Source organism: Agelaius phoeniceus, chromosome 2 (assembly GCF_051311805.1).
Source record: "Agelaius phoeniceus isolate bAgePho1 chromosome 2, bAgePho1.hap1, whole genome shotgun sequence".
NCBI lineage: Eukaryota > Metazoa > Chordata > Aves > Passeriformes > Icteridae > Agelaius > Agelaius phoeniceus.
The window spans coordinates 62,368,274-62,656,631 of NC_135266.1; the positions used below are offsets into that span (position 1 = coordinate 62,368,274).

A 288,358-nucleotide genomic window follows, 5' to 3' on the forward strand; every position below is an offset into this window, starting at 1 on the left:
GTGAACTTGCTGAGAAATGTGGTTTTAAGTAATCCCACTGCTCTTTTCCAATTTAGGTTGGGTTTACTTAGTCGCTCCAGCAAATGAGAAAGTGTAACCTACACTTTCCATCCCTAGCAGAGGAGGAGCAGGAGGAGGAGGAGGTGGTGAGGAAGCAGAAAGCTTTGATTAACAAGAAAATTAATAAAAGTACTTGCTCAGGAGACAGGCATCCCAATGACATGAAGCCCCAATGTGTCTCTGACCAGGAATACTCCAAACATCACCTTGACTCTCTCCAGCATCCTCTGGCTTTGGTTTTTTTTTTAAATTCTATTTTGCAGAGATCTAGCCTCCCAGGCAAGAGATGCAGCCCCTCAGCAAAGAATCAATCTGGTCCTCTCCATCAGGAGGCAAACATTCTGGCCAAGTGGAGCCACGGAGAGGCAGGAGATGGGATCAGCCGGCCCTGCATGCTCCAAGGGGCCATTCCAAGCAGCTCTCTTGGGAGCCTGAGAGTGGGGAATCACCTTCTCCTATGCTGAGAAGGATCTGCTCTGGTTTCCTCATTTCTGTTTTAACAGAAACAAAATGCTTTTGTCCCAGGTGAAATAACCAACCTAAAACCAATGTTCCACAAAAGTTACACTCTGGACAAACATAAGAAAGAAACTTCTTCTGAAATCATTATAAACAGGTGTACTTTAGCACGTTTCAGGCCATTTCTGGAACTGGAAAAATACCCTTTTTGCCCAGATCCATCCATAAGTCAATCCAGTGGGAAATCTAGTTATTTCACCCCAACTGTTTGCCAAGGAAACAGAGTTCAAAAGGCATCCAGTTCTAAACAGATATCCACTAGTCAAGAGAGCGTGGATCAGTAGAGACAAATATTGGTGCAATTTTCTTTCAGCTTCCCCAATGTCAATGATACATCATTCAAACACATCAGCCCATGTTTAGAAAGCAAGATGGTGAGACTGGTGGGGGGGAAGCATGTTTAACAACTCAGTACATGGCTTGCTGTGACAAATAGAAAACAAACTTGTTGTTTCCCTCCAACTACACATTGCACTTGTTCCAATTTCTTGTTTCTCTTTCCCCAACAAGTACCCATATCAGTGTTTTCATTAAGACTTTAGTCAACCTGAAAGAAAATTAAATCCACTCTGGATTTACCCTCACCCAAACCAATTGCTCCTATGACCACTTAGGGGTTTTGATAAGTCAGATACTCCTCAGCACACAAAGTTTTATTTTACTGAGCTGGTATTGCTTGCATACAAGAGCCCATGCTCATACATAGGCTATACAGCTTCCTTTATGTATACAAAAAGGATGGAAAAATTATGCCCTGCCAAGAAAGCTGCCTTGCCAAACAAGAGCCACCCCCTGAAGGGTATATTTAGAAATCAGAGGACAATTTAGGAAGAGAGTCACACAACATAAGCCAGAAGAGTAATGAAGAGTAGGGAGAGTGGGAGTTTCTTTCAGGTATTGAGCACTCCCAGACTACGCCAGTGAATACCCAGACCAACACGACTCTTTTTCACCTCACCAAGTAACAGCAAAACCCAACACTTACACAGCATTTTTCATTCATCCATCTCAAATTGCACTGCAGGGAGAGTTAAAGTGTTGGATTTAGCATCCCTCTCTGCAAATTGATGCACAGAGCTGAAGTTCAAGGTTGCACAAGGACAAACACTAGGGACAAATGTAGGCCATTTGTGTCAGCTGTCGCAGGTGCTGAGCTTGGGGCTTCTCTTCAATACTTGATGCAGTCCATCAGCCTTGTGCAGGCAGGGCAGCCCGTGGGATCTGTCTGCTCTGTCATTTCATTAGGGACAGTGCCTTCACAGCAAGTGTTTTGCACCAACAAGCAAATCTGAGCAGCATATCCACTTCAGCCTGAAGAGTCCCAGCACAGCTGAGGCTGGTGAGCACCTCTGGAGGTCATCCCTCCCAACTCTTACCCACAGCAGCCTGCTCAGGGCTGCATCCTGTCAAGTTTTGAATATCCCCAAGGATGGACATGCCACAACATCTCTGGGCAATCCGTGTCAGTGTTTGACCCCTCTCACAGTAAAAACATTTCTTCAGATATTTAAAAGAAATTTCCTGCATTTCCTTCCATTAAGGGTGCTTTTGTCAAGTCTTGTCCATGGGCACTACTGAGGAAATCCTGGCTACATCTTTACTTTCCCCATCAGGTGTCTATCCACATGGATAAAAGCCCCCTGACCCTTCTCTTCTCCAAGCTCTCTCAGCTTCTCCCCATAAGGAAGATGCTCCAATCCCTTCATCACCTTTGTAGCCCTGCACTGGACTTGCAGTATGTCCATGTCTCTCCTACACTGAGTAGCCCAGCACTGGACCCAGCACTCCAGATGGACATCATCAGTGCTGAACAGAGAGAAAGGATCACTTCTTCCAACCTGCTTGTGACTGATCACAGCCCTTTCAGCCTGGCACTTCAGCAAGTGCTCAATCTACCTCATCATCCACCTACCCATCCTTTACCTCACCAATAAGGATTTTATAGGACACAGCATCTAAAGCCTTGCCAAATCTACAGTGAGCAATATCCACTGCCCTCTCCTCAGCCAATCAAGCAAAGAATCTCTCTGTAAAAGACTAGCCAAGTGGTAAAGCATCCCTCCTTCATAAAATACTGCTGGCTAAACCCAAACACCTTCTTGTATATTAGATATTAGGAAGAAATTCTTTACTGTGAGGGTGGTGTGAACTACAATAGTTTGCACAGAACAGCTGTGGATGCTCCATCCCTGGAAGTATTCAAGGCCAGGTTGGATGGGGCTCTGAGCAATGCGGTCTATTGGAAGGTGTTCCTGCCCATGGCAGAAGGTTGGAACCAGATGATCTTTAAGGCTCCTTCCAACCCAAACCATTCTATTACCGTCTTTACTATGCCTGGAAATAGTTCTAGGCTCATCAGTTCCACCTTCTCTGGGGTCACAGTGAAGCTGAGGAGCCTGTAGGGCCTGAGATCCGCCTGAACTGACACTTGTTTTCTTTCCAGTCCTCATGAACTTTCTCCAATTGTCTTGTGCTTTCACAGATAGTCAGAACGATGCAGTATGCTGGATAGACAGCTTGGGGAATGCAGCATTCCAGTGCAGACTTCTGCCTTTGACAGAACAACCAGCCCAAAGAGCCTGTATTTATTCCTCAACATTTTTCAAACATCTAAGATCTGCTAGAACTGTATGACTGTCATTCTGAATAATGACTGCACCACATGACTTGGATTAGCAGTCACAGGAACAAGGGGAAACACGAGGGACACCCGGTTGTGACACAGAAGACCAGAGTGTTGGCAGCAGGGACAGCACCTCCCCTTGGTGCAGGGCTAATCAAGCCACCCCCTCTCCTGTGCTTTCAGTGCAAGGACTGTAACATCAACATGTAAAATCAGTGCAAAAGCCCTCACTGACCAAGGAGTCACGCAGATTAGAAATGCACACACCACTTGCTTCCCTTACCCTCCCAGGAGCAGCTGTGTTGTAGCACAAAGGATTTTGTTCGTAGGCAAGCCTAAACTGCCTAAGCTGCACCTCCACAAATGAGTAGTCCTGATTTTTTCTTCCCTCTCTCCACTCTTCTAGCTCAGTAGGTGAGATGGGTTTAAAACAAACAAAAACCAGCAAAGCCCAAGGGAACTGAATTTAAACTAGACGCCTACAACTACATTTTCAGTAGCTAAGTTATAAAAGAAGAAAGATAAAAAATAAAATTTCAGAAGTGTGAAGGTTGTCACTGGAATATTTTTATCTTAAGTGAGTCACAAAGACTGAGCAGTAGGATTCTTTTTTTCTTAATAACACTGCAAAAAAAAACTTTAAGAAACTGCCACCCCAAATCAAGACAATGAGAAAGCAAAAAGCTACACAAAGCACTGGCTCCAGCAGCATGCCGGAAACAACAGGCTCTTCTTACAGACACAGAGAGGTATTTTATTCAAGTGAACAAAACCCACCTCTGCTAACCCAGAGCAGATAAAACTGCAGGGACCAGAAAAGCCTGCAGGCATTTGAGAGTACCAGAGAAGGTCATTATGGCACCTTCCCTATACAAAGGCTGAATCCAAAGTACTAAGAAAGCACAATCTTGATGAGTAGGAAGGGGTCTGTGAGGTGTGAACATGGTCTGTAAGAACACTAAAAGAAAAGTGGGGGAAGAGGAAAGGACAGAGACCTCCTACCATTGACCAAGACTGCAATTCAGGGTTTGACATCACTGCAGTGTCTGTGTCCACATGGCTGCTATATGAGTTGGCAGAAATGAGAAAAATAGCAGTTCTTCATGTATGCAACAAGTCCTCAGTTAAAACTTCTGGTTTATGCCATGTACAGATCTCCCTATAGAGAAACCTACTTCTTTCTATCTATATGAAACAGACTTAAAAAGAATTTTTTTCTGACAAAGGTTTTGGTTTTGTGTGAAAGTTTAATATTCTTAAGTCATAGTGACAACAGTATAAAGAATTCTTGGTAAAGGTTTTGTCTTTTTAAACACAAGGTCAAAGACTACAGTCAAAGAAAGCTCTGCCATCACCTTGATAGGACACAGGGTTGTTTAAAGTGCAATTTAATAGCAAATTTAAGACATCCATTTCTCTTCCTGCAGCTGTTACTTATGCTTTCAACAGCACTGGTACTACTCCACTGTAAAACCAGGTTCTGCTCGAGTGCCAGATCTCCGTGGCTGAGTGTTCTTCGTTGGTATTTTCATTGCAGTAAAACTGTAAGAGCCAGAGGCAAGTCAGTGAGATTGAGATGGCTCGTGAGATCATCATGGGAAGAATGAATCATCTGCCTTGGAAATATAAATGTTTATGATCACTGCTTCTATTCTGCACATATATCCTTGAGACACACAACTTTTACAAGGGTGTTGGTATTTATATAATTCCATAAATTTAGACAGTGCATTACAAACACAATATGCAGTTGTAGTTATAAATAGCGGAGCAGCAGGATAGAATTTTCAACTAGCTCTTGTTTCCTACACTCCACAAATCAGATGTGTGGCACAAGTTAAGGAACTAAAGGAAAGAAAATATAGCTATTAGGCAATAAAAATACCCCATGTGAGTCTCCCTATTTCAGGTGGTGAAATGGAAGGCTAGACTTCTACCAAGGAAAAAGAAAATAAGCCAGTCCCTGAGAATTAATGGCAACATTTAACCATGACTAAAAGACAAACAGCAGGTTCTGAAGTGGAGGTTTTGAGAACAGATTATTTTTGTGGTGTGTTTTCCCTGTCAATGTGACAAACTAACACCTGCCCCTAATAAGAAGCATTCTGATAAAGACATGCACAATATAATCAAAAGACTGAATTTGTTTCTAAATCTTGGCTGATGCTTCTTTTTTAGTGCTCACAACACTATGGATGTATGCACAACCCCATGAAGAAAACCAATCTCTGGGTGCTGTAGGAGCATTGTAACAATGTATCACAGCATTCTTCCAGATGCCCGACCAATAAATTCCCAATGTATATGCAAAAGGTAACCAGTAACTCTTGGTAAGCTTTCTAAACTTTGATAATGATTTTGAGGGTTTGCTTCAGGAGTGAATTTGTCAGACAATAACTGTAACAGAAGTTAAAGCTCAATACTGGGTACCTGAGCTCAACCAGCAACCCAGCACTGATGCAAGCAGTTATAGTATCTCTTTTTTTTTAATAAATAAAACCTTCACCCTCATTTCCATTTCTCTGCTCAATTAACAACTTAATTCAGGGAGGAAGAGGCTCCTGGTGGAAGCAGTACTTTTTGAGAGAGGTCAATTATGTCTTCCATATTTTACACTGGCTATAATATATTTATATTGGATATATCTTGTAACAGCTGAAGTGAAACAATGTATGCACTGAATTGCCATTTTGAAACTACACTGAAATACTTCTGGACGCTCAAGATACTCCACACACACCAGACCATGACTTCACATGAAGAAAATCCATCCTACTTGGCTCTGGGGATGGACTCACACACGTTTCATAAGAAGATAAGAGACTCAGAACTCTGAAGCTCTAGAGCAGGGATCTGCATCTACTCTAGGGAAGGTCATACTCTGTGGCACTGCTGCCTTTGTGCCATGTGGATATGGAATTACTCAACATGTTTTCCAAGGAAATGGCCACCTAGGGCAGAACAGATTAGGAAAGTGGTTTTAACAGCTCTCAGTATGTACTTTAACGATTTTTTGTTACATTGATGTCTTTCAAAAGGCATCAGTTGAGTAGAAAATGTGAGCCTTTACTGTCCATAACAGACATCCTCTATGGTGCTCCTTCACACTGAATTGATGGGGTTTCCCACGTGTCTTCATCTGCCAACTGAGCCATCTGTGAAGTCTGATCCACAGGTTCCTTCTCACCCTGGGCTATTAATAATGCATCTTCTTGTCCTCCTTCTAACTGAAGGTCAGAGCTACAAGAACAACTAGATTCATCAGGTTTTTTCATAGAAGGCTCTGCTGTAGGTGTAGAGGACTGTTCAGTTTCTGCTTCAGCCTGTGGTTCTGTTTTAAGATGAAGTCCAAACATGTTATTTCTGATGAGGTATCGAACACACTGCAAAATCACATTCCTCTCATGCCGGATGTCCTGGGCCAGTAACTGGAAATTAAAAAAAAGAGAAGATGATGCACATTTCCCTCTATTGCTCTGTAGCTGATACAAGCATAGCAACATATACTGATCTACTCAGTGATTTCCAACATCTTTCAAGTTAAACAGTTGGGTGTCTCACACAGGTCCTGGACACATGGGGCTGGAGACTGCCATACCAGAGAATGATGTTCTCAAATCACAGACTGTAATACCAGGCCATGCATTCCAGTATATGGAGGGTAGCAGGTCTGTTATCATTTTTCACACTTTCTAAGTTATACCATATCTGCAATTTCATATCCCATGCATTTTTAATTTAAACCCCTTATGAGTAAAAGATAAATACAAGGAAAGGGCATCTTTCATCAGGTACCAGACCATGGATTTAAACAGCAGTAACTGGTCTGGGCTATAATACATACACCAACCTAATTCTAGTAGCTTAATCAATGTGCTAGAGGCCTTCCTCATTGACTTCAACCTCATTAAGGTTGACTTTGGTAGTAGGAAAAAGAAACCTATCAGCCAGAGAGCCAAATGAACCTTTTTCAATGTGAGTGTCAGCAGAACTAGTAGTATGAACAAACAAAATCTGAGCCAAGAGGCTAAATTTGTAACTACCTGATCAGTTGCAGTAGAGCTATATTACACACTGCAGGAGATTTGGCTAAGCTTGGATAGTAATGTCACCAAGAAGCTTTTTTTGTTGTTTTGTTTTCAACAGTGGTTTAACCAGCCACTTTTAAGCCTGAGTATTTCTACTTAGATCAGTTGTGAAGAGGTGTTACAAGCAGCTGACATCTAAAATGAGCTTTCAGGAACATTCCATATGAACTAGGAGATGTACTTCAGGGCAGACAAGGGACAGAGTAATGTTCTCTTTGTTTGACTGGGAGAAACTGGTGAATTCCCAAATGGCCAAATTAGGGCCCAGCAGGGCTGCAGAAATTACCCTATCAAAGACTGTATCTTTGTATTTGATTTTTAAATGCAGGGATAGATATCAGTGGAGTGACAGTACACAAGCTTTTGATTTTGTCAGCACAGAGGATGACTAAACACACATTAGTGTTTGCATGTCCACAATAAACATGTTTTTGTAGTGCCCAAGCTCACTGCTGAATGACTGTCAAGAGATACCTGCAGCTATTCTCCTACCTCACTTTTGGTTTTTTTAAAATCATCATTGATACAACAACCTTTTTCTTAGCATTCTAATGCGCTTTCTGGATCCATTTTGTAAAATTTCAATCTCACTCCCTCTCAAGGTTTTTGCACACTAACCATTTTTAATGACAGTGAAAGCCTACCTGCAAACCTCAGGCCCTCCTCTGTGATTCACAGCCACAGTACACATTCTTTAAAAACAACTCTGAGTAATTCGAAGAGGCAAAAAACCTCACTAAAATGCAATTTTAAAAATGGACTATACTGACAAGCTTCAACTCAGGTTTCCTATGTACTGCCAGCTTCTCTGAGTATGTGGGACTTCATCTGACTTTCTTCCAGAGTCGTCATTGCTTTGATCACCAAAAACTTGGAAGAGCAAGTGATAAAGGCAACTGCATGCTTAGGGAGCTACACAAGGGACAAACACTTCCTTTTCAGTCACTAGGAACGTTAATTCTTGGCAGCAATGGCAGTCTGTGCTAAAAAGACTACCAAGGGATTTCTCCCACATCAGCAGCTTGGGTCGTACCTTATCAGGTATCTCTTGCTGAAACATCCTGTGCTATTTCAGAGCTCTGATGTCAGTGGCACCCTGCTTTCTCATGTCTTTTGCCCACTGCAAGCTTTCCCTTGATGGAGAAGCTTTATGCCATTTATAGACTCACAAGAGTAGTACTGCTTTGGAGTAATAAATACAATAAAAGCTCCAAGGTTTTGTCAGAGCTTTCTAAAGAAAGACACCAAGTTTTGTGGCCAAATGGGTTGCTCTGCACTGCTACTGGGAATACCTTGGACTCACCCCAACAAACCTCCTTCTACCCTTCTGAGACACCAACTTGCTGCTCTTCAAGGTGCTGTCCCTTCCTCACATTGATCAAAACATGCCCAGAGAAGACACCCTGCTACAAACAGGTTGCAGCTAAACACCACTCTGTATTTTAAGCCACCAGCACACTTCCCAATGAGATTTCTTTGCATGTGCAAAAAGTACTGTTTGGTCTTCCAGCAGAGGAAGGCAGCTGAACAGCAAAGCTGGGAGCAAAAAGATCAGATCATGGCTGCTGGGATTACATACAACCCAAACCTACTGGATACTGTCACAGGGAAGGGAAGAGAAGAGAGAGGAACAAAGGGTTTGTTCCTTGTGCAGCTCATTTCAGACACATGATTCAGTTGTCATCTCTTGCTTACCAAAGTGAGTTGTTACCTGAATGCATGCCAGGGTATTTCTATTTGTCTATTAAAGCATCTTCACCTCCTCCAAGTGAAATGCTCCCTTTACTATTCTTAAGCCAGGCCCTGTGCTAACAGACTGCTCTAACTTCCCACAGGGAAGAGGAGAAACATTCACAAATAGTTCTACTCTTGCACAGGAGGCATTATTTTAGCTTCTTACCATTTCCAGCAGAGTTGGACGGCGCTTGGGAAGGCGAGGTAATGTTTTCCTGCCCCGCTTATCAGGCCCTCTGGGGGGACGTGCGTTTGAATTCGAGCTCCTCAACGCCGTGCCTGCGCATTCTGGGCGGTTCTGATTTGGTTTCCGACTCTGAGGAGCAGGAGTAGTTTGAGGCATATTTCTGAGCACAGCCTGGTTTCTCTCAGCTTTTGTTGCAGTCTTGACAGGGATTTCTTAAAGAAAAAGAATACACTTTCATCTCAAACTTAAAAGCCTCTTCAACATGCTCATATCCTCATGCACTGGCAGTTCGTTAGTACTGTTCTTGCTCACACAACCTGATGTGAAGATGTTCAAGGTTTACTTGGAGGAAGGGAGGGTTTTGTTTGGCTTGGGTTTTCTTTTTAAATACAAAGAATAATCTCTAAACATTCACAGAAAGGAAAACAAGGTATTTCAATTCTACAGCACAAAAAGAAAAATAAAAGGAGTAACACCTGATCGAGATTTTCAAACCTTTGCCCTCTTATCACTTAAGAAGTACCGTGCTTCACATTATACCTTGATGCAAATTTGGCTGCGGAGAAAATCATGATACAGTTAGGGCAGAGGATGCCCAAGTTCAATTCACTGTCTGCTAGATGCTCTCTAACTTTGGGTAGGCCACCCAGGGCAAGTAAGGCTTAGTAAATATTTGCAAAAACAAGCAGCAGCAGCAGCAATCCCTCACCATCCACTGATGCATACACTCAGAGAAGCACAAAATCCAAGTAACAGAGAGTTCAAGTCCTATTGCAACACCCAGCAGCCTTCTATGGAAAAAGCCCTTAAGGATGTGGAAATTAGTTCATGGAGTGACAATAACAGCTTTTTCCTGGCACTATTCAAACATGATTTGAAGCAAGACTGAAAACAGGTTCCTTATTTTCCCCCAACTATGGGAGAAAAGGCTTGGGAAATTTGATGACACACAACTTAATCAAAGACATTTTATGCCTCCTCTCTTGACCCAGGACATGCTGCTGAGAAAAGGACAGCAAAAAAAGCCACAGTCCTGCTTGCAGTGCCTGTAACTGCAGTGTGACACAGGGTAGAAGGGGAGAGAAGAAGGGCAGAAGTTGTTTCCACACACACCTTCGGGCTCACTGTCGGATGCGCTGCCATAGTTGACCGACAGCGAGCTAAGGGCGGAGGTCACCTGCCTGGGGACAACTGTCGGTCCCAGTCTTCCATCCTCCTCAGCTGCCTCATCCTTGTCAGATTCTGCAGGGAAAGAAAAGGCAAGAGGGATTTTTCCCAACAATCCTGCCAACAGCCAGCCTTGCTGCTAAATCCCCATCTCAGCACCACACACCTGATGCTGGGCACCATTGCGCAATGGTGCTGTGGATGATAGAAAACCCCCCAAAAAGTTTCCTGAAGCTCAGCAGAAAGGTGAGCTTTCTGCTTCCTCCTTTGCATACCAAATAGAATTATAAATCTTATTATTGAGTGTAGGTAAAGAGAGAGAGAGGATTTCATAATACGTTTTGAAGTCTTGATGGATTTAGTTCTGAGATGGAGGAGAAGGATTTAGAAGCCAATCAGGGGAAATTAAAAAAAAAAAAGAAAAAGGAGAATCAAAAAGATGCACCTATTCAGTAAAATCATATATTTGGGCTGTATATTTTTTTAAAAATTCTACTTAGTTATATTGTATTTGTTATTATTTGTTCTGGTTATCTTTCTCAATTGTATAAAAAGTTGCAACTAGCTTTAATATTGTTTAATTAAGGGTGACCACATTCCTTTTCTACCTACTATAAGAGAGGTCACTAGCTGTACTTTGGCATAATTAGACCTTTTATCATTAAGTAAAACACAAATGCTGCAGGGAAATATAGAGATATTTAAGCATACTTAAGTTTCCCAACACGCAAAGATTAATGGAGTAAACAAATTGCATAGGGATGCTGAGTTCTTGTTCTCACTAATTGAAGATTGTGTTTTCAAAAGGAAAAACTCAGCATCAGACATCTTTCCAGGGAATGTATTCTACCCTTGTTGCTAAAAATAGCCAGAGTATAAGTCAGCTTACATGCCATATTCTAGGAGTACTGCTGACTATATTATAAATAGTTAGATCTGAAGAATTCATATTGCTGCCAGCATGAGGAAACAAGACATGCTCACAAAAAAAAAAAAAAAAAAACCTCAACAAAAAACCAAACCCAAAAAAACTTAAGCAGGAATACTTCAGAGAACACACACATATGGAGAATATCAAGAGTAATAATACAGCAAAGAACAGAATTAAAAGTAAAATACTGACATTTTAAGTAATTCACTTAACTCATACAAGGAAATCCATTTGTTTTCACTTACTAAATACTGTTGCTTTCAAAACCACAAAGGGATATTTAACAGTCTTTCAAAATAATTTGGCTGTTCAAGTACTTCATCTTCTTCTGCTTTATAAATATTTTATCTCTTTTATGTTAATTTAGCAACTTACATTGGTGCTGCATGGCCTTTAGACTACTGTACTATCTACATCCGAACATGTAACGCTGCACAAAACTTCATGTCAGACTTCCAAAATGGTGACTAACAAGCACAAAGTCTCAGCATCTAAACTTAAAACAACCATTTAAAATAAAATTTCTCCAAGTTCCTTCATCTTACCGACATCACCGTTTGCCAGAAGACCAAGAGGGTCAACGTCTTTCTCATATGCTTGGCCTGCCAAAGCATTTTGTTTTTCATGTTCCTTTTCACATGTGCTGTTTTCTGGTCCATTGGCTTCATTTTGAGTTTTAGGTCCATGATAATCGCCACCATTTTTCCTAAATTTCTTCCAGAATGGACGCCATTGTCTTCTCCTGTGTCTTCGTTGATGCCCAAGAGCCTCTCCATCTTCTGGAGGTTTCCACATCCCCTTCATTTTGCTGGAGAATAGAAACAGAAAGCTCATACAGATGATAAGCTATGAGAATAAAAACAACTGATGTAACCAAATGGCTCAGGCCCTTGTTTAAGGTTCAGCAACACAGAATGATGCCAGGACTTAGTCCAGCTCAGCTAACACGAGGTGACAGACCATAAAATCAGTCACACCTTATCTCAGGCAGGGCAATGGGACAAAGCAGGAACCAAATGAACAGTTTGAAGCTCATGACTTTTAGTTTTTAGTTTTCAACAAGGCCAAAGGTACATGGGCTAAGAAAGTTCCTCAATAACCTGCAGCATGAGGACACGGTGTTTTCATTTTGGATAACAAAAGTCAACAAATACTCTCTTCACTTAAGCATTAAAGTCATTCAAAACAGAGGCAACATGAAGTTATAAGGAAAGCATCTACTATAAACATTCTTTCAGTGCTGAAGTCTCTTTTTTCCAGTTACAGCTCTGAGAAGCATCTTGCTGTACCAAATCCATTCAGCCATCTGACACCATCAGCTGCAATGACTACCTACTCCCGCCTCCAACCAACATGCCATTCATCTTTTCCATTCCAAGGAAAAGGAATAAAAGAAATGTCCATCAGAATAATGCATTTTTAGGACCTGAAACAAAAGAACACGTCCTGAAATACAGGAAGAGCACAGCATGCTGGTTGCACTTATCTTTCACAGCTCCATTATCTTCCAGGTTTGTCCTATAAACACATGTTATAGGAAGATACCTGGAAAGCTTAAAATCTGGTTGAATTCTATAGATATAAGAATCAATGTGACCAAGAGAGAAAAGCAAATATAGAAGGGACAGCTGAAGCTTTCTGAAAATATTTATTTCCAAGCAACAGAAACTTAATGCAGGAAAACAGGACTGTAACTAATCATCAGTACATTGCAACAGCAAAAATGACACAAGATCTCCTGTCCTGAATGAGCCCCATGGTTTGTTCTGATCAGTCCTCCCTGCCTCAGCCTCACCTCTAGCACAGCTGAGGTCCTATTATCCCTCATGTGGGATGCTGTGTTCATGTCTGGCATTGCTAAAATCTTGCAGCAAGGTTAATATTTTGTGACAAAGGACTTCTTTTTGTTTGTCTTCATTCTGAGGTCTAAACAAGTCATTTAGTAACCCATTCTTCTTGAGTTACAAGAATCAGTGTATAACTACACTTTATTCACCTCTTGCACCTATGCAATCTTTCTAGGACTCCATCACACAGCCCTTTCAAGCCACCCACTACTTTGTTCAGAAATGTTCCTGTTACCAGCATTCCTCTCTTCCATGCTTTTCCGGCTTTATCAAGTCCGCCTTTAGAGGAGAACAAGGCCAGTCATAGCACTCAAAATTACTTTATATCACAACAAAACATATTTAATTTCATTCTCCAGTCACTTCACGACAGTGTCTAACACTGATTGCTCATCCCTGATGGCATCACCCACCACAGTGTTCCTGTGGTACAAGTGGCAAGCCACTGCCTTCCTGTGCATCAGTCCCTCACCCACAAAAGAAGGCTAATATTATCTCCTATGATTCAACTCCAACAAGAGAGAAAACTGCATCTCTGAATTTGTCCAACCATACTCTAAATTCAGCATGTTGTACAACCTAGAAGATATTGAGCAAATACAGGCTTAATTAAAGCTGTTCTCCTTGACCAAGGGTTAAAACCAACCATCTAAATTCTCTGGGGCCTCAAACACCCAGAAAGAAACCTCAAGGTCAAAAATATGTCCCAACAAACACCAGCCTGGTATCTGCCTTCTGCCATTCCCTTGTGGAAGACATCCTGCTCTTCACTCTCCATTCAGAGGGCATGGAGAGCTGTGCACTATTACTCAGGTGTTGTGAGACACCAGACAGGCTTCCCAAGTGGTCCCTCTGCATATCTGATCTCACACACAGGGATGCTGAGACTTAGGAGTTGCAAAGCACTTCAGACAACCACAAATGAAAAGCACCATGGAAGTGTTAAGCATCTAATCCTTTCTAAATCTTCCTTAGCCATTTGCTTTAATAGTACAGCTTGCAGGGTACAAGCTGTATTCTATTTTTTCCTCACACATCAGTAAATTTGCCAGATAAGCACCAATTGCAGAATCTTTACTGGACAGCTCACCAAGTCTAGAGTGCTAAGGGGAGGGAGGGAAGAAAAAGAAGAGATTTCTAGAATGAACTAGAATAAAAAGTTGTTACGCAGAAGTGAGGAACCTGCAATTTTGAGGGTTTTTTTTTCCAAACAGTTTTCCAGATATAAACCTACTAACAAATGTAACAGCATGGAATTGCTGATGGACATTTAAGGCTACTTGATGCATCTGACTCACAGCTACAGAAGTTAGCAAATAAAACCTGTAGATTTCAAACAGTTTGTTACTGTGACAAAGAAATGTCACAATATATATGTTATACATATACCATATATATGTTTGCAGCTTGAGTTTCAATGCCCAGGTTTGGTTCCTTGGGTGTAAAGAACTCCTGCAACTTTATATCCTTTAAAGGAAGTTTTATTCAGTCTTCTATAAACCTTTCCTTTCAGGCATGAAAGGTAACTGGTTGAGTGGGGGCAGGCAAGCGCTGGATCTTCTGAAGAACAAGCTGCAACAAGGTAATTTGCACTGTCCACATTTAATAAATTACACTAACTTCTTTTTCTGCACTAACTCAACCATTTTACCACGGTACAAGTTAGCAAATTTTGTTTTGTTTGCTGTCATCCCCTACACAAAAAGCTAGGCAAACCCCAGCTGCACTTCTATGCGGCAGAAAATGGTATTTAGCAAGAGCCCCTTAGGACTGAGTCTGCTCCTGCCTTCCAGCTCAGTCATTCCAGTTTAAACAAATGATATTTTAGGAGTGTGGCTCATTTTAACAACTTTTTTTAAAAAAAACAATCTTTCCACAGGTCCTAAAGCAGAGCTAATGAAGTTAGCTGGTTCCACCTAACAATGAAATAGAGAGAGAAGAACAAAACCATGCTGGAAAATAATTTATAAGGCAGTGAACAGATAAAAATCCAAGACAAGTAAGCATTAGCTCAGAACAATGGTAGCAGATAGATTTAACTTTATTTTCATATGGTTTTCATTATAACTTAAGTAGTGCTGCTTCTTTTTTCTGCCCTCCATCATCTTTATCTTCTTCCCCTCTTCACTTGACTATAGATTTATCATCAGAAAGGAGAGAGAGTAAGAACAAAATCTCTGTTGGCCATTTTCAGGTAATAAAGGATCAAATCCTGTGGAATGTTGCATGACTTTTGCCCCCATTACTACTTCTTCAGAGACCAAGGTTATGCTGATCTAATGAATGGCCACTAGAAAGTGGTTTTCTCAAACAAGCCAGAGTACCAGATTTTTCATGTACTTATTGTTTCATTTAACTGAAGTGTACTTTGGAGCACTATGAAGTAAACAAAAGAATATTACATCAGCAGTTTGTCAAATGGCCTGTCCTCTCTTAAAGGGCAGCCAGATTCTGCATACAGTGGAAGCAGCAAGTGCTGGGAGACCACAGTAAGAAAGCATACTTTTGAATTCCGTGGGAGGAAAGCAACAAGCTTGCTTCAAAACACTTACCCAAACTGCTGGGTAGTCAGCACTTCTCCCCTTTCCTCCTTCTGTGTCTGCATTTCCTTCTTCCTTTCAATGTTTGCCAAAGTAGGAAAATTTCTAGAAGAAAAAAAATAGTTTCACTGGCTCTTAAAGGATTCACTGTAGTTTCTCAATTCCCCCTTTACCAAATCAGCTTTCTCTATAAACATCACAGATTTTTTAAATGTTTCAATGAAGTTCAACAGACTGTTTCTTTCTTAAAAAAGCATTAGTGAGGAAAAGATACCTGAGTGCATTTAGGCTTACATATCCAGGTGCAATGAACAAAACAAAACAAAAATTAAAAATATCACATTAGCATTCTTAGATTTACCAAACCACCAAGCAAGGTACAGACAAATAGTTTGGTTATAGTCATGGACCCTCTCTTTGCCCCAACACATAACAGCATGATTTAGTCCTCCTACATTATTTCTATGGAGCTTCAACTGGATTATTTGAATGACATGCCTTTAGCAAAATAACTGCTGAGTTCTTCTAAATTTTTTAAAAAAAGGCTATATGAACAGCTTCTGGGTGCACAAGATTCCTTTAACGTGACAGAGACAAAGCACACAAGTTCCTTCTTGAGCAATATTTAGCATCATGCTTGCACACTGACCTCAACTTCACCAGAATTGCTGCCCCTTTTTAATTCCAGGTTCAAGAAAAATTGCCAGATCATGCAGATGAAAAGAAATCTACTGTTGCAACCATCTCTCAACCCATCCTATCTCTTCCATTCCCTACCTCCCTTAACATCCTTCCCTCCAGACAAATGTCTCACTGGTTCTAACACGCAGAGCCTGGGCAGCAGGCTTTTTACCACCAAAGCCCAAAATGGCTGCACTACTTGCTCTGCAAATATTAGTTAGCTAAATGCCAGTGCTTTGAGATAAAGGTGGTAAATGAGAAACACATGCACATGCTCCCCCAGCTTCTGTATAGGAACACAAAGAATAAATATTTGATGTCTATTAAAATGGAGTAAAGAGAAACATAGAACAGCTTCTCACTAAAAATAACTATCAAAAAGACATGGATCTTTCTTTAAATATTTAATCTTATCACATGCATTTTCCCCATATTACAGCATGAATGCTAAGTGTCACATTGATTCAAGACAGTGTCAACCACATACCAAGGGAAAAAAAGAAGCTTTTTCTACAAGACAACCCTAAACACACTACAGAACTAGTCCTCTTTAAGAGGATTTGAACATGAGCTGTCAACATGTATTTTCTTTGGATTTCTCCCAGAAATCTGCCATACAGCTCAAGTGAGCACAGGGATGTGATGTTTTACCTCTGCTCCTCCCTGTAAGTTAGATTTGTTCATCCATGTTACAACACTCCCAGCACACAGCAAATGTGCAATGAACTCTTTAATCTCAAAAGCTTTGCATTGACAAAGACCCCTGTGCACCACAGTTTTAGGAGAAGGTGCTTTCCTTCAAACACAAAGGCTCCCAGGAGGACAGCAAGCCATAAAAGAAGTAGTTATGCTCAAAACATCCCCAAGCTTACTGTAGAGATTGCAGGGGGGGAGGGTGTTTTAAATATAAGGGAAGACCCTAAATACTAGAGCAAAGGAGTCTTCAAATGCTCCAGCACTTATGCTGATTAAGGACATATTCAGACATGCTCTCTCAACACGATTTGAGACATGACTGCCTCCCACTTTCATTCCTGTGAGTTACCACTCCCTCCACGAGCCACCGTAATGGACTGCACCAAGGCTTTCAGTTCCATTTAACTGCCAAGACTGACAGATTTCTCCTCAACCACCCTTCCAGCTGACACAGGCAGTAACTGACAGCTGGCGAGAGCTCAAGTCACAAGTCCCAGTATGCCTGCAGAAGCACATCTGAAGGCATCTGTAGGGGCTGTGTTTATCTTTTCCATCTCTTCTCAAATGTTAAATGGCATTTTACTCACTGTCTTTACCTCATGCCTTTACTGACTGAGCCCCTCCACATAAAAAGCCATATGCTTAAATCCCAAGAGCTGACTTGGGTTTGCAGCCTTCTAAGATGGCAAGCCCTCCACCTTTCCTAAGAAAATGATGTTCCTAAAATGTTACCTACAAACACCGCTGAAGTAGAAGTACCCCAGCACTTATGCCTTGCAAACAACTGTCAGAGCTCGAATACAAAGAGCTTCATCAGTCCCCACAGGGCTTTACAAACCTAAGCAACTTATTGTAAAAGGGAGAGTTAAACCAGGATGTGATGGTCTGGCACAGCAGACTTCACAAAGCCAGTACAGCCTGAGAAGGCAGCCCTTTTCATAGCAGCTGCAGTTCCCAACAGTACACACTTCTACAACACAAAGCTTTTCAAATGAAATTGATAATATCAGAAAACTGATTTTCAGATTAAGATAAGTATATGAACTATATCCCAACAAAGTGAGACATGCAGGTAAAGGATACCCTAAGCTTCTAGAGACAGGATACAGTGACACTGAGCCTAATCAATAACACATGTGTCTTAGGGAGTAGATTTTTTTTCAATAAATGAGTACACTGGCCAGAGCCATGCATTTTTTTATAGGCCAGCATACTTTATCTTGCTCTCATAAACATTGGAGTAAAGCACCTCTTAGCAAGCAGTGAAGAAACAGAGCTTTGCCAACATCTAACAGAAAAGAGACCTGTTTCTGTAGCAGTTTATACAATGAATTCCTGAGTCAAGAGCTATACAAGTTCATCATTTTATTAGGAACAGCACTGTGAGCAAAATGCCTCAAAAATTTCTTGAGCTGGTCTTAATTGCATATGCACAGCCAACAGCAAAGGAGACATGGATAGCCCAAAGGGAATAAAAATGACCCAACAGAGCTGAAAAAATCTTGGCTTAACTTTCCCACATCTGATTTAACCATATGTTAGCTGAGGCAGTTCCATTGCTGATCTATCCCAGCAGATCAGAGTAAACTTTATTGCATCTATGTTTACCTTGATCTGTTGACACATCCCTTCTACTTTGCTTTGTCTCCTCTACTTTTACCAAGTTACAAGAAATTATTTTCCATATTACATACTTTGCTAGCATGAACACAACACCAGGGAGGATTCCAAACTACTCTAGGATTATCATTATTCAACTAGAAAATTACAAATTAATTAGAAGTGGTGTGTTTAACAGTACTGGGCTTCAAGCACAAAGCACATGCTCAGCCTGTGAGATGTACTGCAAGGAAATACAACAGACAATTCCTATCTGAATAAACCAATGCCAAGAGAATAAAGAAAGCGGGGCAGAAAGGGGAGAATTTACAAGCAACACACAAGCTCAAGAAAATCCCCCAACGTTATATTAGGAGCTAAGCAAAAGTAAATTCAATGATTTGCTTTAACACTAAAGCAGCCTTGCCACATTCTTGCTAATAACCATTGCTCAAGAAATGTTGGTGAGAAACAGATGGGCTGGCAGGACCCAGATCTCGCTTGTGGAGTAGGGAAGACAGCAATACCTCATTCTGACACATTAAGGAAATGCATTGCAGATAATTCTCTTTAAGCTCATGTTAAAGAAAAAATATGCTGAAGACAGCACATTTCTCAACACTTGGAAGGGACAGGACAAATCAAAACAAGAAAAGTTGATGTCAGACTTCACAACCATCTGTCTGCAAAACACAGGGAAACCCTGAGATCCCATAGAACTTCATCTCTATTGCTCTTTATTTAATTAGTTTTCTTGGCTCAGCAGGTTCAACAGGAAAACAGCATTCCAATCCAGCATGCTTCATCCAGAGATAGTCCTTACCAGCTCTCCTCCTCCTCCTCCTTCCTCTATGAGAGTAAGGCTACACTTTAAACACAAGCTCTTTCTTGAAGATTTTAAGCAGGATACACAATTGAGCAACACAGCAGCTAATTAAGAAGAAAAATCTCAACTCTGCAAGTAATTATTTATAACGGCTGAAAGAACAAGCAAGACAGGATGCAGCATGGAAACACACATATTAAATCATGGCAACCTAATTAGGAAGAAACTATTAATGACCTAAAAAGATTCATTCTTAGCTCTGATTGGAGCTTCTAGAATGAAAAAGGTTTTTTCCTGTCACTGTAAACCAAAACTGCTTAATAGCTCAGACTCCCTCTGGTGTCCCTCTTTTCTGTACAATGCAGTGTTTACTGTGAGTCAACAACAGACCTTCAGTACTAAACTGATGCTTTGCTGGTGACCCAATTAATGCTGCACAAAAGTTCCAGCTGGCTTTCTCTCTCTGCCTGCCTCCCACGCCCCTGCCCTTTTTTTTTTTTTTAATTAAAGAAAGAAGGATGCTCATAGAGCTTCCTCGCTGTACAAAGAGTAACAAAAGCCACCCAGGTAGTCATTCTACACCCATCCATCACGGCTAAATACGATGCCCAAGAAGGCTTGAAGTACCAAGATAAGGCACTACTCCATCTAGTGGCCTTGGCTCAGACAGTCCTAATCCCATTCTGCCTTTTCTGGTTGGTGCCTGTGACCACACGACTTCATGTCCCTTGATTTTACTGTGCTGCACCGAGCAAAGGCTTTCAGCAATGCTGTATTGCAGCCAAATCACAGTCACCTATAAAACCAACACCAGATCCTTCAGAAGCTCAGCAAAACCATCTCAGGCAGAGCATCACCCTTACAATTAAGTGTAGATAAAGGCTGCTGTGATTTGCAGCAAGCACTCCCCACAAACAATATCCATAATTTTACGTTCAATTCCCACTTCCCTAATGTTCTAGTAGAGCACATACTGACATATACACCTTAAACACCATTTCAACACTTAAACCTCAGCCTCAGCTACTAGATAGGAACTCTCCTGAACATTTCCCAAAACAGAGAAGTGTATGAAAAGTTGGAAAAAAGAGAGTAGCAAAGCCTCTCTCAGAGACTGCGTATGAGTATGGATCTTTTACCTTGGAGCTACTGTTAGAAAATTAGATCACAAAAGAACCACAACAGTAATATGTAGACTGAAAGCAAATAAAAACCAAGCCCTCAAGCATCTTTTGAATAAAGGAAAACTTGGAAGGAGAACTAATATAGCACCAAAACTTGCCTAATCTAACACCAAACTTCTATTTGCAGAGATCACAACCAATTTCTGCCTGGTTAATGATGGCATTTTAAAAAAGGGAGAAAATAATCTCTTGTTTCTCGATCAAAAAAGCTTTTTTTTTTTTTTTAAGAACCTATGGATTACTTTTATTTGCAAAAAATGAACAGCAGGTGCAACAGTTGACTGCTGTGATGTGCTGACGTAGTGGTAAGATTTCCTTTCGCCTTTCAGAAATTTGCAGAAAAAGCTGAAACCATGTCCAAAGAAAAATTAAAGCCTCCAAGAATGAAATTACATGGGGAGAAATTTTGCTTCTCCATACAGGAAAAAAAATGGATGGGAGGCAGTTAAAAAATTCTACAATAAATTCCATTAATTTTTATTTTTCAACAAAAACAGTGCAAGTTGTATTAAGGGAAGTGAAGTTCAAAGCCAGAACACATTAACATTGTCTTCTGACATGGATGCAAGGTGGATACATCAGTAGGATTCCATCAGGCCACTGGGTTTATTTTCACTAAAAAAAAACCATGTGACTAGTACATTGTCCTAGCTCATCACCGCTGATCTCAAAATGGAATTTATATCACTTCCTATTCTGCATACAGGACTCTTGCTCATGGAAACAAAACTCTTGCACTGATCACTTGCAAGGCCATATTCTAAATTATCAATGAGGTGAGGAAAGCCTGCAGCATTTTTCTCCTGCTGGGAAAACATGGATTTTCACCCATTGAACTCTGAAGGAAAAAAAACAAATCTGGGAGATAAATTCTTCAATCCTGGGCAAGATAAAAGCTACACCCTGTTACATCACAGGATAAGAAAAAGTGAGAAATACTGCTTATAGGAGAATGTCACCTTGCACCCTGCATACAATGTAAGTTAGGCAACCTGAGAACAGTACCATTCACAGTTTTTGTTCTCTTTCATTAGAAGAACATTAAGCAATACAGAAAGCCCTTAAAAATTAGGAAAACTCCCTGGTGTGGTCTACTGGGACAACTTAGCTGAGGAAGCGTGCACACAGTATTACAGTTGTAGTCAGTAGTTCCAGATTTTTAAGCTTTTAAAAACCACCACACAAACACTTCTGACCTAAAATGTGATCTGTGGTGAGGCTAAAAGGAATGAGACATTCACCTAACCTGAATCACCTACCACATCAAGCATCTGCCTCCTTCTCAGCTGATACTTTGCCTTCTATTATAATCGTTTAAGTTATTATAATCTCTGCAGCTCACACTCTCCTGGCTCATGCACCCTGACACAGATCACTGCTGCAGGAATTTTCCATGGTCGACGGAACAGCAGAAACAGCAAGTTATGCGCTGCTCCTGCCCTTCAGCTGTCATCTCATGCTTACATAGGGAAAATACAGTAAAACAAATCCATAGGCCAAAAGTCTTACCTTTTTCTTTCTTCTCTCCATCTAGCAATCTCTTCTGGACTATCTAATTTTATTCTTTTAGCACCAGGTGCATGTGCCTAAGGAAAAAATATTTTACAGGTGCTTAAAAGGGGAAGGAAAAAACTCACAAATTAAAAAAGAAAACATCATTACGTCAGGCATAGTGGTATCACACTGTTTTCATCTCCAAAACTGGTGTGAGTGTACACAGAGATGATAAAATGAATCCATTAAGAAAACCCCATAGTATTTAACAAATTTTCATCCACAATATTGTCTTGAAACACACACTACTCAGAGATGATACATTTTCTTTCCAAATGTATGAAAGGAAACTACTGAAGAATGAGAAAAGGGGCTATGGTAAAGATGCCACAGACTCCTATTTTGGGCCCAGAGGGTTACCTACATTCTTCCAGTGTATCTGAACGATCTTCTCATGGGCACTGAAAGTGCAGCCTTCTTCTGAACACTGCAAGATAAGAGGGTGAACTTAAAACATACCAATTTACACAAATTATAAACAAGCTTTTGAGCACACTTCAAATAAACTCAGTGCCAGTTGCATGTACAGTTTGTTGCATAGGCTGTGAAAGTTACCCTGTTTTCTAACAAAGGTGATTGCAAAAACAGCAAGCAGGGATAATGTACTTTTAAATTTCGTCTGGTTTTAGAATAACTGGTGTAGGCAATGTATCTGATAACTGAAGAGAAAGTGAAGTTTACCTAAGATAAAAATTTGCAAGACTCTTCAATTTCAAATTTTGATAATTTTCAATAAAGGAAATTTTTTAAATGTTTCCACACAAAAACTGCACATGCTATAGTGGTGTCAATTAATTAATTCCTATGACTTAATAATACTTCACAAGAAAAACAGTTTAAAAGGCTTCAGTAATAAAACCAAAAATACAGCTGAAGCCTCCCCAACATACAGCATTTATACCCCACTAATACTTGATAAAGCTCTGGAATCTCATTCCTATGTCTACTGTTCAAAGAGTGACTGCAGCTGGTTGTCAAGCACAAAGGAAAAAATCAAAGTGTGAATAAAAGAAGCCAAACTCATTAACCTGCTTATGCTGTGAAATGTGTTCATCATACTTCTCCTGGTTTTTATAGCCACGGTCACAGGTATCACAGTAATGAGAGAAAACTGGCTCTTTTTTCTTTTTGGTCTGAAAAAAAAAGAAGAAATCTCAGGATTGCAGTTACAAGATATTCCTGTGTTTAGTTAGTCACGAAACACTATTATTATTTTTGTTAATAAAGCAGTTACATGTTTCAAAGGTTTCAAAGACAAGCTAACATAATACATAAGTTAAGTTCCAATTACTTATTTTCTAAACAAAGTGCCCTGCACTCAGCTCTTCCCACTACCACGTTTCAATCAATTATTGCTTCTGCAAACACACCAGTCAGCTGGCACAGACTTCCAGAGGGCTGTGAGATTTAGGCTAAAGCCCCATGTTCTTCTCTACCAAGACAGACCATGACTGTTCTCCCATGACAGGCACAAGTTCAGAGGGCAGCACAGACCCTGCCTTCTCCTGCTACACACATCAGTGCCATCTGGCTGGCTGGTCTTGACCTTGTAACAGAGCACTAGCGTAATTTAGGCGCTTGGGCATCACCACGGTAGGGCAACATAAACCTGTGTAACAATTTGGCTGACATGTAGCTTTCAAGAGTTACAGACTGTCACATGTTTGCTCTCTTCTAAGGGCAAGCAGGTCAGACAGGAGAGCGGGATCTCTATAGTGCCTTGGGACAAGTCCCATCAGACTGACACCATCACAGAATGGTTTGGGTGGGAAGGGACCTTCCAAGATCATCTGGTTCCAACCTCCCACCATGAGCAGGGACAATCTATGACTAGATCAGGCTGCTCAAAGCCCCATTCAATCTGGCCTTCAACACTTCCAGAGACAGGCCCGTCACAGCTCCTCTGGGCAATGTGTGCCAGTATCTCATCCTCATCATAGTAAAAAAACCTTTTGTCAAATCTAAATCTACTCTGCTTCAGTTTAAAACCATTACTCCTTGCTGTATCACTACAGGCTGTACTATGAAGTCTTTCTCCTAAGTTCCCTTAAAGTACTGAAAGGATGATGCAGGGTTCCACCTAAAGCCTTCTCTTCTCCAGGCTGAACAACCCCATTTCTCTCAGCCTTCACCTCCACCCCCTAATCATTTTCATGGCCTTTCCCTGGCCCCATGCCAACACGTACATGTCCCTCTTGCACTGGGGACCCCACTCCGTACCTTTGGCTTGTTATTTTCTTCTGGGCAATGTTTACTAAATGCAGGCGCTTGCTTGCTCTGCCGTTTCTGGGAGAAATTACCATTTCCACCTTCAGAAGAGAGAAAAAAAAAAAAGATGAGCCATTCACAGATACACCTGGCAAAACACCACCCCCACCTACCTCGGTGGGCAACAGAGGAGGATCTAGGGAACAGATAAGAGAGGGCGGCATAACCAACGTGCTTGGAGGAGAGCCCTGGAGCCCCAGGGGTTCAGCACAGCCCCGGGGCCCCTGCCTGTGGGATGGGATGGGATGGGATGGGATAGGATAGGATAGGAAGGAGCCCACGGGCCCAAGGGACGGTTCCTGCCCTGCCCCTGCCCCTCACCAGCGTGCGGGCCCCGCGCTCCGTAGGCCGGCGGGAACCAGGCGCCCGGCGAGCTGTAGCCATGAGGGGGAAGGAAGCTCTCGGGCTGCGGGTAGCTCTGAGCTGGAGGGTAGCCCTCGGCGGGCTGGGGGTAGCCCTCGGGCTGCGAGAAGTTCTGGGCGGGCTGGGAGTAGCTCTCGGCGGGAGGGATGCTCTGGGCGGGATCCGAGTAGCTCTCGGCGGGTTGCGAGTAGGACTCGGCAGGCTGGGAGTAGCTCTTGGGCTGCGAGTAGGTGTCGGCGGACGCGTAGGTGCTGTCGGGCGGCGGGTAGCGGCCGGGCGGCGGGTAGGGCACGGGGGCAGCCCAGAAGCTCGCGTCCCAGGAGGGCGGCGGGCAGAAGAAGGGTGGGGGGATGCCCGGCGGAGGCAGCCCCGGCGGGGGTGGCGGGTACCAGGCGAAGGGGTTCATGTCGGGCTCGGAGAGGCCGCCCGGCTGTGCAGACCCCGCTCCGCGACGCTCCCACACCACCACGTGGGGCCCTCCGGCGGCGGCCGCTGAACGCGTCACGTCCGGGCTGAGGAAGGCGAACCCTCCCTCCCTCCTTCCCGGCGGGCGCGGCGTCATCCGAGAGCGCCGCAGGGGCGGGAGCAGGGAAGCGGAGCGGGACGGGGACGGCGGCCGGGCTGCTCCCCGAGCCGGCCCCGCCATGGCCCGCCAGCTGATCGGCCCCGCGCTGCCGCCCGGCTTCCCGCGCCGCGCCGAGGCCGAGCCGGGCGAGGACTTCAGCCAGGGTGAGAGCGCAGGGACGCGGTGGGAGAGCGGGGCTTTAGGCCCTTGTGCCGCAGCGTGGGGTGCTCCGTAGGGGCACAGCGGGGTCTGCAGCCGGTGTTCCATAGTGTGAGGTGCTCTGCGAGTGGGATAGAGCGGCTCTGCAGCCCGTGTTCCGCGGCGCGGGATGCTCCGTGGGTGGGATAGCGGGGCTCCGCTGCGCGGGGTGTACACCGCCAGTGCGGCGCCTGGATGGAGCTAAACTCAGCTCAGGGACGGTCATGACAGCGACTTTTTTAGGGGGAGAAAAAAACACACAAAAAACAAGCGCCATTTGCGATGGAATGCTACAGATATGAAATGCTCTAAAACCCGTTTTAGGAAAATACTGCTTTTGGTCACTTTCGTCCCGCTCAAGTCTCCCGTGCTCTTTGAAGCCTGTGCTCTTCAGCAGCTCCAAGTGTGAAATTAGGGGGTGGGAAAGGAGGAGGCTGGGCCTGTGCAGCGTGTTTTCCTTCGCCAAGCCAAACCAATTCATCAGCTGTGGCTTTCCAGGTAGAGTATCTCAGGATGTGGAGCAGACTGCCGGTCAGCGGGGCTGTGGTGCCTTGCTGCCAGGGTCTGTCATGTCGAGAGCTGTCACATCAGAGGTGGGATCCCACCGAGACCAGCTGACTGCCAGGCTGGCTCTTCTGCAGTGGAGCTCAGTTTCCCCGCTGAAATTCTTGCATGTTCTCTGTCAGTAATATCTCTGGAAGCAGCACTTTGAGCGTTTGCTCTCCTTGCCTTTAATCCAGGTTCAAGGCACTAGTCCATATATTCCATTTCTAGCAGTGTGCCACTGACCGTTCGGTTACTCCAAAGAAAGCAGCTCTGATGGGAAAGGTTTGTTGTGCTTGTCTGCTCTCTAATATTTTAGTCCAGAAGAGGGAGCAGTAGCAAGAGGAACAAAGCTGCTGCATCAGCTGACACCGTGGCAACATCAAGCTCTGTGTCCGGATCTCGGCTTTGTGCAGAAGCCCTGGCTGCACGAGCTGGTGCTGTCTTTCCTGGCCATGTCTGTGTTAATGCCTTATTCACTGTCCATCAACACACTGAGCATGCTGCAAACATCTGTATTGTGTATGAACAAAACAAGTTAAACTTATCCTTAGGCCATGGGTTTGTGACATTGGGTGTTTCCACAGTGTCTAGTTTAGGTTAGTCAGCTGAGTTTGTCCCCTCTTTGTCCCTGTGTAAATCAGTTCCATGGTATTGCAGTTGCTCTGGCAACTGATCCAAGATCTGCTTGGAAATTCCTGTGTGAAGTGGGTGAAGGAATTTATTTACCTTTGAAAACAAACAAAAACCCCAAACTCCAGCTACTGGCAGATTGTTTGTTTTTATAATTTTCACAAACTTTTTCTGGCTTTGACTTACAGCAGCTCAGTGTCCCTGCTGACCCCATGAGGCAGACTGCTGCAGTGCAGAGGAAGAAAGGAGAGCAAGTACTTTGGCATAACACACTTTGCTGTACAGAACTGCAGCTCCATCTGGAGCCCTGCACCTGGAGTGACAAAAATCACACGGTGGGGCTGCCACCAGCACCTTCTGTGCTGCAACACTTACTGGATCTTGAGTCAAATGGGCCTAGAATTTGTTCTGTAACAATTTCTCCTGTGTGTTCTAACTATTTTAAGAAATGCTTCACCTTTGAAAGCTGAACAGCTTTTCCAATATTTTTCCTGTCACAGTAGTCTCACTGATACTTGAGCTGCTCATTGCTTTTCTTGAAGAGCACTTGTTTTTTTAGTCTACTTTCATAGTTTCTGTCTCCCAACAGCAAGAAAGTAGGACTTTGAGCAGTCTGTGGCAGAGAAGACTCTCAGGCACAAGAGAAGGCTCTCAGACAGACACAAGAAATAGGAGAGTGACTATGTATGATTATGATTAGATTTATTGCTAATACATTCCTTCTGGAGACAATCCACCTGGGAGCTGTCTGCAGCCTTGGGACACTAGTTGGCCCAGTGTCCAGCAGCATTTTTACCCTTGTGCAGGCTGATGTGCACCACAGTCAGTAGCAAAGATCTCAGCCCCCCTGAGCCCCACTCTGCCACCCCTCTGGATACAAGCATCCACACACTTTGTCCCATGATACCCACTGGTTTTCTTACCATGGGACAAACCACATTGCCTGTGCTGTCAGAGAGGTTGCTAATAATACTTCTGTGACCCTTAATCAGGAGCAGGATGGAAGCAAATGGTAGCTGGACAGACCCAAAAGCTCATCCCTAGTAAATCCTTTACCTTCTCCAGCTTGTCCAGCCCATGGGATGCACTTCCTGATTCTTCACTTCATGATGGTGCTTTGAAGCTGGACTAACTGTTCTCCTGCTGGAAGAATTGTACTTCCTTTGGCCCATTTGTCCCTGCCTCTGGGCTGTCCTTGTACCAGCAGGAAAGAAATGCTAGGGAATGGCTAAAAATAGCCAGAGGCACAGAAGGGAGTTTTGTCTGTTTCAGCATTGAGGCCACATACGGATGTGTTGATATGTCTGAGTTGATCTGCCACTGTGCTGGAGGCTGAAAGGCCTTGTCTGTCCTTGAGAGCTTCCCAGTACATGTCTGATGGTGTGGTAGTTTGCTTAGAATCCCCAAATACAGCAGAAATAACCCTAACAAAACAAAAAGTGGCTTTTAATTTGGTTTCTGAATTGAATTGACTTAATTTTCAGGCAGATAATCACCAAAGCCAGTTCATTAGTAGGATGGTCACTTCAGTCTCACTTGGTCCTGTTTCTCTCCTCACTATCCCCAACATTTTCTTCTGATACATTTTTATCCCATTGTTCTGTTCTGAATTGTTCTGAGCTCTAGTTACTTTGTAATTTTTCTGTTGCTCTGCCATTGCTACATCCATTTATCCTCCTCACCTCATTAGGTTTAGTTTCCTGACTCTTTGAGCTCTCCTCTGTTCCTCCTTTCATCTGTATTTTTCCACTTTTTGGTGGCTTTTGGGGAATTCCACGGACTTCTGATTAGATCTTGGCCTCCTTCCTCACCCTTTTCTTTCTCTGCTCCCAGAATTTACGCTTAGCAATTTCCTTTCCTACCTTTCTGCTCTTTTTTGTGGCTCTCCAAACCATCCTGATCCATAGCTGTATATTTGCCTGTGCTGATTGTTAGTCTCAGTCAGTACCATGACCATATTAATTTTTAATCCCAAGTCTCTTTCCCCTCCATTTCTTTTCACCATGTCCAATGACTTTTTCTTCCTCGGGCTTTAAATGCCATTTTCCCTTCATTAGTCAGTCTCAGTCTCTGTTTAATTTCTGGTTGTCCTGCTTAGGCTGCAGTTCCACTAACAAACAGATCTTTCAGGGGAGCGCTGTGTTTTGCAGTGTTACCTTTATGCCTTTTAAGTTCCCTGATCCAGCTTATTGCATAGCCCATGCAAACAGTTTTGCCAACATAACGGAGAAGAAATGAGATAAAAATATGTGTGTTAGCCCTGGTGTTGAACAACATGCCAGTGGGACCGCTGTCCTTCCTTAAACAGTTTTGGTTTTACTAGTTCTGTGAAGCTCACAAAACTACTCCTAATTTCTCTCTTCCTCTCTAGTATCAGACTCATCAAATTGTATCTGCATTTGTTCCTTCCACTCCAAGTCTTTTCTTTTGCGTTTAGAGCAAATGAAGTCTGCTTGCCATGATGTCAGGGCACCAGGTGGCTGCAGAAAGCAGTTGTGCAGGTTCTGTCTGGGTTTTAAGTGCTTTTATTCAAGTGGTGCTTTTCGTACCAGAAGAGGAGACTTCTTGATAGCAGTTTTTATTCCTACTTATCATTAATCTGTTTGTTTCCTTTCATCTTGAACTTACTTTACCTTTATAGGCTAGGGTGTTGTGTTTGGGTTTTTTCAGGGTGGGAGAAGTGGTTTGTCTTTTTTTTTTTTCCTTCCTAGTGCTGAAATGGATTTGTATGTCCCAGTTAAAGTCTTTTCCATTAGAACAGGAAACAAAGAAGTGGCAGATCTGCCTGGATGCTTTGTAGCTAGTCTTGTGCTAAACATGATTAAAAGCTTTGTGAAGCTCACTCGAAGGACTTGATTTCTGCCTAGCCTTTGTCAGCTAACAATGGAACCATCATATGCATTAGGTTGTATTTTGTACTATCAAAAAGTTGTAGTTCTTCAACTGAAGATCTAATTTCCTGCTACCATTTATCATTTCATCTGACCCTTGACTGTTCATAAAGGGAACAATGTCTTTTCCTCACCAAAGCACCTCTCTGTCCTGCAAGTCTTGTACTCAGTGCTTGAGATATTAAGAGGAGGAATGATGGTGTCTGTGTCTCAGGATGCTAAATCATTAGTAGAATCAAATCTCCATTACATGGGAATGTGGGCTGTTTGTACTGTGTCTGTGTAAACGGGTGCCTTGCCCTGGATTGGGAAGGCCTCTTACCTGGGAACCATTGCTGGTTTTTGCTTGCTCCAGCTGACTCCTTGTTGATCAAGCCTGTGAGGGTATCTGTGTTAGGGGTCTTGTTTGGAGGGCATTTGCTGTTAGGGTCAATGACTATGCTGCTTCTGGATCCACTACGCGTGGTGCTATAGCCAAATAAATCTATAAAGATCAGTGTCTGCTGGTGGGCACAGTGCCAGAAGCAGCTCAGACCCATTAGCAGTGTTAGTGTCTGAATTTTAATTTTGCTGAGATATTACCCCAGAGCATGAAGGTTTTGCTGGAGCATGAGAGCTCCATCCACTGCCCTGGCCTTCTGACAGCAACAATTCTTTGAATTCATTCTCTGAATACCTAAATCATCTCTTTTTCATCAGAGTACTTAAATCTGTCCATGCTGTTCACATTTAGCTGAACTGGGAATAACCTTAATCATTAAACCATTCTCAAAGCAGGCTGGCAATTAATTTAATACTTTATGGTCACAAATGCTCCCATTTAATAATTTATGGTCTCCCATGCTGTGTATGTACAGATGATGTGTTTCTTCACTAGTAAGCTTCAAATGCTTTAATACAAGTGTTTCTTTTAAATATACTGGTTTATGCCACATCCACTGTACATTAGTTGTTACACAAAACAGGGCTTTCTAGTCCTGTTCCAGAGGATGCTCATGTACTAATGGATTTGAATGTCCTAAGTCAGAACAGTTCAGGTAGGTTGTTGACAGAAATAAGGTGCTGAAAGAAGTAGCTTCTAGAAATTTATTTAGATATCTTCTCTAAATGCTGGAGAGAGCAGTGATTAAATAAGCTTAATTCCAAGTAAATATGTGTTTTGGAGATGCTGTGGTAGGTCATACTTATTTGAAACATTTGGTAGTATCCTTATTTAACGTGGTCTAGTAGAAGGTTCCCTGCCCATGACAGGGGGATTGGAACTAGATAATTTTTAAGGTCCTTTCCAATCCAAACCGTTCTGTGATTTTATGATCCTAAATAACTCTGGATGTTCAGTTGCAGGACCAGCACTGCCTCCAGACTACAAAAGCAGCTGTAGCTCAGAAACTCCTGACAGTGATGACGACTCAGAATCTCTTCCTCAACCCAGAGACACAAACAGAGATTCTGAAGAAGAGACAGAAGGAGATCCAGCACCCAAGTGAGTATGGTTTTGGGCTATTTGTATATTTACAAATTGTATTGCAAATGTAATGTGTCCAACTTACAAAGAAGGGACAATGTTGTATAAAAAAAGGTACACTCTGTACCTTTTTACACTCTGTAACTGTGTAAAACTTTTAATTCCATGTTCTCCACGGCCAAGAATGTTCAGCTGACCTGTTTGACATCCTACGGTGGAATTAAATTATTTGGGGCAGCCAGATCTCTGTATTTATACGTTTTATTTTAGTTCTACAAATTTGCATGTTTATGGTAAGGACAGACACCACTTATCATGGGCATAAGTATTTGTTACTTGAGTTTTTGCCCTGGTTTTGGTGTACTGACTCTGAGAGGCCATAAGACCTGTTTATGGATATGAATTTATGCATTCAGTTAAGTCAACTCTAATGAAAAAACCTGAATTGTTTAGCAAGTAACAGGAGTCTGCAGATGCTCTCATTTGTTGGGTTGATTACTCACAATTGCTGTGTTAAGAATTTGTGTGTGTTTGCTCTAACCCTTGTATAAGAGACTTGAAGGCCATTATGCCATCTTAATGAGTGCTAGAGTAATTATTATTCAATTTTTTTCTTGTTTTCTTAGTCAATAGTTTTTCAGCTAATTAGAATTGAACAGGAAAAATACTACTCAAAATGCAGACAGCATATAAAAATGGGGAAAGTACTGAATTTTAAATTACTTTGTGACTAGAAAATTGTATTTCAACATTATACTAAACTTCTTTCTACACCAAAGGCATTCTTAATGTTTTTAATTTTTTTCTTTTTTAAATGTCAGAACGTTTTTGAAGTGAATCTTATACTCCCAATTTTTTAATTGCTTCAAATCATTTTGGATCCTTTTGCACCGTTTCCATGGTAACAGCAGGATTATTTAATACAGAAGACCCTATGAAATAATTTTGTGGTTTTTTTTCCTTTTTAAAACACAGATAATTGCTATGCTTGTCAAGGTAATTATTAAGTGAAATCTGTATTTGCAGAAAGCCAAAAAGAATTCATGAAGACGATGATGATGATGGCTTTTTTGGGCCAGCTCTTCCTCCTGGATTTAAAAAACAGGATGATTCTCCAGAGAGGTAATTAAAATGGAATTATATTCGGATTCTTTTCCTCAAAACACAATTATTTTAGATTAAATGTTTTGTGTCACTATTACAGAACATTTCAGTTGTGCACTTGAGATTGAGATGATTAGAGGCAATGCTTCTTCCATGTTCTGAGAACAGCAAGAACAGCATTCCCTTGAAACAGAGCACCAGCCCTCCTAGGCCAGGTTGGAAGGAGAGTAAAAGAACTCATGTAAATTTTCTGAGATGTATTTTGGATGTCAAATTTCCTCCATTTCTTTTGATAGGTCTCAGATCAGTGGAGAAAAAACAAATTATAGGTACAAGGACCTGTAGTTGTGTAGGGTTCATTCTGGTCTGTGAGGGACTGGGGCAGTTACCTCGTGTGTAGTGCAATACCATGTCCTTTGCTAATGCATCAAGGATTATTGTTCACATGTCTCCAGGTACAAAACTACTCTGAACACTGTAGGTTTCTAGAAAAGAGGCTGTCAGGTCTACACAAATAAACATTATTTATGGTCTCTATCAGGAAGCTTTCCATTTGATTGCTTACAGTTATAAAATACTTCCACCCCAAAATATTATATGGATTTTCTATACAGAACTCAACAGTATCTCACAGCCTTTTAGTTTTTTAGTCTTCACTTCAATCTGGGCACTTCCTTCTATAATTTGAAATTATAGTCCATAGTGGAATTGGTGCTTCCAAGGGGATACTTCCTGATGAAAAGTACAAGAGTCCCTTGATCACTTTTATCTTCCTCAGAGCAATAGGATTTGGTAGATAAAATAATACTTGCCTGTCAGGTATGAGTTTTCAGTTCCAGGAAAGTGACTCAATTTACTGTTGAGCTGTGTGTGAAATATACCATCTCAAAAGAAATTTCAAAGTTAATTCTTTTTTTTTTAGTTTGCATAAATTTTTATGATACTTGGCAGCATAAAATTTATGTAACTAAGCAAGAATTTATGTAACTAAGGTTATTTAGGAGTATCTTCCTCGTGTGCATTTGGTTACACTTTGCTGTAATCAAAAAACTCTTTTGTAGTTGTGGTTATCATGCTCAGTGGGATCATTTGGTTCTTTGATGGTCCCACAAACAACTAATTTTTTTTCCTTTTTCTTGCGTAGTGTATGCACAAAGTATGATTTTAATTATAAAAATTAGCAGGTCATTAATAATAATGTATTCTCTATTAAAAAAAAAAGAAATGCTTGTAACTTCTAATACCAGCAGAGGTAGCGTTTTTACTTTCTTGATTTTTGACATGAATACTCATGGTAAAATGGAAGAGGAAGGGGCCATTCACTGGAGAGCTGGACTTGATGGTCCTTGTGGTTCCCTTCCAACTCAGAATATTCTGTGACATTGAGGCAAGAGTCTGCTCTGTGCCTGTGATAGATCAAAGCAGTAGAAGGCACTTGGCACTCACTGTATTGTTTTTCCCTACCTCACCATACAATTGCTCCTAGCACACACTGAGAAAGCAGATTGAGGAGAGCTGTTTTGCACCCAGCCTGATTCCCTGAATAGGTGGGAACAGTGAGATGTGTGGGAAGAGCCTTGTCTGTCTTCCACCCCCGCACACCTGGGAGTCTGGGAGGCGTGTGAGCCGTGCAGGGCGCAGACACAATGCTGCTGTCTGCCTGCTGCATTGCCCTTAGCCTTGAGCAGATTGCCAGCTGCCAACTGAGCCATGAATAATTGAAACAAATGCAGGTCGTTTGTTTCAGTGTGTGGACAGGCTGTTTATCAGCTCTGTGTGACATACTCGTTCTTTTAGGAAAGCTTTTATTCTCTTACATCTTTTCCAGACTTGTCAAAGCAACGTGTTCATGATTAGGGGCAGCTCATGTGGCAATCTGCAGCTTGTTGAAAATGGTTTGAATCATTCCAGCATAAAATATATATATCTTATATATTTTAAATATATATAAATTTTAAAATAAAAAAGATTTCCTTCAACTTTGAAGATTATATTGCTGTTTATCAGTGTTAGCTAGAAGAGCAGCACTGATAAATATTTCTGAAGTGTTCACACATCAAGGTAAAGAGTAAAGGTGATCTTAAAAAATTTTATGTTATACATCAGAAGAATGCTGAAACGTCCATCTTGAAATGTGCATTAGCAAGGACTTCCAAGTCCAACAACAGGAGAACAGTCTTTGCCATGTATGAAATGCAGTAGTCCTTAAATTAACGCTTAGTCCATAAGTTTGGGGGGTATTTTTTGACATGCTACCAGTACTGAAGTTACCTACAGCAGTAAAATGTGTTTACCGGTTATTTATTAGTAGTTAATATATTATTAGAGTAAATATATTATCAGAGTTACTAGTATTTAGATTCAATTCACCTATTCAGAGACCCTTTGGACATCCAGGAAACTGTCAAGGATCATGTCACCTCTGTACTGCTGAGGAAAGACTTGAAGAGATATTAATGTAGTGGAAAAGAAAAAGCATAAGGAATGGAAAGGATGGGAAGGAAGAATATGAAAACTACTTTTCTGTTCCCTAAAGGGCCTTTGAGCTGTGACAGAATCAAGACAGAGCATTTGGGATTGGTTCTTTTTCACAGGCTGCAAAGATACAGCCCACAACAGAGATGTTCATATAAATAAATTTCAGTAGAGAGCTTTTTTTATAGTTTGATTTCTCTATCTCTCCATGCAGATTAAAGGCACTTGTATACTAAAATAAAAGATTCTTTTTGCTATATCTGTATGAGTTTAAACTCTTTAAAAATTACATTAGGAATTTAAAACATGGTCTTAACAAGAAAGTAGTCGGGAAGGAAGGAAGATAAAACTGTAGCAGCTAGGTGGAGATGGAACTTCAAAATTAACCCAGACTTCTTGCCTGGGTTCAAAACCTCACCAGTGGCCTTGTCCTGGCCTGAGCTCATATTTATTGCTCATGTCTGTATATCTGTGGTTGGTTCTTCAGGGAGACTTTGTGTCTTTTATTTCCCCTCTTTACACCCTAGCAACAATATCACTACAGCAGGGCTGTCCTGATTAGATTAAGTGGGATTGAGTAAAGGCCATAATTAGCAAATTCAATTCAGGTGTTGTTACATTTAATAACCTAGAGCTCACAACTGAAGGTCATAATAAACAATGTCTCCTCTTACATTGTGAGAATACTGTCACCTGGATATGTCTTCAGGTGACAGTTGTTTAAGCTTTTAATTAGTTTTTATTAGCTTTAAAGACTATTATGGTGGATTATTAAGAGGAACCCGCATTTAAAAGACTTTCAATACAGCAAGCACAGTTTCTTTGAGATTAGTTTGTAGTAGTTTTTTCACCACAGAAAAGAGATTCTCACCTTTCTGTGTGTGGAGACAGCTGATTACCATTTCTTGCAGAGCTGTTGCTTAAAAACAAATCAGTGAAGTTACCTGGACTACAAAACTTTCCTTCTCTTTCCCACTCCAAGGTAAAATAAAATCAGAGCAATTCACTGTTTCTGCTTATTAAAGGACAATGAAACTGAGGTGCAAGATGAGAACAAGGAAATTGGGTTTGTTGATTGTGAAGGAGGAGTCTATATTTGTCTTATCACCTTTCATTGCTTTTGAATCAGGTGAAGGAAGCTAGGAAAGAAAAAAGTAGATTTCTTTGACTACATGCTGCAACTTTCCTGGTTCTGTTTCTTTTGCATCAAATCTGTCTGCACAGGTCCTCCTGGAAAATGGAGGCAGTCTTATTAAATTATTTCTGCAGTATGTATGCACAGGGGCACACTTGGTGTGAGGAGGAAGGAAAGTCATACTTTTCATTGATGTTTCATTTTTATTTTTATACTGATCTATTTTCCCCCTTCAACTGAAAAAACAATATTTTTTTTTCCTCTGCTGTCAAGGCCCATTATAGGTCCTGCATTACCACCTGGCTTTAGGAAAGCTTCAGAGGACACCAGAAGTAGCAGATGTTTCATAGGACCGTCTGTTCCATCAGAATCCCGTCCCCAGGTTTGTGCAAAGAGAAGCCTTTTGTTTTAGTACAAGCTATCTGAAATGGTTAAACAAGTTGCAGCCTGAAAGAGACGACCAGATACTTCTCAGGATGACAGTTTAATTTTGGACCATAAAGTGTCTGGCATATTTTTGCTGGAGTCAAATACTTGAGCATAAATAAGCCTTTCAAAAAGAAAGAAACAAAAAGACTGGCCTGGTTTGTTTTGCTTTTGTTGTTAAATAGCTGGTGCACTCACTGAACACAAGCAATCTTGGCATCCTAAACTGCAGGCAGAAAACACATCTTCACCTCCTTAAAAATGTTTACTAGTGGCTACAACCTTTAAATAAGTTTATCCAAAAGAATATAATCAAGACTGGCATTACAGTGTCACTAAATTGTTCTTAGCAATTGCAGGACAATACCTGTAACTGGGAGTGAGGTGCAAGACAGTGACAGTGACTTGCCTTTTAGGTTCACATTTTTTGACTTTTCTGGTCTTGTTAGGTAAAAACTAGGTAGAAGTTCTGGCTGCAAAATAATGCATGTGCTACTAAAGAACAATGAGGAACAAGATGTGTGATAAAATACAGCTATGGGGAAGGTTGAACTCCCTGAACATGGGCTTCCAGTACCATTCTGAGGGATCCAAATTGCCTATGGGAGGGCCTGGCAGGTAGGGAGTAGCACTTTTAGAGAAGGTCATAGCCTTCTTGAGCAGCACCTCTTACATCAGGCAGGAGACACTAAGACACCAAAAATGGTGCTGGATACCAGTGCTTAGACAAGTGAATCTCTCTCATGCTGTGTTAAACTGAATGTTAATTCCTTGGGAGAATTCATGGTTATTCTGTTTATTTTAAAAACACTTACATTTTTACAATTAACTCCCAGATACTATGGGAGATGCTAGACACTCTAGGAAGGAAGGATGCAAAGGCTGCTCTGAAACTTCACTTTTTTGGTTAGCAGTTGCAAAGCATATAATTCTTCAGCCTCCTACAGTGAGGGGTGTTGTAATTCATCGTGCAGAAAGATTATCTGACATTTCTGAAGTACTCATCGTCTTATAACTCCAAATAATGATTAAGCAATTTATCATAGTGACAAATCTCTTGAGGCAGAGATGTCTGCTGTCTGCTTTTATATTTTGCAAACAAAAAAGTCTCTCTTCTCATAAATACATCTTCTAGCATCAGCTTTTTTACAGGTATTACAGAACTTACCTTTTTTCTCACCCTAATAGTTATCTTTTTGTTACCTCTTCCTAATAATACTCTTTTTCTTATTTTTTAATATGAGTAATTTCTTGTTGGCTTTTTAAAAAATGTATTTAATTCTTTTGTATTCAAGTACATCTTCAGAGGCCTGCTGACTCTTCACTTTGCTTTAGTGAATCTAATGATTCACCACCTTGTGTATTCTCAATTTGTGCTTCCTGGCTACACAGCCTTGTCATCCTACTCCCATTGCTTTATCACTCACAGTCAGACTGTAGCAAAATCTTTGCACTTTTGTAGATACTGTTGCACTTTTTAAAATATTGGGCACTTTAGCTTTGCACCCAGGACACTGTGGCATCACAATTTTCTGTCTAGTTTTGCTTCCATCCACATCTGTACTGTTTGAACTTGGAGGGAGGCACCAGTGACCTTTTTGTACAACCCATGGCAGGTAGGAAGATTTTTATTGACATCTAGTCCCTAACAAATTTAATTTTTTAGCCCTTCTTCAAAAAATTCCTTAGAGCACGATGTCAGAATCATGGAATCATTAAGTTGGAAAAGACTTTCAGGATCCTTGAGTCCAACCTTTGACCAATCACCACCTTGTCAAATTGACCATGGCACTAAGGGCCACATCCAGTCATTTTCTGAACTCTTCCAGGAATGGTGACTCCATCACTTCCTTGGCAGCCTGTTCTTTGATCACCCTTGATAACCCTTGCAGTGAAGAAATTCTTCCTGAAGGGATCCATGAGGGATCGAAGAAGTGAATGACAGAGCCAAAGGATTAGTTGGAGGTGCTGTACTTGCAGGGGCATAGTACTATGTGTGCCACCAGTACCTTACCTTGCTCTCCATTCTTTCTGACATCCTTACAGCATCTGAGATCAAGACAGTTCTTGCAGTGTGAAACTGTGATCCTTATTAGGGAAATGCATCCAAATGTTGCTGGTGATGGTAAAGCCCAAAATAAGGAAGTTGTATGCTTGTGTGTTCCAAACTCACCCACAGCCACAGAGGTGGCATGGCTGTGTGCAGAGCAATGTAAAGCAGCAGGGCTTTGTGTGCTGCCACTGCTTTTACCAGCAGTCTTGCCTCAGACAAGAGATGCTGCTTTTGGCAAAGTGGAGACAAAGTATCCGTGTTCAAGTGCTAGAAGAGGTCTAATCTGGAGTTGTAATACAGGCTTTTTTTGTCTGGGAAATGCGTTACATTACGTTTATATGCTCTTCTAGACAAAGTCATTCTAATTCTATAAAGCTGAAGTGTTCCTTGATGCTCTTAGCACTGTGTTTGAAAGAAATGTTTTATTTTTGGAAGCTGACAGATAGTAGTGAGGATGAAGACAATTTAATAGGCCCAATGCCTGCAAAAGGACCAGCGGAGTCTGATGTGGCTAAAGAGTTTGAACGCAGAGCTCAGAGAATGAAAGAAAAGCTTACTGCAGCAGACAGTGTAAGTTGGATTTCTTAATTTATAGTATTTTGTTGCTGGAGTGCATTTGTCTTTCTCTTTGCCTATTTCTGTGTAAACCTGGTTGCAGTTCTACTTGGGATGCTACATGTGTGCAGGTGTTAAAGAAAAAAAGTCTGTGATTTCTGCTGGAAGCCAAGAGATTCAGGCAGTGATTTTTTGATTATCCTTTTTTCACTCTTCCCTCCACCCCTACTTCTTTTGCAAAGGATGAACCCAAACAAGTTACCAGGGAATCATGGATGACAGAGCTTCCACCTGAGTTGAAAAGCTTTGGATTTGGCCCAAGAACATTCAAGAGACGAGCTGATGACAAATCAGGTGATAGATCTATTTGGACAGATACTCCAGCTGACAGAGAGAGAAAAGCCAAGGTGAGCATTTATTTATTCATTCATATACACTTGCAGGCAGTAGGTGTTACTGATGTTCTGTGAAAACAAAGTAAAGATACTGTGGGTTGGTTGGTGAAATTTTCTTTCCCAGATTTTTCTTTGTTATTAAAATTTACTAATTCAGGCTTAAAAAGATAAAGGCAATGAAGTAACAGCATTATATATCATTGATATGCGTTAATTTCTGCTCCCTTTTTGCAGTCATCAGATACTCTGTATCAGCTCATTGACTTTCCAATTAGCATGTCCAGTTTCTTCTTCCATCAAGCTGAGCAGAAAATATCTGATAGTCTCTATCATGGCCTTTACCCTCCAGATTTAATTAAAGTAGATATAGATTTGCTTGCTTTTTACTTCAGACATTCTGATTACTATATCATGTGATTTTCTTCTACTCACCAGGAAAGAGAAGAGGCAAAAAAGTCAAGCAGTAAGGATAATGAAGAAATGGTATTATCTGGGAGGGACAAGAGGCTTATTGAGCAGGTGACTTCTTACAATGTAAGTGTAATCACAAAATACTTCCTCTATTTCCTTTAGTTCTTCACTTTTCTTCTGGTTCTCATTTCTAGTGCTTCTGGTTTCCATGGTGATGCCACTACAGTTTTCCCTTTTAATGCCCAAACCTACTGCTGTTTTAAGACATTAGAATGCTTGGCATTAACATCAACAAGAGCAGGATTGGGTCTTCTGCAAAGTGACAGAATTTGGGTTTGTGTATATTGCCTCCGTTTTAGATGGTGCTTTCCTTCAACCATTCTCATGTCAGGACATGGTTGCTGGGACCTTAGTTCAAATATTAGCTTGCTTCACCCAATTACTGACATCCCAAGAATAAAACAACAATGCAGGTTTAACTTTTAGGCCAACATATGCACTAACCTAAAAAAGGGTTGATGGGCTAAGCAGGTCACTGCATTAATTACCCTCTGTCATTAATTACATTAACTACTCATTACAGGAACATCACCACATGTAGTTTTTCTCAGTCTCTACAGGAGCAGATAATGTTCACAGACAGATGTTGATTACTAGAAATCTGAACTCCATGTCAAATTCCTTCTCACTTTTTCATCAGTCAGCCCTGTGCCTCGAAGTGTGTGGACCACTGCCTGCCTTACAGCTCTTACTTCCAGTTCTTCCCTGATGTATGGCCTGAGCTCTTACAGAAGGCATCTTGTCTCTTGAGAGGACAATTAACTTGAAAATCACATCTTTGGCTTATTTTACATGTTTATCTGATAATTAATTTAACTTCTGATCATTTATTTGTAGTTCATTAAGTGTTATGTTTCTCCTGACTTAGAGACTTGCAAATCCAGAGCTATTAGCATTCTGTCTTAAGGTTCTTCTTTAGTGTCTGTTTCTCCTATCACTATGAATATAGTAGAATAATTTTCATATAAAACTATGGGTTTTGCTCTCTGCCATTGGTGGAATAAAACATGCACAGGCCTTTTCCGTTTCTAAGATTCATGGAGTTGTCTCAAAGTTTAAGAACATTGTTTCTTGGGTTGTTTTGTTATTTGTTTTCTCTCTTTTGTTAAATCTCTTTTCTGATTTTTCAGGTGGTTGTTGTGGCTATTTTTCTTTTCAAGTTTTTTTCTCTATTCTTTCCTATTTCTTTCTGCACTGGCATTTACAAAGGATACTTCACTAGAATAGATTTCATTCTTAAAGTAGTTTCTTCTCTCAGTGCTGATACAACATACATTCTCTGGTGCAATTTTGTCAATGCTGGCACAGTTGCATCATGAATAAGTATTATCTAATTTCCATGAGAATCTTTTCCTAACTCATGCATAAGCTATTATTTGCATGTGTAATGTAGTAAGTATTTGCATGGGAAGTGAAGGAAAATCATGAGAAAACAGAGCTGCTCAACTTTTGCACTTTTTGATGAGAGAATTGGTTTAGATTTACAAATGCACTGTACCTGAGTAAATGAGGGGCCTCATGGTCTTGGGAGAGCTAAACCTGCTTCTGTGTGAAATCAGCTGGAGTTTATGTTGTGTTTGACCTGGATCATGCTCTCTAAGAAATGCAGCTAAAGCCAGTGAGTTGGCAAAACACATGCTCCAGCTCAAACCTGTGACTTTGTCCTGTGGGCTTTCAACAGATGATTCAAAGTTAGGAGCACACATGTAAAAACCCATCGTACTGCATGGAAGATTGAAAGGGTGTCTAGCTTGTTCCTGCCCCTAGCAGTGACCAAATCCAGGTGCTTAGGGGATGTGTATAGGAAACTTGGCCTGTACTTTGAGATCTTTGTTTTGACATGGTGTCTTCATTCTGCCAATAATGTCAGAGCAACTTTTATATTTCTTTTGCATTATGTTTATAATTTATCTGTGTTGTCTGCGGAGATTCAACAACATCATGGCTACCTACAACATTATGGCCATCTACATCAGTGAATTATTATTATTTTAGCCTAGCAAAGATTGCTCACACTTTCTACTCCATGTATGCTAAGTTTATCATTCTGTATACAGTTACTAAGCTGTCTTCTTTTTCTGGAATTTTTAGCCTTCCTGACTTCAGTCTTTCAATTTGAATTTTCTGTATGTTGTTGATATTCTTTAATACTTTACTTCCTCTTCCTCCCCATTTTTTCCAGGAGTCAAAGAGGTCAGAGTCTCTCATGGACATCCACCAGAAAAAGCTGAAGAGCAAAGCATCTGAAGAAAAGAGCAAACCTCAGGAAAGAAGGCCATTTGACCGAGAGCAGGACCTCAAAGTCAATCGCTTTGATGAAGCACAAAAGAAAGCTCTTATAAAGAAATCCAGAGATCTGAATAGTAAATTTGAGCACAGTAAAGGCAACATGTTTTTATAAGATGTGAAAGCATTATGCTTTTTTGAAGTGAAGTCCATTAAAATTTGAATACTTAATTTTTATAAGTATTTTTCTGTAAATATTTGTATCCAAAATAAATATCCTAATGTTTAACTATTTTTCCTTGTCTGTAAATACTCTCTTAGGGAGGATCATCTGTACTAAAGCTAAACTAGCAAAGGGAAGTCCTAGTATAAAAAAAATTAAAATTTGCTACTTTAAAACTTTGATATGTACGTTTTTTTGTTGTTCACATAAAAATAATTAATTAAAATAGGTGGGTTTTAAGGAACTCTAGGTTTAATCTTGCAATGGAGTTGGCAGTTTTGCTTTTTTTCCTGCCATGCTTAAGATCCTCTTTCTGAGCCTGACTTGAAAGCCATGGAAAAAATCCTCTTTACATTTGTGTGCAGAACATTGCTTGACTGGAGTTCCTGCTGGGGAGTATAGAATCAAATGGCAGCTTTTATATTTGCCCAGTGCTTTTATTTCTCTGATTCTGTGTCTGTACATAAATACAGGTTTATATGTATGCAGTACAGTTTCTGTACTGTAGCACGAAGAGCTAGGGGTAACAGGAATAGTAAAACCTCGAGGTTTTCAGAGTTGGTTGTAAAATGGTATTATATCAGAAGAGAAAATCTAATTTGAGTTTCAATTTGTAGGGATTGTCATCAGAAATCCATCTTTTTTTAAGCACATACAATGTGAAAATCAAAATAAGGCTTATTTTGTCCATTAATTTGCAGACCAGAGCAGCTCTTCTGTAAGGAAGGAAATAAATTTGACATTTTAAAAAGTCTACATTCATATTTAGAGTTCTTTACCTCTTCTGTGGGTTAGCAGCAGAAAGGGTTGTTAAACCTTGCAGTGGGCTGCTCAAGGAGGTGGTGGAGTCGGCATCCCTGAAAGGTGTTCAAGAAACAGCTGGATATGGCACTCAATGCTTTGGTCTACACAGTGGTCATCAGTCAAAGGCTGGACTCAATGATTTGGAAGTCCTTTCCAACCTAAATGATTCTGTGATTCTGTTTTAATTAAATTTAAAATTTTTAAAAAAATCGGTGTTAATTAAATTTAAAATTAGACCTGTGCTTTTACCCTTTGTCTCAAATGTTTAGGATCCTTCCTAAAAAGTTACTGGAAGTACCTATACATGAAAACAATTTTATATATGAGATGCTGGTAATTTGTTTGGAGGTATAAATACTGTGGGGTTTGCTGTAATTTGTAAAAAATTCCTGTAGTTTGGAAAAAGGCTACCCTGAGAGATGGTGTCTGGGTTACTTCATGTTAAATTGAGCAGTGACTTAACAAGCTCCAGAAATGAATAGTTAAAAACTTGGTCTTATTTTGTTGCATTTGTGTGTGAGCTGGAAACACAGGCTTCATGTGCTGAGAAGTCTTGGAGAGTTTCTGATGTTGCAAATGACTGCTTACGTGGAATGCATTTAGATATCACTTCTTTTCTAATGGACAATTTATTTTGCCAGCTGAGAAACCTGCTACCTTCAGGAGAGAGATTGATTTTGTATTTTGTTTGCTTTTTATTAGTTTTCAGTTTCTGAGCCTTCTGTTTTGAGGTGAGAGGAGGGTTTAAATAAGGGCTATTTATTTTTCTTCCCCTAATACAGACTTCTCTTGCCTCATGCTTTTTTAACTCAGCAAGCAAGGCCTCATTAAGATTCTACTTTCTGAGCAAATGTAGATTTCTTTATTGGAAAAGCAGTATTAGAAATGTCTGGGACTTTTTTTAGGCAACTAAAGCGATGACAGGGTGAGGATGGTATGACTAGCTAAATCTTCACAGCTGAGAAAAAATTACTTGATGAGCACATCGTGCAGTCCTTGCTCATTCAAAGTCTGCAGCAAGGATGACAGCTCCTTGTATAAAAATTTTGTTGTTGTTCTTCTGTGCTCTGTTTTGATTTTTGTTCTTTGGCCCCTCCTCCAAATTGAGGACTGGTCATCAGATGTCACAGATGGCCAGATCCAGTTGGCTCCCTGCTGTTTGCTCTCTGCCCTGCCTGGCCCCATCATGGTCTCCTGCCCTGTCCAAGGCCATGTTTGAGAAAAGGCTTTGCAGTGTTGCTCTAGAGGAAAGCTCTCATAACAGGAGTGCAGCAGCCCCTTTGCCATCGGGCACTACTCTTCCATCTGTGGGGCACGTGGTTCTAATTAATGAAGCCTTGGTGTGAGCTGGGAACTTGTTTTTGACTCTTCTTTCTTTTCCTCCCACTCTGTGGCAGCTTCTTAAAGACTCGATGATATCAGTGTTATGAACTTTAGGTGGGGGAAAGCGGAGTTGTTGAGAGTTCAAGTTAAGCTTTTCAAACTCATCTCTTACTCATGCCAAGCCATCCCCTCAAGTAGTCATTAGAACAAGCAGTAACTCAGTAAATTACAAGCTCTGTAAGCTTTCATGGGAAAAGATGAGACATCTTCTATAATTTGGACAACTTGTAAAGCTTTTCTACTGCAAGGTTAGGGGGTGTTTTTTCAGAATCTCATTTGAAAAACCAGAATCTATTTCACAGAGAATCTTCACCATAATTACTATGCAGTGTTTCTGGTAACCAGCTCCCAACACAGATTTAATGTATGCTGTTGCTATTCTGCAGTGCCAGCCCATGTCACACCATACTGACTCCAGGCATATCAGGAAATCCTGTTTTGTAAAAAAAAATGTCAGAGAGGTTTTCCTGAATGTGAAAAGTCTACCAGCCTAGATTTTAGTGTGCTTGCCTTTGATTTGGGCTGGCAAAGGCGTCCTTTATTTATACTGATGTTGAACATTCCTGCTCAAGAGTGCGGTCCCTCTTCTGAAATGTTAAATAGGTGTGTAATTCATAGTATAGTCAATAAAAAGAAGGCTTTTGTGGTAGGCGTATGATAAGTTGGGTGTTTAAAAGGAATTTTAAGGAATATTATATGTTAATAACAAAAAAGAAAGCGAAAAGAACCAAAAAACAATCACTGAGTTTGCTGTTACCAAGGAACAATTAAAAGCAATAAAGACATTTCTAGAAAATTTACTGATTGCTTTGTATGTGTCTTCGGGACAAATATATTGATCTACTTTGCTGTCTGAGATGGGAAATTTTGTTAGATTATGGTACAGTAATATCTGGGTAAAATCTCTGTCTATGCACTTCCAATGCAAACGCCTATTTGTGGAGTTATTTTTTGCTTCTGCTGTTGCAGAATGGATATTGGTGGATGCCCTGTGCATGTGGGCTTTCCTGGGATAAAATGCATTTCCCAAATAATCAATGGCAATCAAAATGTGTTTTATTTAGGGCTTTGATGGCATCATATTGATAGCACAGAAATGGCATTGTAGAAATATCTTTCTTTTTGAAAGAAACATTGAGATGAAATATTAATATATTTCTGTCCAGTAGGAAAGGGTTTTTTTAAATAAAAGAAGATTCAAAATGCTCAAGAGGATTCCAAGAGTCCAGGGTTAATTGAGCTTGGGGACTTGTTTTGTTTCTGAGATGTAAATTTGTTGTGATTTCTGTCCAGCCAATTCCAAATTACATGTTGATTTAAGAGTCATATAGCATTAAAAATCAGAATCTGAAAACTTTCTGTGCATGCATCCTCAGCTCCTGCCACCCACCTTGAGTACAGTGCATATAGTTTCTAATTGCATAATTACCTAATTCTCAAATAAAACACATGCATGTGTTTTCCTGTCCTTAGGAATTGCATACAGTGGTTTATATGCTGTGGGGGGGGGAAAACCCAACAAGTTCTGCAATGTCTTTCAGACAACCTCTTCAAATTTTTCTCATGTGCTCACAAAGATGGTTGAGGAGCACAATTGCAGCTCCCTGTTGTTGTGCACCTCTGAAATGCATGTTTCTCATCCTTCCAGCTCTGGTAGGTGTATGGGAAGTAATGACCCACAACAGGATCTCACACAAATGTGGCATTTCTCTTCTTTCCAAATATGGCCTGAAGGCTGAGCCATTACTCTGATTACCTGTGCAGAGCTGATTTTTTCATAGCAGCTGCTTCTGGGTCCTCCCAAAGTGGCTGTCACTGCAACAGCCACTGGTTCAGTTCATCCATTTTTTTACATTGGTCCTTAAACCAGTAATAAGTCCCATTGCTCTTTGAAATTACACCCATTTCAAATCAGCATGGAAATCAAGCCTTAGTTTTAAAAAAACAGTCTTCCTTTCAGAGTGGGAATTTAAGATGTCTAGGAGGCAGCAGCACAAACTGTCAGTTCAGCAGGAGCAGATGCAGCTGTGACTTCTTCCAAATAATTATTCCCAACATAAATATTCAAAAACAATTCTCAGGAACAGATTTAGAGGAAGGGGGAGAAAAAAATGGCTGACCTAGGCTCTCAGCTGCTTAACATTGCAACCACTTGTTTCACTTCACAGGGCTGTAGCCACTTGTCCTTGCACATGTGACACCTGGCCAGGAGTTTGAAAGCTTGGGGCAAATGACATCTTCTCTCTGTCCTTGCCTGACTGTCTCAGAGGGCCTTGCTGGTACCTGGACATGCAAGTCCCCAGCTCACAGCCCTGCTGCATCTGCACCACTCAGCCCTCCTCTGCTGCTCACCAACCAGACCAGCATCACGTTGGCTGTGCTCACACATACCCACTCAGACCGGAAAGAACACTCTGGTTTAAACCAGATAAAAATAGGTTTTAATGAGAATACAGAACAGATTGGAGTGATCAAGTGCAGGCAGGGCTCAGGCAAGCACACTGACCTGCCCTTTTTATACTCTTTTTTTCCTACTCTTGCTCCTTTCCAATCTACCTAAATTCCTTCCTTTCCCCACTTTTAATCCATCCCAAACATCCTAAATTAAATCTTGTATGTACCTACGGCCCTTGGAAAACATCCCAAAACAAATTGTAGACAATCCCAAAAGTGTTTTTTCCCACCACATCCCTCAATGAGCCCTATACTCACCATCTTATTGTAAATACCTCTAGGTATTTCCCCATGACCCTCAAGAGGGTCACGTGCCTGCTCTGCAAGGCCTCACACGCCATTGGCACTGAGGCCATGGAAACCTAATGATCCTTTCCTGCTTGGAGTCCCCTTTTTTCTGTTCAGCTGTTTTGTACCTCTCCTATCAGGGCAATGAAGGGTTGGCCTGACATAGAGGGACATCTGAGCTGTGTGAAAGCAAGCAAGCCAAGCTCCTACTGCTGCTTCCCAGTGCAGCACCACCCTCCATCTGATGCCCCACAGCACCAGGAGATGGTAAATCAAAGTGGTTGGTTCTCATCGAGGGAGAAAAGGCACAATGGAAAAACAGCAACTTCAGGAAAAGGAGACCAGTTGTCTGCTGGTGTGTACAAAGCCTGCAGTCAGGGGGAAGCTGTCTAGGAGCAATGAAGGTGTTCCTGTTGTTTCCAAGGTAACTCCCATCTTCTGCCACCCAGGTGAGGCTCAGCCTTTATCATCATGTGAGCAGAATACAAACAATGGGCCTGATGTGGAAAACAAAGCTCACACGAAATGCCATGTGTTACTCCAGCTGCTCTGCTAGTCATTTCTCACCTTCCACCCTTCCACATCAGCCTACTGAGGCAAAGTGACAGGAACAAGGAATTCATCCACAGCAGCTGAACCTTCCTGACTCGCTGCCAGATGGAAGTCAGCTAATTCAAAATTATCATAGTGGCTTTCCAATCGGAGTTATAACTCAGGAGCCCAGGAACCTCATCAAAGCACAGCTCTTTGGTGCCCACATCACATGGATCTGACCTTCCCATGCTCATCTGAGAGGATCCATGAGTTCTCCAGCTTGCATGGGCACCAGCTAGGCTTGGCTGTCACCTCAAAGCCATCCTGGGATCTTTTAGGAAAATAAAGGAGTGAAGGCTTCGCAGACTTTGTGGCAACCAAGAGAGCTCGGCTGCTGCCACCGAACCAAGTGGCACTTCTTGTATGGAGTCACACGGGTCAGGTGCTATTGACATCTGCACCACCTGTGACAAAATTCACTGGCTTTTAATTGCCTCTTCAAAACCAGCACCAGAGAGGAAAGGAGGAGTGAGAGGATGTGCCCACAGTCACTTACTGAGTGCAATACCTTAATCCTTTGATGTACACATTATTGTCCACAAAGGGAGTTTCCAGGAGCAGAGAAACTTAAGGCCATCACTGAACTCTGTGTAGTTCTTCCTGTCATTATCATGCTGTGCACTGGCAGGGAGCCCACACCAAAAATGTTAGCCTTCCACAGAGCCCTCCCAGGACACACACTCCCAGGTTGTGGCCCTGCTGCTGCCCCTGGTCTAACATCTCTCCAACACCTTTTCAGCACAAAGACCTCAATGGGGAGAAGGACACAGGCACCAGGCTGAGCGGGCAGAATCTAGCACAAGACGAGCACCACAGTGCTGAGGGCTATGGGGGGATAGTCTTGAGGAGGTTTCTGCTCCGTATTGATACTCTAGCAGGACAAGTACATGGCCAGGAACCAACAGAGGATCTGCAATGATACTAGATGCAAACATTATCTGAAAAACTTGGCAGCAGGCGGCCCTCCTTTCCAGGTATTTGCAGCTTTCCCGGAAACTGGCATTTTCTACTCTAGGGGTCAGCTCTGATTCACCCACAAGACCCTGTATCACAAAATATCACATCAATATGACTTCTTTAGAGTATTTCAAAGCACAAACCCCAGCACTGCCAATATTGAAGACTTCCTCACACTGTGTGCTAAAAAGCTCTGGTTTAGAATATGGACTTGAATTTGGGATTCTTGTTAGCATTAGGAGTATTTATTTATTTATTTATTTTTACCAGCTATACCTCCACCTACAAGCCTTCAACCCTCTCAGGTCACAAATGCTGAGAAGAAATGTGTTGGTGCCTAAGAAGCAGCTCCCCAGGACCTGCTCTGGCAATGCTGTACCCCAGGCAAGGAGGCTGGCTGAGGTCTGCTTCTACATGCAGGGGCTGCAGCAATGCCAGGATGAGTGGATCTGTGAGCAGGGAACCTGTCCACCCCAGAGGATCAGACTTCTCCATCTGTGTGGCTGAGCTGACAGTAGGAATCTTGTGGCCTGCTCTCTTGAAGGACGTGGAGAGATCCACTTTGCCTTGTCAGCTTCTCGGGTGAAATGATGTATCACAACCATCAGCTGAGGCAAACAGTAAAATTTCTGTCCCATACCTATTTGTCAAATCCTGCTCATCAGGGTCCTGGGAAATGGAGTGTGGAAGGAGCTGCCTGGTCACCCACCAATTGGTGGTGATTTTCTCTGGCATTCAGAGATGGGCATAGCCCAACAAGTTGATACCTCCTGGAACATGGACAAGTGAACTTGTAACCTCTCATCTGGATTTAAGCACACAGAAAAAGCAGAAATCTTGACCAACATCCAAATAGCAACAGCAAGTGATATGACACAGGCAGCTGAAGCATCATCCTATTTTGACTGCTGTACCCCCTCAATTAGCAACTGAGTACTCTTGGTTACAGAGTCATATTAAAAACTCTTCACCAGGAGGAATTATTGGTTTAGCAGCTAATATGAGAGAGTGAAAATCTGCCAAATGCTTGGGAATTTGAAATGCACTAGGCACAACTTTGCAAAGGCAAAAGAAAGCTTCTTTCTCAGCCTGTCAAAAGATACAGCCTTCAACTCTTCAAAAGAGTCAGCTGGGATGAAGTGCTTCCAACAGGCAACATTCCTTATAGTGTAGTTGTTCCATTTCTGATCTTCCAGCCCTGATTCTCAAAGAAAATCCTACAATATCTTTGTGAGGTAAGTCTGGGAACTGTATCTCATTACTTTCCTGAATACTAATGTTTTATAACACATTACCATCCTCCTCTCTGCACCTTTCCCAGTTATCAATCTCCCAGTGCTCTACATCACGCTACTATTATTCTACAAATTACCTGCATCTCTTTTCCCCCTAGGATATAACTACCAATATAGTCTTTATATTCCATGCTGTCAGATGTCTAGCTCAGACACAGGTCTAATTAAACCCAGAGCAACTGTTCCCAAGATGCAGTTAAGTTTGAAATTCACCTCATCTTTTCTGAGGACTATACATGCACCAAAATTCATCTGCTTTCTTCAGATATACTGGGTGGCTTCAGAAAAGCTATTACACCTACATAAAAATCTTTATCTTGAAACCTTTGCTCTTACAATAGTGAGATGCCAAAAGCCTTCATAGACTGTGAATAGGAGGGGCAGCAGGGGAATGACTGGATCTGATTTCTAAAAAATAGAGGTGTGACACTATGACATGCTTCACAGAAGATCTTAAATTCTGTTTCACAGGACAGAGTGGGGGTTGAGCACTAATTTAAAACAGATGCTCACTTTTGAGTAGCAACAATGACCCATAGCTACAAATTCCTGTAAACTCAGACTCCCCTTCACTCCGTCAGCCCCTGCCTGGAAGAAACACCTTCAGGAGGCTCCTCTCCATAAGGGAAGCAGCATCTGAACTGCCCTTTCACTAAGCCTCAGTCTCCCATCTGTAGAACAAGGAAGGAGGACAGGCTCAGGCTTGGCCACTCCAGGCTGCTGTCTCCCCCACTGCTTATCCATCACCGCTTGTGTTTGCTCCTGACCATGGCCAGACTCTCTCCAGACAGCACCTGCACCACTCTCCCCCAGGGTTTTGTACATTCACTGTCAACTTACTGCATGAGAGGGACAGTGTGTCCTCCCAATAGCTCTCAGAGCAGCTGTGCAATAACTTTACTGTACATTTGCACAGTGGGAGAAGACTTGAATCTCTTCTCCTTGAAGCCAGGCATCCTGACTGAGACCTTCAGAGATGGCTTGGATAAGGAGCATTCCTCGTGGAAGGCAGCAAGTAGGGCAGAGGATGAGGGAATCCCCACAGTATGGGCCAAGCCAGTGCTGCAGCAATGCCCCCATGGGAAGCGCTGACAGTGTGGGACTGAGCTGGGCAGAAGAGCAAGTAGCTCTGGGACTGGCAGGAACCCAGCCTGCAGGGTGACCTGTGGAAGACAATCAACACAAGACATTTTGAGAACACAGGAGGTAAACTTTGACTATGGCCAAGGTTTTAATAAAGCATGAGACCAACTGAGGCCTTTCTCATACCTGTAGTATTTTAAGCATTCTTGTCCCTCAGGTTGCTCTCTTAGCTCTTAAGGGCTGGGTTTACACTGTTCTTGTTCTCTCTCACTGCATCTCTAGCAGCATCTCTTTCCTCAACTGGACCTCTAATTTCCACAGATTTGTGGCAGTATAGTACCTTTAGGCTTTGGTTGAAACTGATGGATGGTTTCAAAAGTTAGGGACAGAGCCACTGTCAAGCAGACACCTACAGAGACAATGTGATCCCAAAGGATTCCTTCCCATGACAAAACAAGCTAAATGCTATGTAGTCATGACATTCAAGGCTCTAGTATAATGCAGAAACATAGAAATACAAAAATAAAGGGGTGTGAGCAGCCTAAACTTTGGCCTTCTTTAATATTTGGCTACTTGGCTTTGCAATTTTAATTACTCTTTCGAGGCATCATTTTTATATTCAATGCAGTAATTTGTGCTATGGTGTGTTAACTTTGATGAACTCCATTTAAGTAGGGGAACATTCCTTGTAATTTTCTTCTGATTTTCACCTTTTTTGCATTTTTCCCTCACACACTCTCGCCCACTGAGAGTAGATTCACAAACCCTGTGCACAAATATGCGGAGGATAAGCAATGCAAAAGCCATCCACATCCTTGTCCCCATGCCATGGATGTTGGGAGGCAGATGAGTCTGATCCTCAAGCCTTGCACAGACAGGCTTATTGAACTTGACAGCACCACTTGTGTGCAGGGAGATGACTCATTCGAGCAGAGGCTGTGGATATGCCCCTACTTGTAGAGCCACTTTCTTCATAGCAAATACTGGCTGCTCAAACAACACTCACGTTTCTATTTTGGGTCACTGTTTACAAGCAACAGTGAGAGAATGGAAATCTGCTACCAGCCAGCACTCTACCGACCCTCTCAAAAGCAGCTTTCAGAAACTAGATTATTGGAGAGGATCAGAATGGACAATTGCTCTAAACACCTTAAAAATATATTATTATCTGCCAGAGACTTCACATTTCCTAAAAGGAAGGTGAATATCTGGCACTTTCTCTATGTGGTTAGAGGAGTAATTACTAGTGCGGAGACATTGACTCTTATCTTTGATAAGTTGTCAAGGATTTTGAGACTAGTGAAGTATCACAATGTTTTCAAAATATCAGCAGATTCTCTAGTGAAGAGCTGTACAGTTATGGCTGCTTGACTGAAGCATCTCTTAATGGCTGTCAGAAGTAATTTGCACTGTTGCTCAGCAGAGGCAACGGATGGTTTAATATCCAGGCCTTTTGCTCTGCACAGGCATGTCAGCTAAGTACATATTGTACCCAAAGGAAATTGCTACCCATTCTTTGTACATTTGCTTCTCTTTGTGTGAAATCCCCTGCTACTCCAACAGCCCAGTTCAAAGTCCCTCATCAAAACCATAATTGTGGTTCAATCAACAGTGTTTTACAAGAGGGAAAATGACTTCACCACAAGCGCTCAAAATGGACATCGTGCCAACCTTACAACTCATCAAAGTGCACGGACATTTTGCATGACCTGCCTTGATTCTCAAAAGCTGCGTTTTATTGAGCAGTCATCTCAATGATTTTGTGCTGTTCTCCTTTCTAATATAGCAGTAGGTTCCTTTCTGCAAAGGATTCTGTGTGCCTTGAATGCCCATGATGAGCTGGCAGGCACAAGTGACTTCTGATGTCTGGGTTTTCTTCAGCAGAAGCATGGTTGATATGTCACTGAGATCAGAACAAAAGGTCAAGGAAAGCAAAACAAAGAAATCTAATCTTGAGTCTGCTACTCATCTCTCCACATGGTGAGAAAATCCTTATGTGTTTTCCTTTATCAGTTTCAGCTCTCTACATGTTGAAAAGTATTATACATCTGTTAATATAGGCTTAATACCTAAGACTAACAATGAGGGAAAAGCCTATCTCAGCCAAAACAAGGACTAAAAGTCAGACATATGAGATTCCAGTGGAAGAGAAATAAGACTTCTTTATTCCTAGCATTGTTAGAAAGATACCTTCTATTTCTCACCAGAAATTCTCCATGTGAACAAACAAAGTTCAGGTAATTTAATGAAGAGATTAGCATTCAGCTTTGCTAGAAAAAACTTCAGTGACTCATCCTCAAGAGTATATGAAATGAAGAGCTGACCTGATTGTGTGGGGACTCCAGAAATGACAAATGTGTGTGAAACAGGGGGTGAGCTTCAGGAGGGAGGAGGAAATATCCCACAAGCTGCAAGTGCTGATTTGAGGGCTGCTGCTGCTGCTGCCGCCAAATGCTCAGTCTCTGGAAGAAAGTGTTCTCAGTGGTAAGTCTTCACTTTTCAACAAGAATCAGGCTATCAAGAAATGGCCTCTGATAATAAACAATCCTAGAATTATTGTATTTCTTACCCCCAGCCCCATGTGTCATTTGCCAGAAGATAAAATGAAACAACATGAGGCCATCAGGACTAGCTGTGGTCTCTGCCCCTCTCATAACCATTTGGCCCCCATGTTCTCATTGGATTTTCTTAATCTCACTGATTTTATTTTCTGTTTTCCTTGGTTCCTTTTCTGTTTATTTTCCTCCCACTGACTGAAATGTCATTTGTCATTTCTGTTCCTTTTTTTTTCATGTTTAAGCCATAACAATTAACTAGAAGGCAAAATTTCAGACCTTATTAAACCTCATCCATCAATGGAAATCCAGTAAAATATGATCCAATTGAAGGTCTGTAACACTTTCTACTCATTCCAGTTTATTTATTTCAGTTTGGTGGGAAAGCTGTTCTTTGTGGCAAAGAGAATGTATTTTGCTCTGGTCTGTAATAGCATTGTTAGCTTATACTGAAAGGAGACAAACCGCTCTTGCATAATCATATTTATTAGATCATTAGTGCTGTTTTAGAGAAGTGCCAGCGAGCAGCACATAGGAAAAAAAGTGAGTTATCAGCGAGGGCATTAGGTGGAAAAACTTTGGAGGGAACCCGCAGGCAGCACACAGCAGTAATGAAGCAGACACCTCTGATGTCTCCAGTTAATTATCTCAGTGAGAATTTGTTGTGAGGCGCTGCTGTGGCTGAGCTGCAACTAGGTGCAAGGGTGGGACACGAGGTTAGGTGCACAAGCATGTGATTCATTTCCTTTACTCACAGCACTGACACATGAGGCATTGAAGAGTCCTAGAGTGATCGCTTCTGAAGCAGCGACACCCACAAATTAGACGCCTTTGCTGCATTTAGATGTACACACAATCTCAAAATTGTATACACCTGTCTATGCTTTCAGGCTGGCAAGCTTTCCAACAGAAGTGCCCTGTTTTTCTTTAGGAGCATTGTAGATTTGTTCTTCTGGTCAATAATGTTGTTTTTGCTCAGTTTAGTCACACAGCCTTCTCCTAGTCTCATTGGGAAGCTCCCTCTGCAAAACAGTAGTTCATTAGGAGATAATTTATGCATCAATAACATACCTTGGTGACTGTGCATTGCCTATACCTACAAAATAAAGGGAATATCAGTAGCATAGAATCAAGTTTGTTAAATTATAACACAAGGGAAATAAATCCATTGAAAACATTTTTTTTGGTAGCTGAAGAGAAAATGCCTTGTTCTTCACCAACTCATTAGTGGAAAGTCCAGGAGATGAGTGACTGTAGATGCTGCTGACCTTTTGTGCTGAGGTAGTACATTCCCAGAAAAGAAGATAAGAAAAAAATATAAAGGAGTGCAGAAGAACAGGTTAAACTCAGTTCTATGTAACATTTTCTATATACCTACAATGAAAAGGCACTTTAGAAAGCAACAAGTTGCTGAAACCTCACATTACCTTTGTACTATTACTAGGTTGAAAATGTTGTATGCTTAAAGCCCCTTCTTGAGAGACAGTGGTGAAAAGGGCTAGATAATGCTTTTTGTATGCCTGTGAGGCACAAAAAGTACCTTGAGTTAAAGAGATAATGCCAATTTTATGGTCATTAAAAATTATTTTAAATTAGGTTCAAACCAAGTACCTGAAATTCTCTGACAAGTGGTTTCTTCCTTTGAAAAAAAATAATTTGCAGTTGCGTCTTTCAATTTTCTCTCTTCCCCCACTCCTCCTCCTTCCTTGATATGGTGAAAATCCTAACAAGCAAGATACAAGCTGCCTACAGTCAAATTTATTGCACACTGTCAATATGATGGAAGACATGGTATGGGTTGGAACTGCAGGCAGATGTGCAGTGCCATTACTGGGAAAACTAAGTGTTCTCCAATACATAGCATAGATAAAAATGTGTGGCTGTAAATATATAGAAATAATTAAAAATTATAAATAAATGAATGAAGACTGCCCTCTGTTCAGAATTGCCTTTTTGTGTTGTGTTTTGCAGGAGAAGTGCCATGTTGAAGATTTCATACTGCCTAGGATTGTAATGAAATAGGAGCTCAGCCCTGTGCTTGATGTTTTCCAACTCTCTGCCACAGAACAGCTTGGAGTAAACAAGTCTGTTATTAACATGTTGCTCAAAAGCAGTTTGAAAACACAAAAGCTCCAACATATATTTTTGTCTTAAAAAGACACACTGAGAATTCTTTGCTGCCTCAGGAAATAGATATGCAGCTTTATGGGCCATGCCCTGTTTTGGAGTAAGTTACATAGAATTTCTTTTCTCTTATTCAAAAATAAACAATCATGATCTGCCCAGATGTTCTTTTCGTCTTTGCTGATTATTTCTTCTCTTTTTTCCAGCTTACACAAACCAACTGTGCCACAAATAAGAGAGTGATGCATTACAGTTGAAGATGGCAAAAGTTTGCCTTCCTCTTACTCAAGCAGTTCAAGCAATAATGGTAGTTTTGAGATATAAGTTTGAGTATTTCTTGAACCCTCATAAGCCCATGAGGTCTTTGCTGACTGAAAATTCAGGTATTTTGAATACAGGAGAGATCCTTGCTGGCGGGCAGAGCTGTGCTGATGCTGTGTTGTAGAGTAGGACAAGCAGCGTTGTAACAATCTCCCTCCAGTAGTTTCTGTCTTCCAGCATGAGTTCCCTGCTCACCTTAATTTGTTGATGAGGAGATTAGCAGGCAGGAATGAGCGAAGTTAGAGCATCAGCTGTTGGTGGAATAATTTCCTGGCTCAATACTCCCAAACCAAAATCAGCTTCTGCAGGAGATTCTCTCTGTGCCTCACAGCAGGTCTCAGCGCTGGCTCCAGACCCAAATATTTTGACCCCATGGAGGCCCAGCACAGTGCTGGTGTACAGTGCTGAACTCTGGGAGCATCCAGATGTAGGCAGCACTCAGCTCGTCCAGCATGTGGAAACCTCTCTGATGGTGTCCATCACTGATATCTTGTGGTACCACCAGCTCCCAGGAGCACATCTTCCCTGGTTCTTGCTGGGCTTTGAGGAAAGCACATGGGTTCCTAAATGGAAAACTCCCCTCAGCTTCAACAGGGCAGCATCAGGCCCTTTGCATCTTCTACTGAGCTGGTCTTCACCGAGCACCACCAGGCTGCATCAATTAGCCTGTTCCTAAAACGGATGAAGAGAAATTCTGTGTGGCTGCCAACTCTTCATCCCACCTAACTGGACAAGGGGAAAATAAAGAATGAAAGGCTGTGCAAGTCTGAATTTGGCCATCTCTCCTCTCAGACACATCTGTTTCCATGCAAGCAAGAAGAAAATGGGTGACTAACACATAGCTCTGCAGCTCAACAGCTGGCCCCTGGGTCCTCCTCCATGGCACTAAGTGTGTCCCTGGCAAACACAAGGTTGAGATTTTAAATGAGGAATTAATGAAAATGCGCTCTTTTTCCTGCTTGTTGTCACTTTAAATTCAGTTTCCATGGAAACAGCTATGGAAAGGCTGCCTGGAGGAAGCCAGGAGAGATCTCTGCCTGGCCGCTTTCCCCTCTGGGCTGCCAGCTGAGCCACCCCAATTGTCAGGCTTTTAGCCACCCCAATTGTCAGAGGTTTTTGCTATTGTCATTTACACTTGGAATATGAGTGATGACTCCTCATGGATTCTCTCTCTAAGGAGTCCTGAGGTGGTCAGCCCTCAGGACTGTCACCTGCTACTGTCACCTGCTACTGGGCTCTTTGCAAGTGGAGCTCCTCTCCACCCATCTGGTGCAGCACAGGCCCATCCGAACCCCCACGACGATGCTTTGCTGCAAATGTCACCCCTGTTAGAGACATCCATTCCACTGCTTTTTTCTTTTGAAATGTAGTGGTGCATGTGATTTGAGTACACAGACTGAGCTGGGAGCAGTGGCAGAGGGACAACTTTTTTGTTAATTCAGTGTTTATCCTGGGGGAACATTTGAGATCCCTCCTGGAGTACTGCATCCAGCCGTGGGGTTCCCAGCACAAGGCAGACACCAACCCATCAGATAAGGTCCAGAGAAAAGAAACTAAAATGGTCAGAGGGCTGGAGCACCTCTCCTATGAAGACAGGCTGAGAGATTTGGGTGTGTTCAGCCTGGAGAAACAGAAGCCCCAAGGAGATCTTTTTGCGGCCTTTCACTACATTAAAGGGGCTCACAAGAAAGAAAGAGAGACACTTTTACTTCAGGGTGTGTAGTGAAAGGACAAGGTGCAATGGTTTTAAAGAGGGTAGGTTTAGATTGGACATCAGAAAGAAATGTTTCCAAATGAGGGTAGTGAAACATTGGAATAAATCACCCAGAGAAATTGTGGATGCCTTATGCCTAGAAGTGTTCAAGGCCAGGTTGGATGGAATCCTGAGCAACCTGGTCTAGTGGAAAGTGTCCCTGCCCAGAGCAGGGGGCTTGGAACTAGATGGTCTTTAAGGTTCCTTTCAACCCAAACTGTTCTATGATCTTATGAGCAGGATCCAAAGCAGACTGTAAAGCAATGATGTTTGTCTGTGTAGATCCACACTTTTTCCAGGTGAACAAAACCAAAGGGTCCTAGACCTACAATATTTGGGGATGACACAGTCCCAGAAAATGAGGCTGGTCCTACTACTGTTGAGATGCCCCCACTTCCATTTTTATTAGCATTTGAGGAGCCTCTAGTAGGTCTATGTAAGGTTGTCTTAAAGAAAACTGAATTGTCAGTGGAAACTGATTAACAATATAAGACCTATGACCTATCCACCCTCCCAGCTGAGTTCTGCAGATAAACACAGTTCCAATGTAAAAACAAAAGCAATTTTAAAATGTGATTAATTTTAAATGTAACTAACCCTAGTCAATATAATAGTTCAGTGTTAGCCATAATTGCTTCAGATACATATAAAAATGTTGTCTTCCTTGGTTACCTAGATGATTGCCTATACTTAGAAAGGCAGACTCTCATATCTGAGATATAATACTGAGATCATTTTTTGTGAGCCAGATGAGCAATTTCTCGCATATTGTACCAGAAAAAAACCCTCTGCTTGCTGCTGGTACAGACTCAGATGGAGTATAACCTTCAATATTGAACAACCAGGCTTCAAAGAGGATGTAAACTTCTACTGGGGGAAATTCAGAGAGCAATGGACATAAGCCAGAGGTCTAGAAAATAGACCTATGAGACAGAATTGAACAAACTGAAGTTATTTAGTACGAGAGGAGGCAAATCAAAGGGCTATATCTCAGTAAAAGGATGAAGTAAAGAAGAGAGGAAGACAATAAAATGCATTCCATGCCATAGAATCATAGAGTGGTTTGGATTGGAAAGGACCTTGGAGATCATCTAGCTCAAGCCCCCTGCAGTGGAGAGTGACACCTGCCATTAGATCAGGGCCCTGGCAAACCTGGCCTTGAACACTGCCAGGGATGGGGCATCCACAGCTTCTCTGGGCAACCTATGCCAGTGTCTCCAGCATGTCCAGGTCTTTCTGGTGCCCATAGTAGGTGCCCATAGTAGATAGAAGGTAGATAACAAGGTTAAACTGCAAATGGGGAAAACTTCCCCAGGGATAGAGACAGCTGTAAAATAAGGACTTAGGTTTTTCTAAGCCAAATACCCCCATCTCAAAGTAGGATGGGCAGGTGCTTTCTCTCTCCTGACATAGGACATTTTCAGTGTCTGAGATGCTCTCCTATCTTTGGACAGCCTGTTCCAACACTTCCTTGTGAGTTCCCTTTCTGTGAAGCTAAGCTTAAATCTTTACTGTTTATTCCCAGGAACTCATTCACCAGCTGTGTTTTCCTCACTTTTGTGGCCTTTGGGCACACCATGATGCTCTGATCCCTTTCACAGGAGCTGCTCCTCTACCCACCATTTCCCTCCCAAACAGAAGGGCACAGTCATGGTAGAGCCTCCTCTGTCCAGGCTTCTCCTCCAGTTCCCCTAGATCATTTACATGCTGCTGTCTTTCTTCAGCATGCTGGGATAACTCTTCTGGTACCAGGAGGGAATAGCTTCCTGCTAGACTCTGCGCTGGTGCTGCCTCACCTTGATTTTTGTGCACAGTTTTGGGTGCTGCAGTGTAAGAAAGACATTAAACTGTTGGACAGTGGCCCAAGGAGGGCAGTGATGGTGAAGGGTCTAGAAGGGAAGCTGTGTGAGGAGCGGCAGAGCTTCCTTGGTCTGTCTGTTTAGCTCAGAGGAGACCGAGGGGAGCCCTCATCGCAGTTACAGCTTCCTCATGAGGGGAAAAGGAGGGGCAGACACTGATCTCTTTTCTCTCATGACCATTCTGGAGGAACAGCCTTCTCAAGGGTGCTTTGGGTTGGATATCAGGAATATGTAATTCACCTAGAGGGTGGTTGGGCACAGCAGAGCCTGACAGAACTCAAGAAGCATTTGGACAATGCTCTCAGGCACGTGGTGTGACACTTGGGCATGTCCAGTGCAGGGCCGGGAGCTGGATGCAATGATCCTTATAGGCGCCTTCGAACCCAGGATATCCTGTGACACTGGAACTTCCTGCGGCCACCGCGGATTCCCGACCCTTCCCACGGCCCCGCCAGGGCGGGACTCGAACCCGCGGCCCCGCCGCAGGGAGGGCCCGCCCCGCCGTGCAGTGCGAACGGAGGAGGTTTGTCCCTCACGGGCCGCCGTGTGCCGGTGCGCTCCGCTGCCGCGTTCGCCGCCTGCTCGTCTCGTCCGCCGCCCGGCCCGGTCCGGCCGCTGCCCGCCATGAGCGACAAGGGCGAGCTGGACCTCACCGGCGCCAAGCAGAACACCGGCATGTGGCTGGTGAAGGTGAGGAGCCGCCGCCGCGGCCCCAGGCCCGGCCCAGCGCGGCCTGTGACAGCCGGGTGCCTCCGTTCGTCCCCGCCCCGCCGTGCCCGGGGTGGGCGCCGCGAGGCCGGGGTTGCCCGCGTCGGGCTCGCCCTGTGGCTCGGGACAGCCTCTGTGCCTGTTCCCCTCCTCGGGGGACAGCGCGGGGCAGGGCCCGGACGCCTGCTGAGTAAAGGAGACACCGCAGGGAAAGTTGGGCTGCTGGGGAAGCTCTCACAGAATCAGAATGGTGAGGGCTTGGAATGAACCTTAAAGATCCCTCAGTCCCAACTCCCCCTGCGGTGGGCTGGGACATCTCCCACTAGACCGGGTTGCTCAAGGCCTTATCTGGCCTGGCTTTGAACATTTATCTTTGAACATTTCCAGGGATGGGGCGTCCACAGCTTCTCTGGGCAACTGTGCCAATGTCTCACCACCCTCACAGTAAACATCTTTTCCTTCTCCTTGCTAGTGGTTTGTGACGAGCAACAAACATGGCCGTATAACTTTTATTTCCCCAAAACTTTGAGAGCTGGAAAAAGTTTTGAGTGTGCCCAGATTCACATCCTGATAAAAAAACTGTCCACATCCATCAAGGAAAGTAAACCCCAGTGTCTGGTCATTACAGCTCCCTTTGGTGCTTAGAGTGAAATACAGCTCTAGTGGAGGGGCTGTGAGAAGGTACTGAGGGTGTCAAATCAAACCTGTTTGGTGCCGGACCACACTCTGTCTGGTGCCACCACTAACAGGCTGGCACTGTGCTGTTCCCTGGAGTCAGTGTCTTTGCTGCCAAGACATTTTGCTGCCACTACCAGGCATTGTTTCATAAAGAGAAACTTGAAGCTGATAGGGGAGCGTGTGTCCTGCCTGCTTTGAGTCCCCTCTGGGGATGCTGCTCTTTTTCTAGACCTATATTTATTCTCTCTTGGGAGAAGCAGTTCCTTCCTCCCATTCCTCCTTTAGGAATAGGTTCAGATCGTCAACTTCAAAGATCCTGTGGGGGCAGGGTGGTATACCGAGATACTAGTCCTGGGCAGGCGGTGAGGGGGGTTTAACACTATCATACTTCAGCTACCAAAACTTCTTGCTTAAAAATAGCCCTTAAAAATGGTCATTTGGGGAATTCAGACTTGCTTTGCTGTGCAGAATTTTTGGTGGGCAAGTTGCTGCATCTGGTTCCTCCTCTGTACTGACACCTGAGTGTGTGGTGTCACAAAGCCACAACAAGCACTGTGCAAGTGCTCTAATTGTAGTAGCTTTTCCTGGGCACTGTCAATGAATGCTGGCAGCAGAAAGCTGCAGAACTAGATCATGACATGCTGAGTGACAGGATGGTAAAATGGCAGATGAAATTAAGAGTTGAAAGATGTAATCTGGTGTGCATAGAGAAAAACTGTCCTAATTATAGGTATGCAGCAGTTGGGTTTCTGCTGGTTGTTGTCATTCAGGAGGAGTGGGTTTTTTTTCTGTACAATGAGATAACTCTATAAGAACATGTCAAATGAGCAGAGTCCGCATTGGACATGATTACAAAAGACACAGAAAACAAAGGAGAAAATATTACTGTACCATGATGTTGCCTCTGTCCGGAATGCTCTGCGTAGCCATGGTCTCATCCTCCCTGCTATGGAAAGTGTACAGCAGACCTGGGAGCAGTACAGAGGAGAGCACCAGGTCTGGTCTTGGTAACAAGGAATGATGGCTGTGGAGGGAACTCCTAAATCCATTGTTACCTTTTAGACTGGCAAGAGGATTGATTTGGAAATCTTGTAGAGATCTGAAGCAATGAGTAATGTCACAGGTGGATAAGGAAGAAGTGAATAGGCAAAGGTGAACAGGAAAGAATCAGTTCAAACACTAGAATTAGAGGTGTGTCAGATTAATTCATTGGTGGGGCTCAGTGTGAGCCAAGGAGGTACTGTTTTGCACAATGTGTAGTTAAATTTTGGAACTTGCAGTTAGAAATTCTGAATTTCAAAACTTTGCAGAAGTTCAAACACAGTTAGTCAAACTCAGGCAAGAAAATTGAATTGAGAGATTAAAAAGTAATATGTTGCCAAACCCCATGTCTGCTGAAACACCCTAGAAATTAGAAGAGCATGCTGGGGAAATAAATTTTCTTTGTATGTTCCTCCTGAAGTAACTGCCAATGGCTGCATTTGGAGACAGGACATGAAGTTGCTTGTCCTTTAGTCTGATGTTTCCTGAAGCAAGGAATTTTCAGGCACATTTGTGCTTAAAGTTGGTGCCACTCTGTTTAATGAGAAAACAGGACTGAAAGGAAAGCTGGAGTATTACTCTTCCAAGTAACTGTTGATGTAGTCCTTCATACATGTGTTCTGAACTTATGTCTGTCTCCTTGTATTGTAAGGATAGTAAAAAATATTGAAAATATGCTAACAGTGATAGACCATAACATGAGGTATTTGATTTCCTTTGCACTTGAGCTTGGAAACAACCACATCTGTTAGCAGGACTTCCAGCCCAGTGGCAAGACAGTGCATAGTACCTGTACTTTTTATCTTCACTAGCTAGGACAATGAGGATGAATTTATCCTTCCTTTGAGGGAGAGAGCATTCAGCTCTGATGGAATAAAAAACCTGGCTTATTTGATTTCCTTTTAGCATGCATTGTGCTAGCACAGGAAGTATTCCAGAGAGACTATTTAACAGGCAATAAAAAAAATGTAGTGATGAGTATTTTAGAAGTATGAGCAGTAAAAGGAGGTACCATAAAGAGAGTGAATTACTTTAGTACAAATTCAGAAAGCCACTAGGTTTTTGTTTCTGTGTTTTCAGTGAAAGCTAAGGTAGAGAAATAGTAAGACTATTTGGTTATGTACTTGTGGTAAAGTGAAGCCCATTTAGTGTTAGCCATTAGAATGTTAATTTTCTTGTTCCCTGAGTGTGTTGGTCAGATTTTTAAATTTAATCTGCTGCATTGTTCTATAGCTAGAAAGAGGATATCTTTATTTAAGTTTTTTTTGTATTTTCAAAGAATATAGACTCTGACATCAGCCTTAGTTTCTGTTGTATGCACTGCGCCTGTGTTGCTATATAGAGAAAGAACTAATTTAGTTTTTTGCAGAAAAGTGGAAGTAGTTTGTTACAGAGAGGGGCTGCTTGTGTGTTCCCTTCTAAAGGGGGGTAGGAAGCTGTGCCCAGGCTGAAAGGTGAGAGGAGCAGGGGCCCTGCTGTCCTACACTGCCTGTAGTGTGCCTCGTATGCTGTGATGTGAGTAGCAGGAGGAGAGCAGCACTGGGAGGAAGGCTTCGAGTGGTGCTCCTTAGTATGTCAGATTTGTTCTAGTGATTAAACTGTAATTTTTTTCTTTTTTGGAGAGAAGAGTGTTCTTACCTACAAATCCCAGAATAAAGACCACTTGTCCTGAAAGGCTGTGTTCAGTTGCCTTTCACTGCACAGGCACTCTGTCCACATGCCGCTCTTTCTGTGCATATGCAGTTTTCAAAATCCTCCTATGGGATCTGTGAAAATTCTGCCCTGTAAAAACAGTTTGCTCTTGTTTTCTATGTGTTCTTTCAAGGATTATTAAGACTTTGAAACCTGACTCTTTACCATAATTATTATGTTAAAGTTAAAAGAAAGGTGCAAAATAAGATGTCTATGGCATTTAAGACTTTAGTCTTTCCTGATTGTTTACGTCATTAGCATGTGGGTTTGTGAGTAGCACCTGGTTTTAGCTGAAGTATCTATGGATAGCTGGAAGTAATCCTTTGATCACAGCCCTTCATAACCCTTTGTCTTTCTCTGCATGGCCCTTGACTGCAGGTAGGCCAGCAGAAAGATGATTAAATTCACTCTTTGAGACTTTCCTATGCAGTATGATTGATCTGCAACCTCTTAATCTGACTTAATTCCCAGTCTGAATGTATTATATAGCAAGTCAATGATTTTAACACCACAAGAGCCCTTCATTCCTTGTCCACTCATACTGAATGTGCATCTACCTTATTATCTGGCAGTATAAATAGAGATTAGTTGCAAGCATGTAATAATACTTCTGTTGAGTAGCTGGAGCATGTCATAGCATTTATCTTGACTTTAGAAAGAAAACAGTATCTGATCTGGCATGGAATCTGCTGTAGCAAGTTACCACTTTGAAAACTGGAAATATGTATATCAATAGATTGTGCCAATTCATGGCTTTCTGTTGTGCTTTTGTGGTGTTTTTGACCAAAGTTGTCTGAACTTTATGGGAACCTGGACTACCATTTAGTTTGAGCAGTTGGAGGCATCTGGATTTTGTACTTATTCTACATGTGCTTTATGGGGTGCTGTGAGTCTTAAGCTAAGTGCTAACTAAGCACCAGTTCCAAGATCTGTAGTTCTTAAAGAACTGATAAATGCACAGTTAGTGTTAATTTAATTTGAGCTTCAGGAAGTTAGGGGGTTGTTCTTTGTCAGTAAGTTATTGGAACAGGCTCTCTTTCTCCCCAACTTGGTTTAGTTTTACTCTGTGCAAGACAAAACTTAGGCTTCCAAGTGCTTCTTTGCTGCTTGAAACAGAAAATGCCTCAGGCATAGCTTAGTGTATTTCTCTTCATTACTGGCTGTGCCTCACACTGCTTTTCCACGTGGGCCCAGATGTTTTCAGTAGCTGTGGACTGTGTGAGCCAGGATGAACTTTATTGTGCCAGTAAAGAACATGGCTGTAAAGTTCTGAGGAGTGTGCTGCTTGCCAGAGGCCTTTATTGTACATTTTGAGCCCAGGTTGGTCACCCGATGCTGCAGATACCACAGCCTTTGCAACTGAAGGAATTGGTGTGTAGGTGAGGTAACAGCACTGCAGCAGCTTTTAATTCTCCATTTATTCAGGTCTTGTTCCTGTCCCTGGACTAATCACTACTTTGTGCAGCTGTTCTGGAAAATGGGTTGGGGTGCTGCTTTGGTTGTTCCACCTGCTAAACACAAAATCAGCGCAACTAAAACATAGAAGTCACCCACTCCTCCTGGCTAGATCAGTCTGCTCTTTCCACATACTGACCAGCTGCACAAAGACTTTGCCCAATGCAGTGAAGAGCTGGGAATGAGTGATGGGAGGCAGATTTGCCTAGCGTGGTTGTGCTGTTGGAGGAGTGGCAGTAGGGTGTGGTCTACTGCTGAACGTGTTTGAGGTTCCCTGACTCTAAGCCTTCCCTTCACTCCAGAAATTGCCTAACTTTTCATCACAGTGATTGGTTGGTTGATATTTTTCCCAGAGAGATGATAATTTCTGATGAATATTTAAAAGTATAATTTTATCCGATAAAATATTGACACTACTTAGTTTAAGAATTTGATGCTGATCTTTTTCTGCCTTTTATGATTAGATTGTAGCATTTGAGATTGAAGTTACTAAGATTTTTCTCTCATTTGAGACTCTACATTGGTGTTATTTTTTGTGCTACTTTATTCTCTTTGCTCTCTCTAACTGAATATATATACACATATGTGTATATATGTGTGTGTGTGTATATCTATATAACAGCTCGCGAAGTGGGCTTGCATGAGCTTCATAAAGTTCAACAAGGCCAAGCACAAGGTCCTGCACTTGAGTTGGGGTAACCCCCAGTATCAGTGCATAGTATCAGAGGAAAGACTGAGAGCAGCTCTGAGGGGGTGCTGGTAGATGGGAGGCTGGATGTGACCTGGCAATGTGCACTTGCAGCCCAGAAAGGCAATTCTGTCCAGGGCTGCAACAAAAGCAGCGTGGGCAGAATGTCGAGGGAGGGGATTCTGTCCTTCTGCTCTGCTTTGCTCTGCTCTGATGAGATCCCCTCTGGATTGCTGTGTCCTGCTCTGGGGCCCCCAGCATAAGAAGGATGTGGACACGCTGTAGCAGGTGCAAAGGAGACCACAAAGATGATCAGAGAGCTGGAGCACCTCTTCTGTGAAGACAGATGGAGAGAGCTGGGTCTGCTCAGCCTGGAGAGGAAAAGGCTCCAGGGACACCTTACAGGTGCCTTCCAGTGCCTCAAGGGGGCTGGTGAGAAAGATGGGAACAGACTTTTTAGTAGGGCCTATAGCAGTTGGACAAGGAGTAATGGTTTTAAGTGAAAGGAGGGTGGATTTAGACTAGATGTAAGGAAGAAATGTTTTATAATGAGAGTGGTGAGGCACTGGCACAGGTTGCCCAGACAAGTTGTGGATATGGCATCCCTGGAAGCATTCAAGGTCAGGTTGGATACAACTCTGAGCAAACTGATCTAATTGCAGATGTCCTTGCTCATTGTAGGGGGTTTGGACTAGATGTCTATTAAGGCCCCTGCCAATCAAAACCATCTATGGCTGTCTATTGTCTACTTTATTTAGCTCATACTTTATTCTGAAGTGGTCAAGGTAAAAGCATTTAAAGTATTTACCCATACACAGTTTATATAGTATTTTAAAATCTGCTTTTCTTGAATTCTGTTGTCTTCTCTTAGGTCCCCAAATACTTGTCACAACAGTGGAGTAAAGCTTCAGGAAGAGGTGAAGTGGGAAAACTAAGGATTGTCAAGTAAGCCTTTACTGGTTGCATTTCTTAGAAGTTACCTGTGTAAAATAAGAATACGTTGCACCTGTTCTAAGACATAATCCTCTTTCTTTCCAACAGTGTGCATATTTCTCTGATACATGATCAATGTTTGCTTGTGTAGTGATTAGGATTATAAATTGTACAAAATTATACTGGGGAGTCACTCTGTCACATTACAGGAGGTTTGATTTCCTAGGTTTAAGGAAACCTAATTGCAGAATTTGGTTTTATTTACATGTGTTATTTTGCTACTTCTGTTTTCACATGCTGACTTTCCCCATTTATTCTTGGGCATCAGCATAACAAAAAATTGAATAGCTCTGGAGTGAAGATAAATAATAAAACTAGAATTTGAAATTGCTTTTTTTATCAGAAAGCTAAACTTGAGGAATTAGGCTATGGAAACATTAAATATTTTAAATATTTATATAATTGTTTAATTCTATAAATTATAATAAATATTTATATATTTATTAAATATTAAATATTTTCTTTTTCAGAAATCAAGGAAGAACGGAAGTAAGTAATTGCTAAAGTTTATGTTTTGAATTCTAAAAAGTGTTTAAAATGTGCTGGTTTCTAATGTAACATATTTTTTGTTATACCTCTAGCGAAGCATTGTACCACAGAATCAGGAAAAGAGAATTCTGTTAGTAGCTCTGCCCATAGATGCCTGTGTGACTTGCATCAGGTCTCTCTGTTCCCTCACTTTGTTTACCTTCTCTTCAGACACTTTGAGATGTGTTAGTACAAAAGGCTGAGGAGGATGCACAGGAAAAGCATGTGGTGCTGTTGTGAAGTATCCCTCTTCAAGCTTCCTTAGCTCCTCTATTGAGTGTACAATGTGAACATGGCAAAGGAGCTCTGTTTAAACCTCTTCTGGGCTGCAATTCAGGAGTCCCAGGCTAGTAACACTTGTTGTGGTACTTCAGCACTTTTTCTGGAACTCAGCTGGCTGTGCAAAACATTTTTCAGCACTCATACTGAGCAATGGCTGAAAACCTATTATGCCATATATTTTAACAAGTAAAATCAAGTTGTTCTCTGACTTCAGGAGGAGGTAATTTACAACTTTTTGAAAGCTGAGTAAATTTCATTTAGTACATGAAAGCTTTGAATTCTGTATTTCAGCAAGAGATCAGTATGGAAGGACTCATATTACTCTTTATTTTTGAAATAGAAATATGGTATACTACTTGTGTTTTCTCTCTTTTTATTTCCCCATAACTTGGCAAACAGTGTAATTGAGTCTGTTTGGTAACACTGTGGCAATTGTGACTGTTAGGTGTCATTTACTTTGAATGAAGAGCTTGCAAGCATCAGTGATATTGGAGGAAAGCCTGCTTCAGTCAGTGCACCAAGGGAACATCCATTTCTTCTGCAAAGTGTGGGAGGACAGACCTTAACAGTGTTCACAGAAACTTCAGTAGGTAAGTTAGAATTAAAGTTGTTATGACTTTACCAGTATGTCTGCTTTCAATAATTCAGTGCTGTAAAAGACAGAAAACTCGTAAGTCAGATTTTAGTGTTTTCTGCGTAGATAACACTGTTGTAATTTTTTTGTGTCTGTCTGTTTACTTGTGTGATTGAGCAGCTTATTTAAGTTCTCCGGGGTTATCATGTACATTTCATCTCTGAGTCTGCTGGAGAGAGCAGGGGGAACGTGGAATGCAGTGCAGAGTGCAGTACATTGTGCACAATCTCCTTTAGGGTTTTGACTGAAAAAGCATGGTTTTGTGTTCCCACGTATTTTTTGTATGAACTAGTATTTGGTTTTTTCTCCTTAAATTGGTCTCTGCTGTGAATACAATTCTGTAAGAATGCTGATTTTTCCTCTGTTCATTTTTTAAAATTTAATCAGTTAAATATTGTGCATTTCCCAGCAACTAGAAAGGGTTATTTGAGGACTGTGGATTTACTGAGTAGAATTTATTATTTTAACTGGGAGCAAAGGGTGGTTAGTTACATGAGAAATTATTGGGAGGAAGCACTGAATAAGCATAGACCCTGTCAAAATTGTTTTTGTTTGAGATTAGCAAGCATAACATACAGTCAATGAGTTTTCCTGAAACTAATTTGAATGCAAAATGGCAAAAATATTTTGCTGTTGTGTTTAAGTTGGTACAGTGACAGTACAGTCAAAAATATACTTTACTGTGCTTTTCTTGCTTGAATTTTTTGCTTTGAAAAATGAACATGACACAAATATTCCAAAATCCAGTCAGATTCTCACAGGCATCGTATTTGTGAGGTTATGCTCGTGTGCTTAAATGTGTAGGCATGTTTTGAGCTCCATGTCCATTTTCAACAAATTTCAAAGTGTACTATGGCTAGTGGGAAAACAGGTGTCTGAAGGGTGGACTGTACAGATGTCCCAACTGAAGGAAAGGCTGCTACTGTATTGGATGCCAGAAAATCCCCATGGAAAAACCCACTATAATGACCATGAAAAAACACTCAGTAAGAATTTACATATCTTTGTCCATCAGATGATCCACAGTAAGACAATAATAGGAAATTGAAATTCATTCATTCCTAGGTTCACAGATCAGTATGAGTCTTCATATTATAATTAGCATATTGTTTTCTGAAATGCATGTTGTCCTTTTTCTTTTTTTAATCTGCACCATGTAACACAAGCAATATATCAGTTTCAGCCATGGGCCAAAGATTAGGCTGCTATGGAACTGCAGATGTCATCTAGAAGGGTGCAATTGAAGAATTAGGCAAATGAAATATGGATAAAAAGTGCTTCATGCACTACTGTTCTCAGTCAATACCCTTATTGAGGACTGACTTAAATCAACCAGAGCAAATGGTGTAAAGCAGTTGGGTTTGTTTTGTACAGGGTGGGATTTTTGTTTGATTGTGGGTTTGTGATTTTTTCCCCCCCTCCACCATTTTTTTAAACACATTGAATATCCTAAGATCTATTCTCTATGTAGTCCTTTAACACTGGGATCCTTATGTTGGAGTGACTGTCTTTTTGATGGCTTTTCTGAAATGTGCTGTGATTTTGGAAGATGCTGTAAGCAGTTTATATCTTCTGGATAATTCAGCACTTCACATTGACTCATCAGGTCATTTAGAGCAAGCAAAAAAGATCAAATTTGACAAGAAATTTAATATTTTCTGCATTATGTAATTTCTAGTCTTCTGAATGGATTTTCTGTAGGTTTTATTTTGCTTTGTCTTAACTGAACTAAGCTTCTCCTACTTGTAGTGTTGGGAGAAATCCTTTAGTTCTTTCACTGTAAATGTCTGGTGGTCCCCTATTTCTTAATGGACAGTAGGCTCTTCTGAGGTGCAATTTATTGTGTCCAAAATGTGTGTCTGAGCTAAAAGGAACTTGGTAAAGTGCCTTCCATCCCAGATACTGTTAAAAATCTGGCCTGTGCTGGCTTTCACATGTGCTACATCTTCTGCTTGGATTAGCTCTGGGATTTCTCCCATTTATTTTCTTTTCCTTTTTCTGTGGTTTGAAATAGCCCTGGTGAATAATACTGAGTACTCTGAAGATGGTAGTTGCAAAGTATCTCCCTAGTTCCTTTGCAAGGCTGTTGCACATGTGAACATTGCATTTTCTCCTTGCTGGGCAGATCACTGAGGCCTGTGGTGGCGTTCCTGAGCATGAGTGTAGCAAAGCTGGTGGGAAGCATGGCTTCTATCATATCTGCAGAGGGATCCAAAGCACACTTGTCTCTTGCTGTCTAGGTCTTGCTGTCTAGGCTGGTTTTGGTGTTATTTCTGCATTAAATATGAACTACATTCTGTTCCATAAACATCACCATATGTACATCAACAGTTGCTATGCTACAATGCTATTTGTGCTTCCAGTCGTTTTATCTCATCTTTGTCATCAGCTGTCATAGCTGTGGTTTTTTGGCGGGTGAGAAGCAGAAGATTTTGCATATATTTTAATGTGTCTTATTGAACAAAATGAATTCTTCATATGTGCATATAGCTAGAAACTATCTAGGGGCAATTCATGGGTCTGATACATAGGGTATATTTGGTTAAAATTGTTTTCTGAGCTTCCTGCTGGCAGACATCCTAGCATAAGATAATACTGTAATTTAGCAGTTTCTTTCCTCATTGAAGGAATAGGAAGACACTTTTGTTAAACATTTAACTGCAAACTTTTCTGATTATGATTATACATTGCTTTCCTTACTACTTTAATTGCCCATTGCTTAATTTTTTCTGCCAGCACATAGTTTAGGTTTGCTGGATCTTAATGGAAATAAAATTGCAGCTTTGCTAGACATAATGATAAAAGTTTCTTATTGAACTGGTTTTTGGAAAAATGTGCTACTAATATGACTTGTGAAAACACAGACCTTGGCAGGCAATTACATCCCAGACTGTAAAGGACTGATGGGTGGAGGAGAAGATTTTACACTGTAGACACAGATAAAGTGTAAGATATTTCTGTAAAGTTGGATGAGATGATTCATTTTATTTAAATTTTGAAATATCTTCACAACTCCCCCTTCATAAGTGGGATAGCCGTAATGTCTATTTTTGCATCTTTAAATTCTTTCATGCTCTTTCCATCTTACTGAAAGTAAAAAGTGTTCAGAGAATTCCATTGACAGAACACATATCAGAGCTTTGCTTCTGAGCAGCATTCATGCATGGATTGTCTCACTGCTTCATGCTTCACAGAACATTGCTGGCTTTTAATACTTTGTTTTTCTTCAGTTTCCTGAGCCTTCTCTCCTTCAGAAATTCAGTTAGTGACACTCAATTATTTTTTCTGTTCTTGTTCAATAATTCACGTAATGCTGCCTATGTACCCAAGAACAGCTCCTTTATTCCCTCATTCCTTGAAAATTCTCCCATTGTTTTGAATTGTTGGGGTTTTTTCCTTTACACAGCTTCTCATATATGAAAGGACCTTTTCTGAGTTTGTACATGAATCACACTTACCATATAACTTACAATGTGCAATTGTGTTCCAGCGAAAATGAATATTCAGAGGTTTTTATTCTGTATTTCGTATCTATGTATTTTTAAACATCAGCTATGTTCAGCCATTAAAGAAATGTGAAGGGAACAAACCCTAATAAAAACCTTTCATTAAAGCAGTTACTTCTTTAATTGCACTTAATTATTCTCAGTAAAATACAGTGTGCTCAGAATCTTGATGCCTTGTAATACTGTTTCCAATTCTGTTAGGTAAGTGTCTGAATTCTGAAATTCCTCATCAGACTGTTATTTAGGAAATAAACACCCTCACTGTTCTGCCATCTTAGTGCAGCCTGATGAGGAGTTTTGACATTCACCTGTCTACATTAACAGTACTTTCCAATTATTTCTGTTCAGGCTGTCACTTAACCACATAGTCCAGTCTCCAGAAGATTTTGGGATCTAACCTAATGCTTCTTTGTTCTGTTTTGTACTTTGGTCTTTTCTGGACTGTTAGCAGAAGCAGAAAACCTGTCAGCAGCCTCATGATCAAAAGTAATAGAAGCAACAGCAGCCTTTCAAAACTATGGCATTTATGCACATTTCCAGATATTTTTGAGAATCATAAAGATGAAAACCTTGATCAGAAAAGGAGAATTTGAGGCTCAAGCTAGTTTAATTACAGATATCACTTCGATGGCTCAAAATTTTGTGTGTGTTATTGAGACATACAGTCCATTTAGAAAACAATTCCAGTTGCTTGCATCATACCCCTTCTCCATCTCAAAAGATTGGAAATGATATTTATTTAATTACTTATGCTTGTTGGAGGGTTAAAAAAGTACTGTAAAGCAGGGTCAGCTGGCTGGCAGGGATAAGCTAATTTTATTTTCATTTCTCTTATTAAAACTATAGACTGTTAATTCTTGTACAAATTTAAACAATTGAGGATATAACACACAAAATACAAGGTCTGTTAGAATGGGCTCTGTGTGATGGGAATAGTCTTTTTGCAAGCTTCATTGATTTAAAATACCTTTTGTTTCCAGTCTCACTGATGTATATGTAAAAAACCAACACCCTACCACCACCCACTACCACAGCAAAAAGCCCACTAACAACAAAAAACCCCAGCTAACCAGCCCAAATCTGTTGATGTTTGTCAACTCCTGCATGTTGTAGAGGAGGCTGAGCAGCTGTGGTCTGCATTAATGAAATATATTCAGTAGATGTAGTACAACTGCCTTTACCTTCTTCATTATATTACTGCTGAGAAGATTTTTAAAGGAGAACTTGTGACCTAATCATAACAAAACTGAGTTGTCTACTGATGAGAAAGAAAAATGACACTTTTTTACTTGAATTTTGTCTGTTTTTTTGTCTCTGCTGTTGAGGGCAGATACAAACACACACACTTTCCCTGTAGACATGAAGTACCTTTATTGCCATTTGAATCAGAGATGCTCTTAGCAATGTTCAAGGGTAATGTATTTGGCAATAGTTTCGGTGAGGTAACTCTGGTCTTCCATTGAAACTGAGTTGAATTAAACAGTTGAAATTAAAAGTCCAGTTCCATCTTGCTTCTCACTTCAGACAGGTGTTTGTATCTTTGTTTGTTTGTATGTTCTTCATTTCATCCTCTCTGCTTCTTGTGTGTGTACTGAGTGTTTCCTTCGTTAAGCTACAATTGCGTTAGGAATTGGTTGGACATTTATTTTAAGTCATGCTGTAAATGTTCCAAATATGCACAAAAAATTACATCAACGAGAAAATACTCGGTTTTCTGCACACAGGCTATCCTGGATGTACGTCTGAAAGTTGGCAGGGATCTTTACTCACTTTGTGAATACTCATGGCTGCGAAGGAGCCATATAATGATTGTTTCTCATAGAGAAAGCAGGTGCCTTCAGCTGCTGAGACTAATGACAGCCACCTGGTGTAAAGAAAGAAGGAGCTGGAAGATACTGGTTTTTATGTTTGCATTTAGTCCTCAGGCTCTCAAGCCATCTCAATGAGAAAAGAGGGACAGAAGCCTTCAGCCTTCAAAGCCAGCAAGAATCAGTGGCATGAAAAAGGTTTTCTAAAATATTTCATGTTTTCAGTTCTTTTAATACCCAGCCTGTAAATAGCAAAAATTATCAACCTAACTGAACTCGAAAATTACTCTCTGAGTTAGAGCAGTAATTCACTCTTGCCTGTAAGTAAATAGCTTGTAATGACAGCTGTAACTTGCCTGAGTTGAAAGCAAAGGACAAGTATGTTTTACCATTTCTAACTGTGTTTCAGGGAAGTGAAAATGTTCTTTTTGTTCTCTGCATCAGAGGATGCATAAAAAGGAGAAATATAGGGGGAACAGTCAAATATAATACTGACAAATTAATGGAGGGGTTTAATCTTACAGGCCTTGGTAGGGGTTGTAACTCAAATTACCACAATACATCTACTGGCAGCCATTTCTTGGAATGTGGGATTGGAATTTCTTGCAGAAAGCTGCTTCTGAATCTGACTCTGCCATTCACCAGAGCCATAATTTTTTAGCAAGTAACTTTGCAACACTGTGTCTGTTTCCTACACATGATTCTCTGCTGAGTGGAACAGGAGCTATTTCTGATTATATGTATTTGTTGTACTTGACAAGTACAAATACTTGACAAAAAATACTGATGGTCTATAGTATCGTTGTAGGACAAATAATCAGAGAGGAAAAAGCTTGAAGAAATAAATTCTTCCATTGCCTGTAAAAAGGCTAGAGAAGAGGTTAATCAAGGTCAAAAAATTACTTAAGGCCAATTAAGAACATTCTTTTGTAGAACCCTGATTATTTTTGTAATAACCAAAAATGTTTGTCTAGGCTAACCAGTGAGATAAATGAATAATGTACATTGCTTGAGCATAATCCTGCTACTGATTTTATATAAATGTGTAACTTTGTTCTTGCAGAGCTCAGTCAGAGGTACAATAGAGTTCTCTCATTTAAGTTGTGAGGGAGTTTGGGCACTAAAGGACTTTTTTTGTTGCTCCTGGTAGCAAATTATTCCTCAGAAGGTATATTTATAAACATTAATCGAATCCAGTGATTTTGATTTTATCATAATCATTCTTTACTTTGCAACCCAGTTGTTGGATGTAATTTCAAATAATCAAAACAGAAACATCGTGATTACTTTTCTGTTTATTTTTTTTCCCAGAAAACCAATCAGAAGAAAAATCAGAAAGCGGCAGCGTTGGTAAGTACAGACATTTTCTTTGAAGCACTTAAGAAATTACTTATTACTGCAGATTTCCAGTTTTGGTTCTTAAGAAATTGCTAAATTAAAAAAAGCTCCTTTTAAAAATATTTTGTAGAATATCATAACATTAAAAAATAACTTCATAACTGTTTATCTGCTGTGCCCAAAAGTTTAAATTATTAATATTTTATTTTTATATATATATATATATGTAATAATTTATTTCCCTTAAAAGAAGGGGAATAAAATGATTGATGAGGGAGAGGTTTAGAATGTAATGTTCTTTGCAATGTTGTTTTAGATTTTTTTTTGTTTGTTTCAATTTGTTGTTTGTCTACCTCTAGTTTGAATTATTTTCTTTAGGTTGGAAATTTTGTGACACATTTCCAGAACTTTTTTACTTGATTTCAATTGCATAAACTAAGCAGTCATAAAAATAGTCCATAAAAAGTAGTATTATCTCTGGTGCACATGGATTAAATAGTATTGGGACTGGAGTGCACTTGTTACGTGGTAATGGCACAGAGAGGAGATGGCTCATGTGAAAGGTGTGAAAGAGTTTCAAACTCCTACTTTTCGTTAAAAGAATTTCCTAAACAAAACTCTAATGCTAGTAGGTGTTTAAAATGTCATCTCGAAGGTACTTTTTGGACAATTAAACATGGAGATGTCTGCTTTTTCTAGTATCTGACATCTTTGAGTTGCCTTTCAGCATCAAATACTGTCAAAAGTGTATAGTTTGTGTCTGGCTAGAGGTAGGGTTTGGGTTTTGTTTTCTGTAGCAGGGAATTTTTTGTAAAATGGAGATTCCTTCTAGTACACTGGCCTGAGCATGTCAGAAGGCTGGTGTTAGTCTGCAGACTTGTACTGAATCCAAGGTATGCTTTATAGCTTGCAATTCTTATTTAATTGGTAAAACCTGTTCAGTCTGATTCTGTGTGAATTGTGGTGCAGTTTTAAGGTAAGAAGGAGTACTTCCTAGAGATTGGCATTTTATACCACTACAAGACTAGGATTCATGGCTCTGCAGTGTCTCATGTAAATCAGATATTGAGATTTTAGCTGCTAAAATGAATCAGAATTTTGATACTTCCATTTAGTTGTTTTTTTTAGTTGTAAGGGTGCACTCTTGGTTTTGTTTTGTTTTCATTTGTGTTTGAATGGTTGAATTGTCTCTCTTGGTGCCTCCTCCGTGTTCTGTGAATGTTGTGTAAGATGGCCACGTGTTCAGTTGTTTATATTTTTGCTTCAGCCAGAAGAATTAATTACTGTATGGTGTGAGCTCTTTAAATATGCTGACAAGATAAGTTCTAAACCCATTTAATGGAATCAAACTGGATATGGATTCACTCTCTGAGTCATGGTATTTGGTTACCCTGGGGCACATAAAGGAGGACTCTCAGCCATCAGTTACACCATTTGCTTATTCACTTTTTTCTCAAAATCATTGTGGAACTTAGATGACCTTTTCCAAACTATGTCTCAGGTAATTCAGGCTATGTAGTATTCATTTTTTTCTGTTAATCTACTGTTTCTTTGCCTATATCAAGTGCTTTTGAGGCAAGGATGATGTCTTTTATGTTTTTATTTAACATGTTAGCATAACAAGATCCTTTTGGATCTTACTGAATTAAAATATGTAAGGTTTAGTCATAGTTAGTAAGTAGAGAAAGTAAACGAGATACGACATTCCAAAACCATTTGATTTACATCTTTAAAAGATGTTTACATTGACAAGGTGCTGTCAAACTTTGGAATTTATGTTGTAAATCCTTAGCATTATGTATGATATTTTTAATCACATTTATTGTTGGGATAGTTGTAAACCATCTAGAAATGCCATGATAGTGTTGCTACTCTACATGATGCTGTTTGAGAGAGATTGTGAGTGATACTGGATCACACCTAAGTTCATCTGGCTGGTGTCCTGTCCTCAGTGGTGGTCAGCAGCAGATACCTTGAGATGAGAGTAAGAGCAGTGTAGAAGCACAATGGTACCTCCCCAGAATGCTTCTCATGGAATCATAGAACAGTTTGGTTTGAAAGGGATCATTAAAGCTCACCTAGTTCAGCACCCCTGCAATGAGCAGGGGCATCTCCAACTAAAACAGGTTGCTCAGACCCCTGTCCAACCTAACCATGGAGGTTTGCAGAGATGAGCACCTGGCTCCTTTCTGAGGAACCTGTTTCAGCTTCTTCCAGCCTTTAGTGATTCACAGCTCAGAGAGTTCTAGAACCAGAAATTATGGTGTTTTACCTAATAGAACCTCATGGATTTTTCATCTATGAAGTGTCCCTGTTGGTTGAGCCCATGTAAAATCTTTAGTATCTATAATATCTTGAATGATGTTTACAGTCAAAATATTCAGGAATCAAGACATATGTGAGACAAGTTCTCTTAAACTAAATTTGAGTTCCTTTTGCATTTTATAATTTTAGATCAGTTTTTCCATACAGAAATCTATTTGTTTAGAGCTTGTGATAAACAGTGCTTGGTGATTCAACTAGTGTTGTTTAGTGCCTGAAGGCTGGTTTATGCTAAAAGTGAAAGGAGCATAGCAAATAACACACTAAGCTAAAGGAGAAGAGAAATGAGGATTGGCTTTACTTGGTCCTATATGAGGATGAGCAAGCAATTTAAATCCAAATATGTGTATGTGGCTCTTGTTTGTTTATGACATTGCTTGCACCTACCTGAAAGTGCTGTCAGTGGTGACAGAAGCTGTGAAAACGAAGCATTTGTGCCAGTATAAAGTGTGACCTGCTCCCCCCCCAATAAAAATACTCAGAAGCTGCTGCTCTGAGCCTGTGTAGTCTGCTGAGAATGATACAGTAAAGAAATGCATTCTCATGTAAGAGCAAATTCAGTTAGGTGCAGTCCTTGTGGAAGTGCATTATATGGAAGCTGCAGGGGCAGCAACTGAGTATTTAATGTTGTCCAAGCTTTGAGCATGTAGACAGACAATATAGGGTGAATTTAGTATTGAAATGTTACCAATTGTGAATGTATGAATGTGACTGCAGACACAAGCATACAACACTCAAACTGTAGATACCACTTCCTTAATTTCTTGATATTGTAGGAAAAAAAAAAAGGATTCATATGTTGATTATACATATGTTGGAATATCTGAAATTCATTGTAAGTATGATGATAACCACTGAGCTCCATGTGATAAAATCAGCAATTTTTTGTAAAGACAGAGGCTTCTTATGGTATAACATGGGATGGTATAAAGCTGCTAAATGCACGTTTGATTTTATCCTCTTTCAAGCAGTTAACATATATTAATTAAACTCCAAAAGCAAAAATCTAACTGAAAAGTGATTGTCAAGAGGAATAAAACAGTAACTTTTAATTTAAATGCTAGCTTGCAACTCAGTGTTGAAGATAATTTGGATGCTGCCATGTTCAAGATGCAGAAACAGTTTTTATCTTAGAAATATAACTGGGTTTGTTGGCAGATAAATATGACACAGCCTAAAGTACAAGCTTCCCAGTAGCTTTCCAGGAGCCATAATCAGTGTGAGACTCCATTGGTAGCTGTTGAAACACACAAAGAAGCTTTAAGGTATATGTAGTCAAGGCCTATGGTACTGGTTATAATAAATATTGTGGAAGAACAGGGAAAGTGCAGTGGTACAATAGCAAAAGGATATGGATTTAATGTAGGCCAGCATTAACTGGAGTTAGTTTTTTGAGAATTTGTGCAAATTTCCTTGGTGCCCTTAGAGTGTGGCTATTTATTTTAGGATATTGTATGAATAGTCTAACATGTATGTCTGAGCAAACGAATGCACTTATTGTCAGTTTCTCTCCTGAGAACAGAACCTGATACAAAACAATGGGAGTTAATCCCATGACCTTATTTTGTCCTCCTATGATGTCCATGTCCAGCTTGTAGAAGTAATGAATAAACAGAAGTGTGCTTTTGGCTTGTACCAGAGTTCTTGGTTTTCCTTATGACTCTTGAGAAATCCCAGGAATCTTAGCCATGCTAGGCATTGCAGATCATGACTTCACAAATTGTGTTTGTCTTCTTTGAGGTATTTTGCTGATTGTTGCAGTTCACCCACCTACCAGCATTTGATGGGTTTGATCACATTTGATGCGTTCAGAGTTTTGGAGTATTGCAAATTCAGAGCCTTGAATGATGGATCAAAGGGGCAGAGGAAAATCAAATGTTTTCTGTCTTGGCCAGTACAAGACTGACATGTAAGGCTTGCAGGAGTCAGTTTCAAAGTGAAATTTGAAACTTTTGTGGGCAAACTCAGAAATCATAATCTTGGTGTGGCAGAAAAGTTATAGAAGTGGACTTTTATCACCATATGGAAGGATAAGATAGCCTACATGTTAGATTTCTGCCCTGTTGGGAAAGAGTTTTATTTGCTGTTCTTTTTAGAAAATGTGTTGGAAATGTCACGAGACCTGGCAGTGCTGTAGGCCTTAGATAATGTTAGTATTGATAAGACTTCTAACCTCAAGAGTACCTTTTCCTCTCTTTAGCTGATTCTTATCAACCTGGCTGGCAGGACCTTTAATTTGTCTCCTCTGAGACTACCAGTTTCAGCACTGAGGAAATGTACTGCTTTATCCCTAATACTTGCCAAAGGCCTTATTTAAGTAGTAGAGAGGCAATAAATGACTGGGTTTGGTGTTACAGTTGCTTGTCTGTTTACATTTTTTCATGCTTAGCCTGTTCATTGCTAGTTTGTTTGCTTATTTTTTCTTCCTGATTGAGAGAGTCTGTATCCACCTCTGACCTGTTTTTTTTCACTTTATCTGTTCGCTATGGTACAAAATCAGGAATCTCCTAGGAGCTAACAAATAGCTTTCTGTGGAGCTGCAGCAGGAGATTTGTAGCTTGAAGTTTTCTATTAACAATTTTTTTTTAAAGTTTATTCCTCTGACTTCTGCTACAATAAAGAAAATTGCCTCTTTGAAAGCTGGCATATGAAAAGCAAAAAGAGAATTTTGTAAGATTTTTTTGTCCATTATTTATTTATTAATTTCAGGATTGTTAGACATTACTTGTATAACCTCAGTGTTGCACTGTGTGAACATCTGTCTTCATCACAAAACCAAGACCCTCAGCTGACACTGAGTGACACTGAGTCCCTTTCTCCTCATCTCATAGTGCTCATAGGCTCTCTCACCACACTTCTCTCTCCTCATTCTCACAGCTGGGGGAGCCAACACTGCAGACTTCCCTCAGCATCAGACTCCTGCCTCTAGCAAGCCCCTTGGAACTTCATCTTCCTGGGGCATTTCCCCAGCAAGCAGCCTTTAGTTTCTAAATCTGAATTCTCATCTCCTTGATGAGTTTCTGTTGCTGATAAAGTGCTACCCCCTGACACAGGATGCCAAATCTCTCTTCAGGAGCTGTGAGCAAGGAGACCTTGTGCTTTGGTTAAAGCAGGCTCTCCATACCTGGAACAAAGCTGCCCCTGAAAGTTTGGTGGTGTCAAAGGGAAAAAAAGGTGTATCCTGGAAAAGCATAGAGATCTAGCTTTTCACAAAACTAAAATAATGCTTGGGGTGGGACTAGTGGAATACTCCTTTAATGCCCAGAAAGATGATGGCTTTCATGAACTGTGTGTAAACCAAGGTTATGTCCCCCAAAGTCACATCACCAGTGAACAAGGCAGTATTGTAATTTTTAGCATTATCAGGAGAAGCTTACAGACATTCAGAATGACTCAATTTATAGGAGTCATCTTCTAGCAACTTGGTTTTGAAATCCTAGCATGTTGAGCTTGCATATTATCATGTTGTAATGGTGTTCTGCTGTTTACAGCTATAATTTTTGTACCAGCTTTGAACTGCACAGATAGAAACAGCTACTTGGGAGACTGTTGGATTAGCTGTGTGTGGTACTCCTACTACAAACATTCTTGGGAAAAGAGATCAACTGTCTAATTCTACAGAATATTACACAATTTCAGAAAGAAAGGCAACTGCAGTTGCTTTTTTGGAGTGCTTGCTCATCCATGTTCCTCAGGTGTCATCATACATCTTCCTCCTACCTTCCCCAGTCCTTGCCATACTGCTTGTTTTCTGGCATTTTATTGGGAATGATGATGATTTACAGAGGCAGTGTTTTGAGACAATGTTCTCTGTGATATACTAATACATGGTAGTTACAGAATGTCTATTTCAAATGTAAACAAACCCCGAAATGACTTTTTTCTGATCCTAAATTTCTTGTGCCTTACTTATTGATTTTGTTTCAAAACAGTAAATTATGCAAGCCTCTCTCTTTATATAAGGATTCATTCATTTTTTTTAACTAGTAGTCACTTTCCTGTCAATCTACCCTGTATTGCAGGGCAGCAGACAATGTTAGGTTTATGTAATAGTTATTTTGCAAAGATGATCCAGCCTAGAAAATAGTACTTATTTTGTCACAGACCCAAGTGAACTTGTGCTCTTCATCCCCAATCCTGGTTTATCAGTCAGTAGTAGTAGGGCAACATGACCCACAAATAAATGAATGGATTAGACACTGCTCTTATTAAATTCTATTTTTTGTTGCCTGCCCTTATTCTGCTTGTATACTAGTGAGGAGTGGGGGAAGAAGACAATTCTCTTAACCTCTTCTCATCTTACTGAGTGGAAACCTTGTAATGCTTTTAAGAGGCGAAAATAACAATGCCACTGATTTTCTGCAAATGATGTAATTTTTTACCCACTGTAGAAAAGAAGTGACCTGTTGTCACTTAAACAGTTGTAATAAGTACAAATGCAAAAAAATAAAAAATAAGACATGAGCGTTTGAAAATATCAATAGTGCAATTATGAGGCTGTGAAACACTGGTCAGTGGGTGAGTCAGTACTGAAGGTACAGAACTAGAGCTGCAATTTGACCTTGTTGTGCAGCCTCTGTATTTCACAGCATCAAGACTACCTCCAGAAACCACATCTAACTTTAGAAGTCATTGGGCAGTAAGACTGGTTAGAGACTGAAGAAATACTTTGAGCAGGCATTGTATCTATTTTTCTCAGAATTTATTCTTTCCTAGGCATTCCTGTCAAAGCCCCACAACTGGCCTGATGAAAAGAAGGGGTACAGTGAAACAAAAATGAAAAATAGTTGTATGATGGGAGGAGAGAACAAGACAAGGGAAAGAATGTGAGGGTCAAAGGATCAAAAATGAGGGTTCTCCCAGACATGTGAAGTCTCTGGGTTTAGAAACAGTTCCCAGTCACCAGGGAAAACTGGGCTAAAACAGGCTTTAGTCTGACATAGTGCAGCCACTTGTAGATTTTGTTCTCAATAGAAATCCATATGGTTGGTACCTATGCCAGTGTACTGCCAAGTGTGATAGGGTCCTTGGCTTCTCCTTCATCACTGGGAAAAGGCGACCATCCAGGTGTCAGTATTTTGGTTAGTTTGGCAGCTATTTCTATTTTTCCATGAGTAGTCATTCAAGAAATTAATAGGGGCATAGGACATTTTTTTGTAGTCTATGCAATTTAGTCCTGCCTTCAGTTGCCTCTCCTTTCTGCTTGGTGACGCCTTTTCTCACCTGACAAAACAGGCAGTGAGGCCAGCAGAGCTGACCAAGCCTGGGAGCAGGTTAAATGCCTCCTTGGGGAAATGGGAGGAAATTCCTTCTTATTCCTACCGGAGCAGTTGAAGGTCATCAGAGAAATTATGGTAATTGTCATTCCTTCCTCATACTTGTAGGGCAGTTCTGTAAGTTTGTTGTGATCCAAGTCTTAATGAGATAAAGGAGAATAAAAATATTTTGCCTGCACATCATATACTAGGTAATGTTAATGTTGTTAGAACAACTGTGGGTATTTCTGACTTAAGCCCTTGGTTTTGCAGCTTTCATATTGTCATAGCAGACTGAATATTAAATTTCCAGCTTTAAAGAAAAGACAGAAAAGGTAGCTGATGCATAACTGGGTACTTTTTCTGGCTCATCCTACTGTGATGGAACACAAGTATCCACCTGACTGACTGAACATATGCAAAATATATTTATGTTATATTTAGTATGTTTATGAAGTACAAAGGAAACCTTATTTACAGTATATATATTTCCAGGTTTTATGTGGTTTTTTTGTTCATATACCAAAACATGACAGTCCCACCCTGAAAAATTGCTCAAGTTTATATCTAGTTTGAAGTGTCTAATTGTAGCTGATATGGCATGATTCAAGACAGTTGTGGATTTGTTTAGTCTGAACAGGGAAGGGAATTAAATTTTTTACCTCCGTGTTCCTTTCTGCTGTGTAATTCAAAGAGCTGAGGTGCCTTCGATCAGAGGTAGCATGTAAAAATTTCAAACCCTGACACTTGCAGAAATGCATCACTGCTCATGAAAAAGGGAAAAGAAATAAGATTGAAGTTAGTGGTGCAGCAGATGACTTTACATGTCTGCCATAGATGTCAGTGTTACTTACACAGATATAATCAAAAAATCCAGTTAAAATTACGTAAGGTAATGAATCATTGAATTTTAAACAAACAAACAAACCAATCTGCAATAAACCAAGCAAACAACACAGGTAATTATTTTAATAATGATTAGAGAAGTACATTTTTCATTTAAAAAAAACATTTTTTTTCAAAGTTCTCTTTCATAGGTTGAGAGGGCAGTAGATACTCTGAACCAAAAGCCCGGCAAATAAATCTTTTATGAATAGCTATACAATATTCATAGAAGATGTTTCAGATGGTTTCCATGTTACCTGTGATTATCAGCTTATGAATAACTTATATTCTGAAAATATTTTCTACAATAAATGCAGACCCATCAAATTCTCTACTGATTTTTCATGAGCACAAGTCATGTTCCAATAAAAAACTGGTGCTGCCTTCTGATAGGGGAGTGCTAACAATTGATTTCTTGGTGTTTGCCATCCTAAGAGCTTAACTGAAAGGCGAGCAACCACAATGTATTTTAATTAACGTATATTAATTGTTTGAAATAAAAATTGGTTTTCACCTTCCTTCTTTTCAGCTGCAATTACATTTTAAATTTTAGTCAAAGACCCAGGACAAATGAAGGTTGTAATCAAAAGTGTTTAAATGCAAATGGATTGACATCCCAGGAGCAACAGCCTCCTCCAGACTTTGTGCTGATGCAGGCTGTGTATTTGACAGCACTGTGAGCATGCTGCTTTAAAACTTGTGGATTCATTATGGAGTTTTTTTATATTGTCTTGTCACTTTATCTTGCTCACGTAGAGAATTGTATCTACAAAGGGCTTTTCATGTAATTGTTCTGTGTGATTGTGTTTCTAGTTCTTGTCCTAGAAGATCAACAGGATTTTGTATTTCTTTTAGGGAAGCTTTCACATTTGCTTTTCACAGAAGTCCTACAGATTCTTATAAGTACAAGAGTAGTGGTTAATGAGGATTTTTTTAATACCTCAATTTGAAAATAGCTTGGAGGGGGAGGAGGGAAGATGACACATGCTGGTGGCACATGTAAACAATAGTATTTTACTATGTATCTTTTGTGTGTATATAATTAATGAATTTGGACAAATTCAGAGAAGTTTTGGAATACACGGACAGTTCTTCAGCTTCTATGCCTGAAATGTAAAGTAATCTGATTTTTTAAACATTAGAGTCTGGAAAAGTTCCACTTAGGACCATATTTTTTATAGAACCACATTTTTTGTGAATTGTAAGTCTGTAACAGGAGGACTAGATAGAAAACATCACAATTTCTAGACAGTGTATTCATTGTGATGGAGTTCTCTGGAGAGGTTGAATTCCCCCATTTGATAAAATCATATTGGAATATGTTTCAGTCACTGCTCCCTGGTCTGGAGATGTAGCATCACTTATTAATTCATCTCTAGCAAGGGACCTAGTTAGCAACACCTGTTGTGTGATAAAAGTGAAAAAGAGTTTCATGTTGAGGGATAAGTGGACCTTGCATTTGTATTCTCAGTCCTTCATACTTAGGATTGATTTGTTCCCCCTAAAATCCAAACCACAGCTGTTCTCAGCCTGTCTTCTGTTAGCTGTTTTCCTTGGTTGTCACTTCTAGTATGGATTGTGCTGCCTTTTGTTGACATTGTTTTTTTCCTGTATAAAATCAATGTTTTGGGACACTACTTAGTTGGGTTTTTTTGCTTTCTTTATAAGCATTTTACTTGAATTTTGGGTTCGTATAAGCTGTGAATGATGATTGGTTTCAATGACAAACAACACTTAGAGTTAGTACTGCTTCTTCTTGCCTTTTGTGATGATTTTTCAGCTTGCTTTTGTGAAATGACTGGTTTGTAGTACTTGTGTTTAAATCAGTTACAGTTGTTCTATAGAAACTATTAAAACTTTGTTTAAAATATCAATTAAAAGATTTTAGAAATAGTGGAAATGAGGAGAATGAAGGTATTTATTCTGTTACTTAGAGTGAATTGTCTTTAATGCCAGCAGGTGGTCTGTTCAGAACTGATAGTACTCATTGCATTTAGCAAGCCACTGTGCAAAGCAAGGGCTCTGTTCATTGCCTGTCCTTATGAGCACAAATGATTGCTAGGAAATACTGACCGTGGCATTGTTGGATGCCAATACTGGAAACCTGTTACACTAAACTTAATGTCAAATACTTTTGTTAGCTATTTGATATGATGTATGATTAGAAAATTTAACATTCTGTGCAGATTGGACCCAATTCCTATGATAAAATTATTCTCCACCAGCATTATTTTGTTGGCTTACATGTTTCTAGCAGCATTAGGGTAGCAATATGGTATAAATTTGGGGTTAAGTGAGTTGAGAAACCATTTAACTTAAAAATTAATTTGTTTATTGTAAACTCTCTTGCAATCTTGTTTTTTGGAAATTCAGTACAATAGATTACCATAAACACTAATGAACAGTCAAAATAATTTATTCCAGTTAAAATCCATTCTTAATGTCTTATAAGCAAAACATTCTTTAAGCCTGCTTATTATCTGAAAACACTCTCACTGCTTTTCAGCAGAGCAGTTAGGTATATGCACATTCATCACACAGGTACACAAAAATTCAGCTAGACTCTCTGGTTGAAAGACAGCATTGAGAAAACATATTACAAAGAGCATAAAGCATTCCATCTGTTTACAATGTTAGCAGATAATTCTTGTTAAATTCAGGCATAAAATTTTCATTCAGCTTAAGTAAGCCAGAGATAGATGTCATTATGAGATTTACATACCATTAGCTCACATCAGTTGATTAGTAGCTGAGCTCTGTGGTACAGGGCTAGTTAGATGCATTATTTGTGATGCCAGGAGGCTGCAGCTCAGGGAGGTTTATTGGCTGCGTGCTCGTTGCCTTTGCCTTTGTGATTACTTGATAAAATGCAGTGCATCACTGTGAACAATCGACCCTCTTGAACAGTCCAGACTGGTCAGCAGTCTAAATCCACATTTTAAAGCCGTCATTATAGCCTCAAATTTAAGAGTTTCCAGGGTGCAGACAAAGGTATTGTCCTCCTTCAGTACCAGTCGTGTACCGTTTTCAGACTTTATGAAGTACTTGAATTGAATAATATTTGAAGATACTGAAAACTCCTCTGGAAATCCATCCAGCCTGCTTTTGGACACCAGTACAATTCTGGATTTTATTTTTGCAATGAATTCGGGAGCATTACAAAAGATTCTAAGTCCTTGTGAACGGTCGTGGCTGTCAGTTATTTCCAGGAAAGTAGTCTCTCGGGATGCTAGCTGTTCCTTCTCCCACCTTGATTTCACTGCCTCTGAGAGTACCTTAAGCTGGAAAAATTCGGCTTCTTGTGCCAAAAGTTGATTTTCTCGAAACCCCTCTGGTAGAAGAAGTTCTCCGTTCCGTAGGAAGTTGAGGATGTGTCTAAAAAGGAGTCCATCTCTGTCTATGAAGTAATGACCGTCTGCATCAAATGGGCACATTATTCTTCCATTTATGATCCCCTCCAGGAAAGAATCTGGATACTTGGTTAGTGTCTGTTTTTGTGTGATATATAGATAACCACCGACATTCAGAGTGATCAGAGACGTTTTATAGTCCTTGTCTAGCTCGGAGCTTTCAGAGTTGCTGTTTTTTTCTTCGCATTCATTTTCTCTCCTGCTTCCTTTTCTCTCCATTATTGAAGCTAGGACAACAATACAGCTATCCTGCTTTGCTCTTGTCAGCTTGCAAAGAGGATGTTTCTTATTAAAAAGCACCTTTATTCAGCTCCAGCTCGATGTTGGAATGGAAATGCTGCTCGCATTGCTCTGACTGTCAGCTTGGGTTTGCAGTAGGTGGCGTATTGGCTGTGTGTGCAGGGAGATAGCAGGAATATGACTGTAAGAGAGAATTTGCATTTAACTGTGTAAGGGAAGAAGCGTATAACAACTGTTTTATTTCTTTCCCTTAAGTCTAAGTAGTTTGCGTAGCTTAGGGGGTTCTGCACAGAATTACATACTGCTGTACTAAATGGCAACTTATTTTTAATACTTGAAGATGTATTTGTAGTGTCAGCTGGCCAAATCATATTTTGTACTTATGGTGTTAAACAGCTTCATTTGTGTTTCAAGGATTTTTTATTTTCACAAAGCCTGTTTTTTCATGTTGTTTTTTAGTACTGATTACCTGATGCCTACAGCAGGACAACACAGAAATGAAAGGTGTCCCTGTGTGTATAACGGGTGTGTCATCTGTGGAATGTGTGCATGTGCATGTCACTCATTTATCGGGCACTCATTTATTGTGTAGCAGTAAGATGTTTCCACAGAAGATAGCCTGGAAGTGGTGCTAAGGACTTGTTGGTCTGACTGTTCTAAGTTTGTGGCAAAAGCTTTCATTTGCAACCAAAGGGTCTATCCTCACCACCACGGGAACAGCAACCTGATTAGGTTTTGCTTTTTGCCTTCCTGTGTGCCATAGACAAAACCAGTTTCACAGGGAGGATTTACCATTTATATTGATGGTGGGTTTTAAGTCACCAGAGCTGTCTAGCATCGGTTGGTTCTTTCTCGATAGGAAAACTCGGCTGCCCTGTGGAACAAAGGGCTTGTGTGCCTACAGATAGCTTTGAACATCACATAACACCATAGCTTAGCAACACTGGGGTACAGGGAGGCAGAAACATCGGCACAGCACACTGAAATCAAATGCCTATCTTCTCTCCTGTACTTTGAGCCTCTCAGTTGCCTCCTAGAAAAAGATTTCCCCTTTAAACATTTGCAGTTTGGAGCAGGAAAGGAAAAGCTCTCCACAAATCTCTATGGGCGTTTCCTTGTGGAGTGTACAGATGGGAGCCACTGCACACATTCCCCAGCACTGGTGGGAGCAAAGGCTTTCCTTGGGTTAGACCTGGAGAGGAGGAGGTTCCATCTTTGTCAATATGTATTTTTCACTTTAGAGATAGATATGTCCTGCTTTGTCTGACTAGCAGTGGAAAGGCAGATTATTTTTCTGTAAATTCTTCTGCTCTAAGTATCTTATTCCTACTGCTCCCACTATCTGTAAGGTTCTTTATTGATACCACAGAGTAATCACTGTACTATTTTATTATTTGGAAACTGACTCTAGTGGAAATGTTTTTCTCTCACTTTTCTCATTGCCAGGGTATCCTGTCCCTGGTGCTGATGCACTAAATTTTTCTGCTGATATATTAAGCAGGTATTATTAATTAGGTTTGATTTACCGTGGATTAGTAATGGTTTTATTTTTAACTCTTTGATGCTATGGATATGTTTAACATAACTTCAGTCAGAGATTTCAATCAGTTTCTAATTTTTAAACATTTGGACTTTTTTTCAAGATTAACTCCTTTCACTAATTACTAAGGTGTTCAAGTTACTGAATTAGTAATTGAGAAAATGAAAAAGCCAATTAGTTTCAAGTAAGATTTTTTTTCCATTACAGGAGACATTAATTCAAATTTATTTTATTGTCAAGTGATGGAAAATTCACTTAATATGCTTAGATTGTGCATAACTAAAATATTGAACCATCTTATTGTCTGTTAAACCTTAAGAGAATCATTGGTCGTTCTTTCATCTCACACAGTGAACTTGAAATATTTTGAAGCTGAGCTAGGAGCATCCTGGTACAAGTGACTAGGGATTCCCAAGGAGAGAAGGGATTTGTAAAAGACAAGAAATTTTCCATGTCCAGTTAAACTGTCTGCATTTCAACAGACAGAATTTATAGAACAGTGTGTGTTCTCTTTTCTTCATCTTCTCAATGTTCTAACACTTGCAGTTGATATTTTCCACTTTTGTGAACAAGTAAGTATTCTTTAAAAGATCATGCAAAATCATTTTAGTGGTTTGTATGATAAAATATTCAAAATGGATTTGGTGTGGAAAATATACTCTGGAGTTCATGAATATTTACACTTAAACCTTTGAGACTTGAAAAATTTAGAGCTGCTGTAAAATTTTCATCCCCACAAACCCATGTAGCTTTATTTCACTGCAGCTGACAGTCATCTGTAACACAAAACTAAAGCCTGGCATTTCTCAGTGAAAATTTTCCACTTTCTGTGCCATACTACAAGACTTTCTCAAAAAGCTCTAATTCTTCCTTTGCACTTGGTGATACATATGGTATTGTAGTGCATGTAATTTTAGTGGGGTGGTTTCATATAACTTACTCTTTTTTGAAGATGCAGCTATGGTGGATTTCCTTTTTTCTGTCCTTTTGTCCATGCACTGAAAGACCATCCAAAAGTTCATTTTGGCAAAGATACAGAAGTATTTCTTGCAGTCAAGTTAGAGACTTTGACCGTTTTTGTCCTCTGGGAGTCTTTTGTGTTGTGTACCAGTCTGTGAAAGCTGAGATGTGCCAAGTGCACCCCAGATCTTCTTGCTTCGCACTTGGATTGAAATGGAGTAGCTTGCTGCTGGATGCTTTCCCCTGTTGTCAGTGAGCTGTTTGTGCCCTATCCAGCTGAAGTGTTCTGTTTACAGTGTGGGGTAGCAATCCTGAAGTGACTGCTGCTTCATGAATTTTTAGTATCACCTGTATGCTGGGTTTCCCTTGAAGTAGGCAATAGTGCTGGAATCCAGCAATTGAAAGGATATTGTTTTGGTTTCAGATTAAGTCAGGAAATACACTGAGCACCCTTGTGCACACTTAGGAGAGTGGCTATAGTAGTTGTACTCCCTTCCTAGGTTGCACACACTTTGGGTTGCAGCAGAGGGGCAATACACAGAGATTTCCTGGTTCTTGCTCAGACAAGCTGTCCTGGAGACAGTGAAATTCAGTGCTGGTGTCTAGCAGCTGCATAGAAAAACAAAACTTAGGAGGAGGGGGCCAGGCATCTGCCCTTCCTTCTGCCCTACATGTTTCCTTTTGGAAAATAAGTTCACTCTCACTCAACTTCCACCCTCTTCCTGAACCTCCTAGTCTGTAAGCTTGAGCATGCCATGGAGCTGAGGATTCAGGACCAGAACACACCATGGAAAAGTTGGTGCTTTACCAGTAGTTCAGCTTACTTGCCTATCCAAAGAACATCAGCTTTACTGACAATCTGCTGTCAGTAAAAATAACCTGGGTAACCAGCTAAATTTTTTATTAGAGTACAAAAGAAATGAGGAAAATTCTCAGCTATTGGAGGGAGAGAAATTCAGAAGTGTATTAAGAAGCCATGCTAATGCAATCTGTTAGGGTTATTGAGGCAGTTTGCTAGTCATTTAATGTCATAACACAGAAAATTGGCCACATTGTTGGACAGTTAGACCATTCTATAGCTCCTGTCTCAGTGTTGGTAGCATAGAAATTCTCATTTCAAAAATATCTCCAGATGTTGATTAACAGCTATTGAAGACAAGCTCTACATAGTAATTAAAATTAAAGATTTTCAAACCAGAAAGTCTGAATAATTTGCATTCAAGAGTTTCTAAAGGGCTGTCTAAAAAGCTGTCAAGGTTGCTGTTGATATTTTTAATAGTTTTTGAGCCCTGCAATTCTACAAGACTGGAAAACCAAATGCTGTGGCAATATCTGAAAGATGAATTAGATGAGACAGGTATTTAAATATGAAAAGGTACTGTTTGAAGAATGATAAAATATCTGACTTGGGAATCACTCAGTTAAAAAGTAAGGGAGATTAATATTATGCTAATCAATGTGTGCAGAGAAAATTGGTGGTGCTAATTTTTTTTGCCCTTTTTTTAAAAATTAGAATTTGTTCAGCAAAGGGGGTGATGCTTTTTTCTGATAAATCCTTCAGTATGTTTCATTTGTCATTTTGTAGTAGAATATATACCACATTAGTTTCCCTATCATTCTATAGATAGCTATAGAGAACTTAGCCTGCAGGCTTCAAACTGGCAAATGTTAAGCAGAAAATTGTCACTCAGGTGCTGCTGTGATTTGGTTCTTTGTCCAATTTTTTTCTAGTGAGTGATCCAGGAGGTTGTTGCTGATGGTTTTGGAGATGATACACCTGAGATTACAGTCAGTAAGGTGATACATTGATGATGCAGAACGATTTGGATAGTTGGTTAGGATAACATTTTATTATCACTAAATACAAAGTTTATATGCCCAGGAATACACTGTAGACAGAATTTGCAGTATTTATGTTTGCAGGAGGGTTATGGCAGGGGTTCTGATCTATGTATAATAGGTCATTGACAGCTGAGCATGAGTTCTGTGCAGTGGTCAGTAAAACAAACATAGGATGTATCACTGGATGCCGAAATGAGGGAATGCCAAGTGAAAACCTGGAGAGCCTCCTCAGCAGTTGCATAGCTACCAGGGAAGGATGGTCTGAGAAGGGCACCAGCTTCGAGGCAGCAGAGGTGCCACAAAATGCCTTTGGTCTGCAAAAGCAGAGCTGAGGTCTAGTGAAGGTAGGGGCTGTTCCTTGTCCAGCCAACACATGCAAGAAGGCTGGGAAGCTGCACAGTGGTTTAAGTGAGCAGTGTGAGCTTACCAGGACTTCTGACTTGGATGCTGGTGTGCTGGTTTTGGCTGGGGTAGAATTAACTTTCTTCACAGTGGCTGGTATGGGGCTGGGTTTTAGATTTGTTCTGAACACAGGGCTGATAACACAGGGATGTTTTTGTTATTGCTGAGCAGGGATTACACAGAGCCAAGGGTTTTTCTGCTTCTTGTACGACACTGGTGAGGAAGTTAGAGGTGCATGGGAGGTTGGGAGGAGACACAGCCAGGACAGGTGACCCAAACTGACCAAATGGATGTCCCAGAACATGTGACACCATGCACAGTATATTAAGTGGGGAAAGAAGGAGAAAGAGGGGGGACATTTGGAGTGATGGCATTTGTCTTCCCAAGTAACTGTTATATGTGGTACAGCCCTGTCTTTATCTCAGCCCATGAGTTTTCCAGCTTTTACCCTTCTGAGTCTCTCCCTGATCCTGCTGGTGGGGCAGTGAGTGGCTGCATGGGGCTTGTTTGCTGGCTGGGGTTAAACCATGACAGCTGGGAAACAACAGCCCATCTTCTAACAGCTGAAGAGCTGGAGGCACACATGCCCACAGCCTGGCCTTCCTGCACTCTCATCTCCTTTTTCCTGCTGCCTGAGAATCATGCATCCTGAGTGTGGTCTTCTTCTCCTTTTTTCCTTGGCACCACTCACAAGGCAGAGGAGTTGGTAAGATCCAGAACCTGACCCACGTGCTGTCAAGTCTGGCTGTGAGAGACAATATCTCAGGAAAGACATACATGAACTGGACTTTCTCAGGCTAATAAAAATGATTAAGAAGCTGAAGAATTGGCATAATGGAAGGTTCAAGAAAACATGATTTATTTTTATTAGGCTTGATAAAGGTGAAGACTGTGTAAGTGCTTGGATGGACAGAAATGCTTTCCTAGCAGGCTCTTCAGCTTAGCAGTCAATGGTCCAACAAGACAGCGGCTGGAAATAGAAGCTGAGTGCAGTCAGACTAGAGGATTGATACATTAAAATCTCCAAATCAGTCCATCTCCCTCTCTCTCAAAACTGCAACAAGCCAACCCCTATCAGACCATCTGCTGCACAATTCCAGTAAATTTCTCTCCTGCCTGTTTATTAACATTGGCTTAAGTGTTTCTATCATATTCTGTTCTTTGAAAATGATTGTCAGCAGGATTTCAAGCTGGAATCTGTCTCGCCCAGCATATCTATCATCTCACTGAGACAATAGTTGAAATTACTTTATGAATTGGCACCAGGGCATTCAGGCAGGGAGGTCAGGATGAGCATGCATCTAGTGATGAACGTATGGGTTCTGTGGAGGAGCCTGTCTGGAGCTGCATTATGAGGGTACTTTGTACCTGCCAACACATGTTGGGCATTTGAGAGTGTGAGGCTCTTGGGAAAATGTCTTATTTTCCCTTCTCATCACTGATCTCAGCTAGTCTTTCAGACCTATTTATTTATTTACTTTTTACTATCTACTTTGAGTAGGTGTTTTTAACAGGGAAATACCAATTCCATGCCTTATTCATCCATTACCTCCTAGGCTGATGTGACTATGGAAATATCAAGGCAGATGTGTAGCATTTTGGATATCTTTTCATTGCATCTTTCATCCTGCAACAGTTGAAGACAGACCCAAGTCTCTGAATTTGAGTTTGGTCAATGAGGTCTAAGTAGGCTACAAAGGGAATAAAAACTGTGTTCTCTCACTGCAGTCTTGTATCTGGAGGTTTGCCTGTATCTTTGTGTATTCTGCTAGACTCAAAGGTTGTGTTAAAATTCCAAAGAGGGTCCAAGGAAAGTGGGACATAAGCCTTGGTGTTTGGACAGTGGATGCTCTTAGACAGCAGACAACCTTAGTTGCAAGGTGATGTTTGGGAGACTATGCACAGCCTTGTACATTAAGTGATTGGAACATTTTGTCTGGATTTGACAGCAAAAGTCAAATCTGGATCAGTGGCAATGAAAAGAGGGTATTGGCCAAGACATCAAAGATGAGATACCAGAGAACTTGTGAATTTCCTAGCCCTGACAGTGTTAAAGGACAGTTTGGATGGGGCTTTGTGCAACCTGGTCTAGTGGAAGGTATTCCTGACCATGACAGGGGGGTTGGAACAGAGTGATTTTTAAGGCCCTTTCTAACCCAAACTATTATGTGATTCTGTGGTCATATTAAGGATAAACATGTTTAATTGGCATGTTCATTTTCTAAATAGTTACTGGGTAGGAACTCTCTGCTTTACTGATCCTGATCCTTGAAAATAAAAAATAATTTGAAAATTGTGCAAGTGCAGGGAGATTGACAGTGACATGTCAGTGTTCAGGCAGCTGGGTTAGATGGTTCAGATGAATATAGGTTAACTAGCCTTGAAACCTGTACCATAGAAGTGAGCAGAAAAATTGTTATGGCGCTCAAGAGGTATCTAAGATTGGAAATGTAATGAATCCTAGCAAACATGGCTTTATGTAAAGTTTTTCTGGTCCAATAAACCTAATTTTATTTGTTTTGAAGATTATGAGTTTAAAGTAACAGCACATTTGCAGCCTGCTTAGCATTTCCTATTGCACATAGTCTAGATCCTTGTGACATTCTGATTTATATTAAAAAAGAAACTAAAACAAGCACAGAACAAGATTAAAAACTATCTGACAATTATCAGAGAGGAATTATGAGTAGGAAGCCTCTTGAGTTGTAGTTTGAAGGGCTTACTCCAGGATTAGCAAGGACGACAGTGGTGAGAATCACTGCTTATAAAATGTGTTGTCATTGACACAAATGCAGGTCAGACAGTGAGTAACTATGACAGGACTGTCATAGTGTGACTGGGATTCCTTAATTCACAGAATCTGTTTTAAAGACAATGTGTTTTTACCAAACCAAAGGCAATTATGCACCTAGGCAATGCAGAGCCCATAGGTAAAATGTGAGGCTTAGAGAAGACTCAGAATATTTGTGTAGTAATATAATAGCCAAACCCCCAGAACTTGGTTTTTAGAGACAAATGATCTTAACTCAGTTTTAGCCATCTAAGCATGAAGCAGTCATGGGACACAGACACCATGTGTGCTCTCCTCCAAGAAAACCTACAAAAAAAACCCACTGGGAAATAATTTAATTCTAAAAGTGATGGGATCATTTTTTTCCTGACAGTCTCCCTTCTTCCCGCTCTCTGCTGAATTCATAGATTCTGAATAACATTCAAATGGCTTAAGTGAGGTGAGAGAAATTGCAGCTCCTGTGTCTGTTATTTTACTTCCATGTATGGTTTTCATAAAATCAGTTCAGTAGTATTATGTCTGGTTTCTGGTCTCTGTTATCTTAAAGCATCATTTAGAGATTGAAAAGGTGCAAATAAGAAATAAATAAGAAATCCCAGACTGATTTAAGTATGGCAGAAATGTCTTGTAATGAGATAATGCATGAGCTTAATTGGTTCATTTATTGAACAGGTGATTGAGAAGCAACTTGATAACGATTTGTAAGTACTTTCAAAGGGAGAAAACACCAGGTACTTAAAGACTCTTTACCATAGTATAGAAAGTCATAAGAAGAACCAAATGCTAGAAGCTGAAGCCCAATTCTTATTAGAAATTAAGCAGCAATATTAGTACCACTTAAGCCACAAATAAGTTACTGTGTTCTGTAAAGAAGAAAGACCATACAGTTTTTCTCTCTGTGATACATAGGAAGTCAGGCAAATCTTCCAAGTTGTCTCTTTTGACCATTAAGCTGGGAATCCACAAAATCACAAGTGTTTTAGAACAAATTTTCTTCTATTTCATTCAAACCTATCTGAAAAAATATGGCTTTCTTACTGCTTTCAAAGATTTAGTTTGAATCAATCCAATAAATTTTAGATTAAATAACTTAAAAATTCATGATGTCTAAGTAATTGTTTCTGGCATTTTTCAGGGAGAGCAGACTTAGATGTGTGGATGTAGTAATATTTCAGTCTATAAGATGATAGGAAATCCAGAGGTGTCTCAGAGTGCCTTGTGTTACTTAGACATCAGTATTTCTAAGTGTTTCTGTCATCTTCTGTGACATTGCCAGCACAAGGTGACAATGACAGTGTAGTGCTCTTGGAAGGACATTTCAGTACTAGTCAAGCCTTTAAAACTCATCCTTTCTGGTAATGCAAGGCTGTTCCAGAGGTGTTTGTTTAACACAAATTGCACTGGCTATGCCCAAAACAGATGGATAAATTGACATGTGCCCCTCCCATATCCACACATCATACACTAGAACATCATAGTAGAAGTGAAGAAATTTGCCCACCATCACTTCTTTCTTCATTTCTACATTAAGTTGCTTTTAATTTTTGGGTTTACCTACCTTTATGGTGTAGGCTGATACTGCTCTGTTAGTCATCATTGCTTTAGGCAAAAGATGGTCACGTAGGGTAACAAAGTGACTTTGTGGTGAATGTACAGAGAGGAGTATTACCTAAATACATGTATGTGGTGTCCTAGATTACTGACTGAAAGCTTTTACTTCTTTTCCCTGACTGTTACCATCCTCTTGTATTATTACTTGTTTTGCATTGTGTTCCTTCAGTGTACTTTTTTTAAAAATTGTAACAAGAGGAAAATGTGGTACTATTTTCCTGAGTATAAGAATAAAGTTAGCTTTTGCTTTATCTTCCACTAATTTTGGATACTTTGATTATTGGATTCTCTTTGTAGATTATTTTTTTCACAGTCACTGATTGTATTAATTGCCCATTTACAAAAAAGTTCCTAGATAATACTCTGAGTGCAACATCTAGAGAAAGGAGTTACAATCTCTTATTTAAAATTTGATCTCTGTGATTCATTCTTAATATGTAAAATATCTGAAGGCAAAACAAGGAAGTCTAGGGTATACCAGCTATGCAAACATGTTTTTCCTGCTTATTTCTTTGGTGTCTGAATAGCAGAGATTTTAGAGCTTGATTTGAGAACTTAGAATTATGTTATATTTAGTAAATTCTTAATTAGTGAAAAATAATTCAAATGCTGACCATCTTGGTGGATCTTATTTTCATGTCCAGTTTTACTTCATTTTCTTTTCATCCTAGATAAACTTGCCTTGGAAGGAATAGTGGTGCAACGTGCTGAATGCAGACCTGCAGCTAGTGAAAATTATATGAAGCTGAAAAGGTAGGAGTCCTTCATAACAAATGATATGTGACATCTGACTTTGGTGCTTTTCTTATTGCCTTACTAGGGAAGGATGATTTCAGTATTGTCCTGGTCTTACACCAGATCTACACAGAATCAGAACTGATCTTGCTTTTGGGGTGCATTTACAGTAGGGAGGGAGTGAAGGCTGCTGTGGGCATTGTATCTCCCTCTGGTTTTGTCTGGTGGGATGATGCAGACTTCTGCATCCATTCATATGCAAATCTCTTACTAGAGCACATGTACCTTTTCATATCTGAACATATGACTGTATTCAAATATGATTCAAGCTGAATTTCCTGAGATTTAAGGGATTACATCAGTCTGCTTGGGGTGCACTTCTTGAGTGTGGGTTTCTGTGGATCACCCAAGTTTAATTCCACTTTACACTGTGCCATGCTAGACAAAAAGGATCTCTGAAAAGACATTTAAAATGTCCAAAATAGGAAAGAGTTTCTGGAGAAGTACTGGACCTAAACTAGCATGGTTCTTAAAAAAGGTAGTGACTGAAAATGCTAGAAGTAGCATGGAAACCACAACACACACATTTAACAGGATCATTTAGTGACTTCTGAAAATTTAAGCAAATTTTCTAGAATTTACCATGTGATTCATATATCTTATGGGTAATTAACTTGATGATGTTCTCTAGTAATCAGATTTGGGATTGAATTGTGCCTTATGTTTAGTCCATCTTTATATATTTTAAGTATGTGGGTTTTCATTGAATCACCTTTTTGTACTGTGAGTTTGTTGTAAATAGAGAAATTTAAAGCAGGAAATTTCAGGAAGAGAATTGTCTGTGACTGGTTTTAAAATTGTCAAAAGATACATAAAATGCAAAGTAATGTTATAGAAAAGGACTCATTTCAATCTGGCAATTTTAAATATACATGAATATAGAATGTAAGATGTATTTGCTTCATACTTGTTCTAATCACAGGTTTCCCGATCCAAGTGCTTTTTTGCATTTTGTACATAGTTGATCAGATAAGCTTCTTCTGCTAAGGGCACAGAAGGAGACCAAAACAGAACTGATAGCTTTAATTAAGTACTACTGAAACTTTGAATTTTTCAGCGTTCTACTTTCTGTCACTCATGCATGGATGCAGCCCCTCCTGGTATTCAGTTTTGTCATGTTCTACTCCTACAGGAGCAACAGAAGTACAAACACAAAAGCACATTTTGTCTTTGAAAACATTGGCAGGTGAAAACAATGGACCATTGTTTTTTCCTTCCTCTAGAAAAATTGTCAGGCTGTGTATTCCTACTTTCTAACTTCACATGTTGTTAAAGATTTTTTGCCTTCTACCAAGAAGTTAAAAAAAATAGTCTGATCTGCTGAGAATCAACATGAGATTTAGCACATCTAACAGTCACAGCCTCAGAAGGAATTGGTTTATATCCAAATACTGTATCTGGTATTTGAGTAGTAGGATCTAACTTTACACTCCCTTTATGCTCTCCCACCCTGAACATGCTATAGTCTGTACATAAAAAATGGTGACAGCATTAAAGATAAAGCACATACATTATGGAGCTGTGTTATATTAAACCATTTTGTTCATTTTTCTATTTACTGTTGTGCTTTATATGAGACAGACTCTTCAAAGATGGATTTTATAATATTGATAAAACAGCAAGTCTATTGTGTAGGCTTTGAGTGCTATAATACTAAGTTGAGTTGGGAAGGAAGTAAAATTAAAAGATAAATGCAAATGTTTAAGATCTAGAAAATGGAGCTGTCGACTCTCAAAATCTGTAATCACTTTTTTCTGAGAGCTGGCAGTAACCAGAAAGGATGATATACTTCCTGGTATTAAATGCAGATAGGAATCCTGTCTATTTTGCCGTCTGCATCTGGGTTGAGGAGATCAGCTAATGGATGCCTGGCGTGGCATTGGTCTCCTTGCTGCTCTGTAGAGTTTCAGCATGAGGATGAAGCAATGGTCTTGTGATGGGCCTGCTGGCAGTTAAGTGGGAGATAGCATGACGTGTGGGTTTAAGGATGGATGATGAAACTACAGTGACTGGTGACATGTGTGAGTGAAAATGTTAACAAATGTAGTAGTTGGGAGGGTTTCCCCCCTGCTTTTGATTTGATTACAGAAAGGATGCAGGTGGCTGATGTTCACAACACGTTGAATACAAGGTACAATTGTGTGTCTAGGGATAGCTACTCCCTAACTAAGGTAAAACAGAGGCTGTGTGACCTTCACTTGGTAATCCATTTTGCAAGTTTTGTTGTCGGCAGTTTTGTTTAAATTTTTCAGTTTTCCTGAATTTCATGTTCTAGAAGAGGGACAAATACCGTGAAACTCCCACTATCCTGCACTAGTAAAGCTTTGTGCTATTGAAATTCTTGCAAAATTTGATTAGCAGTGTATTTCTTCATAGCACCTTAATGATTGGTTTTACATTTGCTGTTATTGAGGCTAGCTGGAAAATAATATATGTGGTTTCCAAGCACCTGTCATGATTTCTGTCTTGTGGGAGTGGATCTCATGATCCCATTTAAAAATATTTGGACTGTGTGGGGAAAAAAGTAGGCAGACCATTCCTAACTGCTGTCAGCTTTGCTGTGCAGTGTCACAGAAGATGCTGTGCCTACACTACTGTACAGTAGTTCCCTTCTTGCCCCATGGAGCCTGTCAGACAGTGGGGGCACATGTGAACTGTGGTAGCAGTGCGTGTGTCACAGGTGGGGGTCACACGCATGGCTCACTGTGCAGCACACTCTGTATTTGCACCAGGCTTGTGCCCCACCATCCATGCCATCCAGGCCTTTCCCTTCTGTCAGGCTGCCTTAGGCAGGCTCCACATCCTCCCTAGCCAGTCCCACACACACCAGACTATTTTCTTACTGTAGTCAGCTTTCCACCATGAAGATACATTGTCTGTGCCTTAATTTTGTCTTTCTGAGGCTTAAGAGATTTTAATTTTGTGATTCCAATGTTTAAGCACTTTGGATTAATGACTCCTCTAAAGAGAGAGATCTTCCAAGGTGCTTGTCTGCACTGGCAAACATGGAGCACAGGAAGAGAGGAGTTCCCCAGACATTCAGGATCACTTTAGGGTCCAGATGACTTGAGAGGAGATGAGAATACGATTTTGATACTTCTAAGGAGTGTTTGCTGTTCACAAAAGAGGGAAAATGGAGGGCTGGGGTTGTGCAGGGGGAAAAAAAAGAGTCATAAAACATTCCTTTCTTTTTTTTTAATATACTTTCTAGCATATTAATTATATTGTTTGTGGAAACTGATACTTTCTTAAATTTTGGGAGAGACCATTGATCTGATCACTGCATCTCAGTTTCCTTCTTTTTGTAAATGCCTGGAGACAGGATAAAAACGTAGGCTTTGCTGGCTGACTTACGATTCTTCTTTTGTTTTACCTTAAAATGGCTTCATTACAGTATTGTATGAAATTTGCCTTCTTTCTGTATTTTAAATATCATCATCCTAGATCAGTATCATTGTAGCCATTGTAGCCAATATCATTGTAGCCATTTCAGATTCTTTCTGCCACGTTACCTGTTTCTATCCTTGCACTAGTCCTCATGTCTGTTCTCTTCATCCCTCCAATTGTAGTAAACTCCCTTCTTCCCCAAATCTTTCTCAGTTCCCCTCTCCCATTTCTGCTTCTCCATTTCCTCATAGAAAATAATATTTTCAAAAGTATTTAGACCACATCAGTATCTTATACATTTCATTTTAAGGTAAAGTTAAGAAGAAAAAAATCTCTGAGAGCGACTTCTGCAAATCTCCAATTCAGACTGATGTGCTCCAAGTTGAGTAGTTACAGAAAGGTCTCTAGGACTCCTATGGTCCTCTGCACTGGGGTGGCTGGGCAGCGGTTCTCAGAGGAGGTTTTGAAGGCATGTGTGAAGTGCAGCTCAAGCAGTTGATGAATTGTGTGACATGTTTGTTTGCACTTCTGCAACAGTGGAGAATGTCAGGCAAAAAAGGATGAATTCAGTGCCCTTGTTTCATTCTCAAATGTGATGCTGAAATGTTGGTCACCTTTCATAATGGCTTTTGGAAAACTCTGGTTTGACTATACCTAACCTGAATTACTGAAGTCTCACAAACCATACACCAAGTGAAGAAAGAGGAGGAGTCCTAGGATTACCAAAAGCCTAGAAGAGCCAACATTTAACACTGCAACAAGGGTTGTAATCCCTATAGCTCTCTTAAGTAATTTAAAAATATGTCTTGAAGTGTCATTAGTGAAAATAGTGGTTGCCAATATGACAGCTTGTAACAAGGCTGCAAGAATTTTGTGTATCTTCTTGCTTTTTCTTGTAAGAGTTTTCTAGAGAGAATATAATGAAAGTCCTTATAAAAGCTGCTGGAAGAAACGTGCATAATAGACTTTTAGGAGTAATGGGTTGTAAAACATTCTAGAATAATGAACTTCCACATTTGAAAAGTCATATTTCTTTATAACCATATTATGGAGGCCTCTTGGAGTCCTGAAGCTTCATGTTCTAGGTCAAATAAGTGGAATTAAATTAATGCAGATGAGATGCTCACTTTTTCTGAAAAGTACTGAGAGAGTATTGACTGACTGACAGTTCAGTATATTGCTGAAAATGAACATTATGTCAGGGGTTTGGGGTTTTTTTTTGGTTGGGGTTGTTTAGGGTTTTTTCCTTTTTTTCCGCTCCACAAATATTTCCCACTAGCAGAAGAAAATGAGTCATTTGACCAGCATGCCACTTCCTTATATTCTTGTCGATATGCTTAGTTGGCTATGAATTCCTTTCCAAAATACATAAGTATGCATACTTCTGAGCATTTTCCACAAAGGCTGACATGCTGCACAAATGCTGCTCAGTTTGTTTGAGGTGGGAAGCCAATTTTATGCAGGGCTGAGATTGCCTCTGCCTGTCAGTCAATGCAACCTTGATTTTTCAAGTATCAAAGATCAGATTCTCTGGCTTGAGGTAAGATTCAGCACAGTAAAAAAACACATTCCTAGGGTGTTTTAAGTTACTCATCAAGTACAAAAAAAATATATTTTTTTCATATGATAGAGTATTTCCAATCACAGTTTTTCCTGAAGAGTTATGTGCACTTTGTAAAAAATACATGTTAATCATGTTCATGTAGGTTAAGCTGTACTGTTAAGATATGTATTTAATATGATTCTTGTGTTCCTGGGCACCCACCAGTTTTTAAAAAATCAAGCAAATAACACTCTAATTGTGAACAATGGGACTGCAAAGTAACAGACACACTTCAGTATGTGTGTCCATTTTCATCCATTTTTCACATTTTTTACCGGAGTAGTGGAGAGAAGCAAGTAAGAAAAACCAGGTTTAAGTGAGATGAGCTCAGCAACTCAGAGAAGTGGTTTTTCCCCATTTCAGTGGTCAGGAGTATTGCTTTTGTTTGTTTCCTGTATATTTATTTGTGATCTTAGACTCTTTTCACTGTCCTTTGTCCTTTTCATTTTGTCTGTTATTTTTTGTTGTTTTTACAAGTGGTGTTCTGAGACTGGATTTTAATAGGCCTTTTATATTGCCATGCTTTTTTGTTCAGTGATATGAAAAAGGTTGTAATTTTGGTCATTGCTTCCAGCCATTATAATGATACTAATAAATAAAGCATAGCCTACTGTTGGTAATGCAGCAGGTATTTTATTGTGTTTCTCTTAAATCTGCAGCTGGATGCAGAAGGTTAATATGTTCTTTCTACTCCATTGTACTCTTCAGCTTCTTGTAGCCAAGTGTATTCAGGCTAATCTGAGGGGGGTTGGGCAGGGGGGAAGAGGCATAAAAGTTTTTTTTTTAATACACTTTTTAGCATATAAATTATATTGGTTATGGAAACGGATACTTTCTTAAATTTTGGGAGATACCATTGATCTGGTCACTGGATTTCAGTTTCCTTTTTTTTTTTTGTAAAAGTCTGGGGACAGAATAAAAAAAGTAGGCTTTGCAGGCTGACTTACAATTCTTCTTTTGTTTTGTCCTAAAATGGCTTCATTAGAGCATGACCTGAGATTTGCCTTCTTTCTGTTTTTTAAGTATCATAATTTCCAGGTGAGAGTCACAGAATCACAGAATGGTTGAGGTGGGAAGGGACCTCTGGAAGTCATCTGGTCCAAACACTCCTGCTCAGTCAGAGCCACCTAGAGCTGGTTGCCCAAGATTGTGTCCAGATTCCTCTGCATTTCTCTGGAACTGAAATAGCTTCTGAATAGAGAGCATAGTGAATGTGTTCTGTGCCTTTTTAAAAAGGTATGTTGTTGATAGAAGCCTAGCATGAAGGTCATTTTCAGAAAGGAGATGCTTTGGGATGAATATTTAAGAGTTTATGGCAAATACTCCATGAATTTTTCTTTATACCTTGGGGAAGGAAATCAATTGTTGTAATTGGAGAGTTCTCATTGCTCTGGGTTTTTTTTTTTGACATAAAGTTCATGAAACAGAGGCATTGCATTTAAGAACATATCTAGTTTGCCTTTATGGTAATTAGCAAAATAGCATCCATTTCCTTTCTATCTGCTGAAAGCAGAGGCTTTCAGGCTAAAAATAGTCACCCTGGAGTATATTCAGGCTTCAGTTGTAGCCAGCTTCCTCAGGCTGGAGAAAGCCTCACTCAGTACCAGTGCTCAGCACCAGAAGTTCTGGATATTTATAATTCTAGTAAACCTTAATGTCAGGGGCAGTGATTCCTTCTCTTGAAACCAGAATCCTTGGTGTTGTACAATGCTGGAGGTCCTTTAACCAGGGCAACAATAATTACAGAGATATCTCTGCTGCTAAGGTGCTTTCCAGATTTCAGTGAGGGACTTGTTTAGTATGTAGGAACATACTTTCTCTTCCCAAGGTAGCACATTCCTTTTCATCCTCTTTTCCATCTGTAATATGAAAGTCACACTATAGTGGATGAAAATCTGAGAGTTCAGTTTTAACTACCATGACTGATCTGGTGTTACTGATGTAAACAAAAAAGCTCATTTCTTCATTGGTGTCAGCATTTTCTCTGTTGCAGAGCTCACTGAAGCTCATGGATCTCTTACTGGCCACCATTCCAAATGCTGTAGTCATGTTGAGTACTGCCAGTGTTCTGGGTTCTGCAAAACTGCTTTGGCAACTACCAGCCTGACAAGCTCAATTTTTCACAATATGTAGAATGTCAGCACCATACCACATCTTCTATTTTTAAGCTGTTTTGTTCACATACTATTGATGATATTTGGAGTTTGTAACAGATCAGTAGACTGGTATTGTCTAACAGTTCCCTGCTGCAAAAGAGCTCCAAAAATTCTACGGTATCATTGAGTACTAAAAGCTACCTGGTGCAGAATCAAAGATTAAAATCATTAGGTGGCAAGTTCTGTTGCTGATATATTGATTTCCTGGCTTATCAAAACATTTCTGAAATTTATGAAGCTACAGGAAAGCGCTGAGACAGTGGTCTGAAAGGTAGCAGGGTGCACGTGTCCCTCCAAATAGCACCTGTTACTTGGGATGTCACCAAGTTAAAGGAAATTCATAGATGATAAACTGTCCATCCTCTGGTTTCTGGTTTTTTTTTAAAGGAATGTCTGTCTGTAGGATTCCAGTGCTTATCAAACTTGGTTACCTTGGGATAAGTGGGTGATTTAATTCCTGAAGAAATGGCAAAATTCCAGTGGAAGTTTAAGTCCCAAAGTGCCATAGGACCAGGTGCAATGGAGCAAAGTTGTGGAGGTACCTCCTGTGCTCCTTAAAGGCTGTGTGGGTGGAAAAGATGCCAGCTTTGGGAATTATTTACAACATTGCACAGATATTAATACAAGATACTGAAGCACTGCAATGATCAGTTAGTACTCAGACACGATCCTGAAATGTTTTTCAGTAGGGAGGAAATTGTGGGGCCACCTGCTAATGCTTGAGTCTGGGATGTTTTTAAAAAGGCTTTGGAGTTGAATTCAAATTAATGCCATAAAATGGAAAAGAGCAGTAAATTACTTCCTTTTGCTTTAAGTGAGAGATATAATGTAAAATTCTTTCAAATCCGCTCATCTAGTCTAGTTAAACTCACTTTATTTCTCTTGAATCATCTGGATAGAAAAAATGGGATTGCCAGTATCAAAGGCCAACAAATTATACTTAAACTGCAAATACAGTGAAGGAACTTTAAAATCATAGGAGGCTTATTTACACTTCAGATCAAATGCAAATAATTTTCAGTAATATTTTTCACAAAAGCTCTTCTATAGACTGTTACTTCCCACAGCTTGAAAGAAGCAGAAATTAATACAAAAGGCCCCTACCTGAAATATTTCTTATGTACATTAATGTGCATACACAAATTTAACAATTTCATATAAAAACAATGGCTCACAAAGTCCTTGTTCTTTCCATGCCTTCATTTAAATACAGATATGTCTGCTTATGGCCTTAAGAAAAACATATGCTGCCATTTTCAGTTACCATTGCAAGACTACATAATTGTGAGAGAATGAGGTGGTTTCTCTTTGAAATGGTATTTTATCAACCGAATATGATTTAAATGTCAGTTCTAGTGATGTGTAAGTCCTGAAAGTTTTCCTTTCTGTCAAATCTACATTGAGTTTGAAATTTTCAAACTGCTTTGTGCTTTTTAATGAAAAATATTTTTAACTGAACCTTGTAAACAATAATTGCACCATTCCTGAGGTCTGTTACAATGTTTTTGCTAGACTATTGCCTCGTTTGTAGTCAGTAGATTTGCCTGGGATTTAATCATTGTCATTTTGGTATCTGTGATACTTCACTGAAAATTTTGCACTGTGCACTAAGCCATTACCACCATTAGGACTCAACACAAATGCCTCTGCACTAGTAGAAAGAGTATTACAGCTCGAATCTGGCTGTATGTTTGTTGAATAGTACAGTGAAACTGTTACAAGGCTGATGTGTTTTATCCATACCTGAGATTGAAATGAGAAGTTTTTTCTGAGCTAAGCTTGTACCTTGAATGTTGTGATGACCCCAATAGGGAAGCATGAGGATTGCTCATGGACTCTACTGCTTAGTTCCTCTCCTGCTGGCCCTGGCAGAAAGCTAGAACTGAGGCAGCTTTGTGACAATTACCAGTGATCATTAAGGTTTAGGGTCAATGTTACTTTAGTTTATAATTTTGTATAAGTTTCCTCTGTAGAACACATAAATGTATGATAATATGCATATTCTGCACCTGAGGCAGGGCAATCCCTGATATCAGTGCAAACCAGGTGATTGAGAGCAGTCTGGTAGAGAAGGACTCTGGAATATTGGTATGAAAAATTGGACATGAGCTGGCAATATGGGCTCACAGCCCAGAAAGCCTCTCACACAGGAGTTGTAAAGATCTGTTTTTGCCTTGAAGTGCCATGTTCCAGGTGACTGCTCTGTGCTTTCCCAGTGCCTCACAAGAAGACTGAAATATTCAAACCCAAAGTTAAAATGGATAGTGCATCACCTGAGAGTTGTCAGCTTCTCCTGTTTCAAGTTTGAAAGCAAGGTATAGCATAAAGTAGTGAAACTTAGAAAAATTATATGCTGCTACTTGAAATGAAAGTTTCCAACAAAGTGTAATTAATATAGCAAAGCCACTAAATGGAAATGATTAAAAAATTCTCTCATCTTCATCCCAGTTTCTGACATACCTCAAGGCTGATTATGTTCTGCACTAAAAGTGGCTCTGCATGCCTGAATTAATATCCTATTGATATCCAAACATTTCATGTTGGTAGGTATTGATATATGTTACCTGCTCTATCAAAATTATTTAATTTTATTTTCTTTGGGATCCACTTTCTCTGCAAGGATGTTCATAAGCTACCTAAAGCCATTTCTAGTTGAGCCATCTCTGAACAGTTTAGAAACCATGGTGTGCACAGGCCAGAACTTAGGTTTAGAAGATGGAGAGGGACAATAGTGAAACCTGTAGCAGCAGACTGATCGGATTTGGGGTGTTTTGGAGGACAGACTGACTTTTTTTTTTCCATTGGTCACTGTATGTGTCTTCTTTTATCCCCTACCTTCTCTTCCCTCATCCAGGGTACTTTTCTCACTCAAATGTTAGCTGTGTGGGATGCTTCTGGTGTTGTCAAGCTCTCAAATACTTGCTGGTAGAAGTTTAGGATGGCCCTTTCTGACTGAGGTGAAGTTGCAAGTTTATCCAGGAGTTACCTTCAGCAACAGTTTTAAAATATGAAGAAATTTAAATCTGTGCTCAACTCATACAGTGTGTTCTATTGATAATTTATGTTTGATTTTCCAAATGCCAAAGATTGCAAACCTCCTGTCTTATTAATGTATTAGTCCATCCTGAGAGACAGTTCTGAGAATGAATTGTGCAATTCCAAAAATACCTGCCAAAAATTAACAGGTACAGCACCATCTTGCAGGTCTTGGGCACACTGAAACAGTAAATGAGGAAAGTGTGAGCAGACTGAGTCCTAACCAAGGTTAATGGCAATGAAGTCTATGTGCTAGGTCTTTGAACAGGTCCATATTTTCTCAGGGATATCTGACTAACCCCTTTCTTAATGATAGTGGCAGAATCAGGAGGAGCTGTACCCTGTGACTTGTAATATAAACTTGAATTACTGCCTTGCTGTTCCCTCAGATTATGTGTGTGTTCTTGAGTGCTGACTGACACCTTGCCAAGGAGGAAGATAAAGAAGAAATAGTCATGAATTAGACAAAGAAGCAGCTCACCAAAGAGCTTTCCTCTGTTCCTTCTGCTCTTGGTTGTATTCAGTTCTGAGGCTTTGTGCTGCATTCCCAGCAATAGGCATGGGGAAATTAGGGATTTTACAGGGTTCATTTCTGTTTATAACATAAGGTTCTGACTTCATGATTCCAGTCTGCAGACAGCAGAGATACACAGGCTTCTGTCCTTCTTCAGAACTGGTTGAACAGTGTTATCTCAAGTTAGAGTCAGTCAGGAACGTGACAACACCTTTAAGGTGAGGCATCTAAGTGTAAAAAAATGGCTTAGCACAAATCCTTCACTTCCCATAAACTCAGGCACTTATTAACCCTTAGACCATCATGACTGTGACAATGCAACCACTTCAGATCTAAAACAATAGGGAGATGAAAAAAATTTCTTTCAAAATGGTTCAGATTTTTTATAAAGGTGTTTAATTTGGCTTAGAAGAAATGAGATGTGCATTCTGTCTGCTAAGCTTATTTTTGAAAGTTCTTGTATCATATCTGAAAAGATGCTAGCTCTCCAGCAGTGTTAACTATAGCTGTTTCTGAGGTTAAAGAAAGCCCTGTGCTCAAAACCTGTTGCAAGGTTCAATACTGTCTGTATCACAGTTCACTCAGTTTTTTTTCTAATTGAAAAACAGACAGGAAGAACAGGAACACAAAAATATCCATGGCCAGATTTCTTTTTGTAAAAAAAAAAGAGAAGAAAATCCCTGCATTCTGGGATATATTCTGAATTGTGAAGTCATCTTGAAAGAGAAATTTCACTGTATGTGAGTGTAGGTGGGAGTAGAAAAATATGTTATAAAAATAGCAGACTACGTGGAAATTAACACCAATATGTGGATGCATACCTGGAGATGTTAAACAATAATATCTGAGAGAGAATTACCCTTTAGATCTATATTTATATAATACATTTCAAACGAAAATTAAAAAAACTCAAACCACCCATATATCATTTTCAAATTACATTTCAAATACTTTCTTTATTTTGAATTCTAATTTCAACTCAGACATTGGCTTCTGTTTTGATTTTTGGGAGCTGCCTAGAAAAAATCATGATAATTTTAACTATTCTGGCTCATGTTGACAAAGAACTTTTTAACAAAGTCCATGAAAACTAAGTACTCTTTCTCTGAAGTGAAATTCAGGGAATAAGTACTACATCCTGAAAGTATGAAACTATGATCGAAATGCTTAGAGCATTAAGAAATCAGAAAAGGCTCAAAAAAGACTTAATAAGATATTAATTGATCAAAATGATGATTTTCAAAACAAGATAATGTTTTTGTAGGGTCTCATGAAGCACAGCCATAGCTACAGCAAACAGATTTTTTTCATATGCCATATTTATGGTATTAGAAGCAAAGGATATATTTTGTAGATTGATAAAACATAGAACTTCATGAGGTTAATTTGTACTGTATAAAATAAACTCCCTTCTAAGTCAGTATGGTTAAGCAACTGGGAAAACCACTGATACTTATATTGGAGCACTGTTTTTTTATTCTCTTACTGTACCTAATGTTGTCAGAAAAACACGCTTCAGATATGCTCTTAAGTATCATTTGGTTTTGTTATTATCAGCAGAAAGCAGAAGCAGCATATGTCTATGGGAATGCAATTTATGATAAAATACACCTAATTAAATCTCTTGAGGATTTATATTCACACATGCTGTGAAACTGAATCATATGAATATTTCTTAATAAATTAAAGCATCTGTTTTAAATTTCTAACTGTGCACCTAAATCTCAATTCCTGGTCTTTATACCACAAATTTAAACTAACATGAAATGCACTTTATTACTGCCAAATCGACCATGAGAGGTACTCAGGGCAACTTGGAGAGAAACACCTACAGTGTAGTTATGCTGCCACATATTAGAGTAGGAGTAATGGTGTAGGTTTTATAAATTGATGCCTAAATCAGCCAACTAGAGTAGATTATTAAAGCTGTTTTTATTGCTATTTCTTCTTTTAACTCTTTTTAGCCTATTTTCTTATTAGAAGACGAATACCCCCTGTAGTATCCACTCTAGGGGTAAAAAGTGCTTCCCACAATTTGTAGGGTCTTGGCAAGGACAAAGCTAGCAAATAGATATGCCAGATTTAAGACATTTCATTGCAGTTTTACACTGTATTTTTCCCTCTTCTCTATCCTGTACTCCTAGGTTTGCATATTCTGGTACAGAAAGAATTATCAGTTAATTCATCCTTTTGCTGCTTTAAAAAATAAAAAACTAACTTTGAATGTCACTTGGATATTAGTTTGTACTCTGTGGAGGTGGTTTATTATATAGCATTTAGATTTTTTAAGTTATTTCATTAAGCTGTATGTAAGTGAAATGCTAGGTCAGTAAATGATAGATGTTAGCCACAGTGAGTATATAGGTTTTTGTTCCTGACAGGCCTAAGAGCCAATACTTATGGAAAGTGAGCTATTGATTTGTGTATTCAGTGAAGTATATTAGCTGATGCACAGTCTGTGTTTATGTTAAGAAATTTGGCAGAACATAGATTGGAATATGGCAGTTATTTGTTTAATCGCCTTATAGCCTCTTAAAAATCTAAGAAGTTATTTTCTGTTACACTCTACTTTGTGTTTATATGTGTGCATAGTACAGCTGAAAGAAATACTTCACTTCCCTCATTACCTAAGCATAGCATTTGTGGAAGTCTTGAATCTGACTAAACAGAGGACAATAAATAGTATTGTACTTTTGTCTTCTGTGTATATAATGAGACTTCAGCTGTATGAAGGAAAGTAAGGCTTCTGAAAGCTGCTTGAAAAGCAGCTGCTTGGTCTAAACAAACACAGTCATTCATCTAAATTGATGAGAAAAGAGCAAACAAATGATAAACTGATCTATTGTTACTATTTTCCAACAAAGATTTCAAACTGTAATTTCTTTTAATATAAGTTTAAAAAAACTTCAAATTAATAAGGAATCACAGGTAAAGCATCACCAGCTTTAGTGAATCCAAGCTGTCATATTTTAACTGTAGATACACAAGTTAGGAAATAAAATGGAAGATGTACTTTATTTGTGGTTTTATTTCTCTTAAAGGGTCAGTAAATTCAAATGAGTTTATACACCTCAGGGACTTTCTGGTCTCCAAACATCTGGGTATGAGCCCGGAACATGGCCCTTGGAAACCATAACCTCCCTTATAGAGGAATAGAACCAAATGAAACGTATGTAATTAGTGGTGTGCTCCAATCTGTACATGGGCAGCTGTATGATTGGTGCTGTGTAAATGCTGCAGCAATGAACATGAGTAATGAAAATCAGGAATTGCCTAATAATGCATGAAGTAATTTGAAGCTTATGGGCAGATCCATTTCAGAAGCTGATGAGTGAAGCACAAGTGTCCTATGTATCATCCAGAGAAGATGAAGAGTTATAAGCATATTTGCCCACATGTCACATGTGCCATTATTTTAATAAAAGAATAAACACATAATTCAAGTCTAGGATTTAGGAAATCTGGTGTGTGCAAAATAGAAATAATATTTGGTATAGATATCTAAAACTTGCTGAAACACAAATGCACAAGCTCTTACTAAGTTCAGAAAGACCAGCGTCTTTTTTGAAAGCAATGGAAGCATTGTGTTACATGGTCAACTTTGTTGTTTGCCAAGGTCTTTTGATGTATTTCTGTGTCTGTATAAGTGACTGATGCACAAGGCATTTATTTTGCAGTATTTAAAAGGCAGAATTCAAACAATGTTGTGAATTTGTGTCATGCTGCACTAACCAAGTAGTTACTAGGAGCTTTGAGGGCCTGGTCCCTAAATCCTATCAAATCGAGGAAGACTTCCATCAAGTGCAGCAGTTATTAAATCACCCCATTAAAGGTGGTGTGGAACCCTATGTGTTAGCTATGTTTTGTGATCATATAGGATTTGGTTTGCTTTTTCAATTCTTTTGTCCTTTTCTCATGGGTCTGCTGTTACTATGTAAGCAAAGATGATACTGCCATAATAGTGAGGGATTTTTCCCTGAAATAAAATGCAGTGTGGAGGCCACCCATTCTACAGTTCTTCCTTCAGAATGATTAAGTGTTGTTCTGTCCCCCAGATGCTCTTCAGATAACCTGGCTTCTCACACTGGTTGGACTGTTACATCTCTTCTCTTCATTAATCAGTATGAACACAAGCAATTGCCCTGGACTAAGTTAATGTCAGAGTAAAATAAATTGAACCTGGCTTTCACTTCAGTTTTATGTGTGAATTGAAAGTCCCCTGTGAAAAGAATTGAGGCTAAAAAGAGTTATCTCCTCTGAGCTCTCAGGGACCAGGCAATCAGTGCACCCTGCCTTTTTGCCTTCTATTAAGATAAACCAGTAACTTCATTCAGAGTATAGGTATCTTCCTTACTTTTTAAAACATAATGTTTTGCTTTGGTTTTGTTCAGAATTTTTCTGAAGTTAAAGATTGTTGAAGTTTTTGCACAATGCAGAAGTACTTTCTGTTCATTGCAATATTAATAAAGAAGAGAAAGGAAAATCATTTTTAGAGGATTTAAAGCTCAATGACAAAATTATTTTTGTTCACATATAGCTTCTTGCCACAGCAAATAGGAGCCTTTTAGAAACAACTCCATCAAAGTAACTCAAGCCAAGCAGCTAGTAGCCCTTCTTCAAGGAAGATGAAGCTCTAGACATTAAAAAACTCAACAAAAAAAACATAAAATACCCCTCAAGATTACAAGAAAGAGATACTTGAATCCATCCACAGTTTCTATTCCTCATTGAATTATCCTTCATGATGCCCTATTTTGACTTCTGGATGGAGATTAGAGTGCCATAGTAGTTTCATGATGTCCACCTACAAATGAAAGTGTGTTTATCTAAGAATGCCAAGTAGACAAAATTCTATCTGATGTTCCTCTCCTAAGTGAAGTACAGAAAGTTAATATCTTAGGAAGGCTGTTAAAGGGCCTCTCCTTTATATTTTTTGGTTATTTTTTCCTCCCTGTTGTGCCTTTATTCCTTTTTGAAGAAATCCTTTTTTCTTTAGGTAATTATGACTTCTTGATTATTCAAAGAACTCTTCCAAAACCCTTCCAATTATTTGTCATCTGTTTCTGTCGACATTTTCATTCTTCATTTTCTCTAGCTTTAGGATGTGGGCCTATCTGAATGTCTTTATGGATGCGTAGGGTTCCCTGCTTAAGGCTATCCTCATTAAGTCATGACTATGTTACTTCATTCTAAATAATACACTAACTCACTAACTTTTTTTTAAAACTGCATTTTTATTCTTGTAGTTCTTTTCTATCATGTGTGTAAATAGCCAGCTTTGTCATGTATGTCCTTCTTGAAGACGTAATTTAATTTCTCTGCAGTTTCATTGGTCAGCAGGAATAAATGTTTCACTTTTTCCTCCTTTGACTGGTTTTGGTTTAACTGTTTAGCTTGCATTTTATTCCAAAGTGGTACTTCTGTGTTTATTGACATGGTCATGGTATGGCCCACTGGGGTTTGTTAATACTCTCTGTAATATGCCTGTACCCAAGGGTCTTAAAAGGCTTTGCACTTTGAGTGGTCGATTTTATGCTGTGGTTTAGAGTGGGGAAACAGAGGTATGAGGAAGCTGACTAGGCCTGCTTTGGCAAGTGAGCTGATGGTGCTCTTCTGCATGTCCTGACAGAAATTCTGTGGCATGGTCACTTCCCAGTTTCAGACAAGTTTCATCTTATTTTCCTTTTTGTCTATATAGGTCTTATGAGATGCTTCTTCCCCTGCAAGACTCTGAAGTCAAAAACCTTTGTTTTGAAATAATACATACTCAACTCAGAAAGTCTTCCTTTCAGTTTTCTTCTATATCTTAGACTTACTTCCAGATTAGGATTGCAGCAATATAACACCTTTGTGTTTTTGTATTGGATACCATCATTCTCTTAAGAAGTACCTTTGAGCAGAAGCTAATTAAATCTACACACATTTAGCATGACAATTTTTTTTTCTTTATCTGCAGCAGCTGTTTATGAAACATGATTACTGTCCCAGTAATTAATATTTCTCAGGACCATGAGAAAAAAACCACAGCAGTGTCTGATGTGTTTTTCTTTCTGGAGTCTTAATTGTATTGAGCTGGAGTGAGTGCTTGGCACATCCAAATCTTCAGTCCTGCATGGAGCTGTGCTTAGTGACACAGAGCAGGCTGTGGCTGCTCACTTTGGATACTGGCAGGAGGGCATGGCAGAGGGAATGCCTCACTCTGCTCAATGGAAAGAGGGAGTGCTTGTCTTCCCAGTTTTCCTGCTAAATCCAGCACACTCTGCTTGTCCTGTGATACACGTATCTCAAGGGTTGTCCTGGTGTTTAGCAGTCATCAATAAAGTTACTTTTTGGGAACCCATATGCACTTTTAGCATTCATAATACTCTGCGTCAAGAAATTCCGCCATTTATTTACAAGTTGTCTGAAGCACTGCTTTCTCAGTTTTCTGGGGATTTTCCTGTGATTTAATGCCTGCTACTTGTGGTATTCACATTATACAGTTGTTTCCTGTTCCTGAACTGAATGAATTCCTACACCTCAGTCATACCTGCATATCTCATTTTCTTTATTTTTTGGCCCTGAAGAGTTCTACTCTTTTTTTTCTTAGAATGTAACTTGTTACATTCCTCTGTGTATTTATACCAGGGAAAATTAGTGCCCCAAGAGTTCTTGTTTCTTTTATTATCCTTTCAGAGAAAATACCAGAATTTATAATGAAATACTCTTTCATTAATTGCAGTTGGTATCATACTCTCCAGTAGCCATCCTTGCTACTGAGGATACATAGAATAATAATGGTGAAATCTCACCCTGGCTTCTCAAGCTTTTTCCTCAGGTTCATTTTTGCATTACTGTTACATCAGTGTGCCACAAAATGTCACAGCAATGTGTCAGCCTCACCTTTCAGGTGCTTGTAAGAAGGGATCCTGTGTGTGTGATGCCAGTGGCTCTAAAGTCACCTGGCTGGCTGTATGGACCGTGGGTGGTGTGGGGAGCCAGCTGGCCTGGGAGTGCAGGGCTCTGGCATTCTGAGCAGCTCACATGGCTGCACTGTCAGAGAGAAGGTCCTGTAGATACTTTGGCAGTCCCTGAGCTGGAGTCTAAGGTAGATTTTGTCATTTTTGTCACCATAGCAAGCCATAAAAATGGCAGTTGTAAAATAAAAGAAATTGCATTAATTTTTGTCAGCAGCTGCTGAGGATACTGGGAAAGCATATTTTGTTTTGGGAACATCATGTTTGGATTTCCAAAACAAAATTTTGCAGGATTTCTGTTCCATGAAAACTTCAAATGTTGGCTTACCTCCTGATTCAAATATGGGTTTTTTTCTTGAAAGCACAAAAAAACATGTAAGAAAAATTCAGATTTCCAGACAACCCTATTTAGACTTCAGTTGAAGGATTATTTCTTTTTTTTTCTACATGTTATTAGTAAGAAACTCTATTGCATCTACGCTTTTTGCATTTGTATTTCTCTCATCACTGCAATGACTGTTAGTGTCCCAGTGTGCTGCTTAAATTTTCTTTTGCCTAATTTTGTTTCATTACTTCATTGCATAGCCTTCAATAACCTAAGTGCTTTTTTGTTTACACCCTTGACATTCTCAGATGATGATGCTTTTCAGCCATTCTGTAGCTAAGCTATACCTATTTGTCTTGTATGCTTCTGATTACAGAGTAAATATGCAGCTATGGAAAATACACATTCTCTAATGTATATTAGTAGAAGCAGATGGTGCAATCTGTTCATTGATGGAATTTAGTTTCTAAAACTGATTTAATCTGGTTTGCAGCAAATACCATTCTAGTACCGTCTGTCATGGAACATGTACAAAGAGAGATGTCCCATTTCAGGTTGTTTGCATTTTATTGCAATAAAATATTTATTTCATGTGTTACATGGGGTATGGCATAACAGAACACCTCTTGTAAAGGCATGTTGTTTCAATGCACAATACTACATTGTTCATTATTTGGTATTTTTATATGTTATTATTTTTCATTGACCCTTTTGTATTACAAAGCAGCATGCTGTTGGTCCCCTTTGTAAACCTAGTTTTCATGCAGCCATTAATAGAATTTGCACTTGAGAAGAAACAATGGACAGTTATTTTCTTCATTTATCAAGTGGAGAGGAATTTTAAGTTAATTATAACAGCATTTTGTGTGATTTGGCATTTTTCCCGTTATGAAAAAGAAGTTTCCTTTTTTCTTCAGAATAGAGGATTTTCCAAAATTATGAAGGCCATATAAACAGTGTGTGTTCTGCTTCTGCTAAATCAAATGCAGAAGAGAATACAGTGCATAGTACCTGTCTTCTTTAGCTCAGAGATCCTGTATCTCTAAAGCAGGAGGTCTTGGCCTGAAGTGCTGAATTGTCATAGAGGTCTTGAGGCTCTGTATAGCTGGAGAAACAGGCTTGCAGAGGCAGCTTTCTTCTCCCCATGTAGCACAAAATGTTTGTAGCTCTAGCAATAAAGAAAGTGGTAGGTAATTTATGTTTCATTTCCTGTTGCAATGAAGGATGTGTGACTCTTCCAAAGTCTTGTGGAGTTATTAAATTAAAGGATGTGGTGGAGCAGAGCAAGTAGTCCAAAAAGTATTGCAGAAATAACATGATATAAAAGCATCTGTTTAGGAAAAAAAACTGTTGGGTTTCTTACCTTTCTGAATAATTGTTTGACTGTTCTCTACATTTTAAAAATTAAATATTTGCTGCAGCTGGTTTTGGGGGAGATTTTTAAGTAATTCTGTTCTCCAGTTCTTCTCTCTAGAATGTCTTAACCTTCTCTAGACTTAAAACTAAATTTAAAAATTTATTTTGGGGATTTTAAACAGCTCCAAAGGGCTTTCACAACTTTCTCAAAGGATGATTTGTTTCTCTTTTCCCCTAGAGATGCTTATAATTTTGTTTTTGTACAAAAGCAATAAAAAAATAACAACAAAAATTATTGTGTCTTTCAAGATGATTATGTAAACCAAAATGAACTTAATAAGAGACATGTCAGTAGAAAAAAGAACACTTTTGTTTCATCTAATCAAAGAATGGCTTGTGTTGGAAGGGATCTTAAGCATCATGTGGTTCCAAACCTCTGCCATAAGCAGGGACACATTCCACTAGAAGATGTAGTAAAATATTAAATATATGTGATATCCCATGATTGTTCTTGGAAGTATACCATGTATACCACTGAAGAAAGAGCAGATATCCAGCAGTTCACATCATTCTGACCTGACCTGTATTGACTGCTGTGTGTTCTCCGCCAACAGCAGTGTGTATTGTTGAGTCCAGAGAACTTCTCCCATTGATGTTAAGTGTTTTTAAAACACTGTTGCTCTAAATATCTCTAATACTGAGCTAGCTTTTTATAAAGTTACAATTTTTTTAGCAGTTTTAAATGTGGTGGGTTAACTTTGGCTGGCTGCCAGATGCCCACCCAGCTGCTCTCTCACACTTCCTCTTCATCAGGGCAGTGAAAAAAAATTATATGGAAAATATCATGGGTCAAGTTAAAAGCAGTTTAATGGAAGAAAGCAAAGGTTGTGTGTGGAAGCAAAACAAAAATATAGATTTAATTTCTGCTTCCCATCAGCAGGCCACTTTATGGGAAGCTGGGCCCCAGTGCACATAGCAGCTGCTTCAGAAGAGAACACCTTCATAAGGAGTGTCATACTCCTCCTTTCTCTTACCTTTTGTTGCTGAGGATGACACCATATGGAACAGGGTATGCCTGTGGTCAGCTGGGGTCAGCTATCCTGGCTGCATCCCCTCCCAACCTCTTGCCCATCCCAGGCTCCTGGCCCCTGGGGGTGCTGCTCAGGCACGTCTGGGGCTGCTGTGGGGGAGGCTCAGCCTGTCCCTGTCAGATTCAGTGCACTGATAGATGCTGTTTTACACTGCCATTTGAGAAACATACACATACTCAATTAAAAACTAAAGAAGTTTTGGGAAAATAGACACTTTTCTTAGTAATAATGGTTTCACAGTTTATTAGTACAGTAATAATGGTTTCACGTTACATTTCATGTTTGGATTACTGACTAACAAATTCAGTTAATGACAAACCAGTGAAATTTATGTGGAGCATTTCTTCTTGTATGTATGCATTTTTAAAAATTGCAACCTTAAGTTTAATTAAGGAACACTGTGCAAATCAAGCTTTAAAATACAATGGTCCTGAAACTTCTTTCATTACTCTTTCCCTCTCCCCCCTTCCCTGTGGAAGGCATGCTCAACCAAATTGGACGTGAATGGAGTCTGCTTTCACACAGCTCTTATGGAAAACCCAATTATCCAGCTTCCTGTTGGGGAAGCTAGACAATGCTTATGCTTCAGCCACTAACTGGTTTTGGAATTTGTCATGCCAGACAAATCTGTAATCAAATCTTTGGGGATTTTATTTAATAACAGAATAGGTATGGCTTCACAAAGTCTGGGTGAGTTTCTTTGTGCTTACAAATAAGATGCACTCTTCTGAAAATCTCTAATTAAGAGAATACTAATGTAGCAGACCTCAAAATGCATGGAGCTAAGTTTATTTCTTAACAAGTAAGCTCTCTAGGGAGTGTTCCAAAGATGATGTTCTGAACTACTAAGCTTATGTTGGTTTCTTCTTTGAAACAAAGGCTGAGTTATTTTTTATATTATATTTTTTCAAATGCAAAATCTTAATGCTTTCTGGACTCAGTTGCCTTAAAACCTAGTCATGTCCGTGTTGTGCCTTGTGGTTATCAGTGTGCTTTTTAAAGAAAGCTATTTTGAAATAACTTTGAGAATTGTTGGTTTAAAGATATAGCAGAGCTTGAAGCGGAGTCTTGAGCCACAGTCTCCTGATCCTGAAGGTATTTTCACTTTACTGAGAGCTTTTATTTGGGCTAATGGTGATACAGCTGTGACTTTTGATAAGCACCACCCTGAAGATGATGCACAGAAGGCAAGTTAAAGCTTTTTAATAAAGTAACATCCAGATTTGCCCTCTGCAGCAGCATTTCTCAAAGACCAGACCTTGAGGAGGATGACTCAAACCAAATTGAATGATGCAGGGCTGCTGTAAAACCTTCCTTCACAACCTGGTGAGCAGGAGCAGAGTCCTGTGGCAGGTGACGACCCTTTGGTGGCCCTTTTTCCCCATTGCCATCACCTCCCAGCTGCAGAGCAGCCCTGCAGCTCCCAGCCCTGTTACTGCTTGCTGGGCTCCCTCCACACAACTGGTGTCTCTGCCTCTAGCTTTGCTGCAGCTCCATATCCTCTTGCTCTGTTTGTGGGAGCACAGTTCCCACTTGAACAGGTGAGGGACATCCAGCAGTGATTTTCCAGTGGAGGTGGGCAGGTATGTAATATATTGGGAGAGGGAGTTGGAGGAGCACTTGTTTTGCAAAATAGGAGGAGGTAAAGTGTAATTAAACTACTTGAGCAAATGCAGCAGAGCAATAGTTCTGTACAACGGGCAAAGGAAATACAATTGGCTGAAAGAATGATGATCAAAGTTGTAAAAAATCTCCAGTTTTCTGATTTAACTGATACATCTTTCAGTCTGTGCTGTGTTACCTCTTTTTTCCCATGGCTTGCAGGAGAAACTGGTAAATTTTTGACTTGAGGGATGAGCAAGACTGCTTTTTCACATGGACTGAGGATCAAGACAGGTTTCTTTCCTGCATTTGCTTTGGTTTTTATAGCATAGGGTTTCTAGGGTTGCTGAACCTACCCAGCTCTTCTTTTTAACTTAATGCTGGTTTTGTTTGGATTAAGCATGATTTCAGAGTTCAGTTAAAGCTAATTTCATTCTCTTTGTTTGCAGGAAGGAGTGTTGGGTGGGTTAATTCAGCAGTTCTGCATGAGCTAATTCTGCAGTTTAGTGCAACCATATGTTTACACCATTGAACAGCAGCTGAACTGTGCAAGATTCCCCTCTAAGCTATCAAAGGCAGTGTATAGTCATTAACCCATGGGCACGTGCAGTACATTCTCCCAGCACCTGCCTTTCAGTGCCCTTTGCAGCAGCTCTGGGCGGTTGTTTCTAAGCGTATTTTAACTGAAGGGAGGGGTGCGTCCTCAAAAAGGTGTTCTTGCTATCCAGCATTTTAGAGTCTGCAGGCTAAGGAAGGAAGAGACAGGGAAAAACCTTGAGGATTTGAGCCAGCTAGGTTTTCTAGGGAAGCAGTCCAAATGTTTTCCAGATTGTCACAAACTGTTAAATTGTTTACAGTAAATTTTAACTGGAAGATCCCCAATTGAGCCAGATGCCATAGCTGTTTGCAGAACAATCAGGAGAGTGGTGAAGTATTTGGGAATTGGAGTTTTAGAGATGGCAGCATGTAGTTGGAGGCAGAGTGCTGGCAGCTGCAACTTGATAAAGGCATTTTGCAGGAGAAGGGGAGGAGAGGTTCAGATTGAAGAGATGTAGCTGAGGTGCTGTAGGGATTTTTTTTTTCGTTGAGGACTTGTAGCCAAGAGTCTGCCTCTTTCTTTCCACCTCCTTAGCTGTGAGCAGTTTCATTGTGGAGTGAATTGACTGAGCTTGTAAATCATCCATCCTTTTACCACTAATTGAAGAGCTAGGCCTTTCAGGGTATGGTAAAGATGCACCTTTTCTGTCTTAACAAACTAGTTTTTAAAATTCTCTTTTCCTGTCCCCATTAGCAAAATGTACACAATTTCTGTATCTGCAAACTGACAAGAACTATTTGACTTTGTGTTGCCCGGATCTAAAAATGCCTGTTACTTCTACCATTGATTTCAAAACAGCTCCAAGCACAACAGATGAGTTTTGGCAGGAGAACAAAGATTTCTAATTTTGAGACAAGTCTATTTGTTTTACTTTTAAGAATAATTGTTCAGAATTTAGAATTCCTCTTCTAAAATCTGAATTGAAATCATGTCTAGCATGTAAATCCATTTGTTGTGGAGAAATTTGAGGACTGAGAAAAATAGGAGCAAGAAAGGAAATTGAATCTTTGAAAATGGAAGTGAGAAAGGAGATTTTATTTGGCTTTAATTCAGGAGCTAATATTAATTTTAAAATTAAAGGGCTGAGCTTTTTCCCTCTTGCTTAGTTTGCTAATGAGTCACTTTTCCTAGATCACCTTCTCTAGTATTAGTAATGGGCTTGTGAGGCTGCTCCCCCGGATCCAGGATCTGCTCTGTGGTTACTCATCCCTACAGTATTTCAGATGCTGGCATCTGCCTGTGCTGTAGAGAGTGCAGTGTCCACTCTCAAAGGGCTGGCTCGGAGGCAAAGGCCTGTGGATCATCAACATGATATCTTAGCTGAACAAACCCAAAAGCTTTTCAACCTACTTTTCCCCCTTTCTTGCTATTTTTCAGGAGTATGTGCACCAGACTCCTGCCTATTCAGCCATTCCTGCTGTGTTGTCCTTCTCTTGCAGCCTCTGTGCTCTCTCTCTTTTTCTGTGTGAGAATGATGTGTGTCATGTACATTTGCATGGTTCTTTATAGCTCTCTCCCCAAAATCTCACTTGCATTCCCATTTCTCCTGGCATGTTGCCTAATTTTTTGTTTGGTGTACCTTATCACTCTGCTAGTCTCCAACCTTTTCTCTTGCCTGTGGTCAAGGTACCCTTACATTCTCCAGACAACACAAATGGACATCCAGGTATTACTTCATTCTCGTTTTAGACCTTTTTGTCACTGGAATAAGCCACAAGTATAAAGCACCGTGGTATAAAAATCTACTGTGTTTTAATCCACTTAGGAACTAAGATGAAGTGCCCCATATGGAGCTACAGCCTGTAACTGAGCATGCATGGATGCACTTTTACCCTGACTTAGTCCTCAGGGAAGACCTTCCCCTTTAGCTCTGCTTTTGCTTGTTCTTGAACTTCATCTTATTACTTGTGTTAGGCAGGAAACAGGGCAGAACAGAGATGTTTGTGCTATGTGTATTAATAAGAAAATACTGGAAGTGTGGCAGGAACCAATAATGGAGAGTTCTTTTCCTTTTGGGCACTAATTGACTGACTATGATGACCATAGGTTGGAAAGGAATGCAAAATCCTGACATTTTTAACAACTGCAAAGCTGCAAACCTTTCTGCTCTTCCAGAGTACATGAATTGTAATATGGAAGTGTTCATTTCTTTGCAATAAATGGTAGGACAAGAGGAAACAACCTCAAGCTATACCAGGGGAGGTTTAGATTGCATTGTAGGAAACATTTTTTCACTGAAGTGGATGTCAAGCATTGGAACAGGCTGCCAAGGGTAGTGATTGAGTCACCATCCCTGGAGACATTAAAAGACCCGGAGGGGCACTCTGGGACATGGTTTAGTGGTGCATTTGGCAGTGCTGGGTTAATGGTTGAAATTGAAGACCTTTTCCAACCTAAATGATTTTGTGGTGGGTTGTGTGATTTTCTATCAATCAACAGCCTAAACAGTGCTGAAAGGGCCTTTTCACCTGGGAGGCAAGGGGGTGATGCTGTGACCCAAGTCCTCCTGAAAGCACAAGGAGGGTGCAAAGGCTGCCTTGCTTCACAAGGTTGAATGGGAATCTCTGCCCTTAAGGATATCTGGTCATGGACCCTTTTCACTGGAAAACGGGATGGGTGCTGAGTAAAAGGAGGAGGCAACAAACAAACAGAGATCCAGACCTGGACAGACAAGCCTAATAGAGGCAGGGCCAAGAAACAAACCTTGTCAGCTGCACTAATGGATAGGCTATTTATAACCTCATTTAATAAAGAAGATTCCTCTGAGGTATGATTCCTTCTTGAACTTAGCCTCAGATAAAACTCTTCCACCTTGTCCCCAGTGTGGACCAGGCAATGCCAGAGCTTGACTTCATCAGTGTCAGAATGCTTCCAGTGGAAGTATCAGTAGACACACATGAGCTTGATTAAAAATATCTGTGATGTCAAGCAGATGTTACAATTTTTTTCATGCTAATTGCATTAGGGCATCACTTAACATGTTCAAAGTAGTGCATCAAACAAATAGAGAAAATTATTCAATTATATCACTACTAATGCTAAAATAGGTTTTATTTTATCTTTATATTATTTGTTTACACAAGCTTAGCTGAAAAGGTTTTAGTCATTTGCAATACTAAACTCAGAGAGGAAATCTTGGATTGGTTTTAATCAATTATTCACTTTTTGTCAATCCAGAAAATAAAATGCATAAGAAATTGTTACTTATTGTTGAATTGCCATTTATATCATCTAATGTTCTGTACTGGAGGAAGATACAATATGTAGAATTGGAGTCTTCAGTTGTGGCTGTGGTAGCTGTCTGAGAATTAGACATGAAATTGTCATATATTCCTATGATTCATTGCTTATCCTTCAGCATATATAGTTGAAGATGTCAACTTCAGAAAAATCTAATATCTGAACACATAGTAATTACAGCTCTTTTCTTGAAATGCCAGGGTTTCAGGACTTAAAATTAGTTATAAATCATATCCTGTATTAATAATCTGAAACAGTTATTTAACGCTGGCAAATGTGCTTCTTAATGCCATTTTCATTCAGCTCCTGCTCTTCTCTGTCTGCCTGTCTAGTCTTCAGAAATGGGGACAGACTCCCTTTGCTTTGACTGTGCTGGAGTAACGCCGAGTGAAGAGCGGTGGATTCATCCATGCGATGGAGGCTGTCATCCGCCTCCATGGAACGTGAGACAGTGGGGCTCCTTGCAATGAAACACAACGTGCAGAATTTGCATGTTGTTCTTATCTTTGAGAATATATGACAGATTGTTTGGTGTAGCGACAGATTGTCATTCTTATTATTAGAGAGTGCGTGTTTTTACTGGTGTGGCCATTCTAGTAATTTCCTATGTTGTTTGTGCTTGAGCACTGCCATGGGGTTGTTTTAGCAGAATGTGCACCATGAGGTGCTGAAGTCCCTTAGTTCTCACAGAATGAGTCAACTTTTTAAAGTTTCAGTGTCTTATAAGAATGTTCATCTCTTGTTGATCATCTGCTTGCTTCTTACATTACTGCTATTCTTGCTTGGAGAGAAAGTCAAAAGAGGTGCTACCTGAACCTCAGCAAGGTACAGAAGTCCAAATGAACCAAAGAAGAGTAGCTTTGAGGTTATATTGTTACATTTATTTTATTAGTTTGTTTTGGATGAGATATTTCAGGATGTGCCTACTTCTGTCATGTTTGGGATGCTTAGAGAAATAAGGAAGCAAAGGAAAAGCTTCATAGCCCATATCAGGTATCATGAAACTTCACGTAATGCAGCTGTCAATGCCTGCTTCTAGTACAAGATTACTGAGTAAGGGACGATGAGAGAATTAGTCCTTGGCTTTCAGTTCCCTGGTATTGGACTGGGAACTTCTGTGAGCAATTAGAGAAAAGCTACAAAACTGTGCAAAGATGGAGAGTTTGTGTTTCTTCTCCTCCAAAGCTTTGGGCAGTGGGCCTGCTTTCTTCTAGTGCATCGGTGTTACTGCAGAGAGAGAAGAAACACAACTTTTCCTTTTTTTGCATCGGTAAGACCGACTCCTTACTTACTGGTGCCCTGTGTACAGATAGCCAAGCAGAAAAAAGTACATAAACTTTACTCTCTTATCTGTGAAATAATTTCTTTAGAAAGGCATAGAATTCGAGCCCTAGCAGTGTTTGTGATTAATACCTGCTTCAAATCTTTGAAACATTTGTTTTGTGACAAAAGATTAATCACAGTAGATTATTAGTTCTAAAGGTCTTTGGTTTATTTTTTGTTGCTGAAAATTACATGTATTTAAAAAACAATGAATGTCTCTTCCTAGGAATGTACATACTGTCTTCATCTGTCTTCTTGTATGAGTTTGCTACATGTTGCCAAGTCCTGTGGAATTATTTCCAGTCTGTTTGAATGTTTTTTTCCCCTTATTCAAGTATAAGCACAATGACAAATCAAAGCTGCGGTAAGAAATGTGTTTTGCTGGGAAATGACCATGGTGAATTCGATGCCGTGCTGGTTACTTGCTGTATTTCAAGGTGGAAGAGCTATATTTGATCTTGGGGGCGGAAGAGAAAACCACAGTGTGCAGGCTGGTGGCTGCTCTGTTGCTAATTCATTGGCAGTTTGAAGGAAAATATATCTCCATTTTCTCTTTATTTTTTAGGCCAGATATTAGCATGAAGTATGGCTCTAACTATTTCAACAAGAGTTTGGATATTTGTCTATTGTTCAAAGCGATAACTAAGTCTTTTAACTCCTGCAAATCACAATAAAGGGTAATAGGTAAAAAGCCCCTGCTCCTTTAAATCAGTGTCACCAGTGACTCAGAATATCTATTGATTTTTTTTCTTTATTCCTACCAGCAGTTTCGTTTAAGATTCAGCAGGTCCACTCTGAGACAATTCTGCATAAAGCACTGCCGGATATTCTTGTTTAATACTGCTTTTTAAATTCTGTTTAAGAAATTTTAAATAATTAAAAGTAATTATATCTGTAACATGTTTTAACATCTATCTAAAAGGCTAGTACAATTTCCAGTTTATACCTTTTGTTATGTATTTTTGAGTGTATAATTACTGGAATGTATAAATTTATATATTTAATCAAATTTTTTCAGACAACATCTATGCAAATTTAAAAAGTCAATTATATTCCCCCAGACATACTACTTTCTGAATATAACAGAATTGCAGCATGATTTTGAAAAAAACCCAACCAACCATGCTGTATTTTCCCTGCAGATAGTGTGTGTATCAGCAAATCATCTGGACAAAATGATTATGGGCTGTTTGTCTTTACCCTTCGTAATGCACTAAGCAAATTTCAGTGCTTCATCCCCATGTGAACCACTTGCTAATTTTGTGTTTATACCATGTTTGTCAGTCCCTTTATTCATGCATTTTTGTGAGGCCAATTCCAGATGTGCATCAGCTATTATTCCATGTAGGATTGTGTGACAATATTCCACCTGCAAGCCCAGTGGAAGGAAGGTAAAGGAAGGTAACCTGAGGCTCTGTGAAATTGTGAAAGCTGCAGAAAAATAAATGGGAAGGGCAGCCATTAGGGAGAAGAGCAAGATGCATGTGTAGAATAAAAGCTATTAATAAAAAGCTTTGCCTCCTGAGTCACCATGCTTCCCATATAAATCTCCATATTGGCATATGGCCACGGCTGTAATTGTTTGCATTAAAAAGTAGTATCAGGAATCTAGTGTATTTTCACTTCTCACTACAGCAGTAGAAACCAACAGAAAAGGTTAACATTTTACTGTAAGCCAGTGTTCTAAAGACCATCTGAGATCTGTGAGATCTGTGGTTGTAATTTGGAAACCTTTGGCAAAAAATATCAATGTACAACACAAATATCTCTGAAATTCCAGAGACATACATTTGTAGCTGATGTATTTGTTACTTGCTATGTATAGATCTTTCTGAAGTCTTCTGCCATTTCACAAACAAGCTTAGATGGTCCCTCTCCATTTTCACTTGGTTGGCTTTCATTCTGTTTCCTAAGCAGGCAGTAAGTTTTTCTTTGTTTTCAAGATTATATGCTGGAGAACTTTACTTGTTAAGTGTACCTTCACTTCCATCAACCTTCGAAGGGAGGCCTCTGAGAAGTCTATTAGCTCTCTTACACATTTGGTTTTCTATTGATTTGGAAATTCGGAGGTTAACATAAAAGAGCTGAAATGCATATCCTGCATGGGGAGTGAAAAATGTTAAGAAATAAATTGCTAGTGTACTTTTGGGCAAAGAAGAATTAATTTAAGGAAGCTACACTGAATGGGGGTTGAAATTTCCTCTATTGTAATTTTAAAATGCCAGATCAGGAAGAGGCCTTGAACATGAGTGGTATCTAAAGTCCATGGCTGACAATTCATCATTGAAGCGTTCTTTGGCTGTGTATGTGAAGAAATAGAGATATTGTTAATTTACATTGTAAAGAGTAATGAATATAAAGCCCAGTGCAAGGAGGATTAATCATGAAGATAGGTCACTGTTGAATGCCTGGCACTCCCTGAAAGCGTGACACCATCTGATGTATTTAAGTATTGTTAGGACCCTGTACTGTAGCTGTTTTGAGAAGGACTCTGGAGCTACATTGTAAATCAAGTAACTTAATCTGATGCACATCAAGTTGGTGCAGTGGCCTTGGAGGGGAAGACGGTGACAAGAATTCCCAGTTTGTCTCAAGGAGCCCCTGTCTCACGAACAGGAGCAGTATCAGTAAATGGGTTGAGCAGGAAATCTCCTTTATGAAGGAAAAATGGGGGGAGAAGTGAGATGAAAAATAGCTAGAATACAGGAGAGGAAGAACTGGAAAACTCCCCAGATCAAACAAATAGAAATATGATGAACTGGAAAAAAATAAAGGAATTAAGCCAAACTATGTAAAAATTAAAGCTAAACTATTTAAAAATTTAAAAAGTCATTGGGACCAAAAAGAAAAATATTAAGCAATGGAGAAGTAGAGAAAAAGACAGATTTGTAGAAAAGATAGTGATTTAATTTTGGTCTATGCCTTTTGTGAAACATGAGTTTAGAAGATGTTTCGTAACCAGATGAAGAAAATCTTTAAAATCATTTAATTAGATTGAAGGCCAAAAGATAAACTCTTGTGATAAGCAAAACATGTTCACTGTTCATTTACCTTCCAATTGATTTTCCTTCTTCCTTTGGCAGACTTGTCATTTTTTCTGTAGTTTTTACTGCTCTTAAGCAACCATTGCCTCATGTTCTACATTTTTATGATAGAAAGATTCAAGAGGAAGCAAGTTTATCTATGTATGAGAAAACACTGTCTCTGCCTACTGTCCAGCAATACCAGCTATGAGGGATGATTTTCTTCCTTTCAAGTCACTACAACTGGAGAACTTATTTCTTGATTTATTACTTCCTTCAAATGTAATTTATTTAGGTTGTTCAGGTGTTCATTCAGAAACAGGCTAAATTTAAATTTTATCTTTTTGGGTGTAAATTATATCTTTACAAAAATAAATCAGTGAACTCAAACATTTACAGTTTTTAAAGATCTGTCAGTTTTGTAATTTGTATGCTTTACACTAGTAAACATGCAGTTATTATTGGCATTAAGGTCACCATATTAATTTTTGTTTGGAAAGAAGCAAGCATCACTGTGCATTTATTGGGCTGTGTTATACTGTGTTTAGTGGAAATTGACTCCTCTGCCTACAAGATGCACCTTTGGAAACAAAACTGCTTCACTGATAATTAACATTTTAATCAGATGTGCCGTAAAGCCATTGTGTCTAAAAGGCCATGTCCTATGCTTTTCTAGAGCTTGGTGTCTTGCCTCTTCATTTCAAGTAGAAATTCTTGAGTGCTAAATCTGAATTAAATGAAACACTCCATCTACATCAACATACAGAAGCTTTAAATTACATAGGGATGAGCTTGACAAGATGTCCTCAACCAGTGACCTTCTGAGAGTCTTTCCCAAAGAGAATTGAAGGTCACCTATTGTTAACTGTGTGATAGAGACTTGATTGCACATTGATTTGAAGCTGGGTAGATTTTTCTGTCTTCATGTCTTTATAATGCTCTTAAAACTGTTATTTGCACTCTCTTACTGTACTGTAATGCCAAAAGAAAGGTCACAGAAATTTATGTTTTTACATTTCAATATCTAAGAGAAGGTTATGGGTTAGCAGAGGTGGATGAAAAGCTTTTTTCATCCCTCAGCTGAGTAAGCTGTGAGATTCTGCATTCATTTGGGTTGGGTTTGATCTTTTTTAAGAGCAAGGGCTTTTTTTCAATCTGAGCATTAGGTTTTTGCAGTGAAATTTGTGTTCAAAATTCGGTTTTAGTATCTTCTCTTCAGCTGTTTGATTTTCAGCATTTGAATATCTTCTGTAGCATACAGCACCCTATGAACTTCAGTTCCTATGAGCTATTAGTTCAGCACCCACTGAACTAATAGTTCAGTGTCCTTGAGCAAAAATAGAGTAAGAAGAACTTAATCCAGAAGAGTGCATCTGTTTTGCCTTATAGATTGTTTACATCTGACCCTTGATAATAGTTGGTTCATAGTTGCAGATTTTTAGACTTCACTTTCAGTGTGTGCTGGTCTGAACTTTTTATTCTTGTTTTCTTTTTGTAGATTACAGATAGAAGAATCTTCTAAACCTGTAAGGTTATCACAGCAGCTGGACAAAGCTGTAACCACGAACTATAAACCAGTGGCTAATCATCAGTATAATGTAAGTAGATTTTAGTATTTTCCTTTCTTCAGGAGGAATTTGTCTTAGGACTCCAGGACTGCTCTGCTGCTGTCCAGCAGCTCTTTTGCTCACAGTTGGCCACTGTCTTTGTCAATGCTCTATGTCACCCGATTTCTCCTTGATTTTGTCTTCTGGGGATCTTCTTTCTGTCTCAAGACCAGTATCACCCTTGGGGCTAAGGTCTGCCAGTCGTAACTGTCTTGTGTTACCTGATGGAGGGCAGACCACCTTCACCCAACCCTTTTTAGTGGCTTTATTACATTCTTCCTCTAATCTTTTTTTTTAATGTAATTTTGACATTTGTGGATGAAAGGCAGTTCTGGCTTTGTGCTATGAGATGTGGAAACACTCTTTTGAGCCAAATAACTTATCATCTGCAGGAGAGTAAAGGACTTGCAAAGAATCATTAGTTTCCAGTCCTTTGGAGGAATTGGCAACAAGTAGAAAAGAGTAACAGCTGATAATTTTTCTCAGTTTCCTACCTTCACAGTACATGTTATTGGCATCATTGGCTTTGTCAATATTACACCCACACTGCTGTTCCAGATCAGTTGATGTACATATAAACTATAACGTCCTTTTCCTTAAAGATACTCTTTGAGTATGTTGAATGTGAGTAACATTAAGTCATACTGAAAATGAATCACTGTGTTAGTCATTTAAACTTTTACACTTTTTATTAAGATTTTATTTACATAAAACAAGTGACAATATACTGGATGATATTTAAGCATTATTATGAAAGTCAGTCTATTGCCACAGAACCAGAAATAATAATTTTTCTCTCATGGGTCTATTTTGTAGTAGTTACTGTTCAAAGTCTGCTCTTTACATGGATGATCATACCAATATAATTGTAATAACAGCTGAGGGAATGCCATTTAACCAAAACAGTCACACTGATGTGTCCTACTGTGCAGATGCAGTTTTACATCAGTATATTGTTTTATGATGCTGCTGGTGTTCTTCTTTAATTTTGGAATGATATTTGGTGGGGTAAAGCTTCTCTTTTTAGTGGGATGCTGTTCCATTTCCCTGACACCAGCATAATTATGGCAGTATGACTACAGCCTAGAGATAATCTTTATATCTTTATTCCAGCTGCAAACTGCAGGTCACCATATCATTATGGCAATTTAAATCTTGTGTGAGATTGAGGGGGTATAACTAGGCCTGTTAAAAGTGATGGTGCTCTTGTGTCCTAATTATTATATTTTTATTGGTTACATAGCTGTCCATGGTCGTGGAAATCCATCAGCACTGTGTTTAGTTTTCATGTCTACCCTAAAGGTGTTCTGATGGGAAAAATCTTGTAAGACATTCTTGTACTTGAGTCACCTAGATGTTGCCTTGACTCTAAAGGCCGAGGCATGACTACTTTCTACAAAATCTTTCTGTTCATTAAGTCTTTTATTAAGGTTCAGGTTAAATGGCTGAAAGGGTATATAACTGGGAGAAAAAGTCCATGAATTTTTAAAACCTCTTGGTTGAATTTTTCTGCTGTTTTCAAGCAGCAACTGCTTTCTTAGACCCTGCTGCTTTGCATGTAATTGTATGGTGCTGTGTTGGGGACAAGACTTTCACGAGAAAGAAATAAAAATGTAGAAATTGTCATATATGTTAATACAATCATCATCTGGGCAGTTTCTGCGGGAAGAATGAGTATCTACTAAGGAAGAGAGAAAGGGTTAGCATTTCTTGAAGGAAAGAATATAAAATGGGGCTTAATTGTGGCTGCTTCGTGTACCTATAAAGGCACGTACAGCAGGAAGGAGGAGGGAAATAAATTACATGTGGATGGGAAATAGTAATAGCTTGTTTGAATTCAAGGACTGGGAAAGTGATTAGATTATTTTTGCAAGAAATTATATTACACCTATATTTTTATTTGAAGAAATTGCAATTCCATTACAATATATGCTAAGGTTGTCACTTAGCTTTTCTTCTCTGGGGAAAAGACCTCCATTATATCTATAAATATTAAATGTGTTTGCAAAGTTGCAAGGTTAATATTTTTGAAGCTGGAACTTTTCTGTGACTTAATTGTTTTTCACAATACAGCAGAAAGTTTCTTCAGTGCTTCTGGCTAGCCCTTCAGAGGCTTCTTTTAGTGGTTTCTTGGTGGTCCTCTCTTCCCAATGTCCTGTACTGAAGAGGTTGGTACCCATGCTCTAGGAGACAAGAAAACCTTTAGGACTACTTTAGAGTATCTTTAGATGAAGCTTTGGATTTATTCTAACTTCTCTATGACTTTTATATTCGCTGTCTACCAAAGCAGTTACATCAGCTTCAGTATTAATGATACTTTCAAGAAGGCAATTTTAGCAGCTTTTCAGCAAGCTTAGCAACATCCTGGGAAGGTAAACAAAGAGAAATTGATTTCAGTATAAAGTCTTCTGGGGATAAACTCACAACTTCTGTGCTAAACAGCTTGTTCTAAAATGGTCCTTCCTTGAAATCAAATAGTATTTGAATACTTTTAAATTAAAAATACCACAGAACTTTAAAGACATCTAATTAGTTTACAATGTAGGTGCATTCTATTACATGACTATTAAAAAGTGCTTTAAGCCTACTACATAAAAGATCCTGTTTGCAAAGAAAACAGGAAGGAAAAAAGTGAAAGGCTGCATTGTAAATTGCTGTGAGCAGTGTATTCACAAGGCCAAAAAGAAGAACTCAGCAACAGAAGACACCAGGCTTTTTTTTTTTTTTAGCACTTCTCAATGTGCTCTTCCATCAGACAACAGTGGAAACTGTTGCTGAAGTTAGAGGAAAATGCTAGAGTATTGCTAATTAGAGAGTGGGCAACTGAGGCATCAGCGGCTAGTAACTTTTCAATAAAGGGAGGGTTTGATACACAGTTTTTTATGTGAGTTGATTTTATACATTAATGAATTAAGACTATTAGAATATTCACATGGAATTTTTTTAGTAATTGTCTGCTGGACTTCCAGAAGAAGCAAATGTTTTGACATGCTGTTGTTTAAGGGAAGACCAGTGTCATAGGTTTATGTTCTTCTCGTGTCTGTGGTGCAGCAGTTCTGCTGTGGATCCTGGCAAGCAAGATGATGTACTGTCAAGCTGCCTTGCTTGATGTTACAGTTTGCTATGTTGCAAAGCTATTAATGTTTAGAAGATTTTTTCTTCTTTAAATGCACTGGCTAAAGAGTTAAATAATTACACTAAACTGTATTTACTGGATAAAAATCAATAGTGTGATGGGTTTGTGCGGTGAGATTGTAGCTTTTATAACACTGCATGGAGTTAGAAAAGCAGGCAAGTATTTAGCTGTGCACACCCATTTTAGTTTAAAGCAGAAGTAAGAGACTTCAAGCTACAGGTTGGGAACAATTGCTCTGCATCCAGTTTAAAGATGTATATCCATTTCAGAATGTGAAGAAGGTAGTTAGCTGGCTGGAGACCTGGGAGCCACAGCAAAGGTGGCAATATTCTTTAGTCACTTTGGGACAGCTACCAAGAGACAGGCTATTTTCACTCTGAGAGTAGGAGGGAGTTAGCTGGCAAGGATACATAGGAAAAACATGAATTGGGCCATAAAACCAATCTTTCTTCTTTAAAATAAGATCTTTAGTATCTAGTAGATCTGTGCATTTTCATTTATATGCTTTTCATCTGAAGGTCTTCCTTTTGAGAGTCAGATTTGAGCTATCAGAAGCAGAACGACTGCCATACAGAATTATCTCATTTACAGCCAGGCGCATGTCCCTTATTGATCACATGCATCTTTTCTGCTGTACATTGTGCTGCTATGGATTCACCCACGCAGTTTGCCTGAAAGCACTTGATGATTACATGACTTACACCACCTTCTGGATCACTTTTGTTGGTTCCAAGGAGCTGGCTGGTTTTCTGTTTCAGGGTGGTATTGGGGGTGGGTGATGTGGGGTGATGTGCTGGCAGGTGTCGCGGTTGGTGCTCTTTGGTGACTGGGGTTTGTTTGGGGTATGCTGGTCTGTGCTTCTGATGATGAATCAGAGGATGTATTTTTGGAGGCGATAAAAGTTTCTGTGAAGATATATAGTCATCTGGTGCAGATTATAATGGTTAAGTAATTTTTAATGTACAGTTTGAAGTAGGATGATGTGTGGCAACAAGGGGCCTCTGTCTGCTTAGAAGGTTTGATTTTTTGGGACTAGTGCAACTTCATGTGTGCTACTCTGGTTTCTCCTGAAGAGAAACCATCCAGATCCTCAAAGTGTGTCTTTGAAGATTGGTTGTATATTGAATAGAGTTTATGCCTTGACTACTGCTTCTGGAGAAAATAAGGCAGTGTCCAAGGCCCATTGGGAACATTCTTTGGGCAGGTGCTTGTTATGATTGTGGATGTAGCCATGTTAGTCTGTGGATTTTCCCAAGCATGGCACTTTGGAGGTTGTTTGGCATTTGTCATTGTACCTCAGAAGCTGGTACCAACAGAGGTGGAGCGAGAATACAGTCTCAGTTTGGATTCTTATATTATTATTAGGGTTTTTTTTTTCTGGGTTTGGGCACCTGCAGGCTCTGTTTCCACTTTTTTTCTTTTTCTCTGGTTAAAGCAGATAATCTGAGAAGCTTATGGTGCTGAGGACAAAATGCTTAGTTTATGCTCACAAAAGAATATTTGAATGTTCAAAAGAAAACTTTCCAGATGAAAAACACTCAGTCATTGAACAGTGTTTTGTTAAATAGAAGAGGTTTTTGTAGCTTTATGTTCAGCACTGGGAATTATACAGCATTACATGTGAATGTCTTTAAAACATGTTTTGTAACAGATTGAATATGAGAAGAAGAAGAAAGAAGATGGAAAAAGAGCTCGAGCTGATAAACAACAAGTGTTGGACATGCTTTTTTCAGCCTTTGAGAAACATCAGTATTACAACATTAAAGACCTGGTGGACATAACCAAACAGCCAGTGGTATGTACTGCAAGTCTTAAATACAACCATTTTCAGTAGTTACTGCTGTGTGTATTTTACATATCTAGAAAATAGTTTAATATGTATTATATGCCTTAGAAACTCCTCTCTAAATATGTTTTACAACAAACTGAAATCATCAAGTTTTAAATTCAGCATTGTAGGACAGTGTAGGATACTAAACATTGTAGTGAGTGTGCTTTTTCTTTACAGAGATGGTTTAAATAACCTAAATGGTCTCTTTCTTATTTAGGTTTCCTTTAATACTAGGAACCAACTTCTGTAATGCTCTCATGTCTCCCCTGCTACTCCTGTCCTCACTGAAGCCTAGTTATCTTGGCAGCAGCAGCTTATGTTAGTCTATGGTCAGCCTTTCCCTCAGCTTCTGAACTGTATTTTGGCACAGCAACAGGGGTTGCTCTTTTTCTATATTTCATGAAATTTGTATTAAATGAAAGGATTGTGCATATTAGAAGCTCAGGCATCATAAGCTCAGGCTCAATACCTCCAAAATCACTGGATTTCCTTTACAAATAGGGTAATTTTTAGGTTAAGAGTTTAGGTGGTTGATATTTAGGATTTATTTGGGGTTTTCTTTTAAACGGTGTTTTGATACACAGACAAGAAAAGCACCAAGACATCTGCATATGTGATGGTTTTGTTGTCTTGCAGTGCCTGTCAGCCTCTTCATGTACGAACCATAACTTTCCAGTTCTTTCCCTTCTTTCTTTGTTAAAGCTTTCCTTGAGCAGACCAGGCAAGAGTGGCAGGGTGACAGTGACATGCGAAGGACCTTCAGTGTTTTTGATGTTTTTCACTGCCAACTTCAATATCTATCCTCCACCCAGCTGCAGATTTCAGAAGACTTAAGGGGACTTAATTATGTTTGAGTCTAAATGGAGCAACAATGTCACAGGTTGTTAGAGCTAAGGCAGAAGAAAGAACAGTAACAGCTGGATTATGGAAAAAATACTCTGTAAAAAAATTGAAGATGCTTACTAGTTTTGCTCACTTCACATTTAGAATGAAGTGTATCTCAGTCAGAGCCTTTGTATAGGTGAACAATCTGTTTGGTTAGAAGCTGCACAAAGATGTTACCCAAGTAAAATCCATGTAGGTTCACTGTGTTCTAGTGCCTTGAAAGAAACTTGAAAGTTGAGTAACATATCCATGTCTTCCATTCATTTATCTCATGAGTCAGCTCCATTTCTCTGCAGCAGAGAAGGTGTGTGGGTCATGGGAGCTGAGAAGGAGGAAGGAATAGGAGGAAGGTATGGAGGAAGTGGCAAGAAAATTTTTAGTGGGTTTTATTTTTGGTGAGAGAAGTGTGGCAGTCACTATCTCAATCACTTTGAATGCAAGTCGGTACAGATTTATCTCATCTACCATGATGTCAGCTTGCAGTAGACTCCCACTTAAGCCACTGGAGAACTTGAAGTTACAAATAAATAAAGGTACTTTTCTTATGTAATGGTAAATGTAAATAGTAAATTAAACCCTTGCTACAGAATATGTTGCATGTTACACAAGAAGTTGCTGCCATCTTTATTTGTGCCATGAAATCACAAAACAAGTATTTTCTGAATGTAAATTACTGCTATATTAGGGAAACCTGGATTTATTTGTTTTTCATTCTAATGCAAAATAACAATTTGCAGTAGTAGGCAAATATTTTGCCACCTACCCAGATGTAAGTACTGAATGCTCCCTGGAACTATTGCAGTAATTCCAGACTTGGGCTTCATGGCTGAGAACATAATACTATCTGTGAGAAATCAAATCTTTGTGAAGAATGGAAGCAGGATGGAGCCAGTGGCCTAAGAACTGTATTTTTAAAAAATTGAGTAGATTGTTTGGATTTTTTCTTCTATTTTAGCTTTAACTAATGGTTATCCTAAATACAACAGAGTTTGTTTCCTCCTCAAAGTTTCAGAAGGATTTTTAGAGCTTTTAAGTTAACTCCTCAGAAATTTTTATCCCATAATTCCATGATAACATCTCACCTTATATGGAAAAAATCATGAGGAAAGGTAGAACAGAGCAGATGATGATTTAAATATATGAACAGATCACCTACAGATGAGTTTCTGTGCTAGAATTATGTGTTCATAAACACACAGGATCCCTTTCTGAGAAAAAATTGTGGCTCCCTGATTAGCAATCACCAGGCTCTAAAATTCAGTATTTGGCATCACTGGGAGTCGTGTGGGTTTCTCTGCATGGTACAGTGTCAGAGCACTATACTTCAAGATACGTAGGCCAGCCTGGTGCACTGCAGACCCATGTGGGGAATCCTGGTTTCTAGAAGGAGAATTGATCCTGCAGGAAAAATGATAGCATCCCCTGAACTCATCTCTTCAAGCCACTTGTTCTCAGGTACAGCACAGCACAGTGGGATTATCCATGTTTCGTAATTGTCTAAAAACTCCAGCAGTTCAGTGTTGTCTGTGCACACACAGTGATGTTCAACAATTGTCTAAAAACTCCAGCAGTTCAGTGTTGTCTGTGCACACACAGTGATGTTTTGGGGTTAATGCTCTCAGCTGCCCTCCCTAACACCTCTCCTGCCTGGTTACCCCCTGCAGCAGAGATGGTAAGTAAGTGGCAAATCCTCAGCTGCTGCAGTTCACTGATCCAGCTTGAAGTGCTGTGTCACAGACCTTACCTTGCTATTTGGTTTGGGTTGGTTTTGTTCCATTTTGTTACACTCTTGGAGTTTTGCCCTGAGAGAAACAGAACTGCCTGGGTAATTAGGTCTGAAAAGTAGTTGAAATTAGAAATAGGCTTCATGTAGTTGGGTGGGTGGGTTTGGGTGGGTGCTGTGGAAAGCCCAGCCATAGTGGTTTTACTCTTCCTGAGCCCAGCAGCAGCATCACACCTTGTGACCCAGCTTCCCAGGCAGACTAGATCTGCCAGCTCAGGAACTGAACATCAGTGTATCTCATGGCACTGCGTGCAATTATGTGGGATTTTTTCGAGTTCTCTGTCCATGTGATCTGGAGCAGAGTTTAACCTTGTGGCCAGGTGTTTCTCCCACCCACTCTGCCATGTTCTGAAGTGTCTGTCGGTGACACTGCCTCGTGTGCAGGCGGTGGGTATGCAGGTGTGCACATCTGCACACACCCATGCAGGAATGGCTGTTTCACCTGCTCCCAGCACCTTTTGCACCGTGCGTGATGCATGGCTGCCGTAGCGAGCGTGTGTCCCGGGTACCTGAAGGGAACAATGACGGCATCTCTGCAACAGACGAGGTGTGCGAGGGGACGGCGGCGATCTGCTGCTGCCACCTGCTGGGGTTTGCATTCTGCGCCCCAGAAGGCTGAGGAGCCATCCCTGCACAGTGAACTGCTCTGCTCAAAGGAAACACCCTAGACCCTAAGAAGCTGGTTCATATGCACACCCCTGACAGTCACCAGTCTTACGTGTTGGGCTGCTTTGCATACTTTTGATGTGTGGAGAGGGAGAGTAAGGATAAATTTTACTAAAATACACTTATTTTACTGACTGAGAACATATTTTTTGTTCATGTATTTCCTAGCTTTTCCATTTAGCAAAAAGGGAAAGAGTGTAAGGAATACTTAGACAATCAGCCTTTCTTATTTTCCTGTGTCTTCAACATGTATTTGTTGGTTTTAATAGCTTGGAGTATGTTGATAATTAGTGGAACTGCAGATGCAGAAAATACAAGCATTCCAACAACTCCAGTTCAATATAAGCACTCCAACAGGATTAAATTGCTCAAACTCGAGCAATTATGAATTTAATGTGGGGATTCTTAAACTGTGGTCTGTAGTTGCCATGACAATCCACTCATCTCAGTCCCAATTAATAATTAAACAAACAAGCAGGCTCTTGTGACTCTTGTGAAAATTACTGGTGTTTATAATAAAGAGCGAAGGAGGGCAATATCAGTGAGTTGTGTTTTGTCAAAGATTATTATACTACTGGTATAATAGCTCTACTTGTTTTGGTTTTTTTCTTTCTCTTCCAAGTCTTAATATTTTAAGGTATTAGAAAATTCTCAGACATACACTCAGCTCTCTAAAACTGAGGCCATAATAAAATGCTTAAAGCTTTGCAAAATGGCATGAAAACCAACAGCTTGAGGCTTTGACAAAGTTTGAATGAGGCAAGGATTTTCAAGATAATCCCAGCCCAAGCAGGAAGAAAGGTCAAGAGCTTTTAGCTCAATTGGAGGAATTCCAGCAGGAGGAAGATGTGTGACATAATAGCTCCCAAGAGATGCAGGTAACAACTTCATTTCAGCAGCCCCTGGAGTACTTGCCTCTCAGAGGGAGTGCCTGGGAGCCATCACCTCTGGGGCTCAGGTGCTCCCTGCTGCATCCCTTGGGGCTTGTGCTAATCCCTGCTGGTGCCTGAGGGTTGAAGTCTATCCCAGAGTCCTTCCCACACCAGTTAGTGCCCATCAGCCAGCCAGGCTCTCTGCCCCTTAGGAACTGAGTCCATGCAATTGAGCAGGTGTGCAGGAACTATGGCAATTGCCTGCCTGTTTAATTTGAACTTTTGTTTCCTTTCAGATATATTTGAAAGAAATTTTGAGAGAAATAGGCATCTACAACGTGAAGGGGACACACAAAAACACATGGGAGCTGAAGCCGGAATACAGACATTACCAAGGAGAAGAAAAGAGTGATTAACAAAAATATTTATGATGTAAGAGTGATTGCACTGAGGGATCTGTAGTGTTCACAGAGAGGACTGAGCACAGTGCAATTCTGCAAGGATAAAGATAAATTAAAGCAGCTGATACTTTGTAATTTTCTGTAGCTTTTTTCCCCAAGGAATATTTCTTGTATGTTTCTATATATGCTTTGTGTTTTAACAGGAAAAGTTTATAGAATAAATTTGTATTAGATTTACCTTTATTAGAAATCTTCTGAGTTCTCCTCTTAATTTTTCTTTGTAGCTTTGTGGCTTTTCTAAGTCTTGATAACTTTGATGGAAAATGTGTCTTAGAGGAAACCATAACTTTGTGGGTTTGCATTCCAGTGTAACCAGGTAAATACCCTTGGTTCTGCTGGGATCTGTCAGGGCTTTTTCTGGAAGCCTGCAAATGTACACAGCTCCTCTGTGCAGGGTTTGTGTGGAATGGACATGCTGCTCCTCCTGGTATCAGGCTTTAGGAAGAACAGTCACAACCATGCTGCTCATCACAATGCTCAGACTCCCTGGGAACAAACCAATGCAGTTAAAAACCCATAAAGTCAGTGGGAAGATGTCAGTTCCCTCCATGTGATTACTGAGAAAAAAATGACGTGTCTGTTAGGTACAAGAAGGAATAGTTTTCTCTTTTGTTTGGTTTTTATGCTGATACCTATGTTCTGTTTAAGCATATCAATAAAAGTATTGTTTTAATTTGTACCACACAATATTGACTTATATCACATTGTGATTTAGGTGGCATAAGTCTGAAGTGTTTTTTCAAAGCATGTTTTTATTGCTGGCTTTGCCACTGGGTTCCTCTGTGGTTTGGCAAAGATTGCTAAATGTGTCTGTGTCTCTATTCCCCCATTTTTTAAATGCACACTGAAAAGGTTATTCCTTCTGCATCCTTTTTAGGAGGGAGCAGGGAAGGAACTATTTAATTATATTCTCAAAGCTTTGATGTTAAAGTAAGAGCAAAGAACACAGAGTGGAGATACCTCATTATTATACCTGTAAATTAAGCAGGTGAGGTTTGATAGCTCAGCTTTTACGTTCTCATGTCCTTCAGGTGTATGAATCATTGCTGCTCACCCTGATGACACAGGAGGTCTGTGTGAGAGGCAAATATTCCATTACTGGTCCACTTGGAAGCCATGAAAGGCTTTGGGAGTGGTAAAGTGCTTTCAGAGGTTTGTAAAAGAGCTCTTATAGGTGACACAATTTTGCTCAATTCATTTTTTTCTAGAGTTGTGTAGGTGTCTGTCTACAGCTACACTTGGGGCTGTGCTCAGCATCCTGTGGCATTAAGTGCCCAGTTCCCAGGAGAGGGACTGCTGAAAGTTTTGAAGAGCAGCTCGCATTCCAGGGGGGTGTGTGCTTTCATAAATACTGCCACTGACTAGTGTCTCCTCGGGCTCTACAGCAGGACCCAGCTGGCAGATGGCTGCAGGAGCCATCTGAGGATGCTGAGGAACGCAGGAAGCCAGCCTTTGTGCCTTGCTGTGGAACATGATGTGCTCCCGGGCAGTAGCCAGGGCCTGCTCACACTGCTGTCCTCATCGTACGGCTTGAGTCCTCTGTGGACTTGTGTTCAGGGATGTGTAGGATGAGAGCTCTTGCCTTTCACAAGCTGGGCTCCTCTGTGGGATCCATGTCCTGGTTCAGCAGGTGAAGCTGAAGCACCCAGCAAGTCTAGGTAAGCTTCTCCCTTGTATTGCCCCTCACATGGTCCTCCAAAACCATGGAGGGGGATGCCATGCAATCCTGGTTAAGTAGTGGTGTAATTCCTTACCATAGGTAAAAATGACTGTGACATTCCAGAGGGAAATGGATACCTTGAGTGGAATCCCCAGTAGGAGTAGTTTATCAGGAAAGTTTTGGATCTGCTTGTATTTCTGATTTTATGTGAGCTACTTCACAGTTTGTCTTCAGTCGAGAGGGACATAATCAGTCAGCATGAAACACCTGAACATGTAAGTAAAGGAGGTATTTTATTGATCTGCAGAGTGCCTTTGGACAGGGTAAATAAGCTCTGCTCATGAGTAATGGAAAATGTGCAGAGCATTCCGTTTTTTATGGGGTTTATGGTCTTTACAAAGGGCTGATTTTTTTATGGGTATCATTGAAAATGTATAGAGTGCTAGAAGTAAACAGAAAAAAGAAGCAGTGGAGTTTCCAAACAGCGAGCCACCAGAAAAGTTGAGAAATGCCAAACTGTGCTTCTGAGGAGCAGTACAGTGAGGAAACAGCATTTCAAAAATGGAAATGCTATATCAGAGTAAACTAAGAAAAGATAACCTGTGGAGAGTCCAGAAGCCAGGTAGCTTGTGAGCAACTTTTTAATCTGCTTCCTGCATGATTTTTAAGTTTTTCTAGCATGTTAGGGTGTAATTGGAATTTTACCCTCAAAAGCTGCCACAAACTCCAAGTGGCATGAGAGAAGGTAACAATAAGCCCACAGAGATGCTGATCTAGAGCATGAAAGATGCTCTCCTGTGCTGGCAGCAGGACCTGTGCCATGCATTCAAGGGCTCTGCGGCTGGCTCCTGCCTGGTGGGAGCATGTGGTAAAGATGAAGGTGGAGTTTTTAGGTGTCCTTGGCAGGTCATCATCCAGCCTGCAGCTAAGCCACGGGATCTTACAGTACAAACCATGATGGAGACAAAAGCAGCAAGATAAACATGCTGCTATGAGCCCCATATTCTACCTTCTGCAGTAACCCAGGGCACTGCAGGACTAAATTCCTGCAAGGCTGGGATAATGATTGAGCATTTGGGAGAACCTTGTTTGGATCCATCACTTAATAACCAGCAAAAGCTCTCCAGCTCTGCTGTGCTTGTTCTGCACAACGCCCTTACACAAGTGCTGTTGGCAGGATTTCCATCTGCCAGAAGAGAAGAGGAGGCTCAGAGGCGTTCAGGTCTTATTCCCTGGCCCCCACATTCGGATTAATTTAAACTCTGCACTCGCAGCAGTGATGAACAATTCCCTGCTGCTCTTCCCATGTGCTGCTGAACTCTCCTCATGCAGATGTTCTTGAACATTAGTGGTCAGCACACTGCTTGGCAAGTGGGTCCCACAGGCTTGAGCAGAAGTTTCTATGTGCTAAATGCCATTAAATGAGATTAAAAGCATGTCCACTCTCCAGCCTTGCGTGACCCGAATGACCAGTCTGAGTCATTGGAAATTGCATACACGGTAAGCTCAGGCAGTACCAGCAGGGACCTGAGCAGACAGAAAGTGACAGCCACCCCTTTAGAGATCCCCTGCTCACTCAACCTCCCTTCTCTTTCCCCCCACGCCAGAGAAATTCTCCTCCAGAGGAGAATCAAAGTAAAACTAGTATGTTGAGAAAGAACAGTTTAATAACTGAAAATTAGTAAAATATAGTAGCAATGTTAAAAAATTATAAAAATGCTAATAAAAAGGGAAAACCAAGTGATGGACAATACAAGTGCTCATCACCCTCTGACTGATGGCAGACCCCCCCCTTATGGATAAGTCCCCCCCCGTTTATATACTGGGCACGGCATTCTGTGGTGTGGAATATCCCTGGTGAGCCTAGGTCCTTTGTTCTAGCTTGATGCTAGAAATGCTTTCCCCCCCCCGTCCTGTTTCTTTTGCATCCCTTCTCGCTGGCAGCATATGAGACAACAGAAAAATGTCCTTGACTTAGGGTAAACACGACTTAGCAGAAAAACAACATCGGTGTGTTACCAACACCGCTCAGATTCTGAATCCAAAACACAGCACTGTAACAGCTACCGAGAAGAAATTAACTCAGAATAGAGCACAGCTGAAAATCAGGACATGGGGTACTGGGATGGCACATGCTGCTGGGGGTGGCTGGCAGGCTGGGGCAGCTGCAGCTGGTGGGTGAAGGGCAGAGTTGACTCCCTGAAACACCTTTTTTGTGGGCAGCATGAGGAAGCACCAGCAGCTGCAGGCAGTTCTGTGGCTGCAGCAGCACAGCTGCAGGGACAGCAAAATCATCCCTCCCTACTGCCACGGGAGAGGCTGGGGGCACCCAGCTCGGGTCAGACACAGCTGTAGGTAGAGCAGCTGAACCTCAGCCCTTGAACCAGACCACTCTAATAGCAACAGTGGGGGTTTATTAGCTGAGGAGGACAGGAGAACCCAGCTTTATATGGTCATTTTTCAACCACTCTACTACATATAATTTGGGAAGCTGATCTTTAAAAAACTTTCTCAACATCTATGTTCATGGACATTCCCTATTTAAAAAAAAATCAAACAGCTGGACTGCTTTGTGCCAGCATATCTACACCTCACTGAGGATAGGAAAAAAGAGGTTTGCTCTTCCAAATGCCAGCAGTGCTTCCTTCCTACTGCTGCTGGTTACAGATGGGGAGGTGAATACCAGCTGTTAGCTCCCAGGATAAAGTGTGGACTGCAGAGAACCAATGGTTCAGCATTTTATCAGTATGTCCAGCTGCTGCAACATTGGCAGTACTGGCATCACACAACCAAAATGGTCTTAAAAAGGTCTTCAAGGGTGTTTGGATCCCTTCTGCCTGAGGTAGAAGGTGGTGAATGCAGCTCTAGTGGATTAAAATGCCCAGCAGCCATGTGCATCCTCAACAACATCCCACCCACTCTTGCAGAACACATTAGCATTTGCTGGCACCCAAAAAAAGCTCCCTCAAGCTACCAGCCCTGGCCACAGGCACTTGGCTGTGATCTTCGCACAACAGCTTCCAGCTGCAGCTTCAACCAAAAGGCAGCCAAGACACAGGGACAGCAAACCAGCAAGATTGTGCCCTTGTGAATGGATTTGGTACTGTTTAGGGCAAAACCATCCAGGCTTGGCTAGGGTTTTTGCCTCCTACGAAGATGTTTATCCCTGAGCTAATGAACATGGTGTTTAACTGCTGCTCTCCCACTGCCAGCTACAGTGACACAGAGATTTCCTGGTCCAGAGCAAAACATCCCAGCTTACAATGGCAGCGACACCCCAGGAAAGTGGCTACAGAGCTAAAGTACAGATGGAGGTTCAGAAGCAGAGGGAGACATCCTATCTGCTCCAAGTGAGCAGCAAAGCAGAAGTATCTTGATGTGAATACTATTGCTCTTTAATGAAAGCATCCTCCCTGAACAGCTGCCCACTGCCAAGATTGAAGTGGGCTGACCTGTGCCAGCTCAACAGCAAGGGACTTGCTTAGGGAAGTAGGCAAATTGCAGCTTTTCCAATTTTTTCCAAATTAAAAAAAACCAACTCAGTCTTATATTATTTGATAACAACCATGTCCTGTGCTTATTGTAAATGCCTTCTGGCTGTGAGCTAAACCGAGTTAAAAAATAAATTCACAAAAAAAAGCCCCCAACACCAATCAAACCCAACTGTGTTTCCTACATACTTTCATTTAGAATCTTCCTTTTGCAGGTTCTCCCTCCTTGTGCCAAAGCTGAGGGCTGCACAAGGCTCAAAGACCATCACCCACTTGGGCTCTGGCATCCACCCCCAGCTCAGTGGGCAAAGCTGGGCACCCCAGAGGGGCAGTGGGGACACCAGTGCCTCTCCCAGCACACCAGATGTTCCCTGCACTGCATGAACACCTCCAGGTCTGCACCCTTTCTCCTCAAAGCAGATGGCCAAGCAGCAAAATGGACATTAACATCAGTGACTGGGGCATGGAAAGTGTTTGGGGTTTTTTGCTTGCTCCCAGAGGGCAAAAATAGCATGAATTTATAGGTGAGGGAGCAAAGCCAATATTATTGTAAGACAAGAAGCAGACATTGAGGGCAAAAAGTGAAGGAGACAATGGGACATGTGCCCAGCACAGCAGCTGCTTCCTTCAGCCCCAAGACATCACTCCTTTAACCACAGAAGCCTGAAACTAGAAAGGCAGGTTTCTTTATGAAAGCAAATCAACCTTCCTTCTCCTGTCAGCATCCAGCTCGTAGTGGGTGTAGGAGTGGTCTCCTGGCCTCACAGAGCCTGAGACTCTAGCCAGCATAAGGGAGGTTTCTACCCAGCTGCTTAACCTGCTCAATGAGGCTCAGGGAAAATGCAATTTGGATCCTTCCCAAATCCACTGAAAGTATCTTTCCAGGAATGCAAGATGCAAGCCTGATAAGCACATTTTAAAACAAGACTGGGCTGAGTGTTAAAGCTGTCAGTTCTGTATTTTAAGCAGCACCAAGCTAATTTGTTATCATGGGGGATTTTATCAGTAACTCCAAAGCTGTTGTCTGAAGTATGAAGACTTTCCTTTCCAAACCCCTTCACTTTTCAGGCCCAGGAAAGAAACAGCCGCTTGAGCTGAAGACAGGCCGGAAGAAGAGGAATTACACCATGAGGAAATACGCAGACTTCCTCCCCAGCACAGAGCTGTGTCACGGACTGTGGACAAGTGCCTTTACCAGCACGGGCTCCCCTTCCCAGCATGCAGTGACTCCCAGCTCTCCTTCAGCCTGACCGCACAGCAGGCAGCTACCACAGCAGTGCAGCTGCGACAAGCACTCGGCACTGCCGCAGTCCTTCCCTGCCACACCCTCCCTGGTGCATCTGACAGACGTGATGCTGCACAGCAGCAAGGCTTATCCTGAGAAACTGAAGGCAGCAATGCAAGGTTGGGAAGTGCAGTGAGCCCAGCAAGAACATTTCACTTGCAGCTCACTGAAGAAACAAACAAAATCCCACATCTCCAGAGCCTTTGAACTGACACTTCCTAACACTTTCAGCAAGCTGAAAGGAGCCTTCCCACCAGAGGCTGTGCACACCTGCTTGGAGCACAGAACTCCCTAGTTAGGAATGTTTGCACATAGCAATTAAATACCCCAATGAGCCTGGAGTACAGACAGGATGACACACAATTTGCCATTCAACCAAGCAGCAAGGCTATGTTCATCGTGCTTTGAAGCACCTGCTTTTCAAAGCAGCTCTCCATCTGTACACAGGTGCCACGTGGCAATTTGCTCCAGGCTGGTGCCCAGGGCTCCCAGCCTTGGCAGGACCAGCCGGGGGGGAGGAGTCATTTCCACTCCCACATATCAGCTCCAGAATTTTAAACATTGACTCACAGGAAGTGGGAGCCAGGGCTGAGGGGCAGCACAGGCATACCAGCACTGCCCTGCCCACACTAACTTTACTCAACTGAGGACTGTTTGCTCTCCCTCTCTTTTAATGTTCTCATTTTTAATGAAGATGCATCAGGAAAGGGAAGAGAACATCCTCACCCAGCCTCATTAAACACATCCTCTGCAAGAAAAAGCACAAACTGCCTAAGTGGTTTTATCTAGGCTTTGAATCTGCCTCCCAGCCGCAATGGGTGAAGCAGGCTACACCAAAATTGTACCTCATCCAGCACAGCTGACTCAAAATCCTTTATTGAAAAACCTTGAAAAACAAAACAAAACAAAAAAAATTGAAACCCCATATATATATATATATATATATATATATATATAAAGTTCCCACAGAACTAAAATAGGGTGTATTTAACCAGACAGGAACCTCAGAGATAACTAGGGCAGGCTCCACTCCCTCCTCCAGTCTCTCACTCCTCCCAGCCTTCTGCCACATCTATCTCACCCCTGCAGAACTCCCCTCCACCTCCACCCTCCAGCACCAGGGGCCAAAAATTGACACAAGACAGCAAAGATGTGAAAACACCAAAGGAGACAAACAGTTAGCAAGTGGGCCATGCCCTCCCCTGTCAGGCACCTTAACTTCCTATGCCTCTGCCATCACTGCAGCAGGAAAAGTTAATGATTAGCAGTCCAAGGCAACATCCCTGCTCAGGAACAGGGTCAGCAGCAACAGACATCCCCCTCCCACCCTTGGTTCAGATGGGGCTCTGAAGGAATTTGTGTTCCTTTATTCAATCCAAACTGCCACCAGATCAGACAGGCAGAAAGCGCAAGGAACCTGTTACTGTTGCATCTCAAAAGAGAACCTGAGAAGCAACAGTGTTTGCTCCAGGTCTGTCAAACAGATGCACTCCCTAACAAGGAACACTCAGGTAAGTCCCAAGTACAGGCATGCACCTGGGTTTGGAGGAAGTCTAGGGCAGAGCTAGGCCATTCCAACATCTGTCTCCAAGGGGCCAAGTACAGAAAAACCACAAATCCTGCAACTTGACTGAATTCTAGTTCATATGCTCCCCAACAACTGTCAAATTCAAAGTGCCACAGCCAAGCTGTGTTGGAAAACAGCCATTTCACCTTCTCTCCCTAGTATTCCCACTCAGCCTCCTGCCTTGATCTTAGAGACATACTATAGTTCAAGAGAGGCTCAAGTGCTCTTGTCTGACAAAGCAGCTCAGCCAGCACTCAGCTTGAGTAGCACATATTCCATTCTGGGATATTTTTATTATTAATTTCTTATCTCTTCCAGAGATAAGCCTCTGTGCAATCACAAAAGATGAAGGTGGTCCACTCCGTTATGACATTTCTTGGACTTTGCCTTATTGACATCAACCTGCTTTTGCACTCCAGTGCCACAGGCAAACTGTGAAATCTGTCTGGAAACAGTCCAGTTGTAGTGCTCTAGCACCAGCTGTGCTACTGACAGCATCAATCCATGGTGTAACCTCTCCTTCAAGTCACCTTGAGAGACACACCAGACCAAAAGACATCACCTAGAATGGGTTTAAATGAGTTTTATTTTAGACAACCTACATGATAGATGTTTTTTCGTTTTTTTTAAACAATGCCTCCACTCCAAATCAGGGTCAAAATAAGTGAATAAAGCTCAAGATGACATCAGTCCAGTTAGACATTGCTGATTCCTGGTGTTGTGCCGATGAAGAAGAAACAGCAGCCAGCTATGAAGACAAGTGATCCAAAACCATACTGTTTGATTTGTTACTGAAACAAGAGCAGCAAGTGTTAGTTAAAGGTCATGACAGTATCAGCAAGTTTCTGTAACTTGTTTGTGTATTCCCTAATTCAATCTGGGCTGCCACAGTCAGGCAGGCAGAAAGCGCAAGGAAGTTATTTTTGCATCTTAGTGCAAACCAGGGAGCAACAGGAAAAGTGCTCATGGTCTATCAGAGGATGCTGATCATTTTTACAATTGTACAGAGCAACTGGCACCCACCAGCTGCTGAGCAAGCCAGGCTGAGCACTCATTCACACCCTTCCTTGACACACCAAGGTTCAGGTTTCCCCTCAAGCACATCCTAAACAAGTGCCAGAGCTTACAATGTACCCAGGTGTGTCTGAAAAAAGCTGCACCAAGGAGCTGAAGCAGGTTTTACTGCACATGGGAACACCTTGCTACTGTTCTTTTACTCCACCTCAAAGTAGGTGGAGTTATCCAAACAACACATCCAAAAGGTGTGCCCCCATAGAGGAGATAGACAGAAGCTTCTGCTCCCAGGAGGTGCCTTCCAGGTGATCACCTGTTCCAGGGCCAGAACAGACATCCCCCCTCCATCAGGCTGTGGGAGGTGCTGTGTCTGTCTGGCCAACTGAAGTGTCCCTTTAATTGGGCTACTGCTCCACATCAGAATCTGGCTCATCTTTACATGACTCGCATACCAGAAAGCCTGTGAGAGGTTTTACAGATAAATTTAGCTGTCTATATAGAGACTTGGGCAAAGCAACTGTTGATCCCACACTGCAGTGAATTCCACAGGTCTCCAAGCAAACCAAAAACCCACAAGTGTTGAGATCCAAATACTATCTTGTGGGCAACCACATTCCAGACCACAGGAGCTCAGGTAGTTGGGAGATTCCAGATAGAAAAAGGTTAAATACCTGGTCAAGTAATACTGTGCTCCCAAATTTAGGGCAATATTTAAACTGACAGTTCTTGTATCAGGGCATCAGATTAAGTGAAAGAAGATAGAATATGACCATGCAAGGTACTTCGCAATTAATTCCCAGAAAAGGGATCTAAAGCAGAAGTGCTCCATTTCAGAGGACCTACTCTTTAATCTAATGGTTTAAACCCACTCCCAATTACACACATCTCACCAGGGCCATCCCTTCTCCATTTCTTGGCCATTAAGTCACCATGAATCACAGCAGTGATATACATCCCCTTTTAGTACAACTGAATAGTACTCAAAGTTTCAGGCACTTTGTATAATATTAAAGCACCAATCAGGCTGTACTTACACAATACTTAAAAGTTTTCAAACTGCCAGCTAGTGTTCAACTTTTAACAGGGGTACAGGAGAACAAGAGATGAAGGAGCTCACCATGTACTTGAGCACATTAACCCAGTTCAGTTCAGTACTTACACATTTCTCGATTTCTAAGCCGTCCTTAAAGAAAATCATATATGGGGTCACACCGTCCTCACGGAAATCCAGGAGAGCCACCATTCCATCTGGATTCATGTTCTCCCCTACAAAGAACTTCAGAGGAATGTGTCTCTAAGACATTTAATTGGCTAATGCCAGGAGAAAATGCCTTTTTATACAATTAAAAGTCTCCCTGACCAACCACAGGGATTTTCCTTCTCTGCAGCTTGTCCATCTTAGTGCCACCATGGCTGACACACCAGAAGAAAGGGATGCTATCCAGAGGGACCTTGACAGGCTGGAGAGGTGGGTCCATGGGAACCCTGTGAAGTTCAACAGGCCAAGTGCAATGCCCTATACCTGGGTCAGGGCAACCCCAAGCACAAATACATGCAGGGAATGGATTGACAGCAGCTCTCAGGAGAAAGACTTGGGGTGCTGGATGACAAATAAGTCTGTGTAACCCAGCACTGTGAGCTTGCAACCCAGAAACCAAAACATCCAAAGAGGAGTGACCAGCAGGTCAAGGGACATGATTTTGTTCCTCTGCTCTGCTGAGACCTCACCTTGAGTGCTGCATCCAGGTCTGGAGCTGGGATCCTAACACAAGAAGGATGTAGACCTGCTGGACCAAGCCCAGGTAGGCCACTGAGATGGTCAGAGGCCTGGAGCACCTCTCCTATGAGGACAGACTGAGGAAGTTGGGGCTTTTCACCCCTAGAGGCTCCAGGGAGACCTTACAGCACCCAGTACATAAAGGGGCGTACAAAAAGTCTGGAAAGGGACTTTGACAGGGGCACATGGCAATAGGACAACAGGGAATGACTTTGAAACTCCAAAGAGGACAGATTTAGATTATATATTAGGAAGAAATTCTTTACTGTGGTGCTAGTGAGACACTGGCACAGACTGACCAGAGAAGCTGTGCATGCCCCATCCCTGGAAGTGTTCAAGGCCAGGCAGGATGGGGGTCTGAACAACCAGGTCTAGTGTAAGGTGTCCCTGCCCATGGCAGGGAATTGGAACTCGATGATGCTTTTCAACCCAATGCCTTGTTTGATTCAATAATTTTACCTTGTTGCTATGAACAGAGCAAGAGACAGCAAGGGCCAAAGTGATCTACCTTCCAAGTCTAACTGCGAAGTCCCTGAATCACCATAACAACAGATGTAGCTAACTACAAGCATTACCAGCTGAAATGACACCACCGAACAGCTAACAGTCTTTGGCTCTTTCTCCTCCCTGACTTTCAGGACCCCTAATTCTCTCAAAGACCGGCGAGTTAGCATCCTCACAACAGGAGCCATCAAAATTCTCAACAAGCTATTCAGCAGATAAACCAATCACAGCTTATCAATACTGCTGTAAGGAGACATAACTTACCTGGTAGTTTTTGAAGTTGGCAAGGATGTGTTTGATTTGTTCTGCAGCCCCAGTCATGAAAGGCTTTACTCTCTCTGGCTTGTGTTCCTCAAGTCTGGCTTTGATTCTGGAAGGAGAAGGAAAAAAGTGCTCTGAAAACATGTTCTAACTTAATATCTTCACTGTCTGGCAGGATGTCATAGCAGAAAGAGTCGACCCAGCTACCTGTCAAACTTAGATTTTGCTGCCTTTCCCCCACTTCCTCTCAAAGCCCCCAAATTTTAACTTAGTTTTTCAAGTGAAATCACAGAACAGTACCTGCCACTCCTACCAAGGTCATTTTACAACCAGGCTAGCGATAGGCAAAAATCAGCAAGCCCTTTCCACAGCACCAGGAGTATCACCCACCCACATCACAAAGCTTTTTCACTTTCAATATTACCCCCTCTGAACACCAACCAACAGCTATTACACCACAAACTAGCAAAAAGACCCATTCACACACTTTTTTTTAGCTGTTTACATTGTCACTCTAGAAAAGCTTCAGAAGCTTTTCTTTACCACCTCAGTTCCTCCACATGAAGGTCTGGCATGGAGAAATAGGAAAGAAGCAAGGCTACAAATAAGATCCAAAGCACATGATCAGGTCCTCTACCTCAGCCAAAATAAACATAGATAGTCCATCCCCCATTCTCTAGGGCCCCAGTTCTGCCCAGCATTAAGACATTACTGAAGTTCACAGCCAGTTTCACACCTGTATCAGAATGAACACCTAATAGGAATAAATCCAATGCTGTTTTTACAATCGCAAGCACACAAAACCTCTGCAATCCAACTGAAATGAAAAGCCTACCAACACTTACGCTTTCATGTAATCCTTGATGTACTTCTTGTAGGATTCTTTTGTGAAGCTGGTCTCCTGAAGGTGGTGGTTAATTACTATGTCAACACCAGTTATGACCGTGGCTTCTGTTCCATCTCCCTCTGGACCTTCAGCAGAGGCATTGCCACCAATTAGAGAGTCATCAATTTGACCCTCTGTCCTGGTGACCATCTAGATTTAGAGACATCAAAAAACTTAACGGCTCTGCAAAAAACCTTAGCACTACCGCTCTTACACACCTATGACCTGACAGCAGGGCACAACTCGAGAGACACAGTTCTGTGCAAGGAACCTGGCTGCAGCTTGAGCACTAATTTCCCAGTGACAGGAGAAGAGGGAACAGGTTCAAATTGAAGGACAGTAGCTTTAGATTAGATATTAGGCAGAAAGTCTTTACGTAGGAGGCACTGGCAAAGGTTGCCCAGGGAACCCGTGGATGCCCCACCTCTGGAAGCGTTCAAGGCCAGGCTGGATGGGGCTTTGAGCAACCTGGTCTAGTGGACAGTGTCCCTGCCTATGGCAGGGAGGTTGGAACTAGATGATCTTCAAGGTGCACTCCAACCCAAAGCGTTCTATGATTCTATGACTCCCAAGCACGACTCCCCCCACGGTGCACAACCGAAGCTCCATTACACTCCAGCCTGACTGACCCGGGCTCTCTCAGGCACCATCTACGGCAGCACGGGGCACTGGGCCAAGGTGAGTCTTCCCTTCTCCCTTTCCCTGCTCGGGCTCTTCGCAGGGAGGCCACCCCCACTCCCCACCGGCCGTGAGTCACCGCGGCAACCCTTCCTCCCTCCCTCCTTCGGGGCGGGCGGGCACTCACCTTCCCCTCCACTTCCAGGCACAGGCCGTCCGCCACCTCCCGGATCTTGTAGATGTCCGAGAACATCTCATCCTCTGCGGGGACAGACAAACACGCATACACACCCAGCCGCGTCAGCCTCCGCCCCCCGGCACCCACCACTTTCCCCCCATCGCTCCCGCCCCCGGGCTCCGCGCCCCCCCCCGCCCCGGCCCAGCCCCGCACATGCGCGCCGGCACCGCCGGGCCCAGCGCTCGGGCCCGGGCCGCGGTTCCCCCCCCGCTCCGAGTGCCGGCCCGGCCGCCCCTCCCAGCCGCGCCGCCCCCCCCTCCGCGGCCTTACGGCTGATGCAGTCCCGGTAGATGATCATGGTGGCGGCGGGGGGCGGCGGGGGCGCGGGGTCTCAGCGCAGCGACCCGGGCGCGGGGCGGGAGCGGGGCGGAAAGGGCCGAGTCAGCGCCTGCCGGGGCTCATATAGCGGGCACGGCCCCGCGCGTCACCGCGCACGCGCACTGCGCGCCGCCCCGCCCCTCCGCCAGCGGCGCCCCCGCGGGGCCGCGCCCGGAACCGCCGCGCGAGGGGGGCGCGAGCGCGGGGTTCCCGGCGCGCGGGCCGGGGCAGCGGCTACAGCGGCCAACGGCACCCGCAGCGGCACCGGGGAGCTGTCAGTGCGCTGAGGCCTCCCCTCCGCCTCCTGCAGGATCAACTCACCGAGCGACCTCATACGGCTTCCTGTCAGGGCCCTTCACCATCGTCACTGCCCTCCTTTGGACGCTCTAATAGCTGCTCCATGTCTTCCTTACATTGTGGTGCCCAGCACTCGAGGTGAGGCTGCCCCAGCTCAGAGCAGAGCGGGACAATCTCCTCCCTTGCCCGGCTGGCCATGCTGTGCCTGATGCACCCCAGGACAGGGCTGGCCCTCCTGGCTGCCAGGGCTCTGCTCAGATTCAGCTTGTCAAACGGGGAGCGGCGTTTCATCCTTCCCGAGTCAGAGGGGTCAGGGCTGGCAGGGACCTCTGGAGAGCAACCAGTCCTGCCCCGTGCCAGAGCAGGGCTGGTGCCTCTCCCTAATTGCCTGTGGTTGCATTTCATGGGTTTCAACACCAATTTTCCTCTTGCTCCTAATCTTTTAAGCTGTCAGTAACACTTTTCTTTTTGTCTAACTTCTTATGAGGTGTCTGGGATGTGTGATCACTGGCTCTTTTCTCATTACTCAGAGTCACTGAGCTGAAACAATCACGTTTTCACTTTCCTTTGCCAGTTGGTGCAAGATGGTACAGCTTTTGGGCACATCTATGCATCCTTTCTTTTTCCACCATTTTTTTTTAATGTATATCCACTCTCTTTTCCTTGTCTTGTATTAGGAAGCATCTTTGCACCCACATTTTCCAGACTAGCCTCCAATTTAACACAGGCAGCCTGGTTAATTCACACACTAGCTTTCCAAGGAGAAGTGTGTCCAGCTTTTCCCAAGCACCCGGGGAAGCGCTGCTGCCTCTATCCCACCTGTCCCCTCCGTGGGCAGCCTGACAGGGATGTGTCTGTGTGAGCTGTCCTGGCCACTTCCAGCTGCTGCCTCCTCACCTTGATCCCCACACTGAGCTCTGAGGGGCTCTGGAGCTTGCGAGGGCTGTGACACAGGGACACAGAAAGTCATTCTGTGTACATGGATATACGTTTGCTCTACTGGGTGCTGGACCTCCCCCAAATCAGTGATGTTTTCAAAACATTTATAGGGAAATAATTAGGAAGCTGTGGAACTCTTCCTGTTATTACTCCCTCAGGGAAATTGGGTTGGGTATGTTCAGAGGAACTGCTTATGCACTTGCAAAAGTGCTGGCTGGGGCAGGTATATTTTTATTATTTTTCTTATAAGGATAAGTGAGATTTAGCCCAGTAGTCAGGGTCGAGATGAAAGACAGAAGAGCAGTTATGCCTAGACCTCTTTTTCCCCCTTTGGACTTACTTTTCTGCTGCAGTCTGTCAGAGCTGAAACAAATCTAGACCTCACTTGAACTCTGATTCTTAAGAGACATTGATAAAATACCTTCAAAAGACATCATGGGACCTGAAACGCTTAACGCTGCTAATGATCCTGGACTTGGCAGAGACATCAGGGCACAGGACGCAATTCCCTGTCCCTCACCTTCCTTAGGCAGTGAATTGCTCATTGCTTTCCTTGCATGTGCCAGTGGAGCTCCCTTTTTATCTCCATCTCTCCTTCCCTGCTCTTCCTTCCTTTGCTCCAGATATCAGTGCCCTTTTTTTTTTTTTTTTTTAAGATGGTCTAGCTTCTTACATAATCTAATTAAATTTATAAGTCGTTCTCGGCTGGTTTTCACCTTCAAGACTACTGATGCTATTTCAGGCCTGAAGAAGGGGCTTCTTCCCAAAAGCTTTTCCTCTTTTTTTTTTTTTTTTCTCAGTGGCAGCTGGCCTGAGAAAAGATAACCCCTCTTTTTACAAACCACAGTAAAAAAAGAGCAACTTACATCTTTAGCAGTGTGTTGAGTGACAGGGGAACATTTGGCTCCTTCTACGTAGTGTAATATGCAGCTAAAAACATCCAGTTAGTAGGTGTGCTTCAATTTGGTTTTATTTTCAAGAGACCATTCTAGAAAAAAGGATATTTCTGCAGTAGTCCAGAAACCTCTTACAAATTCAGATGGACCTTCAGGTTGCTTTGCCTTGCCTGTAGGTCTGTATTAAGAGTTGCAGGTGTAAAATGTGAGATGTCATTTAAAAATGCATCTGTTAAATAGGTCAAGGCTCCTGTCTGAACACCAGTTTGATGTGGAGTTAAATCAGTATCAAGCTGAAGTTAGCAGTGTTTTAATTGGCATAGACTTCACTGAGGTACCAGAGCTGAAACTTTCCTGTGATCCCATATAAATACAGAATTATGTTATGTGCTGATACTTTGTGAAATAGATTTGAAAATACTTTTTCCCCCCATTTTTTCCAGAAACCATTTGAGAAAACCTTAGTGTTCCTCACCTGCTTTCTGTCCAGGCAGCCTCTTCAAGCACTTCTCACATCCAGCCAGAGCTGGATTCACATTTCAGAGCAATAGATTAAAAATGTGGTCCCTCCCTCCACCCCTCCTTCCACCTTTTTAGTTGCCAATTGACAACCAAAGTGATGTGAGAAGTTTTCCTGATAGTGCACCTCACCTTTGGTGCTGTGAAAATCCCGAAGGACTGATGGAATCCTGTGTGTTTATAGAGGAGTCTTCTAACAGTATCTGAGGAGGATTTTCTAGGCAGGTGTCTGCAGAGTCTCACAAGAAGCCTTTCCCATGGAAAGCCACACCTCAGACAGTTGTGAATTACTGCAGTATTGCTTCCATCAAGTATTGTGTGGATATGGCTGTGCTCAACTAATTGTGTCTTGGATTAAAGTGCCAGATGACAGCTGATCCTACACCATTCTGTCCCTAAGTAAACAGTACATTCTCAGCCCTTGTGGCAACTCCCACTAAGCTGTAAGAAAAGGGAGGGGATCCTGCCTTCAGCTATGTCTCCTGCAGGGTGCAATCAGTGCAAATAAAGCGGAGGTGAGGCTGGACGAAGAGAGGTGATACTGGGCTATGACATAAGGGATGGCACCAGTGTGTTCTTCTAACCTTTGTAAAAGGCTGTGAAAGTCACATAAAAGTGGTGATGTTTTACATCATTTGCCAGGTGTGGGAGAGAGGATCCTAAGTACACATCTATATCTGCTGGTAGAAAGAAATTGGGAAAAATGAGGATTAAAGGACTGAGCAAGCCCTGGTGCTGCAGAGAGGCTGGCAGGACAGTCTGTGCCCAGTGCCCCCTTCCCCAGAGCATCTCCCAGCACAAAGGCTTTGGGAGAGAGGATGCACATGATCAGCTCATTGATTCACAAATCTGTCTGGAATTTAGGACTGAAACAAGGAGCTGTGACTCGGCAGCCCCTCTTTCAACACACACAGATGGAAACTGTAGATTTTAACTGGTTTGCTTCAAGTTCTTTCCCCAGGGCATTTCCAGGCAATAAAGATTTGATCACTATTTGTTACCCCTTCTTATTAATTGGGAATTGATCTTACAAAGCCAGACCATCAGTTTGATTCTTTCAGGTGAATTTATGTTATGAATATAGTCAGTCTTCCAGTGCTTGGCAATCCTTCGACTGTTTTGGATCTCAAGCCAAAATTCATAATTTAGATTTACATTGGCAGTGTACTAAACCAGAATCCCAGATCCCAAGATTAATATTTGAAAGAGTTGAGCTTTGATCATTAGTGTAGCTTATCAGCTAAGATCTATTCACAAATGATAGACCATATTAGAACGGACTAGATAGATTAAGGTATCCCAGACAAAGGCATCATTTTTAGAACACAAGGAAGGTCTTTGGCTGAGCAACAACCCCTCTTGCACTCACAACAAATGCAGGTGTTCTTACCTTGGCGTTTTCAGTATTTACTGTTCCTCTCGCTGGCTGCTGCACTTCTGCGAACAGACACAGAGGTCACTGCGCGGCCACAAACCCCTTTTATCTGTGACACTGCTCGCCCAAACCCTGCCCTGGGGGGTGTGAGGCTGTCAGCCCGCACTGCAACTGCTGCGTTTTTAGGGAAAACAGGACTGCGGTTCCCAGGTTAAGAACTTTGAAGCAAGGTGCTGCCCACTCGCAATTTTATACTTAAATACTGTATAAACATTCAGGTGACTGAAAGGGCTGTGGTGGAACAGCCTGCACCTGATCCTCAGGTCTGCTGCCAGTGTGTCCCACTGATGTGCTCAGTCATGGAATAGAGAGTGCATTCATTACAGTGGCAGTAACATTACATTGGGAAGGACCACTGGTGTATTGGAGATTAAGACTGGAATTGAAAAGGGATTTTGACACATTGGACAAGTGGCCTGAATTGTTAGAAGGCATTTGGACAAGGCCAGTCCATCAATGAGCAGTCAAACATTTGCTAAAAGGAAAACCTACCAAAGGCTTTTGAACACAAAGATGCAGCATAACATTCAAACAAGCTCTGAGCCACACATTACTAGAAACTGAAAGAGTGCATAGGGGAAGTGCTGCCTTCTCTTGGCCCTGGTCCTCTGCTCTGTTGTAGGCTTCTGCTGCTGGCAAATGCCAGGGAATGCTGAGATGATGATGTGCTCCATATGGGTGCTCTGATGTCATGCTCACAAACGCAGAGCAGAAATGATCAGCCATGGACACAGGACAGAGAACTGGGCAGCAGTTCTACCGAAAAGATCTGGGATACTGGTGGATCCAAAGCTGAACCAGAATCATAGAGTCATAGAAACATTTAATTTGAAAAAAGGCCTCTGAGATCATTGTGTCCAGTCATTAACCCAGCACTGCCAAGTCCACCTCTAATCCATGTCCCTGAGTGTCACATCTGCTTGCCTTTTAAATACTTCCAGGGATGGTGACTCAATAACATCCCTGTGCAGCCTGTTCTGATGCTTGACCAGCCTTTCAGTGGAAAAAAAATCCTAATGTCTATTTTACCTGTTCTGAGAAAAGGCCACACGATATTGGAGTAGCTAAGTGGTGATGTTATGTGTAAGAAACTTGTGCTATCATAGATGTGAGGGGCTGAGCTCTGTTTGGTGGTGCTGGTATTTCCTGGAGCACTGGCTCCAGCTTTAACAGCACACTTTGAAAAAGCTATGGACTGATCAGCAAGGGTTCACCAGAGCAGAGGGAATGAGTAGAAGGAAAATGAGTTAGTTTGTTTTGCTGTGAGGAAGATTTAGATTAGCCATTGGAAATGCTTTCCAGTACAGCCAACAGAGAAGCAAAGAATAGGCTGTCTGCTTAGTTCTCTGTCCTGGCAGGTTTTTGAGAATAAGCTAGAAACCTGCTCATGGGAGATCAGAAAGCATGTTAGATCTGTTATTCTTGACACAAATAATGGCTGATTCTGCCTGTCTCTGGGTTCTTTTTAACCCTATTCATCACCAAATGATTCTTATGTGAACTATGTGCTGTCATTTATACCTGTGTAGAGTAGTTACACAATCAGGATAAAATTAATATCCTCAAATCCCTATTCAGAATGGACAAGAGGGTTTGGAAAAGGGACATTATGAGAGAGGAATGTTGCCCTGCATGGCAAGATGGGTCTGCATACAAATCACATGTACACAGAAGGAGAAGCATTCAGGTTCTGCACTGCCCAGAGTTTTAATCCTAGTGAGTCCCTATTTTAGTCCTGTTTAAATACAGTGTGGTACAATCCTTTGACTCAGATTAGAGGTATGCTGCAGAAAGGGCTCCTTCCATGCCAAACCTAAGACAAGGGTAAGCAGGGATCTAATTTCTTGTGTTGGGACTCTCCTTAGTCCATGTGCAGTAAACCTGGATGTCTCTCTTACAGCAGACTGGAGGTTTTATAAAGTCATCCACCAAAAAAAAAAAAAATTCAGTGCATGCCTGGCAGGTTCAATTGTTTTGCAAAGAATGGAAATGGAATTTATCCTATTTGTCCTCCACAGCAAAGATAGCTCACGAGCAGATCCATTTGTTAAGAGAGCTCAAGCTGACTTCTCATGGAGCAGCCGGGCTGGCTACCGAAGGGAAGGGGAGTTAGAAGTGCAGGCAGGGGAAGTGTCTTCCCCAGCCAGGGCTCAGTCCCAGGGTGTCCCAGCCAGGCCAGTGGTGTGGGAGCAATGTCTAAAGCCACTCCAAGGGCTGGGATGAGCCAGACATGGGGCCGGACACAGCGTACCTGCAGCACAGCCCAGGTGGGGAGTGAGGGATGGGCCTGAGCACAAACAGCTGCTGAGCCCTGGGGAAGAGGGTCCCAGCAGGGCAGCTCACAGCCCCATCCATGGAGCTGGTTTTACTGCAACGTGAGCCAAGGTTACAATTTCTATCACAGGCACCACTTCAAAGTTAGCCAAACATAGTTAAGGCAAACATCTCTGCCCAATTCTTCACTGAAGAACAACTTCAGTTAACTTAGTGGTCCGTGTTGAGAGGACAATGTCCTCATGCGGGCTGTCTTTTTGTGCCAGCCTTAAGGCTTTCTGAACGCCTGTGCCATGTAGAGACACCCCACTAGATGGCAGGACAGGAGCCGGTGGACGGCAAGCAGGGCTCTGCTCACCTTGGTAGGCCAGAACTTTTTCCACTGCTGTTGGTACCGTTCCCAGGTCACCTGAAATGCCCCAGGACCAGCGCAAGTAAAATTCGATCTTGGGCCTGCAACTGATGCAGCCACTCTGGGCTCCTGGCCAGCTGGATGCTGCACACAGATACCATTCACTCCAGATAATTAGCATCCACTCATAATGAGCTGGGGTCTGTTGAGTTCTTAGCCATTATAGGGGCTAATCCTGCCATGCTAAACTCCCTCAGCTGCCATTTTTCAAAATGGCATTTGCTTCAGAAATCTTATGAAGCCTGAAATTGAGTTCTGCCATTTCAATCCATCCCTGTGTGCTTTTTAGGTCATTGTTACACAGTGTGAGCTCTCAGTCTTGTCAATAGGGAAATAATCATCAGAGCACTCAGCATGTTAATGGTGTTATCCCTAGAATTCTGACACTACCAGCGGGTAACACAGTTACATTTAGAAAGCAAACTTGGCTGCAGATGCACCAGGAAAATGGCAGGATTTAATACCCATCATGAGGAAATGGGTAGATTAACTTCTTGGTCTCTCAAAGCATCACTTTAAAGTACTGTAGGAGACAGCAGGCAACAGGACTAAAAGATTCCATTTTGGAAAACAGCTTCTCAAATGGCAATCCAGTAACTTGAGGTCATAACACACGTCAGCTGGAAATACAAAGCTGCTGTCATTTTCAAAGATCTCAAGACAGATATTTATTATTTTCTGTTAAGAATTTAGTGTCCACTACATTCCTCCTTTCTGCAAAAACCAAAAAGGTAACTGGGTGACAAAGGATATGTTGGACACTTAGGAGGTACCTCCTAGCTTCTGAGTGATTTTGAATTGCTCTGTTGTTTGAGAAAGGTATGGCAGCAGTATAGGAGCTACTCAAAAATGGGGAATTTTAAGAGAAGGATGAGAGAAGGAGGTGTTTGCAGATTCTATCCACAAATATGCTCTGGGGAAATAGGGACTGATCTGTTTATCTATCTGTGAGATGGCTGATAATCTGAGGCACTTCAAGATAAGGGTAGAAAAGGACCTTGAGAGTTCAGTCAGCCAGTCTTCTTTCATCAGGGGGATTAGTTAGACATGCACTTCTCTGGGGAGATGTTTGCTTACCTTGTTCTTCAGATTTCCTGGTGCTGGAGACTTCCATCGTCCTCTGCAGAACAAACAGAACTGCTTACTGAACAGGGGGCTGGGCCCTACCCTGTGAGTGTTGCAAGTATAGGGTGGATCATAACCTGTGTTGATGTGGATTTAGAGGCCTGTCTGATGCTCAGATCCTTATGGAGCTCATTGTGCCCCATTCTACACATTCTGCATAGACATTTGGCTACACAATTTCTGTATTTATTTGAAAAGCCCAACTGTATTATTTGTGAGTACTTTCACACAGGATGAATCAGGGTGTTCCTCACTGTTTGGTTCTTTCACTGGGTCAGTGGGCACATGGAAGTCTTTCTCCAAAGCTGTGATGCTGTAGGTAGAGAGAAAAAATAGAAGAACCAGCTCATCTCATGTATTTCTTCAGGAGCTTTACATAAAAAAGCGGTTTAGCTAATGAATACAATTCAGGGCAGAGTGGCCTGAAGTGATAATAGATACTTCTGTGAAAACATAAGAGCATCTCTCAGTGCTGATCACAAGACTAAACTGTTAATGAAATTTTAAGAAGGAAATAGAGAATAAAAGCAGAAACATCCCTGCCATATGTCTGTATACACACACACATAGAGTAAATATATATGTACACAACACACACACACACACAGTTTGTATGTAATTGCTGCATGCCCAAATGTCAAGTGCCATGTGCAGGCCTGGCCTCACAGTGTCAGAAAGGTGTGATAAAAGTGGGAGCAGTACCAAGAAGAGAGGCAAGGAGCGAAATATTATCTGCAATAGGGCACATTAACTTTAAAAGGTGATATCTGGGGTGGTGGGTGTGATAGAAATCTTGGAAATCACCAGGAGAGTTGAGAAAATTAGAAGAGACCAACTATTCACTGTCTGTCAGCAGACAGGAAATATGGAAACATCAGGAAAATGATGAGGTGACAAATTCAGAAGAGTCAAAAGATGGCTCCTTTTAACACCCTGTGTATAGTTACCCTGGGAAACTTATTGCTTGAGGATTCTGTGGATGCCAAAAGTTTAGATTATTGTAAAAGAAATTTTTAAAAATTGCAGAAAAGGCTACTAAGCACTTCTGGCTCAGGAAGAACCCCTACAGCCAAGGACTACTGGAGGTCAGGAAATTCAATACTGAGATGTTGCCTTCCTCTGCATAGATTTGTATGTTTTTCAGGAAGGAGTTTGAAGATATCCCTGTACCCTTAAATGCCCTTTATTAACTTGTCAATCATATGCAGCCTTAGGAGAGAACTTTTCTAGAAACACAGAGGGGGAAAGAAAGTCGTAAGGAGGCTAGGGAATCATCTCTGTCTGTCTCTCTGCCCTGAAATAACCCTTGACAAACTTGTGGGGCCATGCTGAGGTGAGGGAGGACTGCTGCCCATTCTGCCTCACCAGCTCCCAGCTATGCCAATTACATTAGCTGCTGCCCTGAGGATTTCTCCTCATCTGATCCTGCTGTCTTACACTTCTGACCTGGTTTTGACATTTGAAAGAGCAAGCAAAACCTTCCTCACATGTGACAGGTGGTTTAGGGGCCACCAGCTTCCTTACTGTTTAATGACTGTGCTCAAATGCCCAGCCAAGGCAGTGTTGGATATCCCTGAGTAAGCGAAGGATTACAGAGGTGATGTGAGGTCAGGCTGCCTTGTTTCAGCACTGCCAAGAAATCACATCCACCCTCAGCACTCTTTTGTATGGCCACAGGCCCCCTCTGTGTGTCTCATTTTTCAGTTTTTCTGCAATGTGGTCTAGTGCTGTGTTCCTCCAGCTGTGGCTCATCAGACATTGAATCACAGCAAATTTCCTGTCTGGGACGTCCTGCCACATGTGAATACCTCAGTCCACAAATGTGTACAAGCAAAATGCATTGGGACCTAGAAAACACATTTTTGCACATCAAAGTTGAGCACAAATATTTTTCTGCTGTAAATAACAACCACTGTGGTGCACACAGTGCCTGTTCTGTTTGGGCTTGTTTTTCCTAAAAGGTCATGCTATCCTTCAGTCTTGAGAAGCTCCAGGGCGTGGGCGGGAGCACAATACACACCTGCGAGGCCACAGAGAAATTCCTGTGTGTCAAAACTGGCGCTTACAGCCCCTCCTCTCTGTGATGGCAGTCTGTGCATAACCCTCCTGTCTCACATTCTTCATGCATGAAATGAGGCCAGTAATGTTTATCTACCTACTGCAAGGCTTCATAGAACAAATCATTGCTACTCTAGGGGGACAGGAAACCAGGAAGAAATCCCACTGCAAAAATTAATAGGTATGGGAGCAAGTGAATGCAGAGAAATCAGGGAGGCGTGGGGGCGTAGCTCTTACAGCACAAAGCAAATGATTCTCCTCTGAGAACAGCATGAATATGGAAACCATGCAACAGATGCACTATGCTGAAAATCAAATAGATGCAAATTATTCTGATCATCTTTTTGGTGCATTTTCTCTATTCACGGGCAGGTTTGTGCTGAACATCCTATGGAGAAGCTGCTTTTGGGGAGAGTGGGTGTTGCATACACAGGGTTAGAGCATGCAGGGTGTGATGTGCTCGTGGTGCCCAGAGCTGTGGGGGGCCCCTAAACAGCAGGATAGAAATTGGCTTCAGAATCCTCTGGTGCAAGGCAAAGGGGTGAGCTCCAGCCAGGCACATAAGAGCAATGCCATGAAAATGGGGATAGTTTTTCTTTCTTTCTGTTAATCTGAGTTTACTATCCACTGCTTTGGATTTCTGCTGGTGGCCAGTGCTATTTAAAGAGTTGGCTTTCATCCAAAGCCCTGCGTTGCATACTTCACAAGAAACACAGACAGAAAAATAGCAATTTCTCCATTAGTTTATTGAACAGGTCTGCTGGTGCTGAACACAAAAGGCACCATTTCAGTTTCTGCATGCAGTCCTGTTTATAAGCAAGCTGCTTTCCTGAGGGCCAGCTTTTTCAGAGGAACAACCTGATCATTTGTGGGTGTCTTTACTACCTGGAGTCTGACCTAGGCAGACAGAGGCTCAGGGCATGATTTTTATTTACAATTCTTTTTTTTTTTTTTAGAGCATTTGACATGCTCTCTTTTCACATGAAAATACAAACATAAAGGCCGAGTCTTCTGATTTTTGTAGCCCACTGAAAACTAAGGACCAGGAAAATTCTTTTTCATTATTTTCTTGATTTCTGATTATATTCTCCATTCCTGAACATAGCCATGATGGTTGGTAGTTATATTGACCAAATATGTTTCTTCATTCATAGTTTCTCTTCTGGTGTAATGCAGTCACAATAAATTATTACTTATTTCCATAGGTAGGGAAAGAAAACTGTGGAGATCATGGATATTCAGGATGGATAGCGAGAACCTGAGATCTTGCCATGATAATAATATTTCAGTGGTGCTGATGATGAAGTTTGGTCTACAGATAGGTACAAAGTTTGTTTTCACAGTGTGGCATTTGGCCCAAGTTACAAAATGTTAATCTTGAAAGAGAAGCATGAAAAAGGGCTGAGTTTTGGATGGCCGTAGGGAACTCCCATGTCCCAGCCGTGCTGGAGCTGTGCTGCTTTCTAGGGTGTTCAGGGCTAAGCCTGTAAGTATGTTTTTAGGAATCAAAGTACTTTTCTTCTTCCCAGCAGGGGCAGGAGCTTCCTGTGATGCTCAGGTCTTGTTCTTGGCACTCAATTTGGATTTCCATTTTTTGGTTTCAGTCCCTTTATTCATAATGTGTACATGTGGGCAGTTACAGACCACACAGAAATACCCTGAAGAGTCATTGCCTCAAGGAAGAAGACTCAGTATTACAAAGCATGTAGGAATTGTGCCCTCTTGTTCAAGCCCAGTGACAGAGATGTGAACAGCACCAGGCACTGTTACAGCCTTTTTTCATAGTCAGTGCAATTTTAGTCATTCAGAGTTCTGAAGTCCTTTGTTTGGTTTTTTGTATCATTAATGTGAAGGACCTACTATTGTTTAAAAACTGTAACTACTAGCTTAAAAACTGTGACTAAGAATAGTTTTGAATTTACCAGAAAGGCACAAAGAGGAGAAAGACTTGTATTATCACCACAACATTTAAACAATATATTATCATCTATAAATCTATCTCAAAGATTAAAAATTAGATAAAAATGTACACAATGTTAACTACTGTTAGCTTATATAAAAAATAATTTTTATGTGAAAAACATGAAAGCTACAGATTGTATATACTGAACACCTGAACTTGCATATTGAACTCATGCATAAAGTACTTTAGTCTTTTAATACAAATGTCCAGTAGACATCTGAGAGCTAAAGACTGTTGCATACAGGAGTTCTGGTTTTTCCTAGTGTGTGATACAGTAGTAATAATGAGCTGGCTGTAGTTGTTATATTTTTTAATCACATAGATTGCAAGACAAGAGCTGTAGTTTTCAATGCAATGTTTTCTTTTCCATGCTCTGGCAAGTGACATCATGGCTTTGTTTTGGCTCAGTGCAAACACCAATTCTTATGTTAATAGTGTATAGTAAGAGGAAATGAAACATTTATGTAATTGCAGAAGTGAAACGCAAAAAGAAAATAATTATTTTTTAATACATGGGCACAGCGTGACCCCACAGTAAGGTCACACTGCCTGCTCTGGCTGCAGTCTGTGGTCAGGAAAGGTCTCTGGGAGCTGATTTTGGAACCTGGCACAAACTGGCTCTGTCATGTGCTACTTGGGGGAAAGTTCAGACATACAAATCTGGGCTTATAAACAGAAGTAGCGAGAACTAAGATGCAGTTCTGACAGAGGAGATTTATTATAATATTTTTACCTGTCCCCCTGCCCTTTTACCTGCCCTTTTACCTGCCCTTTTGTCTGTACTTTTTAAGGTTCATGTTTGCAAGTACCTCTTCAAATATGAAGTAAGGTTAGGAGTGGGGTGGAAAGTATCTCTATTTGTGTGTGTGTTCTATGATGCAAATGGAAATGGAAAACATTTCAGAGTATGGTCCAGAAGATTTTAAAATTGAGATGTTCTGGAGCCAAGCTGGACCAAGCTTTAAGTATGAATAAAACCAGCTAATCTCAGTGATCAAAAATGCAGAGTGGCTACAACTGTGTCTTGCACCATTGACTCCTCACCCCAATGGCCACCGTCAACTCAAATCAGCAGAGCAGAGCCTCTGTGAGCTCAGAGCACTGCTGGAACACACATCTCTGTGTTTACAGTGCAATACTGACTGCCAGTGTCACAGGATTTCTCTAGGTGTAATGTACATTAGACAGCATAATCTACTTCATAAATTCAGCCACATCTTTTGCAGTGCTGGTGCACATGGAGTATTTTGAGATTACTGTGTCTAGCCTAATATTGGAAGATCAGAGCCTTGGTTCAGGATGAGCAGTTGGTATCCTTGCAAGAATATTTTGCTCTTGATTTTCATTCAAGGCTTTCCCCCCCCATTTTTACTACAATGAAAGTTATGGTCTGAGAACATTACAAAGTAATAATCGGCCTCCCCCCACCACCCTCTGAAACAAAACTGGCTTTTCAAGAATTTTCACAGTACATTGCTCACAAGGCTGAGGGAGATCAGCTAAAACTTGGAGGCAAACCCAGGTCCGATTAGTGAGCCTGTAATTCATTAACATTTATATGACCATTTGTTTCAGTGCATTTGAAGTAAACAAAACAGGGAAAATAAAGGAGAAAGAACTGAATGTCAGTGAGAAACTCCAGGGCTTGATGCCATTGCCACTTGTTAGCAAATGGCAAATACCTCCAAACCTTGCAAATGCACTCGGGTTGCTGGAACTGTTGAGAGAGTGGATGGGAGCTGCAGTCTGCCTGACCAATTGTTTTCCAGAGAATTTATGTGATTTGCAGTGGATTTAGAAGATTTAATAGGAAAAAACCAAAACATTATTCAGTTGAGCTTTCTGGGTATAATGATTTTGACCAAGAATGTTAATTAATGAAAATGCAAAAATGTTGTTCATTGTTTCTAAGGCAAAACAGCAAAACAAAACATCTGCGGCACTGGCAGAACAGCTTTGATTGTAAGAGTCCTGATTCTGATTTTCCTGCTGCAAAAAGTGCTGCACTTCTGACAGCAGGCCAAGAATTCATTCCTAATGCTGTGCTCCTGCAACACGTAAAGGAAAAAGTTTTGAAGGTCTGACTGCTGCTGCAGCTCTGTCTCCTATCACAATTGTTGGGGGATTACAGCACAATGCAGAATTTAAGGAAATTCTTTGAACTCTTTCTGGGCTGGTATCCAGAAGCCTTTGTTTGGCTAAATTTAGAGGGCTTTTGGGATCCAACTAATCTGATACTTGAAACCTGTGAAGTCAGGTATGTTAACTTTTACATGGAAAAGACAGACACATAACTATGAGCTAACATGGTCAGATGAGCTCGGTTTGGGAGCTAATTCCTTCTGCACTGGTGACGTGGACAATGGTTAAACTAAGATCTTTTCTGCTGATTAGAGACTTGCTGAGCTAATTGAATGAGGTCTGTTCAGATAAACCTGATGGAGCTGCAGGAGTCTGCACACCACTGTTATTTTCCCCACCTAGTCTTTAACCACACCATTTAAACACCTCTACCATGTACTGGATTGTATGGTGTGAGTAAGATCATCTATACAGGACATTTCATTGCTCACACTTTCACCTCTCCCATTTCTTTCAAATGCTATATACTTACTGATCAAAAGGCATTTTCTAGGGTTCCCCTATTTCTGGAACTGCTTTAGTACTTCAAGGTTTTAGAAATAGAGAACAGGTTGTTTATCATCTCCAAAATTCAATGTTACAATGGAGTCTGCAGTGAAAATCAACATCAGAAAAAAGGGCTGTAATTTACATATTGCTGAGATACATTTGGAAAAAGGTTGTGTAGCTTCTATAGTTACCTCATTTTCATACACATACAATTACCTCCATTACAGAAGCCTTTCAGGTAGGGAATGTTATTTAAGATATAAAAACAATAAAAACAGTGGATCTTCTGGAATCACATAAAATCTGGGATGTGTAAGAACTACAAGAGCTGCGCCAGTTTCCTATAAAATTTACAGATATTACAAATCCACAAAGTTTAACTCCATCCAGGGAGGAGTATATAATCTATTGCTAAGTCCTGTGCTCCAAGCAGCCTGGGAGGATGGCCATGCTGGGTATCCTGAGGTGTGACTGCATAGTGCTGTGACCTTCCAGGATCCCTCAACACCTACCCCAGGAAGTGGAGACAATCACTCAATCCCCAGACAGCTTCCTTAGAACATTTCTTCTCTCAGAATCCTGAAAGTGTCAGAAGTAGCTTTTACCTGTAGTGCTTTCCTCCGGAACAAGCTACCTAGATGTCTTAGTCCTCATGGCAACTATCACTGAGCTAGCAAACCATCTGTTTTCAAAGCATCACTTATTCTTTGCACTTACAAAAATGCCTCTTGTCATTTCAGACAGTCTAGCACCAGTAAAACCCTCTGCACAATTTACATAGGCCTGTTCTCCTCGTATCTCTTGTCTCAACGTTCATTTGCACTATCTTCTCTTGTTCATCTTTGTTACTCTTAATTGCTTTTTTGTCTCTTTTCTCCCTGTCTTCTTGCTGGCTTTGTATTTGAAATGCAAAGCAAGGAAGTTTGTAGGCTGGTTCTTTGATTAGGCAGAACTGGATTCCCCCTGGCCTTAGAGCTGAAACAAGGCCAACCCGTCTTTGGCATGAATTGAAGTCTGCATTTTCAGCTGTGTTGTAGGAGGCCATCCAAAGTTCTTCAATGAGGTTTTACACACAATCCAGCTGGCAGCCTGCAGGCTGCAAGGTGGCTCTGCTTTGCCTCTCTTGTCTGGCCTTGAAGGTCAGAAAAAGTTGTTAGCATGCTGTGTGAAGTCTGGGCATTAATGCCAACTCCTGTTCTTACTGCAAGCCAGACAGGAGGCCAGAGGTGTTAGGATGGGGTGTTAAAGGCAGGATGCATACTGCAACCCCTCAGGAGTATTTGCTCTGCCAGATACTTGTGGCTAAGTCCTGTGAGATGTTGAGACAGTCTAATATTTCAATGCTTCCAACAGGATGAACCCACTTCAAGTCATGCAATGCTGCTTCTTCTGTTACACTGCTGCCGCTGCCAGTGTGAAGCCAGTTCAGCTGCATCAGCTGGCAGAAGCCTGGGGTTTGATGGGTGCATTCTGTAATTAGTGACTTGAACCCGCTCATACGTCCGATGAGAGCAATCAGCAGTCTGAACAAAGGGCCAGAACTGTGCCTGGGAATGGGAGGGGAATATGGGAAGGTAAGGGAGCATCTGCCTTTTTGGCAATGAGCTGCTACATCAGCGCTGCCTTGTTGCAGAACAAGACCCTTTTTACAGCTGTGAGGCACATCACTCTGCTCCCTGGTGCTGCCTCCTAAGGCATGAGCATGTCCAAAAGCTGGCATCTACTGAACCAAGTGTAGGGAAGAATAACTCTGGGAAATAGAGGGACATGAGCATGTCATCTGCATGTTTCGTGGAAACCCAGGATGTCTATCACTGTCATCTGTGCTTCTTCAGCCTCTGGAAGGCAGTTGCTCTCCCACTCTGCCAGCCTTTGTTACTAGGAGCAGTGGAGATGTGAGTTCCTACCCATGAATGCTGCTTTGCTGCATCAGCAAGGAATCCCACTGCACATTAAGGGTCCTAAGTGACTTGTTCAGCATGTGGTTGTTGTGACAGACAACTACCACAAGGACAAAATCCTACAGCTGTTTTTCCCTGCTGTGCAGAATAACCTGTCTTGCTCAAGGTCATCAGCAATCAGCTCATCTCAGCCAAATACTATATTAGTTCTGGTGTTGTCATCCTGTGGATCAGCAGGGCTGCAAAGCAGGAAAATACTTCTTCAGAAAGCATCCTGCCTTTTCAGAACTTTTTATTAAAAAAAAAAAAAGTTACTTTAATGCTTCATTTGACAAAATTTTATAAAATACATGTTTAAATTTAAAAGGAAGGATATAGTATTTGGATGCTGATAGCGAAATTTAGGTTACCCAAAGCCAGATTGGAGTAACCAGAAGAAAAGCTGTATTATTTAGGTAATGATTTAATGCAAAGCATTCTGTAAACACTAGAGGAAAACCATCAAAACTTGAGAATCTGGAAAGAGAATAGTGAGGTTCCTTTAAGAAGTAATAGCACTGAAAGCTTGAAATTTTGCTATGTAGGCAGTTCTGTATTCTGATCAACCTAAATCCTGCATTGCGAAGGACATGGCTTGGGGTCACCTGCCAGTACATCTCCCTGACCATTGTCTTGTTTGAGTCACTTTTCTTTTACTGTAGAACTACTTCAACTGCAACTCTGCTGTCACAGGATAGTCTAGTGCAAATATGTATCTCCCCCAGCAGACACTTCCACAAATATATGCTTCCCCCAACAAATGCTCCCTACTATCCCTGGATATTGAGTACTGCCAGCAAGGGGTGTACTGAAAGTGGCAGAAAACATACCATGTGTGAGATGTTATTTGGTGTCACATCAACCGCTCTGTCATTCATTCAACATTGAATCATCTCCCCTGTGGGAAAGGTTAGGCTGTATCTTACACCATATTCTGTCTGATTTTTACTAGGACATAGAAAAATATTTGCTCTTCTTTGTGTTGCATCTACCAGCATTTAAATTTGCATTGTTTCTTCTAATCGCTACTTGTTTAGCGCAGTGCAATGTTGGACAAATGCCTCTGTGAAGCAATTGTGACTGATCTTTATTTAGCAAGGACCTGGAGGATCACCCTTTGAGGTTGGAAAGTATTTTGTAGTAGTGAAAAGCCTCCTATGGTGCCTCCCTATCTGAGCAACTTTAGCAGCTTTTCATTTGCTCATTCAAATAACATCAACCTCAATGCTTTCACGTACATAGGAGTTATTATCTCTGTTTGGGGTCCCAGAAAAGAAGACAAATCAATTTCCCAGGACCTGCTACAAGATTGCAACACTTTCAGAAATTTTTTTTTGGTTTACATTTACTAGAACTGCTTTGCTGGGACCTTATGCTGTGTGACTCTCGTCCACTCAAAGCCTAAACTGCCCTCTGTTCCTTCACCTTTTACCCATTAAAAACAAATAACATGACTTTATATCCACAAAACAATGACACAGTAAAGAACTTTGGCTCCTGCCAATGCAGAGTCCAATCAGATTATAAAAAAATATTTGTTAAAAAAAAGACTACAAAATTACATTTACTGTTACTTGTGATTTCACTTTCCTTTCTCCCTGGTCTCTGCACAGTAGATTATGTTACTAAGTTAGAAACTTCAGTTGTCATGTCATTGTACATAACATATGCTAGCAGCTGGAGGAGGAAATGTCATTGAATAATTACAGACAACAAGGGCTGGAGAGATCCTTGAGAGTCCATCCCAATGCTTGGTTCAGGTAATCCAGATTGTAATTACATCTCAAAAACAGATGCTTAACAGTTTTTAAAAGTTGGTGATGATGAAGGTACTGCAAACTCCACAGTCATTCTCATCTAGTACTGTCCACACCATTAGAAAGTCTGTTGTATGTCTAATATAAGTGGTGGAGTTCAGAGAATTAAATTCCTCTTTATGGATAACTTCAATCTTGAAGATTATGTTATACAAATCTTTTTTTAAGACTGCTTCTTTCAATTTTTCATTACAGATTGTGTTTTGTATTCCTAGCCTTATTTTCCCAGCTCTTCTGTAAAGCTCTCCTGGAATGCACCACACATAACTGGATGTGGTGCTCCAGGCTGAGGCTTTGCCCCTGGCAAACACAATGGAAGTACTATTTATTATGTCTTACAGTTTTACACGTGCCAATAGCACACTGAGTGTCTACTTTCCCAACAAAGTCATCTGCTGTATGATTGAGGGTCAGATGAAATGCCCTTCAGAGAGAAAGTGCAAACAATTGAAAGTGAGAAGGCTGTGCCAGGGCAGGGAGCTCTTGGCTCCCATGTCCTAGGCTTGCTTTCATCACTCAGCCAATGGAACATGAAAAATGCAAATCAGTTATGTAACTAGTAATTGTGAAAGTTTCCAAGAGAAAAAGGTACCTCTCCCGTGGTTACAGCTAGTAACAAAATACCTGTAGCCATCTGTGTCTCTCCACTAACCATTCATTTAAGCAGTAGGAGACTTGGCAGACCTGTCTTCACCACTGCAGAGACCAGAAGTGAAATGATTTTCCATTTTAAGCAGCAGTGGAAGTAGCAAAACAGGAATGAATGCACAAAAAGCAGAGCTCCCCAGAAAAATGGTTTGAGGGCTGCCTTCTTTTGCTTAAAAAAAAAGAACAAAAAATGTGTGAGGAAATTTAGGAGCAGTAAGTTTAGGGTCTGGGATGTATTTAATTAAATTGTAGCCCTGCACAGCCCTTGGGAGAGAACTGGCATAAAGCTGGGATAAAGCTGTTCTAAGAATGTGTAATCAGTAGCACATGTGGCAAGATGCTGAGCACCTAAGTCAGTGCTGGTATGACGCAGATGCCAGGTTCAAGGCAGCTTGCCAAAAGTAGCCCACTGTCTGTTGACAAAAGCATTACGTACCTCATACGTAGTATGAATTGGGTTGAGAATACAACAGAAGACTTTATTCAGAGGACCCATGCAAAAGTCACCAGTAGGAACAAAAGTTAACCTGAATTCTTCTGTATTCAAAAGTACACAGTTGAGAACTAGCAATTAGGTTGTTAATAAACTAAGAAATGTGATTGGGTGCAAGATATAACATGAGAGCAGGAACTGATTTTCAGCAGAGGTAATAAAACCCATCTGCCTACAGAAGGAGCTGCCCAACTCAAGATCAGAGTGGAACTAAAGTCCTTCTTAAAAGGAGGCAGAAATTGGAGAAGTCAGAAAACCAAAGCAGCTGCACCAAAGTGCAAATGACTTTGGTGATGTTAGAATCAGTCCAAATGATCTCTGTGCAAAAAGAAAGAAAGGAGCCATTCAAAGTTTATCTGAAGTAAGATCGTACTTGCTGTAGTTATATAACCTGTAAAGAACTAGCCAGGTACAAGGAGTTTCAGGAGGGGATTAGAATGTGAACACCAGTTCTGAGGTGGGACTTCGTAGCTAGGTTCTGTGAGGCCCACCTGCAAAGACAACTTTGCAACATTGTGATTAGAGCAGGAGTTTTGTAGGCCATCCTTTAACAAGTGAAATGTAACATTTGCGGGAACGTCTGTAATACTCGGATTGCTTTAGAGAACTATTTTCATTGTATGAAGCACTTGCGGCATACCAGAACCCAAATTTTGGATCCCTTATGCTTTATCGAGGATTGCATGCAAAGCCACATCCAGCTTCTTAATGAGGGCTGAACGGGTGTCACCCTCTTTCTCCACCAGCCAGTAAGCTTAAATAAAGGTTCTCAGCCTCCAGCCTTCCCCTGAGATGGGCGCGGGGAGCAATCCCGCAGGATGTGTTGCCCTTTCTGGGGCAAGGCATGCCATCAGCCTGCAAGGCAGCGGACTGACAGCGGCAGCAGGGCTGCACCGTGCGGATAGGTCCCTACAAGCACTCCTGGCAGCTCTTCAGTCAGAAACAGAAAGCACCGAGTGACCACAACACTCTGCCTTTAGGGGCAGCAAAAGAGCTGATTCCAAACTATTTCACAGGAAGCCCTGGGCTCTGCACCAGACTACTTCTGGTTCTCATCCAGTCTTCACGCACTGGTCACTGCCACCCGTACAGCGGCTGAGACCTGCCCTTTTGGATAGCCCCTTTCCTTCGGGACAGGCACTGGATGTGTGAGAACAAAGCCATGTGAAGCATGTATACTGAATCCATAATTTCTGCCCTGGTGATGCAAAGAAACATAGTTAGAATGGCACAGAACTGTGTAATACTACTACAACTGCTGAATCACCCGTGTAACCGTTCTGCCAAAAATAGTGAAGAGGCTATTTTAAAGAGCAAAGTGGCTATTTAAGCCCACCCTGCCCCTTTCTGTGCCTCCACACAGCAGGTAGATAAAGGTTCCTGTGCCGCCTCAGGAAAGTTCAGCCCCGGTACTGCTGCAGTGTTGCTGGTGCCCATAGGATCGTAAACCGAGGGGCAAAATCAGTGTCCTTACAGATAATGGTGAGGAGAAACTCTAAGGGCCGAGTGACCTGCTCGTTAACCGGGGAACGCTGAAACACCCGCCACAGCCGCTCCATTCTCCTGGGGCAGGAACGCTAATGGAAAACGTCGGCCAGCCCAGCAGCCCTCCAAGGCCAGCGGCGAGGGGAGACCTCTGACTGCAAGGTCAGCACGGTTAATCTTTTCCCCGGATAATTACAGCCGGCTCGGCGCCCCCTTCGAACCAACTGCGGCTTCGCATCCACCCCTTCCACACCCCGCTCCTGGCTCGGCCCCTCGGGCCAGCCCGCCCCGGGGCGGAGCCCCGCGTTCCCCAAAAGCCGCCGCGGCCGCGGGGAGCAGCGCTGGGATTTGGGAGCGGTGGGGTCGGCGCGGCAGGACGTGGGGGTCGGGCAGGGCTCGGTGGTGAGTGGGGAGGTGGCGGCGGCTGCTGCTGCTCTCAGCTCTCGGAGGGTGGGACGCTATTTTTCTTGTGTAGTAGTAGCTGTTGCCACCCTAGACCTGAATTCGCTTTTAATAGTTAAAATTGCTATAAGCTCGAGTGTACTGCGAGCTTAATACGCTAGCGATGTTCTCGACCAACGTGTAATTCGATGTGGGACTTTTCAAGCCTGCTCCCTGTCGGGGAACTATCGAGTTGTTTAAGTGATTCGTTCTTTCATGGAACTCGGACTTTTGGGTTTAGTCCAGTCACGCTGTGGTTAAAAGAAAGAGGATTCCCTTCTGACCACCGCAGAAAGTGCGTGGATGAATCTCTCTATTAATTCAACCCAATGTTCTTTACGGTCGAGTATCCCCTCTGTCATTGTTGATGTTCAGGGTATGGCAACATGTATTTTGTAAAGGCAATATCTTTCTAGTAAAAGTGGAGATATTAATTTTTTTCTATAATGATGGCTGGATTATCTTTTTAAGTAGTTTGCCACTCACTCAGCTGATACAGAATTGTTCTGAGGAGACACTTACTATTTTTATTGATATAGGGAAGAAGTTCTGACTAAGAAGCAAACCAAGAATTTGGAATATAAGCGGGAAATGAGACACCTGTGGTCATGGGGCGAAATTACTGGATGGTGTGTCTTTTTGATTTTTTTTTTTTTCCTGAGAAAAACTCTGTATCTTTGCTTTATCTTTTTCTTCTTCTTCATACTTCTTTCTAAAGTATGGAAACCTTGAAGAAGGGGGCTGGAGGTTAGAAATTGAAAGATTCATATGGTTAGTTTAGCATACTGGCAGGAGATGAGACTTGAAAGCCTTTCATATGTACAGACCTTGACCTTCACCTTGGGATCTGTCAAAGGAACAGTGTGCTATAAAATTTTGCATTAGAGTATCTTATTTATATATTAAAGCTTCAACTAATATTTGTAAATCTGTGTGCAAATTGAAAACTTTATTTGATTGTGCTCAGAATTATGTTTAAAAAGTGAGTAGCCTCCATTGCTTAGGCAGAGTGAAATATGAAATGAACAGGAAAAGGATCTATTTTTGTTTTATATGTGTTGTGGTATTTATGATAGATGAAATCTTGATTTAGTATGTTTAGGGGGCTTAACTGTCAGTTTTGATGAGTTTCTCAGGTGTAAAGATCAGGTGTGTAGCAGATAGTGGGCAAACTGAGCTTGGCTTTGTCTCTGTTAATTAAATGATCTGCCATTAATCATGGCAGAACAGGATTATGAGGAACTTGGAGCTGGAACTGGCCTCCCTCTGATACAATGTCATATTCACGTGGCTCTGCCTCCTTTGTATTGAAAAGCTGGCATGGTCTAAGCCTGTGTGTCCAGACCTCTGTACTGCACTCTTTTTGGCAGTATAGTAGGGTGACCTTAGTTGCCTTGTCTTTTTTTTTTTTAAATTATGTTCTTTGCAGCAGTGTAAAGAATAAGAAGGATTTCTGTGCATGTAGGTGTTGAGCATGTAAAATTGTCATTTTAGCTTCTTTCCTTTCCTCGTGTGTCAGAAGAGCCAGGTAACTCATCATGAAGTAAAGATGATAAAAGGAAAACTGGAGCTGCAGAAATTGTTCAGGCCTGCTGAGTGTCTGCAACTCTAAAAATTCATTTAGGTGCTGGGTTATTGGCATTTCTGGAGGAAGTGACTAAAGAGGGTTCAGCTGTACAAAAGGCAGGGTTAAGCAATGGGTGTATTTGTGATATTTTCCAGGTAGGCACTACAAGTGATAAAGCAGGGAAGAATAAGAGGGAGTATAAGTGCCAAGGGAGGTATTTTCAAGTACAATTTTCCCATAAAATTAATTGGCAAAAATAACTGTAGAATGCAATGTTTAGGGGGGTATAATAGAAAATGGGGAATGAAAAATACTTATATTGTGAGGAAGGGGAAAAATAAGATGTTGAGAGAAATACTTGTTTTTGGGAAGGGCAATCTGGTGTGGGCTGGACTAGTTTGGTTTTGAAGTTCTTATCTCTTTTCTAACATAATTGGATTACTTCAACATCTTGCAAAGCATATGCTATAGTTAATGACAAATTGTGGTTGCTTTCTCAAATTCAATAATTGACACAATTTTCATGTAACATTCACAAGAATTAATATTGTGAACACTGGTAGCAGAAATAGGTCTGAATGGAAGCAAAATTGTGTATATGCACCCTAGTGCAAGTGTACTAGCTTGGCTCATGCTAAATAACATTGGTAACTGGAAAAAAGCAAGTTCTGTAATGACTGCAGCATGTAGTCAGACTAGTTCAGCTTAGTAAAAATCCTTGGAGGCTATTCACTGCAGTGCTCCTTAACATTATGCCTGGGAGACGACCTGCTTTAACCTTTCATGGTGAGGAGAGTGGTGGCCCAAACACATAGCAGGCACTGATTTAAACCCAGGTGCTTTTCTGTGGTATTCCTGTCTTTCTTCTTATTGTCAAGTGTATTAAATGTGGGGTTTTTTACTCTTATGGTTTTTTTAACTCTTTATTCATATTTGAAAGGCCCATTTTAAATGGACCAGGCACAAAGTTTTTACAAAGTGTTAGCATGAATTTTTATGACATGTACTTACAGTAGTGTTAAATCTTCCTCTTTCACAGAAAGAGGAACCAATAATGCCAGCACTGAACTGGAAACCCTTTATCTATGGAGGTTTAGCATCAATCACTGCAGAATGTGGTAAGAGTTTGTTTTAACTGTTGACATGATTTTCTTTACTTGGACAGCCTCCATGTAAAACAAGTAGGGTTCCATGCTGCCAGTGACACAGTGGTATATGGTGGTCTGCAGCATAGAGTTTTTTTGCTTAATGCTGACTGAAGAGTTTCTCTTATCTCTGTTGCAATGCCAGAACACTTGTGTCTATAAACTCTCATCCCTGGTGAATCTTGTTTTCTATACATATTTTGCTTCTGTGTTTTATTATTTGGTGTTGTTTGATCTGTTCCTAGACAGTGGTCATAAGTAGATACAGCTTCTGCTTTGCTGCAGTTGACTAGTTACACTCTTAACTTGTAGATTTTTCTCTTAGCTTTACTGGATATCTGTGTTGCAGTTTAAATAATCTTTTCTTGAATGTAAGTGGTTGCTTAGATTTGAACACTTGAAAATTCAATAGTGAGCAACACAGAATAATTGCTGTATTGAGACAGTGCATCTGATGTTTTAGGCTTCCTCTAAAGGCAAACCTTAAATATCCACATTTTTGTAGACTTGTATTTGAAATGCATGTATATGAAAGTAAAGGAAATCTGGATATTCATTGTAGTAGGACATGGTTGGGCACGTGGTGGGCTTGCATGAAAGGTCTGTCTAGTAAAGTAGAGGCAGTATAAAATTACACTTAAAACTATTATCTTTTGTTTTCATAGAGTAGTTTGTGTTGGAAGGTCATCTGGTCCAGCCCCCCTGCTTTGAGCCGGGACATCTTCAATTAGATCAAGTTGCTCAAAGCCTTGTCCATTCCAACTTTGCATGATTGCAGAGATGGGAAGGGTTTTTACTTAGTGAATTTGTACAAACTTGAATTTGAAACCTGTCATTATTTGACTTGACTGAATATGGCCAATAATGCCAAAAGCGTAAGGAAGACATACAATTCATGAAAGCTTTGCTTGTCTGGTAAGCCTCATTTAAACAGATGTAGTTAATCCTGACTCCTGTTAGTACTTAAGTGAGTATGGGATGTTGAGGTGGTCCTTTCCTGGATGGATAGAGTTTCTGAACCCTTTCATGAGGGGAGCATGGAGAATATGAATTGAACATAACAGCAGTAGGCTACAGGAAAGCAGTAACAGAAATAGGTACTGCTGCTATTGCTTTTTCAGATACTAGGCCAGAATCTGTATAGTGTGTCCTACAGAATTTGCCTTCAGTGAAGTCCTCTTCAAAGGGGTTGGTAGAATACATGTGCAAACTCAGTGCTTGATTGGGATTGCAAAGTCCTGTTCAGTGTGGCTGCTGGCAACCAGGCAATGCTGTGTTGCCTGAAAATATAGTGAATGTGAACACAGGAGGTAGGCAGGGTGTCTGTCAGGCCTTTAGAAGAAACAAGGTGATAGAATGTGAATCACTTAAAAGAAAGTTTTGGTAAGAAAAGCTTCTTTCCCATGGGAGTACTTTTATATATTATGATATATAATGAAAGTTGCTGTTCCTTGTATGATGTTCTCTGTTGTCTTTGGTTAGGTAGGTACTTTGTTAATTTTCTCATTGGTTTTTCCTTTAAGGTACTTTCCCCATTGATCTGACCAAAACACGTCTTCAGGTTCAAGGTCAAGTTAATGATGCCAAATATAAAGAGATTCGCTACCGTGGAATGGTGCATGCGCTGGTCAGAATATGCAGAGAAGAAGGGTTGAAAGCCTTGTACTCTGGGTAAGAGTAACTGAGTTGCAGCAATGGCTTATGAACAGTCTATTGGTAAAAGTATTTGCCCATTGTGTGTGAATTTTTGGGCTTCAGGATTGCAAGGTATTTGGCTAGCCTTAATCTGGAAGATGGAGGACCCAGCTTTGATACCTTCAGTGCTGCACACTGCCATAGCATTTAATGTTTTAAAAATAGCCCCTCAAGCAACAAAACCTACATGAAACACAATACCTAAGCATAAGGTTATTTTCTACAGTGCTGCTGTGGTTGTTCCATCTCCTGGAATTAAAATTGGAATTACCTTTGCCTATAAATGAGCATGCTTTACTTCAAAACATGCAGGATGGTGGGGGAGCTACATTTCAGACATGACTGCCAGCTATTTTATAGTTTACAAGTTGAAGCATGGTCTAATAGTAATAATCCCTTCACAGTTCATTCATGTTCTTGCAGGCTCTATTTAAAAAAATAAAAACCAAAACCTAACAAGCTCCAAAGCTTGTTTTGTTTATAATGAGTTTAAATTGTTGATTTAAATGAACAAGCCTTTCTTTGCTATATATCTCTGCACTAGGAAGAATTTTCTGATGAGTTTTTGAGATCTTGAGCATAAACATTATTGCTGCTTGTTTTCACAGGATTGCACCTGCAATGCTACGACAAGCTTCATATGGAACTATAAAAATAGGCACATACCAGAGCTTAAAAAGAATGTTTGTTGAGCATCCAGAAGGTGAGTGGTTATTTTCTTTTTAATTCAGGACTGATTTGCTTGAAGCCAATTCCATTTGGTATCTTACTGTACCATTTGAACAAGATTACCAAGATTACCAAGACATTCCTTACACCAGTTACAGCAAAGTTAGTCAGCAAGGGTAACTCATCAGAGCAGGTTTTATGGCTTCTGTAACTGGCTCTCTCTGGTTAAATGAGGGAAGGCATCATCCTGTCCTAATGCATCTTAAGTTTTGTAAATCTGCAGCTAAAATCTTTGTTTGTGAAACAGATGAAACCCTCATGATGAATGTTCTGTGTGGCGTTCTTTCTGGAGTAATCTCATCATCTATTGCCAACCCTACAGATGTCTTAAAGGTAATTACGTAGAGCTTGTCTTTTAGCTTTTGTTCTCTCCTGAAGTAAAAACAGTCTCCTGATGAATATAGGATTTGTTTTGTGACCCTGTTTATTATCATTTCTTAATTTCTAAAGAATCAGTAACATCCTGAATTCTTGGAACCTCCTTCTGGTCCATACTAATCATTTGGAAGCATGTGTGAGCAAGGTGAATGCTGGGGAGGTAGTTAGATCCTCATGTTTCTGCTTGTGGGGGGAGAATAACTTTGATGTTATGGTGTTTGTGCAGAAGCCACACTCTGTATTTCATCTATACTTCTTGGTAACACTGTTATACTTGTATGTTGCTAGAGCTCAAAATAGGTGAATATCAGTTCAGAGGCAAGAGTTCCAGGGAATGCTACTAGTACTGTATGATTCCTTAGCACTGTAGAGAGGCTTTGCAAACCTTTGTTCCAAGGAAATGGCATTCCAGCATCAGTCATTTAAAGTGAATTAGTGAAACAACCAGCTCTTTAAGAATCTGTTAGCTTGATCATAGTCAGTTACTTGAAAGGGTTGATGGGTTTATCTTATAAAACTGGAGCTTGTGACTTACAAAGCTGCTCCTAATGAAAAGGAAGTCAAGAAAACTCTCTATGTTTTCCTGAAATTACTAAAAAGCTTTGTCCTTCATAGCGCTAGTGCGGTTATGTAGTGGCATTTCAAACATAAGCTTGTATTTCCCGTGTGGCTTCAATTAGTTACTTCCTAAAATTATATCCACCCACCAAGTCACTTGTTGACAACCTGTGTATACAAGTTACCTTGACAGGTCCCTAAGGATGATCTTATAAATCTACAGGGTTGAAGACCATGGTTCTCATGGCTGAAACATTAATCTGTTTAACCTTTCATTTCAACATGTTCCTGTGAGAACACTGTAAAGGACATCCTGCAAAACCCATCTGCCAGTCTTATCTAAATGGAGCAGTGTACCCATACAGAAATAGAAGTGACTTAATGCAGCTAAGAATTCTACCACATACTTCTTCAAAATTAGCAGCTGCATGGGGATAGTTAAGGCAAAAGATTGCACTTATATAGTTGTGATAATGCCAGCTCTTGCTTTTATACTTAGAGAAATTGACTTTACTACTTGCAATTGTATCTTGATAGTTCAATGTAGTTTTATTATTTTTTTTGTTATATTTATTTTTTTAATTGTATCTTCTAATGAACCTCAGATCAGAATGCAAGCTCAAGGTAGAACAATTCAAGGAGGAATGATGGGCAACTTCATACAGATCTACCAAAACGAAGGCACTAAAGGATTATGGAAGGCAAGTTTTTTTAGTTCTATCTTACACTTCAACTACATTTCCTTGTTCAATTGAATGTCATGTGTTCTTACAGTGTTTTCAGCTGAAATATGGAGGATGTAACGTCTGTCATTTGCCATGACTGCTTCACTGCTGGTGTCTCAGTGCTTATTGGTGAAGGGTTACAGCCAGCCTTGTGTGTGAGGATTAGCTGCCACTTAGGAGAGGGAGGACAAATGCAGGGTTCAATTAGGGTGACTGGCTCTAGGAACAGTTCAACAACCTTTTGCCTGACACCTCTTAATCTGTACATTCTGTCTGTTTTAAAACATATGCTAAAGAATATTTGGAAGTGAAGGAGCTGCTGAGCATCCCTTCTAGCTCAGGAACTCTCATATTCAGTTTCACAGGTTGTCTCTTGGGCCAGTTATAGTCAATGACTGTACAACAACTGAAGAGCCAAAAATTGACCATTGTTTTGAGCAGCTGGAGAATAGGAATGTTTTTCCATTAGTGTGCTTTTCTCACAGTTTCTTGATCTTCAGTTTTCTGTTCATCCTCCTTACTTTATCAGTTTTTCAGCTAGCAGCAAAGGAATGGAGGTTTTAGCTGACTGTTGATGCAAAAATTGAGATGTTAAGCAGAGATGGTAAATAACTTAAAGGATCTGAAGTTTCCATTCTGTATGGAGAAGTGATTTATGTTATTTCAAATTTGTGGTTTTGGAGTACATACATCTAAGACTTGTACTAATTAGCCTTATTTGAATTTGCAAGGTTCTTAACACATTTGTAGTGTTTTGCTTTGTATTATAAGAGTTTGGCTTTTCTAACAGTGCACAAAGGTTGACTTTAAACTCCAACTATATCCTTCCTTTTGCCAGGGAGTATCATTGACAGCACAGAGAGCTGCTATTGTTGTTGGAGTAGAGCTGCCAGTATATGACCTTACCAAGAAGCACATAATTCTGTCTGGACATATGGGAGATACAGTATATACTCACTTCCTGTAAGTTTGTATAACTGTTTGTATAGCTCATTATTAGATAATTCTTGCTGCAGGGGAGAGGAGTATTTTTATTTTTAATCATCTGTCTAGATGTGTACATTTATTTCTGATGTGTTTATAATTTTTAGGGTAATAGCATCTCAAATGGTAGCGTGGAAGCTAATTTTATTTAGCACTTGAATTTAGCTTTCTTTTGAAACATGGCAATTTGTTTTGTGGGTGGTCTGAATCATTCAACTGTGCAAATTGAGGTTGGAAGAAATTTACAGTCAAATATTATTCCCTGGGGTATGAACATCTTTCCAAGCATAATGTATATAAGGGCTATATAGCAAATTTTCAAAATTATGTTTTTATAGTAAGTGAAAAGTAACTTTTCACATCCATTAGCTGATTTAATTTTTTTAGTAAAAGCATTAAATAGTCATTATTACTGTGTGTTTCCTGGGAAGGGGAAGTTCTTATACATCTGTGTGGTAGATCAGGTTTCATTAAACCCTTCTTTTACTAGTTCCAGTTTTCTTTGTGGGTTAGCTGGAGCCCTTGCATCCAACCCAGTTGATGTTGTAAGAACACGTATGATGAATCAGAAAAGCCAAAACCATGGGGGACACTCAGCCTACAAGGGCACTTTGGATTGCTTGTTACAGGTAAGTAGGTCAGGTATCATCATAAATAGAAACTGTTGCCACCAAGCAATGGTTTTGCTGTGGAGCTCAAAATTGTTCTGTTTTCCCTAGTAACTTAGACATGCTTTTTGCCATAATATTTAAAAGGACTATACTGTCAGTAATGCACTCAACTGTGAAAAGTATCTATCTTGATAGAAAGGCAGGAAGAAAGTTAGTGTCTGTTGCAGAACCTTCCTTTCTTTGGGTGCTTGGATGAGGAGAGGAAGGCTCTCAGCAGCACTGTCTTGCTCAACTTTATACTATGTCAGGCTGACAGGAAATTACCATTTCATAGGTCAGCCCTTGAAGAACAAGATCTTCTGAAACAGATGGTTTTCTATGTTGCTTACTGCATAATGCAAAGCCTAGTACAGCCAGAGGCAAGGTCAGCCTCTGATTTTGATCACTTTGATTTGGTTTCTGAAGTCTCTGTGGTATGAGGTGGGACCATGATGGCCTTGTACATGAAGAATGGGTAGTAAGCTGTTGCTGTCCAACTGTTTACTGAACAGTCAAAGTCACATCGTCCAGGGAAATTTGAGGTCCATAAAGCAAACTGAAATATTTCAAGGGACTGCCAAATGTTAGCTACAGGTTTACATGCAGCAAATTTCAAGGGGCTGTCAAATGTCAACTGCAAGCTTACATCTAATGAAATGTATTTCTTTGTCCTGTCAGACAATACATTTAAATTAAGGTTACAGGACTAAGCCACCCCTTTGTCTGGTACAGTCTTGTTAGCTGACATGCTGTCTGGATTTTTCACAAAAAAAGAATTACATAAGTGTGTTCTTATGTTTTTTGGTTTTTTTCTCCCTAGACATGGAAGAATGAAGGCTTTTTTGCTCTGTATAAAGGCTTTTGGCCAAACTGGTTAAGACTTGGTCCTTGGAATATCATTGTATCCTTTGCAGAGGTGTGCAAAATGACTAAGTTAGCCATACAACAGCAAATACTGTTTTTTACAGAATTACTCAGTGTGGGAAGTGTCATATCAGCACAGATATTCTCTTTTCTTATGAATGGAAAATTGTGCAGTTGAGAGTTTGGTTTTTTTTTCAGTCAACTGCTTATAGACAGTTTGAATTTTATTCACATGTAGTCAACACTAAAATATGATCTTGCAAAATAATTTTCTGTTCTTCCAATTTCATACCTGCCCATTTTCTTTGTTATGAGCCTAGTTTTAATCAAAGTTGACCAAGTGAATTAGGAATGGGAGCTCTTTCCAGAACTGGGGAAACTGTTGGCAGTTACTGATGCAGTCTTTTTGTTTTTGCTTATCTTAGTCTCACAGTTTTGGCTTTTTTCAGGAGCCAGCTGATCAGAGCCCTGGGAAGTAGGTTGGTAGAAGTGTTTTTTACAATAAACAAACCTTCTTTAGCCCATCAAAGCTAAAGTGATTAAAGACTCTTAAGGGCTTTTGCAGTATTTTTATGGCAGCTTTTGCAGGACTGCTTCCTCTGTCCTGGGTTTAAGATCCTGAGGAAGATGGACGGGAAAGTATTTTGTGTCACCAGCCTTTAAGCAAATTTCATTGTTCTGCCTAGTATTGTGTAAAAATGTGGCCAACATGCAGCATGGCAAAGGAAGGAAAAAGGAGTGGAACACAGTTGCACACAGATGCAGCTAACCTTCAGTAGTGAAGGGACCAGTTTTCACTGCATGAACAGGAAACAGTTTTCCTTAATCAGCTGCGCCAGTTCTTTCTGACATATGAACAGCTGAAGAAATTGGATGCCTGACATGCTGAGCTGTGTACAGAATTCTGTTCATGTACTGTCTGAGTTTAGAGCAATGTGCAAGTTGTCTTGAGTGTTTGCTCTTTATTGTCCGAGCTGCTGGCGCCAAAGGAAGAGGTCACTGCAAGACTGAATGAGAAGAACCTGGAAGTGATTTCAAGGCAAACTGGCTCCTGTAAACCATGGTTTGTGCACGTGATTCAGTGGATGATGTGCACTGTTTTTCAGACTGAACCAAACATGGTGGAATACCTTCTGTCAAATGTTTCAATGCTCTTGAATGTAAAGATCTGCAATGCAACTTTGTGCATCTGAGTCTCAAAGCATAGTTTTATAAGAGTCAAAGACAAGGTTTTTTTCTTTATTTCCATAGATTTCCATAAAGGAAGGAAAAGAAAAATATTTCTGTAAAGGAAAAAAGTATTTCTGTAAGGGAAGATAAGCAGAACTGAGGAGTTGGGCTTTTCCTGCTTTCAGAAATGTATGCAATTGGATTGTAATAGTTTAAAGCTTCCAGTTAACTGGAAGTGTCACAAGACATCTTTGCTGGCTTTCAGGTTGGCACAATAACTACTGCAGTGTAAAATCTGTTTCTGGTTTTGAAGCTTTCCTGTGTTCTAAGTCCTGAGATGTCTGCATAATTTTCTGGGAATAATCCAGCTTCATTAGCAAGTGTGGTTGCTACAGTTGACAGTTTTGCATAGCTTGAAGAAAGTTTTTTTTTTTTCTTCCATGTATAATTCTTGATTTCAGCATAAGTGCTTCTTAAACATATTCATATGGAAATTGCTGGTAGGAATGAAGTTCAAACAAGTTCATGCCCATCTGCTGATCTTGCAGAGAAACTTCCCATGCCTCTTCCGTCCTTGGGAAGAATTATTGGTTACTGGCTATTTTACACTGAGCAGTCAGGCTCGCTCATGTGGGTGCCTATGTGACAAGAACCAACCCCTCCAAAAGTAAATCTACTATAAAGATTGCTTTCCTCCTTTAAAAAGACCCCCAAGTCCAGAACTAGTGAACACTTTCATATACCAAAGATGCTAAAGTTGCTGTTACATGCAAGGAAACACTTGATGTAGAAATCAACCACAGCTTCTATAAACATTACCTTTAGGCTTAAAGGTATATGAAAACTTTAGGGCTGTTAACTCAACAGTTACATCAAGCTTCTTAAGTGCTGTTGTTGAATTCCAGGAAAAAGGAGTATGTGAGATGCAAATTGCAGGACTGATCTTCTGTGTTTACAGAGGGCAGCAAAGCAGGATCAATAGCTTTGGATTTTTGTGGCCTTGTGTTAATCTTTTACACATTTTTCATAGAATCATGCATTCCACTTAAAGAAGTTTCATTGAGATATCAAAATTGCTGTAATCACTTAAAATTACTAATTTTGAATGCACAAATAGAATTTTTAAATGCACAAGGCACTTTCTTTCCGAAGGTAAAACATTTTCTATATATAGGGGTATGCTGATGTGCAGTGTTTCCCCTTACAACTGTTTCTGTGCTTTAATAAAAAAAAGTGTAAATATTTTTGTATGCTGTGTAAGTAAAGTATATGTTTTTCAGGCCTATTAAAAGCATTAAAATGTAAAGTGTGATGATTTAGAACTGCTTTCAGTTTTGAAGTTTCAAATACTTCAAGAAGTTTGGAGAAGTTTGCCACTTTGGAGTGACAGTAACTGCACTGTACCAATTAATCTGTGGGGAAGCTGCAGAGGCATAACTGGACAAGATGGACTGGAATTGACTGCAAATTCCCAAAGGCACCAAAATGGTGAAATAGGAGTTCAGGATCTCAGCTGAATGTGAACCATGAGTGTGCCCAGCTGCCTGAGAAGGCCAATGGCATCCTGGCCTCTATCAGCAGCAGTGTGGCCAGCAGGACCAGGGCAGGGACTGTCTGCCTGTACCTGGGACTGGTGAAGCTGCATTTTGTTATAAAGGAGAGCTTGACTAGGCCAATATTCAAGCAGCAATCAATTTATTAATTAATATGGTAAAGTATGAGCAATACAGTGCTGGGTACAGTGGGGGAAGTTTTCCTTCCAACTGCACACCGATAGTTGAGGCTTACAGGTATTTGTAGGGGTACTCATAAGCTTTCTCAGCAGTTTCTATTCCAAATTTTTACATTACAATTCTATACATTATTGTGATTTATTTTCTCAGAATGTATCCCAGGAGTCTCCCATCTGGTGGGGTCCAGCTTCCAGATGTGGGTCCACTATAAATCTTATGACAGTGATGTCCAGCTTCCCTTGGTCGAAACTACTGAGTTGATGTTCATCTTCCTTTCCCAAGCTGCTTTTCACTGTTTTGTTAAGGCCTCAAGATAAGCATGTTTCCTTTTTATATGTTCTAAAGCTATAGTTTCAAAGATCCTTACTACAAGCAATATTCTAAAATTATACTTCAAAAGGTTACTATTGCAAAACTCAGCTACAAGCAGAAAGTTCTTGTCAAAAAGCAACATCCTAAAGCTTTAATTCAAATGCTCCTAAATCTACTTAAGACTTATAGAAGTTAATTGCAAACAAAGGATAGGTTCAAAGGCATTCTTCCATGCTTTATTTTCCTCAGTTATTTATTAGAATTTATCTTTATAACTGTCCCATGGTTGGGACACAATCACAAGTATGTTGCCTGTATGTACCTGCCACAAAACACAGCTTTGTATTTCACAATTTCAAGTGCTCTGTCCAATTCTGGGCCTACACTTTGGGAAGGATATTGAGGTGCTGGCGTGTGTCCAGGAAAGGGCAGTGGAGCTGGGGAAGGGTCTGGAGCACAAATCCTGTGAGAATGGGCTGGGAGAGCTGGAGGTGTTCAAGCTGGGGCAAAGGAGGCACAGGAGGGACTTTACCACTTCTAAAACTGCCTGAAAGGAGGGTACAACCAGATGGGATTGGTTTCTTCTCCCTGGAAACCAGCGACGGGACAAGAGGCCAAAGCCTTAAACTGCACCGGGGGAGGTTTAGGCTGGACATCAGGGGCAGGTTCTTCTCCGAAAGGGTGGAGTCACCGTCCCTGGCGGTGTTAAAGGAATGACTGGACGTGGCACTCATGCCTAGGTGACATGCTAGGCTTTGGTCACAGGTTGGCCCGGACGACGCGAGGTCCTTTCCAGGCCACTCTGTGATGCTGTGGATCCTCCCGGCCGCCAGGGGGGGCCATCCCGCCCGCTCGCCCCTCGTGACGCACTTCTCTGCCCCGTGCCCATGACGTCTCTGCCACGCGACGCGGCGCGGCGCGCTCCGAGCCTCCCCCGGAAGCGCCGCCCCGCTCCCGGCGTTCCGCCGCGCTCCGGGCGCCGCTCCCGGCCCGTCCCGGCCCGGCCGCCCGTCCCGCCGCCGGCAGCATGCTGGAGCCGCCGCCCGCGGAGCCGCCGCCCGCGGGCAGGGACGTGCGCGACCGCCTCAGCCTCTGGGACCGCCGCCCGCAGCCCACCGCGCCGCTCAGCGATCGCCAGACCGACTCGGTGCTGGAGCTGAAGGCGGCGGCCGAGAACCTGCCGGTGCCTGCCGAGGTGAGGCGGCGGCGCTGCCCGGTCCGGAGGGGTGGAGGGCGGGAGCGAGGGCGGGAGTGGCCGCGGTGCCACGTCGTCAGGCGGGCGGCGGTGACGGCCCAGAGCGGCTGGGCCTGCGGGGCCGCGGCCGCTGCTGCGGGGGGCTCAGCTGCGCTTCGCGTTCTGGGTCGCGCCCGCAGCCGCGTCCCCAAGCTCCCCCCTCCCTCCCTCGGGAGGGCTCCCTCTCTGGGAGCCTCCTGCCGCCCTGCCCGGCAGGGGTTTGTGAGGCAGCGGTGGGAGCTTTCCCCGAGAATCCACAGGCTTTCTCTGCCCGCCCTCGCCGCTTCCCTCAGACCACCGGCATTTCACCTGCTGAAGTTGGGAACTTCAGTCGTGAAGTTCATTCTTTTGGTCTTAAATTGATCCTTACTAATGCATGGCTTCTGGCGCCAACGTTATTTCCTGGTACGAATTGCAGGCTCTCGATTGAGATGAGGAAAGCCAGGAATAGGGGTAAAAACGTTAATAATTTGTCAGCACCATAGAATACATGGCCTCCCACGGTGTAAAATTCCAAACTCTGATAAAGTGATTACTTATGAACGTTCCCTTTTCTGCAAAGGGGAATGGAACAGAATGCTTGCATTCCTAAGTGCACTTTTCAGGAGAGGATTTGTATTTAAACAGGATTGTAGTGTAAGATAAGTGCCATAAAATCAACAAAGCCTGCTCTCAGCAAGTATCTGAAAGCTCAGAACTGCAAAAGGGAGAGTATAAAGCCATTCCTTCCTCAAATGCACCTGTTTCATTTAATCCTTCCTGGTTGTGCTTTTTTGTGTCAGCAGAATGCAAAAAGTAAATATTGGCAGGCATCCAAAATGATTGTAGAAGGATATCCTGCTGCCAGATGATGTTTTTAAGGATCTAAACCAGCTTTGCAACAAGGCAGGTACTGTATTTGCTAGTGAGGACAGCAGCCAAGACATTGAGTTCTTCAGAGACCTGGGACAGTGTTGTGTCAGCTGTCCTGAAGCAGCAGGCTCTGATGGATTCACCTTTCCCTCTGTATTAGACACCAGAGGAACCCTGGCTGCCCTGCTGGGGTCAGCCCTGTTTTGGGTGGAGAGGTGTGTGGAAGTTGGACAATATATGGCAATCTGGTTTTTTCTCAAATAGTTGAAATACTGATGGCTCTTTTTCTGTTGGGCTAATATTTCCAGGCAGGGAATGTTTTACTAAGCGAGTTGTTTTCTAGAGAGATACCAATTCGTAGTTAAGCAGTATTTTCTGGTTTTACTCTACTGATGTTCTCAGAAAACATACAATTCATCATCATGTAATTGAAGAGGGTATTATATTAGTTAAGTGTATATAATAGTATTTTTCTTCTTGAATTAATTTTTTCCATATAGACTAATTAGTAGTCTCTGATCATACTTAAATACAATTTACCTTGAGTTAATTTTTTCCATGTTTTTCTTGCTTAAACAAAATAATTGTGACTAAAATATAATTCCTGTTCAGCAGAGCTGTTCCTTGTCTTCTGAATAAATTATGACAGCGATCTTGAATTTTCCTTGAATGTCTGGCAAAAAAACCTGACAGTTCCTGTGTGGTGTTTCTAAATGTGTGGATGTTGTAGTTGTTGGTGTAATGGTTGGACTCAGTGGTCTCAGAGGTTTTTTCTAAACTTAATGTTTCAGTGATTATCATATTGATAGGTAAAATGTCCATTGCATTTTTTTCTTCAAAAGTAGATGCCTGTAATTTTCTTATCCTACTGCTTTGGATTGCTTTATAGTTGAGCTGCACCTATGAAGGGATTCTCAGTGAGTTATGTGACCAAAGTTTGTGGTGTTTTGTGAGCAGCTGCCCATCGAGGACTTGTGCAGCCTGACGTCCCAGTCGCTGCCTGTTCTGCTGACAGCTGCAGTGCCAGAATCCACAGAGGATGTCCTTCTGAAGGGATTTGCAGCACTAGGGATGGAGGATGAAAGAATTGAAACAGCACAGCAGGTAAGTGAATGACCTCCAAGATGCAGTGATCTTCAGAGAATTCTGTTAGTTTCTGTGTGTCTCACCTAGCTTTTGGTGGGTTTGCTAAACCTTTTCAAGATGCATAAGGGGGAGCTTGGGGGGAAAACAACACTGAAGTCTTAGCTCTGAAGTGACAGGTACTTTTTGCATTTGGAGTGGAAACTAATGTGAGAATAAGGCACCCCTTCAGTAAAGTGGTGTTGCTCTTGAAGTAGAAGAACCTACACTATCTAATGTGATACCCTTGTTCTTGTGCAAATAAAGCCAGATGAAATCCAGTCTTTACCATTTTAACTCAGTGAAGGAATAGAATGGAGTATTTCAGTTGGAATGGACCCACAGTGAGGAATTAGTTTCCTAGATTAATAACTGAATTCTGAAACAGCTCTGTTTTTAACAAAAGCTCATCTTCATTTCATAGATCATAGATTTGATTTTTTTTAATTGATTGCATGTGATATCTATATTGTTCACACCATAAAATCTCTTCTAGTTCTTCTCCTGGTTTGCTCAGGTGCAAACACAGATGGATCAAGATGAAGGTGCCAAGTATAGGTACGTGCTCTTCCTCAGTTCTTTTCACTATAAGCAGTTCCACCCTTGAAGGACTTCATCTTGTCCATTAATGTTACCACATGCTCACATTCAGCTGGTGGGGAGTGGGGGAATGTGTGGGAGCAGCTGAGGCTTTCCAAGGCTGTGTGCCTCACTCCCAAAGGCCACTGCCCAAGTGGCAGAGCAGTTAAGGGGATGCAGATTTCCTTCTGAACTGCCCAGTATAGGCAGGTGGAAATTAGTTTTGGCTTACAGACAGGGCTGTAGACAAAGGCAGTCTAAGAGCTTTCCTATGATTTTTCAATTGCTGCTGCTATTGGAATGTCATCCTCTGATTGTGACTAAAAAATAATAAATATCTGTGTAAGCAGATGTGGCTGGTGGTAATTTCTGTTGTCACCATTTGGCTCATCAGTCACTATGGTTGTCATTCTGTATCTACATTCCCTGCATTCCTTGACACTTTGCTCAACTCCAGTTTAGAGTCTTGCCATTCTCATCTGTTTCTGTGTAACTGACTTTTCCATCAGGCTCAGCAGAACCCTTTCCCTCTGACTTCAACAGTTACTCCTTGGGAATCTGAAGTACAGCTAAATGGCTTACCTACATCTGCTCGTGGCTTTTATAGAAACTGGCTTCTGTTTTGACACTTCACAGACTTGCCCTTGGCCACAAGGAGATGCTGCTGTACTCCCTCTTCAGTTCTTCCTCTGCTTTTCTTTGGGCTATTTCTTTCTCTTTTGCTCTGACATTTGAGGACATGACTTTTCTTAAAAGCAGAGGGTGAGGCATATACTGATCCTGTGATCTGCTCGTTAAGAACCTACAAGGAGTAGCAGGCTTGCACTTTGTCAGTTGGCATGTTTGTAACGGTGCACACAGGTGCTCAAATGTTCCATGGATGCACAGTGGTTTGTAGGATGGCCAGTATGCTATTCTCTGCAGGAGTCCAAAGGTGCAGAAGGAAAATGAATAATTTCTTTGCCTGTTGCACATGGATACAGGGAATTGCATTACTTGCAGCTTTGTACATGGTAAAGTAGAACTCTGAAGTTTTAGCTGACATCCAACAGTAATTAATTTTTAATATGCTTTAGATAAGCTGAATGCTTGACATAACATCTAGTATCATTTAGAGGTTTTGTCTGCATTGAGCCTTGGACAGATCTGGTGACACTAGACACTCGATCTATTTCATCTAAGCCTCTTTCAATCCTCACAGTAAGTTTTGAATCCTCTAGATAATTTCAGCTACTTCAGGAGAGAAAAAGTAATTTCTAAATGGAAAGTGAAAATGAGTAGAAGAGACCCAAATTAACACGCCTGTTGGGAGCAAGGCAGGTAGAATTTGGCTGCTTGCAGAAGTCAGTGTGTTTGTGCTGCCCATTTAGACAGTATTCACATGCTCCAGACCAGTTGTGGTGCAAGCTGCTGCTTTCTAGGTAGGCTTGCTGTAAGGAATGTCAGGGAGATGGAGTAGCTATTCCAGACCCTTCAGCTCTGTTATTTCTGAGATAATGAAACATCTGCTTTTTGTGCACTCTTGCTTGATGCAAGTGATCTCCTATTCCTGGAAGGAGAAAAGTGGTGGCAATGTCCCTGCAGGCAGCTGGATTTGCAAATACAGAAAGGGAAATTTTACTTCTGTTATCTGTTGATTCTCTTTTTTTCTAGACAGATGAGGGATTACTTGTCTGGCTTTCAGGAGCAGTGTGATGCTATCTTGGATGATGTGAATAGTGCCCTTCAGCACTTGGAGTCACTGCAAAAACAGTATCTTTTTGTGTCCACAAAGACAGGAACACTGCATGAGGCCTGTGAACAGCTTTTGAAAGAGCAGGTAATCTTTGATGGAAGGATTACTGGGAGCTGCTAAGACATCTTAAATGACAGTTTCATTTTCTTGGGCTGGGAAAATATGTGAGCTGTGGTAACAATGCATCCATTTGCTTTGGACCTAATTTTTTGGGAGTGTTTCACCTGAAACTGGGGTGTGAGGCTCTGCAGTCAAATATTCAGTATGTGTCAATATATGTTTTAATGAAGAAAGTTAGCTGAGGGCAGTTTTTGTAACTGATGCCTGACTGATGCAAACTGTATTGGAATTAATAATTAATATCATTTGCAGAAATATTTTGAGCTGCTTTCTGCAAGATCCTTAAAGTTGGGAACTTATTTCCCAGATACTTTCTTTTCCTGATGAACTGCTGCAACAGTGATACAACGAATGTTTTTTTTCATAGTCAGACTGGATAAGAGATGTTTTAAGACTCCAGTCCTGAGATACAGGATTTTTACAATTCTCTGTAGTACTGATGGCAGCACTGCTGTTTGTATGCAGCATTGTCTGTGGGATACTGACAAACCTGTAGTATATATATATTTTAAATACACTACTGAAAAAAATGTGTCAGTCTCTGGCAAGAGAGCAAGAGAGCACTGGTGTATTTTGCATCTTTTGTTGTACTTAATTAGTTGCAAGTTGCTTGGAGCTATTGAGCAATGGTGTGTGCTGAAAGCTGAAAGGGAGGCTTAATAATTTTATACATTATATATTATATACACGTGTGTGTATATATATATTTAAGCCACTTGCTAGGTTGATAATTTTCTTTTATTTATTGTTTCTTTAATAGTCAGAACTTGTTGACCTGGCTGAAAATATCCAGCAGAAACTTTCTTACTTTAATGAGCTGGAAAATATCAACACTGTAAGTATTATTTCATTGTTAATAGTCTTAGAAAATGAAAGTATACCAGTCTGTTGAACTTAGTCACCAACAGTAATGTGCTTAGGTTCCTTACAATGATGCTTTGTCTTGTTTTCCAAAGAAATTGAATTCCCCTACGCTGTCTGTGAACAGTGAAGGATTCATTCCCATGCTGGCTAAGCTTGATGATTGTATTGCATATATTTCATCACATGTAAGTCATTCTGTATTTTTGGTTAAAAATGTCACAACTATGTGTTCATACTTTTGTAATAGTTTTTTTTCCTATAAGAAGTTTTCTATGCCAAATACAGGAAGAAGTTAAGGATGGTGCTTTATAAATGTAGGAAATTTTTATTGAATATACTTATTATTCTTCTTAATTTTTGTAAAATACTGCTTTTAGTTTGTACAAGCTGGCTAGTTATGTATTTTAAGTTTTGATAAATTTTTGACTCTTACTATTTCTATTTAAAATGGATGTTTTTTTCTTTCTTTCAGCCAAATTTTAAAGACTATCCTGTATATTTGACGAAGTTTAAACAATGCCTTTCTAAAGCTATGCACCTTATCAAGACATACACTGTGAATACACTACAGAACCTCACAACCCAGTTAATGAAAAGGGTAAGGTGAACCAGCAAGTGGGAAGTGGAGCTGTACTGAAATGCCTATTATAACATCAAAGAGTTCTCTTTTTACTTTTTTTGAAGGTGGGATGTGTCAGCAGATTTTTGTGAAAATAGGTCAGGGCAAACACTACGGTGTTTGTGTAGGTTGTCCAATACTCAGCCAAGTATGAGGGAGATCTAGTGATCCAAAAGATTTAAAAGTAGGAATAATTAAAAAATGATGGATATTGAAGAAGAGGAAGTCAGTGAATTGAAGTAGGCGAGCAGTAAGCTAGTGAAGGCCAGGGATGGATGAAGGACTGTGTTAGAGACACCAGATGGCCAGACAGTTGCTTTCCTGAACCAGAGTGTGCACTGGAGCTCTGAACTGTCTGCTGGTGTGTTGCCAAATGGGGAAGGTACACAAGAGAAATAGAAGTACTGTGGTGTTTTGTTTTGGAGATGGATTGCTTTGGAGACAGAGAGAGATTAAAGGGAATACTTGAAAAAAGTGTACAGGAGCTGGGTGTTACTGGATGGTAATTGTAAAGCACAGCTCTGAGTTCATACCATGATCATTTTGGTATTACATTCCAGTAAGTATTCTTGGGTGCTCTTGGTCATGTAAATGTTTATTTCTTCTGCAGTGGTCTGTGTGGCTGCAGATAACAACTGTGCCAGTAGTTTTCCAGCATTTTTTGTTTCGGTTTAAAGTGTTGACAGTGATGCTAGAGTGTCCCAGGGAAGAGACACCCTGTCCAGGTGTTTACTCCCCCTCACTCCAGGGAGATGTAGGCATAAATGTGAGCAAGGAGGTTTTTTTGATCTCATTAAAATGTTGATAGTCTCATGCTGCAGTGTTCCGGCAGAGCAGAAGGGAGAGAGGACTGTCTCTTCCTATGCACTGATTCTTTCTCCAAATAATTGTGTACCTTGTGCTCAGTTCTATTACAGGCAAACTTGGTGTCCTTAGGGATAATCAGTGAAACTGAAAGATACTAGAATTGAGAACTGGCACACCAAAAAGAAGGGAATTTTAGGCAGTGTTCATGGAAACTTGTGGAAGAGTACTCATGGAGTGAAGATCTTGGTTAAGTGTCATTGAACATTTTTTGTTTGGTACAAAACTAGGTTTTATTAAAAAAAAAGGTATCATAGCTTGGTTTGATGCCAGTGGATTGCCCTGACTGAGCTGAATTCAAACAAAATTGAACATCTTTGATAATCAGCATGTCTACAGAAAGAAGTGTGTAACCTATTTTTTGGATTTGAATTGCTGCTTAGGACTTTTAAGTCAGGAAAGATATGTCTTTTAAGAGTCAGATGACCTTTTCCTTTCCATGTACATGGGGGTTTTGTGAATATTTTGTATACTTTGAAACATTAAATGGCTACTTCTGCTAGAAGTGCAGTACTAGACCAGTGTTTTTTAGTTGTGATCAAGTGTTGAGTTTTCCTATTGTAAAAGAACAAGACTGTCAGGACTGGAAAGGGGAGTGAGATCTGGATGTTCTTTGGTGATGCACGCATGTGAGTGGAGGTTTTGATGTGACTTTATAGAAGGATGATGAGGTTGCTCACAGGGATGAAAATAGGAGGTGAGGATGTTTTCTTGTCCCCATCATGTTTCTGAAGAAGACCATCTCTTCTCTCTCACTTCAGTAGGGATAAGGAGAGGAAAGCTTGGTCTTTAAACTGGGTCTTTGCTCTGCTTTGTTAGTGCTAGAATTTGTCTTAAGTTCAAGCTGTCTGCCCCACTGGGCTGAGGAGCTGTAGGGGGAGCTGCCTCAAGACTTGACATTCTGGTTGTAACTTGAATGCAAGCTGAAACTTAGCTTCTCTGCCTTGGGAACAGAAGATAAAAGGGAAACTTGTTCCATTTTAGTACTACATACTAAGGACCAACAATCACTACTTCTCTGGCAGGTTCAGAGAATATTTTTGTCTCTAATGGAGAATGTCATAATTACTGAAAATGTTCATTTTCCTGTAGAGGCTGTTGGATGAAATGCTTGGGTTGGGTTTTGTTCTTCCATCTGACTTTAAATTCTGAAACCAGTTTGCCTTTGTTGGTGGGAAGTGGCAAAGAGCTGTTTCACTGGAAGCATAAGCATAAACAGCCAATACCCTGTTTTAGAGCCTAATTATCTCAGCCATTATATACTAGAAGCCAAATATAGTATTTTGCTTTTTAACCAATTACTCATCTCTTCTTTCAGGATCCTTCAGCTGTGCCAAATTCTGACAATGCCTTCACGCTGTTTTATGTGAAATTCAGAGCAGCTGCTCCCAAAGTCAGAGTAAGTAGCTGGTAACTAACTTTTAAAAAGGAAGTTATGAAAATGAGGCTTGAATTTATTAGTGTGAATGCAGGGATTGCATATTGTGCAAATGTGAATGTCCAAAGATTGCATATTGTATCCGTGCAAAAATACCACAAACTGTTTTCCAAATACTACAAAAAAGTGATTTACTGATAATACTTCTTTCTCTGGTTTTTTTTTTTGAGTAGACTCTTATTGAACAAGTAGAGCAAAGATCTGAAAAAATGCCAGAGTGAGTATGTCTACATAATTTATCTTCAACAGTTTTAAGTTTTGAAAATATTTACTTTTGTTTAGGTACTGTTAAACACATTATTTGTTTAAAAGAAAGTTTTAAAAATTGAAGTTACATAGACCTAAAGAGGGTATTAGAATGCATTTTACGTGTGCCAGAAAATGATCTTCAGGATGCAGTTACTGTTTTAATTTCTTGGCTAGGTATCAGCAAGTTCTCAATGAAATCCATCAATGTTACCTTGACCAGCGGGAGCTGTTGCTTGGTCCAAGTATCGCTAGCACTGTTACAGAATTAACCAGTCAGAATAACAGAGATCATTGTGCTCTGGTAGGTAAAGTAGTCATGTGTTGTGAAGGTTTTGTCATGTTTTAATCCTCTCTCCCCCAGGAAAAATGAACTTACTTAATTCAGTCATTTACATGCAGAATTGTTACTGTTGTCTGTGAGTTTGAATCATTAACATTCTACTAATATTTTCAAGCCATACATGTTTTGTTTCTGTAAAGACTCCACCCTGTTACAAACCTCACAGAGGGGGGAGGATAAAAAAGAAGCATAAAATGTGGTTACTTCAATTTCAGAAACAAAAAAGGGACAGAAGTTGTACAGTATTTGGCTAGTAACATCTTTTCAGCCCATACTCTTAGACTTCATCTCGTTGCTTTTGAATTTTACAAACCTTCAGTTTAATCATAGCTGTAATAATCACAGCACAATATATAATAATCATATTCTAATATCTCTTGTGATACTGATGCAAGGAAAAGAATTTAATAATCAAGTATTTGTATTTCTGTGAATACAGGTACGAAGCGGTTGTGCCTTTATGGTCCATGTATGCCAGGATGAACACCAGCTTTACAATGAGTTCTTCACAAAATCAACACCAAAACTGGAGTAGGTGGTAGATGCTGGTTTTGTTTTACTGGATGTTGTATTTAGTGTGTTGTGATGTAGCAGACAATATTTTGTGGCAAACAGGGCTGTGTTCAAATGGTTTGATAAGAACTAGCAGGATAAAAAATAAGGCTCAATCACTTCTAGTGTCAGAATTTGATATTCTTGTGTTTTCTTCTTTCTTCAAGCAAAGCTGATAGTTCCCATTCTCCATAAGTAATCTTTGCAAATGCTCTGTAGATAGTCTGAAAGAGTTAAAGATATTCAGGTTCTTTGAAAATAGCTGTAGATAGAAGTCCACAGCTCTCAGCTGTTTTTGCACAGCCTGTTGCACTAGTGCTTTCATTTGCTTCAGTCTGAAGTTAGGCTGATGAACTCCAGCTATTTTTCTGGAAGGATTTAATGAGCTGCCCTTACTGTCAAGGAATGTTTGCATGTTGCCTGTATTTGGGCTGAACAGAAGGCAGGGTAGTAGATGCCTGACAAGAGCAGTGTCCCAATCTCCCGTGCCTAAACTTAAAAGAGGGGCAGGTTGCTGCTTCACACAGTAATTGCAATGTAAAAGTATTGTTAAGTTTTTTACAACAAACCTGTAATGGTAAAGCAATTGAATAGATTATGCCCCTCCTCCAGTTTTCTGGTATGTTTTAGTACTGATACTTGATTTTGAAATTTGGGTAGGTCATGTTCCCTTGCTATAAAGTTCCTAACTTAAGTGTATTCCTATTAGTGTTAGTCTAACTTATTAGTGACTAAGCAAGACACTGGTTTTGAGTGTTGCGATGTCTTAAATTGAGTGCAGCCTACGTTAAACAAGTGTGTCACCTGAAAAAAAGACTGCCCAGTACTCTCCCCATCCTTCAAAGCTAAAGGAAAACCAAAACTGCATAAGGCCTCACTAGAGATAAACCACAGTGCCAGACTGGGCCCAGTCTTTTCTGAGGAATTGTGGCCTTGTGTGGGGCATGCTCAGAATTTGAGGTGACTGAAATAAATTTGCTTAAGAATCAGTTTAGCTATCTCAGTCCAAATCCTGGGCTAAACATCCCTAATTGAAATCAGTGTAAAATGTTGTTCAGCCAGAAGTCTTGTCACTAGTGCTATTCACACCAAGAATGATAATAGAGTTCTGGTTTTTTTTAAATTTTGATGGAATGTAATTACCTCATTTCCTAAGAACTTGCTTCCTTTTTTTTTGCCCACATCTAAATAAAATATCTTTTAAAAATGTTTCAAATAGTAGCTACTTTATTAGGTTTCTTTTAGCATAATACATGGCCTCATTTTCTTTTCTGCAGTGCTAAGGTGCTCTGAAGAAATTACAGCCAGGTGTCTATGTAGAGATAAGAGTTTACCAAAATTCTACCCAGGAGTAGAGATCTGAGATTGAGTATTGTACTTAATAATAAGGCTGGTGAAACTTTCTTTTTTTGTTCTGCTTTTAGCATGGAGAGTTACTGTTTTATCAAGTTGCTTATAGTGCTATAGGATGCAAAGGAAGAGGATTCAAAATGTTTCTTCTGCGTATTTTTCATGAGCATTTTTGTTCCCAGTCTGAGGAACTGAAGTGTCATTGTCCTATTGACAGACATTTTTTGTGAATTAGAAAAAAACAAATAGTGCAGTAAAACTCAATATCTTTATCACACTGTCATTATTCAGTGTTCTTGATGTTTATATTTCCAACTCTAGAAATTTACTTGAATTTTCAGCTACTGGCAATAGCATTAGTGCCTAATATGTGGTTAGTGAGGGGAGCATTGAGAATGGCAAAAATGTCTAGAGTGAGTGCTGTTGATGTCTTAATCAGGATATGCACCACTTTGAACATGAAAGAAAAAAATCCATGGAAGTGGGATTTCTGGTGTGTCACTGTATTGATATCATAACTTCAGTTAGATTGGAAAGTCTGTTCTGAGATGTTGGTAGCTATGACAGAAAACATTACCAAGCTTCTCCTCCTGCATCCCTCTTTGTGTGCTCCTGATTCTAATACACTGTTCAATCCTTGCAATCAGATGAGCCTTTTCTCAAGGGAAAATTTGGGTTATAATTCTGAGCTCAGCAAGAACATTTTCTTACACAGAAGCCAAGTGAACCAGGTTGCAGCATCTTCCCTTTGTGACAGGTTGAGTTGATTGGTTTGTATAGATTTTTTTTAGTTTATTTGGGTTTTAAAAAATTTATTTTAAAATTATTTAAAAGCTGTAACACCATGTTTAAGCAGTTGATATGCCACATCCTTTAAAACAAAAACTTTTCCTACTTTGTAGGAAACAGTGGGTTTATGTCTTAAACAGTCTTGTCTGAAGTCTTCTATGACACTTGTTTTTTCACCCTCTTTTCAAAAATCTTTGCCACAAAATAATCTATGTTTGTGATAAAATTTTCTTTTGCTTTCGGGGGATCCTAAAATTATTTTGCTTTGTTTTATTTTTTCTTCATAGTGAACTCTTGGAGAAGTTGTGTCTTTCATTGTATGATGTCCTGAGGCCAATGATCATCCATGTCATTCACTTAGAGACACTTTCTGAGCTCTGTGGGATTCTCAAAAATGAGATGCTTGAGGATCATGTACAGAACAATGGTAACTCATAGATTGAAGATTATTATTTTTAAGTGTCTTCTTAACTGATAAAATTATTCAATTGCATAGTCAGAAATTCTAGATGCTTATTTCTTTCTAGTGGATCTTAACCTCATGTTTGACATGTTTGTGTAAAATTAATTATGCTTTTTCATTTATAGTGAAGGTCTGTATATTTGGGTCTGTGCATAACATCATTTTAAGTAATGTACTGATGCTAGTCTTGTTTTCTCTAGATTGTACAACTGCTAGCAAGCATCCACCTTGTGTATATCCATGCACTAGGGTTAATTTAAATTAACTTTTTAAATTAACGAACTACTTTCACTTGGCCCTGCTAATGCATCATCCATGTAGAGCTTTCTGCATAATGGTGATAAAGGAATTTAAACTGATTTTTTTTTCAATTCTTCTTAACATCATGTTTCCCAGATTAGAAATTGTAACTTCAGCAGAGGAGTTAAGTAGCAGGGTAGATTTTGGAGTTTTGTAAGTATGCAGAGTCCAAAGTCTCATAGGACTGAGCTGACCTGGTGTCTCATTTCATAGTATGACCAGTGCATAAATGGAATCCTTTCACAGTCTTTATTGCATCAGGCAGTAAATAGAAATCATCCTTGGTACCTGGTATATCACCCAGTGTAGCTGCTTGTCACTGAAGCTGTGCCAGTAGTCATGAAGAATTGTTCACTTTCCTGGAAGTATAATTGTAACACTGTTGGGAATGAGCAAAACTTTGCTGATGTAATCATTTTTGGCTTATCATAAGAAGTGTCTTACTACTACTTAAATTTGGGCTGATACAATAAGTCTTAAGTTTGATGGGAGCTGCATTGGTTTATCTGTTTTTATCAGCTCCCAACAGTCACACCACAGGTATTGGCTGTGATGGAACTAAAGCCATCTTGCTTTGTTGTTCCCACCAAAATTCCACTTAAGTACCCAGGTCTGAAATAAATAGAACCCTTAATTCTGAGAAGACATCTGATGTCATCAGTGTGAGGTTGCATTTTCATAGCCTAATGAAAACCTGGGGAGCCAAAGCAACTGCAACATGGAGTTCAGTAAATTCCTTGTTTGTCACAAATTTGTCTGCATACCGCTGTTCCAAAAATACCCTGACTCCATCTGCAGCAAGCCAGGCCTTTATGGTCATATGTGTGATACTTCAGATTTGTGTTTCTATAAGCTTGTTTTGTCATTAACAATTTGTGCCTGTTCTTACCTTTGTCAGCTGAACAACTGGGTGCCTTTGCAGCTGGTGTCAAGCAGATGTTGGAAGATGTGCAGGAGCGCCTTGTCTACAGGACACACATTTACATTCAGACTGACATCACTGGCTACAAGCCCGCGCCGGGCGATCTCGCCTATCCTGACAAGCTGGAGATGATGGAGGTACAACCTCAGCTGCTTCATTGGCCTTGACTTTGTACATGCAGTGTATGCAGTTATGCAATACAGTGCTTTGCAGCTTGGGTTTTCCTGTTCTTAGGTGTATTTGGTGTTACTAGCATTTTCAAATTGACACCTGCTGATGAAATTATGGCCCTGAACTAGATGTCAACATTTTATGTCAAACTTAGTGACAATGGCAGTAGTGCTCACAGTTAACAGTTTTATCAAAACTTGAAGCTTCTGAATTTTTATTTACATTCATAAGTAATAGTATTACCCAATGTATTTTCTAGTTGAGCTGGAATTGAAGAGATGCTTTAGACAGTCCCAGTTAGCTGCAAGTTTGTTTTAAGAATTACTGGTCAACCAGCTTTTGGTAGGCATGTGTGTACCCTATGCTCAGGCAGTGTGAGAGTAGACTTGCTTTAGATAATTTAACATGTTAGCAATGGCTTCCAGAAGCCCTTTTCAAGTTCTTATCAGTATTAGCCATTTTTTTAGTCATTCCAAGTCCTTTGAGTCAATGTTCCTGTTGAAATGGATCAAACTAATTCTACTTACTTTAAAACGTTAGTACTATATTGATGAAAGTTTCAGAATGAAACAACTCACAGAAATAAATAAATGCCCAATTAGAAACCTTTCATGAGTTTTTGACTAGAACAAGCTACAACTGCATGAAGACTACACGGAAGCAGTAAAGCATAGTAAAGATCCCCCTCCAAAAAAACTCTCATTATATTCACTTTATAATGGGAGGCCCAAGCTGTCAAAGGACTGAGGTGACTGAGAATGGCCTTTCCAACATGGACTGGCAAGATCCAAATTTTATTGCTGTATTCTGTTTTCCACAGCTGCCAGAATAGCTGGTGGTGCTTAGAAAACTGTAGGACTTAGTTCCAGGTGACCAGTTGGTAGAAAGCTGCTGTTTGACTTCAGAATCAGAACATTACTTATAAAAAACACAGAAGCTAGCTATCTATCTGTCTGTCTGTCTTATCTCTCTCTTCTCTCTACCTACCTACCTACCTAGAATACATGTATTTTGCTGTGGGCTGAAAGACATTAACATTGTGTGACTGTACCTTACTGGGCTCAATTCTTGTCTGCAAACAGAAAATTGTGAGAAAATTACCAGTAGTGAGCTCATGTTGCTATGATATTGTCTTTATACACATACATCTAAAGCTTTTGTTGTACTGTAGTTGGTACTTTGGCAATTTTGTGGGATATCCACAGGGTTTTAAACCCTGAAGCTAGTGATTCTGTTGAGTACATGCTCTTTGTACTGAAAGTTTAAGGACTAACAGGCATCTTCAGGCAAGTGATTCTGCTCTTTGGTCTGTATGAGGCCTTATTTTCTAACAAAGGTTCTATGGCCCTTCAGTTAAGGAAGAGAAAGTTCATTCCAAATTGAGAAATTATGCTGCTCTTCATATGTCCTCATAAGACTTCAGTTTTTGCCTGGTTTGAGATTCATTTTGCTACTTAATTGCTTTTAAACCTCAAAACCTTGCTATTTAGAGAGTCCTTCTGTCTTAGTAAATGAATTATTAAAATGTTAAAAGCACGGGGCAGAAATGTTTCTTGTGCTGTTCTGCTCAAATATTAATGCAGTTCTTTGCCCATTCTTGCTGCCTCTTGTTGCTTTGAAGCCGACCAAGTAGTGGAAAAGGCTGAAGTGTGGAAATGTTGAGTAATGTTAGGGGAAGGCTTTTGGTTGAACTCCCACAGGGAATAAACTAGAGAGTACTTTTGGGCCATCTGCACATGTCATTTATGGAAATAAAGCCATAAAAAATTATCTGTTTAAAATCCTAGTAAGCGTTGAACTGGGTTACCCTATTTTGAACTTTTCTTTCTAGGTGGCTTTATAGGTCATTATTGAGAGATCAGTAAAACAGGCAGAATGGAAAGAGCAGTGCTTTACACAGATATGTATTTGTGAATATCATATTGCAATATTTCTGCCACTGTTTTGGAAACATCTGCCTGTTTCTTCTAAATGTCTTTGAAACACTGGAAGCTGAGTGTAGCTGATCTCTTTTGCAATTCAGCATGCTTTTATCTGTTGTAACCAAGGCAGTGTTACATGATATAAAAATATTATTGTGTATCTTTCTTTGCAGCAAATTGCACAGAGTTTGAAAGAGGAACAGAAGAAACTGCCATCTGAAGCTTCATTTTCAGATGTCCGGCTAGAAGATCCTGAGTCCTGCAGCTTAGTTAAATCTGGTATGAAATACATCTCATATTGTCAAATTAATGCAAAAAGCTCATGGAATGTGAGCATTAACTTCAGCCATATGTGAGAAACTTGCATATATCTTAAAGGGTTATTTTCCTAGACAAATTCATAAGCAATTTTTAGAGGTGAACTTTGTCTCAAAGTTTTAGTTTCATATTTTAGATGAGAAACAGCCTGATCTTGTTCTTTTAGTGGCATTTCTTTGTGCTTCTGTTATATGAAGCAGCTACTTTTGCAACCAACAGCATCTATTGTACTTTGTATAAACCTGAGCTTTTGTATTCTCCACTGAAAAGTGTCCCTGCCATCAAGATATGTGCTTGAGGATGCTTTTGTTTGTTAGCTGTGCTAAGATGGGAAAGGTGATTTGGTGTGTCAGGCATGTCTCTTAACTTACAGGTATTTAAAATAATTCAGACTTTACTCCTTGACATTTTAAACATGTGACCCATGTGTCTGTAAATTACAGCAAACTGGAATAAAATTTCATAAAATGTGGCTGTTCTGATCCCAGTCATTTGAGTGTTGAAATTTTTAAATTACTATCAAAAATCCATGAAGAATGTCTCCTTTTATTTTATTATTGTTCAGAGTGGTACAGTGTTGTTATTTACTCAGCAGCATCTTTCTCAGCTCTTTATCACTTGTTCCTTGTATTTCTTTTGATTACATGGTAGTTTCTTGCTTTTGGCTTGGAAAGTCTGCAGAGGTGTTTCTAGCTGGACTCCACAAATCTCATTGAGAATGGAGTTCATCGTACTTCATCCCAGGTGTATGGAATTTGCAAGTCCTTTAAATCTCACCTGCACTCAGGAGATGGAAGGATCCTATGTGGTATAATTTGAAGATATGTGTCTGAGATAATTTGGATTATTTGTCCTTCAGAGGTGCCTCTTTCCCATTTCAGGACCTGCAGGAGTAGCTGAAGTGACTAATAAATAGCCTAGGAACCTCAAACTGGTATCATAAGATTTTATAGGCTTTCTAATTACTGTGACAATAAATTTATAGTTACAAGAGGTAGAAAGATATTACTGGATTATTTCAGATGATTTCTTCACTGATGACATAAACACAAATGCATTTTCTGTCAGCAGGTAAAACTACAAAAATTTTAGTTTTTTTAAATGGTTGGTATTTGAAATCAGAGTTCTGGTGCTATTGACTCAGCTGTTTCCCAGCTTATTTAAGGACAGAATGAAAACAGACCTCTGTCTGTCAGGTATTGTGAAAATCCATTTTGAGCATACTGTGTTATTATGATGGTTACCCAGGAGGAGCACTTTTTTATGTTTACAGCAATCTCATGACAAAATTTGTTTTGCTGTTATTTTTACAGTTTATAAATTATGTTTAAACCCTATATTTTTTGCAACTGTTCAATCCATGTAGGATTATCTCCAGCAGAAAGGAAAGAGTGAATAAACAGAATGTTTTTTTCCTTTTTTTTTTCCTAAGCATTTCCTCTGATTCCATGATCTCTTAACCATTTATTTTTATTCTTTTCTCCTGTGCTATTTTTTTTTCAGTAACTGGTCATTTCAGCTGTTTAGTGGAGTGGGAAGTGTGTGTCATTGGAGACATGCCTGTAACACTAACTCATTTAAAAAGGTCGAGCTGGGCCACCCCTGAAAGCAAATTCATGTCTTTCATAGGCTTGTGCTCGATTCACATCAGAAATCTAGTACTGACCTGCTCAGAAGGAAAAAAAAATTAACCTGTTTGGGTAAAATAAAATGTCATATTTCTGTGTAGAGAGTATAACATGGAATTTTATATTACAGTTGATATTACAGTCTCCTTTGGTTGGAGGGACAGATGGGCAAGCTTTACATGTGTGTATTTTGCTTTTAAACAGGTTCAGCTGAATCCCTTAATCCCAGGCATCAGAGCACGATTTCACCTGCAGATCTGCATGGAATGTGGTATCCTACTGTCAGAAGGACTCTAGTGTGTCTCTCCAAACTGTACAGATGTATAGATGTATGCAAAAATTTCTTGATCTAATTTTTAAGATGAAGTTATAAAGTGTGTAGAGCATCATGTCTAAATATTTTAATACAAACTAGGAATGGACAATTACTGGCCTCTAACCTCTTGGTCTTTGTGCTGCTATCTCTATGTAAAACAAGTGAACTTACAAATTTAGGTCATCATTTCCAAGACGATTTTATATTTGTAGAATTAGAAAAATGGCACTGATTTGTACATCTATTGCTTTTGCTGTTACAGAAATAATTCAGTGTCTGATGTTCAAGATACTGATCTCACCAAAGCTGAGGAGTGAATAGGACAAGAAAAAAATAGAAAGTTCTGGGTCAATTACAGGGAATGATTTTTTTGCTGAAATTACTGGGTTGAATGTGTTTGTGTGATGTATCTGGTCTTAAAAATGGTGACTGTGCTGCTTCTACACTTTGAAAATGTTCTGAATTTTTTTTGCGGCACATCTCTTCATGTTCCAAAACGTAGGGACACATTTCCAAAGTTTAAGACAGTGGAAATCTTCATGTCTATCAGAAACAAAAGCAATGTTTACTTAACACATATTTTAAGACTTTCCCATTAGAATCTGTTTTGTGTTGCTCACTTAACAGCATATAAAGCTGATAAATCTCTGAGAAAACTAATGCAGCAAGTGTTTTTGCTTTTCTGCATGTGTTGTATCTTTATTAGACACATTTAATGGATTTCAAAATATCTTTGATGTATGTTACACAAAACTCCTGCCAAGATGCTATTACTAAAAAAGAAGCCGGAAAATACTAATGCTTTATTGCTTGAAATATCAATCCCACTAAAACAGATGGATATTCGCCCTTTTTTTCAGCTAGACCTTTGTAGATGAGGTGATTTCTGTGTTGTTTGCAAGGCTTGTTTACAGTGTATCTGCACAGAGGTTAATTTAGTTTTCCCCTGAGACACTGTAGCAGAACTGGTACCCTTTGCCTGCACCCTGTAGATAGGGAGCAAATGAATGAAGTGGTGCTGGCAGGTCTGGGGCAGTCAGGGCTCTGTTGCAGTGCTGGTGGGAGTGAGCCGTGTTCCTATGGCTGGCTCAGCCGTAGGATCATGTTGCTGCCACTTAAGGACCTGCTCCGTGTCCCCTGGGCCGTGGCAGCTGTCATGTTTGTTTACTAAGCTGTCACAAATGTGAGGTAATTTGAGTCTGCCTGAGGTTAAAGCTCACTGGAATGATCTCGTGTCTATTGCAGGTGTAGCTTGCACGCACAGATAGTTGCCCTGACACACAGAGAGTGTCTGGTCAGGTTACCCAGCACACACCATTCATGCTGTTGGCTCTGAATGTGTGAGGTGTCACTGACCATGTTGCTACCCAGGTGCCAATTCTGAGCTGCAGGGTGAGCAGGGCAGGCTTGTGTGGGTACCTGCATCCAGCCTGAGTTGTTGTAGCAAGCTTTTGTATGTGAATGCTCCATCCTGTGTCCCTGCACGCAGCCAACATGTTTGTAGCTAGTTGATCTGGAGTTTAATAAGCTGGTAAACACATCGTTCACGAAGTGCAACTCTTAAAATTCTGCCTAAGCTTTGCTAACACCTCTTTTGTTGGTCTTTTTTTTCTTTTCCTTTTCCCTGCAGAGGGCAGTGTTTCAGGGATTATCACAAGAGGCCTTATCTGCCTGCATCCAGTCGCTGCTGGGAGCTGCTGATTCCATCAGTAAAAACAAGGTCAGAATCTGTGCTTTGGGTATGATTTCCACAGCCCTCAGCCCCTTGTATATCTAAAGTCATGTAGCAGTGGTTCAGAATTCTGTTAAAATCTTAGTCAAAGCATGTTGCTCTGCCCCCAGAGACTTGACAGATTTGCCAGTTCTTAGTTACGGTTAATGTATTGCAGGGCAAAGATAATGATTCACATGGTAGCCTATCTGAAAAGGTGGCATACAGATTGTAGCAATCATGTTTATAGGCTGCTCTGACTCATGGGAATTCAGTGAAGTGATGCCTAAAGGAAAATTTTTTGCTAGAGGACTTTGTATTTATTTTCACTGCCTGTTACTCTTTTCTCTTTTTCTCTGCCTCCATTGTTCGAATTTTAAAAATATCTTTCTAACTTATGTTCCCTGGGAAGAAGTTTTAAGTATTCTCTGCTCAGAATTGTATTATCAAAAGGTTTGATCTGGTGTGTTGCTCAGAATTCAATGCAGATTCATCAGGTTATTTACACTTTAACTGCATTTAAGTAGTTGGAATAAACTTTTTTTTCCTGTCACAGTTCCTTTTTATCCTATAGTAATTTGCTAATTCCTAACAGCCAGGCAGTAAATTAGAAAAGAAAAGTCTTAGTAGGCTAAAATTGTTGGATTTTTATAAGCAGTAAATATTTAGTAATGAAAAAGGTTTTAGTTCTGATTGGAAATGATCTGTTTTAAAGTGTTTCTTTTGAGTGTTCTTTAAAAAAATGTGTTAAACATAACATCTTTAAAAAGAAATGGAAGCTCCACTTCTCTTTAGCTTGAACAGATAACTATTTCCTGTGTAACTGATTCCGAATTCTACAGTTAAATACCAATTCCAGCACTATGTACCTGGCCAGCATTGATTTAAAAGTATTGCAGAGAATGAAACTTGTTCTGCAATGAACCCTAAATAGGTTGGCCCAGAACTAGGATCTCTACCACTTTGTTTGTGATGCATGTTAATTTAATGTTACCTGGTAAAACGATGCATATAAGAATTAAAAAAAAAACAAAACAAAAACAATCAACCCCAAACAACTCAAGATGCCCTTTCCACCACTCATTTTTAGTGAAATTTCTATTTGTTGAAACTGCAGGTTTAAAATCTGATTTCATCTTTTCTGTTTTATTTAACATTATATCAAGGAAAGTGCTCCTCCAGCTTGCAAAAGCAAATTTGAATTCTAGAGTCCTCCTCCTTTTACCTCAATGAGCCATGAACTTTAAAGATTAAAACCAGCACGTGTTATAAAGCATGTAGTTAAAATAACAAGCAGTGCAAAACGCATCATTTAGATGGAGTGAACTTGGCCTTCTTTTACTCTTTGTATCTTTGCTGTACTGTTTAGAAATTAACTAAGCTTTGTGTTTAATGACATGAGAAAAATGCATTTTAAGACCTTTGCAGAACGGCACAGTTAATCAAGATTATTACAGGAACGTTGACTTTTTTTAGTCATTGTAATGATGAAAACAAATTTAGAACCTCATGTTTTTCAACTATAAATTATATGAATTACACGAAATAATTCCTCTCTCTGAAGAAGAATAAATTTGTATCTTTCAAATAGTGGATACCTTTACTTAATGAGGACATTTAGTAATATGGCTGTGTAATCTAATTCTTCTAAGAAATGGGAATAAAATATCCCATTAATGCTTCTGTAGTGCAGTGTATTAGGAATAGTACAGAAATGGGATTTGTTGATGCCAGAGTGTAGTTAATCACACTACAGACTAATGGAAAAAGCTTGTTAAATAATAAAAGTGGAAACGTTGAAACTTTGCTCCTCATTTAATGTTTGGGGTTTTTTTACATGTAATGCATGTTCTTTCTCTTGTGCTGTAGACCCAGGTCGATGGACAGCTTTTCTTAATAAAACACCTTCTGATTCTTCGTGAACAAATTGCTCCTTTCCACACTGATTTCACCATTAAGGAAATTTCCCTGGACCTTAAGAAAACTAGAGGTACTAAACAGCTGCTGGCTACAGAATGGGATGGGATTGCCCTCCCTTTGTGCCAGCAAAAGTTTTGGGTTTATTTTATGTTCACTTGCAATGACCTGTATGCTTTTTCTAATCTCTTGCTTTGTTCCTAGCTTTTCTGAAAAAAGCCAAAACCATTCTCCTACTCAGGGCAATTCAAAATATATCTAATAAACTCTTTATTTTTGTATGAAATGTGTTTGCCTGCTTTCACTGCTGACCTAACTAATTTATCCAGTCTTTTTTAAGAACAGCTAAATAATCTACGTTTCTATTGCACAGAAATGTCTTTCCTCTTTTCTGGCCTGTTAAAGGAATATCTTTCCTTACTGCTGCTTAGCAGGGGAATTTAACAATATGTAGTCAACTTAGCTAGAGCAAATTAAGATTTCCTGGATCTTTCTGTGAGGTTTTTGTTTTGAGAAGGATTTCTTATTTTGCAAGTTCAATTAACAGTAGCGGTATTATGGTATTATGTAGCAAGCATGTCTCTTGTAGGAAAATAGAAGTAGTGGCCATGGTCATGGTTTTTGAAATTGTACTATTGTTCCCTTATAAAAATCAGGAAAAAAGCTCTTAACACAAAATTTAACTGTCATGCACTTTCCAAGTTGTAGAGATAATGGGAAAAATTATTGGAAGCATGTCAAGTTTCTCTCCTTCCATTCCAGAAGAGAAAGCTGAAGAAATTACTTCTCTTTCCTGCTAATATACTGCAGTCTTAACTCTGAAGCAAGCATTTCTTACACTAACCATTTCACTTGTTGCATTTGAACATCAATGAAACCTCCTACCTGTTGAGTGGTTTCTAGTTGACTGGAGGTTAAAGGGCAAATACATCCTTTTGGTGTCTTGTCCTGGCTGACACACAAGTTTGTTCTCCATATTCATTTAATGGAATAAATTTTTGTGCCAGCCAGTGCTTTGCAGGTGGTAGTGGTAAGTAATGGAAAACACTTTCTTTATATTGGGTGGTGGTGGCAGTGGTGTTAAAAAGATGGATGTTGTGCTTAATTCTTACTGTGGTGTAGCATAGGCCAGTAGGCCTCTTATATTTGGGATGAGTTGTTGAGGAAAAATAATATGGCTAATAGTTTTACTGTGTTCTAGCCAAACTTCCTGCACACAGGTTTAAGATTTAATTTGGTTTTTACAGATGGAGCAATACTGCTTACTGTAAAAGTCATGCTTTTGCCCAATTTCTTTAAAGTAGTATAATGTTAAGGTTCATGTAACTGAAATATTCAGTGGGAAAAAGGACTAGCTCATAGTCTTCTAATCAAGAATTTAGGAAATCTTTGGAATTTCTCAAATGGCTGGTAAAAAATTCAGAGAACAAAAATAATCTTGCTCTGTGTTCACCATTCACTGCATAGGAGTGCAGATTCTTAGTTCAGTGCAAAGTCTACAAACCTATGTATTTGGTATTCTCTCTTTATTTAATGTCTCAGAAAACACTTCTTTTACTCTTATGTCTTTTTTCCCTCTGTTTTATACAGAGTGCAGAATTCCTTTTGAAGTGAAGAAAAAAGGCAGATAGATGTGTATGATGATAAATGGCTGACAGTAGGGTAAAAAGCTATACTGTAACTAATAATTTTCTTTTTCCCAATTTGACTAGATTTCAGTGTGACAGCATCCTGTTGAGACTATAGGTGTAATTTCAGTATTTTGTGTTAATTTACAGACATTGTTGCTTTTCCTTCTTAAGACTTGTGTAGAGAACATAAACATGAATGTTTATCAACCTTGATGCTTTATTGTTTTGTCCTAAAACATCTAAGCACAGAAGAAAAAAGTGTGCATTAAAAGTTATTTCATGCAATTGTAGTTGGTTTTCCCAAGCAATGTGTGCAAAATTCTGCATATTATCTGCAAATGCTTAAATAGCTTATATTAAGGTCTTCCACTTGTAGATAAAAGCAGCAAGAAGAGGAGAGCTCACGCAATTGTCATGGTTATAGCACTGCAGTTAATATCAGAAAGTTGTTAGTTTCTTGTATGTATTTATCTGTTTAGACTGTGCAACTGTTAGGTACAGGTGTACCATAGGTGCCACTGACAAGTAGTGAATTAAGCTTTGTGTGCTTCTGTGCATGTGCACTTGTGCATCCACTCTGAGCAGTGCTAGAGTCATTTATGTTGCAGTCATAATCATTCATGCTGGGCCATTTTTATGCATAAATGAGTGATTATAGTTTGTAGTTCCTGGAGCTGAGTGGCATTGACTTAGAGTGTGAGTGACTTTCTGATTCACAGATGCAGCATTTAAAATCCTGAATCCTAAGGCAGTTTCAAGATTTTTCAGACTGAACAGCAACAATGCCTTGATACAGTTCTTACTGGAGGTAATGTGGAGTCTTATTGCATTAAGAAAAGTTGGGTCATTTAAGTGTGTGGTGATCTCTGGCAATTAAAAAGAAGAGAATTGTTGTTCTCTGTTCAAGGGTACTCCAGAAATCAGAGAACATTATATCGACTCCAAGAAAGATGTAGATCGTCATCTGAAATCAGCTTGTGAGCAGTTTATTCAGCAGCAAACCAAACAGTTTATAGACCAGCTGGAGGAGTTCATGACAAAGGTACAAATGTGTTGTATGTTTGTTAACCTAACTGAAGTACTGGGAGGATAAGGGAATTGGTATTTAAATTGGGTATATGACAATCTGCTAGTGCTGTGTGATTAGCTGAAGATAATGTGCTTTCCTTTAAATTCCAACAGCAATTTCCAGGCATTTTTGAGATTAATGGGGTTAAAGGAACATGTCATAGCTTGTTTGTACAAGCAACCCTTGTGTTCCTTGATCAAGAAGCTTTAATTTTTTCCTTGAATTGTAACAAGTGTGTAAAGGTTGGCAGGAGCTTTTCTTTCTGTAGGAACTACTTTGATTGCATTTGTAAGCCTTGAAAAACAGTCTTGGGTCATGTGTGTTCTTGAGGGAGGTCTTAGAGTATTGGATGTCTTGTTACAATGCATTTATTTCTAGAACCTGCTCTAGAGGCCAGGATTTCTAGTGAGAAAACCTCTCAAGAGGATCTATTCTGAACCTTAGGTCCTGAGAATAAGTGACATGACCTCTCAGAAACTGGGGCCACAGCATTGCATGGACTGCAGATATCCCAGCTGCTGATTTTTAAAGAATTTAGAAGATTACAGTATTAAATTTACTCATGCCCATCATTCCGGCGGTAGGGGTCAGTGGCATGCCTATAATATAGATGGGTAACTGGTGAGATTGATAGTTTGTCTGAGTGATCTCAGTGATTCATTGGGAATCTGGGGAATTTGACTAAGCTGCTTAAGGATAAGTCTCTTTTGAGGTTTTGTATCCTTAGGTGCCTAAGCATCTTTGTAAATTTAATCCCATTTTGAATTTTACTTTCAAGAATTGATCATGGTTGTAATTTTGAATTGCATTTCTGTCAAGCTGCTTCCCCTGTGTGTTGTTAAGTCAGGCCATAGAAGAGACAAATCAGTGGAGATTCTGTACACTGTGGTATCTCAGAGAGTTGTAATTTTTAGTTGGTTATTTTGTTGTGAACTCAACTGAAAGAAACATCATTTTGTTGATTTTACTTCTTTTAGGCAGCTGCTTTAAAAACAATGGCCACTCAAGGAGGTCCCAATTACAGCCTTTCACAGCAACCTTGGGCACAACCAGGTATTTACTTTGGTTTATATTCATGTTACTATTAGGAATCTGAAGAGGTGGCCAGAATAACTTGGACTGAGAGACTGTGATTGATTTTGAAAAATTCTACATATAAGAACTGTCTACTTTTTTCTTGCAAATCCTGGCTTCCATTTGAGCCTGTGTGCTATTTGAAATGTCTTAAGCCAGCTCTAAAAACCTGACAAACTTCAGAATATGTGTTTAATTGGTGCAGTAGATGAATGCCTTGAGTATTTCTCAAGCTGTGATTGTTCTTGCATGTAAACAGCATTTCTGCAACTGCATACAGAATGTGCTTAAGGAATTAATTGTGTTATGATAAAGCTTTTACTTGTGTAGGAAAGAATGAATCCTCACTGAAGCCCTTATTGTCTGTACATTTGGTATTTACTTTGTTTTGAGTTTTCCTGTCACCATGCAAAAATGGAATCTGGGTTTGTTTCCCTCTTTTTTAAAAATTCAAATGTGAACACTTCATAGGAACATTTGGAGCAGCTTTAGATGCTCCTTGGTTGTTTTGCTCTTCACTTTACAAAGTTGTGCTTCTGGATGAGCTCTGATTATTCCAAATTATACACTGGAACCTTCTGTTGCATCATATTCTTAAGATGCAAAGCCAGCCATGTTCATACATAATTCAGTGCTGCTCCACGGGTCAGACACTCTCAAGGGCTAACTCGAGGTTCTGCTTAATGTCTCCCTCTTCTTCAGGAGTTTTTTTAATGTTTGTTTGGAGATAATTATGTGTGTAGAAGCAAATCAAAGCAGAGTTTCTGCTGTTTCCTGGAGTCATTTGTCTGGGAAGTGGGACTAGGCAGAAAATTTAGATGTGGCAGAAGTTGAGGGAGGGTAAAAACCCACACAGGATTTTAATTTCAGTCCTTTAAAACTACAAAATGTATTTTTTTCCCCTGGCCTTTAGGCAATGATCTTGTAAAATCATTAAAATTCCTAGCAATAAAGAAAGAAGGTCTTGTCTGACAGAGGATTCCTGTCTGGTTAATTCATAATCCAGATTTCTGTGCAGCCTTTCCTCTCACAGACATGGCCTATCACCAGTAAGGAGGATTTGTGATTCTGTTCTCTTTGCTAGCATGTTTCCCAGCAGTTGCTTTTCCAGTTAGGTTTTCTGGGAGGGAGCCTATGTAGAACTTAGTTGCTATTGGAGGGCTGTGATTTCAGAAGCCTCAGGAGGATGTGGTATCTTTCAGAAATGGGATGGGTGCATTTTCTGCAGGGAAAGGAAGCAGTGTCTGGCAGGCTTCCTGCAGTGGTCCTGTGATGGGTTTGACACTGCACAGCCCAGCACCCCCTCTCTCCCTTCCACTCAAACCTCTGGTCATGATCCGCCCCAGGAGAGTGGAGGTGATTTTCTGGAGTGTAGGTTTCAGCAAGCAGAACTCAATTTTAGCCTGTTAAACTTATTTTCTTTTACTTTCAGCAAAGATCAACGATCTGGTCTCTTCCACTTACAAGACAATAAAAACAAAGTTGCCATCAACTTTACGAAGCATGTCCTTATACTTGTCCAATAAAGATACAGAATTAATTCTGTTTAAGCCAGTCAGGGTGAGTATTGCTGCCATGTTTTCCTGTAGACATTTCATGATGATATCTTCAGCTTAAAAAAGCCAAATCCAAACAGCTCTATTGCTCTTGCTTGTACTGTGCAACACATGGATACTACAGGGAAGTAACTGCTGCTCTTTATTGTGTACATCTTCCACCTGTCACCAAATGAGCTGCCATAAGGAAAATTAACTCTGTCCCACACCAACCAGTTGATTTTGGTTAGTTATGCATGGGCAAGAGCACCAGAGGCAGGGAGGGTGATACAGATTGAGTGGAAAACCTGCTGTAAACAACCAGGGGAGCCAAGCTTGAGTATTAAGCTTCCAGGTTAAGTCTTTAGGACTTAGTGTTTCACTTTAGCCACATCTAACTGAAGTTTTTATCTCATGACTAATGTGGATTCCTGTAGCTGTTTTGGGGCTTCTTTTAGAAAAAAGTTCTTGGGGCTTGACTGCTCCTCCCTACCTGGTCACTTCAGTAGCTATTCCATGTACATTGTGTTTGTTCTGGTTTAAGATGGGTGTTATGTTTTTTAATATTGATTTTTTTCTTCTTTCCTTTAAAAGAATAACATTCAGCAAATGTTCCAGAAACTCCATGCTCTGTTAAAGGAAGAATTTAGTAATGAAGACCTCCAGATCATAGCTTGTCCTTCAATGGAACAGGTATATATTGAAGGTCCCTATTTTATCATTTGTTCTTTCATGTGACTGGCTTTTATAAACATTGATTTTTTTCATTTTTTGTATTTCCAGTGTTCAGTATCATTATTTATTTCTTATCCCCCTTAATCCTGGATGATTAAACTTCGGGCTTTATCTGATCTTAAGATTCCCAGCTAGGATAGGACTTTGGTTGGGTTTTTTAATGAATGTCTAATAGATTTTCTTAAACCAAGGTGGTGATTGATGTTGCTGGGAATGGAGTTGTACAGCATTGTAGAAGAGTCTTGCCATTTCCTGGCATTGTCTTCTTGGAAAGGTATCAAAGCCAGTGAATATGCCTTAAAAAAACTGCATTTGAAGGCAGTCTTTCCTTTGACAAATACAAAAAGCAGCAGCTTTTACATTTAGGAAGCATGACAATGAATTACTGGAGTGCATTTAAAGTGAATTGTAGTGAGAAAATGTGCAGGTGTTTATGAAAGTGTAACCCTGCATGGTCTGTAGGCTCAGAGATAATTTGGGTTTAGAATTCCCTCTATTAGGATTCTCTGTCAGAAACCAAGTAGGCTTTTAAAAATGTCACTTTGACCATAGTAGTATAGGGAATGTAGGTAGAATCTTGATTATCACAGGATGATTTAAACAGCTAATCTGATTATGGATTAGAGGGTGTTGCCTGCAGTGTGTGTGGCCACAGGCATGTGTGATAGCTGTCCTGGAGTGGGAGTGATGCACCATAAGGAGGTGAGGTAATCCTAGAGGAGATGGCTTCCTCTAATTGTTTATCTGATGAACCTTAGGATCACTTATCCTACAGACTGAAGTGTGTGGGAAACCATATTGTAATCTATGGGAAACAAGTACTGTGAAGGATCCCAAGTGTGTTTCAGATATTTGAGGTGAATGGTAGCATTTTTTGCCAGTGTGCCTTTTTTTTGGAAATCTTGACAACGCATGAAGTTACCTGAGGAAGTTTATCACAGTAGTTTGTCACTGCTGAAATGAGTGGTCAGCATGGTCATCAGTTGCATGGTAAAAAGCCTGTGAGTACGCATTTGACAGGAAATTTTGGCTGTTGTTTTGTAACTGTCTTCTGATTAATGTACTTCCTAGGAATCCTGTTTAAAGGTTAAAATATGACACAACAGTTCTAAAACTTGGCTTCTCTAACTTAGGCTTTCATTTTGTCTTTCAGGTGAACTTACTCTTGTCGATGTCCAAGTAGCCCAACAGTGAGGCTGCTTTGAATAAGCTTCAGCCAAATGCCAGGGAGTGAAGGGAATGCAGAGACATTTGCTTGAAGTCAACGAAGGATCCCTGTGCAGTCCAGTCTGCATCAAAACTATCCAGGCTGCTTAACCCTGTTTTAGGGAAAAAACCCAAAATGAACAGGTTTGTTGATTTGGTAGAGGTCTTCCTGTTCATTGGCTTGAGCAGTGGGCAGAAGCAAATGAAACAAAAACTCCTTTGCTGATCACTCTTATGGAAGCTCAATTACTGCCTTTTCTAGATATTTTCAAAATTGAAAACTTTTTTTTGTTTGTTTTTTTAATGTAAAAACCATTCTTGCTTTCCCTTAATGAGTTGATATATGCAATGGAAAGTCACACTTTCAAAGAGATGCTGGAAATACAGTGCAGGGAATCAAATGAGAGCAGCAATAGATATTTGTGAGACTTGGGAGATGACAATATTGGTATGACAATTTGACTTAAGCAGGCATGCTCTGAGTTTTTCTCTAACTTCTCTGAAAATCCTGGTAATCCACCACATGCTTGAAAGTAATTCAGAGGTTCTTGCGTGGGAAAACTTAATTTCTCACACGTGAAGTGTTTCTTGAAACACTGGATGGGCTGTGTTTCTTACACTCTTGTGACTGGGAGCTGTGAGGCCTGACCTGAAGTGTCATACTCTAGCCTTTCTCCATGTGAAGGGTCTCAGATCCTTGGGATTTGGAATGGAAAGCTGTGCAACATAATTTCTGCTGTGTCTGAGTGAACTACATGTTTTCAGGTGCTTTACAGCACTGCTTAGCACTGAGGGTTTCAGCTAATTTTAGGGTAGAGTTGGTTTTTTTGCCTTTCTCAAGATCAGATGGTGGTGTCACATTGTTTAAAGTGGGAACAGGGTCTGGAGCTTGCACGGCCTTTGTGCTGTGGAGAAAGTGCTAATCAGGGGGTGTGGGGATGCCTCAAAAGGATATGCAAGGCTGTCAAATCTGCATTGTAAAGAGAGGATAAGTACTTGGTAACTGGTAAAAGTGCACAGTGTTGAGTGAGCATTAATTGGACATTAGTGTGGAAAGCTGGATGCTAAATGCCTGGCCCTTAATGGAATGAACACTTCAGGGTCTCTCAGTGTGTAAATCTTCATGGTGCAACACTGTAAAATGAAAATGTAGTGGGTTATGTGACAGATCTTTAACTTATTTATAAAGCCTATTCTGTACTTTGGAATATGAAGAAATTTCCTTGCACATCGGTGATACTTTGATTTAATAATTTTCCTGATATAAATAACAAGACTGGAGTATAAGATGGTAGGACTGAAAGCTACCACAAGAAATGTTACAGCAGTGGTGCTGAAATACATAAATGGTACTAATAGGACCTTACATGACTCCTTAAAAAGTAAGTAAAGGAACTAACAAGGAGAAAAACTTGCCCTCTCCCTTTACTCATGTAGAAATACAGTCTGTAAAATAATGTCCAGTGCATTGTAATATATGTATATTTGTTTTTTATAAGGTTTTTCAGAAGGACTGCATGGTCACTGTACAGAGTTATGACTAACTTAATACAGACATTGTACAGAAGAGTTGTGAAGGGTAAACCATGACAGTAGTCACTCTTGTGCTTGGGATCTTTTTCTCTCTTAGGGTACCCAGACAGCTCTAGGACAGCTGGTGGAAGGATTAGAAGAGCAGTCAGTTTATACAGCCTGTTTGCTAAATGAACATTTGTTTAAACCTGTACAGTTTCAGATATTTACGTTTACAAATAGTGTAAATAGTTTCAAAAGATTAATTTAAGATGCTTTATATTATCTGACTAGAAACTTGCTGTTTTTAATTTTTTTAAATAAAAATGTTGCCTCCTATTTTGGTCCAAGAGTAAAGCTTTATTCTGTATCCTGAGGCTTGTCTGTCAAGATAACTGCAATACAGAGACAATAAACATCCTAATAAGCACAGGTTGTGCATTGCTGAGAAGTGTTCTTTTTTTAGCAGTAAGAGAATTGAGTTTATTTGACACAGATATACCTGAGTGCTGAATGTACAGCTAATTGTTAAATATATGCCTCTTTATGGTTATAATAAAGGTAAATTTGTATTTTCTTTACTGACAAGCAGTCTTGTGTGACTAAATGTCTCTTTCCTTGCAGTTTTGTTAGGAGAACGAAACCACAACTGTGAACCACAACCTTCTAATACAAGAACATATTTTAGCTAAGTTGGCTTTTACTAAGAGAGCTTGGGAGCTGGTGGCAGAAAACACAAGTGTTACTGTATTTGATGACTGTTCTTGCCTGGTTACTCACAGACTCATGTACCCAGGGTTTCTCATTACCCTGTGGTGCTCTTCTGGCCCTTGGTGGTGTGAAACACATCATGCAGAAGCTTGTGGTTTGTCCCCTGTAATGTCAGCATGAAGCTTCCCTTCACCCTCTGGCTTTCACAATGTCATTTGAATGGAACTGTGCAAGTAAAAGCTCTCCTTCCCTGTGAGATTTGGCTTCTATCTGAGAGGTATGGGGCAGTGGTGTGTGCCTAGAGCTTCCTGGTCACTTGGAGGCTCCTCTAGGGGTCTGGCCCTTTGGATTGCATCCAAATGAGATGAATGCCTGGGCAGCTTTTGGACAACAGTGATGCCTGCAGCAAAATCTTACACTGCCATGTGTTTTCCAAGCAAAACCTAGTAGTTCTTTTCTCAAACTGCATATTTGGTATTGTCAAAGTGATGTAGGTGTGAAAAGGGGAAAAAGTCTGTGCTGCTGAAGCAAATCCTGGTGACTGCAGGTAGACCCAGCCCTGTCCACAAATGCTGTTTTCTCCCACTCATGTGCATTTTCATCCCCATTGAGCCCTAAAACCAAGCCAGTATGTGGAGCAAGTCAGGTCTTTGGTATAAAGACCTCTAAATAGCAAAAGGAAAAAAGAATGAGCTGGTTCCTTTCAGTGGTGGCCAACCGTGCCACTAAGCTGTGGGCATTGCCATCCCCTGGAGCCTGGAAACCCAAGAGACGCCTTGTGTTCCCTCTCTTGGATTGCCCCTGTGCCCAGGCTGCTCTCTGCCATCCCCTCTGCACCAGCCCAGGTGTGTCTGGCTGGGAGCCAGAGCAAGCTCATCAGGCACACTTGGCACAGCCAGTTCCCAAATTTCCAGTTCCTCAGCTGCAGTGTGGAAGCCATGTGCTTCAAGGCACTGTGCATTTGGTGTGTAACCCTGCCGGTCACGCTGGGATCCACCACGTGCTGTCAGCTGAAGCAAACCTACTTTCAAGGACTTGGTGCACAGATGGGCATTGTGAGCTTGAAGAAAGGAGCTTTGTTTCCATTGCAAAGTGACTGTCACCACCCTGATAAGGGAAGAGTTGGTCTGAAACGCTGATGTGACCGCTTGCTGTGAGCACTAATTTCTTGCGTTTCAGTATTTCATGCAGGTAGGAGATAAAAAAATGCAAGGAGCGATATCACTGAGAAAGAGATTGCCAAAAGTATTGCAACACTGATTATTTCAGAGCAGGCTCATGAGCTGAATGTTTTTAGACTGAAGGAGGAGCTCCTCTTTGCTTTCTGGCCACTTGAATGGGTGACTGTCTCTGGATCTTTCAGCTGCAAAGAGAGCCCGTGCAGAGTGAAGGATGTTAATGCTAAACTCTCTGAGGGGGGGCTGAGTGGGAGAGCATCCTGCATCTCTTGTAACCCAGCCTTTCACCATGCAACTTGCCATGGGTGCCCTTTCCCTTCATGCTTGTGGAGCACACTAACCCTAGAGCTTCCCCTGGGGGCTGATCCTCTTCCAGCACAAGGAGACTGAGGAGCAAAGAACTGAACTCACAACTTGAGCCAGCTTGGCTGGGACTGGGCTGCCCAGGAGCAGTGGGACAAGGAAGATGACTTCCTTATCTAACAGAGCAGATGGTCCTGAGAAGAAGTCTGAATTTTGGGACTCAAAGAGCAATGGCCAGAGCTTAATGGTTCTGCATACCTGGGGCCTTGGCTCCCTGCCACCCTCCTGAGCAGCCACTGCAGAGGTTGTTTCCATTAGCGATGTGTGTGACTACTTACAGAGCATTGCTGTTTGGTCTGTGCCTGCACCAGAGAAGACAACTTGAATCCTCCCCCCACAGGCCTCAGCTCCCAACCAAGCATGGGCAAGATGTGATTTCAGTGCTGACCAGTTGTGTTTGCCTCTAAAAAGGGACAGGGTTACACACCAGTAGGCTGGCACAGTCACACTGGCACCGAGCAGGGCTCAACCCTGCCCAGAACAGCATTTCTACCTCTATGGGTCAGCAGTGGGAAACCTGAGTGCGTGACAAAAAAATACCAAAAGATTTTGGTGTTCTTCTCCCCCATATGCGCTTGTTTCATGTTAAGTGGAATGCTGTTTAGATAAAATCAGAAGCATTATGCTTATATTGACATTTGATATTAATGCTTTGAAAAGAAACAGTGTTTCAAAATGGGTTTGTGAGTCTTGTTCTTACCCTTCAATGACAGCATCTCAACTCCTCTTAATGCTTTCCCAGGAGGGAATTTCATTAAGAGTCACACAGGCAGGAAATTTGGTTTTGAACAAAACAAGTGATTTGTCTGCATGAAAATATGTGACCAGTCTCATGCAGCAGTCCCAGGTTTATCTCCACTGGGTGGTTTCCTTGCTGCTCTCCAAGGAGCTGGTAGGCAGGAGCCAGTCAGGCCAGGATAGCACAGCAAGTGCTCACCAGGAGCTGGGACCCCACATTGAAACAGACAGGACTGTTGTGCTTGAGGGACAGTAAGTCAATTTGATCCTAAGTCTGGGATTTAATGGTGATGTAGCCTTTCTGTTCTGTGGTTTTATGGCCTTTTTTGTTCCATGGTGATGCACTGGAAAGGAGGCCTGTGAGAGTGCTGGCTCAAGTCAGGTCAGATCAGTGCTTCTGGTGGCCCCTTCCCTCCCCAAGTAGCTCCCCAGGGTGGTCCTGGGGAGAAATACACAGCTGGGTGAATTTAGACCCAACAACTTCATGGTCCCAGGTACCACATTTTGTTTGCAATTGGACCAAACTTCCATATTTTTCAATTCAAGAGTTGCTTCTGGGACTTGATGCATCAAGTCAGGGGCTGTTTTTTGGTAAGTTTTTGTCCTTTGGTAAATGCACAGTACAGAAATTGGATGGCCCTTTGGAGAACCATGAGTCCCTGAAGGGCAGAAAAGCCCCTTGGGTGGAGTATGGGCTGTGTGTAAGTCCCTGCCACATGAAAAAGGGGAGATTAACTCAAACACTTTGTGTTTGATTGGTCTGCCAGCACCCCAAAAAAGCTGGGACCCATGTGATGGGGACACGTGTCAATCCAAGGAGAGTGATTTCACCATGGTTGCTGATTCAACAGCAGGACATCTTCCCTTATCTCCCTTGGTTTTCAGCTGCTGTTTTCAGGGGCTTATCAGCCAGAAATTACCACTGAGTTCCCTCCTCTGCAAGGGTTCCAACAGAGCCTGGTCGTGGTGTCTCCACTCCACCCTCCCTTTAGTCCCCCTTAGACTGTGCTGTGTTGTGTGGAAGGTGGGGGTAGGTTGACCTTGCTCCATCCAGGGAGTAGCAGCTGGATTTTCTGCAGCAACTTCCACACCATTTTTTTTACCCCAGTCATCTTTCCACAGTCCCTCTCTTCCTGTTGCATGTCTACAGCTGCAAGTCCCTAAAGAGTTCTTCCATGCATGTGTGTATGGTTGTGTGTGGGGCTGGGTTTGGGAAATGGCCCTGCCAAACTACAGAGGAGAGGGAAAGGCAGCAGGAGAGGGAAAACAGCCCATATTTACACATGCAAATACAAATTGATGCTGTCCATCTCATGACAGCCTGGGTAGACAACTATGGGTGCTGGACCATCCCCCAGCTGTGGCACACAGGGAGCTTTTGTCCTTCACAGCATGTGTTGCATTGAGTTTTTCCTGCCCAAGCATGAAGAAATTGCTTCTCACCAGGCTGCAAGAGTGGCTTGGTCTCCCTCAGTGTTACCTTGTGTGGCAGCTCAGGGAAAACAACAGGAAGAAAAGAAAATCTAACTTTGCATCTGTGATACGTAACAGCACCACCCACGGGCAAGCCTGAGCCTGTCCATAAGCAGGACAAGATGTCAGTTTTCTCTTTTCCTCCCATCAAAACTATCACATTCTACTCACAAATATCAGAGTGGTCACTTAGCACTGCTCTTAATCTGCAGGTGCTGGGTGAGGCTGGGTGTGTTGCAGCAGCCAGCCCCAGCTTGGAGGTTGATGCCTTGAAAGGCTACTCAAAACAGAGGCAAGACAGTGTTAAAGGAATAAAGTAGGTATTTATTAAAATGCCTTCAAAGGAATACACCTTGGGCAGTGCAAGAGCCTGGGCAAGGCTCCACCCAAGATGGATGCTGGGTCACGAGTTTTCACACTTTTATAACTTTTGGTCCATTTACATATTGGGGTTAATTGTCCAATTACAGCTTCAGGTTGTGAAGTCCCATCCTCCCAGATTGCTTTCCTCAGTTCACTGTTGTTTACACTTTTTGGGCTTGAAGCTGCAACAGTGTCCTGGTTCTCAGGCTGGATAAGGATTGTTTTGTCTAAACTGTGAAGAGAACTTGCTAGCACTTTATATAAAAGTTCACAGTTATGTACTAATGTAGTACAGAGTATGAAAAATATGAAAGCCAAAACTGAAGGCGTGAAGGTGAGGCAGCAGCCAGCACACGGCTGACGCCGATGGGAGGCGTGCAGTGCTGTGAGAGGCTGGTGGCAGGTCAGGGGTGGTTTGGTGCTGTCAGGATCCCCTCGGTGTCAGGATGTCCCACCTGGCTGCCCTGTGATGGATGGAACACCAAGGTGTCTGCAGGCAGCACTGAGGCAGTCTGATGGAGGCATTATTGCAAAAGCCATTTAAATTATTTGTAAGAGCCAGTTAGACATTTAAGATGTCCATTAATTAGCTGCAGCACAAGGAGGACTTGTAAAATTGAGATGGGATTTAGTGATTCCCTCTGATATGAGCTGTCTGAAGGGTAACTTTGGAGACTGGGAATGGGATGTCAAAAATTTTTATTTGATGGCTCAGATGCTTGCAGCTTTTACTAAAGTCATCACTCACCTCATATAACAATTTCGACTGCAAGAAATTGGTCACCTCAGTCATTCTTTTAGTGAGGAGCACTCACTGGAGATGAGAAACAATCCAGCAGCAATGTTGACCTGAAGCTAACCAGCTCTATTGCAGCTTCCCCTCCCAGGTGCAGGTAACAAGCCCACATTTTCCATTGTGGCCACCTGGGGCTCCACTTGGAAGTGTGGTGGGGATGCCTGCCTGGACAGAGGGGATGGGGATGTGATGCCCCAGGCCTTCTTCCCCCCTCCACTGGTACCAACCCCAGAGCTCTGCAAGACCATCACACTCTGTGCTTTCTACCTCACCTTGGGTATTTTTGTTTATTTGCTTACTGTTTAATGAAACCCTTTCAAATAACTGAGGAAAAAACTCATCCTTCACTTCTGTGTTTTCACATTCCATGTACAAAGATAACTCTTTTTATTCTGTGTTATTAGCTGCTCTCTGATGATATAATTTGCTAAGGGCCCTCTTTTCATCAGACACAAAAGTTATTTATCCTGCAAGGTACTGACAAGGAGCATAGAAACATTTCTTTGCTAAGGGCTTGGCTCTCAGCATTACAAGGGAGCAGGGCTTAATATTTTCTAATAGAAACAAGCAGCATTACCACCTGCTTCTCTGGAAAGAATGGAAAGCAACTAGGAGAGGGGGAAGCAGAGAGGTCATTGTTAAGGCAGCAGCCAATTCTCACTTGCAGAGAGGGACTGTGCTGGGGCTGTGTCTGTGGCAGGGACTTGAGGCAGTCGTGCACAGCAGCTCCCAGGTGGAGGCATTTTGTGTGCTTCAAGTGGGCGACTCCAGCTGTAGCTCTGGCACCAGTTTAATAACCTGGAGGTGCAGGTTTGGCTTTGCAGAATAGCTGAGAGTTCCTTCCTGTTGTAGGGATAGAGGGGAACAAAAAAAGCAACAAACTGACAATTTTGCTCCTGCTTTCATTTTCCAGGCTTTTTATGAGGCTAAAAAGACAGACAGTCCCAAGCAGGCAGATTTGCTACCCCTATATTTCAGAGTGGGAGAGCAGTATAACGTGCTTCTGTGTCCGAAATAAAAAAGCCAACAAAATCACTGATTGTGTGATAAATCACAGGTAATTTTCTTGCATGCTAGCAGAAACTGCAATGCTGTCTGGCTGGGGAAGAGAGAGGAGAAGCAGGCAGGGAACAGAGGAGCCATGCTGCAGGGGCTTGAGCTGTCAGGGAGATCCCTTCCTGCCCCTGGCTCACTGGGCAGAACTCAGTCCTTGCTTGCCCTTCCAAGGTCACAGGAGCTGGGACAACAGGGCCTGGGGTGCTGCTTCTCTTGGCAGCTGTGTTGGAGAGGGTGTCCCAGGATACCCCATCCCTTGCTGGGCACAGTGCTGATGTCCTTATCAGGGCTGCCTGAACCCTGTGAAGCTTTTGCCTATGCTGGGAAATAGTTGGCCTGGGAGCAGGAGCGCTCTCCTTGTGATTCCTGGCTGAGGAGCCTGGCCCTGGCCCTGCTGGGCAGTTTGAATGGAGCAGCCTGGTTTGGAGGGCAGGAGAGGGGAATGGTATGGATGTGGGTAGAGTCTGTTTCCCTGCCACTGCCATGGGATGGTCACTCTCCCTTTTGCCAGGAAGAAGCTTGTGCTACAGCCATGCTCACACAGTGTGGGCAGACTCACATTTTCCTGGGGCTGTTCCTTCTGATCGGCTACTGTAGCTCTAGACTGTTCTCATAAAAGCATATATATATATATATATATATATATATATATATATATATATTGCAGGAAATGTAGGTTATATTTAATTATCTGTGCTCCCACACAAACACAGCTGACATGTTTACATTTCCTTCTTGAGAGCTCAATGGAAAGTTGTAGCTGTTTTTCATATGAAAATGTGGACAACTTGGGAATTTGGCCTTCTTTTAACATCCTGTGAAGCACTGAGAAAGTGGGGGGGAAAAGAGAAAAAAAAGGTTTTATGTATTTTTAAAAAGCTTAAAACTTTAAAAACAATTTTTAAAAAAGCAGCTCCTGTCTCTTCTTTAAAAAGAAAACCATGAGAAACTACATTAGAAGTCAAGACACACTCACTTTTTAAGACAGCATTAATATGAAGAATCTTCAAGGGAAATTGGAAAATTTGCATTTTGGAAAGTAAAATAGCCTGCACTTGCAAAGCATGTGCAATGGCAACATTCACAGCCAGCTCTCCTCCTTCCTGACTGGGGAGTTCCCAAGCAGAGAGTGGATTGTGAGCAGCCCCAAGGAGAAGGACCTGGGGGTGTTGGCTGACAAGAAGCTCAACATGGCCCAGCAATGGCCCAGCAATGGGCACTTGCTGCCCAGAGAGCCAAACTGGCCCTGGGCTGCATCAAGAGCAGTGGAGGTAGCAGGATGAGTGAGGGGATTCTGCCCCTCTGCTCTGCTCTGGTGAGACCCCAGCTGCAGTGCTGCATCAGCTCTGGGGTCCTCAGAGCAGGAAGACATGGACCTGTCCCAGAGAAGTGCCACCAAGATGGTCAGAGGGCTGGGGCACCTCTCCTATGAAGACAGGCTGAGAGAGCCTGGGGAAGAGAAGGCTCCAGGGACACCTTACTGCACCTTCCAGTGCCTACAGGGGGCTCAGGAGAGCTGGAAAGGAACTTTGGGCAGGGGCATGTAGTGATACTGCAAGGGCAAATGGCTTCAAACTGTCAGAGAGCATGGATTGGGTATTAGCAAGCAATTCTTCACTGTGAGGATGATGAAGCACTTGGAACAGATTATCCAGAGAAGCTGTGGATGCCCCACCACTGGAAATGTTCAAGACCAGGCTGGATGGGGCTATGAGCAACCTGATCTAGTGGAAGGTGTCCCTGCCCACGGTGAAGGGATGGAGCTGGATGATTGGAATTACATGATCACTAATGTCCCTTCCACCCCAAACCACGCTGCCATTCTGTGATTCTGTGATAATGGCTCAAAAGCCCTGCAAGCCTTAAGGGCCTTTTTCCTCTCTGTAGTATTTATAGTAGCCATTCTGCTGCCTTCTACTGTGATCAGTCCTGTCACCTAAGTCCAGCCCATCTTTCCCCAGGTTTCTTTCCAGATGGGTTTTTCTTATCTGCTAGCCAGCTGTGCTCAGGGCTGGGTGGGCTGACAGCACAAACCCTGGTTGCCACCAGGACCAATGAATGGCACCTGTGCATTTTGCATCCTACTCCAGCTTTATTTGCAGGCACTGTGGGTTTGTGCTGGCTGAGTCACACAGGCTGCTGCCACTGCTGCTTGTACAAAAGCTGTGCTCTGCCTATGACCCACATCTGCCTTTCTGGTGGTGAGAAGAGTTGTTATTTGTTGCTCATTCCTCCCCAACACCTCCCTTCGAGAGAGACAGGCAAAGACCCTCCAGTTCTGATCTGAATGAAATGCAAAGTTTGTAGCAGGAGCCAAAGGGGCTGATTTTACACCCATTGTCAGCGCAGCTGGGCTGTGCAGAGGTGTGAGCCATGCTGGCAGGGGTCACCAGTGCTGAGCTGGCACTGGGCACACCACACATTCCTGCCCCAAACATCACCCCTAAACAACAGGTGAAGGCACTGCTGAAATCCTCAGCCACTCTCTGTGGAAACCCAGAGCACCAGAAATATTTCTCTGTCTGCTCTGGGGTGTCCTGACCCCCAGAGAACTAACTTTAACCCTCATTCATAGAGAAAGTTTCCTAGACTTCAAAATAAACTAAAATACACAAAAATGTAAAATAAATTATAAAAATTAATGTAAATGTATCACTTGGTGAGAAATTTAGATTTTAGGATTTTTAGTATGTTGTGGATGGAAACAAAATAGAAAACACAAAGTGTCATCCTGGGTTTCTTCTTCATGCTTCTTCCTCCTTCTTCTTCATGGGTTTGGGTGGCATTTTGTGATTGGGCAGAAAAGTCCACACTGCAGCTCTTTGGCATCAGTTATTGGGTTAAAAGGGAAAATAATCTAGGTGTCAGTTCTTAATTGGATAGTTTAGTCTTAAAGGACCTTGGAACAAGAGATTGTGAGCCATTTTGTGCCTTCTAATGAAAGGTGCCAAACTCACAGTAGTGAGACTGTTTTACTGATAACAAACAATAAACACTTAAATCCAAACATGAATTACTGTCTCAAGTGCCTTCAGTCCAGACCCAAAAAACCCAACAACAAAGAGCCCACAACTGTGGAGGAGCCCTGGTCACTTGCTGGTCCTCAGCTTCAGCCCCTGGGGTGGGCAGTGGCACGGCCAGAGCCACCAGGCTGGGGTGGAAATGAGGATTCTGCCTTGAGGGCTGAGCACACTGGGATGAGCAGGGGCTTGGTGGCTGCAATGTCAGTGGGTCTGCCCCTGGATTTCTCTTGAATTTCTGTTTTGCTCCCTGGATCTGTGAAACCAGTTGGTCTTTTTTTTTATGTGCATACACATCTTTTTTTGCCAAAAGTGTTCCCACAGCTCAAGAAACTCTTTGTGCTTGAGTCACTGATGCCTGCTCTTTTCTTTTGTCATCAAAAGGGTTCTGGTTTTCTGATGGTCAAGCTTAAGTCTCTTAAAAGGGGAGAGCCTCTGCCCTTTGAAGCAATTTTTGCTCTGTCAGTAGAGAAAATACACTTCCCTTTTCCCCTTGCAGGTGTGGGAGCATCAAATCACTTCCACAGAGCATTTTTCTGAAAGCCACGTGGCTTTTCTGAAAGGCATCTCACCAAAGAGCTGGCAAATCCTGCACTCCCTGGCTCTAGAGGCTGCAATATGAATTTATTAGGACCAGAGAGGAGAAGACAACATATTCTGTGTGACCCTGTGGCTCTGAGTAGTGCCACTGGATAGGAATGAGGAACCCTCTCCTGTTTTTTGCCTCTAGGTGGATTAATTCCATGCTCCCCTGTGGTGCTGGACAGAGGCTCAGTCTGGCTCCTTTTGCCTACAAATGCCAGTGGCAACTGTCCAGCCTCTTCCCCCAAACAAGGACACCCTCAGCAGAAAGAAGAGCCCCTGGTGTTGCTACCCAGCACTGATCCCCTGGCAGGCACTGCTGCAAGGGGAAAAACACATTGCTGGGAAAGTGCTCCTCACTGTCATTCCTGGTTTTTTCTCACCAAACAGCCAGAGGTGGTCTCACCTTGCTTGGGCAGAGGGCAGTGACTGTTCCATCATCCTTGTGTTCTCCTCCCATGGAGAGAGAGGCTCCTTGCCTGACTCTGGCCTTGGGCTCCCTTGGACAAGCTTTTTGTGAGGAGGAGTTTCCAGTTAGCTCCTGTTCATTCAACACAACTTTCTGTGCAAAGGCTTTCCCAGAGAAAGGCTTTGCCATCCATTGCTTCCACTCTGCACCCTTTCCTGGGGCCCCAGGGCTTCTGCTCACCTCCTTGGGCTGGGCCCATCCTAGGCTGGTTTGGTACAGGACAGACACACATCCCAGCAAGTGCCCCATCACCCCCATCCTGTCTGTGCAAGGGGAGAGCTAGAAGTGCTGCTTAGCTGGATAAATGCCTTTTATCCCCAGCTGCTCTCCAGTGACACCCCAAGAGCTTGGGAAGTGCCATTTCTCCCCCTCTCCCTGGGAGCTGGCACTTCGAAATTGAGTGACTAAGCTGTTAAATTAGCCAGAACATTGTCCCATGCTTTCTAAATATTCAGAAAAAGATTCATGTCTAAATATTCAGAAATAATGTCAAAATAGCAGCAAGCAGGGAGAGGAGAAATTTGCTGATGATGTTAAGGGTGGATGAGGCAAAGAGCTGACTGTGAATAGTTTCAGAAAGACCCTTGTGGCACTGAACAAAAGGGTAATAAAATCACAGATAAAATCTGATGTAGATAAATGTAAAGTGATGTGCATGGGAAAAGACAATCCTACCTTTACATACAAAATAATGGGCTCCAAGCTGGCTATTTCCACTTGGGAGCAAAATCCTCAGGGTATAATAGATAACTCTCTGCAAATGTCAGCTCAAGACTCAGTAGCAATCAAAAAAGCAAACAGAAAACTAGGAACTGTTAGGAAAGGAGGAGAGAGCAAAACAGGGGAAATCATTATGCTGCTGTGTAACTCCATGGACTCCCTTTTCTTGAATGCCATTGTGCAGTCCTGATTCACTGATCTCAAATATGATACAGAAGAAATAGAAAAGTTACAGAGGAAGGCAATTGAAGATGATCAAAAGCACAAAAGGGCCTCCATTCAGGGAATGACTGAATAGATTAAGACTTTTTATCTTGGAGGAAAAAATGACTGAAGAAGAAATATGACTGAGTTTTGTGAAAGGAAGAGCAATGTGACTGGGGAACAGCTGTTCATATTATTCAGTGCTCTTCAAAGGAAGAGAGTGAACATCACAGAAAACTATCAAGTGACAAGTTCAAAATAAACAAAGGAGATTTTTAGCTGTGGCACTCCTTGCCATAGGGTTCAGTGGATGTTTAAAGTTTGTGTTGGTTCAATAGGGTGCAAGCTGATCGATAGAAGAGGAATCCATCAAGGGCTGTTAAATGCAGAGATGGCATCTGCAGTTCAGGAGGTTCCTGAGCCACTGACCACTGGGGAAATGGAAAGTATTCTGGGAAGTAAAAACAAATGTTTGCTCTATTTTTGTACTACCTCCTGAGCAACTGCTGGGTCTCATCCAGGGCAGAATGCTGGGCCAGGTGTATTTTGGGGGCTGACCATTTTCAGTCATCCCTGTGTCCTGCATTTCACACTAGGCCATGTATCTCACTAAGGGGAATGGCTGAAATGAAGCCTGAGGTGTCTGGTGCTCCTGCCTGTCTTCCCACATCAGGCACAATTCTCACCTTAAAAGGTCTTCCACCAAGACCCACAGGCAGGTGCATTCCATTTTCCTTTAGCTCCCAAAGAAAAATTCTTCACCTGCATGGACAAGGCTTCTCAGCTGGAGACCAAGTTGTTCTGGAATGCAACAGGTAACCAAGGGATGGGAATGCAACCTTGTTCTCCATACAGACCTCTCATGTGCATCTTACTTTGTCTGGCCTGGGTCACCCTGGGTTTATTGCTCCAAGGCATCACTGAAAGAGAATGTCTGGGTATGAGTAACAAGAGATGGAGGGGAAAAAAAAGTGCAGCAGTGGCTCTAATGGTCAATCCACATCTGAGTGATTTGCTAAATTTTCCCCCAGTGAATGAAAAACAAACACTTGGATGCTGCATTGACACAACATGCAAAGGACCCCTTCTGGTTGAAGTCTCAGTGCCTTAATGACAGGGACATTTGTGTTCCTGTGCACTTTTCCAAGGCTGCCTTAAAAGCCATGCCTTGGCAGTTTGCAAGCTGGTGGCCACAAACCAGTAAACTCACACTGCACCTCCTTCCCAGCTAGAAATGAGAATGAGGGATGGTGGCCATTACAAGATAATCACACCAGGGAGAAATTGCTGAGCTCAAGAATCTCTGTTCCCCAGATCAGGGTAATCTCACTGCACTTGCAAAGCTTAGCCAGCTGGCAAAGCTTAGCCAGCCAGGCTGGCATGACACTCTCAGATTTTAGGAGCCCACCCTATTTCTGGGGGCTGCTGCATCACCCAAGCAGCCCTATGTTGACATCACATGCTCAGTAATGTGAAGGTGAGGCTTATTTTCTGAAAACCCATCATTTTCAGCCATAAAGCCTAAATGAAAGTAAATGAAAGTCCAAATACTATTTTTATTGACACCTGTGCTATTTTGCAGCAGCTCCAAAGGAGTAATGATGATATACATTGGAACAGGAGGACAATCAGACATCTGTCCTCTTGATTGATCTGCAGGAGAGGGAACACAAAAAGGTCCATTACACACACTGAAGGAGCTACTCTAATAATGACTGTTACAGGGAAAAAAATCCCCACCACATTTCTTGCCCCCAGATTTCTATTAGGAAGGGGACCCTGCTCTGCTTGGCTCTGGATGGAAGACAAGAGTCTTGGATTTCAGTGTGAAATGCAAGTGGGCAAGGGTAGGAAACCCCAAATCTTGACTGTAACCTGGAGAGACCAGGCAGCTTCCTCTTCCTCCTCTTCTCTGGTTGTTTACCCTCTACCCTAATCCTCCTCTTCAGATCTCCCCATGGATCACTCTCAGGGGTCCTGCCACCCCCTGGGTGCCCCCTGGCACCAGAGCCAAGCCAGTGATGTGGAGCAGAGCCCAGCCCAGCTGCCATCACAAAGGCTGGCACTGTCCTGCCCCTGCTGGAGGGAGCTTTTAGCCCCTGAAAGGCCAAGCCCTGGCATCCCACAGCCACACACCTCCTGCATGGGCTGCTGGTGTGGCATCTGTGACTCCTGTGACAACCTTATTTTAATATATTTGTGCTGAATAAAACACATTTCCTGTGAAGAAAGGTGACTATTTCTGTGTGGAGGGAACTTGGCATCTCTGAATACTGAGCAGCAATTTTCTCAAAGCTGTAGTGTTCAACCCAGCAATCAGCCCTATTAGCACTAGAAGGAGCTGTCTAAATGCCAAGCCAGGTCCAATAAATAAGCACTAACACATTTAGAAATGGCTTAGAAAGGAGAATTAAAAGTTTTTCTGCAAATTATGTTTCTTATTTTATGTTTGCTGTCAGTTCTAGCTCTTCCATTTAAATGAGACAATCATTTGCTGCCAAGATGAAGGAGGTGAGATGATGTGGAAGTGGGCAAAGCTGTTCATCCATAATAGAAAGCTAACAGGGACTTCAGCTCCTCTGGAAACACCATAAGGATGGGGTCAGCAGACCCATAAGTAAAGGTGCCTCCCAGCCTCCTGCTGCCCCGAGTCCCAGATCTGCTGATAGCCCATGCTCCCACCAGGGCCAGGAAACCCAGGAGGCAAAGGAGAGGCAGGCAGGCTGCTCTGGGCAGCTGAAGGTGCACAGCCCAGAGCAGGGAGCACAGCCTGCTGCAGGCACATCTCATAAACAGCTCCAAAATCTGTGTCGGGTTTAACAAGCAGCCCTGCTCCTGGAGAGCCAGCTGCCTTCCACTGCCTGAATGGACTGGTGCTTTGATGTGGTAATGACATCTAACTGATACTGATGGCAAAGGCTAATCCACTCTGCCCTGTAATGTTCCCAGTCAATCACACAATATTCTGTTATTGGAAAAACTCATTTTTGCCCCTCTGATGGTAATCAGTGTATGCCCTGAAGCACGAGCCTTGATAGCCTGTGTAATTTGCAACCTAGCTAACTGTAACTGTGGATGTTAATCCTATTTATACAAATGCCTGGCAAGCAAAAGTAGGGCTGCTGGGACAAGCTGCAGGGCAGGGCAAGGCATAGAGCCAGATTTCCAGGAATTCTCCCTCTGCAGATTTCAAGCTGTTGCACCCCAGTGATGGGAGACTGAGAGCTTTGGGGTAGGCAAAGAGAAGTGGCACAGGCAGGGACTCTACAGTCCTGTCACTCCTGCTGCCTGGTGTTTGTCCTGCAATATGCTGCAGCAGACTTCACCCCAGTGCACATCCTCTGCTTTGGACAGCCACTCTCTACCTGACAAATGACATCCAGAGGGACCTGGACAGGCTTGAGAGGTGGCTCCATGTGAAACTCCTGCAGTTCAACAAGGCCAGTGCAAGGTCCCAGACAGGGGTCAGGGCAGCCCTAAGGGCAAACACAGGGTGGGCAGAAAGTGGACTGAGGGCAGCCCTGAGGAGGACTTGGGGTGTTGGTTGAGAGGAGAAGCTCAACACGACCCAGCAATGTGCACTGGCAGCCCAGAAAGACAAACACCTCCTGTGTGAGCTGAACCAGGGCAGCCAGGGCCCAAGGTCAGCAGCCTAAGTGAGTTAACCTGAGTTAGGAGCCTAAGATTGTCAACAGCAAGAAACAGACACCTCCAGCAAGCAAATCAGAGTAGGAGGCACACAGCCTGGGGAGAAAGAGAGGTGGACACAGCTCTCTAGTTACCCAGCCTAAAAGGGCAGCAAAAGGCATTTCCTCACCTCACCAGGGTGCAGTGAGACCTAGACACCTTAAATGGCATTTTCTGGAGGGACCTAGCCCTGAAGTGGTGCTCAGCTTCTCTACTTGGCTGCTCAGTACTAAAAACACCCTCCTGTGGCATTCACATTCCCTGAACATGATTCCTTTGCCCATGGTTTTTCTCCTGGGAAGCTGAAAGGCAGCAACAGAGGCCTCAGAGTAAAGAAAAACAATTCTTATCTCATTTGCTTCTCCTGTGTAGTGCTCATGTGGGATGTGTTTGGAGATTGTTTACCCAAGGTGATTTCTTGATTGGACTCCAGTGTGAGTTGCTTTGACGCATTGGCCAATTAGGGCCAGGCTGTGTTGGGACTCTGGAAAGAGTCACAAGTTTTCACTATTATCTTTTTAGCATTCTGTAAGTATCCTTTCTGTATTCTCTAGTATAGTATAGTATTCTTTAATATAATATAGTATCATAAAGTAATAAATTAGCCTTCTGAGAACATGGGGTCAGATGCATCGTTCTTCCCTGCCCAGGGCTCTCCATGCATTTACAACACCCTCCTCAATGGCCTGGAGTGGGACTAAACTGGGAGCTGAGGTTCTGTGTTTAGAGAGGCACCAACTCTGCTCCCATCACAGGCAGGTGCACAGAGCAGCCTTGCCCTGGTCATGGGTATCCATGCCTGTGATTGCTCACTGCACCTATTTCACCAAGGACAGGGAGGAAGAGAGCTCACTCCTTTCCAACTGCAGGAAAGCCTCAGTTCCCAGGAATTCATGGCTTCAGGTTAAAACTCACCAAAGAAGGCTGTCAGAGAAGAGACAGGTCAAATGCCCCTGAGCCTGGGCCCTGCAGGAGCTGTTACCTGCAGTGACAATGGTCCCATCAGTGCAGGTGGGACCCAGTGGCACAGGGACACAGCCACCCAGCAGCATTTCCAGACAGGGACTTCCCTGGGCTTGTTCCCTTCCCAGCAGCCCTGCAACACCCAGCACCTCCACCCTGATGTGCTACTGCTGGCACCATCCCTTGTCCTGCAGGATTAAAGAAATAGCAGCATTTCCCTGGTCTTATTCCAGGTTTAGTTAACATAAACTGAAACAAAAAACTCCCCCAAATCCAAACCAAGGAAAGCTGAGCATCTTGTCTAATTCATTAAAATGATACCTCTGGAAAATATAAACTACATGGAGTTTGTTGTGCCTTGTTTTCCTGCTTTTCTTCTCTAGGAATGTCTGCTTCTTGGGCAAGAAACACCAGACACACTAAGAGCACACACTTGTGGGTGCATGCAGCACTAACCACACCTACACATCCTCTCTGTTCTGTGACACCCATCAGGTTTGATTTTTAGAGCAAGGCTGTGACAGCTTGGCCATGTCACACATTTCTACAGCTGCAGGGACCCCGACGGTGGCCAAGAGACCCCACTTGTTGTGGTTCCAGCTGCAGGGTCTAAGATCAGCAGCAATGATGGGCTGGCAGAGGGTGGAAATACATTTAATTGTATCCATTAATATAGAAGGAAAAGAACAGACACACATTTGGGCCCATTTGTTTTCTTCCAGACCTGAGAAAGTGTTGGTACAGCCAAGAACATATTTTCCTACCCAACTGCACACTACAATTGGTCTAATAAAAAATGTATTTCATTTGCCTACAAAAATCCCTCTTCTGGGCACATTACAGCCATAAAGGATGCTGCTTTCTATTCCTGGCTCCTTTTAAAAGGCCAAGTCTTGCTGCTGTATTATTGAATTCAGCAGAGGCATGGCACAGCCCGGTGAGCACTGCTGTAGGAGTCTCCACATTAGAGTTCTCTAGGCTTGATCCTTCACACACATAAATGGATTTTACACTCACGATGCTCCTGGGACACCCAGGCAGCTGCTTCAGGTTTTTTTGCCAGTTTAAGTAAGATTATTATCAGGCCCAAGAGCTTATGTGCCCTGCAAGAGCCCCCGTGTTGCAGGCACTTTTACCTCAGTGAGCTCGTATCTGTGACAAAGAGTATGAGTGGGATACACAGCTGGGGTGGTGCCTGCAAAACTCATGGTCAACTGTGGGCATGGGTAATCACATCTAGATGAAAACAGGCAAAATTGGTCCAGGATCTGGCTGTGATGCACATGCCAGCAAGTAGCTTCTGGTCCTTTTGACAGCCCTGAGACCATGTGAAAAGGATGGTTTGGTCAAAATGAGATATTAAAACCAGAACTTTATGTGCCCTCCCTTGGTATTATGTGGGCTTAAGGCTGCTCCTGCCACCCACTGCCTCTGAGCTCTTATTCTCCTGTGCTATTACTGAAACAGCCTAAACATCATGTTTTAGTTATAAAGTGAGTTTAGTGGATGGAAGGGTGGGAGGAAAGGGGGATTAAATTTACTGCTTCAGTGACTACAGATCTGAAATAAATCTCCAATTCAATGATAGATCAATAACATCAAGATTGGGTTTAAATTATTAATAAACTATGAGAAACAAGGATAATTATTCTATGAGTCACAGCTCTCTAATGCACTGCACATTTTTTCCCTGAGACATCTGCATTGAAGCACGACCTGCCTATCTTTTGGCAGAACACTGTAGCCAAGAAGTTAATGCTTTTTGTTTTGCCAGCTAAGCATTTCATAAACCCTTGTGGGCTGAGACAGCCTGGTGACAACATTGTGCTTCACTCATGGAGAAACCCTTAGGCCAGGTGCCCCTAAAACACTGAGGTGTCTAATGAGCCCCTGGCAATCAATGAGATTGATTTGAATCACATTTGTGAATGGTTCAAAAGGCCCTCAAATGTCCTTTGAAACCTGGATGTCTGGAGATAGAGGAGTTGTGCTAGCCTAAAAGGAGATGCTGGCCTTGAAGCCCACCTCACTGGTGGCAAGGAGGAGGTACAACCTGGGGGCTGCATAAGGCAGGGAGGAGAGGAAGAGTTTCTGTGGCACAAACATGCTTTATGAAAAATCCTTTCCTTAGGATTTTTTCTCCTGAGAAGCTGAGAGGCCTCAGGAACGAAATGTAAACAATGGTTATCTGCTGCTGTGGAATGCAACAGGTGGGTCTGTGATTGGTCTCGTGGTTGTTTTTAATTAATGGCCAATCACCGTCCAGCTGTCTTGGACTCACTGGTCAGACATAAGCTTTTGTTATCATTCCATTCTTTTCCTATTCTTGGCAGGCCTTCTGATGAAATCCTTTCTTCTATTCTTTTAGTATAGTTTTAGTATATCATCATAATATAATATAATATAATATAATATAATATAATATAATATAATATAATATAATATAATATAATATAATATAATATAATATAATATAATATAATATAATATAATATAATATATATCACAAAAAAATAAACCAGCCTTCTGAAACATGGAGTCAGATCCCCATCTCTTCCCTCTTCCTGGGACCCCTGCGAACACCACCATATTTTTGCACATTTATGGTAGACTTTCGGCACCATTGATTTACTGGTGAATTTCAAGTGAATTAACTTCCCCCTTTCAGGCAAAAAGAGAGGGAACCATCAGCCTGAGGAAGCCTGTTAAAATCAAGAAGCTGAAGACTGGAATATTCCTCCATTCTGGGTCATGGCCACATCTGCTGGCTGAGACAGCCCACTGGGCATCCTCCCACCTCAGCAGCTCTCATCCCTCCTCAGCTGTGGCATCATGGCCTGGGTGGTGAAGGGCATCTTGAGGATGCTCTTCAGCTGCTGGGCTATCAGGTGAGGGGCTTAGCAGTGCCCTGGCTTACCAGGAGGGCACCCTGCTTAAGAGGAGAGGAACAGAACTCAGGGCACAGGTCATGCAAGGCGCTCATCCTCGCATGCAAGGAGAGAAGCAAGCAGAGGAGAGAATTGCCCTCACAAAGCTCAGGACAGCACAGAGGAGAAGGGTAACAGAATGGACAAGGACACCAGAATGGACAAGGAGTACTGGTGGCTGTTGTGCAGACTCTTCTATGGTCTCACTGCTTTCCTTGCCACTGGACAAAACAAGGTTTTATCAATCCTAAAATCACCCTCTTGCTGATCTCAGCTCACACAGCTGTGCAAAGGGCAGTAGGTGACCCCCATTCTGATGACAATACAGTATCTCTCTGTGCACACCTGGACTGGGATCTTACTGGGACACCCCTCTTTTTCCACAGCATGTCCAGCAGCAGCTGAGGCTTCCCATACACCCTTCCACTCTCTCCTTTAGCCTGAAGTTGTCAGTCAGGGTACAAGATCATTCTGAGCCTACAACACAGACCTATCAAGGTGTCCAGACACTACTATCTGTGTAATGTAGGAATAATTTTTTTTAAAGTCCCTGTGATATACTAATTTAAAGATATCTGTGGCCTTGGCAAATCAAAGAAACAAACCACAAAAAGATGAAAACAAGATACTGAACAAATTTTGCTCGGGCTCAACTGTGATCTGATTCAAGGTAAGGAGTGAAGGGTGTTTACAATTTTATTTATTTATTTATATCCATTAGTAATTCAACAAGGTCTTTACACACCACTGCTTTCTTATTAGTTACCTATGAATTGTAAAGGATTCTGGGCAGAGCACACACACAAATTAATGAATCTGTGGATGAAAACTTATGAGGAATAGGGGGATGCTTCCATTGTGTGTTTGCTCTGCCAGCTCTCCTGAGGCAGTAAAATGCCATCATCTCTGCCTTGCACATGAGAAGCCCAGTAAAGGACTATGTGCAGGTTAACTGGGACCAGTATCAAGCCCAAATCTCATGGAAATCCCTGTCCCTGGGGCCAGGCTGTAGGTGGGAGACTTGGGATGCTCCCTGGGTCAAGCTGGTGTTTGCCTGAGAACTAGATGGGCTCAGAGTGAGCAACCTGCCTGCCCATGAAGGGCTGGGGTGCAGCCTCAGTGATGCACGGGCAGCTCTCTGTGTGCACCCCAAATCACTGCCAGGCCCTTAAGGACAGCCCAGCCCAGCCCTGCAGGGAGCTGACTGCATTCTGCCCTCTCACAAACCTTCAGATGAGGGAAAATCTCTCTTTTTTTTGCATTCGTGTAGTGATTTTAGCCAGGAAACTTTTAAGACTGATTTCCCTTGATTTGCCATCAGAGGTTTTACTTCAATCCATAACATTTTCAAAATCTGGGGAAGAAATAGAATCTGCACTCTTTCAGAGTTAAAGTTATTTAGAACAGTTATTTATATAAGTGTTGGACATTTAAATTTATTAAAAATCCACAGCATATTTACAATTTCTATGAATGTAATTTATAAAATATAATCCAAAAAGCACCGTGCAGCTTGTTCCTGTAACAATGTAACAGCTTTCCCTGTACAGCTGCTTATATCCACTTCCCTTGGTGCCAAGGGAAGAAAGAAGCTAAAAAAAAAATTGGATATTCCTATAAAGATTGTTATCAACAAACTGAGTGCTGCTTAAAGACACTGAAAAAGAATGTGGTCTTTGTTTGCCTCTTCACAAGAGTGTCTATTCAATTTCTCCTCCTTGCCTTCCCCGTTGGAAGGTTGGCTGTGTCCCTGTGTCTGCGTTGGGCAGCCGGGAGCAGGGAGCCGCGTCTCCAGATGCTGCAAATCCGTGTGGCTGCAGCAGCTCCCGGGCTGGGAAGGGTGGCATAGTGCTGATTTACTGTGCCTGGGGAATCAGACCTACTTTTTTTCCTCAGCTGGAAGAGCAGCCTGTAAAATAAAAACCACACATCTCAGTTGATTTGAGAGATGCTGTGTAAGATTTATCTGTCTAGGAAAATAATATAAAAAATTTAAAAAAACCCCTCTGCAGAGGCTGGCAGCATCCCTTTTAATACAGCTGATGTTGAGGGGCCCAAAGACAACCCCTTGGACAGGCATAACTTGCAGTTTATTAATAGCAAAGGCACAGCAGAGGCTGCCAGGCTGTGAGTGTCTCAGGCACACTGTAAATTTCCAGTTGCTCAGTGTTCCTGCTGCTTGCCTGTGTATGGCATAAATACAGCCTAACGTGACTGAATTGCACAGAAAAATGTTACCAATTACTCTGCTTACCTGCATTCCTTTGGCACAGGTCCTGTGGGCTGAGCTGATGGAGAATATGTTCCTGGTGCTGGACAGGAGAGAAAGAGTTTTCTTTAAAAATAAGAAAAAGATCCTCTTTTTGTGTAGAACAGTGGGTTGGTTGGGTTTTTCTGCCTTGAGATTTCTTACCATTTCATTATTTTGTATTTCAGATAAAACTTTCTCACCTTAACGAGGAACATTTTTCCCCACTGGTTTTAATGGTATAATAAATTGAGGGAGAGCAAAGAAAAAGCTCCTGAAAAGGAACCATAAAAAAAGTTGCTGGAGACTGAGGGCAGGCTTTGCAGAGGAAGAGGCAAGAGTAACAAGCTAATTTACTTTGCCTTTCTGTTCAGGTTTCCTCTGTAAACAGCTTGGGTCTCCTTATTTTAGAGACTCTTTGGAAGGGCATATTCCCATGGGTGTTTTACCTTCCCTGTGGCTGCACAGGAGCAATGGGGTGAAGAGGACTGGGGTGCCCCTCTGTGGGAAGGTCATGATGCTGCAAGAATGAGGAGTGAACCCAAAATGGTGATTTTGGCCCAAACAGGTGTGGTGCCATGAGGGATTTGCTGCCAGAACAGCACCTTTCTGCTCCAGGTTTGCCTTAATTCAGTGGCCACAGGCTGCACATTTCCCCCTCTGTGCTGGGCACAGCAGGCCTGGGGCTGTCACAGCCCACACCTACGGGGTCAGCTGGTGTCATCTCACCTTGTCTCATGGTCACACTGCTCTTGTGCAACCTACCTCAGTGTCTCCATACCAAGTGTCTTATTTCCAAAAACTCAGAGGGCACAGAGGGAAGAGATTTAGGGCAGGTGTATGCAGAAGGAGGTGGGAGAGAGGAGAGGTGCCTCTGGACACACAGGGGTCTGGGAAAGAGGGGGGATGAGGAGGCATTTGGGAGGGGCAGTAGGGTGGCAGAGGAGATGGCAGAAAAGAAAATGTGGAAGAGTAAGACACATGGTAAAAAAAGAGAGGTATAGATAGCTATGACAGGGAGCCAGAAAAAGCATTGAAATGCAGGTTACTGCTCAGGTTACATAAGCCACTCTTATGAAAGATAAAAAAGATTGAAAAGCAATCAAAAGAAGCCAAAAAATGCCCATCTACATAGTAGTGTACAAATTCTTGAAAACCTATTAAATGTTGACACTGGGTCCCTAATGAGGCATTCCCATATTTGACTTTCCTTGGTAAACCTTCCTGTGTCTACATACTATTTCTCTACTGAAACAAACTTCATATATCACCTGAATTTTAATTGTGATATGCAAATCCAAGAAATGACTGCCTAGGATAGCACTGAGAGAGGTTTCTGCATGCATTTGCTGCCTGTCTTTTGTGGTGGTTTCAGACTCTCAGCCTTTTGCCAGGATAGACTTGTCCTCAAGGATGCAGCTCACATGTATTCCTGATAAGAATACTTGATTTCCACGTGGAAAGCTCTTTAAAACATTAACATTACGTGTGTGAACAATTTTTTTTTTCTCATTCTTAGGAGCTGGTAAATTTGCATTGAGAAAAATGCAAAAGTGAGCAGAAAACTCTTCTGTTGATATCCCCCAAGGAGGACCAATGCATGAATTTCTTAGGAAATAGGTAACCCTTTCCTTCAAGGAATAGCCAGGCTCTTTCATGCTGGCTGTGCCAGGGGCTCTCCTATAGCAGGCAGAATCCCTGCTTATACTATGTTCCAAGAAGAATTAACGGAAAAAGTCCAATATTTCCTCCAAAAAAATTGTTTAGACCTAGGAAAACTCCAAACTGGGAGTTTTGATCCCAGTTTGTGATCCAGTCTGTGTTGCAGAAAGCCAGACTCTCCCTGTGTGGGCAACCTGCTGCAGTTCTACAGGGCTGCTGTGTTGTCCCCTCCCAGTCTCCCAGTGGCTTTTGATGGAGCCACTTGTCCCTTCCTCACCCACTCACAGGGGCAGCTGTGACCCCACCCTGGCAGGGTTACTTAATGAGCTGTCAAGTGCTGTTAAAAGAAGGATACACATATCTACCTGTGTCTATCTACCTGCCTATCTATTTATCTGTCTATCTGAAGTAAACAGAGCTTGGAGAGTCTTATAAGAGAGATAACTGTCTAATATTAATTTGCTGGCATTTACATGCAATAGAGCAACTCTGATCCAGACAAAATGAAAACAGATGGTTCTATCCTATGAAGACATGCTGAGGGAGTTGGGGTTGTTCAGTATGGAAAAGAGAAGGCTCCAGGGACACGACATTAGAGGCCTTTCAGTACTTAAAGGAGGCTTATAACAAAGCAGGAGAATGACTTTTTCAATGGTCAGATAGTGACAGGACAAGGGGAATTGGTTTTAAACTGAAAGAGGAGAGACTTCTATTAGGTGTTAGGAGGAAATTCTTTACTGTGAGGGTTGTGAGACACTGGCACAGGTTGTCCAGAGAAGTTGTTGATGCCCCATCCCTGGAATTGTTCAAGGCAGGGTTGGATGGAGGTCTGAGCAATCTGGTCTAGTGGAAGGTGTCCCTGCCCATGGCAGAGGGATTGGAATGAGATGATCTTTAAGGTCCCTTCCAACCCAAACCATTCTATGATCTATCATTCTATGATTCTATTATATGCAGAGAGCAACTTAGGAAAGTTCCAGAGCAGCTGACTTCTTCTCTCTTCTTCCCTGTAACAGATTGCTCAAAAATACCTGTCAATATCTTTTCCTTCTTCAGAGATCTTTCAGGAAACTCAATTGCAATTTTTGCTTGTTTAGCAGGAAGGGATAAGGAGGCTTCTTCAGGCTCCACATCACAGACAAAACCTCTGCTGGTTCTCCTAGCTGTCTCTTTGTAGAAGAGAGCAAGATTACTCTGCTCAATATAGTCTTGCATTCTCTGCATTTTGAAGGCTTCTTTAGAAGCCCCATATTCCTCTTCCAGCCTTTTCAAATTTTCCACTGTGAGAGCAGAACTGGGATATGATGACCAAATCCGAAGGGGAAATGTTTTTGGTTGGAACTGGTTACTGCAAGACCCTGACAGCTTGTGTCCATTAAACATATCTGCAATGCATTAAGGAGATGAGAATCTTTAGCAACAGGCAAAGTCAATTCATCATTCTTGCAACAAAGAAAGAAAGAAAAGAGAAATCCCATTAGTCATTTACTCCTGATGGGCATATTGATTGATGTAGTTAAAATGTTCACACTAAGATAACCTTATTAGATTGAAAATCACTTTCTTTTCAAGAGGATCTACTAGGCACCAATTCAACAAAGCACTTAAACAAATACCTGATATTGAGGGCATGCTCAGGTCCTATTGGTGAGCTTTTCTTAAATTGTTCCCACCTAATGCTTCAGGCCAAAACTTAAGATAGCTACAAAGGATGACATAATGCCTCTCTGTGCTTCAGATATGCCCAAAGTTGAGCAACCAAATATCTCATATAATAACACACTACCCTCTCCCCCACTAAGGCTGTACTAAAGATTGCATCAGTGATTTCATTATTAACCCAGTTTGCTTTGGCTGTAAAATGCTGTACAGCTGAAACTTACTGTGTGCAGGCTGGAATAGTGTGCACTTTATAATCATTACTAGTACTCAGACAAATTATTTTGGACAGTTTTTGCTACACACTGATGGAGAAAAAAATAAAAATGTACAGTGGAATCTATTGAATCTGTTTAATTGGACCTGCTGGTGGCCATCCGACCATGCCAATTAAATAAAGACAAACAAAAGCAGCTCTCAGAGGACCTGCAGTGAATAAACCCAGGGTAAATACTGCATGGTTTTTCTTATTGCATTATTCTGTATAGTTGTGTGTCTGAAACATAAACTAGCCATAAAAAGCAACTCACCCTCCTGTTTGCAATATCTGCTTAATTGTGTCTGCATCTTCCGTTCTCCCACTCAATCTGTTTAATGTCAAAAGATAAAGGAGGGAAAAATAATAAGGTTAGTTTGGCAGAACTAGTGCTTCACAACCTCCTCTTTCCTGGCCTGCCCCTCCCTATCAATTCCCATCAGGCATGATGCTCCTCTGCTCTGTCTGACTGCAGACTGAGATGGCTGTTTCCAGGCGTTTCATCAATGCAGAAGACCCAAACCCTTCCATTGCCCTCGGCAGAGGGGTCTCTGCCAGCACTGTGGGAGCCCACAGACACTCAGGCACTGCAGGTGCCCTTGGGATGGCTCAGTGGGCTGGCCTTCCCCAGTGGAATAATTCCTGAGAAGGGAGCAGGTAAGGGCTGAGCAGGACCAGCACAGCACTGCTCAAGGTGACAACGCTGCCCAGGTGAGGTCCCAGCCAGGGCTGTTTCTGAGGTGCTCTGGCAGTGATCCCCTGTTACCATTTCTTGCATTCTGAAGGCTGTAAGTCTGAGACACGGTGTTTAGCATGTTTGAATCCACAAGGCTAAACTGGTTTACTTGTGTGATAGAAGTGCCTGACACAATGAGCTCAAGTGCTACAGAGAAGCACATGTATGGGGTATCAGCATTTTCACCTTTGCCAATCAAACTTGTACAGTATCTCATTAAAAGAAATCACTGAGTTGTTTGGTCTGACAAAGGCCATATTCCCTAACTCTGTATTGAATTCTCATTAAGGATGATCTTTAATTCTCCTCTGATCCTTCTCTTGGGATAATTTTCTTTTCAGTTTCCTGGAACTTTCCTTCTGATCCAGGTAATGGTGAAAACCGATAGCAAATGACCCAGAAAGACCCTCAAAGGCTTCTCTTACTGCTCTTTGGTCTCGATTAGCTGGCAACTCCTGATTGTGAAGAACATAGCTTTACACCACATCTTTCATTGCTGGGACACAAAGCATCCTTTTCTCACGTAATCTAATTATGTTGCTTAATTTTAATCTCCTTAGGGAGCTAGTTTTGGAAAAATCTGTCATTTCTGCCTTTCGTGAACAATTCTGCCATTTCTCTAGTAACAGTCTTTTAAGATCCCTTTGCTTCTTAATCATACTTTAAGACATCTCAATGTCATTAGCTCTGCTGATCTTTGTACTGCTGTCACTCTACTTTCCCTGTTGAGCTTTTGTGGTCACAGAGCTGTAGAACAAGCAGGGCTGGAAGGTGCCTCTGGAGGCCACCAGGCTCCAGGACTCTCCTCACAGCAAGTCTACTAGATCAGAATCCTTGGGGTTTTGCCTAGGTAAATTTTAAGTATTTCCAAAAGCTAAGATTCTACAACCTTTCTGACTCCAATATTTAACCACCCTTATGCTGACAATACTTTTGCTAATATTTAATTGGAATTTCCCATACTCCAGTATGTGTCTGTCATCCCTTATCCCACCAAAGTGCAGCTCTGAGAAGGCTGTTTTGTCCTCACCCTCTCATTTAGTAGCTTCAGGCAGCAATGAGAGGTAATTGAGTATTTTCTCCTCCAAGCTGAACAGACCCATTTCTCTCAGCCTCCTGTTGTGCACATAAGCTCCAGCCTCTACATGTCTTGGGGACATTTTGCTCCAGTACGTGTCTCTCACCCTGGGGAGCCCCAGACAAGACACAGCATTCCAGATGTGCCTCCCCACTGCCAAGCAGAGGTTAATAACCATGTTTCTCCACCTTGTGCTTGGAAGTCACATTTAACCTGGCTGTTTTGGCCGAGTCTTCATTCAGCTCAGGACCACCTGTGTCCCTGCTGCAATGCCCTGTGATTGCCATTGGCCTGGGATTGCAGTGCATGGATCTGGGCAAGCTCAGAGTCTGCTCTGGGGCAAGCTTGTTCATGTTGCCTTGCCACCCTTCCTATCCTTTCTCCAAAACAGAAGAGAAAATCACCTCATACAAGAAGTGTGCAGAACTACAGTTTCAGTGGTGGAAAAATGTTTTGAATAGATTATCCCATTCTCTCTGCATCAGTCCACACAAAAACGTATCCCTGACCCCATGGGATTCATAGATCAAGAGGGTAAAGCCCTCAGAACAGACAATTTCTGTCTCTGTTCTTGCACTGTACCTGCCAGACTGAGGTTTCACGCCCATCAGGACAGTCCCACCAAATAATCTGAATTACAGCAACTTTTAGAGTACCCTCTCTTGGCACTTGGCACATCAAAGCTGCACAACTCCCAGATCAGCAGCTTCCACACAGTTTGAAGGAATGCAGCACTTGAGTGTTCATGTTGAACTTTTCAAAGAAGCTGAAGAGGATCAAACGAAGTATTTTATTGAATTCTAAATATGGAGTGGGTTTTTTTTGTTTGCATGCTTCTTTTCATCAGAAGAAATGTTGGAAACAAAAAGCCCATGGCAAATTAGAGGGATGGAATGCCACATTTTGGAAGTGCCAAAATTAAATATTCCTGCTTTGGAAGTTTGCCTCACCTTCTCCACCATGAGCCATTCTGGGATTTTGATATCAAACTGTCACATTTTTCACTTGATCTGATGCATATTTTTGTTACAAAGTCCAATTTTTTTGCAAAATGCAAATAGAACATTTTGCTAATCTGGCCAGATAGGATTGGCATACAAAGAAGAGTGCTCTTGGTTTTGTAAGCTCATAGTTCATGGGGACTGGCATTAAATAGAAAAATCAGTTACATCAAAAAGACAGGCTTAAAAATCTCATTGATGATAAGCTGCCCACTGCAATGTCAGAGGAAATTGTCACTAAGTATTCACAAATACATCTGCAGCACTGCAACACATCTTCTCCAAAGCCATATCTGTCCCTGACATCAGAGTTTGTCATAAAAAGCAAGAGAATTCAAAGCAACATTTACTGGCTATTTCCTCTGTGAGGCTTCACTTTCTCTATAGCTCTTCTGTTCTCATAATAATATGCTGAAATCTAGTCAGAATATTTGAATCTTGGAGAAACAAAACACAGCTGAAGTAGCTGGAAGGCGAAGGGCTCGGAGGCAATTTCCTCTGATTCATCAGCAGACAAAGGCAGAGCGATGGCTGTGTTTGTGCTAATAACAGTGGAATTGCCTCCCTGGCGCCGCTGCCCCGGTATTTCTTTAGCTCTTGTTGTCATGCCTCATCTCACAGCCCGCCGCTGCTGTGCGCTCAGACACAGCCAGGCTGGGCATGGCCAGGGGAGGCCAGCGCAGCACCTCTGCCATCTCCATCCTGCGGCACCTCCCTGAGCAAGGGGAGGCTGCAAATTGAGCTGCCCAGCCCCACGTGGGTGTTCCCACCACAACACCAGCCTCACCACCAAAGCCTTCTTTTCCTTACTCTGAGCTCTCCCATCATCCCCCATTAAGAATCAAGCTGACTTGACCCTTTTTGTGACCACATCTCTTGGGTTGGGGTGCCCCACTGGGGGCAAGAATGGCCAGGAAAATGTTGTCAAGCTCTTTCACTGACAGCACCTGGTGGGACCCAGTATCCCAGGCAGCTCTGCAGGGTCCTGCAAAAGAGACAACGCCTTCCCTGTAGGATCATCTCAGGGGAAATGGTTTAATTTGCACATCTGTAACTCCCCAGGCAGAGGCAGAAGACAGAGAGTGCAATGCCATCAAATGAGAATTAAACTCTGTGTCATACTGCAAAATGTCAATTAAATTAATTCCTATTGTAAGACCCCTGCACATATCCCAACAGGTAGAGGAGTGCTGTGTACACAAGACTAGAGAGACATCCATACACAGACATTGCAGTGGAATTTCTGCACCCCAGCAGGTCTGGAGAGAATACTAGGTACATCAGAGTTTAGTCAGCCTCTGCTTTCCATCACAATCTTCAAGATATTTGTGCTGGTAGAGGGAATCTCTCCATCTAAGCAATGCCTGCTGGATCCTATGGGATTTGTAATCTCCTAGTTTATAGCCCACTGCAATGAAAGGCATCTGACAGTGCCTTGACTTTGTTTAGATGTGATATTCTGGCAGGGCTTTCCAATGGAACAGCTGATGTCAGGAGCTGTCAGACCCACAGCCCAGCAGGGACTGGGGTCTCCCCTAAACCATCACTGCAGTCTCCCCATTTTGTTGGGGCAGAGGCACCTGCTGGCACCAGAGGTGCTGTGGTGCTCAGAGCTACAGCCTAACACACCTACCAAGGGCAGGCTGGGGTGGGGGACTCTACCTTTCCTTAAGTGCCAGAGAGGCAGATATGTTTGTGTATGCATACATACAGGTGTGCAAATATTTACAGACTCAAGGAGAGTAGTGTGCACATTATACACACAGTACTGTTGTTACTATGGCACACATTATGTACACTCAAATACATAACATAACCCAGTAGAAGATAAATCTCTCTAAAAAAACACAACAAATTTATATACCTTAAATGCCAAACAAGCCTATTGAAAACAAGCAGGTTGTTTCATCTATTTCTGCCATTGCAGCTGTGTCCAGAGTAGGTCTCCAAATTCTGAGTTATAACCACAACTCTTGTAGAGAAAACAATCTCCTAAAATAACTCTGTTTCTGTACTTTGCACTTTGAAAGATGTTTGGAAAGCAATTGGTCACTGTAAATCACACAGAAGATTCTAGAGTGGTCTCCTGTTGTGCAGCTCTTGTGCCTGTTGCATACTGCCAGTCCTGTAAGCACTGGCAGAGCCAGCAATACTCATCTCAGCAGTGTCTTTCCATTTGGAGGGGTGCATCCAAAAGCCTGGGTCTCACCACAGAAGTGACATTGGCTCCAGCTGAGTGGATGACTCTCTCTCTGTAACATGCAGTGGCCATTAGTAGGTTTATAGAAATGTATGGCAAATATGTGATGATCCAGGCCCCAGAGAATTCACTCAGCCTCAAGGTTTCAAAGATCACACCAGTTCTGCAGGTGCAGGGATGAGAACCAGCTGCCTCTGCTTGCAACCAGTAACACCCCCATTTAGGAATGGAATCCATTTATTCTGGTAAGTCAGAAAAAATTACATTTGTAACATGTCAGCATCAACAGCTTAGGAGGGCTATGCAGAATCAGTCTACCAAGCTCCGCTGTTGGAATTTAAAACCTGACTTTGGCAGATGCCATTGCTTGGGATGCAGAGCACACAGGACACACAGCTGCGTAGTAGAGTCCATGAATGCTTTTCAGAAAGCCTGGCACTTCAAGAGCACAGCAATCACACTGCACAGCAAAGCAAAGCAGCTCCAGCCATAAATCATGGTTGTTAGCGTGTGTACTGGGACTTGTGGTGTAAGACACAAGGAGTGGTCTGAAGTTGGACTGTCTGAGAGCACAGAAATCCCCAATTAACTGCCTGTGGTTCTGTCTCTTTCATGCTCTGGAAGAGTAAAGGACTCATCTGAAGCAACACCAGGGATTTATTGGGTTTGGCTCTGGGTAACACAGAGTTGAAGTTACTGCTGGCTGTGGTTTTGATTTCTAACACTGCAGCAAACTGCAGGTAGAAACATTTTTCCTCATATTGGCGCACAGGACCTGATCCTCGCAAAGGACTTTTGGCAGAACAGTCTCTCCTGCTTCATGTCCTGCACTGCAAAAGGGGACCCCTAGCTCCACTGCCTTTTGTCCTGCCCTCTACAGCAGCCAAATATCTTAGTGGAGATGAGAAGGAGCATTTCTAAGAGGTGGCAAATAATGCATAACTAATCCATTGGCCCCTAAACATAGAACTTAAGTCATAGTCACAATGCACCCAGTCAAACAACAGTGGTGTAATTTGCAGTGATACCAAGTAACTACAACTGCTGTAGGTTTAGAGCAGAAAAAACCACAGTTATATAGAGCCAGTTGTATTGAAAAAGAGCTGAGAAGTTCTCTGGTGTCTCCTCCTTACCCTGATGGAATAAACTATCCTTATGCTATTCAACAGAGCCTCTTATTTATGCTGCACATCCAGATAACTCAATGTTATATTAAGTCAAAGGTAAAAATACACATACTCACAGGACTGTCTTGTATTAAAACTACAAGTTCTGAAGTAGAAATTTACGATGAAGAAAACAAAGAGATAAAGGAATGTGAATATTGTTTGTGAAGAGAACACGGAAAATGAGAAAGACACCAAGGGACAATGCTGTCAGCACTGACCCTGCTGAGGCACAGTTCAACCAGATGAAGTAAAAATCTCTTGCCTATGCCCTGTTCATAGGCACCTTGGCAAGGTGCCTATGAAGGCACCTTTATTAAGGTATGCTATAGTGTGATCTGGCTAATGTCAGGAAAGTCTGATTTCAGGGATGGTTGGGGTCTGAGGGAAGAGGTTGACTCTATCTCTCCACATCCCATTACCCACTCCTCTGTCTCTACCCCTGCCTGCTGCAGGGAAGTGATGGCCCTTGGGACATCCTGTAGCTTTCTCCCCCTCCTTCCTGCCTAACTCCTGTACAGGATGCCTTTTTTTTCCATCAGGAGTTTGGTTTTCATCTCCCACATGAAAGGGAAACCAGGAAAGAAGAACAGCAAATTTGGTTTCAACGGTGATACATGGGGGATAAATGGTAAAGCAGTATCTGATAGCCACAAAACAAGTTTTGTCCCCATCAAACTCTGCACAGGTGTCACAGAACAGGCATACCTCTTTGGGCAGGAATAGCCAGGAGACTCCTTGCCACAAGGAGGTGCCTGGGGCACCCTCTTTGTCCTCAGTGTCCCTGGGTGTTGTTGGGACTCTCCTTCTCACTGTCTAGCCTGGCTGTTGGACCCCACCTCTGTACGTTCTGTTGGGGATTCACTGGGGTTCTGTCGGGGTTCTGTTGGGATTCTATGGGGATTCTGTTGCCATAGTTCTCACATTGCCACACCACATTTCTCAGTCAAGGAGGTGAGGGCTCCAGCCAGCTTGCAGCTCTTCCCGGGTATTTTGGTGGGGCTGTGGGAGATTGGCCAGGGCTGTGGGATGGAGGGCACAGGGACTTGCAGTGGTGGAGGATATGTGAGATCACATCCAGGGATGTCACACCTGCCTGGCATGCTGGAAGTGGGAGGCCAGCCTGTGAGCTTGTCTGGAGGAAGGATCACACTGCTGATGCCTGAGGCACCCTGCCCCTGGCAAGCCCTGAGGGCAGGTGGGTGAAGTGCCCTTCTGTGCTTCTCCAAAAGGAGAGCCTGGGTATCTCATCATCTAAGTCATGGTGGACAGGTTCCACCCAAGTGTTCCTTGCTGTTCTTTTTTGCCATGTGCTGCATCTTGAGCCTTCTCTGGCACGAGCTGCCCCATGGGCCACAGCACACCAACATCCTCACCCACCCATCTGCCAGTGCTGGGGCATGGATTGTGTCAGTAACCCCTGCTGTCCTCAAAAGGGCTCTCCAGCTTGTGGAGTTTAAGTCTTTTTTGTATGTGTCTTGTTTTTCTACCATCCAGAGGTGAAATAAGGTTGCTGCTTATTCTGGCAACTGAGTGTCTGAGCTGAAAGGTCTTGGGGAAGTTGCAAAGGCTAATGACTTGGGCAAAAACTGCTTCTACATTTCTCTCAGAGATTTCTTGAAAGGAAAGGAAAGCCAGGTTTAAAGGGAATGTTTGCCTGAGTCCAGCTGTGAGATGTACTGGTGCTGTCAGGAAGTTGTGGCTCCATCTCTGCTTCCTCCAGCTGTGCTTTACCCTCTGCAGTCAGTTCCTTTAAGTCCTTCCATCAGACTCTGTGGGGTATTTTCCACTCTGGTGACTGTGTTCATTGTGGACCCAGGGGTTGGTCTCACAAGACTCAGAGATAGGAATTTTCCTTGTGCTCAGCACTGTTTTGGTGTTTTAAAAAATGTTTTAAGGGAACAAATGAAAATGGGTGAAACAAAAACCACGTGACCAGGTCAGCAGTCCCACAGCTTGGCTGACTGCTGAGCCCTCTGCTTTCTGTGTCCTTCAGCTCAACGCCACAGCCCCATTTTCCTCTTCATGGGACAAGCCATAAAAATTGAGCCAAAATGCCAGTGAGTTTGATGTGTGGTCGTAGAAGTAACAATTGATCTGGTGAGACTGGAGGAGTTTTCCTCCTCCTGGATCCTGCTGCAAGGGGTGGAGAGAAAACACCAGATGATGGTCAAAAATGATGTCTGGGGCCAGGGGCAGTGCTTATTTCTATTCAGAGAGTTGTGGTGTCAACTTTCACCTTGTGTTCCCAATATTTCCTTAATGGCATGGAAGTTTCTTATGCAATGTCATACATGGGCTGGGACACAGATTCCCACTGCAAAACAAAGAGTGGTTTTGTGGAGGCAGGGGACATTCCCTAATATACAGTTATTTAAATCAAAATCGTTTATTTTACAGAACATACCTCTAATACACTATAGATTTTATAATTCACTTTAATTTCTCAGCAGGAAAAAGTCAATTTCTTCATGGCAGGGAAGCCAGAGGTAAGAATACTTTAGTCTGCTCAGCAAAGAGGGACCTATTTTTAATCCAAAGGCCCTCTGTTAGCTCTTGCCCAGTTAGTGTAAAAACAGGATTTACTACACATACAACTTAATCCCCTTTTTATATTTGCATAGGGATCCCGCAGCAAATGTATGAACAGTTTTTGAGATAAGAGAGGGAAGGCCTTGGGAGTCAAAGTCATTGTTTTTGCATGAAGTATTTAATGCTAAACATAAATATTGAGAGGACTGAATTCCCGTGCACTTGCAGACTTCACTCTTGTGCTCCTGAGGATTTTCACTTTATATCCAATTATTAAGAGCCTGGTTGTAAGTGAATGTAGGAAAAATACAGGAAGTCTCACAGACGCTTATGGGTCTTCATTTTCCTGTTAAAAGGAGAGACAAAACAGAAGCAAAGGTGGTGTACTTCTCATCTCCCTCAAAAGAGCATGGCTAAGGAGGGAATGTGCCAGGCAGCAGAAATCCAGCCCTGGGGAAGAGACTTTCTCCAGTGGTGACCTCAAAGGGGATTGAAGTTGGAGTTCCTGCGGTGCACGTTCATCAACTCCACTCATTGTAATTCGCATGATTTACGTCCTCACAATCATGATTAGGTGGTGGAAAAAAAATGATCTACATGCAGGGTTGACTTTAGAAAGTGACATTCTTTGTCCAAATCCAATCAAGCCCCACAGCATGCAGTCCTTTGGATTTAGCATTAATTTTAATATGTGTGTCCCTGAAAATAACCCTCCTGGCTTTGGAAACCTCAGAGATGAAGAGACTCTTGGGCAAGTACTGGGCAGAAAATTATGTCTGAGAGCTGTCATTGCTTTCTCCAAAGGTAGTTTTGCCAGAGTGAAGAATGGGATGCTCTGGCATTAAATTAATTTTTAAAACGTAGTCAGAGACAACTTGGTGGGGAAATTTACTTCTCCAGACATTTAATGGGTCCAGAGGAATTCCACCAGAATGGTTTGTGGAGTTGCTGTGATCTCAACAGTGCAATGCAGTGAGCAGCAGACTTTTGCCTTACTGCAGGCAGCGTAATCAGTACTGTAGGCAGCATAATCAGATTAATTTTTGCTCTTTTGCTTCTAATGGCTGTGATAATACTGGCAAAATGTCTCTACCTTTGGATGTAAAATCCCTCATGCATTTGATGTTGTTGTGACTTTAACAGGCCAAGGTTTTACACTGAAGCCTCCTTGTTGCCGCCTCTCAAAGCTTTCCAAGATAGTCAAGTAACAGTCTGATTTTTGCCTGCTGACATGCTTGGGCTCCTCTTTTCAAGTCAAAGAACAGCAAACTGCATGGGCAAAATAAAAAACAGGGTAAAATAGGAGGGTAAATCCCTAGGTGGCATCTCTCCATCATGCCTTTCTACATCATCTTGCTGTATCAAACTTCAAAAGCAAATCTTGCCTAATGAGCAGGAACAGTCTGTGGCCAGTCATCCAGGCAAATGGCTCATGGGTACAGGGGAGGAGGAAATCAGAAGAAATCTGTTTCTTCTTATCTACTGGAGTCTGAGAAAATGAGCTTGCACCCAAAACTTGTGTGGGTTCAATCAGACAGACAAATGAGCAAGAACATTTTTATTAACATGCTGCATACCTAATAACGTTTTTGAAACCATTAGCCAGCCACACTACACCAGTGACAGCTTTCCTATGCTCTTGAGTGGTTCCCCCACCCTACAATTTTTCTCCTATGAACAGAAAGCTGTAGTGCTGATTGCAAAGGACAGATACCTAATTACAGGGCTTGTTATTAGCAGAGTCTGGGAAATCAGAAGGCTGCAGTTCATATGATGTAGAGAATGATGAAGCATCTCAAATCACTAATGTGATTCAAAGTAGGGTCTCAGAATCTGCACATTTATTTTCCCCATTAAATCTGTGGGAAAGCCTATTTGCAGCGAGATTTGGAAGGCTTTCTCCTTCCTTTTCTTGACTTTTGCCAAAAGTAAATTTTGAACGTTTTCCTGACATCTTTATCCCATCAGTCTGTCAGTCAGTCTCACAATGTCCTTCATGCAAACCTATCAGGACACTCTATAATCTAGTGTTTAATAAATGTCTTGGAGGAAAACAATGTTTGACAACATCTCAAAGACTTGAAATGCTGCTGGATGCAAGCTACTGGGGCACGCTGTCTCTTTGCTACCCTTGGAGCACATTCCTGGCTGATCAAAGCACTGCAGGCTTGTTGTCCTCAGGTGTGGCTGGTGGGGAATGACCTTGGGAAAGGATGGGAGTGGAGCTATTTCCAGCTGGCACACACCTCTGAATCCCTGCTAAGAGTCTGCTTTATAGTCACACTCAAACCAGATATATTGTTTAAATTAAAATGGAGAGAGAGACAGAGAGAAAAGAAAGCATTCAACAGTAAAGATGTGAAGTGAGGAAAAACAGGCACTTCTTACTATGTTACTGAAGGCTTTGTATAAATAACAAGCCATTAAACTTTATGACCGAGTTCTTGGAGTAGTTCTGTTTGGTTGTTTTTATGCTGCAGTTGCCTCCACAAGTTTTGGACTGTTTCTGAATCCTCTCCCCTCCTGCATTTTTGTTCCTTCCCCCTCCCCAGTTTTGTGAGATATTTGGTCCTTTGAATAAATCACACCTCTTCATTTTTCATGGGCTGGCTATCAAGTCCAGTGTCTGTCTCTTAAAGATGGTCCATCAGGTGAAGCTGATCTCATTTGGTGATGGTGTAGAGCACATCTGAGCTTATATCTTTCAGTGCACATTGCTAGAAATTTCCTGTGCTGGTACTCACTAAGTTAGTGAGTGTTGTGTCTTCATGGCTTGAAATACTTGACTCCAAAATCCCTGTTTTGTTACATGCTGTATACATGGAGACAAAACTTGGTATTTCTTAATGATTTTCATCAGAAAAAATATAGAAGAAAGGTTCATTTCTAATTCCAGGGTTCTAAATTTTCACAAGAAAAAATATAGATCCTCCAACCCTTCTTCCTTCTCACATGCTCTTTTGGGACTAATAGCTTAGACTAGTTCTAAACTTTGAACAAACTCCAGAGGAGACACAGCTTGTAATCAACAGCCAGACATAAAGTCATATAAAGTCATTAAGTACAAAAGCAAAAAAAAAAAAAAAAAAAAGAAGACCATGGAGAAAAAAAAATAACAGTACATTTTTGAAATTGGATGAAAGGAACTAGATAGTGATGTGCAAGTGCATGAAGGAATACCAGAGCAATTTAATTTAGAAGCATGTGGTAGTTGAACCTACCTAAATATTGCAAATCTTAGTCCTTGTAAGTTTTGGGGAAAACCCAGGGCAGGGTCTCAGAAGAGGAATAATGTGATCTTGATGTAGCTAATAAGCTGGTGACTGTGGAGTTCTGAAGGAGCTGCAAATGATATAAAGAGTTTACCAGAAGAATTGAATAGGGGAAGAAAACTGTGAGTAGAGAGGGAGAAAGAGCTATAAAATTATGTTTCAAGGATTCTGGTTCTCTTTGATATAATATGTCAAAAGCTAGAAATACCCAGTCATGGGCTGTAAACAGCTTTGACAATCTGATTGATGTGTGCATTAACTGAATTCATGACATAAAATATATGAGCCTTTGAGTGCTTATTTTTCCCCATGAAAATGATTACCACGAGCACTTTGCACAGTGACATGTATGTGAACTTGTACCCGTGATTTCTCAGGCACAGTACAAAAGATGTCAGCCTAAGGAAGAGCTGCTATCTCTATCATTTATTTTAAATGTATTTGCAAATGACAAGGCATTTAAAAGAACTATCTTTTTAATAAGATTCTTGCTCCAACCATATTTTGGTTCTTTTGTTAACCACATCTGCTTTTCTTTACTTAGGAAGTTTTGCAGTGATTCTCTTGTTTGGGGAAAAAAAAAAGTTGTGGGATGTCACTTCTCAGGTATTGATATTTCATATGCACAATATGGAAGGAATGCTGCTTCAGATTTCTGAGTGTGCCTGTGCTTCCACTTCTATGTTCTCCTCAGGAAGAACACAAGTATCCCACAGAATGATAACAGTTTCACTTGGCATTACCATTCACCTGAATCTCAGAAGCAGTTTCTTTGGCAGGGCTCCCAGGAGATCTGCAGCTCAGCCCTTGCCATCACCCAGGTGTGGCTGTGCATTGGTGGCAGCTGTGCACCAAGGATGATGCATTTCAACAACAAGGCAAGAAATTTCTGATCTCGTTTGCTCAAGTGTGTTTATTGCATCTAAATTTTTGCCTTTAAGCAGTACTGTCTGGGACTTGCCCAAAGAGGAAATATGGGGGATATGTGTAGAAGTAAATGGAGATGGCTGGCCATGGCTGGTTTCCTAGGACTCTGTGTTTGGTGGGGTGGAGCTGATGCAAGGAGAAGGAAAAAACAAAGATAATGCCTTTGTTTTTAGGCACATCTTTTAGGCAGATGTCTCATTATTTGCAAGAGATAATCCACTGTCATCAGAAAGAAAGTAACTTCTCTGAGGGGTGCGAAGGAAATGTAACCTCTATAAAGATCCACAGCCCAGTGAAAAAAAACCCAAGCTTTTTTTTTTTTTTTAACTTTATTTTTAGCAAGCTTTATGACCGTTGAAGGCGAGAAGTTAGCAAGGCTGAACCCAGTCAATGAGATTGCAGAGTACAGCAGATAATGGTATCTTTGATCAATCAGGCAAAGCAGATAAAGATGCACTGCAAAAACTGGCCTGTGAGTCACAGAAATATCTCTTTTTCTGTCATTCAGCAATTCTCGAGATGAGACTTGGAGAAATTAATCAGCATGGAGGTGGAAGGTGAGGGAGATACGGGCTGATGGCATGTACCCTGTCTGTAAGATGATGGCAGGCTTTGGCTTAGTTATTTCAGATGAGGCTTCCCAGGTCACTGAAGTGCCCCTTTCTGCCTCAAAAAGGTGGTGCTGGGATGCTGTCTTCTTATTAGTGTCAGGTAGAAATCTTTGCTAGAAACAGAAGGACAGTCTCCAGGTACCTTGTTAGATATAGAAGATGTGACAATCCCAGCAGCAAATAATACAAAGCATTTCATGGCTCTGGAAAGGCTTGAATGTCTCATAAAAGGAGGGCTGACAGAGATTCAGCAGCCAGAACAACTGCACTTTTCTGTGCAGCTCAAACTTGTGAATAAACATGCAATCAGGCACACTTTTAGAGGAGCAACCGTGCAGTTTTCTGCAAGCTACTAATGGCAACTTGGCTTTAGACAGAAACTAGTTGCACATTGCTGTCTTTCTGTTCTAAATACAGGAATCCGTGTCCTTGGCATTTGTCCATTCAGCAATGATACTTGGTCTGTGATCACCTGCAATGCACTGACAAGCAAAACCAGTAAATCATATTCCTGACATCCTGTCTGTGCAGAAAGTGACTTTGGTAAGATAGGACGGGTAACACAAGCACAATGTTAACCTCAGTGTTTGTGTTATGCAAAACAGCACTTCAGTTAATGGGCTGGCTGCCACATACTGTATGTTTATGTTGTACAGACAGCTCAGATGGATTATGGCTGCTGCCAAAATGCTCAGGTTAAATACCATGTAAAATATTTTAATGGGCATCACATATATCTGCCACCTCATCCCTGCATACAGGTGGAAAGGGAAGAGCTGTCCTTTCCCTAAGCAGAACAGGTTTAGCTTTGATTCTTGTACAGCCAACTCTGCTCAGACCAGGAGTGCTCAGACCTGGTGGTGTCTGCTCACACAGCGCTGGCAGCTCAGACACAGCACATGAAATGGGCTGTAAGAGACACCCTGCAGGAGAGACAGTGACCTTCACACTGTACATCAGAGACACAAATCTTGTGTATGAGTGACCTCATTGGACACCACATCAGAAACCTTGCACAAGGAGTGGCTGCATTGCTTGAGTGCACTGGGGAGGAGCTGGTCCTAAAGGACCCTGGAGGAGAGTCAAGAGTCAAGGGAAAGCTGGTAGCACCCAGCTGCTGTGCAGTGGCACGGTCACAGTGCCTTACACCTGACCGCAGAGGAAGGGTCGCCTTCACCTTCACTCTTCCCATCAGCATCTGACTGCAGCTCACATTTAGCAATGCAGAACATGGTTACAGCTCTTTTTGGGAAGTGTCTCTGCCCATCTCATCACATGACTTGCCACACCTAAGCCTTTTGCTTGGACTTTGTTTGCTGAGTCATTGACATTACCATAATTTGAACATCTTTGTGGGTTTTGTGCCTTTGCCTAGGTGGGATCTGTGCTTTGACTGAGATATGTGGGGTTTTTCCCTTCTGGATGGTTAAGAGTGAAAGCTCTATAACAAGTAAGGAACAACAATAGTAATAAAAAGCAGTATAATATTTCTAAAGCCCAATAACTCTCTGCACTTGCTCCTGCTGGGATACACCTTGCTATGAAGCTTATGTCACTAATGGGACTGTTCATTTCAGTGAGGCAAAGCAGCAGGGACATTATAATTAATAATGCTTAACAGGAAACAAGTTTTTGTGCTTGGGGCAGAAGGGCAAAAACTGTTCTCTATTATTTTTTGAAGAGTTAATTGGTAGTAGGCAAAGATGTGCTGCGTTGAGCCAGCAGGTGCTGCTTTATGACTACATTAATGTTAATGATATCCTCTGGACACATATGAAGACAAGTTAACCTATTTCTTTCTCATTGCATTTCTCTGGCTGGATGTGTGTTCTGGTTCCAGCTATTTTTTGAGTGCCACTGCAGTGCGCTTGGACAGACAGTGACCCTAAATTTGCACAAAGGTTTGCAGGCAATTTTGGAAAACTGGGTAACTTTTGTAACCTCCATTCACCTCAGGACAGACTTTGCAGGTTTAAAGTTGAGGGAAATGGGTAAAAGGGGCTGCTTCTCCAGCATAAAATCATTCCTAGGGGTTACATAACATTTCTAAAATTGCCTGTTTAATTGTTCCTAGGTGTGCTTAACAATAGTACCTGGGTTCTAACTGTTTATTCTCTTATTTCATTGTTTAAACCTCTCTTCTTCTGGCATACCATTAAAAGAGCACTCTGGCCCCAGTTTAAACTCTGGGATGAGCAGATGTTAAAATTGTGTTCCTCTAAGCAAAGTGTGCCATGGCCCATCAAAGCATGAAATGTGCTAGAAAAGGTAAACCAGTGCTCCACAGAGCTTGAAATGGTCTCATTTCAGTACCACTCCACATTTAAATTTAGTTATGAGCCTATATTATCTTTTTTTTAATGTTCTTTTTGCATTTCTAGTTTGGCAAAATTACACTGTCTAGCGCTAAGCTTCAGACATCCTTCAAGATATTTATATCTTTCATAAGATGCTTGCTTTGCAGAAGCCCATCAGCTCCAGTAAAAATCTGTGTGCCATTGTAACAGGCAAAAATGCTGTGGAAGGATAGTCCTGGGAGTTGAGTGCAGAGCTCTTTGCAAAAACCAGGTGACAGCACTACCATTTGAGAAACCCACTGGGTAAAGATTGATTCTGAAAGCCAAATCTGATTTTTAATAAGATTACCAGATGGGTCCTGTGCCTTGTTAGAAGTCTGCTCCTGCAGGTCTAGTGATAAAGAAACATGGGAGAACAAATCTTGCATGCCTACAAGGACTGAGAGAGACGTACCCAGCAGTGTTTGCCTGTTGGAACATGGGTACAAGTCTGAGTGAGCTATTTCAAAATAGCTCGGAAGATGACACGTGAGCAATCAGAAAGGGCAGTGAGGGAGAGTCTGTATAAAATCTTAGGATGGTTACAGCCCTGGTGCCACAACCAGAGGTTCAGCTGCTTAGATCATGGGAGTCTCTTTGAGAAACCTGATCCCTTGGGAGCTGGTGGAGTTCATCTGCCAGAGAAGGTGAAGAGTGTCTTTGCCCATAGGCTTGCCAGGCTGGTGAAGATGGCTTTAAACTGATGTTGCCAGGGGAGGGAAACCTCAATCCATCCCACTCCTACCAGTGTGGTGCCAGTGCCAGCCAGAGATGCTCAGAGCCTGGAGAAGGGGTCACAGGTCAGCATGAGAGCACCTGAAGAGCAGCACAGTGTGATTCCAGCCACTCCAGACAGTGAGTCAGCTTAATGGGGTGTGGTGTTGTGAGGTCCCCAGAACGAGGTGAGAGATGAGAATTTGACTCCATGTTCTCAGAAGGCTGATTTATTATTTTATGATATTATATTAAAAGAAATACTAGACTAAAGCTATACTAAAGAAAGAAAAAGGATACATCAGAAGGCTAGAAAAGAATGATAATGAAAGCTCGTGACTGACTCCTCAGAGTCTGACATAGCTGATGGTGATTGGTCATTAATTAAAAACAATTCATGTGGAACCAATCAAAGATGCACCTGTTGGTAAATGATCTCCAGACCACATTCCCAAGCAATCAGATAATTACTGTTTACATTCTTTTCTGAGGCTTCTCAGTTTCCCAGAAGAAATCCTGGCGAAGGGATTTTTCAGAAAATATCATGGACAATGGGGGCCCAGCTTAAATGTCTCTATTGAATGCAAGCAGAATGAGGAATGAACCAGAGGAATCAGAGGACTTTTCATGGCAGCAGGGCTGTGATGGGTGGGCTCTGTGACTGGAGAGTTGGAATGAAGACTCTTTAGGAAGGACAGGGTGTGGAGATGAGGAGGGAGTGTCACCCTCCATGTCAATGACCAGCAGGAGTGCATGGAGCTCTGCCTGGGCATGGATCAGGTGCCACCTTGGAGCTTATGGGTCTGGATTAAAGGGAGAGCAGGGACAAGTGACATCATAGTAGGGATCTGCTATGGGCTTCCTGACCAGGAAGTGGGTTAGTTCCTCTGCAGACAGGTAGGAATAATCTCAGCTTCACAAGCCCTGGTCCTTATAGGGAACTTCAACCACCCTGATGTCTCCTGAGGGAGCAACACAACAGGGCATAAACCATCCAGGACACTCCTGCAGTGCCCTGATAATAACTTCCTTCTTCAAGTGATAGAGGAGCCAATGAGGAGAGGTGCTAATGTTGGACCTTGTTTTCATCAGGAAGAGTATATGATGAGGAATGTGAAGCTCAAGGGCAGCCTTGGCTGCAGTGACCAGAAAATTATGGAGTTAGAATATTTAGGACACTGAGGAGATCACACAACAAACTCATCTGGACTGTGGGAAAGCAGATTTTGATCTCTTCAGGGATCTGCTTGGTAGAATTCCCTGGAAGGATGATGGGCCCAGAGAAGCTGGTTAATAATCAAGGGTCACCTGCTCCAAGCTCAGGAGTGATACATCCCTACAAAGAGGAAGCCAAGCAAAAATGCTGGAAGGACTGTGTGCATGAACAAGGAACTCCTGGACAAACTTATACACAAGATCTGGGTTTCCAGGTTCCTTGATAGTTCCTTGGACAATTTACGTGGGTTTTGTGATTCTTCACGTAGTGTTGTTTACAGTAAGGGGTCTAGAAAGCCCTAATGGAATATTATCTTTTAAGGTCATTTCTTCCTCTTCTGTCTTTTAAAATAAAATGAAATGCTTAGACTCCAGTTGAACAGATCCTTATTAAAATAGGAGCTGGTCTGATAATGACCTAAATTGGTGCTACGTGGCCATCACATGTTATTTGATAAGCATTCCATTATAATTAAGAAGTGGCTAATAGACAATTAATATACAGGATTACACACTTAGCTAATTAGATGATTTAAATTTTTTTGTTAGATTAAAATGTACAGGACCCCATAAATCACTGTTAGAGATTGCTTAATAAGCCTGAACCCTTAATTTTCTCCCTGTCAATCAGGAATGGAGCTGCTGACTTTTCCTCTCACCCAGAGACTTGTCACATGGAAGAGCTGCTCTGTGTTCAGAATGAGCTAAAATGCCCCCAACTCCCAAATACTGCACCTGTTTGCAGGACCTCAGAGCTCAGGTGCAGTCAGCAGAGACCTCACCAGGGCAGTGGTGAGGTCTGAAGCATCACTTGGCTGACAGGTCACTGGGGGCTCAAGTCTGTTGTCCTGAACACTGGTGCCTGTTGCTGTTTGGGGTTTGTGGCTATCAGGGATCAGGGACAGCGTGTCCAGCTCAGCCTGCTGGCAGGCCTGCCCCTCAGGGGGTCCCAGGGAGGCCATGGGGGATACCCCACACTCACACATGGCACACTGAGGTGACTGTCCCCTTTCAAATTGTCCCTGTGCACAGGAAGGGCAGAGAGCTCCTCCAGGGGCAATGTCAGCTGTGCCCCTGTGCCCTCAGAACAGAAACAAGTGCACCACTGATCATTTCTGCCAGTATTAACTCAGCAGTGAACAACAGGCTCTTTCAGCAGCATGGAGTGCTCTGTAAATTTTGATCTGTTCAGACAGAACTAGGAGAGTGACATGGTTTTTGTAGGCAAGGCTCACAGAGGCACAACACACAGGAACAACGTTGACAGGAAATGGCTTAGAGTTGACCAAGAGACTGCACATGGGTTTTGATGATCTTCAAAAAAAATATTCATAGCTAAAGTACAAAGCAAGCAAAGTGAGAATGAGATCAAAGGTGGAACAACACGAAGCCCGACATGTCTGTAAGATGTCACTTACTGGCAACAGTAAAATGTTTTGCTTCACCCTGTAAACCATGTGTGTATTACAATCAGGGGGATAAATAAGAGTGGTGTGTAGGGCTTTGCTGTCATGCTTTCATGTTCAAGGCACTTCACAAAGAAGAACTAAATTCTCTTGACAGCTTACATCAGAAAGTTAGCATCCCAAGCTCATTGAGAACCTGAGGAAATGATGACTTACCCAAAGTCTAAAATAAAATTAGGATCAGAGGGAAGAGATGAAAGTAGATATTTCCCCCTTTCATTTCAGCTCTCAGCTCACCCAGTGCTGACAATGCAGGGTTGGTGATTTGCACAACATTGGATGTTGTGAGGGTTACACTGAGGCACACTGGCAGCAGCCCTGTGATTGTGTCCCTGGAAGGACAATTAGTCCAAATAGGTGATGACATAGGTGGGCCACTCAAGCCATTTATCTGCCTGAAAAAAAACTGATCTGGAGTTTTTCATGACTGATTTTCACACTGCTGTCTCTTCCTGGGCAGAATACAATGCTGAGATATTACCAGACATTTCACTGCCTCAGAAACCGAGAAAACATAATTTTTACTCGCTACCCAGCAATTGAGGTCAGGAGATGATTCAAGAGCACTCAGATATGCAAGAGTCTTTTTAGTGACTAGGTGGGATTCACATCCAGGCATAATGCCCTGGAGAACAGTGGATGAGTGTGTGGTGAGACCAGGCTGCACTGGCATGAACAGAGGCTGGCATTTCAAAAGCACAGATGTGTTTGGCATGGCAGAAAGTGGCAGCAGACACTTTTGGTTCTATCAAATAAAGATTTGGGAATATAGCATGCTTTTTGCTGAAAGACCCCCACATAGATTATTTTCACTTTAGACATTTTACCAGATCTTCTAATCCAAAAGCAAAAGGTGGAAAGGGCTGACATTTACTGCTGGTACATACCACTATCTAATAGAAAGGAGGCTGGTATGGGGTCTTCAGGGCCCTTCTTGCAAAATCTTCATGGCAGAAGTTCATACCTTGGTCTTCCCCTGGCTTTCAACCCATCACTGGAGGGTGACCTCTTGCACCCCAGCACAGAACATGGAGAATACTACATGAGTGTTTCTGGGATCACACACTCCTTCCCACTGGATCCCTTCTAGAACCAGACAATCTCCAAGAAGAAGGACAGCAAAGTCAGCTGAGCAGCCTGGTATAAGCTGTACAGGTAGGATGGAGAAAAAAGGCTTTGGTTCCAAACAATATTTAATACTTTGTACAGTGAAACATCTTTGAGAAATTCAGTGGTCTGAAGCTGTGGACAAAACACTCAGCTGGCAAGCTAGTTCAAACCCTTCTAACAGAGCAGGGGTTACTTGTCTCTTGGCAGGGAGTGGAACACACTCAGCATTATTTCTGCCTTTGTAATCTTGTGAATGACATCTCAGTTCTTTTGAGAGTCCAGCTCAGAAATCAGTGTAGCTGCTATAAAAAATTCTGCTGTGAACTCTTGCAGCATTTCCAATTCTGATGTGTGCATAAACACATTTGATGGTATTCACTAAATTTGATCCAAATGTATTGGCATTTGAATTCATAATTTTCAGTAAAAATTGACTTGGCAGAAGAACTTTACAAAACTTTAAGGAAAATACTGCATGAGAGAAGCAAAAGTACACTCACTATCAAGTTAGTTCTCCATGGTTCTGGATTAAGCAGCTGCACTTCTTTCTATTAATTTAGTTTCTAGTCAGCTCTTAGACCTTAAAGTTTATCAAAGGTCACTTTCAGAGTCCACAGCCACAGTTCTGCAGAAGTTCAGATTGGACACTTCAGTCACCCCTCTGAAAAGTGTCTGCACTGGGTAGCACCCTTAAATTCCCATCTGATGGCAGGCCAAGCACAAACAGCCCATGATAAAATATTTTCTCTTTTGAGGACATTTTTCTGTTTTCCTATACAGGATCCTGGAGCTCAAATAAAGAAGGATACTCCCTGGGGAGTTGCCATAGTAACCTGTGATGTGTTTTTGTCGTCTAAGATTAAATATAAGCAAGGGAGCAATTACAGAGAAGGATTTTATACCCGAGTTTATAATTTTCATATAACACCAAAACTGAACTATACCTCCAAGTTTCTAAAGCAATAGCAGTCACCTTGAGGGTGATGTCAACTTGGTAATTTTCACTGAAAAATAAATGAAATGCTGTATTTATTATTCAAGAATCCTTATTAGAAAAAAAAATCCACTTCTGAAAGATGTAGCAAATAAGAAAGAATTAATTAGGAATGTAAAGATGTGGAAGTGGAAATGGCTGCTACAAATAATATCTAAACCTGCATGTGTGAATGCCTTCTATATTCTATTTTCTTCTTACTAGCATTCAGCTATAGTCTGCTCTTATAGTCAAAGAAGAGCTTCATGTTGCCCTCAGAAAATAACTTCAACTTTCACAGTGCATACAAGGAAGTGATTTTTGAATGTATCAATATCAGTTCAGCAGCAAACAGAATTTGAAGTTTCAGAATAAAAACAAAATTTGTTTTAAGAGGGTGTGATGGAGAAAGAATCCATCCAAACTGTTCTCAGTTACGAGCATCAAAGGGAGGTCAGGAAGCCTGGGTTCAGGAAAGGGCATGGGAGCCGAGCTAGCAGGAAGGTCATTTCCATGAGAAAGAGCCCAGAAGAGCAACGCTGGGAAAAGGCAGAGCCCATCTTGTGAGGACAGCGCAAAAGGAGCGCAGAAAGGAGCTGTGCAAGGAGGGTGTGTGGGAGCTCCCAGACCCTGGAGGGTCGGGGGGCAGGTGGCTGCTTCTGGGACAAGGTCCTGCAGTGCTCGCATCAGCCTCAGTCCCCTGCCCCTGCTGTGCACCCCACCACCTCTGGACACCCCAGCAACTCAGCTCGGCTCTGGGGAGAGGGAAGGAGCACCGCTGGCCGCGCTGAGAAGGTGAGCATCGCTGGGGCTGCAGTGGTGTGCTCCCAAACTGCCCAGCCTCTCTTGGTCTGCTGTGGCTTCCCTGCAGCTGGCGGCCTTGCCCATCCACCCAGCTGCCCAGCATTTCCTGGGATTATTCAGAGATGGGGGAAAAAATTCTATGGGAGGCATTGAGATGTTGAAGTATCTCCCTAAAGCTTGGGTCAGTGTCTCCCTGGCAGTGCAAAAGAGCTGACAGAGCCACTGTCAAGTTTAATTGTCCCCGAGGTAATGTCCTTCCAAGTCATATATATTGTACATTTCTGTTTATCCTGAAAATGTGCAATCTAAACACTTTCTCTGTAAGTGACTTTAAGAACTGTAGCTGCTTGTCCATGATAGGCACGTGGGTCTGGGCTTCTGATGTTGCATGTGTTCTGCATCTTCCCTGGATAATTAGGAGTCTGTTCCCTCTGTGGCTGATTTGCCCTCTGCCCCTTCACCCCTCACCAGGCCCCCATTTTGGGGCTTTTGAGGGAAAAAAATGGGACTGGGCACCCCAATAGAACAGGAAAGGCTGCAGGGGAACGGGGTGTAAGGGAAGGAGCAATGCATGGCTCTGGACGTAAAGTGGGGAAAAAAAAAGTCCAAACCAGAGTTTTTGGTTAATAAATACCTTTTGGTTAATTTTGGTTAATAAAATACCTTTTTAGCAGAAGAATGATGTTATGAAAACAGAAGTGCGACATGAGATAAAGCAGCAGATGATGTGGAAGACAGCCCTGAAATTCAGACAGTAAACAGGTTGCAATAAAATCAAATGTTAATGCAAATAGACCTATATTGTAATAGCCCTCTCCTAAATGCAGGAATTTGGGATTTTCAATGAAGAAGTAATTTTATGAGGGGTTGGACAAGCTTGGGAAGGGGTTGCAGGATGCATCTATGGATGCTGGCTCTAAGAAATAATTTGGAGGAGCCTGGACATGCGGTGTTGTTGGTGCAAATGACAGGGAAAAGGGAGAGCAACAGGTTTTGAAAAGGAGAGGGCAGCAATAGGACAGGGGCTACACACTGAGATGGCAGAGCTGGAGGCTGTGGGTCACCCTCTGCTCGATGCTTAGGGTACAGATGTGAGGGGAAGATTCATGAAGGTAAAACTCTCCTCACAGACAGAAAGGCAGAACTGGGCTTTCCAAGGGACAGAAGGGAAGCTGGGAGACCTCAGAAAGGGGAGAGGAATACACCTGAGTGAAACTCAAATAACTTCTTAATTTATTTGTTTAATTTTTTTTTTACCTAGAAAAAGGCACATTTGTGCTGTTAGAAACTCTGTGCAGAAACCTTGAGAATTCCAATAATTTGGTTATAAAAAAATAGTTCAACCTCAGATCAAATAACTTCATCATGAAAATCACATACATTTAATTTTGGTTAAGCTGCAGAAAACAAGGTTTTCTTTGGCACAAAACAATAGTTTTTGATTGCCTGGTTGGTCGTTACTTTTTTTCCCATGTAAAAGACTGAAATCCTTAATTTGCCCCAGTTCTCTCATGGTTAGAAGGTGATTTAGCTGCAATATTTGGGGTAAGGAAAGGAGGGGAGAGTGTTCAACAGATAAGTCTGAGGTTTCTGTGTCTGAAATGAGAAGCATTAGAGGTTTGGCCCTGCAGTATGGATTTTAGAGATGAGTTTTCTGATGATGTGAAAAAGAGGCAGATGGACTGTAGGAAAAAGATAAGCAATCACTATTGCAGGTCTAGAAAGCAAGAAAAATAACAGAGCTATCAAAGCATATAAAGAGTAAGAGTGACAGGAGAAATGAGAATGAAAGGTGGAGAATTATCTATGGGTTGTGACAGTTTTTGGACTGTGGTGATGGAAGCTTGTCAAAAAACCATGCAAAGAGCAACAAAGCTTTGATGTCCCAAAGCTTTGGTTTGTGCATATTGTGGATTTTAAGATCAAAAAGTAAAACTGTCACTGCATTTTTGTGGCATCCTGTTAACACAGGCTACTCAGCATTAGCAGGAAAAACCTGCTCTCAAGGCCAGATTTTTTCTATGAACCTGTAAAAAATGTTTTATTTTGAAAAGTTTGTTTGAGCCTCATAACAATTTTTAATGTATTTGTGCATCAGTCATTTGGGAACAGGCTTTTCTGAGGCAGAAAATAGTCTTTTGCTCTCTTACAGGTCTGTAAAAATGAGGTAGAGAGATAAAGGGGAAGTGCAGGTTTTTATAAGAAAGCTTTTAGTGCTGCCATAGAGCTGCTTTATCTACCAATGCAAATTTTCTCAGCTTCTATCAACAAGGTATCTGGTGGATTCCTTACCCTTCAGCATCGAAGGGGTAACATGGTTAACTGTGAGAACTGATTTATTTGTTTGTCCTGTCATTGATGGAGTTTGATTCTGATTTGGAATTTTGGCAGTAAATCTACGTATTTGTGTTCCCTGTTCTTTCAGTCCTAATCAAGCTTCTCCAGCCCCACTGTGTCACCTACTCCTTGGCAGTGGTCAGCAGCCACTTGTGGAAGCCCTGGAAGAAGCCTTTTCCTACAGTCCTCCTCAATTTGCTAAAGAAGGGCCATGTCTGCCTTTGATCAGAGGAACCAGAGCATGCAGCACACAGAGCCTGAGACAGACTGCATCACGCCTCGGGTGAAGCCAAGGGGTGAGATGTTTGTCTTTATTGATGGGAAATGGGTGAATGACATCTACTGCCAGCCACCCTTCTCTTCTCACCAGAAACTCCTTAGCAAGAAGGCACAGAATGAGTGGAGCATCTGGGAGGAGAACAGAGCACTCTGGCAGGAAAACCAGGTCCTCTGGATCAAAAACAGGATGCTCTGGAAAGAAAACAAGGCCCTACAATATCTCCAATCACAGAACAAATCTGTCCAGGTAATTTACACTGATGCTATTCAGCAAAGCCTCAAGAACAAAAATAAGACATTTCCACTCTTCCAAGAGATGAGCACAGGCTTTCAGCTCAGCCTGGGCAACAAAGCTCTCCAGGCAGTCCAGGAAAAGAATAAAACCTTTGAGGATTTCCAGCAGGAGAATAAAGCGCTTACCTGGAAAGGCCAAAAAGCCATCACAGTCCATGAAGAGAGCAAAGATGCCTGCTCAGACCTTCAGAAGAACACTGACACCATTGCAGCTGTGGAAAAGGGTAACCCTGGCCCAGTCGCCCAGCAGAAACATGAAGGTAAAAGGAAGAGCACTACTGCAACTCAGAATAAGATTGAGTCTGCCCCAAGTATGCCAGGAGAGCATGAAATCCTCCGGGCTCTCCAGGACTTATGTGAGCTCCTCCACACCTTCCTGAAAATGAGCCATCCTCCTGGGGAGAAACAGTGCTGTCACAATCTCTATGACATGAACAGATCCTTCCAAGAGGATTACAATAAACTGAAGCTGCAGCTGAATGCTGTGAAAAGCTCTGTGTCAGACATTAGAGCTCAAATGGATATGCTGGAAAAGGAGATCGTTGCCATCACTTCCCCAATGCATGAGGAAGCAGGACAGAAGCTGGCAACTGAGCATCAGCTTGGAGACATGTGAAGCTTGGGACTTAGAACTGCTAGTTCATTTCTCAGAAAGCTTCTCTCCTTTTTTCAGGAAACCTGATAAAATCCCAATAGAGCCTGAAGATATCTGGGAACTTCGTGTCCTTCTGAAACTTTCTTGCACTGCTTAGATACATTTCACCTTCTGGTTATATGGTGTAGGTGACTGCCATGAATTTGCCTAGTGTCAGGAATCATGTTTTCCAGCATTTTTATTTCAAAGTTTCTGATAACAAGGCCTAGATTTTCAGAATGTTATTGCTTGAGGATCTCAACTCTGATTACAGTGTGCCAGCTTGTAGTCCAGGGGCACACTCACAGTCTCTGCTAAAAAAGCATTGATTAACAAAGGAGGATCTCTCCTCCCAGACATCATGGTGGAGGCCACAGGGGAGAATGGAGCAGGCAGCAGGACTTTTCCTGCACAGAGCAGTGAGGTCCCTCTTGATTTCTTGCATAGTCAGATGAATCAGGTTTTTACCTGCCCCAGAGCAAGAGCGTAGGTTGCCAAAAGCAGCATTTTGATGGTTGTTCCATGGCTTAAGTCAGTGTTTGGAAGGGCATCTACTCACACTATAATGGACAGGCCAGTCTGCAGTGATCTGCTGACACAGAAGATGAGAGCCTTTTGATCTGCTCAGGTTTGAAATTCTGGTCTGGTCCCAGTTGTGTGGCCAGAGTGGCTGGAAATGCATTTCCTGTGTCTCGGACAGTCCGGATGCAGTGCACTGTGTCACAATCTTTCAGGCAGAATATGGGAGCCTGTAAGAAATCTGACAGGACAGATGGAGGGAGCCTTCTGCAGAGCAATTGTAGGAGCATTACTGTAAAGCAAAGGAGAGGTTACAGTGAGGTTTATCTGTTGCAGCAGGACCCCAAAAGCAGGCTGTCACTCTAGTTTAAAAGTCTTTAAGTGATTTGCCATGGAATTACCTAAAGCATGAACTATCTTTCACCTTGTATTTCACTCAGACAACCATGCCAAGTGCAAGTGATGACTGTTTACTTCAGAGGCTTAAAACAAGAGGTATTTTCTTCTGCTGTTCCAGCTTTGGGATGCTGAGGGAAATCTCTCAGGCATGAAGTTAAATGGCTGGCTCTCACTGGTGTGGGTAGGGCTGCATCTGTAAAAATCAGGTGAGAAGAAGAGGAACAATGTTCATTAATAGGTGGATGTGCAGACAGCAAGTTGCTCCTGCTTAATGACTGGGTTATAGCTACTAATAGATTAATACCTCAGCACTGTGCTGGGGAACATATTCATGTTCTGTGCCTTCAGACACTCTGTTTTTCTCTGTGCCATCTCCCTCACCATGTTTGTGTCCAATGTTACCAAACATTGAACATAATGTTTGGTAAGAGGGAGAAACAGGACTATGAAGACCCTAATGCAGAGGTTCAGAGGAGGGCAGCAGAAGAAAATGGCTCTGACCATGTGTTCATATTTTAACAAACTTATTTGTGTTCCATTAGAAGAAATAAACTGCTCTTTTGCCAGTGGTCAGAATACCAACTCCTGCCATGTCCCCATACATGGGCAAGAAAGACACTTGGGAGTGCATCTTTCCACCAGGTGTTTGGGAGGAGTCATCTCATCTAATGTCATGTGTCCATCCAGGACAGGACATCCAGATCTCAGCTAGTCTTCCTGGGCTCCCTTTCTATCCTGTAGGAAGGAATGGGCATGTTCAGGCTGTGATTAATCTCACTCCTATTAGACTAAAAGTAGGCTGTGTCACCAGCTGGAGTCCCTTGTTTCTCTCTGTTGCCTCTATAATTACTTTGAGGACAATTAACTCAAACTTAGACATGTGGTTTGGAGCTCTCTGAGTGAGAAACTTGGCAGTTCCAGACAGAGGAGATGCTTCATCAAGTGGTGAAGTGGCACAAGCTTGGGAGTGTGTCCCAGTCCCTGGCTTTGCTTTCTGTGCACTGCCTTCATTAAGCAGCTGATTCAGATCTCTCTATTGTGTGGAGAAATTATTACTTTGTGAATAAAATGGAGATAGTTTGGGCAGAGCTTAAATATCATGCACACATGTAGGATCCTGAGGGGAACACACCACTTCTCCTGAATGCTAATGATGTTTCTGGAAGGAATTAGGTTTTGTGAGTCCTTTGCACTTTGATCACTTCTTTGGATCTTTGATATTCCTGGTTATGAAAAAGTCTACACCTGGTAAATATTTTTTGGCATCTCTCACAGAGAAGTTGAATTTATCATTCCTTCAAGTTTTCTCAAGTCTGTCAAGTGAGGCAACAATGTCCATAAAGGACTGCCCAGCATTTAACCTTGCAGAGGATTCTGTGCTGTGCAAACTCTCTGTCCTGGTTTAGGGCAAATTTGGGAGCAAACTTCCAAAGGGGTCCCTCTAGATAGCAAATTCAAGCAGCCCTGCCCCCCACTGGTTCAGGAGACACAAATCTCCTTTGAGAAAAGTTGAAAAAACTGTTTATTTAACAAGCAAAATACTCACAAACATGGAAAAATGAATAATATTAAACAATGGAATCTCTCACTGTTCTGAAGAGATGGGAAATTCAGAAAGTCATTTTTGTGGGGTGTAGCTCGGCTCACTCGGTCTCTTATCAGTCCCTCTGGCATGGGAATGCTGTGTCCCAGGCCCCAGTGGGCCACAGGCATGAGCTCCAAGTGTTTTTCTGGGTTTTTGGTCCATAGCAGGTTTGAACAGTTCCAAGAAAAAGAAAAAAAAAACACAGTCTGGGGAACTTCTCTGCCTCAGCTAGCAAAAAAACAACCAACAAAAGAGCAAAGGAGAGCTCTTTCCTGCTGTCTGTCCATGCTGCAGACAGCACAGGCCAGGAGCAGGACGTGGGGGAGCAAGTGTAGTCCCTGATAACAAACTCTGCCCTTCTTCTCTCCCCTCTTCGCTCTCAGAACCAGTCTTAAAGGTGCAGAACTTAATATCCAGCATAAACAGAACAAACAATTGGGGATACAAGCATCATAAAGTCACCCTAGGACACTCTCATTATTCCAGAACGTACCAGATCTCCAGACTCTGCTTATTTGGTGACAAAAAAGAGCGTGCCGGTGACAACAGTGGAGGATCATTTCTGGGGGGTGTTGGAAAGGCAGATGATGATGATGACTATTGCTTGATCTATTAATGCTAAGGGCACAGATGTGAGATCTGACAGAGTGGCCTGCAGAGTGCCACAGGACTGCATGGGGAGGGTCCTAAGCACTGCCCATTTTCTGCATTGTTCCATGTCCCCAGCCAGTGCCATTCAACATTTCACTGGTTGAATCCTACAGGTTGAATCCTACAGGTTGAATCCTACAGGTTTCCATCTCTAGAGTGTGTGCTGGTGAGAATGGTTGGACTGACAGCTTTTGCACACTATTTCAGGTACAAATGGAAGAAACAGCAGACATTTACAGGAAACACTTATTAATTATCATAAAATTTGGGAAAAAATGGAATAAGTTTAATACATTTTTCTAGTCTGCTCACTGGTTTACAAGTCCCTGGAAATTGGTAGCTATTCTGGCTTGAAATGGATACATGTCATTCTTATAGTGCATAATTTACATTTTGTAAAAAGACGAACTTTCGGTCTCTCTGCTTATTGTTGCTGATTATGTCCTTATTTTTTACTATTCATTTATCAGTACTATTTTTGGAAAGCTGGATTTTTGGCAAGGTCACCATCAGCTTCTTACTTCCCTGTGAATTGGTTTATTGCCTCTAGCTGGGCTCTGTGGAAATGCTGACTTTCCTGTTCTCATTTTTTACTAGACAGTCTAATACATCTGGGTTTGTACTGTCTTCATAGAACACCCACTCTGGCCTTTTGTGCTCATCTCAACAGCCTCACCACATTCTCTCATCCCTAAATTGCAATTTCAGAATTTTTTTTGAAGTGTTAGGAGCTTCCTTGAGCCCTGGCTTGCTCCTGTTAACTGCTGAAGACAGTTTTCCCAGAGTTTTGTTTGTGATTTCATGAAGTTGAGGATGTACTACGAAGGCTGTTGTGCTGGCCAAAAGCCATCCTCTCCACAGTGGTGCAGACTGTTCATTGGTGTTCTCAGCAGCCCAGTTTGTTCTTTCCCAGCCAGTTCCCAGCCAATTTCAGTTTAGCTCAGAATTAGACAGAAGTGTACATTTAAATGCAGGATAAAGTGAAATTCTTTCACTCAGCCTTTGTGCTGAACCTGGACTAGCCATCCTCTTTTTTTCACATCCATTTGGGCACAGACTACTCAAAATATTCCTGCATTGAGGTGCAAAGAAGAGGGGGAGTAGCTCCTCAGATAAGTTTCATAAAGAAATTCTGTTTTACAGGGGCTGTTGACTGCTTTTAAAGCAGAAAGCTTTAAAGCTTTACCACATTTTCCAACGTGGTATTCATCTCAGCTAGGTGGAGACACTGAAATGAAAGCAGTAACTGAGACCCATGGCCACCTGAGGTAACTTCTGCAGCTGGTGGAGGTAGGCAGGATTGCCAGAGGGTCCAGGTCTTTCCCTGCTGACTGCAGAGAGCCTGGAGTGGCCAAGGTTAGGTGGGGAGAGTCGAGGCCTGAGACATGTTCACATCAGTTGATGAATGGCTGACAGAGAGCTTTAGATGAAGCTAAGGGAAAAAAATGTCAGTTTATGACAATAAGGGGCAGGCAATTTAGAAGGACCTCTGGGGTGTTGTGAGGTTATACAGGGAGAAAATTAAAAGGGTCAAATCCCAAATAAAACTGATTCTGGTTACTGTTGTAAAAATGTTTCTATAAATTCATCAGCAAGAAAAGGAAGGGTAAGGAGAATCTTGACTCTTAAGTGGATGTGGGAGGAAACATTGTGACAAAGGACGAAGAAAAGACTTCAGGTACTTAATCCCTTCTTTCCTCAGGCTTAAACAGTAAGACCAGCTGTTCTCAGGTACCCAGCCCTCTGAGGTGGAGGACAGGAGCCGGGAGCAGAACAAAGCCCCGTTGTCCAAGGGTGGACGGTCAGTGACCTGCCTCATCACCCAGACACACACAGGTGTATGAGGCCCATTGGCTCCACCCAAGGGTACTGAGGGAGCTGGTGGAAGGGCTCACCAAGGCACTCCCCACCATTCACCAGAAGTCCTGGCTAAATGTGAGTCAACTCTCTAACCTCCAGTCAACTGGAAGGAGGGTCTGGAGAACTACAGACCTGTCAGCCTGACCTCGGTACTGGAAAAGGTTATGGAGCAGATCCTCAAGAGTGTCATCTCGTGACACATGCAGAACAATCAGGGGATCAGGCCCAGCCAGGATGGGTTTGCAAAAAGCATGTCCTGCTTGACAAGCTTGATCTTCTGTGACAAGGTGACCTGCTTAATAGCTGAGGGAAAGGCTGTTGTCTATGTTGACTCTGTTGTGGTGAATGAGGTACATCCAGTTGGTGGCCAGTCACTGGTGATGTCCCCAGGGCTCAGTATTAGGGCTGCTCCTGTTTAACATCTTCACTGATGACCTGGATGAGGAGACAGAGTGCACCCTCAGTCAGATTGTGGATGATACGGAGTTGAGTGGGAGTGTTGATCTGCTGAAAGGTAGGAAAGCTCTGCAGAAGGATCTGAACAGGCTGCGTCAATGGGCTGAGGCCAATTGTGTGAGATTCAAAAAGGAAAAATTCTGGGTCCTACACCTGGGTCAGAACAACCCCATGCAGCCCTACAGCCATTCATGCAGCCTCAGAGTCAGGGATTAGGCACCCAGCAAGTTTTTGCATTGCATCTGAGGTTTCTGTCCCATGCCACTTGAAGCCTGTGCCAAAATCCAGCTGAGATGAGCATCAGCAGGGCAGAGGGTTGTACGTAGATCACACAAATAGTATGAGCAAATCTCTCCTAATTTGTTGCAAATGCATACCTTTTGTATTTTCAGCCTTTCTATGTCTCTGATTTCATAGATTTTTTTTAAAAATGCTTTTGGTGCAAAAGGTAAAATCACAAAACTTTCAAATCATCAGAAAAATATAATTGGCAGAAATGTTTTCTAAATGCAAATTGAACATCTTCCTTTTGATTGTGGGCTATGCCAAAGCTCTAACATACATCTTTGATCTTATGGCAGTGTCTGGAGAAATTAGGGTACTCTAATATGGAATAATAGATTCTCATCAAGACTTCTAGCTTTAGGAAATTGTTTAATCTCCATTCTCAGTGGCTGTTTCTTTGATGCAGCTGTGGCTGAAGGGTCCCAAGTGCTGGAAAAACAGCTCACCAGCTCAGAACAAAGCTGATTATGTAAATTGTGCATTAAGATTCAGTTTCAATTTAATTTTATTCTGTAAATAAATATCCTATTAACATCCATCTGTTAAAAGTCAGGTAAAACATTTTCAAAACCTCCATTGCTATGGCAGATGTGACTGTACCATAAATAGCAATGGTGTGGTGGTATGAGGATGTCAAAGTATAAACTGTGAAGCACATTTTAAGAAGTAATGAAGGTGATAACATTTAATTATAACAAAAGAGACCTTGTCTGATTGAGACAGACAGGGCTTCCATTTGTGTTGTTCTGTTTGCATTATGCAAAATGCTTTCTCTGATCACCATCCCCAAGAACACTAATAATTATATCTCATTAATTCACTTAAAAACACAAAAACATTTCAGCTGATGAAGGTCATTACTGAATTATGTCCAAGCCTTTTGCTTAACATCTTTTTATTTCAACAGCTTACTTGAGAGCAGTCATTTTCCCTTTGTCTAGCTGGTACTTCACCGCCAACGCTGTTAATAGATTGTACAGATCAGGAACAGAGTGATGAACCCTGTCAGGTTTCCTAAATTAATCTTCAAATGAGAAGGTTCAAGTGCTCTTAACCCATAGCTATTTTTAACTATTTTAAAAGTCAGAGATTTCATATGCCTGGAAAAGAGCACTCGAAGGAAGCAACCAGGGGATTGGAGCAAATTTCACTTATACTGGAAGTATAAAACTGTGTGTGTCTGTCAGCTGGAGATTAAAAACGGGTTCCCTATATATTCTTAAACATTCTGAAGGAGGGATGGTAACAGTGTTAATTTAATTCCATAAAGAGAATGGAAAATGATTTTTGATGTCACATACTGTAGGGAATGGTTAGAGGTAGTGCATTGCTGTCTCAAGATGGAACAAGCAAGGAGAAATTGCAATTCTTCATGGTACAATCAGACTTGAGCACAATCTTCCAGTGCTCTGCTATTCTGCCTAAGCTCCTTGTTTATGGAAATCTGCATCATATGTGCAAATCCTCCCTGCTTGGCAGAAGCTGGCCTTAGGCACAAAACGACATGCCTGTAAATACCTAATTGTTGATACAACAAAATGCCATATGCCACATTAAAGCTGGCAGTCTAATTCCTAGTAAAACCAGTACTACATTGAAACCTTTTTATCAGAGAAAATAAAAGCAGAGTCTGGTACCAAGTTTCAAGAATGTTTTATTGCTCAGTTTAAGTGTATTTGCAAGTCCAAGACACCTCAGTGGTCCTCCAGGCATCAGATATCATGAGGCACGTCCTGTCCAATTTTCCAAAGGATTTGTGAGGTCATGGGGACTGCAGATGCAACTGAAGAATACAGGTGATATCACAGGCTCTTCTCATGCGCCAGTACACAGAAATTCTGTTTTGACTGTACGTTTTTTCAGCTATCTTAGGCTTTTATCACCAACTGGATTTTACAGCAGTGTGGGTGTTGGACAAGGAGCAGAGAGCCATGCAGATTTCATCACCTCCCACAGGTGAAGTTGGATTAGAAAAGGGAGGTTATCCCACCCCACCAGGCCAGACCTAGAGCTTTGACTGGGCATAAAGACCTCTAAATGGCCCTGAGCTTTGTGGTATTTCAGCAATTCAGGAAGTTGTTGGATAAGGGCAAAAAACCATAGAATCATTTGCCCTTGAAAGGACTTCTAAGGTCATTGAGTCCAATCAAGTCCAGTATGAATCTCTCTTGAATATCCACCCATCTCTCCCCTTCTCCATTACACCTATAGACATGTCTTGGACAGAAACAGCTTCTCCATTACCTGTCCTCTAAGACTCCCAGGCTGCAAAGTTACTGGAAGTCTGGAGAAACGGGACTGTAGTGAGGGAAGGTTCATTGAACATCATCACTGCCAGCAAAGCTCTGCTCAGGTGTGGTCTGATACTCTGAGGGCTTTCTTGGCTCTAATACCTGCATGAAATACAACACACCAACACAACCCTGCTCTAGAAGGTTTGACACTCCATTTGTGACATTATTCAGGCTGATGTGCTCTGCTAAGATGGCAGTGGGGGAAGCAGCAAGTGATGCCGCTAGAGAACATCTCTGGAGCTTTAGCATTATCCTGACCAAGACTGTCCAGGAAAGTACTCTTTTCCTGGCACTGACACCAACTATTTTGCAAGTGGAAAAAGCTCAGACTCTTCAAGGGAGTATAAAAAAAAGAGAGCATGGATGCACACAGTCCATGAAGCTGCTCCAGGCAAATATACAGACAAAGCATTTGTTGCACAATCTGTACTCATTTACAACATATCATGTAGTCTGGTTTTCAAGATTCAGAGACATAACTTAACTTGTCTTTAAAAAAAGGAAAAATGTCTCTCTCCTCTTACTCTTAACAACCCATGTCACAGCTTGGCTCTGCCCCTCTTCTCATGATATGATATAGTGGTTATCCATTTTCTCACCATATTCCACATCTCTCCTCACATCCTGTCCACTCTCATCCCTTAAATCTCAAGAGCCTTACTTTGAACAAGTTACTCTAAGTCATGAAACACACATGTTGAAATTGACACTTTTCTGAAGAATGAGGTTCTTGAGGACTCCTGGATAAGTCACTGCTATTGCTGGTATTTGAAAATGGGCTTGATTTCACATAATTTCAGGAAGACAGTTGAATACAAAACTGATCAGGGCTATTTCTGTTATATTTATTTTTTTTTTGGCAAGGAATAAAAAACTTGCTGTAGCTGATGGGTTTTCCATCTTGCAGCAGGCAGAGAGCAGCCAGACTTCCGGGGCTGGGTGGGCTTGCTGAATGCCCCCCTTCACCCCACACTCCCAAAGGGACATTTCTAATTCATTATGTATTCCCTATCCAGAATGAAAATCTTTTTAAACGAGGATTTTTAGAAGACACATGTTATTCTAATCAGATGCCTCTGTGAACTCTGCAGCAGAGAGGCCAGGGACTGTTGGCAAGCTTTATTGAGTATGACTTAAATGCATTAGATTAGAAAGCACTCAATTTAGCTGGTTGTTTTTCCTGATTTGCTTGGCTACTCCATCTTGCCCTCCCTCTCCTTTATTGTGATGGAGATGCCACAAGGCTGGCATGCAGAAAAGGCTACATGTCAGCATATTCAGGGTCCTAAATGCAAGATGCATCTACAATTGCATAGCACAATGATCAAAAGTATTCCAGAGCTTCCTAATTAACCCATCTAATTTATCTTCCCTCCGTGTGGTAAATTGCAAGTTAAATACAAGAGAGGGGGAACTCAAGGCCTCATTTCAGAAGGTCAGCCTTGCAATTTGCACAGACTCCTTCCACTTGGGATTGAAAAGCAAGCTCAGATGAAAGTGTTGCTACCTTCAGCTGCTTGCTGGGCTAAATAAGAGTGGGGAGAGATGCAAGTACACAGAGAAGAATTTTGCAAGTGCAAGCATGGAGATACAAATTTTACAGACAAAAGGGATGGCCAGGCCCTCCTGCTTGAAATGTTTCCTCTTAATAATCTAGCTTTGAGATTTCTGCCACTGCAACTTGTGGCAAATCTGCAGGGTGAGTGCAGCCACAGGGCTGTCACTCCAACACAGTGGAAATTCATGTAGATGTAGTTCAGAAGTGCATTGGTGTAGAGGGCTGTGCTGTTCTAATAAGACCTGCCACCTTCTTTTAAACATCCTTAGTTCCCAGCAGGACAGAATTGCTCAGGTATGGAGCTGTACTAATTTTTCTGAATAGAAAAAGCAGCCAGGTATGGCTGAAGTCCCTTGTGTTCACTGTACCCAGCTGAGTGCTCCATGAAAAGGGAAACATCATGTCAGAAGAGTTCCTATATTGTGATTTACTATGGGTTGCAAAGAGTCTTTCCCCCAAAGACAAAACGCATATCAGTTCTGGCCTTGTGAGAAGTGATTTGCAGGATGTGTGAGAAAGGCATGGATTTAGGCAAAGGAACTGATGACAAGCCTCTTTCCCAAGATTTGCACCCTCCTGTCATGTCAGCTCTCAGATTTCAAAACTTTACCTCATCCAGTTCCTCCTTTGAGACCCCGACTGTCCCACCACAACAGCATCCAGTCACAGCTTTGTGCTGCTCCACTACTTTGCTGGATAGGAGCACACATTGTTTTTGAGAGAGAAAGAAAGCAAAGGAAGGGAGAGGGACAGGGAGGGAACTCCCTGTGGGCACTCCCCAGGATTTGCTTCCAGCCCAATGGCTATGACAGAGGGACAGCCAGCACCAACTTGCTCTGGGAGAGATGGGGTGAAGGCAGAGACCAAAAAGCAGGTGCCTGGTAACTTTTTTTTTTTTTCTCAGTGCTTTTATAAAAGTTATCCCCAGTAACAGTCTCCAGGAAAGGGATTTGAACACATGCAAAACAGTCTGAAGACCTATCTGTTTTACCTTAGGGCTTGACATGCCCTGGTAGACAGCCAGGCTCTTTGACAACTTCTTGGTCTGCAGAAAGGGACAGCTGCCTGCTGCACTCAGCCTTGGGAAATGAGTCTTGGGGCTTGGGCTGCAGCACTGCAGCCTCTCAGAGCTTGAGCCTCCCTTCGGATGACCTTTATGCTGGGGGACTGTTCTTCTGCAGCCACAGCTTTCCTTTCTGCCTGGCCTCTGACCCTCCTGTTAATAAGCTAACCAATATATGTGCCATGTAAATACCCCAGGAAATACTATGGTTGGGGGTTTTCCCAGTCATTTGAATTCTCTTGCTTCCTCAGCCCCACAGCTTCACCATCCCACATCTATTTTATCAGGTTATGTTGGCATTAATGCAGGCAGCAAGAGTGGGAACAAGGCACTTGTGCAAATAAATGTATCAGAGGTAAAATGAAGGTGAAGAGGCACAGCCCATGCTTTGCTAATTACTTTTCTGGATCATCCATTTCTAATGTAATTCCAACTTATCACACATAAATAGATAAAATATATATAAGCCCTATATACATATGTGTATGCACATGTGCAAACACACACACACACACACATGTATATGTATGGAATTCAATATAATTAATTTCCATATCCTTTAAAGGTGTCCAGGAATAAATAAATAAATAAATAAATAAATAATGCCTGTACAAGCTGGGGGGGAGGAGTTTGATGTTTACAAAGTAGAGCTGTGTGCTCAAGCATGCACCAGTAAGACTGGAAACAGATAGTCTTGAACACCCAGTCCCAATAATACCTACACAGTACTTTGAAGCTTCCAAGTGGGCTGAAAGCAGAAATAAATCCCATGAATTGAACAGCTCGGTAGCACTACCTGCCTCTTCCCAATGGATTGCGAAGGAAGAAATGACGCCATTATCCGCAAACAGGCTTTGTTTTTTTCACTGAGGAAAGAAATCAATGACCCGAGCTCAAAGCTGGAAACACATGCTTCTCAAGTTTTAAGGGAAAGATTGGGTTACCCTTGAGGAAGCCTGTGGGGACCCATCATGACTCTGGTCTCCAGTGTGCAGGGGGGTTTGCTGCCATCACTACCTACACTGGGGGCCTGTGGCAGAATCCCCCAAGTGCTTATTTCCTTGGATATAGAGGAAGTCACAGCAATTGCTTTAGATGTAAGCATCTGCATTTTAAACTATAAAGCTTAATGAAAGTTCTCTGATTCCTCATGCTAAAACATTTGCTGCTGCAAAGTCCAGCTTTCTGCATAAAAAAAAAAGCTGACAACTGCAAAAAATTGAAGAGGTTTACTACTGTTCACACACTATCATTGGTTTCCCTCCTCTATAGGAAGAGATTGCTTTAGCACAGATACAGTTTCCCATCCTGAAAGTGTTTACAAGACATTCTACTAATATCCAATTGAATAATAAATGCACATTTGTGTACTCTGCTGGTACAAGATTTGAAGCAAACAAGTTCAGTCCACAGAGAATTCAGTGAGTGAAATCAAAGTGAAAAATTTAAAAGAAAGGTGACTGGTTTTGTGCTGTCTGTGACAAGGACTAAACTAAAACTCTGTGGGATGACATTTTACTAATATAATACTTGCAGGAGAGCTAGCAAGAAAATGGTCATGAGACAGTGACACAGTTTGCTCCATCCCTTTTGGCTCCATGTGCATGGAGAGGCAAGAGCTCTGCACAACCCCACAGTTCCCTGATGGCTGTGAGACTGATACTTCTGCTGATGCTGAAAAGTGTTTCTGTGTGATCCACATTTGCAGTGTCATTTCCTCATATGAAATTTGCTTTTAGGTAGAAACTGTTGGAGAAATTAAGTTGCAAGCAGCCAAGCTTGAAGCAATACTCCAAATGGCACTAAGGGCTCTTTGCAGAACTATACACGTTTCAGAGCAATCTACTCTAGTTTTAAAGGCAAATGACAAAAAACCATCTTTGCTGAACTTTTCACTTCTTCTTTAGCACCTTAGACAAATTATAACATTTTTTGCACTTCTTTCTCTTCAGAGTAGGTCTTTAATTTTAAATTTCATGGTATGTTGGAAAGAAAAACCCCCAAAACATATGACAGAATAAATCCACTGAGAAAAATAAAATCATGGATGGACCCTCCAGTGACTTCTCAGTGTTAGAGGTGTCTACTTGATTTCATGGGTTTCATACAGTTTCAAAATGGTCAGAGCTATCTTGCTGTATTGCAGTCACTGAAGTTCAGGCGTGAAGGTTTGGCTCTGAGTTTTCACTTTAATCCTTTTAAATCCAGAACAAAACAAATAAACAAAAGAAACAAACCATAAAAAAATAGAGAAAAGAAAAAAAGAAGAAAATCTCAGGTAATAACATTTCCTGGACTTTAGCCTGTCAAAGCAAACAGCTCCCACACTGGAGGCTCACACTCTGTTCATCCGAGTGAGCAGTGAATGTGGAGGCAGAACACTGAGCATAAAATTAACAAATCATTTCAGTCTGACAGGGCTGAAGTTTTCTTTTTATGCAAAGCATGACCAGTACTCAGAAAGAGGGCACCATAAGTGACAATCCTCCTGGATGCCTTCAGTCTTATTTTCTCACTGGTGACCTTGGAAAGCGATTGGATGTTCTAAAGTGCATGCCACAGCTCAGCAAGAAGTTTTGAGCTCAGTGCCAGAGTACTGAGTGAAATCAAATGGACCTTAATTTTGTCAAGAAGTCCATACTAGGAGATTTGTTCCTTCCTTTCCCAAAAATCTATGAATTTTGGACCTGTAGTGGCTGGCACCAGCAGTTTAAGTCTTTGTTGCTGGGAGTTTCTTCCCTGGCTCACTACCATGATCCAGCCCTTTACGAGGGACCAGAGCCAATATTGCCTTATGGAAGAAGTTTTCTCTCTATAACTAGTGCAGAGCTGTAGAAGGGTGAGAGGATATTCTAGATGTCAGACTCCAGGCACAGCAATAAATGTCTCTTTGAGGCTATGTCCCTTAAGATGCACACAGATTTAACCAGGCTGCCCCCATACATTTTCAATCATGCAAGGTTAGCAAGGTGTGTTCTGAGCAGAGAGAGGATCTTGGTGATGCTGTCTCTGTGGGACAAGGGAGGCATTTTCCTGCCTGATCCTCTGTACCTATAGGGTGTTATAAGGCAGGCCCAAGCAACCCCACTTGGAACTGTGGGATAGAAACCATAATGATCTGTCCATGAAACACCATCTCTCTTGCTGTTTGCTTGGGCCCCTGGGCACTTCCAGAACCATCAGCAGAGAAGACAGATGTAGGTCTATACTCCAGCTTCACTACAGGAGACTCTTGGGAGGACTGACCAAGTCTGTGTGCAAGACTCTTGGGAGGACTGACCAAGTCCCTTCAAAAGGGAAGTTTCCTGTGGAGGTTTCAAATTCAGATATGGTCAGTGGTATCTCCAGTGAAAGCAAACAGGCACCTTCAAGGTGCAAGACCTCTCCTAGTCCAGAGCTCCAAAAGCAGTCAGGTGGGACAGATGCTAAATGCACTCATTTCTCCCTGCAGACAGTTAAAGTGAGCCAAGAGAGATCACTGTGCTGTTGGCACCCCAAGGTAGGTGAAATAAATCCCTGGCCCTTTCAGCCCAATTAGCACCACTCAGTCCCTCCAGATCAGCTTCACTGCTGTGATATCCATCAGCCCCAGAGGCAGGGGAAAGCTCTGGTCACTTCCTAGCAAAGAGAAAACCTCTGTAAGGTGGCTGGGGATGTGTGTAAGTGTAGTGATAAAATCCTGTGTATTACTGGGTTTATACTGAGTGCCTAATTAGGAGCACAATGCTGCTGGAGGGCAGGGTGCACTACCTATGCCAAGAGCCTCGGCTCAAGCTCCAAAGGAGGAGGGTAGGTGGCTCCAAATATTGAAATGACTGAATTGTGATATGATGTGTCACTAGCAGCCAATGGACAAAGCAGGTCCAAGATCCCTCCCTTGCTCTTTGGTGGAAAGGGGGTGGCCAGGCTCTAGCCTTTCATCCAGGCAGACAATCTTCTGTACATCAAACCATGCTTCTTTTCCAGGACAGTCACAGCTGTGGCCTGTAATGCATCATTCACTGCCCTCATGTGCACACCTTGCAAGTGCATCATACCAAAGACAAAGCTATTCAGGGTAGTCAAACCAAGGAAATAATCATTGCCTGTAAAATTACTGCAAGCTGATTCTCTCATTAAAATGTCCTTAATGCCTATGATTTTTTTCCCTGACTGTGCTAAATCCCATACTTTTAAAAGCATCTCATTCCATTATATTTCCATTAACTCTAGCAACCACATTTATAGCCTGAAAATACAGGTTGGTACATTTGGTGCTGCTAATGAGCATTGCCCTCCCCTTCTCAAAACACAGTTACGCTGTGAAAAATAAATATTACTGCTAATGCTTTGTAGTCCTCCCATGGACATGTTTTAAAGACATCAGCAGGGTTTCCAGTTGATCACAAAGGTTTCATCTGTGTTTGGTTTGGAATCCAAGATGCAGAGGCTTATTATTGTCACTATTTCAGCACAGTCACAGCTGGGCTAACAAAAAAAGTGTCACATCAATGCAGGCTGCTACTCTGTCATCTTCTCCAGGCTTTGTGAAGGGTTTGTTCATAGGCAGAGACTCATTCTGGTGCTCCTCCCCAGGCCTTGCTGACCCCTACAGTAACAGTCCCCTGCCCTGTGGTGACTGCACTTCTCCAGGTGGGTTTCTCTGCTCCACCTTGTACTCCAAAACTGGCCTTTTCCTGCTGAAACCCAGCAGCCCCATGTGGAGGCACTGGTGGGCACAGTGGCTTGAAAAACTGAGAGAAGGAAATTTGTCAAGGATGTGCCATGCATTGAGGAGGAGGTGTTGACACCAGTGGGAGCTGGAAAAAGCCCCTCTGCTCCTCATGGTCCTTCCCTGTTAGTTGCCTTACACACCTGTCAAGGTGTCAGCCAGGAGAGGATGCACAGGGCTCTCACTAAGGATGGAGGAGGATACCAGAGAGGGGAGTGTTTTCACCATGTACCAGCACTGAGCCTCCTCTGGATGCTCATCCCACTGGCTGCCAGCTGTGCTGTGGGGCTGCCTCTGTCCCTGTCCCTACAGGACATTGGCCATTTCGGGCTCTGCCATGGGCTATGAGCTCCTTATTACAGAATACATAATTGCATCCCTTCAGAGTGCTGCTGAGAGAGCTGCCTTCACAGTCTGTCCTGCTGACATTAATGGCAGCTTTTAGGGATGTTAGGATTTGGCTGAATTGGGAGCCTCAGAGATGTCAGGATCACCCCTGGTTATGCAGATGATGCAGAATATAATCCCATTGAAAAATTGCTCCTAATGACTAGAGAACCAAGGAGCAGAGGGGCTGAAGTGTCCTGGCATGCTGGCATTCTCCCTGACAGCATGCCCACTTGCTGATGATTCACTCCTGTGTACATGGAACAAAAGTTTATGGATTGCTTCAGTGTCTTACAAAACACCATGTAACCCCCAAGGGCTGGACAAAGATCCTTATGTCTGGCCTCCCTGGTGGTGTTGGTAGCCTTGGGGTGCTAATGAAGCAATCAGAGAGCAGAGAGCTCTGCTACACAAGCCACTGTGCAAGCAGCAGTGTTTGCTTTCTTATGGTTTTCTAATTAGAGGGAGAGAAAAAGCAATATCCATGCCTGCCGTCTCCTGAGAGAAGATTGAATTTTAACATGTAACTTCAGGAAAAGATAGAGTTATCTTTTCTCAGGACCCAAACTAATCTCCCCTTTCCACAGGAGAGGATTAGGGTTAGGGTGCTAGGATTTGCAGTTTTAATCAGAGGAGACTTGACAACTTTCATTGTCTGCTCCAGATTACTCTGGCGTCTCCATATCCTCCCATCCCTTTGAATAATGAGGAGCCGTGGACTGAATCCTATCTTAGTGATACTGCTGGACTTTTATGGCTTTGTGAAAATTGGCAGTAACTTAGCCTGCTGCCTCTCCTTTCAGAGAAAAATGAAGGTTTTGTTGCCATTGAGCTCTTGCCCTCCTCCCTTCAGTGACCCAAACGATCTGGAAAACTTAATAAACCTTTTCTGCTGGTGGTGAGAACAGCAGGTCCAGTCCTGCCTGATTTGATGGATGATTGATGGAAAGGAGAGGAGAGGAGCTCTCAGCAGTAGAGTCTGTCTCTCTGAGCTCACCATGGATTTAAGCCCACAACCTCAGGAAGCTCAAAGGTTTAGAGGGAAAAAATATTATTTAAGAAATTGATGAATTATTTTAAATGCTTTGTTCTATGTGCAATAGTAATGTTGTCAGTATAGGCCAATGTATTTTGGCAAACAGCTATTTATTTACACAAAATGAAAATTAAATCTCATCCCATTTATTGAAGTAGAAACAAACATACCTGGCCTTTTCCTGCCTCAGAAATCCATTCTGCTGAGTTCTGTGACCAAACCCAATCTCATCTCTGTCTTTGCATGGCCAGTCTGCCCTTGCCCTACTGACTTCACTGCTGCCAGCATCCACACAGGGCAAATCTAAGGGATCAGCTCTTCATTGTGCAATCAGAAAACCCTATGACCTGCATTGCCCAGCAATGACCATACCTTGAGACGATGATAATTGTCTTGGTTGAGGAGCTAACATAGTGTCCAGCGACCTGACAACAAAAAGGAGATTAATTTTTCTTTCAGCTAGGATGGCAGGGAAAATACATTTAGGCTAGTGACACAGATTTTTTCTTTTTAATCAAAAAATGTATTTTTTTACTAGCTTCTATTATTTTTTCCTGAAGAAGACATTTTGTGATCATGTATTGATTTTGACTCTGTTTTCCCATTCTGTTTTAGCGAAGTCTGAGGTGGACCATCTGGTTAAATCCTTGAGGGAGGGAAACAAAGAAGCAGAAATACAGAAAGACCTGAAAAGCCTGACCTTTTCAATCTTCCAAGGGACCTTTTCAATCTCCCTTGACATAATCCTCTTCTGTGGAAACCATCAGAAGCTATGGGATTTCCTCTAATGGGGAAATTAAAGCAGATTTCAGAACTTCAAAAGTTATCGTGACACCAAAGTGCATTGCCAGCCTCCAGCCAGCCCCTGTGCCTTGCCCAGCCAGGTGCTTTAACCTGACCTTCAGCTGGCCTTAAGCCCTATCTCCCCTCTGCTGGCCACCACTTCACCTCCTCCTGCTCAAGAGCACTTCAGCTTATGCATGGCAGGTCTGTCCCAAAAATGCCACTAAAGCATTCCTGTGGCAGCAGCTCTCGAGCTACAGAGAGCAATAGAAAACTTTCCCAGGATTTCTGGGGAAAGGCTGTGAGAAGATCAGAGAAAAGAATGAGAAACAATTCTTCATTTGCTGCACCTGCTGTTGTGAACATGTAGAATGTCTTATGGAGATTTGTTTACCAAAGGGTGGTTTCTTAATTAGCCAATGGTTGTGGTGTTTTAATTAAAGGACCAATCAATTCCAGCTGTATTGTAACTGTCTATAAAAGCAATGGGTCATGCCCAGAAGAGGATTGAAGAGAGAAGGATGCAGGAAAGGCCTTTGTGTGGGAAGAGGCTGCCTTTGGTTCTTGGAGGCAGGGCACGTGCAGCAGGACCTAGCAGCTCAAGAAACTCATGGCTTCAGTTATCTAGATTGAGGCATGGTGAGTAAAAGACATTTTCACTTCAAGCTGGGTGTGAGGACATCTGATGAATCACATGAAAGCCTCTTACTTGCTAGGGAAAATAACCCTGAACAATTTTGCAGGAGTAGCAGTGATCCAGAAAGGGAGAAAGAATGTGCATAGTAAAAAGAAAATAATTACTCCCCCAGCACTGGTGTTTTTATATGGATTGCACACAGATGTGCTTAAGTTTGAGGCTGGATACTCTTGGCCTAGGGATACAAAAATCTCCATCCACTGGTGCATGGGGGCTGTGCTGTATTCCCTGAAGTGTCCTGATATGGCCCAAAGTGACCTTAAATCTGGAATTGTACTTCCTGTGAGAAAAAAACAAAATTTGCACATGATTCTCTTGTAATTGTTTTGGATTAATCTCAGTCATGTCAGTGATCCTGCTGGCATGATAACTGACCTTTTTTCAACTTCATCTCTACTGCTTGATGTGGGACTGATCAGCTTTCAGTCAAAGCTGGTATTTTTATAAACAAATTTGAAAGCAAATTGAGTTTGCATTCAGTCTCTTTGTCTATAATGTAGTTTTCATTGATGCAATAAGTTTGCAGAATTAATTTCTTCTGAGAGTCTTTATTTGTTAACAAGAGCAAGGCTATTCCAGTGAAGCATTTTTACAATAGTATTTTAAATAGAGATGTTTTAATCTCTCAGATGCTCTCATTAAACTTAGTGGCTTAAAATACGTGGCTCCATCTGGGCAGTTGCAGGCATAAAGAATTTATAATTTGTTAGAAACTGCTCATATCCTTTCTGAATCCACCCTTGGTGTGCCTGTAGCTCTGGGAAAAGCAATTTTTTTTTTTTTACAGATGTCTGCAGCGTCCTGCATTACCCTGTCACTTCCAGAAAATAGGATTTCTCACCTACAGATGGTGAAGAGAGAGGAGGGTAGCCGTGAACATTAGGTTGAAATTACTTGTCAAGTTTGATCAATTCACAGAAAGACAAAAATCCCTTTTGAAAAGGCACAGTTGATTTTTGAAGATTAGTGGCGGTGTCCTCGCAGCTCCTTTGTTTGGGTGAATTATACAGGGGTGCAGTTTATTACCTAAATGAAGGATATATTTGCATGTAGATGGTACATATATTATTTAATTCTGCACTGGATGGTGCAATAAACAACCCCTCTCCTACACACACAAAAATAACCACACAAATACACATATTCACTACCCAGGACTTATGGTACAGGGGCTGGTTCTTTACTTTGTGCTTTCTTTTCCTTTTTATTGCCTTGTAAGTATTATTATTTGACAAAGCACTAGGGAAGGAGTACATGAATCTATTAAAGATAACAAAGCTCCATTGTGACACAAAACTCATGAAAGCAGACAAATAAATCTTCCATAATGTGGAATAGCTGGTCCCTAGCTCTTAAAGGAATGAAGAAGTAGTTGATCTTGAAATGAACACTAATCTGAATCCTGCTGTTCTTGGGGTGACTTCTTGTTGCAGCAATTACTCCTTACAATTTAGCCATGCTATGATGTATTAATTACCATCTGTGTGCTCTGTTTAATGGGAGCATTAAGAGACAATACCTGTTTTGTTCCCTCCCTGAGTAGCAATTATTCCTACAAATAAGGAAGATGAGTGAGTGTGTGAGATGAGTGTGCCTGTGCCAGAAAGCACAGAAAACAGTTCCTGATCTGCTCCATGCATTTATGGTCCACCAATATAGACTGCTAACAGGCAGGTAGTTGGCTCTTGCTGATGGGAAGAAAAAAAGGATGTTTCCTGAGCACTTATCTTCCTGCTGTGATTTTCAGCCTGGTTCCCTTCAGTGGTGTAGTTTACATAGGCCTGCATTGTTCAATGTCCCTATCATGCCCAAACCATTGGGCAATTTTGCCTGGGTGCACCAGAGTTGGGGATGGCTCAGCTTCACCACCAGCAGCTGCATCTCATTCTGGATTTGGGTTCTGCTGTGCCCATGCTCCCAACAGCCAAGTCCTTCCCTCTGGCTTGGCTTCCTCCCAGGGTAGTGGGATGTCCATCCCCAGGGAAAGTGTGTGTGTGTGAGCCAAAGGGGCAGACTTTGGAATCGGGAAGGAAGGAATCAGTAGTGTGCCACAAAAGCAAGTGTCCCAGGCTGACCTGAGCTCCCAGGAGGGTTTTGGGTGTAGAGATGACCAAGTTAAGACAGG

At 41.6% G+C, this 288,358-nt stretch overlaps 7 protein-coding genes, 1 long non-coding RNA gene and 2 other non-coding genes across 17 annotated transcripts; 5 read left to right on the top strand and 5 right to left on the bottom strand.

The window, feature by feature from the left end:
- Window positions 1–25,410: 25,410 nt before the first annotated feature.
- Window positions 25,411–45,212, top strand: GPALPP1 (GPALPP motifs containing 1). Its single transcript, XM_054655135.2, has 8 exons — window positions 25,411–25,596; window positions 31,036–31,180; window positions 32,189–32,284; window positions 36,150–36,258; window positions 38,791–38,925; window positions 39,153–39,317; window positions 39,741–39,839; window positions 41,959–45,212. Exons 1-8 carry the CDS (start codon window positions 25,512–25,514, stop codon window positions 42,175–42,177), a joined length of 1,053 nt encoding a protein of 350 aa, XP_054511110.2. The 5' UTR covers window positions 25,411–25,511; the 3' UTR covers window positions 42,178–45,212.
- Window positions 45,213–60,207: 14,995 nt separating this feature from the next.
- Window positions 60,208–139,237, top strand: GTF2F2 (general transcription factor IIF subunit 2). Its single transcript, XM_054654601.2, has 9 exons — window positions 60,208–60,385; window positions 66,829–66,902; window positions 67,421–67,439; window positions 68,206–68,350; window positions 75,020–75,058; window positions 96,976–97,057; window positions 128,808–128,907; window positions 133,704–133,847; window positions 138,386–139,237. Exons 1-9 carry the CDS (start codon window positions 60,320–60,322, stop codon window positions 138,503–138,505), a joined length of 789 nt encoding a protein of 262 aa, XP_054510576.1. The 5' UTR covers window positions 60,208–60,319; the 3' UTR covers window positions 138,506–139,237.
- On the bottom strand, window positions 85,818–87,326 carry KCTD4 (potassium channel tetramerization domain containing 4). The gene has a single exon (XM_054654602.2). It carries the CDS (start codon window positions 87,135–87,137, stop codon window positions 86,364–86,366), a length of 774 nt encoding a protein of 257 aa, XP_054510577.1. The 5' UTR covers window positions 87,138–87,326; the 3' UTR covers window positions 85,818–86,363.
- A 7,103-nt stretch (window positions 139,238–146,340) lies between the features above and the next one.
- Window positions 146,341–146,476, bottom strand: LOC129117720 (small nucleolar RNA SNORA31). Its single transcript, XR_008533885.2, has one exon. It is a non-coding gene; the product is annotated as a small nucleolar RNA SNORA31 (small nucleolar RNA).
- Window positions 146,477–147,121: 645 nt separating this feature from the next.
- TPT1 (tumor protein, translationally-controlled 1) lies at window positions 147,122–152,277 on the bottom strand. The gene is made up of 6 exons (XM_054654817.2): window positions 152,122–152,277; window positions 151,801–151,874; window positions 150,955–151,145; window positions 150,113–150,218; window positions 148,727–148,843; window positions 147,122–147,344 (listed from the first exon to the last, which is right to left on the bottom strand). The coding sequence occupies exons 1-6, from the start codon at window positions 152,147–152,149 to the stop codon at window positions 147,342–147,344; spliced, it is 519 nt and encodes a 172-aa protein (XP_054510792.1). The 5' UTR covers window positions 152,150–152,277; the 3' UTR covers window positions 147,122–147,341.
- On the bottom strand, window positions 147,410–147,539 carry LOC129117719 (small nucleolar RNA SNORA31). Its single transcript, XR_008533884.1, has one exon. It is a non-coding gene; the product is annotated as a small nucleolar RNA SNORA31 (small nucleolar RNA).
- Window positions 152,278–152,321: 44 nt separating the features above from the next.
- SLC25A30 (solute carrier family 25 member 30) lies at window positions 152,322–185,313 on the top strand. 6 transcript variants are annotated; one of them, XM_077173677.1, is made up of 11 exons: window positions 152,322–152,604; window positions 174,082–174,171; window positions 176,149–176,227; window positions 177,778–177,925; window positions 178,558–178,652; window positions 178,926–179,011; window positions 180,220–180,319; window positions 181,182–181,302; window positions 181,814–181,952; window positions 182,794–182,874; window positions 183,677–185,313. In XM_077173677.1, the coding sequence occupies exons 2-11, from the start codon at window positions 174,151–174,153 to the stop codon at window positions 183,716–183,718; spliced, it is 912 nt and encodes a 303-aa protein (XP_077029792.1). In that variant the 5' UTR covers window positions 152,322–152,604; window positions 174,082–174,150; the 3' UTR covers window positions 183,719–185,313. The 6 variants fall into 6 exon arrangements, with proteins under 6 accessions (XP_077029792.1, XP_077029793.1, XP_077029796.1 ...); XM_077173676.1 differs by lacking the exon at window positions 152,322–152,604 and adding an exon at window positions 173,370–173,503; XM_077173678.1 differs by lacking the exon at window positions 174,082–174,171.
- Window positions 185,314–186,965: 1,652 nt separating this feature from the next.
- COG3 (component of oligomeric golgi complex 3) lies at window positions 186,966–217,777 on the top strand. Of its 3 annotated transcripts, none has more exons than XM_054653130.2 (23): window positions 186,966–187,247; window positions 189,096–189,242; window positions 189,757–189,818; window positions 191,493–191,658; window positions 192,455–192,529; window positions 192,651–192,743; window positions 193,031–193,156; window positions 195,360–195,440; window positions 195,653–195,696; window positions 195,903–196,029; window positions 196,508–196,599; window positions 199,047–199,186; window positions 200,421–200,581; window positions 202,711–202,816; window positions 204,688–204,812; window positions 206,430–206,519; window positions 208,380–208,500; window positions 210,778–210,866; window positions 210,966–211,100; window positions 212,105–212,180; window positions 213,634–213,761; window positions 214,331–214,429; window positions 215,625–217,777. In XM_054653130.2, exons 1-23 carry the CDS (start codon window positions 187,080–187,082, stop codon window positions 215,652–215,654), a joined length of 2,481 nt encoding a protein of 826 aa, XP_054509105.2. In that variant the 5' UTR covers window positions 186,966–187,079; the 3' UTR covers window positions 215,655–217,777. The 3 variants fall into 3 exon arrangements, with proteins under 3 accessions (XP_054509105.2, XP_077029798.1, XP_054509125.2); XM_054653150.2 differs by lacking the exon at window positions 186,966–187,247 and adding an exon at window positions 187,591–187,691; XM_077173683.1 differs by lacking the exon at window positions 189,757–189,818 and having other exon boundaries at window positions 187,108–187,247.
- Window positions 217,778–237,990: 20,213 nt separating this feature from the next.
- On the bottom strand, window positions 237,991–242,686 carry LOC143693469 (uncharacterized). The gene is made up of 3 exons (XR_013181167.1): window positions 242,539–242,686; window positions 238,694–238,751; window positions 237,991–238,348 (listed from the first exon to the last, which is right to left on the bottom strand). It is a non-coding gene; the product is annotated as an uncharacterized LOC143693469 (long non-coding RNA).
- Window positions 242,687–264,112: 21,426 nt separating this feature from the next.
- CBY2 (chibby family member 2) lies at window positions 264,113–269,683 on the top strand. The gene is made up of 2 exons (XM_054627941.2): window positions 264,113–264,396; window positions 266,831–269,683. Exon 2 carries the CDS (start codon window positions 266,954–266,956, stop codon window positions 267,929–267,931), a length of 978 nt encoding a protein of 325 aa, XP_054483916.2. The 5' UTR covers window positions 264,113–264,396; window positions 266,831–266,953; the 3' UTR covers window positions 267,932–269,683.
- Window positions 269,684–288,358: the final 18,675 nt, after the last annotated feature.

Coding starts and splice junctions, on each gene's coding strand:
- TPT1 (XM_054654817.2), bottom strand. CDS start 152,149: ATGATCATCTACCGGGACTGCATCAGCC. Junction 151,875..152,121: donor CTACCGGGACTGCATCAGCC/GTAAGGCCGCGG, acceptor CTGTCCCCGCAG/AGGATGAGATGTTCTCGGAC. Junction 150,219..150,954: donor ATCAAGGATTACATGAAAGC/GTAAGTGTTGGT, acceptor TTCTCCTTCCAG/AATCAAAGCCAGACTTGAGG.
- COG3 (XM_054653130.2), top strand. CDS start 187,080: ATGCTGGAGCCGCCGCCCGCGGAGCCGCCGCCCGCGGGCAGGGACGTG. Junction 187,248..189,095: donor ACCTGCCGGTGCCTGCCGAG/GTGAGGCGGCGG, acceptor TTTTGTGAGCAG/CTGCCCATCGAGGACTTGTG. Junction 189,819..191,492: donor GATGAAGGTGCCAAGTATAG/GTACGTGCTCTT, acceptor CTTTTTTTCTAG/ACAGATGAGGGATTACTTGT.
- GTF2F2 (XM_054654601.2), top strand. CDS start 60,320: ATGAGCGACAAGGGCGAGCTGGACCTCACCGGCGCCAAGCAGAACACC. Junction 75,059..96,975: donor ATCAGAAAGCGGCAGCGTTG/GTAAGTACAGAC, acceptor TTTTCATCCTAG/ATAAACTTGCCTTGGAAGGA. Junction 128,908..133,703: donor TGGCTAATCATCAGTATAAT/GTAAGTAGATTT, acceptor GTTTTGTAACAG/ATTGAATATGAGAAGAAGAA.
- KCTD4 (XM_054654602.2), bottom strand. CDS start 87,137: ATGGAGAGAAAAGGAAGCAGGAGAGAAAATGAATGCGAAGAAAAAAAC.
- GPALPP1 (XM_054655135.2), top strand. CDS start 25,512: ATGGCCCGCCAGCTGATCGGCCCCGCGCTGCCGCCCGGCTTCCCGCGC. Junction 32,285..36,149: donor CAGGATGATTCTCCAGAGAG/GTAATTAAAATG, acceptor TCTGCTGTCAAG/GCCCATTATAGGTCCTGCAT. Junction 39,318..39,740: donor ACAGAGAGAGAAAAGCCAAG/GTGAGCATTTAT, acceptor TCTACTCACCAG/GAAAGAGAAGAGGCAAAAAA.
- SLC25A30 (XM_077173677.1), top strand. CDS start 174,151: ATGGGGCGAAATTACTGGATG. Junction 180,320..181,181: donor TAAAGGATTATGGAAGGCAA/GTTTTTTTAGTT, acceptor TTTGCCAGGGAG/TATCATTGACAGCACAGAGA. Junction 181,953..182,793: donor CTTTGGATTGCTTGTTACAG/GTAAGTAGGTCA, acceptor TTTTCTCCCTAG/ACATGGAAGAATGAAGGCTT.
- CBY2 (XM_054627941.2), top strand. CDS start 266,954: ATGTCTGCCTTTGATCAGAGGAACCAGAGCATGCAGCACACAGAGCCT.